At 53.1% G+C, this 237,327-nt stretch overlaps 16 protein-coding genes, 2 long non-coding RNA genes, 2 other non-coding genes and 1 pseudogene across 38 annotated transcripts in view; 10 read left to right on the top strand and 11 right to left on the bottom strand.

The window, feature by feature from the left end:
• The first annotated feature begins 5,632 nt into the window (after positions 1–5,632).
• On the top strand, positions 5,633–25,478 carry TYK2 (tyrosine kinase 2). Of its 5 annotated transcripts, XR_013441483.1 has the most exons (26): positions 5,634–5,709; positions 6,496–6,678; positions 6,903–7,118; positions 10,978–11,101; positions 11,232–11,379; positions 11,732–11,895; positions 13,534–13,900; positions 14,363–14,563; positions 14,686–14,843; positions 16,775–16,883; positions 16,975–17,164; positions 17,243–17,346; positions 17,442–17,624; positions 17,716–17,803; positions 18,735–18,862; positions 19,794–19,929; positions 20,015–20,169; positions 20,894–21,044; positions 21,365–21,462; positions 21,704–21,896; positions 22,186–22,304; positions 22,628–22,800; positions 23,026–23,143; positions 24,038–24,148; positions 24,217–24,672; positions 25,160–25,478. XR_013441483.1 is itself a non-coding variant. In XM_078055818.1 (25 exons), the coding sequence occupies exons 3-25, from the start codon at positions 6,923–6,925 to the stop codon at positions 24,370–24,372; spliced, it is 3,570 nt and encodes a 1,189-aa protein (XP_077911944.1). In that variant the 5' UTR covers positions 5,634–5,709; positions 6,496–6,678; positions 6,903–6,922; the 3' UTR covers positions 24,373–25,478. The 5 variants fall into 5 exon arrangements, 3 of the variants coding, with proteins under 3 accessions (XP_077911944.1, XP_077911954.1, XP_077911947.1); XM_078055818.1 differs by having other exon boundaries at positions 24,217–25,478; XM_078055828.1 differs by having other exon boundaries at positions 24,238–25,478.
• A 4,154-nt stretch (positions 25,479–29,632) lies between these two features.
• LOC144379149 (uncharacterized) lies at positions 29,633–30,831 on the bottom strand. Its single transcript, XR_013441511.1, has 2 exons — positions 30,279–30,831; positions 29,633–29,866 (listed from the first exon to the last, which is right to left on the bottom strand). It is a non-coding gene; the product is annotated as an uncharacterized LOC144379149 (long non-coding RNA).
• Positions 30,832–30,883: 52 nt separating this feature from the next.
• On the top strand, positions 30,884–38,469 carry ICAM3 (intercellular adhesion molecule 3). Its single transcript, XM_036119600.2, has 7 exons — positions 30,884–31,134; positions 31,719–31,985; positions 36,212–36,523; positions 36,857–37,144; positions 37,485–37,739; positions 37,849–38,097; positions 38,187–38,469. The coding sequence occupies exons 1-7, from the start codon at positions 31,053–31,055 to the stop codon at positions 38,378–38,380; spliced, it is 1,647 nt and encodes a 548-aa protein (XP_035975493.1). The 5' UTR covers positions 30,884–31,052; the 3' UTR covers positions 38,381–38,469.
• A 242-nt stretch (positions 38,470–38,711) lies between these two features.
• Positions 38,712–53,069, top strand: RAVER1 (ribonucleoprotein, PTB binding 1). 2 transcript variants are annotated; one of them, XM_036119598.2, is made up of 14 exons: positions 38,712–38,956; positions 40,483–40,549; positions 42,885–43,354; positions 46,710–46,901; positions 47,077–47,206; positions 47,571–47,665; positions 48,432–48,519; positions 48,818–49,029; positions 49,126–49,219; positions 49,295–49,428; positions 50,424–50,498; positions 50,970–51,110; positions 51,501–51,584; positions 51,690–53,069. In XM_036119598.2, the coding sequence occupies exons 1-14, from the start codon at positions 38,738–38,740 to the stop codon at positions 51,834–51,836; spliced, it is 2,148 nt and encodes a 715-aa protein (XP_035975491.2). In that variant the 5' UTR covers positions 38,712–38,737; the 3' UTR covers positions 51,837–53,069. The 2 variants fall into 2 exon arrangements, with proteins under 2 accessions (XP_035975491.2, XP_035975492.2); XM_036119599.2 differs by having other exon boundaries at positions 49,126–49,428.
• A 53-nt stretch (positions 53,070–53,122) lies between these two features.
• On the top strand, positions 53,123–57,521 carry FDX2 (ferredoxin 2). Of its 2 annotated transcripts, XM_036119603.2 has the most exons (5): positions 53,123–53,543; positions 53,630–53,684; positions 54,093–54,199; positions 56,814–56,901; positions 57,099–57,521. In XM_036119603.2, the coding sequence occupies exons 1-5, from the start codon at positions 53,123–53,125 to the stop codon at positions 57,253–57,255; spliced, it is 828 nt and encodes a 275-aa protein (XP_035975496.1). In that variant the 3' UTR covers positions 57,256–57,521. The 2 variants fall into 2 exon arrangements, with proteins under 2 accessions (XP_035975496.1, XP_035975497.1); XM_036119604.2 differs by lacking the exons at positions 56,814–56,901; positions 57,099–57,521 and adding an exon at positions 54,471–56,049.
• Positions 57,522–58,033: 512 nt separating this feature from the next.
• ZGLP1 (zinc finger GATA like protein 1) lies at positions 58,034–60,565 on the top strand. Its single transcript, XM_036119602.2, has 6 exons — positions 58,034–58,170; positions 58,423–58,797; positions 59,422–59,507; positions 59,858–59,951; positions 60,104–60,229; positions 60,384–60,565. The coding sequence occupies exons 1-6, from the start codon at positions 58,034–58,036 to the stop codon at positions 60,511–60,513; spliced, it is 948 nt and encodes a 315-aa protein (XP_035975495.1). The 3' UTR covers positions 60,514–60,565.
• A 2,819-nt stretch (positions 60,566–63,384) lies between these two features.
• ICAM5 (intercellular adhesion molecule 5) lies at positions 63,385–70,336 on the bottom strand. Of its 2 annotated transcripts, none has more exons than XM_036119611.2 (11): positions 69,897–70,336; positions 68,691–68,960; positions 68,177–68,497; positions 67,659–67,946; positions 66,999–67,139; positions 66,617–66,865; positions 65,915–66,157; positions 65,548–65,826; positions 65,225–65,464; positions 64,544–64,810; positions 63,385–63,835 (listed from the first exon to the last, which is right to left on the bottom strand). In XM_036119611.2, the coding sequence occupies exons 1-11, from the start codon at positions 69,976–69,978 to the stop codon at positions 63,561–63,563; spliced, it is 2,655 nt and encodes an 884-aa protein (XP_035975504.1). In that variant the 5' UTR covers positions 69,979–70,336; the 3' UTR covers positions 63,385–63,560. The 2 variants fall into 2 exon arrangements, with proteins under 2 accessions (XP_035975504.1, XP_035975502.1); XM_036119609.2 differs by having other exon boundaries at positions 66,999–67,253; positions 69,897–70,334.
• LOC144379157 (uncharacterized) lies at positions 69,466–73,804 on the top strand. 2 transcript variants are annotated; one of them, XR_013441516.1, is made up of 3 exons: positions 69,466–69,596; positions 71,670–71,765; positions 71,857–71,989. It is a non-coding gene; the product is annotated as an uncharacterized LOC144379157 (long non-coding RNA). The 2 variants fall into 2 exon arrangements; XR_013441515.1 differs by lacking the exon at positions 69,466–69,596 and adding an exon at positions 73,677–73,804 and having other exon boundaries at positions 71,673–71,765; positions 71,857–71,998.
• Positions 71,540–72,958, bottom strand: ICAM4 (intercellular adhesion molecule 4 (Landsteiner-Wiener blood group)). The gene is made up of 3 exons (XM_036119614.2): positions 72,306–72,958; positions 71,884–72,189; positions 71,540–71,752 (listed from the first exon to the last, which is right to left on the bottom strand). Exons 1-3 carry the CDS (start codon positions 72,697–72,699, stop codon positions 71,610–71,612), a joined length of 843 nt encoding a protein of 280 aa, XP_035975507.1. The 5' UTR covers positions 72,700–72,958; the 3' UTR covers positions 71,540–71,609.
• Positions 73,095–81,859, bottom strand: ICAM1 (intercellular adhesion molecule 1). The gene is made up of 7 exons (XM_036119612.2): positions 81,716–81,859; positions 79,843–80,100; positions 75,872–76,183; positions 75,249–75,536; positions 74,908–75,162; positions 74,468–74,716; positions 73,095–74,382 (listed from the first exon to the last, which is right to left on the bottom strand). Exons 1-7 carry the CDS (start codon positions 81,780–81,782, stop codon positions 74,210–74,212), a joined length of 1,602 nt encoding a protein of 533 aa, XP_035975505.1. The 5' UTR covers positions 81,783–81,859; the 3' UTR covers positions 73,095–74,209.
• A 7,798-nt stretch (positions 81,860–89,657) lies between these two features.
• Positions 89,658–97,171, bottom strand: MRPL4 (mitochondrial ribosomal protein L4). Of its 3 annotated transcripts, none has more exons than XM_078055857.1 (9): positions 96,885–97,171; positions 96,733–96,799; positions 96,496–96,646; positions 94,778–94,829; positions 93,689–93,806; positions 92,682–92,788; positions 92,490–92,599; positions 92,334–92,410; positions 89,658–90,129 (listed from the first exon to the last, which is right to left on the bottom strand). In XM_078055857.1, exons 1-9 carry the CDS (start codon positions 96,939–96,941, stop codon positions 90,065–90,067), a joined length of 804 nt encoding a protein of 267 aa, XP_077911983.1. In that variant the 5' UTR covers positions 96,942–97,171; the 3' UTR covers positions 89,658–90,064. The 3 variants fall into 3 exon arrangements, with proteins under 3 accessions (XP_077911983.1, XP_035975528.2, XP_077911984.1); XM_036119635.2 differs by lacking the exon at positions 89,658–90,129 and adding an exon at positions 90,535–91,232; XM_078055858.1 differs by lacking the exon at positions 89,658–90,129 and adding an exon at positions 91,242–91,755.
• Positions 97,172–108,750: 11,579 nt separating this feature from the next.
• Positions 108,751–116,402, top strand: S1PR2 (sphingosine-1-phosphate receptor 2). 5 transcript variants are annotated; one of them, XM_078055865.1, is made up of 4 exons: positions 108,751–108,985; positions 111,061–111,138; positions 111,527–111,567; positions 113,880–116,402. In XM_078055865.1, exon 4 carries the CDS (start codon positions 113,922–113,924, stop codon positions 114,978–114,980), a length of 1,059 nt encoding a protein of 352 aa, XP_077911991.1. In that variant the 5' UTR covers positions 108,751–108,985; positions 111,061–111,138; positions 111,527–111,567; positions 113,880–113,921; the 3' UTR covers positions 114,981–116,402. The 5 variants fall into 5 exon arrangements, with proteins under 5 accessions (XP_077911991.1, XP_035975524.1, XP_035975519.1 ...); XM_036119626.2 differs by lacking the exon at positions 111,527–111,567 and adding an exon at positions 109,160–109,284 and having other exon boundaries at positions 108,752–108,985; XM_036119625.2 differs by lacking the exon at positions 111,527–111,567 and having other exon boundaries at positions 108,752–108,985.
• Positions 116,403–133,761: 17,359 nt separating this feature from the next.
• Positions 133,762–178,363, top strand: DNMT1 (DNA methyltransferase 1). 3 transcript variants are annotated; one of them, XM_036119616.2, is made up of 40 exons: positions 133,762–133,932; positions 141,522–141,558; positions 142,261–142,368; positions 142,559–142,778; positions 143,391–143,466; positions 145,062–145,137; positions 147,799–147,833; positions 148,196–148,280; positions 150,810–150,844; positions 151,873–151,957; positions 153,681–153,715; positions 154,434–154,515; positions 156,396–156,430; positions 156,753–156,798; positions 156,893–156,973; positions 157,046–157,155; positions 160,428–160,546; positions 160,825–160,917; positions 161,520–161,671; positions 161,830–162,017; positions 162,121–162,304; positions 164,134–164,231; positions 164,446–164,593; positions 165,687–165,802; positions 165,984–166,188; positions 166,266–166,399; positions 167,560–167,733; positions 169,445–169,666; positions 170,711–170,903; positions 171,637–171,721; positions 171,902–172,030; positions 172,395–172,677; positions 172,998–173,139; positions 174,395–174,561; positions 174,975–175,152; positions 175,801–175,996; positions 176,302–176,468; positions 176,706–176,822; positions 177,648–177,738; positions 178,009–178,363. In XM_036119616.2, the coding sequence occupies exons 1-40, from the start codon at positions 133,853–133,855 to the stop codon at positions 178,041–178,043; spliced, it is 4,842 nt and encodes a 1,613-aa protein (XP_035975509.1). In that variant the 5' UTR covers positions 133,762–133,852; the 3' UTR covers positions 178,044–178,363. The 3 variants fall into 3 exon arrangements, with proteins under 3 accessions (XP_035975509.1, XP_035975510.1, XP_035975512.1); XM_036119617.2 differs by lacking the exon at positions 133,762–133,932 and adding an exon at positions 134,100–134,502; XM_036119619.2 differs by lacking the exon at positions 133,762–133,932 and having other exon boundaries at positions 141,540–141,558; positions 142,599–142,778.
• A 10,571-nt stretch (positions 178,364–188,934) lies between these two features.
• Positions 188,935–189,255, bottom strand: LOC118552883 (non-histone chromosomal protein HMG-14 pseudogene; annotated as a pseudogene).
• A 2,229-nt stretch (positions 189,256–191,484) lies between these two features.
• Positions 191,485–195,732, top strand: EIF3G (eukaryotic translation initiation factor 3 subunit G). The gene is made up of 11 exons (XM_036119633.2): positions 191,485–191,582; positions 191,723–191,769; positions 192,262–192,345; positions 192,451–192,539; positions 192,677–192,736; positions 193,617–193,721; positions 193,815–194,004; positions 194,781–194,888; positions 194,987–195,123; positions 195,210–195,316; positions 195,605–195,732. The coding sequence occupies exons 1-11, from the start codon at positions 191,563–191,565 to the stop codon at positions 195,618–195,620; spliced, it is 963 nt and encodes a 320-aa protein (XP_035975526.1). The 5' UTR covers positions 191,485–191,562; the 3' UTR covers positions 195,621–195,732.
• Positions 195,727–202,854, bottom strand: P2RY11 (purinergic receptor P2Y11). Of its 3 annotated transcripts, none has more exons than XM_036119622.2 (13): positions 202,756–202,854; positions 202,491–202,661; positions 201,883–201,984; positions 201,639–201,689; positions 201,370–201,540; positions 200,421–200,497; positions 200,136–200,243; positions 199,910–200,033; positions 199,733–199,811; positions 199,501–199,630; positions 199,258–199,424; positions 199,095–199,175; positions 195,727–197,094 (listed from the first exon to the last, which is right to left on the bottom strand). In XM_036119622.2, exons 1-13 carry the CDS (start codon positions 202,771–202,773, stop codon positions 196,010–196,012), a joined length of 2,364 nt encoding a protein of 787 aa, XP_035975515.1. In that variant the 5' UTR covers positions 202,774–202,854; the 3' UTR covers positions 195,727–196,009. The 3 variants fall into 3 exon arrangements, with proteins under 3 accessions (XP_035975515.1, XP_035975514.1, XP_035975516.1); XM_036119623.2 differs by having other exon boundaries at positions 196,734–197,094; positions 199,039–199,175; XM_036119621.2 differs by lacking the exons at positions 199,095–199,175; positions 199,258–199,424; positions 199,501–199,630; ... (7 more) ...; positions 202,491–202,661; positions 202,756–202,854 and adding an exon at positions 198,372–198,959.
• On the bottom strand, positions 200,316–200,395 carry LOC118552909 (small nucleolar RNA U105B). The gene has a single exon (XR_004925736.1). It is a non-coding gene; the product is annotated as a small nucleolar RNA U105B (small nucleolar RNA).
• LOC118552908 (small nucleolar RNA SNORD105) lies at positions 201,754–201,840 on the bottom strand. The gene has a single exon (XR_004925735.1). It is a non-coding gene; the product is annotated as a small nucleolar RNA SNORD105 (small nucleolar RNA).
• Positions 202,855–204,612: 1,758 nt separating the features above from the next.
• ANGPTL6 (angiopoietin like 6) lies at positions 204,613–211,166 on the top strand. Its single transcript, XM_036119620.2, has 6 exons — positions 204,613–204,859; positions 207,404–207,998; positions 208,695–208,872; positions 209,429–209,616; positions 209,698–209,968; positions 210,740–211,166. The coding sequence occupies exons 2-6, from the start codon at positions 207,411–207,413 to the stop codon at positions 210,928–210,930; spliced, it is 1,416 nt and encodes a 471-aa protein (XP_035975513.1). The 5' UTR covers positions 204,613–204,859; positions 207,404–207,410; the 3' UTR covers positions 210,931–211,166.
• SHFL (shiftless antiviral inhibitor of ribosomal frameshifting) lies at positions 210,684–215,765 on the bottom strand. Its single transcript, XM_036119636.2, has 8 exons — positions 215,427–215,765; positions 214,842–214,965; positions 214,596–214,645; positions 213,123–213,161; positions 212,805–212,954; positions 212,277–212,380; positions 211,998–212,152; positions 210,684–211,428 (listed from the first exon to the last, which is right to left on the bottom strand). Exons 1-8 carry the CDS (start codon positions 215,445–215,447, stop codon positions 211,202–211,204), a joined length of 870 nt encoding a protein of 289 aa, XP_035975529.1. The 5' UTR covers positions 215,448–215,765; the 3' UTR covers positions 210,684–211,201.
• A 19,892-nt stretch (positions 215,766–235,657) lies between these two features.
• Positions 235,658–237,327, bottom strand: part of LOC118552886 (complement C3-like) — an 8,534-nt gene continuing 6,864 nt past the window's right edge. Inside the window, exons 10-12 of the mRNA XM_078059465.1 lie at positions 237,243–237,324; positions 237,007–237,142; positions 235,658–236,573 (exon numbers count right to left, since the gene is read on the bottom strand). Of these exons, the coding sequence (XP_077915591.1) occupies positions 236,441–236,573; positions 237,007–237,142; positions 237,243–237,324 (351 nt within the window). The 3' untranslated portion in view covers positions 235,658–236,440. The remainder of the gene's footprint in view (positions 236,574–237,006; positions 237,143–237,242; positions 237,325–237,327) is intronic.

The raw sequence follows: 237,327 nt of genomic DNA on the forward strand, positions 1-237,327 counted from the left end.
CGGGGCTCGATCCCAGGACCCTAGGATCATGACCTGAGCCGAAGGCAGACGCTTAACGACTGAGCCACCCAGGCGCCCCTCCACTTTTTTTAAATTAAGATTTTTAGTGTTATCTATTTGAGAGAGAGAGCGGGAAGAGGGGCAGAGGGAGAGGGACAGAGAGAATCTGAAGCAGACTCCACACTGAGCGTGAGCTTGACACAGGGCTCAATCTCACGATCACGACCTGAACCAAAACCGAGTCAGTCGCTCAACTGACTGAGCCACCCAGGTGCCCCCCCTTCCACATTTAAAGATCCCTGTGATTACCTTGAGCCCAACAGGATAATCTTCTTACCTTAAGGCCAACTGATTAGCATCCTCAATTTCCATCTGCAATTTTACTTACTTACTTATTTTTTAAAAGATTTTTATTTATGGGCGCCTGGGTGGCTCAGTCGTTAAGCGTCTGCCTTCGGCTCAGGTCATGATCCCGGGGTCCTGGGATCGAGCCCCACATCGGGCTCCCTGCTCTGCGGGAAGCCTGCTTCTCCCTCTCCCTCTGCCCCTGCTTGTGTTCCCTCTCTCTCTGTGTCTCTCTGTCAAATAAATAAATAAAATCTTTAAAAAAAAAAAAAAAAGATTTTTATTTATTTGTCAGAGAGAGTGAGAGAGAGTGCGCGCGCACATGAGCGGGGGGAGGGGCAGAGGGAGATGCAGGCTCCGTGCTGAGCAAAGAGCCCCATGTGGGACTAGATCCCAGGACCCTGGGATCATGACCTGAGCCGAAGGCAGACATTTAACCAACTGAGCCACCCAGGTATGCCTCCATCTGCAAGTTTAATTTTCCCTTTTTATGCGTCTCCCTAATGAAGCATAACATATTCACAGATTCCAGGGATTAGTTCCTACATGGGCATTTTTGGGGGTCTGTTACTCTGCCTGCCACAGGGAGGCACCACATCCAGGGCTCAGGTGCGTGGACAGGAAACAGAATGAGCAGAACTCATTGAGATCTGGAGCCATGAAGAAGGCACTCCTTGCAGAATATGTGGTCGCAGAGATATAACCACTGCCCGCACCACACTGTGGCCAGCAGGGAGGGAGTAGGGGAATAGATATCCCTCCTTGGTCTCCCACTTCTGGTCTCTAGCCAGGCTTCCCCGTCGGCAGAACCCACCCGAAGCCAGGGATGTGGAAGCTGGGTGAAGCATTTTCATTTCTTGTGGCCACAGGAGGAAGCCCTCCATACACAGTTGCTCATAGGCAACAAATATCCTGGGTGCTGGGGATAGAGCCTAGAACAAGTTACTCCAGCCTCCCATACCCCTTACCTGGCCAACTTCTTCCCTCCCTACCACTTACCACCTCCCAACATATCATAAAACCCACTTATTAGTATTTATCTGGTTTATGTCCACTCCCCGGAGGCAGGGATTCCTGTGCTTTGTTCATGGCTAAATCGTCAGATCCTAGAGCACAGCACACAGCAGGCGCTCCGTAAGTGTGTGTTTTTAAATTGCGGTAAAATGTACATGCCATAAAATTAACCATTTTAACCTTTTTTGGATGTGCGATTCAGTGGCTTTAAGTACAAGAAATTGTTCTCGTTAAACATTTAACCCCTCATTCACAAAATATCTGTAATTTTGTGACTGGCTTATTTCAATTAGCATAATGTTTTCAAGGTTCATCCGTGGTGTAGTGCGTATCAATTTCATTCCATTTTAGAGTTGAGTAGTATTCCATTGTAGGATACACCATATTTTGTTTACCATTCATCCATCACTTGAATTGCTTCCACTTCTCCGTTACTGTGAATAATACTGCTGTGAACATGGGTGTGCAAATATCTCTTTGAGTCCTGCTTTCTTTTGCATATACACCCAGATATGGAATTGCTGGATTACATAGTAATTCTACATTTAACATTAGGAACCACTAAACCATAAACATATTATGAATTCGGTAATTCATTGTCAAGGGCCCAGAAGCAGAGTAAGAACTTGCCCTCAAAATCCTTTTCTGCCTTTTCAATTCAGAACCATGTGAATGAATTACTTATTAAAATAAGTAATTCTTTTATTTTTATATTTATTTTATTTTTTTTTTTAAGATTTTATTTATTTATTTGACAGAGAGAGACACAGCGAGAGAGGGAACACAAGCAGGGGGAGTGGGGGAGGGGGAAGCAGGCTTCCGGCCGAGCAGGGAGCCCAATGCGGGGCTCGATCCCAGGACCCTGGGACCACGACCTGAGCCGAAGGCAGACGCTTAACGATTGAGCCACTCAGGCGCCCCCCCAAAAAATTTTTAAAGACTTTATTTGAGAGAGAGAGAGCGAGGGTGCCTGCGTGGCTCAGTTGGTTAAGCGACTGCCTTCGGCTCAGGTCATGATCCTGGAGTCCCAGGATCGAGTCCCACATCAGGCTCCCTGCTCAGCAGGGAGTCTGCTTCTCCCTCTGACCCTCCCCCCTCTCATGTGCTCTCTCTCTCTCTCTCATTCTCTCTCTCAAATAAATAAATAAAATCTTAAAAAAAAAAAAAAAAAGAGAGAGAGAGAGCGAGAGACAGAGCATGTGCGGGGGAGGGGCAGAGAGAGAGGGAGAAGCAGACGCCCCGCTGAGCAGGGAGTCAGACCTACGTGGTGCTTGATCCTGACCTGAGCCCAAGGCAGACACTTAACCGACTGAGCCACCCAGGCGCCCCAACATACTGTTTTCAATGTTCATCCATGTTGTGGCATGTGTCAGAGCTTTCATTCCTTGCTATGACTGAATACTCCATCATATGGCCATACTGAGTTTTGTTTATCCATTCACCTATAGATGGACATCTGAGTTGTTTCCACCTTTTGCCTAGCTGATGTTTTTATGTATTTCCAGCCCCTTGTTGAGTGCCTGAAATATGTTCTAATCAAACAATTCTGCAAAATAGATCTATATGCAGGGGAAAGGAAAGATCACCAAAAACTAGCATTAAATGAAAAAGATAATAGCATTCACTCTGCACCTGGTTCCAAGATCTTACATGTATTAACTTGTTTGATGTTTCTGACACATCTTGGAGTTTGAGACTCCAATTAGCCCCATTTTGCAGAGGAAGAGACTGAGCATGAGAAGTTAAACGTCTGCCCAGGATCCCACAATGGCTGAGCTGGGATGTGAACCCAGACTTTCTGGTTCCAGCCTTTGTGTGTATAACTCCTGTTTCCTCCCAAGACCAGCAAGGAATGTCCAGTTTAAGGCTGCTTGTGGGAATTTCCTGGAGGCATGTATTCACACATGTGCTCGACAGGGTATGGCACTTCCTTGGAAGGATTCCCAGGAAACTGACCAGCCTCATTGCTGTTTTGGGGAAGGGGCTGACTGTTCCATGAACACTCCAATTCAAAAGAACACAAAGGGGTTTTGTTTTTAATTCACTGACTCTTGGCTTTTGTGGGGCCTGGCGGGAGCTCTGGGAGTTCCCCCCTGCAGGGTCAGGGGAATCCCCCAATTCTAGCTTCCTCCTGAAAACCCTCTGGGGACCGGTGGCCAATCGTCGCAGTTTGCTCAGGACTGTCCCAGCTGTAACCCCGAAAGTCCCTTGTGGGATTCTCCCTCAATCCAGGGCAAACCCCGATGGTTGGTGGGGTGACCCGGAGCCCCCCTGCTGGTCCAGTAGACTGTCTCTGATTGAGGAGTTTGCAAAGGAGGCCTTGGGCCCTGGGGGCAGGACACTAGCCTTCCCAGCAGTCTCTGTGGTCTCTTTTTTCTTCAGCTGTCAGGTGGGTGTGCTGGTCTCACTCTAAGAGAAACTGAAAGAGCTCAGCGAATTCTCAGCACATCCAGTCTGGGACACTGTGAGCTAGTATTATATTCTTATTACTGGAGTCATTAACATCATTATTATTAGTCATGATAGTCACCTGGCACTTGCTGTCCCCCTGGGATGCTGGACACCCAGTCCCAGGCTCACCCCATGCTCTGTGGTCCAGCCTCCGGGTCCAGTGGAGGCTGCCTCACCTCACCCAGCTGGCTGTTGAGGAATCTGGCAACTTTGACTTCCTGCTACTGCACTCTGAGGGGCAGAGAGGAAGCTGAGGCCGGAAGGCCATGGTCAGCATTTCTGAAGCAAGCAGGACAGCAGCTCAGGCCCAGAAGGCTCCCTAGGCCATTCACCCCCCACCTTTTAGGTAGCTACTGGGGGCCAGGCATGATTCCAGGTGCGGAGAATGCAGTGGAGAACCACACAGACCCCTCCCTTGTGGAGCTGACATTCTAGAGTGGAAGACAGGCATTAAAATCACTGCTCGAAACTTCCAGTGAAATGTCAGGTTGTCATGAAGACTGCAGAAAAAAATACAGCAGGCCAAGAGACAGAAAAATGGGCTTGCTGATTTAGAGCGAGGAGCTTCTGGGGATGGGTGAGAGTTTATTTCTTGGCCTGGGTAGTCGGTTTATTACTGTTGTTCTTTAAAACTGGGCCCACAGGCGAAGCCAGGGAAAGCCTTCCTTAATGCATGGTAAAGGAAAACTTTCTCTACTCACAACACTTCTGATACCCAATATGTGCGTTTTCGGCACCAAACAACTCTCCAATTTTCTGTGGACACCAACTGGGAGGAACTTGATCAGATATCAAAGGTGGGGGATGACTTTTTTTTTTTTTAAGATTTTATTTATTTGACAGAGAGAGACGGGGAACACAAGCAGGAGGAGTGGGAGAGGGAGAAGCAGGCTCGCCGCGGAGCAGGGAGCAATGCGGGGCTTGATCCCAGGACGCCAGGAGCATGACCCAAGCCGAAGGCAGACGCTTAACGACTGAGCCACCCAGGCGTCCCAAAGGTGGGGGATGACTTAAAAGGATTCTTTGCTCCCACCGAACCCAGCAGGCTGAAGATAGGCTCAGGCCAAGGTGGAGGGCTAGTCGAGAAGAGGGCTCAGATTAGTGTGGTCAAGGAGAGGGTCTCTGTCACCTCTCTGTGCCTCAGTTTCTTGCTCGGAGAAATGGGGATAACATAAACCCCCAGAGGACTGCTGCCAGGCTCAAATGAGATACTGCATGAAAACACTCAGTGCATAGCCTTCTCGGTAAACGACAGCGACTTGCTGCTGTGTGTTGATTAGAAGTCAGATCAGGTGGCACTTCCAAGCGGCTACTTTGACAGCCTGAGGAGGATCAGGGAGAGGATCTGAACAGGTGGGCCGGAAATGCCTCTCGCGAGTGTGTGTGTGTGTGTGGGGGGTTCTTCATCCAGCTAGGTGGAGCTGGCCAGGCGGAGATCAGGGAAGGAATGGAGTCACACGCCAGGGGGTCGGGCCAAAGTGAGGACAAGAGGTTTACACCAGGTCCGAAAGTCTCACTTGGGCCAACCGCCCGCGTAGGAAATCGATGTCACGGCGCCGTAGGAAGGCCGCACTCTTGAACCCGGCCTACTAGCCACCCCTTCCGCATCTCCGCCCACTCCGCCCCCCAGCAGCCAATCGCTGACGCTGCGGCGCATCCAGGTGCCGACCCAGCCAATCGCGGTTGAAGGTTAAAAAAAAGTGAAGCTGAAGACCAATAGGAGCGCCGCTATTGCAACGAAAAGACCAATGGTTACGAGCGACGGGTCACAACGGCGGCCAATGAGTATGCCCATTTCAGGCGGCCAATGGGAGGCGGCGTCTCGGAGGCGATTTGGCGGTGGCTGCCCGTGACTGCGGGGCGGGGTCCGGGGTTCGAGCCAGAGTCCGGGGGGAAAGGGTGAGCCTGGAAACCCCGGGAGGTCCTCTGGAGGGCAGCGGCCGGCGGGGGGTGTGGTGGGAGGAGCGGCGGGAGGCTGCGCTTGGCAGGGGGGTGGGTAGAAACACCGATGACTGGTGGGTGCCCATCGCGGCTCCTGCCCGAGCCAGCCAGGCTTTGGGGGGGGGGGTTGGGGGGAGGGGTGCGGGCCTCCTGGGTGCAGACGTCACTCCTACCGCATCTGCCAAGCTGGCTCTGCACGCAGTGGGGACGAGGAAGAAGGAAATGGGCACCCCCAGAACCCCATCCGTGTTTTCTCCGATGTTAGCATAAAATAATAGCGAACATTTATTAAGTACGTACCGCACGCCAGGCTCTGTGCAGAGCGCTTCCCCTCCCTCACCTCACTGAATCCTCCCAACACCCCTTTGAGGGAGAGACTGCTATATATGCCTATTTTCCAGACCAGGAAACGGGCTCAGAGAGGAGCTGATTCCTGAGGAATCTGACATTGTGCTATGACGACATGCTCTTCTTCCCATCACTGTTTATCTTAAAACTGGAGAACTTGGAGGCCTGAGCCCCGGGCCTGGCTCTCGAAAAGTCTGGCGCCTGGATGAGGGGAGAGTGGAAACAACCCCTCCTAGGCTCAGGGGAGTCAGCAGGGCCTGGGGTCACTCGTGGGGGTAGATGTGGGAGGCAGGAATCTTGGCCTGCAGGAGAAAGACGATCAGGATGATGGAATCAATAATAATGATTTTATTTTTGGTTTTGTCATGTTTGTTATTTTTTCATGCCTGCATTAAGGGCTAGGTGCTGTGGGGATGTCACAGACTTCTTTTCGTGGCAATGCTCTCCGCGTCTTCGTTTTCTGATGGGGAAACTGAGGCCCAGTGTGGCTAAGTGACTTGCCTGAGTTGACACGGGGAGAGCCAAGATTCACTCCCTGGTCTGTCTGACCACACCTGCCTGCCTGGTGATTTGGGGAAGGTGGGTTCAAAGCAGGTTTTTATATTGGTGCAAGTTTGTCCAATGAAGAGGTTCAGTGTTGTTCATGACAAACCTAACAGGTGTGGACGTGTACCCTAACTCCATCAAACAGATGTAGAAACGGGCTCAGGAGGAGAATTGGATGCCTAAAGTTACACAATGAGGGGGTTCTAGAATCTCCCTCAGGCCTAACGTCTGGGGGCTGATGGCCTGTCTCTCTCTAGCCAAGCCAGCTGTCAAAAGCATGCCTCTGTGCCATTGGGGTGCCACCACCAGGGACAGCAAGCCTGATGGCGATGGAGCTCAGCCCATGGCCACCAAGGGAGGCCTGAAGGTCCTTCTGCACTGGGCTGGCCCTGGCGGCGGGGACCCCTGGGTCACCTTCAGCGAGGCCACACTGACCGCAGAGGAGGTCTGCATCCACATTGCACAAAAAGTCGGTGAGTCTGGGGCATTAGCCCTGTGGCAGGGGTGGAGGTGCTGACAGCAGCGGGGCCCATCCATCTGTCCGTCCGTCCGTCTGTCTGTCTGCCCGTTCATTCAGCAGACATTGAGTGAGCAACTACAGTGTGCCAGCCCCAAATCACTGCCTTTGTAGAGCTGATATTCCAATAGGAAAATTAGCAAGAAACACAATGAATAAGAAAACCATGTGGGAGGGACGCCTGGGTAGCTCAGTCGGTTAAGGGTCTACCTTCGTTCGGCTCAGGTCACAATCTTGGGGTCCTGAGATCAAGCCCCGCATCAGCCTCCCTGCTCAGCGGGGAGTCTGCTTCTCCCTCTCCCTCTCCCCACCCCAACTCATGCTCATTCGCTCGCTCGCTCTCTCTCAAATAAATAAGGTACTAAGAAAAAAAAAAACTGTGTGGGAGAGCAGAGGTAGATGATGGAGAAAAATTAAAAATTCAGGAGAGGAGCGCCTGGCTGGCTCAGTTGGCAGGGCATGTGACTCTTGACTCCAAGTGAGGTGGGAGCCACAGAGGACTGTGAGCAAAGGAGGGACGTGACTGGACTCAGGCGTCACAGGCGCTCTCTGGCTGCTATGCGGGGAATAGACTGTGGCGGATGAGGGTGGGAGCCGGGACACCAGGGTGGCAGTGACCTCCAGGTGGGAGATAAGGGGGAGAGGTCAGCCAGGGCCAGATCTTATGGTGCCTTAAATGCCAGAGGGAGGAGTCCAGCATTTACACTTTCTCCTGAGAGCAGTAAGGAACTGTGGAATGGCTGAAAGAGCCCGTAGTAGAGGTACCAAAAGTTATCATTTCTTCTTCCAGAGGAGAAGAAGGTCTGTCCAACTAGACCTTGCTTATATTCCCCTTCCTCTGGGAAATCCTCTCAAACACCCTTCCCCACAACTGGATGGGGGCCTCATGGTGGATTTCTACCACACCTCGTACTTTCCTGTTGGTGGCTGATCCTTCAAGAGCCCTGACGGGTGTGCTGGGTAATGTGAAACATGCCCAGCAGAAGAAACAGTATGTGTAAAGAGCCCAGACAGCCTGATCTGTTTAAGGAAGCAAAAGATCTTAAGAGTAACTGGAGTGTCGCTCTCAAGAATTTGAAAAGGGAAGTAGGAATTGAAAGTGGAGCATAATTGTCAGAGTCCAGGTCGTAGTTACTATTTTTTTTAAGATTTATTTATTTTAGTGAGGCAGGGGAGGGGCAGAGGAGAGGAGAGAGAGAGAATCCCAAGCAGACTCCCCGTTGAGCGCGAAGTCCGACTTGGGGCTCCGTCTTACGACCCTGAGATCATGACCTCATCCTCAATCAAGAGTCAGTTTAGGGGCGCCTGGGTGGCTCAGTCGTTAAGCGTCTGCCTTCGGCTCAGGTCATGATCCCAGGGTCCTGGGATCGAGCCCCGCATCGGGCTCCTTGCTCCGCGGGAAGCCTGCTTCTCCCTCTCCCACTCCCCCTGCTTGTGTTCCCTCTCTCGCTGTGTCTCTCTCTGTCAAATAAATAAATAAAATCTTTAAAAAAAAAAAAAAGAGTCAGTTTAACCGACTGAGCCCCCCAGGCGCCCCCCAGGTCATGGTTATTCTGTGCTGAGGGGGTTGGGCTTTCTCATGGGGCAATGGGGAACCATGGAAGGTTTAAGCCAGAGAGTGAAACAGTCAGATTGGTTCTTTAGGAAGTTGTCTCGCCAGGAGGCAGTCTCCTTCTGTGGGTGGCAATACACTTGGACCCAGCAACTTTGGAAAGCCATTGGCATCATCCAGCACTGTTGGAACATCCATTCCCTGAGGCCACACAGTTCCACTTCTAGATATTCATTGTTCAGACGCTCAGCTCATGTGTTCTAGGAGACACATACGAGAATGTTCAGAGCTGCTTCATGTATCTTAGTGAAAAGTGGGAGACCATCTCAAAGTACCCTCTATAGAAGAACACACAAATTGTAGTAAGGTTGAATGCTGGAAAGCTATACAATCAGGAAAAAGGAAATTAAACCAAAGTTACACACATCATTTGTGGAGTGTTTTGGTTTTTTTTTTTTAATTTAATTTTTTTAAGTAATCTCTACGCCCAACATGGGGCTTGAACTCATGACCCCAAGATCAAGAGTCACATGCTGTACTGACTGAGCTAGCCAGGCGCCCCTCATGTATGAGGTTTTAAAACCTGTTGTAGGGCACCTGGGTGGCTCAGTCGTTGGGCGTCTGCCTTCAGCTGGGGTCGTGATCCCGGAGTCCTGGGATCGAGCCCCGCATCGGGCTCCCTGCTCAGCGGGAAGCCTGCTTCTCCCTCTCCCACTCCCCCTGCTTGTGTTCCCTCTCTCGCTGTGTCTCTGTCTGTCAAATAAATAAATAAAAATCTTAAAATAAAAATATTAAAACCTGTTGTAGGGGCGCCTGGGTGGGTCAGTCGTTAAACATCTGCCTTCGGCTCAGGTCACGATCCCAGGTCCTGGGATCGAGCCCCACATGGGGCTCCCTGCTCAGTGGGAAGCCTGCTTCTCCCTCTCCCACTCCCCCTGCTTGTGCTCCTGCTCTCGCTCTTTCTCTTTCTGTCAAATAAATAAATAAAATCTTTAAAAATAAATAAATAAGGGGCGTCTGGGTGGCTCAGTCATTAAGCGTCTGCCTTCGGCTTGGGTCCTGACCGAGCCCCGCATCGGGCTCCCCGCTCAGCGGGAAGCCTACTTCTCCCTCTCCCACTCCCCCTGCTTGTGTTCCCTCTCTTGCTGTGTCTCTCTCTGTCAAATAAATAAATAAATAAATAAATCTTAAATAAATAAGTAAAACCTGTTGTAACATGAAAAAGTAAATTGTAGAAGGACACCTTTGTGTAATATTGCATTTAGAGTTTATAACATTTGAGACTGGGTCATAGAGGATATGGGAATGATAAACTCTAGTTTAGGAGTATGGTTAACTCTTTGTGGGAGGGGAAAAGAGGTGGATGTAGGCAGGGGCAAGTTTTATGTCTTGTGGCTGTACTTTGGTGATGATAAAGTATTCTGAACGGACTTAGATAACATTTTCAAGTGATGTGTATAAAAGGATGCGTTGGGTAGCCGGTATGGGGAATGGCAGCAGTCTGGAGGCTGGACTAGGGCTGGGCTTTGGACTTGAAGGATCCCAGAGATGGAGGATGCGGAAAGAGCAGGCCTTGTGACCCATCTGATGTGGGTTGCGGGCAAAGTGGAGAACAAGGACCAAGTCCCAGCTTAAAAAACTGGGCAGACAAGAGGCAGGTTTGGGGACCTGGGATGAGGCCCCTTTAGAACAAGGCACGCCTAAGGGGGCCGTGATATCCAGGGGGAGACAGCCAGGAGGTAGTTGAATATTCCTCCAGGGTTGGAGTTCAGAGACAGACCAGGCAATGTGTCAGCAGTTTGTAGAGTTGGGCTGGTCAGTGTAGGGTAGGTTCTCGCTGAAGTTAAAAGCAGCCCCCCACATTTTCCTGGGTCAAGACAATGAAAGTTTACCTAAAATCTAATGCAGGTCAGATGATTCACCTCTGTCTCGTAGCTTTGGCACAAGGGGTCTCTAACAGCCCTGAGGCAGAGGAGATGGTAAGAGTTTATTTCCAGGCCTAGAAATCTGTGTGTCCCTTTCGCCAACATCCCATTGGCCAGAAACTGGTCCTGTGGCCCCATCCCAGCTGCAAAGGAGGATGGGAAATGTAGTCTGTGAAACCACAGCCTGGTCACCGTGTTGCATTGTCCTCTGTGGGCAGGAGGAGGCCCAGGGAGGGAAGGCCTGTGATGGGAAACAGCAGGTCTGGGCGTCCACAAGGCAGATGGCAGCAGATGCTGCCTCCTGACCCTCTTTCTCTGTTCCTGACCCTCTGTTCCAGGCATCACTCCGTCCTGCCTCAATCTCTTTGCTCTGTTCGATGCCCAGGCTCAGGTCTGGCTGCCCCCAAACCACGTCTTGGAGATCTCCAGAGACATGAGCCTGACATTGTACTTCCGCATGAGGTGGGTGATGACCCCTTGAGAGCCTTGTCCCCTTTTGTTCTGTCCCCTTGCTCCCCTGCACCCCACCTTCCCGGAGCTGGTCTAAGTCCATGCTAAGCCCCAGCTGCGACCTCTCCATCCCGTCTTGCAGGTTTTATTTCCGGAACTGGCATGGCACGAACCCTCAGGAGCCGGCGATATACCGCTGTGGGCCCCCAGGGCCCAAGTCTTCCTCAGAACAGGCAGAGCAGGGGATGCAACTGCTGGACCCAGCCTCCTTTGAGTACCTCTTTGAGCAGGTGTGTGTAGGGCTGGGGAAGTAGGACTATTTGTGAGGGACTTAAGGGTAGTTGAGGAGCCCCCCATCTCTCCCCCAGTTCACTAAAGCTAATAGATTTCAACTCATGCCATCTTGGATCCTTTGGCCACCTGAACCAAAGGGTCCTGAGACACGGGATTGCACGGGAAAAAGTGCTGTGATCAATTCGTGATGTCTGCCACAGGCCGAGAGTTGAACAGAGGAGGCATGCGTGCTGTGTATTTGACCTTTCCGGAAAACAGGGGTTCCCTCCCATCCCCAGGGTGGACAGAAGCTGGGGAGCGAACGGATGCTCATGCCTCCCTTTCTGCCCAATCCCCCCCAATCCCCAGGGCAAGCATGAGTTTGTGAATGACGTGGCATCACTATCGGAGCTCTCGAGCGAGGAGGAGATCCACCATTTTAAGAATGAGAGTCTGGGCATGGCCTTCCTGCATCTCTGCCACCTTGCTCTCTACCATGGCATCCCCCTGGGGAAGGTGGCCAAGAAGATCAGGTGTCTGGGAACGGGGCGGGCACGGGCGTCTGGGAGCCGCGAGAGACCTCGCAAACTGCCGTGTCTTCATTCAGCACTTATCTAGTACCTGCTGTATACACCTGTGGTGTTAGCAGCACTAGTTCTGGGTGTTGGGGCCACAGTAGTAACAAGTCAGACAGCAGCCACTGTCCTCCTGGGCTCACATCTGGTGAAGGAGACAGGCAGTAAACAAAATACAGAAGTGAAAGGTCCAGTGCTTCCAACGGTGATAAATGCAGAGGCGGGCAATTAAGCAGGAAAGGAGGAAGAAGGAGAGCGTCAGAGAGGGAGGGGTGTACAGTTTCAACTTGGGTGGTCCGGGACTTCCTCACTGAGAACGTAGCATTCAAATTCAAAGGTGTGAAGGAAGTGAAGGCGGGAGGCTTGCGAGTGTCTGGGAGAAGAGCATTCTAAACAGACAGCACAGGCCGTGCAAAGACCCTGAGGCCTGCCTGATACGTTGGAGGATGTGTGGCTGGAGCAGAGTGAGCTTGGAGAATTCCTTAGGATTCTGGGGAAGGACAGACACAGGAGTGTGGGGAGCTGGGAGCCAGCTGTGGGCTCCGCCATTGCCGTGAGGGCCCAGGTAATCAGGGTACACTGCCTGGAGGAGGTAGTGGGAGATGCGGATCTTTGAGGACCAGCAGTCCTTCTTAAAGCGTGCATCTTTCCATCCCTGTTGCGTTATCACTCTGGAAGACTCGGGCTGGGACAGCGAAGTCCAGGGTGCTGGCAAGCCCAGAGGAAGTACCCTCTCTAGCCTGGATGGCAGAAAACGCTTCCCAGGGGAGGTGACATTTCTGCTAAGACCTGAAGGTTGAGTCAGCTTTATCCCGATGTGGAATACATTGGCAAAGCATTCTAGGCAGAGGGAAAAGCATATACAAAGGCCCAGAGGCAGTAGGCAGCAAAGGCCTGTTTCTTGGGGATCTGAGCTTGGAATACAAGGGCCCGAGAGCAGGAGTCCATGAGGCTCTAGTCAGGCGGCCTTTCTCCCAAGGGCCGTTGGGAGCCCTAGGAAGCCTGGAAGTGGGGACAGGAGGCAGCTAAAACCTCGAGCTTTAGGATCCTTCTGGTCAAGGGGTGGGAGAGAGGGACGTGGAGAAATCTGTTACATAAGGGAGCTCTACTGGTTTGGGTGCCCGGCAGGCAGTGAGGGAAGGCGTGAGGGGGTGGGGCTTTGGGAGGAGCAGAGAGAGATTATCTGTTGATAATCATAACACCGATGATAAAGCAATATGACTTCTCCAACAGTGACAGCCCCTGACGGTCACATCTTCCTTAGGATGTGCCAGTCAGCCACCCTAATTGTCTCAGCCCTGGAGCTGGGCCCTGTCTGACCCCACCTTACGGAAGAGAAGACAGAGCCCTTTAGGGCCTAAGGAAGTTGTCCAAGAGCTGGGATTTTAGCCCCCTCGTCTCCTCCCGAATTCTGACCCCTCCCAGCCTCCCTGCGCCGGCCCTTCCTTGTGTTCTCGTCCGCCCTGCATGACAGCCTGCCCATTTTCTAGACGAGGCAGCTGAGGTTCAGAGAGGCTAAGCCACTTGCCCAATGGCACCCAGCTAGGCCTGCAGCCCCGGGCTCCTGACCAGCCCTTCCTGGTTGCCCCCCCCCAGCTTCAAGGACTGCATCCCACGCTCCTTCCGGCTGCAGATCCAGCAGCACAACGCGCTCACGCGGCTGCGCCTGCGGAACATCTTCCGCAGGTTCGTGCGGGCCTTCCAGCCAGGCCACGTGTCGCAGCAGGTCATCATGGTCAAATACCTGGCCACGCTCGAGCTGCTGGCACCCCGCTTCGGCACCGAGCGCCTGCCCGTGTGCCACCTGGAGCTGCCGGCCCAGGCTGTCGGGGAGCCCTACTACATCCGGGACGGCGGGCAGGCTCCCCCAGAGCCTGGGCCGGAGTTGGCCACCGGGCCCCCCACTCATGAGGTGCTGGTGACGGGCACGGGTGGCATCCAGTGGCGGCCGATACAGGCAGAGGTGAGCAGAGTGCCTCCTCCATCTAGCGGTCCAAGTCGGGCTGGGGCTGGGGCTCCTGCTCAGCTTTGGCCTTGGCCTCCGAGGGGGACTGCCGTGAGCCTTTTCCCCACGTGGCTCTGGGCTATGTCTGTCTGTCCCCTGGGGTGGTTTTTTGGGGAGTGTCCTCTGTCTCTACCCCTTGGGGACCTAATTTCTGGGGTCTGCACCTCTGAGGAATCCCTGTCTGGTATCTGGGGGTGCGAGGGCCCGGCTCTTCCTGTCTTCCTCCCTGAGGTTCTGGCTTCTGGTGTGTGGATCTCTTGGGGGAGGGTCCCCATCCCATCTGTGACACAGACTCGAGTGGGGATGCCCGAGGAGCGTCCCCAGTCCCTCCAGCTCTGGCCTCCCCCCAGGGAGAATGTGTGGGAGACTAAACGGGCATAGCCCTGCTTCATCCACCTGCCCCACGTGCTGGGTTTCCAGGGTCCCAGAAGCGACGGCAGCAGCAGGAATCCCCGTGCTGGCCCATTTGGGAAGAAAACCAAGGCCCCAGAGGTGGGCGATCAGCCCACGGACAGGCCTCAGGAAGCGCCCTGGGCCTACTTCTGTGACTTCCAGGATATCACGCACGTGGTGCTGAAGGAACGCCATGTCAGCATCCACTGTCAGGACAACAAGAGCCTGGTGGGGCCTGGGGCCGGGGGCCTGGCAGGGGGTGGGGGCGCCTCTGGCCTGCGAGGCCTGCCTGATGTCCATCCGTCCGTACCCACCCCCCCCACCCCTCACCCCCCGCCCTTGGCCTGCAGGAGCTGACCCTGCCTTCCCGGGCCATGGCCCTGTCCTTGGTGTCGCTGGTGGACGGCTATTTCCGCCTGACCGCCGACTCGAGCCACTACTTGTGCCACGAGGTGGCTCCACCACGGCTAGTGATGAGCATCCGGGACGGTATCCACGGACCTCTGCTGTGAGTGCTGGGGGTGGGCACGCGGGGGATGGGGGGCGAGGTGGCGGCCGCCAGCCGGACTGTCAGCTCCAGGTGTGGGGAGGCGTGAACGCGGTGTGTGCGCCTGTTTATGCGTGTTCACGTCTTGGTGCGCGTTCATGTTAGTGCGTGTGTGTTCGCGTGTGCATGTGTGGGAGTGCGCGCACTCGCGTGTGCATGCATGCCGATGTGCACGCCAGGGGTGTAGGGGGAGAGAGGGCGCCCGCGGTGGTGTGGACACGTGTCGTGACGGTACTGGGGTTTGGGACTGTCACCGTGCACTTCTGCACGTTTAGCAGCCCGCCTGGCGCGTGGCCGTGCTTTATGACTGCATATAAAATCGTTGTTGCCTGTCGTCGCGGGCGGTGGGATGGGTGGTTTTTGTGGAGCTGTGTGTTGCACAGACGCTGGTGGCCATTCTCACGTCCGCGTGAGTGTTCACATCCCTGCGGGTGTGTGTCTGTCCTGGTCACTGGAGGTCCCTGCCTGTGCGGTTCTGTCCGGACACGTGGGGCGGAGAATGTGCGGTGTCTGGGCTTCGGGGGCTCCTCAGACATGCGTGCGGCCGTCCTGCATGCTGCTGGGTCAGAGGGTGTGACTCTGAGCTTATGTGGTCATCATACCTGTGCCTGGCTGTCCCCCATCCTACCTGTGACAGCGGGACTTAGCCGTTGAGGTGTCTTGAGAGGTCTGACCCCTAGGAGCCAAGTCTCTATGCCAGAGGAGGGTGGAGTGGCCATTCTGTCTCTTGAGGGCCAGGGTGGTGCCGGGTCACCGCCCGGTGTGCGCCCCCCCGGTGGGCGTCTGTGGGCCCCATCCGCGGGTGTCCTTGTCTGTTTGGGTGGCTTTGACAGTACCGTTGAGTGGGTGATGCAGAAACAGTGGACCCCACGGGGCACCTGGGTGGCTCAGTCGTTAAGCGTCTACCTTCAGCTCAGGTCATGATCCCGGGGTCCTGGGATCGAGCCCCGCATCAGGCTCCCTGCTCCGCGGGAAGCCTGCCTCTCTCTCTGCCCCTGCTTGTGTTCCCTCTCTCGCTGTGTCTCTCTCTCTCTGTCAAATAAAAAAAACAAAAACAAAAAAACAGCGGACCTTGATTTCTCACGGTTCTGGAGGCTGGAAGTCCTAAGTTCAAGGTGCAGGCAGGCCCAGTGTTTGGTGGAGAGCCCCCCCGCCCTGGTCCACAGACGGCCAGCTTCCAGCTGGGTCCTCACGTGGGCCGAGGGGCAAGGGAGCTCACTGCAGTCCTTTTTGTAAAAGGGCACGAATCCTATCCGTGGGCTCTCCGCCCTCTCCGCCTACTCAGCCCCCGGAGGCCACACTTCCTCGCTCCATCACGTCGGGGGGGCGGGTTTCGGCACGGGGGCTCTGGGGAGACACGGGCGTTTGGTGGACAGGAGCGTGGGAGCCCCCGCGTGTGTGGGTGTCTGGGCCCGGGTGGTGGCGTCACGTGTCGGGCCTGTTTGTGCTCATGACGGTTGTCACCTCTGAGCCTGGGATGTCGAGGCCCCAATGCCACCCTGTCACAGTGCGTGTGTCTGTGGTGGTTGTGTGGCACGTGTTGACAGACTGCCCAGCGTGTGGCAGAGTGGCTGGCTGGGCGTGTGTCCATCCGGTATCTGATCGCTGTCCCCTGTCTCTGTGCGTTACCGGTCGGTGGTGCTGCCTGACCGTGGCCCCGCGCGCATGCCTGTCCTGGTGCCTCTTTCATCCCGTGAGTTGTCCTGTGCGTGACAGCGTCACACTGGTGTGTGTATGTGCTCAGACTCTGCGTCACCACCTAAGTGCCCATGTCTGACATTTGTCCCAGCTGGGAGTGCCCCCCTACGGGCAGGTTCTGTGTGCCCCTGCTGCCAGGCAGGGGGCCCGCAGTACCCCCCATTCCCTGACAGTGGCCCCCTTGTCCCCTGCAGGGAGCCATTTGTGCTGGCCAAGCTGCGGCCTGAGGATGGCCTCTACCTCATCCATTGGAGCACCAGCCACCTCAACCGCCTCATCCTCACGGTGGCCCAGCGTGAGCAGGTGGGCCTGGGGCGGGGGTCCTGGGCCGGGGCTGGGCGCGCTCCCTGCCTGGACCCCTGCTCACCGCCCCCCGCCCCGCCCCCCACCGCAGGCCCCGGGCACACAGCACGTGCACCTGCGTAAATTCCCCATTGAGCTGCAGGCCGGGGGCTTCACGCTGGAGGGTTGGGACCGGTCCTTCCCCAGCGTGCGGGAGCTGCGCGCTGCCCTCCAGGGTTGCTCCCTGCGGGCTGGTGACGACTGTTTCTCCCTGCACCGCTGCTGCCTGCCTCGGCCAGGAGGTACGACATGGGGGGCCCTAGGATGGGGTGGGGGTGGCATCTCAGGCCACCCTTGGTGATGCCACCTCACCCCCCCAGAGATCTCCAACCTCGTCATCATGCGGGGGCCTCGGGCCAGCACTGGTCTGCCCAACCTCAGCCAGCTCAGCTTCCACCGGATCTGCCAGGATGACATCACCCAGGTGCGTGTGGTCAGAGCTCTCTGGGGCCCGGGGGGCACTGGGGAGGGCAGCCCCGAGTGCCTGTCATGGAGATGCTCTCTGCCCTGTTCCTCCAGCTGTCCCACTTGGGCCAAGGCACGAGGACCAATGTGTATGAGGGCATCTTACGAGTGGGGGGCAGAGGCCCCAAGGAGGGCACGGCCGATGGTGAGGACCCCCCTACGCCCGGTGGGGACTGTGGGCAAGAGCTCCGAGTGGTACTCAAGGTGCTGGACCCCAGTCACCACGACATCGCCCTGGTGAGTGAGCACAGCCGGGGGCGGGGGGCGGGCAGGGGGAGGGCTGCAGGGGTCAGTGTCTGCGGCTGCCTGACCTGCCCCGTCCCCCCAGGCCTTCTACGAGACAGCCAGCCTCATGAGCCAGGTCTCCCACGTGCACCTGGCCTTTGTACACGGCATCTGCGTGCACGGCTCTGAGAGTGAGTGAGCCCCGGCGCGCCCACTCTCACCCCTGCTCACACCCGCCCCCGTGTGCTGGCCGTGCCCCGCTTATGCCCACTCCCTGGGTTGGACCCCGACCCTCAGCCTGTGTCTTCCTCACCCCTGAGTCCGTGCTCCACCTTGACCTATACCATGATCCCTGACTACACACCTCAATCTGTGACTACTTGACCTTCGATCTGTACCCCAACCGCTGACTCTATTCCAACACTCCCTGACTACACCTTGACTCTTACCTTATCTCAGTGCTGGCTACACCCACACCCTGACACCTGGCTATATCCCTAAGCTCCGTCGCCACCTAACACCTCTACCACCCAGCCTCTATTTACCCTTTGACCCCACCGGCACTGTGGGACCCCATGCGGACGCCAGCACTGTTGGGCACCCCAGTCCTCCCAGACCTCAGCCCCTGCTCTGCCCCCACCCCTACTCTTACTCTGCATGTACCTCAAAACTCCTTGTCCAGCTAGTAGCCCCCAGATCCTCAGCCCCATGTGTCTGTCTCTCTTGCTTTCCCTCCAACACTGGTCGACACCCCATGAGCACCCCAAGCCTGTGGGATCCTCTCATCACTCATGCCCCAGCCTCAAGCTCCGCACCTCCACTTGTCTGCACCCACCCCCAGTTCCCCAGTCCCGTCCTCAGCTTTGTCACTTACGTGTCAGCTTTGCCCAGCTCCCTCTCCTAGACTCAGATGTCAGCATTCACCTCTTCCTCACCCTGCACCCACATTGCCTACCTCCCTTCTGCATCTCCCCTCACCCCCGAGTCGCTTGCAAGCCGCTCCCCGCATCTCTGCCCCAGCGCCTTCCCCACCCACCGTCGTCCCAGCCCCCATGTCCTGACCCCCGAGTCCTGGAGCGGGGAGGCAGGTGGGCAGCCTCTGCAGCGGCTGGGCCTTTGCAGACATCATGGTAACAGAGTACGTGGAGCACGGGCCCCTGGACGTGTGGCTGCGGCGGGAGAAGGGCCACGTGCCTGTGGCCTGGAAGGTGGCTGTGGCCCAGCAGCTGGCCAGCGCCCTCAGCTACCTGGTGCGTGGCCTGTGGGTGGGGCCGGGATCGATGGGGGGTGCCACGGTGGCCTCAGCATCGGGTGTGGGGGCCTCAACACATGACTGCATCTACACACTGGCCCTGGGGGATCTTTCCACGAACCTCTTCTGCTCACACACCCCTGTGGCTCTCATCTCCCCCAAGAGAAGAACACCTCACCCCTCTATGTCCCATGGGGCCTGCCCTCAGCCCCTCTGTCACTCCCTCTTGCCATTCGTCCCAGCTCCTCCTGGTCCCCAGTGACCCCAGTTTCCAGAGCACCTCTGGGTGCCTGGCTCTGTCCTAAGCCCTGAGGATGCACTAGAGAACAAAACGAAAAGTCTCTGTCGCTAGGGAGTGGGTATTTTAGTTGGGAGGGGCAAACAAATAATGATTAACTACATAGTATTTTAGAAAGTAGTGACAACTGTGGGAGAAAAGCGGGGTGGGGACAAGCAGTTGCTACAGTCCAGGGAAGAGGTGAAGTTTTAAATAGATGGGTGGGGGACGGCCCCACTAAGGTGACCCGAAGGTGAGGAAGGAGCCGTGCAGGCATCTGGGGAAGTGCATTCCAGGCAGAGGGAATAGCCAGTGCAAAGGCCCTGGGGCAGGAGCTCGCCTGGCGTGGTTGGAGGACAGCAGTTGGACCCGACCACGAGCTTTGGCCACCAGCTCCGGGAGGAATGCTGACATCTGGGGTGCCCAACAGTGCTGGAGGAGGAGGAAGGACCTCCTGGGTACCCAGTGCTGCCCCGTCGCAATGCCAATGTATTTGGATCCCCATGATTGTTTTTGCTTTGTTTTGTTTGTTGTTTGACCATGATTATTTTTTTCACGTGGGCCGTCCCTGTGGAGACCACGTGGGATGGGAGTGGGGCCAGCATCTACAGCACCCCCCCCGTGGTCACGCCCCCTTTCCACCCCACCACAGGAAGACAAGAGCCTGGTTCACGGTAATGTGTGTGGCCGGAACATCCTGCTGGCGAGGCTGGGACTGGCAGAGGGCACCAGCCCCTTCATCAAGCTGAGCGACCCTGGTGTGGGCCTGGGTGCCCTTTCTAGGGAGGGTGAGGACCCGGGCAGGGCTGGGTACAGGGACAGGCTTCCCTCCCACTCTTTTCACCCTCGCTGACCTCTGACCCTGGCCCCCAGAGCGGGTGGAGCGGATCCCCTGGACAGCCCCCGAGTGCCTATCTGGCGGAGCCAACAGCCTAACCACTGCAGCCGATAAGTGGGGCTTTGGTGCCACCCTCCTGGAGATCTGCTTTGACGGGGAGGCCCCTCTGCAGGGCCGTGGCCCTTCCGAGGTATGTCCAGGGCATCTCTGGGCCCTTCCTACAGAGGGGATTGGTACCTCCAAGGAGTCTAGAGGGCACATTCAGGGTCCTGAGCTGCCTCCCCTCTGGCCGTGTGCCCTCACGTATCTAGGTGGCCTCATCTCTCTGGGGCTCCATCTGGTTATCTGTCAGTTGGGGTTAACAGTCTCTACCTCATTAGGTTGTTGTGACACACAGCAAATAAGTGACATGGTTCGGTTTTAAGCAGAGCCATCAGGGCCGTCATGGGAGAAGCCACAGGCTGTGGGGGTGAGGGAGGACCAGAGGACTCCCCTGAACCAGCTGAGGGGTCCGGCGAGGCTTCCCAGAGAAGGTTATAATCTAAGTACAGGAGTGTTGCAGTGACCCAGGCTAGGAAGTGCAGCCTAGCAGCGGTCACGGCATGTACAAAGGCCCTGAGGCCTCAGATTGTGGTTGGAGCTTCCAGGAGGCAGAGAGAGGACGAGCCAGGGCAGGAAGGGCCTAGTGTGAGCTGCTCTCGAGCACAGCAGAGTCAGCTGGACTTGGGATCGAGCCCCGGCTCTGCAGTGGTGGCCAAGTCCGCTTCCCTCCGCCAAGCCTCAGTCGCGTCATCAGTAAAATGGGAGTGACCGGAACAAGCACCTAGCCTGCTCTGGGAGCTTGACTGTCTTTTGGAGAAGGGGACTGGCGATGGGCGGTGGGCACTGACTGCTGTGGGTCTCCTTCCCGGCAGAAAGAGTGCTTCTACCAGAAGCAGCACCGGCTTCCCCAGCCCTCCTGCCCGGAGCTGGCCACACTCACCAGTCAGTGCCTGACCTATGAAGCAGCTCAGCGGCCCTCCTTCCGCACCATCCTGCGTGACCTCACTCAGCTGCAGCCCCAAAGTGAGCCCCACCGCATTGCCCCGACTCCTGCTTGTGCCCGCCCAGCGCCCCTGAGGTTTCTGCCCAGTGACTCATGTCACGTGTGACAGCATCTTACGGGCGTGCGGATGCCTGTGCTGAGACCATCCCAGGTGTCCATTAGGATGCAGCCACTTCTGCATTTTGGACATGACAGAATTTTCCAGCTGTTGCAAAAAAAAAAGTTTCCTTATATTTGAGACCAGATGCTGGGGGAGCGGTGGCCCCCTCTCTGTGCCCCCAAGTGTGGGCCTGCTGGGGAGGAGGCCGGGGTTCCGTGACACCCACTGTGGCTCTTCTAGATCTTGCTGACGTCTTGGCTGTGAACCCCGACTCGCCTATGTCAGACCCCACCATTTTCCACAAGCGCTATTTGAAAAAGATCCGGGATCTGGGCGAGGTGAGGGCCCTGGGGGCTGGGGCAGGCCTGAAGTCAATTGTGGAAATATGGGTGGGGGGCCTGGCCTAGAAGACCTTCGGCCTCAAGGGAGGCTCTGACGCCTGGAAAAGGAGTCCTTGCCCCCAAGGAGACCCACTAACACGGAGTAGGTGGGGCCTAGGATTTTCCGATCCGACCCAGCCGGGGGTGGGGCCTGCGGAGCCGGGGTAGGGCCGACCCGCCTGCGTGTCCCCGGGGCCAGGGTCATTTCGGCAAGGTCTGCCTGTACTGCTACGACCCCACGAATGACGGCACTGGCGAGATGGTGGCCGTGAAGGCCCTCAAGGCGGACTGCGGCCCCCAGCTCCGCACCGGCTGGAGGCGGGAGATCGACATCCTGCGCACGCTCTACCACAAGCACATCGTCAAGTACAAGGGCTGCTGCGAGGACCCAGGTGGGCGGGACCGGCAGGGCCTGCGGCCAGTTAGAGCTTCCGGCTGGAGCCTCGGGCCGGGGGACGCGCTAGGGCGGCTGCGGCCGGGGCTGCCCCCTTCCCGCCTGGGCCCCTCTGCTGGGGCACCTGGGGATGCGTTTTAGGGTGGGCTGGCCCGTCTGAGGACTGGACCTGCTGTGGGCGACGCAGGGCCCCACCTTGGGGAGGGGGGGAGGCTGTGGGGCTCAGAACGGGCGGCCCCCAGCCCCTGCGTCCATCGCCCGCGTGGGCCACCCGTCTCCCGCATCAGGCGAGAAGTCGGTGCAGCTGGTCATGGAGTACGTGCCCCTGGGAAGCCTGCGGGACTACCTGCCCCGGCACAGCGTGGGCCTGGCGCAGCTGCTTCTCTTCGCCCAGCAGATCTGTGAGGTGGGCCCGCCGGCCCCTGTTCCTTGCGCCCGGCCCCCTCCTCCTCGGCCTGGCCTGATGGCCCCATACCGTCTGCTCACCAGTCCCCGCTCCTGGGCCGGCTCCCCAGCCCACCCAGTTTCCAGCAGCCCAGTCCCTCCCGGTTCTCGCACCCCTGCTGCCAGCCCCGCTCCCTTCTGCTGCTCCCAGCTGCCACCCTGCCCACGCCTGCCTGGTCCCCGCAATCCTGACCTGACCCCCCACTCCCCCACCCCCTTCCAGTCCGGGCCCAGGCTCCTCAGGCTCTGCCCCGCCCCACTGAGCCTGACTCGCCCTTCCCCCAGGGCATGGCCTACCTTCACGCACAGCACTATGTGCACCGAGACCTGGCTGCCCGCAACGTGCTGCTGGACAACGACAGGCTGGTCAAAATCGGGGACTTTGGCCTAGCCAAGGCTGTGCCTGAAGGCCATGACTACTACCGCGTGCGCGAAGATGGGGACAGCCCCGTGTTCTGGTGACCAGACAGGACCCGGCTGGAGTGGGGTGTCAGGGTCACCTGGAGCAGACAGGGTGAAGGGGATAGATGCTGGGGTCTCAGATGACAGGGCCTGGTCCCAGGGAAACTGCCCGCCCCCCCCCCCCAAGGATGGGGCCCTGACTGGGACCAGAGAGCCCCTAAGCTCCAGGTAAGGACTCCCAGCTGGTCTGGCCCAAGGCCTGAGTGCCCCATCCCCCCCAGGTATGCCCCAGAGTGCCTGAAGGAGTGTAAGTTCTACTATGCATCCGACGTCTGGTCCTTCGGGGTCACCATGTATGAGCTGCTGACCTACTGTGACTCCAGCCAGAGCCCCCCATCGGTGAGAGCCAGGCCCTCAGCCCCACCCCAAACCAGAGGCGCTAGAAAGGCATGCCTTGGATTCCCAGCTGTCCCACTGTAGGAGTGCTTAGTCCACCTGGGCCTCACAGTGCCATCACGATAGAAACCCACTCAAATAGAAGCAGCTTATTCAACCGTTTGCAGCCGGGGAGGCGCAGCTTGACGTAGATGCTCAGCTGTCCTCAGGAGACCCATTTTTCTCCATCTCCACTCAGCTGCTCTCTGTGGTAGCATCTCAGGCAGGTCCCCGCCCCCGGGCCCCTAGCCCCTCAGGCGCGCAGCCTCAGGCCTGGGCTGGGGGAGGAACTAAGGCTAGGCTAGGAGTTTGTTTATTTTTAAAGATTTTATTTATTTATTTGACAGAGAGAGACAGAGCGAGAGAGGGAACACAAGCAGGGGGAGCGGGAGAGGGAGAAGCAGGCTCTCCGCTGAGCAGGGAGCCCGATGCGGGGCTCGATCCCAGGACCCTGGGATCATGACCTGAGCCGAAGGCAGACGCTTAAGGATTGAGCCACCCGGGCGCCCCTAGGCTAGGAGTTTATTCCCAAAGCAAATCAGAGCGCCATTGTAAGAGAGGGGGGAGAAGAGATTCCGGACAGATGGAAACAGTTTGTCGAGAGACTTAATAGCAAATCCCTACTTCAGACTTACTCTATGAGTATTAGTTACCTAACTTACACAATAGCCCAGTGGTAGATGTGACCACCCCATTTTACAGGTGAGTAAACCGAGGCCCAGAGAGATGAGGTCATACATCTAAAGTTACGCACCAAGAACTGGCAGAGGCGGGACGGGCAGCCCTGTACCTGCAGGCTTCTGACCTCTACCTAGGGAGACCCGCCTCCTGAAAAGAGCTGGTCTTGTTTTCATGCAGAAATTCATCGAGCTCATAGGCCTCACCCAGGGGCAGATGACGGTGCTGAGGCTCACAGAACTGCTGGAACGAGGGGAGAGGCTGCCCCGGCCAGAGAGATGTCCTTGTGAGGTGAGACCCCCCCCCCCCGCCCTTTTCACCTCCCCGCCATCGGACTGCAGAGAGAGCAGCCCCCACAGTCCCACTTTTTTCCTGCCCAGATCTATCTCCTCATGAAGAACTGCTGGGAGGCAGAGGCTTCATTCCGCCCCACCTTCCAGAACCTCATACCCATTCTCAAGACAGTCCAGGAGAAATACCAAGGCCAGGCCGCCTCAGTGTTCAGTGTGTGCTGAAGCCTACGGGTGGCTCTGGGGGGGGGACTGGAGCAGGCACCCACCCAGAGGGCCTCGCCGCCCCCAGAGGGACCCGACAGGGAGAGGTCGGCCTTACCATTCCCCGTGCCTTATTCCTGCCTGGAGATCCCACCTCTGTGAATTGACTTTCCTTCTGTCTTACTCCCTTTGGGGTTGCTGTAACAATACCACAGATGGAGTGGCTTATAAACAGAAATTTATTTCTCACAGTTCAGGAGGCTGGGAAGTCCAAGATCAAGGCTCCAGCGTAGTCACGTTTTGCTGAAGGCCCTCTTCTTGGTTCGTAGCCCACACCTTCTGGCTGTGTCCTCACAGGGTTGGGGGGACTCGGGATCTCTCTGGAGTCCCTTTTATAAGGACACTGAAGAAGGCTCCACCCTCATGACCTAGCACCTGCCAAAGGCCCACCTCCTAATACCATCACATCGGGCATTGGGATTTCAATGGGAGAATTCTGAGGGGATGCAACCCTTCAAACTGTCATACCTTCCATGGTTATGAGCCTGGCACAGGCCCCTGAGGGACCCAGGACAAGCAAGGACCTAATCAGGCCCTTGAATCCGATCTTTCTGCCTCCCCCTCAGCTCCCAGCCTTAGTTAACACCCACCATTTCCACCAGCTGGTAATAAACTCGTCTTTTCTCTGCTGGAGGCTGTGATCCTTGGGCCCTTCTTCAGCGAGTGTTTGCTCTCCTGGGGACTGCAGCTAAAGCAAGATCCTGCAGAAGAAGCCAGACTAAACTCTTCAACCTTTGCTCACCTCCAGATCACCAGCTAGCAGGCCAGTACCTGGAGCACAGAAGGCTCCCAGTAACTGCTTGCTACAGAGACCAACAAAGGATGGAGGCCTTGAAGGGGCTCTTTCCCACGTAGATAAGCCTGCCAGGTTCACCCTTTCCTGCCTGTGTGACTTCAGGCAAATGGCTCTCCCTCTCTGGACCTTCGTTCTCAACTCTGAACTGGGCGTGGTCACGCGTGCTACCTCCGAGGACTAATGTAAATAGCTAATGAGGTTCTTTATGTCAGAGGCTTAGCAGAGAGACATGGAAACAATGTACTTAATAAACATTTGATATCGTTGTTAATCCGGTGTTTGCCAAAGTGTTTATTTTTTTAAAGGAAATGATTTATTTTTGCTTTTTTTTTTTCCTAAAGATTTATGTATTTGAGAGAGAGCGAGCACAAGCGGGAGGGGCAGAGGGAGAGGAAGAGAGAATCTCAAGCAGACTCCCCATGTGTGGAGCCCAGCACAGGGCTTGATCTCACGATCCTGAGATCAGGACCCTGAGATCACGACTTGAGCCGAATCCAAGAGTCCAATGCTTAACCCACTGCACCACCCAGGTGCCCTTGCCAGGGTGTTTCTACTGAATAGCTGTACTTGAGACAGGATATGTGTCAGCCACATTGTGAAAGGCAGTGAAATATTTTTCTTTCTCATTGGATTTCTCAAGACCTTGTGCATTGCAGCTCCCCTTATCCAGATAATTCCATACTAATGTATTGATGTTTGCTTTTTATATAACAGTTTTCTTTTTTTTTTTTTTAAAGATTTTATTTATTTATTTGACAGAGAGATAGTACAAGTAGGCAGAGAGGCAGGCAGAGGGAGAGGGAGAAGCAGACACCCCGCTGAGCAGGGAGCCCAACGCGGGGCTCGATCCCAGGACCCCGGGATCATGACCTGAGCCGAAGGCAGCCGCCTAACCGACTGAGCCACCCAGGCGTCCCTATATAACAGTTTTCATATTAAATATGCATTATAGTTATAAATTGGAGGGGGGGTAGGTAGTATTGACCTAAGCAGTGAAATGTCTCTATTAGCCAGGACTGTCATCTCCTTGAAGGCAGCTAATGTCATCTGGTTTCCTGTTTTTGCTTCCAGAGACACTTCATCCAGATACAAGGAAATCTGTACACATACTATGCTTTCTCATCTTTTGCAAAAATAGTAGCATGTGGAGTGCCTGGCTGGCTCAGTAGGTGGACCATGTGACTCTTGATCTTGGGGGAACCTCCTTAAAAAACATTTTTTTTTTAGAGTTTTTTTTTTTTTTTAAGATTTTATTTATTTATTTGACAGAGACACAGCGAGAGAGGGAACACAAGCAGGGGGAGTGGGAGAGGGAGAAGCGGGCCTCCCGCCGAGCAGGGAGCCCGATGCGGGCCTCGATCCCAGCACCCTGGGATCATGACCCGAGCTGAAGGCAGAAGCTTAACCGACTGAGCCACCCAGGTGCCCCCCAATTTTTTTTTTAAGATTTTATTTATTTGAGGGGCGCCTGGGTGGCTCAGTCGTTGGACGTCTGCCTTCGGCTCGGGTCATGATCTCAGGGTCCTGGGATCGAGCCCCACATCGGGCTCCCTGCTCTGCGGGAAGCCTGCTCTCCCCCTCCCCCTGCTTGTGTTCCCTCTCTCGCTGTGTCTCTCTCTGTCAAAATAAATAAATAAAATCTTTAAAAAAAAGGGGGGGCGGGGCACCTGGGTGGCTCAGTTGGTTAAGCGACTGCCTTCGGCTCGGGTCATGATCCTGGAGTCCCGGGATCGAGGCCCACATCGGGCTCCCTGCTCAGCAGGGGGTCTGCTTCTCCCTCTGCCCTCTTCCCTCTCATGCTCTCTGTCTCTCATTCTCTCTCAAATAAATAAATAAAATCTTTAAAAAAAAAAAAAAGGGGGGCGCCTGGGTGGCTCAGTCGGTTAAGTGGCTGCCTTCGGCTCAGGTCATGATCCCAGAGTCCTGGGATCGAGCCCCGCATCGGGCTCCCTGCTCAGTGGAGAGCCTGCTTCTCCCTCTCCCTCTGCCTGCCTCTCTGCCTACCTGTGCTCTCTCTCTGTCAAATAAATAAATAAAATCTTAAAAAAAAAAGATTTTATTTATTTATTTGACAGAGAGAGAGCCCAAGAGGGGGTAGGGTCAGAGGGAGAAGCAGACTCCCTGCTGAGCAGGGAGCCCGACGTGGGACTCGATCCCAGGACTCCAGGATCATGACCTGAGCCGAAGGCAGCCACCCAACCAACTGAACCACCCAGGTGCCCCCCACATTTTTTTTTTAATAGTACCATGTACTACTCTACAGAACTCTTTTTTTCCTCACCCGATAGGTCTTTGAGATGGTCCCACATAACCAGGCCTACAGTATTTCCTTGTTCTAGTTTATGGTTGTGTTGTAGCCCATCATGGAAATGGAAGCATTTTTCCCTTCTGGGGGTCATTGATCATTTCTAATCCTTTGCCATGTTCACGATGCTGCTACAGTGAGTAACCACATGCGACATCATTTTACCCAGGTTCAAGGCTATCTGTAACAGATTCTCAATGGGAACAGCTACTTGTAGGATCAAGCCTGGTAATTGGCCACCTGGTAAAAGACATCGCCACTAGAATATATTTTGGTATTTGATAGGGCAGCCTCTTACCAAAATTATTTTTTTAGTTTATTCTTGGGGCGCCTGGGTGGCTCAGTCGGTTAAGCATCTGACTCTTGGTTTCGGGTGGGGTCATGATCTAATGGGTGGTGGGATTGGGCCCTGCTTGTGCTCCATGCTTAGTGGGGTGTCTGAAGATTCTCTCCCTCTGCCCCTCCCCCCACTCTCAAATAAAATAGCTACTTATTAAAAAAAAAAAAAAGAAACCTTTTCTTATGGACAGTTTAAAGCATATGCAAAACAGGGAAGAATAATGTAATGAACCTGAACTTAACAGCCAACATCAGCAGTGTCCAATATCCATTGCCAGTCTTGTTTCAGCTCGACCCCCCTCCCTACCCCCATCACTGGAGAATTCTGAAGCAAATCCCAGACATCATTTTCCCTGTGTGTATCTTGGAAAGAAAAAACCACAAACAATGCGTGCCATCATTATCACACCTAAAAAGCTTAACAATAATTGCTCAGCATCATTGTGTAGCCTGTGTGTGTTTAGATTTCCCCCAGTTGTTTCTTAAATATTTAGTGTTTGTTTACAGTTGGTTCAAATAAAAATGCAGACAAGGCCCTCCTTTAAATTCTGGGCTCCTCTTTTCTCCCCCTTGCAACACGTTTGTTGAAGAAACTGGATTATCCATCATGTAGACTTTATCGGTCTGATGTCGCCCGTGTGGTTCAGTTTAATATGCTCCTCTGTCCTCACCTCGACCAACCAATGGCCAGGTCTGTTGCCATTTCTTGGCAAGACTTTCACAGAGGGCATTGTGCCTTCTCAGCAGGAGGCGCTCAAAGTCGCTCATCCTTCCTTTTGTGACTCCAGCAGCCACTCAGATCCATCAAGGATCCAGTTTTTCTTTTCCAACATTTTTTTACTGAAAAAGTATGAACATACACAAAAGTTAGAATAATACAGTGAATACCCCTAGATTCCACAATTACCTAAATTGCTACATTTACTTGATCATATTGTATCTATCCATTCCTCCACTCATCCATCAATCCACCTCATGTTTTGGATACAAATCAAAATAAGTCTATGTCCTGAGAGCCTGGGTGGCTCAGTTGTTAAGTGTCTGCCTTCGGCTCAGATCATGATCCCAGGGTCCTGGGATCAAGCCCCGCATCGGGCTCCCTACTCCGTGGGAAGCCTGCTTCTCCCTCTCCCACTCCCCCTGTTTGTGTTCCCTCTCTCACTGTGTCTCTCTCTGTCAAATAAATAAATGCAATCTTAAAACAACAACAACCGTTATTTCTTTTTGGTTTTTTGTTTTTGTTTTTTTGATAGTAGCCATCCTAACAGATGTAGAGTGCTATCTCATTCTGGTTTTGATTTGCATTTCCCTAATGACTAGTGACCTTTGGCATCTTTTTGTTTGTTTATGAGCCATTTGTATAGCCTCTTTGAAGAAATGTCTATTCAAGTCCTTTGCCCATTTTTTAATTGGGTTTTTTTGTTGTTGAGTTGTTGAGTTGTTGTCTGTATTTGCATCCCACCCGAGAATATTGAGCTCTCATGCTAACGCCTTTAGACCCTCCTAGAAGTCCCCCCATTGTCCCCTTGAAATGTTGCCTTGAAGTCCCACCTTATCACCTCAAGGACAGTGCCTGCCTGGAGATTCCCTATTAACTTCCTCTATAACTTCCAGGAATTTCTATAATCTGGATATAATCCCTCATCAGATATACAGGTTTCCCTAGCCATGCAAAAGTAAAGCGTCCCGATGAAACCTTTTGTAAGTCAAAATGGCCTCATGTGAAGAAGTAATTATCATTAATGTATGTGGAAAAAATTGTTAGTGTTTCCAGACCCAAATAATAAACTCTCTCAGGCTTTTCTGATCCTTAGGACACATCTTGCCACCGGGCGCACAAAGTAAGTGGAGCTAAAGCAGACACAGGTCGGAGCTCCGGCGTCTGGATGCTGGGATGCTGCGTGTAATCCCGGGGAAGGACCTCGGGCGCCCCTCTCCCTGCGCAGGTGGGCGCTTCCGCTATAATGTCCACCGCAAAACCAACGCCGAATACTATTTTCGCTTTTCATTTTCTCCTAAAAGAAAAAATTCTCTTCAGATTTCCTTCGGTTGACAAAAACAGGTACTAATGTAGGTCTTTCGCAAGAGCCAAGTGACGGAAGGGAACTTTAGAAAAGGGAGGGAGACCGGTGTTATTTACAAATACTTTTGATTTCGGTTTTAATCGCTCTCTGAGGATTTTGTGGGAAATGGACTGGGTGTGTTGGGGTCGGGGGGGGGGGGGAGGGCAGCAGGGGAGAGACCTGACCGGAGGGGGGAGATGTTCCAGCCGAGAGAGCAGGGGGCGTGGCCTCAGGATGGGGCGAGTGGATGGATGGTGGCTGCCATCCAGGACCTCAACAAGGTTCCTCGCTGGAGCTCAGATCAGAGGCACAAGAGGAAGGTCAGAGGCTCGGAAGATGGAGCAGATGGAAGTGGGGTACCCACCTGGCCCCCAAGTCCCTTTTCTTGGGGTGAAGAAGCCAGCTACCCAGAGGAGTGGGCAAGGGGGGGCGGTGAGGACGGGGTAAGGACCTTCTACAAGTAGCATCTTCGACAGATGATGGCTCAGGATTCGGCTGTACTCCAAATACCCCACCTCAGCAAGACACACAGGGAATGGGGCATCCTCCAAGATCTTCAAAGGGAACACGCCCCACAGTAGCCACTCAGACAAGTCAACGCAGAACCAGGCACAAGGGCCCAATCAACGGGGCCTCTGTTCATTTTCATGTCTTCACTCATCGTAGGGATCCCTCATTATCTCCCCCAAATCTCTTATTTACCTCATCCCAGGAATATCGAGATCCCATGCTAAGGCCTTTAGACCCCACCTAGAAGTCCCTCCATTGTCCTCATGAAATGTTGCCTTGCAATCCCACCTTGTCACCTCAAAGACAGTGCCTGCCCGAAGATTCCCTGTTAACTTCCTCTCTGGGAACCGAGCACCCCCCTTCGCCCTAGTTCAGCGGAAGGTGTCTCATAACCTCCTCCACCGCACCATGAGCTTCCTCGTACTGAGAACAAAGGAAGCCGACTGTGTTAGCATTTCCTGTTCGTTCATTCTGGGGACTAACGGTGTCAGGCCTGCCCCGTCCAAGAGCAGCCCCTGGACTTCTGCAATTTTAACGCTGTGGCCGGACTTCCGTCCCCTGGGGGCCCCGCCTGCTCCCCACTGCCCTGGGCCTCATCAGGGCAACTTCCTCCTGAAAGCTGGCTACGATGGTGCCCTCGGGGCTCCTGCCCGGGGTCTGCGGAACTTCACCCATCGCCCTGCTTCTGATCTGCTGTCTGCTGCCCCCAGGTGAGACAAGTCAGGCTGGGGAGGCCTGGGGCTGGGGGACTGGTCGAGGGTGGGGGGAATGGACAAAGCAGAGCTTCGCCCATCCTGCTCCCAGCTTCCGTAACACTTCCTTAAACTCGCGTCTGACAGGGCCTCGCCCAGTGGCCTCACAGAATGGCTCTTTACCTCAGCCTTCAGGGCTCCCCAACGCCTAGTCCCTGCATGTGACTTGGCCCCCCGCCCTGAAATACACACACACACACACACACACACACACACACACAGTCCTTCCCTGGACCTCTGTCTCTAGTCCTCCCTCTGCCAGGATCTCTTCCCTTTCACTCAGATCACTCCTACTTTCCTTTCAGAACTGGCCTGAGTTGTCCCCTCCTCCAGGAAGCTTTTCCTGACTCACTTCCTCCTCCAGGCTGGATCAGGGTCTCCCCTAGCCTTCCTCTGGGCTTTCCCCAGTTCCTGACCAATCATCCATCTTCCCCACTGGACTGAGTGCTGTGAAGGCAGGGAGGTGGGGTTGAAAGGTGGGGCCTGCGGGTGGGTAGGGAGAGGCACCAGAACGACCAGCAAGTGTCCCTCTGTTCCCACAGGTGCCCGGGGACAGCAGTTCCCGCTGAGGCTGGAGGTCCAGAGCCCCGTGGTGCCTGCCGGAGGGTCCTTGTTGGTAAACTGCAGTACGGATTGTCCCAATCCTAAACTCATCGCCCTAGAGACATCCCTATCCAAGGAGCCAGTGGGCAGTGGCCTGGGCTGGGCAGGCTTCCAGCTCAGCAGTGTGACTAGTGACAGCCAGGTCCTCTGCTCCAGCTTCTGCAATGGCGACCAGATGATATCCTCCTCTAACATCACAGTATACCGTGAGTGACGGAGCCTGGAGGTGGGCCCGGCCTTGGGCAGGAGTGGGGGTAGTTGGCCCGTGGTGCGAGGGAGCAGGGAACCCTGAGTCTGCAGAGATGGCCCAGGGCTCTGACCCAGAGTGTGGACCTGGATGTGTGTGTTTGTGTGTGTGTGTGTGTGTGGAGAGAGAGAGAGAGACGCATCTCAACCATATGCCAAGGCAACAGCTGTGAAATCAATTTACCTGGGTCCCAACAAGCATTTTTTCAATGACATCTCCTGTCTTTTCTTTCCTTTATTCTTATGGCAGGTAATAATTCATGCATGTGGTTCCCAAATCAGAAGTTATAAAAAGGCATAAAAATCAAACCTCCATTTCCTAGTGCTGGCTACGATGCTTTAGTGTGGACACTGGGTGCTCATTCAATCTGTAAGCAGCCCCAGACTGGGGGAGGTACACTTAGGAGCCTCATTCCGCCTATGAGGACTCAAGGGCTCAAGGGTAGAGTTGCTTGTTGGGGCTCACAGCCCACGAGTGGAGAAGCTGGTTGTCTGGCTCTCAAGTCCTTGCTCCTAACAGATAAGTCTTCCTCCCGAGACCCCGTTGTTACCCATTTCTTATGCTTCCTGCCAGAGTTTCTCTGCATTTATTTATTTATTTATTTATTTATTTTTAAAGATTTTATTTATTTATCTGACAGAGAGAGACACAGCGAGAGAGAGAACACAAGCAGGGGGAGTGGGAGAGGGAGAAGCAGGCTTTCCACTGAGCAGGGAGCCCGATGCGGGGCTCGATCCCAGGACCCTGGGATCATGACCTGAGCCGAAGGCAGACGCTTAACGACTGAGCCACCCAGGCGCCCCGAGTTTCTCTGCATTTAAAGGAATACAATAGATCAGAAAATAGAGTATGTCACTCCTGGTCCCTACTGTTTCAGGAAGCCTTCACAGAGAAGTGTGGTATATGCGTGGGAGCGTGTGTGCGCTCCCGGTGCGGCCCAGTGTCTGTGTACCAATGAGTGTGTCTGTGAGAGGATGTGTGTGTGTCATCTCTGCGTGTCCCTGTGAGTGTTCACAGGGTTGGTGTCTGCATGGTCGTGTGTGCCTGTGGCCTGTGTATGTGTGTGAATGTGAATGTGGGGATCCACGCTTGTGTGTATCTCTGCGTGTGAGTGTGTGTTTCTGTGTCGATATGTGTGTGTGTGAGTGAGTGGGTGTGGAGGTCTTTGTCAGGACACGTCTGTGCATTTATGTCTTTGTATCTGCATTTCCATGTAAGGTGTAGACATGTGTGTGGCTCAGATGCCTCTGTCCGGCGCTCTGTAGAAGCCTGTTGGTCCTGGCTCACGGGAGCCGACTGTACTCATCCCTTCCCAACCCTGCGTCACGATGGGTAGCTTAAAAGCAGCCAGAGTGGGGGTATTTACACGGCAGAAATCGGCGAACGCTCCATGTTGGGGCTACCCCACCCCATCCCCGAGTTCCCAAGTGTTACTAGCAGTTGCCAGCACACCATTGTCTCTGTCTGGTGGTGCCCGAGGCTGAGATGGGGGCCTCTTTTTTAAATACTCTAAAATTGTAAATAAATGTTTCTTCTACTATCCTAAAGTAAAGCAGTCCTGTGAAACCTTTTGTGAGTCATAATGGTGTCAAGGGAAGAAGCAATCAATTTCTATTGAAAAAAATCTTGAGCATTCTCAGGCCCAAAATATAACCTCTCCTAGGCTTTTCTGATACCTTAGGATACATCTTGCTACCGGGCGCACAAAATAAATGGGGAGAAAGCACGGATGCTCGCAGACACAGGTCGGAACTCCGGCGGCTGGATGCTGGGATGCTGTGTGTAATCCCAGGGAAGGACCTTGGGCGCCCCCCCCCCTCACTGGGTGTGGTGCCTGCTGCCTCTATAACCCCTCACTGCAAAACCAACACTGAATGCTATCTTTGGTTTTCCCCATTTTTTTTTTTTAAAGATTTTATTTATTTGACAGAGAGAGACATAGTGAGAGAGGGAACACAAGGAGGGGGAGAGGGAGAGGGAGAAGCAGGCTTCCCGTGGAGCAGGGAGCCCGATGCGGAGCTCGATCCCAGGACCCTGGGATCACAACCTGAGCCAAAGGCAGATGCTTCACTGACTGAGCCACCCAGGTGCCCCTCCCCAATTTTTTTTTAAAGGCTGATTTATTTATTTGAGAGGGAGCACAAGCAGGAGGGGCAGAGGGAGAGGGAGAGAGAATCTCAAGCTGAGTCTGCGCTGAGCACAGAGCCTGATGTGGGGCTTGATCTCACGACCCTGGGATCACGACCTGAGCTGAAACCCAGGGTCGGAGGCCTAAACAACTGCGTGGAGGCGCCCTTGGCCATTTTTCTTAAAAGCGAAAATCCTCTTCGAACTTCTTCTGCTTAGCGGAAACAGGTACTGATTAATGTAGGTCTTTCACAAAAGTGAAGTGGTGTCATGAACTTTTGGAAAGCGGGGGATACCTACAGTAAGATGTTAACTATTTTTCGTGGCAGGCAGTGCATGGTCCTCTGTGTGATAGCTGAGATCCAGGCTTGAGTTGTTGAGGGAATGAGATGCTTCCCAAAGGAGGCCCGGGGTTTGGTACGCATGCCTGGGAGGGGCACTGCAGCTGCCGCTGGGAGGAGACCCAGCCTGGGGGTGTGCAGTCCCTCAGGGCTGTGCCGGAGCACCCTGAGAGGCTGCCCCGTAAGAGCCTTGAGCACCTGGGATTGACTGAGGAGGCCAAGGCCAGAGTCCAGGCCCGAGGCTGGGAGGAGGGACCATGGGAGTCCCTGGATGTTACATCAAGGAGGCAGGTGAACACACATGGGTCTGGAGTTTGGGTGACTCACCTTCTTTTTTTTTTCTTTTTTTTTTTTTTTTAAAGATTTTATTTATTTATTTGAGAGAGAGAATGAGAGAGAGAGAGCGCACACAAGAGGGGGGAGAGGGAGAGGGAGAAGCAGGCCTCCCGCTCAGCGGGGAGCCCGATGCGGGACTCGATCCCGGGACTCCAGGATCATGACCTGAGCTGAAGGCAGTCGCTTAACCAACTGAGCCACCCAGGCGCCCTTCTTTTTTTTTTTTTTTCTAAAGATTTTATTTATTTATTTGACAGAGAGAGACAGCGAGAGAGGGAACACAAGCAGGGGGAGTGGGAGAGGGAGAAGCAGGCTTCCTGCCGAGCAGGGAGCCCGATTCGGGGATCGATCCCAGGACCCCGGGACCATGACCTGAGCCGAAGGCAGACGCCCAACGACTGAGCCACCCAGGCGCCCCGGTGACTCACCTTCTAACCCCAGTTGGGCCCCTTTCTGGCTCTGTGTCCTTGGGTAGATCACCTCACCCTCACCTCTCTGGGCCTGTTTCCCCATCCGTAAAGCAGAAAAATAATAGAGATTTCGCTTGATTGCTGTGTGAATGAAGGCAGATGACATTTGGAAAGCCTAAGGAGAACTCTAAATAAACAGGAACTTTTATGAGTACTAATAACATTGTAAGGGGTCATAACTTAGTCTGCTTCCTTCCTTTTTTTTTTTTTTTCCCTTAACTGTGAATTTCTCAGGAACAGAATATCTGACTTTTATTTCAGTGCCTGGCAAGATATCCCATAAAACAGGAAATAATAATCATGATGCTAAGGACAATAACAAACACTTCTACGGGCACAATACTAAGCCCTCTGTGTTTATTAACTCAAAGTTCAGGGGCGCCTGGGTGGCTCAGTCGTTGGGCGTCTGCCTTTGGCTCAGGTCATGGTCCCAGGGTCCTGGGATCCATCCCGGAATCAGGCTCCCTGCTCAGCCGGGAGCCTGCTTCTCCCTCTCCCACTCCCCCTGCTTGTGTTCCCTCTCTCGCTGTGTCTATCTCTGTCAAACAAATAAATAAAATCTTAAAAAAAACAAAAACAGGGGCGCCTGGGTGGCTCAGTTGGTTAAGCAACTGCCTTCGGCTCAGGTCATGATCCTGGAGTCCCTGGATCAAGTCCCGCATCAGGCTCCCTGCTCGGCAGGGAGTCTGCTTCTCCCTCTGACCCTCCCCCCTCTCATGTGCTTTCTCTCATTCTCTCTCTCTCAAATAAATAAATAAAATCTTTAAAAAAAAAAACAAAAACAAAAACAAAAAAACCCCTCAAAGTTCAGTTCTGCCCTGGGCGGCCCTCAGCCTCCTCTCGGCTCCGTGGGGTGGGAGTTGTAGGGCTGGCTGATAAGTACAATTCTCCGCTCCCTAACCCCGCCCTAGGGTTCCCGGAGCGAGTGGAGCTGTTACCCCTACCCCGCTGGCAGCCCGTGGGCGAGAACCTCACTCTGCGCTGCCAGGTGGCCGGCGGGGCGCCCCGGGACAGCCTCTTCGTGGTGCTGCTCCGCGGGGAGGAGGAGCTGAGCCGGCACCCGGCCTCTGGGGAGCCCGCCGAGGTCGAGGTCACGGTCCCGGTGCTGGCGGGCAGAGACGACCACCTCGCCAATTTCTCCTGTCGCACGGACCTGGACCTGAGGCCCCGAGGGCTGAGACTGTTCCAGAACATCTCAGCCCCCAGGCAGCTCCGAACTTTTGGTGAGGGAAGGGACTGCAGAGGGTGGGTGATGAGCTGAGCCAGATAGGGGTGCCCTGGCAGGGAGGTTTCTTGCGAATGTAATGGACTGGACCAACGGCTTCTGGAAAGGCATGCCCTTGGCCACTGAGGACGGTGCAGCCTCAGTTGGGAGACTCGCGGCCACAGTAACTAACGAGAAACCTAAGGAGGTGTGTTCTGGGAAGGGGTGATCCAGGTCGCAAGGTATCCTGGGAAAGAGGGACCCTGGTTCGGGGCAGTGAGCGTCTCATCGGGAAAGGGGCATCCACAGCTCTGGGAGACCTCCTCCTGCTCACGCCTGCCCTTCTCCCCAGCACTGCCCATGACCACTCCACACCTCGTTGTCCCTCGGTTCTTGGAGGTGGGAACGACTTGGTCCGTGAACTGCACCCTGGACGGGCTGTTCCCGGCCTCCGAGGTCCAGGTCCAACTGGCGCTGGGGAACCAGACTCTGAATTCTACAGTCGAGAGCCACGGGAACACGATCACGGCCACAGCCACAGCCACAGCGAGCGTGGAGCAGGAGGGCACCCAGGAGATTGTCTGCAACATGACATTGGGGAGCGACAGCAGGGAGGCCCGGGAGAACTTGACCATCTACAGTAAGAGGGGGCGGAGCCAAGACAGCAAGCCAGGCGAGACAAGGGGCAGGGCTTCGGTATCCGGAGTGGAGCGACATATACATAGGGCGGAGACTAAACTGGAGAGGGGGGGCCTGAGCCTGCAGAGAGGGAGGGGTTGTTGTGTGGGCGGGGCCTAAGTTACCCGAAAGGTATAGCCAGAGTACCCCAAGTTGGACTGGGGCGGAGCGGGGCGGGGGGGCTCAGAGTAGCATGAAGGCATGGCCTGGATACACCGAGAGGAAAGAGGCAGGTGGAGGGCGGGAACTGACCGATGTGAGGGGCGTGGTCAGTAAACTCCAGGGCAATGCCGCGTCTTCAGGCTTCCAGGGGCCCATCCTAAACCTGAGTGAGCCCAGCGCCCCCGAGGGAACCGCAGTGATTGTGACTTGCTTGGCCGGACCCCGAGTCCAGGTCACGCTGGAGGGACTTCCAGCTGCGGCCCCTGGACAGCCTGCCCAGTTTCAGCTAAACGCCACCGAGAGGGACGACAGGCGCATTTTCTTCTGCAATGCCAGCCTCGAGATGGATGGGAAGGTCTTACACAGAAACAGCAGCGTCCAGTTGCGTGTCCTGTGTGAGTAGGTCACTCTGATCTTTAAACCCTTGCTCCCCTGGTTTGGTGGGAAGACTCTCCCTTGCCCCATTGTGCCTCGAGTGTGTCTAATCATTTGACCAATCCACAGACGGTCCCAAGATTGACCAAGCCAAATGTCCTCAGCGCTTGACGTGGAAAGATAAGACTCTCAATGTCCTGCAGTGCCAGGCTCGGGGCAACCCGGACCCCCAGCTGCACTGTTTCCAGGAAAGCTCCGGGCTCGAGGTGCCCATCGGGATCCCATTCCTCGTCAGGTTAAACTATAGTGGTACCTATTCCTGCAAGGCGGCCAGCTCACGAGGCACACACACTATGATTGTGGTGATGAACGTTCGGGGTGAGCCAAGACGGGGCCGCGGGTCTAGATGGGCAAACCCGGGCGGGGGCGGCAGAGCGTGTGTATTTATTCCTTGTTTCTCTGCATAGATCGGAACTCCCGCGCCGTCACCATCGTCCTGGGGGTGTTAGTGGTCCTGGGCCTGGTGACTATCGTCGCGGCCTTACTGTTTGTCTTCAGCGTGCAGAAGCGGAGTGACATCTACCATGTGAACCAGGCGAGCACTTGGTTGCCCCTGACATCTAAGCAGCCCGAGGTGGCTACGGGGGAGGATCCATCCTGAGCCTCCAGCTGGGGGAATGCTGGACCAAGGACGATGGGGGTTTGGCTGTATCCCCGGGTTCCGCACCAATAAAGCGCTCAAAATCCGGAGTCTGTGGTTTGATTCCTCGTGTGCTGAGCCGCTCACCCACCGCGCTTCGCGTCCTTTGAGTGACATCTCTGTGGCAGAAAGGGGTGGAGCCTGTGGCTCCCAGACGCGGCTTGAACTCTGAGAGGCGGGCTGGGCCTTAGCCAATGGGCTGAGGGGGTGGGAAAGGAGGTGGGGCTTCTCCTGGCCAATCGGCGGGCGCGCCCTCGTTGCCGCTCTATGCCGCTCCGCCCAGGCTCGCTGGTCCCAGAAGGCGCCGGGTTTCCCAAGATGGCGGCCGACGTGTCCGTTACTCACCGGCCCCCGCTGAGCCCGGAGGCTGGGGCCGAGGTTGAAGCTGATGATGCCGCGGAGCGCCGGGCGCCCGAAGAAGAACTGCCGCCGCTAGATCCAGAGGAGATCCGGAAACGCCTAGAACATAGCGAGCGCCAGTTCCGTAACCGCCGCAAGATACTGATCCGGGGCCTCCCGGGGGACGTGACCAACCAGGTATGGGGGGGGGGAGCGTGGCGGGAAATACCACCGTGCGCGTGCGCGGGGGGAACCGGGCGACACCAACGCTGGCCTGCGCTGGGGGGCGTCGGCGGGAGAGTCCAAGCGCGGGATCAGTGCGGGATCGGGAGAAACCAAGAGCAAGATGTGGGGGGGGGGGTGGGCAGTGATGGAGGGAAAAACCAACTTTGGACTGAGGGAGGACGTTGCTAGGGGCGACCACAGGTTTGGACGAAACCAAGTGATTGAAGGGGGCGGGGAACTAACTGGAAGGGGGCGGGCAACTTTGGCCTTGTTGGGGGATTGTGAATGGGCTGCTATATTGGGACTGTGGAAGTAGGGATGTCGGTTGCTCCCTGCTCTGATTGTGTTTTTCCCCACCCCCTCTACCGTGGGGCGGCGGAACCTTGTATCCAGAAGTTTCAGGGTTGAGTAGAGTATGCCTTTCCATAGCACGCGTTTACCGACTCCTCTGAGAGGTCCGGAAGTTGTAGTAGCTCCTGGGGTTTTTCTTCTCCAAAAGCCTCTGGATTAATTTGGAAAAATGGAGTCTAGTGCCCCCAGCTCACAGACCTGCAGACCTCCCCCACTGTTCTGTGCCCCCTCCCTTGACTGATCTGGCCAGGGGTGCCCTTCTTTTGGGGCCTACATGGGGCAGGGCTTCCCAGTGCTCTTTGGACCCAAGGAGATTGCATCTAGTCTGCCCTGCCCTGCCACAGTGAGATGGGTTCTTTCTCCCTGCTGCTGAGAAATCTCTGCTCTATGACCCACCTGCACATCTGCCACTGACTCCCTGCCCACGAGTAGGCACATGGCTGGTGGGGTCTCAGAGTGTGGGGAGGGGCAGACTTGGGGACAGACCTGGGGCAGGTGCCACTAAGTATGGTCTGGTTTTTTCCTAGAGCTGGCTCTCCTAGTGCCTACCATCTCTCAGCTGGGAACACTCTATCTCCTTCAAGGTGCGCAGTGTGTCTGGCAGTAGCAGGCCCCAGAGTTTGCCCGCAAAGCTGGCTTACCAGAAGACCAGCCCTGTCAACAGGAGGGAATTGGGAGGCACGTGAAGCCATGCACTGTGGGCTTTTCAGTACACAGGGTCCCCAGTCAGGTACCCCCTGCGTGGCATTCCCTCTACTGCCCTGACCAGCTGCATGACCTTGGACATGTTCCTTTGCCTCTCTGAGCCTCAGTTTCTTCATCTACAAAATGGGTTAATGCCCCGTTTGTTGGGATGTTGGAGAGAGTCAGACTTGTACCTGAGGTTCAGATGAGTTGAAGTTATTTCCTTAAGGGCAGAGCTGGGACTTGAACGCAGACCCATCCGAGTCTTAGGGTGTGTTGTGTTAGTTCAAAGCTTGGAGTCTGCAGCTAGGCTCTGGCTCTAAATCCCAGCTCTGCATGTTTCTTCATTTGTAAGATGGGGATGCTATTTGATCTGCCTTCATAGCTGGTCCACGTGGAGGTGGCACTGGGTCGCTCCCTTCAGCCCCTGGTGACTTCATATCCTTTGGCTTCTGTCTCCGCAGGAAGTGCACGACCTGCTCAGCGACTATGAGCTCAAGTACTGTTTTGTGGACAAATACAAAGGGACAGGTTTGTGGGGCTGTGGGTTGGGCTAGTGGCAGGAGGTGACAGTCCCTGAAACTGGGAGGGTCCACACCCAGTGTTTCCTGTCCTGAACTTCGGGCCCAACCTTGTCCCCTAGGCCGTGCAGGACAGACTGTTGTCCCACTCTGTCTCTCATCCTGGGTCCCATTGTCAGGCAGCCTTGGTGTTCCTCCCCTGGGCTCCCCAGCCAGATACCTAGGCATTGGGCTCCCCCCTTCCCCACGCCATTCCCCCCAGCCAGCCAGTCGCCCAGACCTGTCTGGTCTTCTCCTTCAAGTCCTCCAGAACAATTGGCACCCCTCCATTCCCTCAACTTCCATCTGATCCATGCCCCCTCCATCTTTGCCAAAAAGGCAGCCTCACTCTGGTCTGTCTGCCTCTGTGATTTCATGGTCCGGCTTGCCCTCCCCACCAGTAGCCAACTCTGATCCAGTTGCAAATCTGATCAAATCCAGTCCTAACCTTCATTGTTCTCTCTCTTCAAAATTCTCGGAGGCTCCTCCTGCCACCACCTTGCGGGGATGTGCCCCAGCCTCACCATCCCCTCGGGCACCCATCAGGTTCCAGGTTGTTCCCTCTGCCGGTGCTCTTAGCTGTCCACAGTGCTATCCGGGTGGCATCAGGCAGCTCGCATAGTGCCCCAAACGCCCTACCCATCATAGCACTGTCACACTGGGCTCTTGTCGCTCTCTCACTCACCTGCCTCCTGCACTGGATGGCTGGCTCCCTGAGAACAGGGAGGGGTCTTGTCAGCCTTGGCACTCCCACTCCCCGCATGGGAAGCTCTCTGTGGGTGTCTACGCCTGCCAGGCATAGTGCTGGTATTAAACCTTCCAGGGCCTTTTTTTGCAATCTGTAAGATGGGTGAGAAGAAGCTGAGGACCAGTAACCCCTGTGTGGCAGGCTAGCATAGTTGTTAAGTTCTTGGGCCCTGGAGGCAAATGGATTCAAGTCCTGGGTTCAAGTCCTGGTCTGGCCTTACTCTGTGGCCACAGGTAAGTGATTTACCCTCCAGAGCCTCAGTTTTCTCACCAGCAAATTGGGCATGACCTGCTTGGGTTAGCCATGAGGCCAAGCATGTTAAAATCCTAAAAAGCTGTGGGTGCCTGGCACCTAATAGGTGCTTAGTAAATATTGGCAGGGGCAACAAATCAAGTATTTACTGAGCACCTAGCATGCCTGTGTGCTAGGCATTAATAATCCAGAGCTTAACTGACACACTCATTCATACAGTCTTCCAACAATGTTTACTGAATGGGGTGTGCTGGGTACCAGGTACATAACTGTTAACCAAGTTAACAGATAGTCTAGTCTGCGGAGAAGGGTGTTATTCAGACAGCTGCAAGCATGGAGGTTTGTGTACATGAACACACACAAAACCAGAAGCTTCAGAGCCCTGTAAGAGCACAGAGCTGGGATCTGCAACAGGAGAAGTCAGGCTAGGCTTTGTGGGGGAAGTGATGTTTGCAGGCAGATTGAAGGGTGGGTGGGGGTTAACCAGGCGAGGCAGCGTGGAGGTCAGGGTTCCACGCTCAGGGAGAAGCAGGCGCAAAGCCCCGGGGCGGAGTGGGCCTGGCACAGTTCAGGAAGTAGCAGCAGGAGATGGGCGAGGAGGTCAGCAAGGCCAGTGGGCCAGGCCACACAAGATCCACTGGCCCCTGTAATGAGAAACCCCTAGACAAGGACAGGGCACCATCTGATTATCCTTTTGAAAGGCTCCTTGTCGCTGCTGCGTGGAGAGCAAACGAGGAGTGGCAGCGGGACTGGATATGAGAGGTGTTGGTGGCCTGGAAAGGTGGTGAAGGAGGGGTGCAGAGCAGGGCACTGGGGCTTGCCTGCCTGGGTTCAAGTCCAGGCTCCTCCACTGGGGCAGGGGGCACTGCTCTGGACCTGTTTCCTTGCTGGCCAAATGGGGGTTGTCAGGAGTAAGTTATTCTCATTTCCCATGAAGAAACTGAGACCCCAGAGCCATTCAGGGGCTGGAATCGAAGCCCCAGGCCCCAGCAATCACGTGCTTAACCACGGCCGTGCGTCACCCGAGTTAGTCGCGTGTAGGACCCAGCCAGGCACACAATAGGTGAGCCCTGCTGTGTGGGTGAGGAGCGGGGACCAGAGCAGGAAGCAGGGCTCGGGGAGGAAGGAGACCCCTGCAGCAGGAACTCCAGGCTGCCAGCCATTCCCTCGGCTGGTCCCTGACACATCCTGGTTTTTGGGTATTCTGAGGTCACGCAAGGTGTAGAGAGAGGTGGGGGGGCGGCCGTGGGGTGAAGGGGGTGCCCCTCGGGGTCGCCCCCTGAGCCCGCGCCCCCTCCCGCTGCAGCCTTCGTGACCCTGCTGAACGGGGAGCAGGCCGAGGCTGCCATCCGCGCCTTCCACCAGAGCCACCTGCGGGAGCGCGAGCTGTCCGTGCAGCTGCAGCCCACGGACGCCCTGCTCTGTGTGGCCAACCTGCCCCCCAGCTTCACCCAGCAGCAGTTCGAGGAGCTGGTGCGGCCCTTCGGCAGCCTGGAGCGCTGCTTTCTGGTCTACAGCGAGCGCACCGGCCACTCCAAGGGCTACGGCTTTGCGGAGTACATGAAGAAGGACTCGGCCGCCCGCGCCAAGTCGGACCTGCTGGGCAAGCCGCTGGGCCCGCGCACCCTCTACGTGCACTGGACAGATGCCGGGCAGCTGACGCCCGAGCTGCTGCATTCGCGCTGCCTCTGTGTCGACCAGCTGCCCCCTGGCTTCAGCGACGGGGACGCCCTGCGCCGGGCACTGGCGGCGGCCCACACGCCCACCTTCTGCCAGGTGAGCCCTGGGCCTGGTGCCGGGGCCTGGGGGTGGGCGGGGGGCCAGAGCGCCTCAGAGGGGCCCTTTGGCGTCACCTGCCTTTTCTAATCTCCTGGGTCCCTTTTTAGTAAAGCAGCAGCGGTGCCACTTTGAATGGGGTTCTTGTTATAAAGGCCACGTGGTGTAGTGGGTGACAGCCCAGCTCGGAGCCAGATGGCTGGGCCTCAGATCCCAGTGCACCCTTTAGCAACTTGCTTAACCTTGGTGGCCTTGGGCCTCCTATAAAACGCAGGTGAGGCCGCCTTTGTGAAAGCTTGGTGCGAGGCTTGCTCACCTCTCGCTCCCATTTCCGTGTTCATCAGACGTTTGCCGAGTGGCCTCCTGGCTCCTAGGCCTGGCTTTGAGGAGGCTGTCCAGAGAAGCCCACAGTCCATTTGAGCCTGGAGGTCAGGAAGTTGGGCTTGGCTGGATTCCAGCCCGGCTCTGTGTCTCTGGGCAAGTCACTCACTCTCTGAGTCTTGGTTTTCCTCCTCCATAAAAGGATTCAACACTCACACTTTGGGTTGGCAAAACAGTCTCTGGTTCATCCGAGTCACATGTGTAATGCACATCTGTGTGCCTGCCGGGCCCTGTGACAGGCACAGTGGCGTGAGAACAAGCCAGGCCCACTCCTTAGCCCCCAGATAGCCTTACCCACAGACCCCCAGCATAGATATTCCTTCAGCACCCACTGGGCACATTACTTAGAATCCCTTCATCCTAGAACAGCCCAGAGAGGCAGGTAACACCCCATTTTCAGGTGGCACAAGTTCAAGTGCCCTACCCAGGGCTCTACAGCCAGGGTGTGGCAGGGCTGGGATGGGAACGCTGCAGCCTGGCTCCAAGCCCCAGGCCAGCCTGATGGAGCTGGTGTACGGGCCCTGACCCCAGTGGCCGTGGGTGAGTCCCGCTTCCCTTGTGTAAATGGAGTCTTAGGAAGCCCGCTCCTTGCTCACTTTGCATTTGGTCACACTGCTGCCTTCTGTTGCCTACCTGCCCTGTGCTAGGCCCTGGGTGGGGGGCTCAGGAGACAGATGACTTAGCTTGGCAGCCATGTCCTCTCTTATGAAGATGGGACAGCAGAGCTATGACCAACTAAGTTCTCGCTCCGAGCCTCAGTTTTCCCATCTGGAAATGGGGCTAGCAGTGCTTTGTGATTGGGTTATTGTGAATGGCTACTTGTACATGCTTCCACTTACAGCGGGTGTCCTGGTTGAATGGAGGCCGGGCTCAGGAGTCAGGCACGTTGAGGTTTGAGCCTTAATCTCCCTCCTTAGGAGCCGTGAAGCCTTGGTTGCACTTTGACCCCTCTCTCTCTTCCTCTGTAAGATGGCACATATTAGAAGATGTGCATCTGGGCCTTGGACAGAGGTGAAGGTGAAGTGCTCAGTAGAGGTGGGCTGACAGCTGGAGCCACCCTACCTGGGCACTCAGAGCAGGTGCACATCTAGAGTACCACCCTTCCTTGCCCCTGGGGAGCATCTCCTTAAATCCCCACAACCACCGTTTGAGGTGAGTTTGTGTGCTGGCCCCACTTTACAGATGAGGAAAACAAGGCCCAGGGCTGGGCACGTGCAGTGATGTGCCCACACCAGCCTGCCAGTAAGATGGGCTGGGAGTCGAGGTCCGTCAGCTGACCCCGGGGCCCCCCACTCTTAAGCGGGCACCCTCACCTTCCAAGAAGGCTGGATGCCAAGCTGGGAACTGGCCGTCCTGGTGGGGAGCATCATTTTCAACATCACCAAGATGAGACCATCAGGGGAATGCCCTAGCAGCCCGCTCTGGCACGCTTTGCCAGTTAGTCACACGCCGGTTTCCCTAGCATCTCAATGCTGTAGACGCTAATAAAGCAGATGTCATGAGACCTTGGGTGTTTTAAGAAGCCTTTTCCATTTTATTTATTTTTGTGAATGGGCAGTCCAGTCCTGTTTGGAAATTCAGCAAGTGCAGAAAGGTCAGTGGTGAAGGCTCCCCCCCCCCGCCGGTGCCTTTCCCTGCAGTCCCTGCTCAGACCAGGTTGTGGTGGTGTCTTCTTCGGCGAGATTTCGTTACGCATTTCAAACAGATGTGTGTGTATGTCTTTGCGTTCCCCTTTTCCTGAGCCAGATATTGCCGTGCCTGCTTCGGTTTGGTTCTTCCCTTCGGTCTTGGGCATATTTTCATGCTCAGACACGAGAGCTTTTTCATTGCTGTTGGGGCCACGCCGTATTCCATTTCGTGGACTCCGCTGTCCTCTGTGGATGGACATTGTCTTGGTTCCATACCACACTGTGCGTCACTGGGGACCGGGAGGAGCATCACTGGTTCCCGAAACAGCCATAGCCACACACAGGTGGCTGGTTTCTTGAAGGGCAGCAGTGTGGCCTTGTCCGCTCCCAGCTCCAGCTCCATGGCCCGGGCAAGGGACTGCCCTTCTCGGAGCCCGTTTCCTCCCCTGCAGAGTGGGAGTGCTGCCCGTGCCTGGCTCTGCAAAGTGGTGAAACAGCCCCTGTGGCGCCCAGCCCGTGGGCAGGCATGGTCCGGCCGGGTGCTCGCCCGGGATCTGTCTGCCCTGGGACAGCACCCACGATGCCCTGAAAACCAAGGAGGTTCGTTCCCTGAGTGGGTGGCAGGCTCGCATGGTAGCAGAGCCTGACCCGACCTGACCTGATGGGGCCATTTGTGTCTTGCTGCAGAGATCTGGGCGTCTGATGTGCGGGAGCTCCAGACCCCAGTGGGGGAACGGACACACGATATATAGCATGTGCAGCATCCTCCCTTTCTTCCAAAAAAGTCTCAGTCCTGAGACACATCTGGCCCCAGGGTCTGGAAAAGAGGCTGTGGGCCTAAAGTACCAATGGGCTGCTGTCAGGGGAGGCAGGGCGGGGGGGGCCTCACTGGTTGTGTGACCTCCCTCCCAACTGGCACATCCGGTCTTGAACCCAAGCTTGGAGGCCACATGTCTCACCCCCAGGCTGTGTCCTTCCTGCACCTTCGTGTGCTGGGCAGTCCCCATCAGAGTCCCAAAGTAGCGCTGGCCTGAGCCCCAGGGGACTTGACCCATGCGAGGTGGACCCCAGCTTTGCGCTCCTACACGCTGTGTGACCTTGGGCATGTTGACCTTTCTGAACCTCAGCTATCTGCTCTGAAAAATGGGTAGGATGCAGCCTCCTGGGGCCACTGAGAAGATTCAATGAGCTAATGCAGGAACAGGGCTTAGAAGAGCGTAGGGCCAAAAACCCACACCCTCTGGGGAATTCACGGTCATGATCGGGATCCCAATCTGGTCGCTGGTTGTCACTTCACATGAGGGCTGCCACTGCCACTTGGGTGCTCACGTCTACCCCCCCCCCAGCTGGCATATGGCCAGGATGGGCAGCTGAAGGGCTTCGCTGTGTTGGAGTACGAGACGGCGGAAATGGCAGAAGAAGCGCAGCAGCGGGCGGACGGCCTGGCGCTGGGGGGCAGCCACTTGCGCGTCTCCTTCTGTGCCCCAGGGCCCCCTGGCCGCAGCATGCTGGCCGCGCTCATCGCTGCCCAGGCCACGGTGAGTGCCTGCCTGGGAAGTGTACCCCTGGGGGTGGGGGTGGGGGAACCAGGGGCCAGGCCCTCCTCTCTTAAAAAGTCAGGGTGTCGGCTGGACTTGGGATGAGAGGGACGGGTGAGCCCGCATCCCGGAGGCCAGGTGGGGCTCTAAGCCGCTCTTCCATTTCTCTCTACAGGCCCTCAATCGGGGCAAAGGACTCCTGCCCGAGCCCAACATCCTGCAGCTGCTCAACAACCTGGGGCCCTCCGCCTCCCTCCAGCTGCTGTTGCACCCCCTGCTCCACGGCAGTGCAGGGGGCAAGCAGGGTAAGGTGGGGCCTGGAGAGTGGTGGCCGGGGTCCCCAGCACTCTCGGAACCCAGCGCCTCCCCAGGCTTTTTTCCCATCTGAGCTCTGAGTGACTCGAGCCCGTGAGCAGGGGCTGGGATGAGAGCGGCAGTCACCAGAGGGAGCTGGTGCCCCGAGCCCCTCAAGGGGGGGGGTTGGAGCAGAGCCACCTGCAGTGAGGCAGGGTAGTGGAAAGGGCTGTCCCTCCCTGGGGCAGACTCCCCTCCTGGGCCCTTGTTTTGGGGACATCAGTTGTTTTCTGGGAGCTTCAGGCCCGGGGTTGTGCTTAATTGGGGCGGGCGCTTCCATCCAGGGTCCGCTGCTCACTTCCCGGTCTCCCCCAGGCCTCCTGGGTGCACCTCCGGCCATGCCGCTGCTCAGCGGGCCCGCCCTATCCACGGCGCTGCTGCAGCTCGCCCTGCAGACCCAGAGTCAGAAGGTAACTGCGCGGCCCCGGGCCCTCCGCGCGCACACGCACGCCCCTGCCCCTCGTCGGTCCATTTCACACCCCCTCGCACCTGCCAGTGGCTTGCCATCGGCAGGGTGACGGGACATGTGGTCGTGTCCGTGGCAGGTGCTCAGGACTCAGGCAGTGACTCAGTCTGGGAGAGGAAGTCCGGGCTTCACAGGGGAGTAGCTTGCTGGTGGCTCGCTCCCGCCTTCTCATCGCGTGTACACGGAGACCCGGGCAGACCAAGATACGCACACGCACACGCACACACACACGCCACTAATCCACCCGGTTTGGTTCACTAGGGCCAAGTCAGCGACGTGGGTGCATCTGACCGTCACTGATGGAATCAGGGGCTTGCGTGGCTAAAAGTGACTGGCTCCATGTGGCTGGGGCACTGTGTTGGACGCTGTGCTTCCAACAGGGGGACCGGGTGTGGGACAGTGTGCCTGGGAAGGACTGTCATCTTATGTGTGTCTGACCATGGTTAGCAGTGTGGGTGACGGGCCCTGACACGCCGAGCATATGGTGCATGTCCCCGGGGTCTCTCCAGGGCCTGGTATGCAGGAGGCCCTCTGTCACCACTGGGTGGCCAGATGGGTGACGGCTGGGATGTTGCAGACACTGGGGGACACTGTGCGTGTCTGCCCATGACGGGCTGGGGCCTGGAATCCGGGTGTGCTGGGTGTGGTGACCCCTGTCTGCTGTCCGGGCCACACTGGCCCATCTCCAGCTGATTGTGCTCTGTCTCCAGAAGCCCGGGATCCTGGGAGACTCTCCCCTGGGCACCCTTCAGCCTGGGGCCCAGCCGGCCAACCCCCTCCTCGGGGAGCTGTCTGCAGGTAACACAGACCCTGCGCCCCCTCGTCTTTCTGGACCCCGTTCCCACTTCCCCTTTCTGAGCCCCTTTCCTTACTAGGCATGGACACATGATCTCATTTCTCTGGGTCTCAGTGGCCCCATCTGTCAATTGGGCCCTCACCTCCCAGGGTGGCTGGGAGCATCCTGGGAGGTGATGTGCTTAGAGGGCTCTGCACAGTGCCCACCACATACCTGCTGGTCCGGGTCCAAGTGGAGGCTCAGGGCCCCGGGAAGACGGGTCCTGTGGGGTTGGGCGCCAACATCATCTTCTCCCTGCAGGGGGGGCCCTGCCCCCGGAGCTGCCGCCCCGGCGAGGGAAGCCACCGCCTCTTCTGCCGCCACTGCTTGGCCCCTCTGGGGGTGACCGGGAAGCCATAGGCCTGGGTCCCCCAGCAGCCCAGCTCACTCCACCCCCTGCCCCAGTGGGACTCCGAGGCACCGGCCTTAGGAGCCTCCAGAAAGACAGTGGACCTCTGCCAGCACCCCCTGGGGTAAGGCTCTGCCCTGTACCCAGTACCGATCCGGCCTCCTGACCTGCAAGAGCCCGCCTGCCAGGGGCCCTCACGAATCCAGCCCTCCCACCACAGGTCTCGCTGCTGGGGGAACCCCCAAAGGACTTCCGGATCCCCCTGAATCCCTACCTGAACCTACACAGCCTACTCCCGGCCAGCAACCTGGCGGGTAAGGAGGCTCGGGGCTGGGGAGGCACAGGGAGAAGCCGCCGCCCGGCTGAGGGCCACCTGCCTAACCCCCCAGCCCCTGGAGGTGGTGGTGGAGGCGGCAGCAGCAAAGCCTTCCAGCTCAAGTCCCGCCTGCTCAGCCCTCTCGCCAGCGCCCGCCTGCCTCCGGAACCAGGGCTGCCTGACAGCTGTGGTTTCGACTACCCCTCGGTGAGTACCTAGCTGCCGTGCGCTCAGCCTCCCGAGGGCTGCCACTGTGGCCCTTTGTCCCCCCAGAGCGAGTCATTCTCCGGAGCGTTATTTCTGTAATACCGAGGGCCAGGCGAGCGCTAGGGAGATCGCGGGGAAGGTGCCAGACACAGTCCTCGCCCTGTCTCATGTCTGCTTGTCTCTGCACATCAGACCTGCTTCCCGTCTGTCTTTCTCTCCCAAGAGGCGTTAGGCTGGGCTTTGGCCTCTTAAAGACAAGGCTCGGTGTCCTGTTGGTCTTTCTGTCCTTCACTCCCTTCTCTGACTCTTGTCCCTGTCCCTGTCCCTGGAGAGCTGTTCCTTCTGTGATCCCAGCCTCCCCCGGGGTCAGATGTTGCAGCCCGGCCACCCGCAGGCCCCCCTGTGTTATGTTTGGCACACACCAGGTTTGCTTATTTATATATTTATTTTTAAGATTTTGTTTATTTGACAGAGTGACAGCGAGAGAGGGAACACAAGCAGGGGGAGTGGGAGAGGGAGAAGCAGGCTTCCTGCTGAGCGGGGAGCCCGATGTGGGGCTCGATCTCAGGACCCTGGGACCATGACCTGAGCGGAAAGCAGACTCCTAACGACTGAGCCACCCAGGCGCCCCTGGCCCACACCAGGTTTTAAAAAAGTTAACAACTGAAATAAATGTCAACGCTAACGTATAAAAGGGCTCACACAATGCAGATGCCCAGTGGCCTCGAAACACTGTGAACACCTGGCCCCACAGGGGCCACACGCCTTCACAGCAGCCGCCTCTGGGGCTGGTGTGGAACCCCTCTCTGCCGTGGGGCGCACACTCCATCTCATCCCAGCTGCCCAGCCTGCAGTTGGAAGTCGCCCGCACACAGTCGGGTGTGCCCTCTGCTGGAGGGGGCCAGACTTCCCCGGGACATCTGTGCCGTGGAACTCAGCCAGGGGTGAAGCTGGTGCAGACTCCCACCCAACATGCTTCTCTCCCTTCCCTTCAGGATGTGGGACCTCGGCGGCTCTTCTCCCACCCACGGGAGCCGGCGCTAGGGCCTCACAGACCCAGCCGACACAAAGTAAGAGCTGCCCCGTCCATCTCATCTCCTGGGCGTATCTGTTAGCTTTTGCTGCATAACAAGCGGCCCCACCACTTGGTCGCTCAGAACAGCAGATACTTGATTTCTCACCAGTCTTCGGGGAGCTCAGCAGGTGGTTTCCTGGCAGCACAGCTGGGGCTGAGCAGTCTGCACTGGTTTTAGTCACATACCTGGCAGTTACTAGGCGGGGGAAGGGGACTCAGCTGGGATGATTTATCTGCTGCCCCTGGAGCTCGTTCTCCAGCAGGTCACCCTGTGAGGCTGGCCCACATGTGGTGGTGGTCCCGGGGTTCCCAAGAGGAAGCAGGGAGGCCAGGCACCTCTTGTCTTCAGCGTCATGCTGCTGTCCCATTGGCCAAAGCTGGGGGGGAGGGGGCATTTGGGAGGATCTACAGAATGGGTTGGATTCTTCAATAATCTGTCTCACTCGGCCCGCCCCCCTCTCTGCAGATGTCCCCCCCGCCAAGTGGTTTCGGAGAACGGAGTGGCGGGGGCGGCGGGGGGCCCCTCTCCCACTTCTATTCGGGCTCTCCCACTTCCTACTTCACCAGTGGCCTGCAGGCTGGCCTCAAGCAGAGCCACCTTAACAAGGTGAGGAGCTTCCCCAGCTGCGGACAGTTCCCCAGGGACAGCCAGGATGCAGGAGCCCCTGCGATCTTTGGTGCCTAGGCCCAGGCCGAGGTGGTGGCAGAGCGGGGGTCAGCTCTGCTCAGGGACGAGCTCAAACGGGCCATCCCCACACCTGTGTCTTACACCTAATGTTGCCCAGCCTTCCTGGCCACCTTTCACTCCCTCCCCAGTAGCCTGCGGTGTGGGTGAGATTAGCCCCAGTTGACAGATGAGGCAACAGGCTCAGAAAAAAGAAGTCCCCCCAGTCTCCTAGCTGATGAGTGGCAGAGGCAGGGTTCAAGCCTGAAACCCCTTGCCTTTGCCCTGGGGGCCGCTTCCTCTCCCATTTCATCTCTCTCCCATGTCTCCCAGGCCGTCGGCTCCTCTCCACTGGGCTCCGGAGAAGGGCTCCTGGGCCTTGGCCCTGGGCCAAATGGCCACAGCCACCTGCTGAAGGTACGGGGGGTGGGTGGGGAGGGAGGGCAGCGGGGACACGCCAGGTTGGGGAGCAGTGGCCCCTGGATGGCCTCTGACTTGTCACCCCCTCCCCTCTGTCTCTAGACCCCACTGGGTGGCCAGAAACGCAGCTTTGCCCACCTGCTGCCCTCACCCGAGCCCAGCCCCGAAGGCAGCTATGTGGGCCAGCACTCCCAGGGCCTTGGGGGCCACTACGCAGATTCCTACCTGAAGCGCAAGCGGATTTTCTAAGGGTCCAGTGCCAGAGATGCTCAAGGGCCTGCACCAAATCGCTTTTGGGTTTTCTGGTGTTCTGTTTGTGTTTTTTTCCCCCCTTTCAGTAATAGAAAAATCTCTGAAAGACTTTGTTGACCAACCAGCCGGAACCCAAGGAGTGTGGGGGAGTCTGGGGGCCACTATGCACCTCTGGCCTGCTCCCGGCATGGAAACTCTACAGCCTTAAGAGAGAGGGGCCCTGGCCTGCTCTCTGTCCCCTCCCCTGTATCCGCCTGTGTCTGTGTCTCTCTGGGAGTCCTCTCCTGCCTAGTCACTCCTGTATCTTGGCCTTTCGAGTGCCTTGGAGGTTCCCCTGACCTCCCGTGAGGATCAGAGACTGTCCCCCTTTTTTAACTTTGACAATTGACTTTTGTTTCCTTTTCTAATTTGTATTATTTTTTAAACAATCCAGGACGACCCCCAGCTCTGATTCCTTCAAGGTCCAGCATGTCTGGGCCTTCATTCCACTCTTTTCGGTTTGAAACGGCTCAGCCCTCTTTCTCTCATGTCTGCTGCAGGCATGGCTGTGTCCTGCCCCTGCCTGCCCACTCTGGCCTGTATTCCAGCTGGGGGTCCGCAGCCCCCTGCCACAGTTCCCTCGCCTTCTGATGCCTTAAAGCCGGGTCCCAGGCCCTGCGGTCAGAGCCTCTTAGATGCCGAGCTCTGGAAGCTTGACTCAGGACCAAATGGCTCTGGCCTGGGGATTGGGCCCCTCTACCCAGGGTCCCCACTCTGAGGACAGTAGAAGGCCAAAGCCTTGGTCTTGGCAAACCAACCCCATCATCCCTCCTACCCAGGCGTATGTGCAGAGACGGGTTTTCTCTGCCAGCTTAAACCAGTCCTGCTGTCAGTCTGTGGGAGTCCGGTTATTGTGCATCTCACAGCCTCTGCTGTCTGCCCCCGCCCGCCCCCATGTTGAAGATGAGCTCCACCTCTCCATCCCCAGGCTAGATCACCTGGAGCTGGCCTCCTGTTGGCCCAGTGCCCAGTCCAGCAACTTCATGCAGATAAGCTCTGCCCCTGCCCACCAGCAGGACCTATCGGCCTGAGGAGATCCTGGGCCCTCCCCCTGGCCGGCTGGGCCACCAGCTTCCCTCCCCTGACTCTGGGGGGTCCACATCCACTCCAGGGGGGTGTCGTCTCCCCAGTCCTCTCTCACAGACCTTCCTTTGCTGAATTAAAGTTTGTAAGTAAATGGTTTTAAAGAAAGCAGAGCTGGCTGGTTCTTGGGACAAACAGTGGGCCTGGGTGGGTAGTCGGGGATGGCCCCGCAGGTCTTTCGTGTGGGTGAAAGATCTTTGGTGCCTAGGCCCAGGCCGAGGTGGTGGCAGAGCGGGCGTCAGCTCTGCTCAGGGACGAGCTCAAACGGGCCATCCCCACACCTGTGGGGCATGGCCCCTCACGCTCTGGCAGTCCCTGGAGTCCTTCCTCGCACGCTCCCCACTCAAACGGCAGAGCTCATATTCGGGCAATTACGGGCCCTTTGGTCGCGTGGCTGCCACTGGGCATGCCCAGGCCCGGGTCACGTGATGCCTGTCATGGCGGCCTCCGTGGCCCGGGGAGGTGTGAGTGCTGGGTTTCTGCTGCGGGCGGCTGGTGGAGCCTGGTGGAGCCGGCCTGGGGCCTCTCGGGGGTCGGGGGAGGCGGCGGCGCCAGTGACAGCCAGAAGATTCCGAGCAACAGGTACCTGGGGCGCTTTGGGGGACAGCGTTAACCCGCCAGACGCCCGCAAGGCGCGCCGCGGCCGCTCACCCAACCGTGTTTTCCAGGCTCGCGCCCGGCGGGGGAAGAAGAAGCTGGCGGCCCCGAGCGGCCCGGGGACGTGTGAGTGTAGGGGGCTAAGTCCCCCATTCTTTTTTTTTTTTTTTTAAGATTTTATTTATTTGACAGAGACACAGCGAAAGAGGGAACACAAGCAGGGGGAGTGGGAGAGGGAGAAGCAGGCTTCCCGCTGAGCAGGGAGCCTGATGCGGGGCTTGATCCCAGGACCCTGAGATCATGACCTGAGCCGAAGGCAGACGCTTAACGACTGAGCCACCCAGGCGCCCCTAAGTCCCCCATTCTTTATCCCACGAGGTTCCTCCGGTCCCCACCTTGCCCTGCAGCCTCATCTCTGTGTCCCCCTTCTACCTCATCCTATTCCCCTGGACGTCTAGGCCCCCTAACCCTAGACGTGACCTGGCCACCGCGCCCACCATCAAGTTTGGTATCTGCACCCCCGTCTGTCCCCAGGGTGAACGTGGTGTTCGTAGACCGGTCAGGCCAACGGATTCCGGTGAGCGGCAGAGTGGGGGACAATGTTCTTTACCTGGCCCAGCGCCATGGAGTGGACCTGGAAGGTGGGAACCCCACACTGGGAATTGGGGAGGTCCTTATTCATTGTTTTAAAAACCCTGCAAATCAGATACGGTTCTCCTCCGTTACTTCACCCTCCCGTGGCTTCCCATCAAACATGGCTAAAATCCAGACTCCTCACCAATGTCTCAAACCCTGACCAGCTCTAAACCGTCGTTCACTCAGCAGTTATTTATTGAGCATTTATTAGAGGTCATTAAAATTCCTGCCCTCCAGGAGCTTGTATTCTCTCCCTCCTTCCTCTCTCTAATCTAGACACACTGGCTTTCCTGCTGTTCCTCAAACAAAAAGCCAAGTCCATTCCTGCCTCGGGGCTTTTGCATTTGCTGCTCCAGACGACTGAAGTACTTTCCCACCAGATTAATCCTTCAGGTCTCAACGTAAATGTCATCTTTCTGACAGTCTCCTCCCCTCAGCCCAGCTAAAACCCGCACCCCTGGTCACTGTCACCTCAGTGTGCTTTATTGTCCTCCTAACACTTCTCAGTGTCTTGTTTCCTTTTTGTCATCTGTCTTCAGAATGAGATCAGAAACCCTGGTGCTACTTATCGGTTGCCTGTCATGGTGTTTAGATGTAACGGGTATTAAATCAGTATTTGCTGAATAAAAGATAATCATAGCAGACATTATTTTAAGCGCATTAAATACCTACTGACTGATTGAATCTTCCTGATAAGGTTATGTGATAGGGAAGATTGTTATCTCATTTTATAGGTGAGGAAGCAGCCCCAGGTTAAGTTGACATGATCCAGGGTCAAGTAAGTGGCAAAACTAGATTCAAAGCCAGCTTATTTTAGCCACTAATCTGTGCTGCTCTTCTCTGTATATTGAACACCTTGTTTGCCAGGCAGCAATGTACAAAACAGACAAGGCCCCTATCATTTCACATCAATTTCAACTTAATAGGGACCATAATCCCAGGAATAAACATGTAATTATATCATGAGCAGCTGGAAAGGGCAGTCTGAAAAAAAAATGTACAGGGTTATTTGTTGGGTGAATATAATACAGAGCCTGATTTAATCATTATCGGGGGTAGGGATGTTGGGGGGCTGGTCATGGCAGGCCTACCTCAAGTTCTGTTCTGGAATCCAGTCACCAGGAGTCCAGGACAGAGATTGGAACATGAGTTTTAGAGGCAAGTGGCCTGTGTTCATATTTTGCCTCTTACCAGCTCTATGACTCTGAGCAAGGTACTTTACCTCTCTGGGCCTCTGATGCCTCATGTATAAAAGGGGATAATTTAGTTACTGTCTCATTGGGTTGCTCTGGAGGATTAAACAGATCTTGGACGTAGTGCTGAATGCCTGGCACCTGGTTAGTATGCAGTGCCTAGCTGGGACTATCGTATTCAATAATCTCTATCTCATGGGATGAGGGTGCTAATGAGGTGGGAAACAGGACTGAGGAAGAGATTCCTTGGGGACTGCCTGGAGCTTCAGGGTCCAGACATTTTATCCCCAGGAGACGGGGAGTGTGGGCAAAGTCACCAGGTTCCCCTGGGAGGTTCTCCCAGGTCAGGAGGCTGCTTTGCAGCTACATCCTCATTATCCAACACGTGTGGAAGACAGAGAGAAGTCTGTCCCATTCACTTAAAACACATGTCTCTTGAGCATCCATATGCCAGGCTCAGTGCCAAGTACAAAGACGGAGGCCAGGTTGATGGAGCATAGGTACACCCAGAGATTCAGGTGGTAACCTGAGACTGTGGTAAATGCTGTGCAGAAATTAGAGTCCCCAAGGCCAGGCAGGGGTGGGGGGTGGTGCGGGGAGAGGATAAGAAACAGGAGATGGGGGAACTGGAAAACAGATGAGTTCTGTTGGTAAAAGAGTGGAGAGAAGAACATTCCAGGGCGGGGGTGCAACGAGTGCAGAGGCCACGTGCTGGGGACGAGCTTGGTGCGTTGGAGTTGGCGGGGGGGGGGGGGGCAGTGTGGCTGAAATGAGTGAGTGAGGGGTCGGGAGGATCTCAAAAATTGAGTGGAAGAGTTTGGTTTTATTCTGGCTGCGAAAAGGCTTTGGAAGGTTTTAGACCAGGAGGGACATTATCCCCAAAGTGCAGTTCTCAGTGATCAGTCCAAAGGGTGGGAATGTGTCCGGGGGAAAAGCAGGAAACCCCAGCTTCTGTATCTTTCAACCCTTATTTTCTGGTCTCTTCCCCTGCCACACTGAGTGTTGAGGAAGCAGGTCCCATCTTCGGGAGCAAGAGGGAGAGGGAAACCCATTTGCCCAGCACAGTGACAGGGTCCCCGCAAGGGCTTACAGGCTGCAGGGACCCTGCCTTTTTCCCCCTCAGCCACACTGAAGTCAAGTCCACGCTCATTCATGGTTCCGTGTACGCAGTCTGGTCCACAGCCTGCTGGGGGGGTGGTCCTTGGGAGATGGGACACCCTGGACGTCCCTTTGCAAAACTTACACGCAGCTCGGGAGCAGCTAGCCGAGTGGATGACGGGGCGGAGGGTGCGCTCTGTGCGGGCCCGGGAAGGACGGACGAGGGGCGCGCGGGGAAACAAAGGGCCTCTTCCCCCTTATGTCCTTGACCGCATGGTGCCCACCTGACCGTGCCCCTCACTGGCACGTCCTCACTTGTTGCCCCCAGGGGCCTGTGAAGCTTCCCTGGCGTGCTCTACCTGCCACGTGTACGTGAGCGAGGACCACCTGGACCTTCTGCCTCCTCCTGTGGAGAGGTGAGCGGGGGCGGCCCTTCCCCGCTGTGCAGAGGCCCGTGTGGGCCGCGCCGGGCAGCCCCAGCCCGACTCGGCCCTGCAGCTGCTGGCCATGGCGCTGCCCCACGCCGGCCTGAGAGGTGCCTCGTCCCCGCCCTGTGGGGCCCCCGCCAGCTGGACAGCTTGCCCCCGGGTGACTGCTCTTCTCCTTGCTGCAGGGAGGACGACATGCTGGACATGGCCCCGCTTCTTCAGGAGAACTCCCGGCTGGGCTGCCAAATCGTGCTGACTCCTGAGCTGGAAGGGGCCGAATTCACGCTGCCAAAGATCACCAGGAACTTCTACGTGGACGGCCATGTCCCCAAGCCCCACTGACAGCCCGGGCACCCGCGGCCCGGCGGCCGGGACTGCAGGAATAGCCAAGTTGCCAGCCCAGCCCAGAGCATGGACAGGCCCGAGAGAGATGTTGGAAGCAACCAGAAGGCCAGAGCCCCTGCCTCAGAGAGATCCCATGTCCAGGCTCTGGTTTGGGAGGCCGAGGGGGACCCAGCCCTGCTGGGGTGGCCTCCCCGAAACTCAGGAGAATCAGTGTGTGGATAGGGTGGAATCTGACTGGAACAACAATAAAACTGTCTCACAGACCTCCAGTGTCTTGAGGCTCCTGGGGAGGGGCGGGGAGGGCAGGCCCTGGGGTCTGTAGCCGCACCTTCTGGACCCCCAACTCCCCCCTCCCACGGCAGCGCTGGGGTCGCGGGACGGCTGAGGCAGAGGCCCGGAAGCTGCCTTCCTGGAGAGCCCGGGAGCCCGAGCCCACGTGCACCCGCGTGCCAAGGCCCCGCCCCCCCGGCCGCGGAGGGATTTGGGGGGATCCCGGCTGGCCTGGAGGGCTGTGAAGGCCACCCGAGCGGAGCTGCCAGAGTGGGACCGAGGCCGGCCTGGGGGCGTGGGGGGGCTTGGCCCCGGGCGCCCAGCGCTGCCTGCCAGAGGCGCCCCGCCGCGCTCGCCCCGCCCCGCCCAGGTGGGGCTCCTCGCAGCCTCTGCCAGAAGCGCCCCCACCAGGCGCGTCCTGCTCCACTCAGGTGGGGCTCATCGAGTGGGCTCAGGGTGGGCGGGGCCGGGCGCGATTAGGGAAGTGGGGCTGGGCCGGGGCGTGATGGAGGCCGAACCCGTCCCAGACTTCTCGAAGCTGCAAGAGCTCCTGGCGCCGCCGTGTCTGGACCCTAAGCCGCCCCGGGCGCCCCCTGCTCAGCAGGCACCAAGGACCCCAGGATGCCCCAGACCCAATGGCAGGTGCGTTCAGGAGCGGCCCCTTCCCCCAACTTGATCCAGTGGTCAAAGGGTCATGACCTCTGGTTCCTGGGGGTTATCCAGAGGTCACCATGTTAGTTACTGGCACTTAAAAAGAAGTTCTGGTCCCGAGGGATACTTGGGGTCATGTGGGGGTTATATGGGGGTCAGAGGCCACGCAATTCCCCCATGTCTCTGAGGACTACATTGGTGCTGCCCAGGGAAGGGGGTGACCACACTGTCCCTTGTCCCCAGGTCCTTCTGGCCTGCAAGCCAGGACTCAGTCACTGCCCTGCGTTTCCTCCAAGAAACAGCAGAAGGGCTGGTTCAGCCCCCTGCCCGGGACACCCAAGCCCTGGGGCCCTGCTGGGAGCTGAAGGCCTTGGAGACTCTGGGACCCTCGCCTCTGGCAAGGGATGCCAAGAACATGCTGACCCCAATCAGCCAGCCATGCTGCAGCTCAGGGCCCCTGGAGGCTCCCCCAGCTCCCTCAGCCCTACCCCAGAGGAGGCCCCGGAAGCAGTCAAAGCCCCACCCGGGCGCTGAGAAAGTGGACCCCCGGTTCGAGGGGGTGACCCTGAAGTTTCAGATAAAGCCGGATTCCAGCCTACAGATCATACCCAGCTACAGGTAGGGGCTGGCCCAGAGGAGGGCGCCCTTTTGCAAGTTATAGTAATAATGGTGGGGGCAGGGGCCTCTCGGCATCTGCTCGCAGGCGCCCCACACCAGCCCTTCGTTACAAATGGCCCAGCCTCTGAGCGAGACCTCAGGCTGGCGCCGTGACCCAGCAACGTCCTGGTCCGAGCATAGGTCCTGTTTATGAGATGGGCCTGACCCTACTGAGGGTGGTTGCTAACTGTTGTTTTTCCCAGTAATGATCATGACCACCACCTGTCAGGAACAACAACCATGAGAGGTAACAGGTAGCCCTTGATGTATATGGGCTCCCTGAAGCCTTGTGAAGCCCATTTTGCAGATTTGGAAACTGAGATGCAGAGGATGCGATCGCTTGTCCGGAGTCACGCAGTGAGGACTCAGGAGAAATGGGATCTCAAACTGGCAGGCTGGCCCCAGACTTCCTACCTCTTCACATAATACTCATTATTATTACTGATGAGGGACAAGGCCAGGCCTTTCAGACATCAGATGCCTCCTTGGGGGATGCTTCAAATCCCGATAGTAAATCATCACTGAGGGGCCGCTGCCTGGGACAAGGTACAGACCCCCCAGTGCTAACTCCTGTCTACTCCCCAGCCTGGCCTGCAGTAGCCGCTCTCGGGGCCCCTCTACAGGCCCTGGCAGGGGTCCTGAGGCCAACTCAGGAGGCGGCGAGGCCCTCGGTGAGTCCTGGTGACTTAAGAGCTATAAATATGGGGGGGGGGCAGTTTCCCATCCTCTCTGTCTTTCTTCCCATCCTGCTTCCCCATTTAGACCCATCCAGAAGGAGTCATGGTGCACCTCCCTCCACTCAGGCTGAGTCACCCCCACCCCCGGTTTCCTCCTCTGCTTAGCTTTGCCATCTGTCTCCCTTCCTGGCTTTCCCTCTGTCTTAGATCTGGTAATACCCAGGGCTGGCCCAGAGCCAGGTGGGGCCTTCGTAGAGATTCTAACAAAATGCCCCACCTGCACAGGCCTCCTGAGCCCAGACTCTTGGCCTCTGCCCCTTACCCTTTGACCTCTGCCCCCTCAGGGCCCCGGTGCTGTGCTTCCTGTAGGACCCAAAGGACCCCACTCTGGAGAGATGCTGAAGATGGGACCCCTCTCTGCAATGCCTGTGGTATCAGGTCCTCAGGATGGAAGGAGTTTGGATGCTTAGCCAGTGTGGGGTTCTTGGAGGGGAAACACTCACCCTTGTGGAAAGTGGAACTACCCAGAGAGTGGTAGTTTCTGGACCCCTGCTGCATTCTGATGTTGGTTTCTCGCACCCCCACCCCAGGTACAAGAAATATGGCACCCGCTGCTCCAGCTGCTGGCTCGTGCCCAGGAAAAGTGTCCAGCCCAAGAAGTTATGTGGCAGATGTGGGGTGTCCCTGGGCCCCCACCAAGGCCCAACTCAGGAAGGGTAAGCCCTTTCTCACCCAGCTGAGCCTGTCCTGACTCAGTTTCTCTGTGGTGGGGAGGGCAGGGAATGGGCAGAAGCCCTCCTGGGAGGAGTGGGGAGAAAACTTGGGTCTTCAAGGGTCCAGCCTGCCTCTTCTCTGCCCCCTCTCATTCAGGGATCTCAGGTGGAAGACCCAGGCCTCGGGCTCCAGAGTCCCTGTCTCAGGGGGCCACTGTCCCCCTCCCTGGCCCCTGGTCCGATCAGGTTTGGCTGAGCCTCCCCTCAGAAAATGTCCTCAGCAGTGACACTCCTACTGTGAACAGCAATAACAATAAAGAACACAACTACTCTGAGAAAGAGCGCTGTGACTTGGGGATCCCACCTCGTGCACACTTCCCCCTCTCTCCCCTGCGCCAGGAATGTGGGGGCAGGTGTTTTCTCATTAGGATTCTGAGGGACACACACACTCGTACATACAGGGACCAGCCCACCCACAGAGAATGAGCCACATTCACCACAACATCCCATATAGGGCAACAGCCACCACATGCAGAGACAAAGAACACATGGAGACAGACAGACACACGGGGCGCCTGGCTGGCTCGGTCGGTGGAGCGTGCGACTCTCGATCTCGGGGTTGTGGGTTCGAGCCCCGTGTTGGGTGTAGAGATGACTTAAAAAAAAAAAACAACTTTTTTTTTTTTTTTTTTAGAATTTGTTTATTTGACATAGACAAAGCGAGAGCAGGAACACAAGCAGGGAGAGTGGGAGAGGGAGAAGCAGGCTCCCCGTGGAGCAGGGAGCCCAATGTGGGACTAGATCCCAGGAGTCCGGGATCATGACCTGAGCCAAAGGCAGTCGCCCAACCAACTGAGCCACCCGGTGCCCCCCTAAAAAAAAATCTTAAAAGGCAAGACAGATACGTGTGTGTGGGCTAACACACATTCACATACAAGACACGCTGACAAACTCGCATGTGCTGACACGCACATGAGACACACAGACCACACGCTAGACAGAAACAAGCGTTGACGGACACAGGACAGATACATATGTCAACACGGAAAATACACCTAGGTGACACGCACATTGACACACAGTGATACACACACAGCAGTCCCTTTATCCGTCAGCTCCACCTCTGCCTGCAGGATGTCCCCTTCCTACAACTTTATGCATACCAGTCCCTTCTGTGGCCCCCTCCCCCCTCTTCCAAGAGCTCTCCCACCCCACCACGGGTGTCCCTAGCCTGCAGCCAGAAGCCATTCAGGAGAAGAGGACCCTGGCCAGAGCTCAGCCCTGTCGCTGTCGCCAGAACACACAGGATACCAGTGCCCACTGGGAGAACTGGAGGGATGCAGCCAGGGTGGGGGGTGGTCCCGCATGGCAGTGAGTGAGACCTGCCAGGCCACGTAGCCCAGGAAGGGGAGCCCCTGTGAAACCCTCTGTCTCTTTTGGGTGAGCCTGTGGGGAAGGTCTGGGCCCAGTTCCTCAGCCCTCAGATCCCTGACTCCTCCAGCCCCACATTCCTCAGCTCAGAACACCCTCCCCGGCGTCTCCCCTAGCTGCTGCCTTCTCATTACTGGGAGGGTGGGGCAGCCTTCCTTGACCACCCAGTCTAAAATACATACCCCACTCCCATGCTGTCACGCTCTAGTTCAGCTCCTCACTGGTCTCCCTCCTAGAACCTACCAGAATTTGTCAGTTCTCTACTGCTCTGGGGTTATTTCATTCACCTTCATCTTCCCACCTGGACCATGACTTCAGGGGTCCAAGGCCACAACTGTGTCCCTGACCGTGATGGGCCACCCCAGGGCCCAGCATGGAGTTCTTTGGGGATGCACGTTGAACACATGAAGGTCTCAGACTGTGTACCTGTGAACTCACGGCTGTTTTTACCCACTTATTCAGCATTTATTGAGCAACTACTGTGTACCAGACGCCAAGGGGGACAGTTTATGGTGACTAGAACAAAGAACCCTGCTCTAGCGAAGCCAATATTCTAAAGTGACAGTAAACAGTCAAATATCTAATAGAGTGTCAAGTGGTGGTTGATGCTACAGAGAAAAGAAAGTATGTAAGGAGATAAGGCGTTGGAGGGCTACCTCAGTTTTGCTTCTCTCAGAGAGACAGCCAAGGCCTCTCTGACATTTGGATAGAGACCTGAGGATAAGGAACTGGCTGTGGGACTTTGAGGTGAGGACAGTCCAGGCAGAGGGAATGGCAAAAGCAAAGGCCCTGTGGCAGGCTGGACTTGGTGGGACGTAAGGAATCGCGAGGAGGGAAGTAGTTAAGGGTGTGTGTGTGACAGGCCGCTAGTTCCTCCCACCCCCAACCCCCTAGCAATCCCCCCCAACCCTCCCCCCCCCCCCCCCCCGCCATTTCCTGCTCTTACCTTTGCTCAGGAAATGCTTGCCTAGGGCAGCTGATGGAGTGGGAGCTGTCCAGGACTGCTTCCTTCTCTCAGGCTCTGTTCCTGCTTTTGAGGGAGGCAGAGACCGCAAGGGTGGGGGGAGAGCAGCTGTTCTCTCCTTATGCTGTAGGGGGTGAGGGGGGCGGTGGTGTGCGGAGCGGGTTGCAGCTGACAGCCGTGTGTCTCTTCTGAATCATGACAGGCAGTCAAAAGGCAGGTTGGGGGTAAACTGAGGCACGGTGGATGGACACAGGATGGAGGAGGCATTGAGGGTGGGGCGGGGATGCACCCTTTAATAGTTGGGACCTGTCACTCATAAGTGCAGCCACTGTCTGCATTTCCTCATCCTGGCGAGACCTCAGGACAGGGGCCCAATGCCCAGACCCCGGGGAGGGGGCTCCGCCCACCCTGGGAAGACAGCTTCTGCGGTGCCTGGAACCAGGCCTGGGGGAATCACCTAGCTCCCACCGCAAGAGTTAGCGGGGTTAGAGGGCAGCACTGGGCGGAAGAGATAAGGGGCAGGGAGCGGGAGGAAGGCCTGCAGTCCCCACCCCAGCCCAAGGCTGGCTGCAGCAGGAAACCGGACACGGAGAGAACACGCTGCAGCCCGCACCGCATGAAGGTGGCTTGGGCTGTGCTGACACATAGTAGGCCCTCAAAAACCAACAAGCCGAAGTAGTTTATGTATGAATAACCCGCGGGGTTGGGACTGGAACCTTGGGTTGCTTCCACATGGCAGAGACTGAAGTGGACGGACCCAGAGTCCTTTATAAAAACTTTATTTGTTGGGGGGGGGGTAGAAAATGGGGTTGACGCCCCTGGAATTGAATAAATAAATGAATGAATAAATAAATAAATACATAAATAAATAGAACAATAAGTAAGCCCCCGTGTGCCTCTGGGGGGCGTCCCCCGGCCCGCGGGGAGAGGGGAACCGGCTCAAGCCGACGTCAGCTGGATGGCGAAGACCTCGCCCCCCGCCTGCGCCTCCGCGGTGCCCGCAGCCTCGGTTCCACCTTCGGCGCCCGTGCCCCCGCCAGTGCCACCGCCCGCGCCGTTGAGACACACGGCCTCACCCGAGCTTTCGGCCTCCTGCACATTATACTCGCCCTTCTTGCAAGCGGTGGACTGAACGTAGAAGGCCAGGCCGGCCCCCGCGGCCAGTAGGGCCGCGCCCCCCGCCGCGCCGCCCACGGCGACCCACAGCCATGGACCTGCGGGGTGGAGACCCTCAAAGAGAGTGGACCAGCTCAAGGCTCCCAAGCGCGGCCACCTCTGTTCCCTCCCCATTGGCACGAGGTCAGTCCTCACGGGCCTGGCAGGGAACCCCAGCGAACTCAGAGCGTGGGGTGGGGGAAAGGAGAAAGCCTTCAAAGGCTACCCCAAGCGCTGGTGCGACCCCAGACCCATTTTACGCGTCACCTCAGCACATGAGGATAGAAGCGCCTAGCCCCAGGGATACCCAGAAGTCAACTCTCTTCACCCCCAAGAGGATGAGGGTAGGGGGGGACCGGGTCACTCCTTCACCCCGGAAAACCCGAGATACACGAAGTGGGGGGGGGAGGGGATCTGGGTGGGACCCCCATCACCCCCATCCTCTACCCTAGGTCCCTCTCCAACACCTCTTCTCCACAGCGGCTCAGTGAGGGGTGACTTCTACCCCAAGTTAATAAGCCCCTCCCACAGCCGTCACGGCCCTGGAGGGTCTCTCCCCTTGAGCTCCAGTCCGTTCCCTCTTCCTCCACCTTCCACCCCAACCCGCCATCAAAGCCCCACTCGTCAGGGTGCCCCTGACTTCTGCCCCCGCCCACTTCAGTCTCATCTGCGGGGAAGGACAGGGAAGCGAGGACCGGGTCAGGGGCCGCGCGGCGCAGGCCACGCCCCCCGCGGATTCCCTCGCCCCGCCCCCAGCTGCCACTTACCAGCCACGCGCACTGTGATGCGTCGTGCGTGGCGCCCATGCGCGTTGGTGGCTGCGCACTCGTACTCGCCGCCGTGGCTGCCCATGGCGCCCGCCACGCTCAGCGTGCTGTTGTTGCTCGACAGGCCGATGTTGAGCGCCCCCGGGGGCGCGCGCCAGCTGATCTGGGCTGGGGGCCAGGCCTCTGCGCGGCAGGTCAGCGTGAAGTTCCCGCCTGGCCGCACGCCCCCGGGGGGCGAGGCGGCCAACTCGGCCACCACCGGCCGGTCTGCAGAGGACAGGAGGTTGGAGGAGCCCCTCAGAGCCGGTCCAGGCACCGACCAAGTGCCCCTCCGCCCACCACAATCAGAGCACCCCTCCTCGGATGGGCAGGCAGGGATCCGGCCTTCCTTCAGAGCCACCTGCCCCTACTATTCGGCTGTAGTCAGCACTAAAACCTTGTGCCCTGCTTCTCTGAAGGAGAGGGGGTAGGGACCTGCACCAGTGCCCTGCTGACCTAGAATTTGAGGGGGGCGCGGGTTCCTGTTCCCTAGTTTTCATTAGCCTCAGGTTTAGACCGGGAATCCTTGTCCCCAGGAAGGGGGCCTAAGGAGGTACCCTTGAACTGCCCTGGGCAAGCCCACTGCTGCAAGTCACTGTTTTGGGAACCCAGTGCCCTCTAACGGGTGCTACTCCCACTCACATTCCACGCCCACGGTGACCGTCCGTGCGTCCGTGCCATGCATGTTGGTGGCCAAGCAACGGTAGGTACCCGCATCTTCTCGGGACACGCGCAGCCGCTGAGGCCTGGCCACGCCCTCCCGGGAGCAGCGCACTTGTGGGGACGGGCGACCCCGGGCGGCGCAGGCCAGCCCTGCAGCCTCGGCCCCTTCCAGCCACGTCTGGTGACTTGGGCAGGTGGACTCATCCATTTGCGGTGGCGCTGCAAAGCAGCCATGGGGGACGTCAGGGAGGGGCCCGGCCCCTGGGGCACCCCTACTTCCCGCCAGCCTCGGCCCCGCTCACACTCCGTGCTCACGGCGACTGTCTTGACCATGGAGCCGTGCCGGTTGGTGGCATTGCAGATGTAGATACCAGGTGCCAGTTCACTAGCGGTGCTGGGGACTCTGGGACTAGAGTCTGGGGAGGCCAGCGGCAGCAGCATCCCCTCACTGGTGCCCTCTGAGCCGATGCACTCCACACTTGGCTCCGGCTTTCCATCCACCTCACAAGAAAACAGCTGCCCAGATCCTTCCACCCACGTCCAATTGCTGGGGCAGCTCAGCTCCTCGAAACTGGGGCCATCTGGGGAGCAGAAGGTCACACAGGGACTGGAAGTCAGGCCAGGGTTATCCTGACATACCCTATCTTGCCCTGTGTTGTCCTCACTCACATTCCACCGTGACAGCCACATTTTTGGCCACAGAGCCTTGAGCATTGGTGGCTTCACAGCGGTAGGTTCCTGCGTGCTCCCGGACCACATGCAGCAGGCCCTCGACGACCCCGGCCTCCCCAGGGCGCACACAGCTCACGCTGGGCGGCGGGACCCCGTGTGCGACGCAGCTCAGCGAGACCTCTGTTCCTTCCAGCCATGTAATGTGTTCTGGGCAGCCCATGCTGTCCAGCGATGGGGCGTCTGGAGAAGGAAGTGTTGTTGGGTTTGAGGATGGGGACTGGCCTAATGTCCCTAGACCCTCTTTCCGTATGAGGGCGGCCACAAAGGGTTGGGCAGGCTGTGCCCTGCCCAGACACTAAACCAAAGAGGTTTTACGCTGGTGGAGTGGTGAGCTGTTTTTAGTCCTTTTTTCTGATTCCTACAAAGTGCCCACAGGATCCACCCCAAGTCTTTGGCCTAGAAATTCTTAGACGCCTTGGAAAGCCCACCTTCCCAAGATTCTGTCCACACACCACACCCCAGACCCTTAGGGACACGTCTACCTCTCCCCCTCCCTCCTTCTCTAAGATCTTCCCCTAATACCGCTCACCAGCCTCTTCCCTTTCCCAAAATCCTGCCCAAAGACACACTTCAGACCCTGTAGGCTAGTCACCCCTAGACCCTGAGAAGCACAAATGCGCCTTGTGCACCCCCACTCACACTCCACCGTCAGCGTCACTTCCTTGACTGCCTCGCCCTGGACGTTGACCGCAGTGCAGCGGTAAGTGCCGGCGAGAGCTCGAGTGACCGGACCCAGCAGGCCCAGCGCCAGCACCGCCCCGCTGTCCGGCCGCTCGCAGTGGACGGAGGGCGCAGGGTTTCCGCGGGCCTCGCAGCGCAGCGTCTGCTCGGGGCCCTCCGGCCACGTCCAGCTCCTGGGACACTCAGAATCATCCAGTCGAGGGGCGTCTGCAGGGGCGCGGGGTACTGAGAAGCTAGACACGGTCCTTGAGGAAAAGCCCCACTTCCACAATACGGCCAGGGACCGGACAGGCCCTTGGAAATCACGAGGAGGGAGGCGAGAGGTTAAAGGCCAACTCACATAGGACGCGGAGTTCGGCGCTCTTGTTCTTGCTTAGGGTCTCCCCGTCCACCTCGAGGATGGCGTCGCAGAAGAAGCTGCGCTTGTCGTCGTCCTCGGTGGCATTTAGCTGAAGCTGGGCGGGCTGCCCCGGGACCACGGCTGGAATTCCGTCCAGTGTGACCAGGGCTCCGGCCCCAGCTGCGCAAGTTACTGTCACCACCTTCCCCTCGGGGGTGCTGGGCTCGCTCAGGGTCAGGACCGGCGCGGGGAAGCCTGGGGGCGGGGCATTGGCCGGGAGTCCACTGACCACGCCCCTCCTGCGGGTGGAGGCTGCCCCTTATCTGCCTGAACTCTCTGGGCTCTGCCGCCGAACTGTAGGTACCTCGCTCGGCCTCTGCGGATGCTTAGGCTCCGCCCTCTTCTCGCCCCGCCTCCTCCTCGCCCCGCCCAACTTTACGGGGTCCCCACTGGGTTTGCGACGTTCCCCTTCCGGCGGCGGCTCAGACTCCGCCTCTAAAACTATTCAGCCTCAGTCCTCCAACTTTCCCACCCCTTAGGGACACTGGGACCACGGCTATTCCTATACTAAGGCCCCGCCCACCCTTTGCTCTGCCTTCCCGTTGCAGAGCGACCGGATCCACCCCTGAGCCGCGGCGGCCCCGCTTCTCTCCCTCTTACTGTAGACGGTCAGGTTCTCCCGGGTCTCGCGGCTCTCGCCCCCCAGGGTCACGTTGCAGACCAACTGCCTGGAGCCCTCCTGTTCTGCGTTAGCTGTGGCTGTGGCAGTGGCCACGAGCGCGTCCCCCTCCAGGGTGATATCGGGACTCAGCATGTGGTCCCCCAGCGCCAGGTAGACCCCAGCCTCCGAGGCTGGAAACAGCTCGTCCAAGGTGCAGCTCACGGGTCTTTCTGAGCCCACTTCCAAGAGCCGGGGGGCAGCGAGGCGTGGGGGGTCCGGAGACAGGGCTGGGTGTCGAAGAACAGAGCTTGAATATCATGTATCGGAACCACTCAATATGTACTAAGCGCTTTACATGCACTATCTTACCGTATTATCCTCAAGGCACAGAGAGGAAAACAACTTACAGCTGGTGTATGTTGGAATAAGGATTGGAATTCAGATTCCCCTGCCTCCAAACTTCTTAAACACTCCTCTGACCCCTTTTCGTCCCCTTCTGCTCCCTGTACCCACTCACCGAATGTTCGGAGCTCTCTCGGGGCGGAGCTGTTTGAAAAAAGCCCCAGGCCATGCGGCCGCAGGTCCAGCTCCGCGCGGCAAGAGAAATTGGCCCCATGGTCCTCCCTTCGCGCCAGTACTGTAGCCGTAAGCACCGCGCCTCGCGCTCGGGGTGGCTCCCCCGCGAAGCTGCGACGGATGAGCTCCTGGGCGCCCCGCAGCAGGGTCAATGTGAGGCTCCCACGAGGCCCAGCGCCTGGGACCCTACAGCTCAGGGTGAAGTTCTCGCCCACAGGCTGCCAGGCAGGCAGCGGTACCAGCTCTACACGATCCGGTCGCTCTGCAACGGGGGAACCACCGCTCTTGGAAACGCCGAGGCTCCCAGGCACGTGGCGTGGAACCCAGGGGCCCAGGGGCGGAGAGCTTGGGGATCCAGAGGGTGGAGCCTGAAGGGGAGGACCCTGTGACCCAGGGGGCGGGGCTTGGAAGGAAGGGAAAATAGTAGAGTGAGAGCGTGGCCGCTGAGAACTCACGGAAAGTGCGAATGAGCCCACGCGCCTGCAGCGTGCGCCGCGCGCAGCGGAAGAAGCAGACCGGCTGGGTCTCCGGCTCGCGGATGTCCACCAGCTGCCGCGCCAGCCAGCGCAAGCCCCTCTGGGTCCCATTCCGGCGCAGCGAGGTCTCCAGGCCACCGCGCTCAGGTCGTGGGCAGTTGGTGCTGCAATTCAGCCACAAAGATCCCCCGCGCTCCACGAGCGCCACGCGGGGCTGCAGGTCCGCCCAAAAGGGCTCCTGCGCGACCGCTGACCAGGAAAACGTGGGCTCAGCCTGGGGAGCCACCTTCCTGGGATCTTAGTGCCCCTATGTCGAATCAGGGATTCCCGGGGAATTAGCAGAGGCCACAGCCAAGGAAGAATTCAGGAGTTTCGCGTCCTGCCCCGGCCTCAGGTTTGGAGGCGCGCTCCCAGGGTTCAAACCTCGAGGGCTTCTCTGGGACATGTCAGCAGAGAGCCCTGGTCTCCAAGGTGCCAATGTAGTGATGGGAAAGCATGGGGGGAGGGGGATGAGATGAAAGACGGGGTCTTTGACGCACACAGCAATGACGGGAAGAGGGGACCTCGTGTGGAGGAAGGAAAACGAACTGGTTCTCAGGGTTCTTGCCAGAGAGGGGGAGACAGGTTGAGGCGAGGGCAAAGGAGAGATGAGGCTGAGTCAAGGATAAGTGAGGACCAAACCCGGGAGAAGAACACGAAAGAAGACTCGAGGCTGGAGCTCATGGAACGAACCGCGGTAACAGCTGAGGGACTCGGTTGCCAGGGCTCCGGATGGAGCGGGAATAGCGCTCTGAGTCACAGCAGTTGGGGAGATCGGGTCTTTCCGGACCACGACTGAGGGGGATGGCAGTCCGTGGACCATGGAGCATAACAGAGAGTGGAGAGGTACCCCGGAAAGGGACAAGGGAGACACGGGGTCTCCAGGGCTTGAGATGGGCGCGGAAGAGCACCCAGGATCTCGACGAGGGCAGGGTAGAAACCTGGGCGAGCGAGGAGTCTGGGAGCTGGGTCTCCAGTGTGTGTTGGTGGGAAGAGGGATAGAGGGCAAGGCCCGGGCTCAAGGTGGGGCAGAAGCGTGGGAGTAGAGCGAGACGAGGGCGGAGCCGGGAGGGGCTTGTGGCCGCTGTTCTGGTCCCGGAACTCCGCCCCCGCCCTGTCCACCCTGAGCCAGGACCCGGCTCTTACCTGAGAGGCCGAAGAGCCCCAGGCCCAGGACAGCCCAGAGGCCGAGCAATGCCCGGCACAGCCCCGGCGAGGGCCCTGGCATCGCCGCCGCGGGGGAAGCGCAGGAGGCGAGGAGAGCGCGAGCGCTGAGCTGGGCGAGAGGACGGCGCGGCGGGTGGGTTGTGGAGGAGGCAGAGTTGCGTTCCGGGATTGGTTTAACGTTGGTAACTTGGTTTCCAAGGAGGGGGCGGCGGCAGAGGCGGCTGGGGGGCGGGAGGGCGAGCGTGCTCCAGGCTCCCGGCCTCGGCGAAGGCGTGCTGGCAGGAGCAAGCGACCCCCGGGGTCTACGTGGAGGCCCGCCCCATCTCCCGGAGCCTTCTGGGGGCGGCCGCGCGCTCCCGCGTCATCCTCGGCGGCGAAGCCGAGGTCGGGGGATGCTGGGTTGCCCTTCTCAACCGCCCCCACCCTACCCCTAGCTTGGATGCTGTGGTAATGAGCTGGACTCAGAGCCCCGCCCCCATAGTTAGTTCCCCCACCCCCTCCCGCGCCCCTTGGGCAGGGGATTGGTTTGAAGGCTAGGAGAGAGCTGTAGAGCAGGATGGGGGAAGGCACAATTCTAGGAAAGGGTGTGTGGGGATGCCTCCCTCACTGATCCTTCTCCTTTTGAGCCGGCGAGCTGAGGGCTGTAGCCACGCCCCTAGTCTCCCTCCGGCTCCGCCCCCGCACGCGACAGAGGGGGTGGGGACCAAAGTGCCAGCGAGTCGGGAACACGTGTGCGTGCGCGCAGCGTTCGCCGGCGTCTAAATTAGGGTCGGCTCTGCTCTGGGTCTGTATTTACCCAGCGTGCAGCGGGCACGTGTCTACGCGGCGTGTGTGAGCGCAAGCGGCGGAGGAGCGCCCCTGAATCCGCTTTCGGCGCGGTGGGCGGGGCCCTGGACCGCACCGGCCCTCCCAGACATCCAGTGCGGGCTCGGCTTCTGTGTCCACGCGAGACCGAGAGACCAACTATGACACTTCGACCCTGCATCCGGGCCCCAGGCTTTGACGCCCCCCCCGCATGTGCCCCCCAGGCCCGGTGATTATCAAGACGTTGCCAGGACGCGAGTCTGTGACACCCCACGTGGGCCCTCTGATTGTTCCCTCCCCGCAGTCACAACATGGGTACCTTTGCTTCGCATCTCCGTCCCTCAGTGTGTCATGTGACCCCGTCCATTTGCGCTCTCAGCGCCAGAGCTAACGGTGAACTGTGGGGGTCAGTTCTCGCTCCACCCCTGTCCTCCGGGAAAGTGCTGGGTCGCAGGTGGAGGGGCGGGGGGGGGGGGGAAATGGGAAAGGAAACTTAACATCCAATCAGAGCTGCTGCGTGGCGCGGCGGAGCCAATCGGGGGGAAAACCGTCCTGTGAGCCAAGCCTCCCACAGCCCAAAGCCCTCCAGCGCCCAAGCTATGCCCATTTGCACCCCACTGATAACGCCCGCAGGGGGGGTATGTTACCACACTTGGCTGGGAATGCGGGTCCCCAGGCGGCTGAGAAGGAGGAAGCCTCAGGTGCCCTCCGAGAGACAAGGCACTTAGAGAAAGTGACTGAGGCAAGGCCAGAAAAGAAGACCACCTCCTCAGAGGAGGTACGCTCGCGGGGGGACCTTTAGGCCGTGAGGCAGAGGCTGACTGAGGAGGACTTTATTGAATCAGTCAGGGTTCCCCCCAGTTGTCCCAGATTCCTTTTTCCTCCGGCTCAGACGGCAGAGACCCTCCTCTCTTTACTCCGGTTCTGCACCAACGGCCGTTTTCGCAGGTAGGCGGCCCCCACGACGAGAAGGATCCCCGCTAAGGCTGCGATGGAGGTGGAGGCCAAGGCTTCGGGCGCGGGGCGCCAAGCTGGGGACAGGAGGTGAGAATTAGGACCGGGGCCCAGGGAGACGTGACCTCCCGCTCGACTCGCTCACCCTACCGGCGTCACACCCTGGCCCTCCCCTCCTCAGGGGCCCAGGATTACAAAGGTGCCTCACCGAGGCCTGTCAGCGTTATGGGTGCCGAGCTGCTGCGGACCACCAAGCCATCAAGACTGAGGCGTGCGTGGCAGGTCACCGGTTTCCAGAAGTCGCGGGGCCTGGCGGGCAACGTGTAAGTCAGCGTCACGTTGGCCAGATCAGTGCCGGTGTAGCGCTTCAGGTTCTCAGAGTAGATGACCCGGCCGCCGTGCCTCAGAGTCACCACCAGGAAGCCCACGGGGAATACGTGCGTCACGTGGCAGCGCAGAGTGTACTCATTGCCCACCAAGAGCGGAGGCTCCAGGATCACGCTTTGCGGCCGTTCTAAAGCGAGAGGGGGCCTCTGAGCCAGGTCCGCGTGCGCCCCCTAGCGCGTCTGTTAAACACCCGCCCCGTCCCCCTCCCCTCACCCCAGCAAGGCCTGGACCCCCGTCCCTCACTGTAGGCGGTGATCTTGGCCGTGGCCCCCCGTGTTTCTCCTGCGCAGGTGACGAAGCAGCGCACCTCGGAGCTCCAGGCCCTCACGTCCAGCAGCTGGTAGGATACCCAGCCGGGCCCACTGAGCGTTTGGCCCCGCTGCAGCCCAGTGCTGAGGCTGGAATTCTCCGGCAGGGGGCAGCTGGTGCTGCAGTTGAGCCACACTGAGCCCCCCGGCTGCACGGCCTTGAACCCGGGGCTCATGCGCACCCAGAACGGCGCTGAGGTCTCCGAGGGCGCCGGGGAGCTGCCTCCCGGGCCTTGGGCCCGCGCTCCCCGGCGCCGACGCGCTCTCCCGCCTCCCGGGTAGGCGGCCGCCAGCAAAAGCAGCAGCGAGAGGGGGAGCAGAGACCCCATGGCAAAGGGCCCAGACTGAGGGGCCGAGCGCCAGGGAGCCAAGGCTGGCTCTGGAGATAAGGAGGCCGGCAGCCCCGCCTCCGCAGCCCCACCCAGAGGGACGGAGGCCCCTCGAGGGCCTGGGAGCCTGCAGTATATAAGCCCCTCAGCCCCTCCCTCAGCTCAGGAATGAGGTTCCAGGCCTATGTAAAGCGAGAGTCCGAGAGTTTTCTGGAGAGGAATCTTTAATTTTCGCTTGAGTCTCAAAAGGTCCTAACAAGCCCCAGATTTGGATTAGAGCCTCGGGGGTGGGCCTTGAACCGGCAGCCTTTTCCTGGGGGAGGAAGTGGGAGGACAGGGCTGGAAAGGGCTCCTACTGGATGGGACACCTCCCCTCAACTCAAACAAGGCGGGCGCACATGAAAAAGCTTTATTAGCACAAGAGAGAGAGGCTTCCAGAGCCGGGCGGGGATCTTCCCAGGCCTCTCCTCCCTACTGCCTGTAGGGCCCTCATCTCTGCAGGAACTTGGGGCTGCCGGAGTGCTCTGTTCTTGCTCTGTCCCACTGAGATGGAAACAGGACAAGGCGGGGACACAGGGGTTGGACATGGTTTCATGGGACTCCATGGTTTAGCTGCCAATGAGTGGGCATTCATGTTTAGGCATGCCCCGGTGTCACTGTGAGCACTAGCAGAGAGGCATATGGGCAGAGGGGGGGCTAACAGAGGTCAGTGCCAGTGATGGCGGGAGGAGTCCGGGCCCAGTGGGTTGTCCCTGGGCATGTCACCAACTAAACAGTATCACCATTGCCAGTCCCCTTCTGGAGGAAAGCAGCTTTAGCTAATGGAATGGGAAATTCCAGCCCCACTTGATCTTTTTTTGCCAGGCGCTCCTGTGCAGTGCACAGCTAGTGCGACTGTACCTGGCCACCCTAAATGAGGTTTAGACTGACAGCTCCCTGAGGACAGGAACTCATGCTCCTCTTCTTTACCATTCTAGCCCACATAAAAGGCACCCAATAAATAGCTGGTAAAAGAACAAATGAATAAATACGTCATCATCGAAAGTTGGGGACAGCCCGTGGACTGCAGGGCTGGACCTGGCATCTGTCAGAGGAAGTATGGGGGTATGTGTTTCCATGCTGCTGGTGTTTGTGCAGGTTACTTCTCTCTTGGGCTGTAGGGCCTCAGCACACGCAGTAGGGGTGGGTTTCACTGTTTCCCAGTTGGGCGTCCCATGTTGAGTGTCCCGCCACACCCCCCCCAGACAGGGCAGGCTTTGACATCCCTCATAGTCATGCCCCAAGTCCTGCCCCCTCCTTGTGGCTCAGTCCTGTGGCTCCAGGTCAGGTGTGAGGCTTGGGGATCCTAGGCCTGCAGGTGCCAGGACCCCTGTATCCTGAGGCCTCTAGCCTGTCCTCAGGCAACCTGGGAAGGGGGGTGGAGCTGCATGGCTTGTGACCACTGTTGTTCAATGTGGCACCGCTGCCACCGCGCGGGGGGCTGAGGGGGAGGCCGGGGCGTGGCCCAGGTTCAGGGGGGCGTGGCCGGTGTGTTCAGCTTCATGGCAGCTGCCTCCTGGGCCTTCTGTAGCCTGTATTTCTGGATCTTCCGCTGGCGGTTATAGAGGTAAGCGGCTGCGCTCACAGTTCCTAAGATGACAGCAGCCGCCACCAGAATGATGATGACCATGTTATTCTGGTGGTCTGTGGGGAGGACACAGGGCGTGATGAGGGTTGAGCCAGGCTCGCTGCCCCTGCCCTGCCCAGCCCCAAACACCGGCACACTCACAGGTCACGTTCAGGACTACTTCGCGGGTGACCACACCACGGGGGCTCCGGGCCTGACACAGGTAAGTGCCCGCAACCTCCCGCTTGACGGGTCTCAGGTCCCCGATGGGCAGCAAAGCCTCATCCTCCTTCCGGTGACATTTCAGCTCAGGAACCGGGTTCCCCCAAGCTTGGCACCGCAGGGTCTGCTGGGAGCCTTCCTCCCATGTCCAGTTTCCCGGGCAATCCCTCTGGTCTAGTCGGGGACCATCTGGAGAAACACAGCAAGATGAGGGAGGGGGTGAGGGACTAGGAGGATACCCCCACCACCACCACCTAGGACTGGAGGACTCAGGAATCTGGGGAGAAGGCTGGAGGGGGCCCTCAGAGGGCAGGAGCTCATGGGGTCTTAAGGGGTTGGGTCTTGGGGATTAGGGGTCATTTTCCAGTGGCCCCACTCACACAGGACGCGGAGCTCCCGGGTCTGGTGCTTGTGCAGCACGTGTCCAGCCACGTCCAGAGCAGCAGAGCACGAGAAGCTGCGCCTGTGGTCCGCAGCACTGGCATTTAGTTGGAATTGTGCCCTGGGTGCTGGAGGCCCCGGTGGCAGCCCGCTCAGCGACACCACGACTCCAGCCTGGGCCTCACACTCCACAGTCACCACAGTCCCTTCTGAGACCTCTGGCTCACTTAGGGTCAGGTTGGGCGCGGGGAAGCCTGGGAGGGGGTGGGCACACAGTGAGCACCGCCCCCCAGGGTTCGCCCCCCCCCCCCCCCGGAAGCACGGCCCCCTCTTGACTTACTGTAGAGGGTCACATCCTCCTTCCACATCCGGTCTTGTTCTCCCAGGGTCACCACACACGCCACCTCCTGGGTGCCCTCCTCTGCTGCGTTCGCCTTGACATTGGCCATGGCCAAGACGGAGTCCTTGCTGTACAGGGATGTAGAGGGCAGTTTCTGTTCCGCCAGCGTCAGGCCGACTTTGGCCTCCGCAGCTGGGAACAGCCCATCCATAGTGCAGTTCACAGCCCACTGTGTGCCCACTTCCACCATCCTGGGGGTAGCAAGGCGTGGCTGGGTCTCTGGCAGGACTGGGGAGAGAGGGTGGGTGTGAACAGAGAGGGGACAGGCAACCTGAAGCCCCCTTCTGGGGCATTTTCATTCCCCCCACTTGGGACATCCTCTGGTTCCCAGAGACTCTGGCCTGGGTCACCCCTGTCCCGAGACCCACGCAGGGGTACAGGCTTCTCAGAAGATCCTGCAGCTGGGGCACCCCATCCCAGACCACCCCACCCCTATGGCCAAGAACATGCTCTTTCCAGAAGCCTTTGTAATCTAGGTCACCACCTGAGCACCCCCACGACCCACACCCCAAGCAGGAACACCCCCTGAGCCCATCCTCTCTGGCGGCTCCCCAGTGCCTCACCAAAGGTTCGGAGCTGCCTGGGGGCCGAGATGTTCTGGAACAATCCCAGCCCTCGGGGCCTCAGGTCCAGGTCCGTGCGACAGGAGAAATTGGCGAGGTGGTCGTCTCTGCCCGCCAGCACCGGGACCGTGACCTCGACCTCGGCGGGCTCCCCAGAGGCCGGGTGCCGGCTCAGCTCCTCCTCCCCGCGGAGCAGCACCACGAAGAGGCTGTCCCGGGGCGCCCCGCCGGCCACCTGGCAGCGCAGAGTGAGGTTCTCGCCCACGGGCTGCCAGCGGGGTAGGGGTAACAGCTCCACTCGCTCCGGGAACCCTGGGTGTTAAGGGGGCGGGGTGGTGGTGTGTGAGCGGGACGGGCTGCCCGCCCGCAGGGGGCGCTGGGGCGCCGGCTGCACCTGTCCAGGAGCCCCACCGCTCTCCACTCTTGACACTCCCCAAACCACCTAAGCCAGACAGGAATGTTAAGAGCTTCGGGATAAACCGGTTGGGAAGTCCCCAGGAGGTTGTGAAGGGGGCAAAAGCAATTTATTCACTGCAGCATCTGAGAGTGAAAAGCGGAAAAGCGGGGCGCCTGGGTGGCTCAGTCGTTAAGCGTCTGCCTTTGGCTCAGGTCATCATCCCGGGGTCCTGGGATCGAGCCCCGCATCGGGCTCCCTGCCCCACGGGAATCCTGCTTCTCCCTCTCCCACTCCCCCTGCTTGTGTTCCCTCTCGCTGTATCTCTGTCAAATAAATAAATAAAATCTTAAAAAAAAAAAAAAGAAAAGAAAAGCGGAAAAGCACCTCAAAATCTATCACCAGGAGTCCCGTTCAAATAAATACAGGAAATTTAAGCTGCCTGGTCCAGTAGAGATTGTTTTTAAAAGCCCCCTGCTCCCCCTTCTCCTCTTCTTGGCCTTAGTTTTCTCCAAAGCACCGCTCACCGTCTGATATCCGAAGGTGACACATCTACTCAGTTAACTTGTTTCTCCTCTATGTCCCCCCCCCCCCAATGGTAGTTCAGCCTGGGAGGGCAGGGGTCTTTGCCCCCTGACCCTCCGCTGGTACACAGTAGGCTGTCTATGTTCATAGAAAGAATAAGGTCGAGCCACCCACACTGATTCGAGGCCTTTCAGAAGCCCCCTTTTAAAGGAAAGAAGTTCCCGAATGTGCCGTGTGATCCCCTGAAATGTTAAAAATGCAAGAACAACCCACAGACACTCAAAATGAAACTCTGAATATCCCCTGAAAACACAACACGTGGGCTTTGTTTTTGCCAGGGTCTCCGCTCCACAGGAGGTAACAGAATTTCAAGCCTGGGCTGCTGGTGAAAATTAACAGCAGAGTCCCGGTGAGCTGTGATTCAGCACTGAGACCCCCTGCCAAAGGCTTCCCAGGGCGGGGTCTTAGTGTCTCTTGGCAAGACTGTTAAAGTGTCAGGGGCCGACACCTAGCTTTGGGGCTTCACTGCTATGAGCTGTACGTGAGTGACTTCGCCTCTGGAATAGGTGTAGAAATCGAGCCGCAGTTTCCTGAGCTGTAAAATGGGTTATTGGAGGTAAGACTTTCATGAGTCCATTTAAGAGGTAGAGAGAATGACTGTAAATGAGCATGAGGTTTCTTTTTAGGGTGATGGAAATGTTCTAAAATTAGATCGTGGTGATGGGTGTACAACTCTATAAACACGTTAAAATGTGTTGAATTGTACACTTCAAAGGGGCGTCTTTTATGATGTGTACACGATATCTCAATAAAGCTGTTTTAAGAAATAAAAGGGCAAGAAACCCCTCAGACATCCAGTGCTTACCTCTAACCACCTGCTGCAAACACGAATTTGCAGAGCTGGTGTAAACCTCAAACCTCAGCACACATCCCCTACCCCCACCCCCCACCCCCAAATGGAATTCACATCTCCAAGCCCAGCTCCTTGACTTTAAGGTCAGACTGGGGGAGGAGGTCTGTCTTACTTGGACCTCTCCCTGAGCCCCAACCTTCAGTCCTGGTTACTTCACTCTTCAAATATTTGTCTGCCCTCCCTTCCTGTACCCAGCCACTGCCCACACATGTGGTCTGGACGAGGTCCACAGCCAAATGCTCTCTGGCTTCCCATAAGCCTTCCGCTATCTAGAACCGTGGCCTGCTCACACACCCTCCGTGGCTCCCTAGCACCCTGAGGAGAAGGTCCCAGCTCCTCCACCTGGCATTTGAGGCCCTGCCCACCTCAGCTCTAGCCACACCAATCTGTTGGTCTTCAGCCCCTCCTAACACCCCTCCCCCCATCCGCCTGTTTTCCCACTCAAAACTTTGCCTAGCCTGTTCCCTCTGTCCTGAGTGTCCGTCTATCAACTCTTACTCACCCTTCAAGGCCCAGTTAGGGGTCATCTCTTATAGGACTTAACGCCTTTATTCTTTCTAGAGAAAGCTCAGCCACCCAGGGATCCTGCCTCATCTTTACACTGGGCGTGGAGCAGGACCAAACTAGATAGAGAGTCTCTTAGGGGACCCCTCTACCGCGTGCCGGGCACCTGTTCCATTTCACAGAGATGGAAATGAAGGCAAAGTCTGGCACCCAAAGGCACAGAGGGAGAAACGTCACAGAGCCAGGACTCAAACTTGGCGCACTGAGCTCTCAGCTATCAGGCCGAAATGCGGAAGTCTTTCGGGGAGGTTTGCCTGGGGTTTCACAGGCCACCAGGAATGTTCGGGGACTCCCCTCACCTGCCCAGAATCTGCTCAAACATGCTCCAGGTCAGAAGCAAAGCTGCTATTTCCCCAAAGGCTTCTTTTGCCCAGGCACCGTGAAGGTGGAATATCCTTTACGCCTCCCGGCCTCGTTAGACCCAAGTGAGGAGGGCTCATGGGAAGCCAAGCCACGTCCCCCACGGTCGCCCTGTTAGTCAGGGCCATGCTGGGATTGGCACCCGAGGCTGGCTGATCCCAAGACCAGTGGGCCGGTTCTCTTTCTTTTCCTCCTTCCTTGTTCTTTTTGTTTTGTTTTGTTTGCACCTGCGTTTTATTTCTGTATGGCCTCTGGTAACAGTAATTCTTGCGGTGCAAAATGCCCAAAGTAAAAGAAGGCCCATCGAGACGGCTCGCCTGCTGCCCTCTCCCAGAGCAGCCCTGCCCCAGCTTCTGTCCTCACAGCCAGCTAACACGGTCACTTCTTGCATTTCCTCTCATGCCTCCTTTATGTGCCAACACAGGCATCCCTCCCCCTGCCGCGCTGCTCCTTAACACCAGGGATGGCTGCCTCTCACTCTGGGCATACCTCCCCTTCCCTTCAACTTGACAGTACACCTTGGAGCTCATTCTCTTTTGGGGACACAGGAGCTTCCTCTTTTTTTTTGCGCAGCTGCATACTATTCCACCACACGGTCTGCTGACAGTTTATCTCCCCGGCCCGCTACGCCTGAGTGGCTTGCGAACGTTTGCCCTTCCAAATAAAGCCGCAGTGAATAAGCCCATCCTGCGCCCCATTCAGTTCCCTCGTGGATGGGGTCACAGGGAAGCCCGGTTCCCAGGAGTGGGATTTCTATGTCCAAGCTCATGTGCCTGTGTCATTTAGAGAAGCGACACCCCCTTTCCCCGCTCAGGGTTGTGCTTCTTGATGCCCCCACCCTGTCAGCAATGCCCCAGGACGGCCTGCTCCCCCCACCCCTGTTGCCAATATGTGAAAAATGCCATGTCCGGGCTGCTTTGAAATTGCCTCTTCTTTTCAAGAGTCACATCTAGGATCTGTCACATGTTTAAAGAGGCCTAGAGTATTCGAATGTACCGAATCTCTGTATTGTGCTAAAGGCACCCAAGAAAATTCAAGAAGGGGTTTCAGAGGACAGTGAGGCTCTCCGAAGATGTGCCTGCCCACCAGTCCTTCGGTGAGTCAGCTCTGGCCCCACCACCGAGCCACCAGGGCTGTCCTGGCCTGCGGGGACCCCTACGCACCCACCTCCCCCACCCAGCCTGCCTAGTCCAGCCCCTGGGCCCAGCCACTCACAGTACACGGTGAGGGACATTGAAGCCATCGTCTGTTTGTGACAGTTTGCAAAACATATGGGATGGCTATCTTCTTGCACATCACTCAGTTCAAAGACCTTCCAGTTGACCCCATGGGCCACTTCCTTCTTCGTCAACTGAGTCTCCAGGCCCAAGGTGGAGGACTGGTCACAAGAAGTACTACAGTTCACCTGCACGGAGCCTCCGCGGGGTATGATGGCTTCTGGGGGGTGCACTGATGTTTGGGCACCTCCAAGTCCTAGAACAAGAGATGGAGGAGGGGACAGGCATTACAAATTGGGTTCCCCAACAATTACCATGTACCCAGCCTGTGCTGGGCGCATAGCCTTGAATGAGACAAAAACTCTGCCTGCAGTGTGGGAGACAGAAAAATTCACAGGCAAACAAGATAATTAATAACTGATGTTAATACGAGCTTTGACAAAAACAAAACGGTGATAGAACAGACAGTGCCTTGGCAACAGGGTAATGTGTGAATGATGAGAGGGGTCTGGCCATTCAGAGAACAGAGAAATTAATTCCAGGCAAAAGGAACAAGTGCAAAGGCCCTGTGGCAGGATGGCTGGAGCAGAGCGAGTAAGGGGGAAGAGCTGGGGGCAAGGAGGTCAGGAAGATCGTGTGCGTGGTGCAGGCCACGCAAGGTCTTGTTCTTCATTCTGAAGGCAATGGGAAGCCATAGAGGATTTTAGCAGAGGAGGGACATGAAGTCAGTGTTCTTCTCCATCCCAAGATGTGAGGTGGAGAGGGCTAGCCCTCCGGGAATGAAGAGATTCCAATTAAGCTGGCTCCCTGCTCCCTCTGGCAAGTGGTCTCCCCTCTCCAGGCCTTAATTTCTCCATCTGTAAGGTGGGTGAATATAGTCATCCCAGCCCCTGCTAATCCAATGGACTCACAGCACAGGGCAGGCAGTGAGCGCTGTGGGGGATAAGAAGGGGGGTGGTAGTGGTTAGCTTCCTCAGACCCTGGTGCCTCTGAAGCAGAAAGTCTGTCTGGGCCCACCCCTTCTCTCTCTCCTCCAAAGATTCCTGTCCTCAGCTTTGGGTCTACTCTATCTGGGGTGGAGGCGTGGAAAAACAGTAGCTCCGTGAATTCTCCGAGAGTAATGGGATGGTTCCCATTTCACGGAGTGAAACGGTGAGGCTGGGAGAGGTGACGTTACTCACCTAAAAAGCCACAGAATCCAGACTGGCATCTGGACTAGAAAACTTTGTTGAGCTGGTAAGCACAGGTGTCCCTTTCCCACCATCGGGCTTCCCAACACCCACCGCGGTATGTGACCCACTATCTCCCTTTCTCCCCTCCCTCCAGACTGGGGTTGGTGGAGGGGTGCTGGGGCGTCCCACTCTCAGCCTCTGGTCCCTGGGCAAGTCAGCCCTGGAATTCCCCCGCGCAGAAGCAGTCCCGGACTTCCCCAGAAGTAGGAGATGAGGAACAGAATGTACGTGTGTTGGGGGGGGGTCCCCAGCCTACTCAGCTTGGCGCCGGACCCATCCCCATACCGTCTGACCCGGTCCTGGAGCCAGGCGTGGCATTGGGCCAGGACACAACCATTTCGAGGAGGCGTCTCTTGCGTTCTCCATTTTACGGCTGAGAAACTGAGGCTCTGGGAGGGAGACTCAACCTGTAGCTTGAGGCCACTCATCGAGGTGATGCAGGGTCTGGATTCGAACCCACGGCTGTTGTCTTTGGCTCTAGCCCCAACTTCCCATAAAGAGCTACCTAAGTACGATTGGGGCTTATCCCCAGCTGGCCGGCTTATCCCCAGCTGGCCGGGAGTCGGTCCTCCCAGTGCCTGCAGGGCGCAGCCTGGATCCCCGGAGTTGGCGCGACGGCAGCTCCCACCCCTGACTCACCTGGGAGCAGAGCTCCGATCAGGGCCAGGAGCGCGGGCAGCGCGGGCCGGGCGGGGCCGGGAGCCATAGCCGGCCAGACGAGGGCGGAGAGCGCAGAGCGCGCGGCAGAAGCGCAGAGGCGTGCGGCGCGGACTGGGCTACTGGAGCGCGCGGGAGCTTTTATAGTGGCCTGGTCGGGCCCGGGGGGACAGAGGGGCGGGGCTGCTTTCCCGGAAACCTCGCGCTTTCCCCTCCGGAAGGAGGGCTCCGGCATTTCCGGATCGAGAGGGTACCGAGCCCAAGTCGGGCTGTCCCCCCTATCGAGCGCTGGAATTTCCGAGTCGCAGCAACGAGGACCGCAGCGGCCCCGCGGGCCCGGGGGGCCGCTCCTGGCGCTAAGGGTCCGGTGCCCGGGGCCGGGCTGACCGTGGTTCTGCGTTTACGCTGCGCTAAACTCTTTACTGAATTCTGCCAACTACCCTGGACGGTAGGGACTGCTATTGTGTCCATTCCACGGAGGGGTAAACCGAGGCTCCGAGCTGCGAGGGGATTCGGACTCAAGTGTGACGCCCCAGCACCTGCGGGCCTCTTTAGCCGAGTGGAGTGTCCGTCGCTTGGATGGGGGCGCAGGAGTCCCTTCGGCGGCGCGGTCTCCATCAAGGGCGCCCCTCCCCAAGGAGCACGCCGCTGCCCAGCGGACAGATCTCCCGAGAAGCGGCAGGAACAGGCCCGGACACGTTCTGGCGGCCGCGAAACCTGGGGGTGAGGACTGGCGGCGTCATCACGTCCGGGGCCCTGCATCCCCCCTCGAATGGGCGCTTCCACCCCCGCGGCCTCGCTTCCCCTTTCGGCCTCCGCAGCGGGGACATCTTCACGGCTTCCAGAAAAAGGAAGGAAGCCGCGTGGTCCTGACGCGCTGAGTCCCCCGCTGCCGTTCCTAGGCTCTTCGGGGAAACTGAGGCAGCAAACCTTGAATGGAGAGGGGGCGCTGGGACCCTTTCTTTCCGCGGGGAAACAGCTCCTAGGCCCCCAAGTGGGGCGGGGAGAGAGGCCGTCAATTTCCAAGTGCTGCGCGAGGTTCCTGAAACTTGAGCGCTGGGCGCCCGCGCTGACTACGTGCAGATGTTTACGTGCAGATGTTTGCACCCGCTAATTCTATTAGGGCGGGGCGGGGGGAGCGTTGTGACGGCCTCGGCCTGCGCGTGTGACCCCAAGACTTGGCATCTACCACGACGAGGCTGGGGACCCTGGGGTCTCCCAGCGCCAGTCCGCGCCGCCCAAGGCTTCCTGTTGTGGGGCGCGCGCCGCGTCGCCATGGAGACCTCGGAGGGGCCAGGGAGGTCGCGCAGCAGAAGGGGAAGGGAGGGGGCCCCGGGGACGTTCGGGCCCTTCCTCGGGAGGATGGGCCTGAGAGTCACTCATCAGCCAGCAACGCGTCCCTTCCCCCGCCCCAATCATTCCCAAGGAATTTCCACGGGGATCTTTCTACGTCGGGTGTGGTGGGTGCTGAATTCCCGCCCAGAACTGCCTGGGCAAAGGTGCAGAGCAAAGGTGCAGAATGGGAACCAGGACGCGCTGGGCCTGGGAAAATCCCGTGCGGGGTCGGAGCCGAGGATTTTCCGACGGATTTTCCTTTTTCTTTAAAGATTTTATTTATTTATTTATTTGAGAGCAGAAAGATTGTATTTACTTATTTATTTATTTATTTAAGTATTTAAGAGCGAGCGAGAGAGCGCGACCACGAGCAGGGGGAAGGAAAGGGAGAAGCGGACTCCCCGCCGAGCGGGGGAGGGGCTCGATCCCGATCCCACGACCCCGGGATCACGACCCGGGTGGAAGGCAGACGCTCTACCCACTGAGCCACCCTGGTGCCCCCGGCGGATTTTTTTTGGGATCTCTTCCTTGGGTCCCTTGACCTTAGTCCAAAGTGCGCGCGGGCCGCGAGCTCCCCCGCGCGGCCCAAGTCTTCCTTGTAGCCATAAAAGCGCCAATCTTTCTCACTTCTCCCGACTTGCTGGGCAGTGTTTATTGAGCGCCTGCTGTATACCAAGAATCCTTCCAGGTGTGCTAGCGACACAGCAACGATCAGAAAATACAAAAATTTCGCCATTGTGCAGAGATGGTTTTAGTGTGGGGGGGAGACAGACAAGAAACTAAAATATATGGGGTGTTAGCTTGTGATTAGTGCTGAAGAGAAATAAAACGGGAGGGAATAGGCAATGTGAGGGTTGATGAACTTTCAAATAGAGTACTCTGAGAAAGACTGAGAAGGTGACATTTGAGCAAAGACCACGGGAGGTGAGGAGGGAGCTGTGACAATACCAGGGAGGGAGTGTACCAGGCAGAGAGTTCTGAATGTGCAAAGGCCCTGAGGTAGGGACAGCCAGGAGGCCAGTGTGGCTGGGGTGCAGTAAGGAAAGGAGGAGGAAAGGAGGGCAGGGAGGAGATGATGCAACTCTGTAACTATAAATTCAAGTGCTTTGGTTTTTCCTCCCAGTGAAGTGGGAGCCATGAAAGGTCCTGAGCAGAGGAGGGACAGGCCTGACTCAGGTGTTTATAGGCATCCTCCTGAGACTGCAGGAGCTATATTCTGGAGGCAGGGAGGACAGGGTGGAAGCCAGGAAGCCAGAGAGGAGGTGACTACTCTAGTCCAGGTGAGTTATGATGGGGCCTTCGCTGGGCTTGTTGGTCCTGGTCTGAGCCCCTGGGAGGATGGAGAGCCATTTCCTGAGATGAAGATGGGGTGGTAAGGTTGGCAAGAGGAGCATCCACCTCCTGGTCTTACATTCCCTTTGTGTTTCCTTGAGGAAAAGGAAAACAGAGGCTCCCCAGCCCTTCACCGAAGCTTCCAGGAAGGGCAGGGCTTCCTTCAGGGTGCCAGGCTGTCTCAGGCAGACCAACGAATCGGCCCACTGCAGACCAGAGGCCATGGACACAGGGCAGAAGTATCCACATCCCACTCTGTGGCATCGTGCCTGCTCTCTCTTCAGTCTGAGCTCTGACGTGGCCACCCTGCCCTTCCTGGCAGCTTCCGTGCACTTCTTTTGTCTCTGAGCATTTGGAACAGGCTGTTCCTCTAGCCCAGAATTCCCTTCCACCATTTCTACAAAAGGTTCTCAGAGCATTGCATCCACAAGGTTGTAACAGAATGAGGAGTAGATGGGGGTTTGAATGCAGGCTCCGATACTTACCAGCCATTTTAGCGTAAGTTCTCCCCAAAAGTAGACCCTGAAACAAAACTTGGTGTTCAGGCAGTTTATCTGAGCGGTGATCTCAAGAAACACCTGGGGTGGGGGGAGTCAGGGAAGGCAACCAGTAAAGGTGTGCATTAGCGGAGTTACCTGTTGGGGTCACTAAGGTTCAGCCTCACGGAGGAACTCTCGGAGGTGGGTAGACTCTATGCCAATCCTGTGCCTCGCTGGGTGGACTGTCAGCTCCCCAATACTTCATTACTTCATATATATATTTATTTATATTTCCTTATTTAAAAAATTTTTAGTCACCAGCCTGTACATTACATCCCCAGGACCTATTTATCTTTTTTTTTTTTTTTTAAGATTTTATTTATTTGTTTGTTAGAGAGAGAGCACAAGCAGGGGGAGCGGGGGAGGGAGAAGCAGGCTCCCCACTGAGCAGGGAGCCCAATGCGGAACTCGATCCCAGGACCCTGGGATCATGACCTGAGCTGAAGGCAGACGCTTAACCAACTGAGCCACCCAGGCGCGTCCAGGACCTATTTATCTTATAACTGGAAGTTTGTGCCTTTGACCCCCTTCACCCATTTCCCCACCCCCTGCCTCTAGCAACCACCAGTCTGTTCTCTGTAACTATAAATTCAAGTGTTGCTGTTGTTTATTGAAGATTCCACATGTGAGTGAGATCATACAGTATTTGTCATTCTCTGTCTGATTTATTTTACTTAGTAATGACCTCAAGGTCCATCTGTGTTGTAGCAAATGGCAAGATTTCCCTTTTTTTTTTTTTTTTTTAAGTAGGCTCCACACTGGGTGTGGAGCCCAACACAGGGCTTGAACTCACAACCGTGAGACTGAGAACTGAGCTGAGATCAAGAGTTGGACGCTTAACTGACCTGAGCCACATGGGCACCCCAAGCTTTCCTTCCTTTTTTTAAGGCCAAATAGCTTTCCACTGTGAGTATGTATATATCCATTCATCCACTGATGGACAGTTAGGTTGTTTCCCTGTCTTGAGTATGGTAATTAATGCTGCAGTAGCATGGGGGCGTAGATGCCTTTTCAAGGTAGTGACTCTGTTTCCCTCAGATAAATATCCAGAAGTAAAATTGCTGGATCATACGGTAGTACTAATTTTAATTTTTTGAGGAACCACAATCCTGGTTTTCAAAGTGACTATGCCAGTTTACATTCATATATATACGTTTAATTGAGACAAATTCACATAATATAAAGTTTACATTTTCTTAAAGATTTTATTTATTTATTTGTCAGAGAGAGAGAGAGAGAGAGAGCACAAGCAGGGGAAGCGGCAGGCAGAGGGAGAAGCAGACTCCCTGTTGAGCAGGGAGCCCGATGTGGGGCTCGATCCCAGGACTCCTGGATCATGACCTGAGCCGAAGGCAGATGCTTAACCGACTGAGCCACCCAGGCGTCCCTATAAAGTTTACATTTTTGCCCTTTAACAATTTTCTAGTATATTCATAATCTTGTACCACCATCACCACTATTCGATTCTGGACTATTTCCATCACCCTCCCAAAAAACCTGGTACTTCCCAATCCCCTTTCCCTTCAGCCCCTGGCAACCCTTAACCTACTGTCTGTCTCGGTGGGTTTGCCCATTCTGGACATTTCCTGAAAATGGAATCACACAATCTGTGGCCTTTTGTGTCTGGCTTCTTTGCCTCAGCATAATGTTCAGAATGTTTCGCATAAAGGTTCATCCACAGGCGCCTGGGTGGCTCAGTCGGTTAAGCGTCTGCCTTCAGCTCGGGTCATGATCCCAGGGTCCTGGGGTCGGGCTCCTCACTCTGCAGAAAGCCTGCGTCTCCCTCTCCTTCTGCCTGCCACAAGATACGACATTTTGTTGACCCGTCCATCAGTCAATGGACATCTGGGATGTTTCTTCCTTTTGGCCATGGTGAGTCATGCTGCCTTGCACATTCATGTACAAGCATTGGTATGAACATTTTTTCAATTCTTTTGGGAATACACTCAGAAGTAGAATTGCTGGGTCATATGATAATTCCAAGTGGAACTTTTGGAGGAACTGCTAGACTGTTTTTTAAAGATTCTATTTATTTATTTAACAGAGAGAGAGAGCGAGCACAAGCAGGCAGAGGGAGAGGGAGAAGCAGGCTTCCCGCGGAGCAGGGAGCCCGACACGGGACTCGATCCCAGGACCCCGGATCATGACCTGAGCCGAAGGCAGACGCTTAACTGACTGAGCCACCCAGGCGCCCTAGACTGTTTCCCACAGCAGCTGTACCATTTTACATTCCTACCAGCACCGTAAAAGCATGCAAGACTTCCTATTTCTCCACATCCTCGTCAATGCCGATTTTCTGTTTTATGATTACGACTCTTATTGCCATCCTAGCGGGTTGTATGTCGTCGTGGTCCCCCCCACAGTCCTTCTGACCTGCCCCGCAGACAAGCCCAGCACAGCCCTGCAGCGGAGGCAGCTGGAGGGGAGTGTGCGGGACAGCAGGTGTCAAGGATGCTGAGAGCCCCTGCTGGGAGTGTGACCTCAAGCAAACCACTTCCCCTCGAGCAAACCACTTCTCGAAGGCCTCAGCTGAAGAATGGGATGGTAACACAGACCTCAAAGGCTGGATGTGAGATTTCACTGACCTAGTTTGCGTGCGGTGCTTGGCAAGCGCAGAGCGAGAGCGGGTAGCAGTCGTCCCAATTGGTCTGTTTCACTAGGACCCAGCGCTGAGAATCTCCCCCTCAAACTTCCTCAGTGGAAATACAGGCTTCCTCTGCGTTCCCACAGATCTGGTTCATGCTGGTATCACAGTTCATCCTAGCCACCCTAGGGGGTAAAGCAGAAATTCATGTTGTTTATGCGACAGTCGAAACAGAACTTGGCTTCTCCTTCCGCCCCGTTTCTTCTGTGCTGGAATCGTGCCCCACCCCCGGCTGAGAAGTCTGCCCAGGATTCAGGCCCAAGTCAGTATCATATTCAAGTCTCTGAACTTGACTTGATGTCGGAGGGGAGCCCCGGGTCAGGCCTTGCCGGGCTGGAGGCCTCGGTGCGGAAGAATGGCCTGGTCTCACTGCTGGTGACCTTCTTTCTGTCTGCCTCCCCCCCCCATCACTAGGGGGTCCCTCCTGCCCAGGTGCGGGGAGGAGGACACAGGAGACAGGGCTGTTCCTCCCGGGCTGGGGGCTTTGGATGGCCCAGCAGTGAGTTAAGGTGGCACCCCTGAGGGATTTGATGGGTATGTTTTTTGGGGGGCTCTGAGGCTTGAGACCCCTTGGTTGGAGTGGGGGCATCTTGGTCTGGGTCGGGGCTCTTCCCTCAGCCCCACCCAGGGGACCTCCATGCTGACCACGAGTAAGCAGACCCCTTGGCCCCACCGTCAGAGCCAGGTGGCCCTCCGAGTGGGATCCCAGTCCCAGAGGCTCACTTTTGCTTTTGCTTTCTTAAGCCAGATTCAGCCCGGGAGTCCTGGGTCTCCTGCCTTGAACGGCTGACTGCGAAGTGCCCTCCCTGTCTGGGCTCTGTCTGGGTCAGTCCACGTCCCAAACGGGCGGGAGAAGGACTTGAGGGTAGCAACAGCTCCCCTGAAGAAATGTCTTCATTCATCTCTCTCTTTTCTAAAAAGGTTCACTATAGGTGCCTGGGTGGCTCAATTGGTTAAGCAACTGCCTTCGGCTCAGGTCATGATCCCAGGGTCCTGGGATCGAGCCCCGCATCGGGCTCTCTGCTGAGCAGGGAGCCTGCTTCTCCGTCTCCCTCTGCCTGCTTGTGCTCACTCTCTGTTAAATAAAATCTTGTTTAAAAAATAAAAAAAGCTTGTTATAGAGAATTTCAAACACAGACGACAGCAGAGGATACACGATGAGGCCACACGTGCCAGCTTCCACGGTTCTCACGGCTGATCTGGTTCCATCTCTCCCCTTACCCCCCGTCACGGGATCAAGTGGTTCCCCTCCCCGCAAGGAAAAAATAAAAGCGCTAGCCCCCAGGACCTGCGAATGAGTAGGATGAGGTCATTGGGGTGGGGGTGGGGGGCGGCTCACCCAACATGACCGGTGTCCTTATAAAAAGGGGAAATCTGGACATAGGCACATCCATGGGGACATTGCCATTCTAAGACAAGGGCAGACCTTGGGGTGACCGCGAGCCCAGTCATGCCGAGGATTGCCACACCAGAAGCCAGGGGAGAGGGATGGGACGGAGTCTCCCTCGCAGCCTCAGGAGGAACCAGCCCTGCCAACACCTTGATCTTCGATTTCTAGCTTCGTGGACCATGAGACAATACGGTTCTGTTGTTTCAGCCATCCAGGCTGTGGTACTTGGTTAAGGCAGCCCTAGGAAACTAGTAATACACACACTGCCTCCCAATTATTTGAAAGCACATTCTAGTCATCAGATCTTTTTTTTTTTTTTAAAGATTTTATTTATTTATTTGACAGAGAGAGAGAGACAGCGAGAGAGGGAACACAAGCAGGGGGAGTGGGAGAGGGAGAAGCAGGCGTCCCGCCGAGCAGGGAACCCGATGCGGGGCTCGATCCCAGGACCCTATGATCAGGACCTGAGCCGAAGGCACACACTTAATGACTGAGCCACCCAGGTGTCCCTCTTTTCTTTTTTTAAAGATTTGAGAGAGAGCGTGCGCATGCTCCTGAGTGGGGGAGGGGCAGAGGGTGGGGGGAGAATCTCCAGCAGACTCCCTGCTGAACACAGAGCTGACACACGACTCCATCCCATGACCCTGAGATCATGACCTGAGCCGACATCAAGAATCGGATGCTTTTTTTTTTTAAAAAGATTTTATTTATTTATTTGACAGAGAGAGAGAGACAGCGAGAGAGGGAACACAAGCAGGGGGAGTGGGAAAGGGAGAAGCAGGCTTCCCGCCTAGCAGAGAGCCCGATGCGGGGCTCGATCCCAGGATCCCGGGATCATGACCTGAGCTGAAGGCAGACGCTTAACGACTGAGCCACCCAGGCGCCCCATCAAGAGTCGGATGCTTAACCGACTAAGCCACCCAGGCACCCGTCAGATCATTTTTTTCTAATCATCCTTGGTCTGGCTGCGGGTTTCCAGTATGGTGGAACAGGTTCCAACACATCTGTCTGGGAAGTCTGCGGGAGCAGGGGGTTGGCCTTGCTGTTTCCTGACCGCTGCGAGGTAGACAACTAAGCAGCCTTACTTCTAGCTACGACGATCTAGTCTGGGTGCCGTCAGGACAGCTGGGTCTTGCTCGAAGCCTCGTGTCCCCATCTGGCCAGGGAGAGGTAGGGAAGAGTTTGGCTTTAGCCCAAGCAGCATTTCCCACACCCTCTGCACCCCTTCTTACTACAGGCTCCAAATGGCTTTTTTACTTAGTCAAAGCTGGTGCTTTAAGGATCAAAGTTTATATCCATGAGGATTTTCAAAGAATGTGCTGTGAGCTCTGAAGGCACTCCCCAGAGATGCATTCCAGACATGTTTTTGGCAAGGGGCAGCCTGGCCCATGGGTGGTCACTGTGGCCCCCTGGCCTTGGCTAAACGGACACACGCAGATGTCAGTTCTGGCTGACTTTAAGGAAACTGACCACATTACAGTCTGCGTCAGGACTGTTACAAAAAAATTAGCTTGGGGAGCACACAACAGCAGCGGACTCCAGAATTAGGATACCAGTTCGGTGTTCTTAAAAAAATGTGTTTATTTGCTCATTTATTGACCACAGGGATTCAGTCTCTGCTTAGGGGAAGTCATGATGATGAAAGCTCAGGTTTACACTTCCTATTTGTAGAATCAAACCGGGATGTGAATTCTCGGGTCCAGTGCTGGGCAGTGGGGAGGCACTGGGAGCCGGTTCCTATGGACAGCTGGGCCCTCCTCTGCGCGCTCCTGGAGCCCCTCTCGTCCTACTGGAGCTGAGTGTGGGTCACTGCTGTGAAGAGCCCTGAGGCTGCCCCCTGAGGACGGAGGTACCCAGCAGCACCTAGCACTGAGGAAGAGCTTGACTTGCCAAGTGGATTTATTTACAAAATGGCAATGAGCTGTTCTGTTTCTCTTTTTTGATTAAAAAATAAGATTCATCTTAAAAATGAAAGCGAAAATTGGGGCCAGAGTTCGGTGCTCGGCCGCTCTGTGCACAGCCGCACTGGGATGAGGGGGTCCGGGCCGTGCCGCTCCGCCCCCCACAAGGCGGGCACGAGGCTGCCGGGCCCCAAAGGGCGGAGGACCGGGGCTCAGGGAAAGTCGCGGTAGGGCAGGCGGAAGGGGTAGAGGGGCGTGTAGCGCGAGTCGTGCCAGAGCAGCTTCTCCTCCAGGAAGGCGACGGTCTGCAGGGTCAGGACCAGGGTCTGGTGTTTGAGCATGCTGTACGCGTTCAGGCCTGGGGGTGGAGATGCAGTCCAGGCCGGGCTGCCTACCACCTCTGGGGCCCCCTTTCCTCCCCGAGGAAGCAACCCCCTCCCCGTATTGCCCTACTCTAGAGACACCGGGGTGCGGCATGGGCTCACGGATCTTGCAGGCTAGGCTTAAACCCTGGCTCAGCTGCTCACTGATGGCAAGACCCCGGGCGAGGGACGGTCCTCAGCTCAGTCCCTGATTGAGAGCCTCCTGCGTGCCTGGCTCTGCCCTGCGCTGGGGCTGGGATCCCCACCTCCCTCTCCAGCCGGCCGGCCGGACCCTCGGCAGAGCAGGGGCATGAATGCACTGCGGGAGGCCTGTGGCTGCACTTAGTGAGCGAGCGGGACAGGAGGCGGCGGCGAGCGCAGGGACAGGATGGGGCAGGTTGTGCAGGATCTTGCGGGCCCCAGGGAGAACTTGGGCCTTGTCCCGGAGGGAGGTGGGAACCACAGAGGGCTGTGGGCAGAGGAGGGCCGCGCTGAGACTCGGGTGCGCACAGGCGCCCTCTGGCGGCCGTGGTGGGGGAGAACAGGCTGCGGAATAGAGCAGGGGCCAGGGACCCGGCCGGAGGGAGACGGGGAGCTGGGGCGTAAGAAGTGGTGGAATCCCCCATATTAAAGTCAACGCCGAAGGGGTGAGCTAAGAGACGAGTGGAGGGTGACAGCATGGTCTGGGGCCTGAGCCACAGGAAGGAAGGAGTTCTTAGGTGCGAAGGTGCCCGTGAGACCCCCAGCTGCGGCCGTCCGGGAGGAAGCCAGTCATGCCATCAGGACACGGAGAAAGAGCTCTAGGGACTGATCAGCCAATGTGATGATGGGTGTGACGTACCCAAGCCAGACCGGATCCCACCTCCCAGCCTCTCGGAGGGAGGAGCCGGACGAGGACAGCCAGCAGCCCCTCCACTCACTCTGAGCCCCGCACTGAGCCCTGAGCTTGGACAGAGCCATTCTTCAAGGATGGCATCTCCCCGATGCTCCGTCTGGGCAAGCTGAGGGCTGGGTTGAGGAGCTGGCAGGTATAGACTTTTAACTGCCCATGGACTGCTGGGGACCTGGTGGGGGGAGAACTGGGGCCCTCCGCTCACCGACAGCCGGGATCAGGTTGAAGGTCTTCAGGCCGGAGACGGCTGCTATGACGTTCTGAGGCATGTCCTCGTGGGCTCTGAAACGGAGGCCAGGAGGTGAGCACCGCAGAGGACGGCCCCCAGCGCCCCCACCCCCGCTCCGCCCCGCACCCTCACAAGTCTACAAGGAGCACGGAGTCCCCCCAGCGGCGGTAGCGGGCCAGCTCGGTCAGGTACTGGGGGTCGGAGGTCGGCAGCTCCAGGGAGTCGACAACGTGCAGGTCATCCTATCAGGAAGAAAGGACGGTCTGAGCCCCCACAGCCCACACCCCCGGGCGCCGGCAGCTCCCCGCGGGATCAGGCCCGTACCTGGGCCAGCTTGACGGTCAGCGCCACCTTGAGGCCCCGCACCCGCACCTTCATGGGCAGCATGTAGTAGTAGCTGGTGGGGCCCCGGGGGCCGTGGGCAATGCCTCCTGCAGAGAAAGAGGTGTGTGGACAGGTGAGGACCCCAGCTGGGCGTACAGGACAGAAATCTGTCACAGTGGCTGGTGTAGGGAGGCTGCCAGCAGGCAAACCGAATCAGCAAAGAGGACAGGGCCTTGAGGAGGGAAAGAGAGGGGACACTGGATCCAGCACCGCCCGGGACAGGTGACTTTGCCTTACTGGGCCTCGACTTCCTCAGCTGTCAAACCGTGAGTGAGGACCATCTGCCTGTGTGTCCACCCTCTGCTGGGCCCTGGGGGTGCAGCAGGGAACAAGATGGGCAGGATCCCTGCCCTCCTGTCATTCACATTCAGACAGAGGTTCAACTGCAGAGGAAATCAGGGCGGTCTTTTTGGGCGGCACAAGGAGTTGTTGGGGGCCGGGGACCCAAAGAAGGTCAGGGAGGGCTTCCTGGAAAAGGCACAGCCCAAACACATGCTAAGGATGCAGAGAGTTGGCCAGGCAAATAGGAGCTGACACTGAATCAGTTGTCTGGTCAGAGAGGATGTGGAGGAACGAGGGGGGCCTGTGGGCACCACTGCCTGGAATGCCAAGGTGAGGAGCCCAGACTTCCCAAAAAGGCTGCAGGAACCACCTGGGGGCTTAGGAAAAGCACTCTGGGTGCTGTGTGCAGGGTGGTCCAGGCGAGGTAAGACGGGAGTTGGGGCCAAGAGGGGCTGTGGCCATGGTCTGATGAGAGGCTAAGGCCAGAGCTGACAGGGAGCTGGGAAAGCAGCCGACTCTCTGATCTCTGACCCGCACACAGGTAGTGAGGTCTGCGGGCCGGAGTCCTGCTGCCCCTGCCCAGGTGGAAGGAATGGGACTGACAGCTATCACACCAGATGGGTGTGAAGATGCCCCCAGGGCCCCTCCCTCCCTGCCCCGCTCACCTCCTCGCCAGATCGGGGAGCGGATGCTGCCATGCCTGGAACGCCCACTGCCTTTCTGTGGCCAAGGCTTCCGGCCTCCACCCTGCACCTCGGCCCTAGTCTTGGTCTTGGCATAGCTCTGCGGGTGCAAAGGGAGGAGACGGACGGTCAGGTTCCCAAGGCAGACACTGTCACGGCTGAGAGGGCCCGGGCCTGGGAAAACAGCAGTGAGCTGGGCAGTAGGTGCTCGCCAGTGGGGAGCCCGACAACAGGAGGTACAGAGATCAGGGATCCATCGGGATAAACACACAGCACTTGGGGAGGGAGAGAAGAATAACGAAATCGAGAGTCCCCTCGTCTGCTCCAGAATGTCAGCCCCAGAAAGGCAGGGGCTCTGCTGCCTGGCACACGGTAGGCACTTGGCATTTTTTGAATGATTTTAATGTGGTGGCAACCGGAAGGAAGGTGTGGCGTGGGGAAACGTGTGCAGAAGCTAAAGAACATCAGGGAGAGGTATGGGGTGGGGGGATGACGAGGGACTTCCACGGTGAGCTAGGGAGGGTGTGAACAGGGGAAGCACTCACTGGACTTCTGAGGTAAGCAGATGGGAAGCAGAGAGACCCTGACTGGTAATGGTTCTTCAACGCACTTGGCAAAAAAATCCAAACTACTCACCACTGCTCCCGCTGACCTCTGTGGCCACACTAGGCTCCATGTTGTCCCTGCCGCAGGACCTTTGCATGTGCGGTTCCCACTACCTCTACCTTAGCGCCACTGCCCCCTTTACCTAGTTAGCACCTACTATACATCGAGGCTAAATGTCTCTTTTTCTCTGGGACAACTTCCCTAGTCATATATTTACAGGCTTGCCTACTTGATTCATGTTCACCTAACTAGACTACGAGCTTCCAAAGGGCAGGGATCTTGCCTGCCTTGTCCACTAGCACCATGCCTAATGCACACTGGGTGTCCAGAAAACACCTGGCACGTCACCCATCAGTGAATGGTTCAGAAGAGAGAAGGTAACGCCTGAGCCTAACAATCCAGAGAAGACACATCGAGGAGCTTTCTCTGCCTCCTTCCACCAACCTCCCCCACTTGGGCACTCACAATTCTCTTAAAGTTCTTCTGCCATATGGCAACCTGGTGCAGGATATCCAACCTATGGAGAAAGAAGAGGCTGTGAGAGGCCTACCTCCAGTTAAAGCCCTCGCCACCTCACCAGATGAAAACAGGGGCGCCTCCCATCCAGCTCCAGGGCCCTGTGTGATCTGCCCTCGCCCCTCTCTGCCCCATCTCATACCACCGCCAGGCCCACTCCATTTCCATTCTGTGAAATGGGGTCCAGCCTCCATGCCTTTGAGCTCACTGTTCCCTCTGCCTGAAACACTCTTCCCCTGGCTGGTTCCTCCTCAGCCCATAGGTCTCAGCCCCAAACAACATCTCTGAGAGGAGCCTCCTTGCTAAGAGGAGAGCCACCACTTCCTCCTTCTCACAGTACCTTACTCTTTTCCTACCATTACAACTTACTCCTTGCCACCTTCTTTATGGACTGGTTTGCCTCTCTGGCCCTGCACTATCCTCCTATTCGGTAGACACTGGCCAGATATGTGCCTGTTGAACCCCTGAAATGTGGCCAGTGCCCCATGTTGAAATGACACCGTTTTAGATATATCAGGTTAATAAAATAGATTGTTTCTTCCTTTTTTTTTTAAACATGGCTACTAGCAAAATGTAAATTACACACGTGACTCACATTATGTGGTTACATTGGACATGACTGCCGGGGTAGCTTGCCCGGGGTTGGCAAGCTACTATGGCTAGTAGGCCAACCTGGCCTGCTGCCTGTTTCTGTAAATACGTTTCACTAGGACACAACCCTGCTTTTGTACTACATCAGCTGAGAGGAGCAGTTGCCATGGCGACATGAAAGCCTGCAAAGCCTAAGATATTTACTCTCTGGCCCCTTACAGAAAAAGGTTTGCAGACCCCTGATCCAGACTGTAAGCAACATCAGCAACCTTGGTACTCATTCATTGCTGTCTTCCCAACACCCAGAATGGAATCTGGCATATACCAGACACTTCGTAAGGATTTACAGAATACACAAAATACGTTGTTTTTAGTTTCTTTTGTCACTCTCTAGTAGATTGGGACTCTAAAAGCAGGGGGCAAACCATGCCAAAATCAGTAATAGTAATAAATTAACAGCACTTATTATGTGCCAGATACAATGCACGTGAGGGGCATCATACGCCTTGGTAAGCCGATAAGCCAGCCCAAGGAGTTGGCCCACGTAAGGTTGAGATCCTGACTCTAAAGCTTACAAGCTGTGTGACCTTGAGCAAATTTCTTAACCTGTCTGTGCTCAGTTTCTTTATCTACAAAGCAAGAATAACTGAACCCTCTCCTAGAGTTGCTATAAGGACCTACTTAACCAAAATGCCAATAGGCTATGCCAGGGCTTGACCATTGTTAGTGCTTATTTTTGCAAAATTCGGTAACAGCATATCATAATCAACATATCTATAGAACTTATTAGGTGCCAGAATTAACTCATTTCATCATCACAGCAACCTCTTGAGGTTTGACAGAATGGGGACACTGAAACACAAGCGGGAAGGCAGGATTTGAACTCAGTCACTGAAGCTCCAGAGTTCTGCGTCCTTAACTCTTAGATCTCAATCTTACATAACCCAGTAGCTGGGAAAACCATCATCCCCTTTTGGCAGGTAAAGAAGCTGAGGCTCAAGCCCAGGTCATCCTGATTCCTAAAGCCCCGCTCCTCCTCCCTCTGGCACTCAGTTCACCATTTCGCTCCCACTCACCTGGGCGCTGTGGAGAAAACTTCGGGGTGCAGCTCGGCCAGACCCACGCGCTCCTGCTCGTAGCCGCGCAGGGACTCCACCCAGGCCTGCACCGGACGCCGGGGCGCGGGTACCGGGAGCTCGCACCTGCGCAGCACGGGCACCTGGGGACCTGAAGCGATTGGGAGGTCAGGGGTCAGGGCCAAGCGTCAGGGCTCCCGGTTGCCGCCCCTCCTGGAGCGACCCTGGCAACCTCACCCGCGCCGGCTACTGACTCTGGCTTCGCCGCCTGGGGTCCTGCCTCTTCCGCCAGCGCGTTCAAGCCCTGTAAACGGTGGACGAGAGTGAGAAACGACACCCGGAACCTCCAGCCTTTGTCCTCCGGTCCCGTCCCCAGTGCCCCGCCTCACCCGGCAGCCCGTGGGCCTAAGGCAGGCCCGCGCCCCAGCCCGTACTAGCTGCAGCATTGCGGCGCAGCTCCCCACGCGGAGAGGTCAAGGCTCCTTCGGGATGTGCGCGACGCCTAGCGATGACATCACACACCGCCCACTCCGCTCGGATCGGCGTTGGAAAGCTGAGTGCAAGAGGGAAGTCGGCGGGGCCTGGCCCAGCGTGCCTTCATCTCCGCCCCAGGACTAACCCCCAGGCTCCAGTTTTCACGCCTGGCCTAAGGGACCCCCTGCGACACCTGGAAACACGCGACCTTGCAGCAAGAAGCCGCGCCCCTTCCGTAGGCCCTGCTCTTTTTCCTGGGTCCCGCCCCCAAAGAGCCCGTGCGGGAATCCAGCCAATGAGATCTCCCTGACGGAAAGGCACGCTCCTCGCTCAGCCAATGAGCGTTAAGCCTGGAAAAGTGGCCCGCCTATGGCTGGGCGGTTCTGGGGCGGGCACTAAGAGAATATGACCAATACCTGTTACGCTTTTGGTGTCGGTCACGCCCTCCATGCCCCGCCCCCGCCCCATCTAGCCTCCTAGACCCCCCGCGGTGGTCTTTCAGTTTCCAGTGAAGGGGTTTTGTGTGTTTGTTTACGTGCGGGGCTTCGTCTCCCGCAGAAAACCCTCAGTATTGAGCCTGTGGGACCGTGCCTCTCAGATTCCCCAAGGCAGAGGGTAAGTTCCCCATCAAACCACAGATTAGGTCTGTGTCTTCTCCGCCTCCTAGACAGGGTCCTGTCCACTCCCAGAACTCTCTCCGAAAACACAGCAAGGTGGGGAGTCCGCAGACTCTGGATTTCCTCCCTCGTTGCGCACCCTTACAACTGAAATCTAAAGATTCGTTTTTAGGTTCTTTGCCAGCTTCCCCGCGAGGCCTCCAGAGGGCGTCATGAACACATAGCAGCCTTCGCTGCCTCGCCGAGCCTGATCACCTGGCTGGCCTAACGTGGTCTGGGAGCCAACCTCAGTTTCCTCATCTGGAAAATGGAGAGGTCGTGAGACTTCAATGAAATGAAGTCATGCCTAGCACAAAGTGAACACTTAGTGGTATTATTATTATTATTATTATCGAGGGTGAGTTTTGTCATCAAAACAAGTCAAGAGCCAAGGCAGGGATGGGGTGGACCCTGGAGGACTTGAATACCTACTAAAGATGTGGGCGCTCTTTTTTTTTTTTCCGCATCTGATATATAACATGGATATTTTTGTGTAGTATTAATAAAAATTTACAATGTATTCCATTGGGTATTCTATCCCTGCTAGAATAATTGTGGGTGGGTATTTGAAACTCCACCCACTCTGCAATTTAGAAAGGTCTTTCAATCCTTTATGTTGTAGAATTTTATTTATTCATTTTATGTTTGTGTAGGTAATTCAAACACCAGGCAAAGAAAATTTCAACAAGTACAAAAGAAAACTAGAGTGAAGTGTCTCCTCCAATCTCTGATCCTGCCCCTCCCTGTTCCCCTCCCAAAAGCCACCACCACAACCAGCTATGTGTCTCCTCCCAGAACCAGTTTATGATTTATAGGCAGATTTACAAGTCTGTCCTGTGCCAGGAAGTTTGGATATTATGTAGCAAATGATGGAACAGAACTTGCTTAATGATTTATTAGGCACCTACTGGTACTGAGTAGGTAAATCCAGCAGACAACATTGAGATACTCAGTGCAGTGCAGAAGGTTGAGGAATCAGAATAGGGGAAAGGGGATGCCTGGGTGGCTCAGTTGGTTAAGCGTCTGCCTTCGGCTCAGGCCAGGATCGCAGTGTCCTGGGATTGAGTCCCTCATCGGACTCCTTGCTCATCGGGGAGCCTGCTTCTCCCTCTACCTGCTGCTCCCCCAGCTTGTGCTCGCTAGCACTAAGAGAATATGCTCTCTCTCTGACAAATAGATAAATAAAATCCTAAAAAAAAAAAAAAAAAAAAGAATAGGGGAAGGGAGGCCTACAGTGTATGTGGGAGCCCAGGGGAAGAACTCTTAACCCCTGGGGGCAGGGGTCTTAGAGGTGACTTCCCTAAAGCTGTAACTTGAAGGCCCATCAGGAGTTTGTCCAGAGGAGAAAAGGTGTTCCAGGCTGAAAGAACAGAGTTGCAAAGATCAGAAGTGGGGAGAGAGCAGCAGGAGTTAGGGGTGGCTGGACCTTCCTAATGGCAACTCATTCATTTAAGTTGAACCCACCTCAGGGCCTTTGCACTGCTCTTTCTTCTGCCTGGAACATACTTTCCCCAGAGCTCCACATGGCTCTATCTCTTACCTCCTTCAATTCTTTGCTCAAATGTCACCTCCTCTACGAAGCTTGTCCTGACCACCCTATTCAAAATTGCAATCCCCACTCCCGGCCCTTCTGACCCACTTATCCTTTTTTTTTTTCCCCATCAGTATTTATCTTCTTTTTTTCTTTTTAAAGATTTTATTCGGGGCGCCTGGGTGGCTCAGTCGTTAAGCGTCTGTCTTCAGCTCAGGTCATGATCCCAGGGTTGTGGGATCGAGCCCCACATCGGGCTCCCTGCTCGGCGGGAAGCCTGCTTTTCCCTCTCCCACTCCCCCTGCTTGTGTTCCTGCTCTCGCTATCTCTCTCTCTGTCAAATAAATAAATAAAATCTTTTAAAAAAATAAAGATTTTATTCATTTTTTTTTAAAGATTTTATTTATGTATTTATAGGACAGAGAGAGACACAGCGAGAGAGGGAACACAAGCAGGGGAAGTGGGAGAGGGAGAAGCAGGCTCCCCGCAGAGCAGGGAGCCTGATGTGGGACTCGATCCCAGGACCCTGGGATCATGACCTGAGCCGAAGGCAGTCGCTTAACCAACTGAGCCACCCAGGCGCCCAATACATGTTTCTTTGGGGCGCCTGGGTGGCTCAGTCGTTGGGCGTCTGCCTTCGGCTCAGGTCATGATCCCAGGGTCCTGGGATCGAGCCCCGAGTCGGGCTCTCTGCTTGTTGGGAAGCCTGCTCTCAGATCTTAGATCTCTATCCCCCTGATGTCACGGACACATAAGTTACCAAAAAAATGATTATTTGCCCAACAACACTCTAGTTGCAGAGACACATGTTCAAATCTAGGGGGTGCCGCTAAGTGGCTGGGTATCCCTAGACAACTGGTTAGCTCTTTCAGAGTCTGGTCTCCTTATAGGTGTAAGTGGGACATACACGAACCCTCCCCTCCTGAGCTGAGTGAAGGATTAGAGTTCTCTTTTCCTTCCATCTCACTCCCCACAGTCTTTTTCCAACCGCAGAAGGAACCTGTAAACACCTGAGTCAGATCATGTCCCTCCTCTGCTCACAACCCTCCGTGCCTCTCATTTCGCTTTGAGCAAAGGCCATAGTCCTCGCTGCAGCCCACAAGGCCTTGCAGGACCTGTCCTCACCTCCTCCCACCTTCCCCCCTTTATTACTCTGTGGTTTAGACCACACTGGTCTTCTCACCAGAACTGGTCAATCCCATGTCAGCCTCAGGGCCTTTGCACTGGACCTCTCTCCCTTAAATATCTGCATGACTCACTCCCTCACCTCCTTCAGGTCTTTACTCAAATGTCACCTTCTCAGGTGACACTGGGTCTAAAGTCACTGTTCCCTTCCTAACCCACATTCTTCATATGCCTTCCCAGTATCATTGTTTCCAGCACGTTTACCACGTTCTAACAGATGATGTCATTCTTACTTATTTTGATTCTTTTTTTTTTTTTAAGATTTTATTTATTTGACAGAGAGAGAGAGCACAAGTAGGCAGAGAGGCAGGCAGAGGGAGAAGGAGAAGCAGGTTTCCCACTGAGCAGAGAGCCGGAGTGGGGCTTGATCCCAGGACCCTGGGATCATGACCCGAGCCGAAGGCAGACGCTTAACCAACTGAGCCACCCAGGCGCCCCTATTTTGATTCTTGACTGCCTCTTCCAGTAGAACATCAGCTCCTGGAGGATGGGGTCTTTATTTCTTGCTGGGCCCTCTTGTTAAGAAGGGTGCCAGGCATCCAGTAGGTTCTCAGTACATAGTAATTGAACCAATGGGATGTAGAGAAAGAAGTTTGCACAGGACTCCTCTATCAGCTATTGATTGTGAGCAAGCCTTAATGAAAGGGAGGTAATGACCTTGAGACCTGCATACAGAAAGGCTCAAAGTTTGAGCATTTTGGTCCAAGCCAGGGTGGAGGTCAAAGGTTGATGTGTCTGGCCCTCTCCCGTGGATCAAAGGCTCAACTGCGGGTGACCTCTGTCCCCAGCGGTGTGTGGCAAATGTCAGCCTTGTAGTCCAGAGATCTCTGCTGACCATGGGCATGACAGCAATTTAAGGAGCAGACATCGGAAGCTGGAGGACCCCCCAACGTCTGGCCTTTTCTAGTCCCCCATCACTGTGCAAGGGTTTTCACAAAGTCCAGAGGTCGAGGATGGAATATGGGGGAAAGCCCTCGAATAGGAGGTACAGGGCGTGGGGGCAGGCTTGACCAGGGGCCCTGACCTACTGGGGAAGAACTGCTCCCTCATCATTGACAGAACATCTGCTGTGTGTTTGTTTGCAGCTCTGTGGGTGACCGCCAAGCGTGAGGATGAGGAGTCTCCCATTGCAGCAGCCCCCAGAGCCCCTGGGGGTGGGCCTGATTTGCATAGACATTTCCATTCCCTTTAGTTCCTTTCAGTTCAGCCCAGATGGGAAATGGAGCAGAGAAAAGAGCTTGAACCCCTTGGGGCAGGGCACATGGGCTCCCCAGGCCTTAGTTTCCTCCTCTGTAAAACAGTAGTATAATTACTCCACCGTCACATGGTTTGTGTCCGCCTTGGGCCTATATACCTTCAGAAGATTCATTCCCTGCTCCGCCCTGCCCCATGGCGAGGGGCTGACCCTTGCATAGACCATCCCCTTGCCTACTGGCTTCTGCCCAAATTTAGCCAATGGCAGGCACTGAAGGCCGATTGGAGGGCAGGAGGAAGGGGGAGTATTTCTCCCTATCTGCTTCTGGCAGCATCTCCCACTGGGCATGGCCTCCCTATTTGCTTATTTCTAACTAGTCTAGGGGCGCCTGGGTGGCTCAGTCATTAAGCGTCTGCCTTTGGCTCAGGTCATGATCCCAGGGTCCTGGGATCAAGCCCCGCTTCGGGCTCCCTGCGTGGCGGGAAGCCTGCTTCTCCCTCTCCCACTCCCCCTGCTCGTGTTCCCTCTCTCGCTGTGTCTCTCTCTGTCAAATAAATAAATAAAATCTTTAAATAAATAAATAAATAAATAAATAGTCTAAGTAACCCTTTCCCCAACTTTGGTTTCTCGTCTATATAACCAACCCCTGCGCTAAATCCCCTCTGTCAGAGATATGTGGATGTCCCTGTGTAGACCCTGACTGATGTAAGGCAGCTGGGAGGCATTTGTGTTTTGTTTTAAGATACAATTTATTTTTTTAAGATACAATTTAAGTAACATAAAGTCTTCCCTTTTTGGGGTACAGTTCTGCAAGCTCTCGCTAACATATATAGTCATGTAACCACCACCACAATCAAGATACAGAATTATTTCATCACCAAAAATATACTGCTCGCTGTGCCCTTCATAGTCAGTTCCTCCCACTGTCCCCAGATACCCGCCAACCACTGGTCTGTTCACCATCCCTACGGTTTGGCCTTTTCTAGAATGTCATAGAAATGGAATCATCCAGTAGGTAGCATTTTGTGTCTGGCTACTTTCCCCCCTTATAATGCATTGGAGATTCATCCATGTTGTTATATGTCACTAGCTCCTTACTTTTGGAAGTTGGGTCACCAATATTATGTCCTTGAGTGTAAGGATGCCCTGCAGTTTGTCTACCCATTCTCTAGCTGAGGGAGCTGCTGTGAGCTTTTGACAGTAACCAGCACATTATGTCTGAGTCAGCTGTCATTATTTACGCTCGGGGGGGTGCTTGCTGAGAAGTGGGCCTCTGAAATGCCCTGTTCCCCTAACTGCTGCCTCTCCCATCCAGAGAAAACTCTGGAAGGGCCAAGACTGTATCTGCTGCAGCTGTGCAGCTTTCCGGCCCCATCCCTGAAGTGGAGAGTGGGCCCCGAGCCTACGGAGGAGACAAGGCGGCTTGCAGCTCCAGTGTCTGCCAAGATCAGCATCTGGAAAGCTTCTCTGCAGTTGGGGCCCCTTCCCCCAGTGCTGTGATGATGACGAGAAACTTGGGACCTGTCTCAGACACTTCTTTTCATGCAGTCCCTCCTGCCAAAAACCAAGAGCTGGGGGCTGGGGAGGACAGCAGAGGCCCAGGGAGGATGGAGGGATTAAGGAGAATGTTCCACATCTCACCAAGGATGGATGTGGTCCTGAGTGGTTAGCACTGCCCTTCTGTTCCGACCCACTGGGACAGCGATGGGGGTCACTGACTCAGGACTAGGACGGGGACTCGGGATGAGCAACAGAGCAAAGAGTTCTAGTTCAAGTCCCACCACTACTGTGTGCTTTGGTTTCCTCATCTTTAAAATGGGGTGATGAGGAAAAAACAAAACTTTGGAGATAGTAAACAGATGAGTGGTGCCAGGTGTTGGGGGGGAGGGAGGGATGAATTGGCAGAGCACAGAGGATTTTTAGGGCAGTGAAACTACTCTGTGTGATATGATAATGGTGGGTCATTCATTATACGTTCATCCAAACCCATAGAATGTACGCCGGGGTGAACCCCAAGGTACACTATGGGCTCTGGGTGCCTAGACGTTCATTCACTGTAACAAATGTACCCCTCTGGTTGGAATTCGATAGTGGGGAGGCTCTGTCTGTGTGGGGGCAGAAGGTATATGGGAAATCTCTGTACTTTCCGTTCAGTTTTGCTGTGAACCTAAAACTGTTCTAAAAACTGAGGTCTATTAAAAATAATGGGATGACAATAAATAATAATGCTCCCCCCCAGAGTTGTGAGGAATCGTAGAGCCGCTCCCAGTCCTGTCTGTCTGTGTTGTGGGAGCGTTAACCATTATTGTCTGTGGCCCTGTAATTAGTGGAGGCTGGTCCAAGCCTCTTCCTTCTCCTCTTTCCCCCTGCCTGGGAGCTCCCTAAGAAAAGGGCCTCGTTTCCTTCCTCTTCCACTGTTCTCTGATTCAGGGGCCCCCCTAGGCAGGGCTCAGCTTTCCCCTTGACCTCCCAGACCATCAGGAAGTCTAGGCCTGCAGTGTTTTCCAGTTCTCTTTCCAGCCCATTCCCTCAGCTGACCGCCAAGACCTCAGGTTGACCCAGAAGTAGGAGATGGGGGGGGGGGGGCGGTGCTGGGGGAAGGCGGAAATTGTCTCTTGGTGTATCTGTGTGTCTCTTGGGACATCACCTTTGTCTAGGAGCCACTGTCCCAATACAGACGGCCCGGATATGTCTGTGGCCTTGATATCACCCCACCCCCAGGTCCCTGGGGGGGATGGCAAACTGCTGAGCCAGCCGGGCCGAGTAGGGGGGGCACTTCCTCCCCAGCCTTCAGGTCCCCACAGAGGGCTGAGATTTCCGCTCCGATAGCTCCCTGGTGAGAGGAGGACCCAGTTTGCTTTGTGCTTTGTACCCCGTGTGTTGAACACCTGGTTTCTAGAAGTTGTCCAGGCAACACACTGCACTTGGCAGGGGTTTCAGTGGGTTTTTGCCGAGGTCCGATCAGACCCCAAGATCTGGCCTGGAACTGAGTGGAAATCTGGCTCAGGAAAAGGAACAAAGTCATTGTCTGACTTTTCTTTATCTCCCCATCAAAGCCCTACTACCTGCATTGGAACAATCTCGTTTCTTCTCTGTCTCCTCCATCGCGGACTGTCAGTTTTGGATGGCAGAAACCAATGAGGCGTAACCAGAGCTAGCACTGAGCATTATATGAATATATATGCTGAGTACATATATGTAGCATTAATATATTGATTCTTTCTTTTTTTTTAACTAAGCCCTGCACCTAACGCCTAATGTGGGGCTTGAACTCATGACCCTGAGATCAAGAGTTGCATGCCCTACCCACTGAGCCAGCCAGGTCCACCAATACATTGATGCTTAATGTTCATTTCTTTTTTTTTTATTTTTTTAATTTTTTTTATTTTTTTAATTTTTTTTAAATTTTTTATTGTTATGTTAAAATGTTCATTTCTTTTTATTCTTTTTTGTTTAAATGTTTATTCTTTTTTATTTTTTTTTAAAGATTTTTTATTTATTTATCTGAGAGAGAGAATGGGAGACAGAGAGCATGAGAGGGGGAGGATCAGAGGGAGAAGCAGACTCCCCGCTGAGCAGGGAGTCCGATGCGGGACTTGATCCCGGGACTCCAGGATCATGACCTGAGCCGAAGGCAGTTGCTTAACCAACTGAGCCACCCAGGCGCCCCTTAAATGTTTATTCTTTTTTAAAAGTATTATTATTAATATAGATTTATTCTTTTTAGACATGTTTCTTTTTACAGATGTTTGTTCTTTTAAAAAATTATGTTTATTATTAATATAAATTTATTTAATAGCAATATGTTGAATAATATCATCAGTATGTTTATTAGCCATGTTATTGTTTATATTATTGATAATATTCATTATTATTTTTATTACAAGAACAATTTTATGACTAGAAGTCTGGTGATTTGTTACCTGTTATTTGATTTCTCGTGTCTTTGTCAATTTTTTAAATTGGTAATATGAGCTAAGAATTTCCAACAGTCCCCAGGGTACACTATAAAAATCTGGCCCCCTCTCACCTGTTCCCCTGCCCCCAGTTCCCCTCCCAGAGGGTAACCGCTGTGACGGGTGTCTTGTGCCTTCTCCGGGAGGTGACCGGTGAGCCGACAGGCAAATGTGTGTGTATTTATACAGCTCTTATAAATACACCCAGAAATGCAGGCAAGCAATGCAAACTGATCTACATTGTGCTTATTTTCAACTGAACATGTTGACACAGTTTCCCACCAAGACTAACCCATTTTCACTTTTTAATAGGCAGAAATGGATCACTTTTATTTTTTTTTTAGATTTTTATTTATTTATTTATTTGAGAGAGAGAGAGAGAGAGAGAGAAACAGCATGAGAGGGGAGAGGGTCAGAGGGAGAAGCAGGCTCCCCGCTGAGCCGGGAGCCCGATGTGGGACTCGATCCCAGGACTCCGGGATCATGACCTGAGCCGAAGGCAGTTGCTTAACCAACTGAGCCACCCAGGCGCCCAGAAATGGATCACTTTTAATTTCTTTTCGTATTCTTTTGCTTTTCAACACCCTTTATGAAGTATAATATACATACAGAAGCCTGTACTAAACCTCTCCCTTCTGTTGGTTGCATTGTCTGGGTATCAAGCTGCCTTAATTTTGTTTTTTTTGTTTTTTTTTTTTAATTTCATCTTTCTTGAGGCACCGTTGACATATAAAACTGTGAGATATTGGAAGTGTGCATCATTTTGATTTGATATATGTACATGCTGTGAAAGGGTGCACAGCTAATTAATTAAGACTTTCATCATCTCACACATTTATGTTTTGTGTGTGTGAGAACGCTTAAGTTCTACTCTCTTGGCGAATTTCAGTTATACAATACAGAGTCAGCAAGGACAGCCACCACATTTTACATTAGATCCTCAGACCGTATTCATCTCACAGCTGCAAGTTTGTACCCTTTTACCCAACTCTCCCTTTTCCCTCCCAGCCCCAGCCCCTGACAATCACCACTTTCCTCCTCTCTGTTTCTCTGAGTTTGACCTTGTTTCGTTTCATTTAGATTGCACATATAAGTGATACCAAACAGTATTTGTCTTTATCTGCTTGGCTTATTTCACTTTGTATAGTCTCTCCAGGTTCATCCATGCTGTTGAAAATGGCAGGATTTTCTTCTTTCTCATGGCTGAATAATATTCCACTGTGTGTATCGTATTTTCTTTTTTTAATAATTGTTTATTTTTATTTTTTAAAATATTTTATTTATTTATTTGGCAGAGAGAGACACAGCGAGTGAGGGAACACAAGCAGGGGGAGTATGAGAGGGAGAAACAGGCTTCCCGCTGAGCAGGTAGCCTGATGCGGGGCTGATCCCAGGGCCCTGGGACCATGACCTGAGCCGAAGGCAGACGCCTAATGACTGAGCTACCCAGGCGCCCCTTTTTAAAATAATTTTTAAAAGATTTTACTTACTTATTTGAGAGAGAGAGAGAGAGAGACCGTGCGTGCACACAAGCTGGGGGGAGGGGCAGAGGGAGAGGGAGAAGCAGACTCCGTGCTCAACAGGGAGCCCATCTCGGGGCTCGATCCCGAGACCCCGGGATCATGACCTGAGCCAAAAGCAGATGCTTAACGGACTGAGCCACCCAGGCGCCCCTATACCACATTTTCTTTATCCATTCCTCTATTGATGAACGCTTAGGTTATTTCATATCTTGGCTATTGTGAATAATGCTGCAATGAACATGGGAGTGCAGATACCCTTTTTTCATCGTTTTGCGTTTCAACATTCTTGACTGAAGTATGATACACCTACAGAAAAGTGCACTGAACCTCTCTCTCCTTTTTATTGCACCATCTAGGTCTCCAGCTGTCAATGTTTAATTTATTATTGGCATAGGACACACATGCACATGTTACAAAAATCAAAAGGTAGGAGAGCATTCACAGAATGAAAGCAGCCTCCCTCCCGTGCCCTGTCCCTATCTCTCCCCTCCTCTCCCAGGGAATTCACTAGTTTCTTCTTTCTGCAATATTCTGGATATTCTGAGCACATGTGATGGAACATCAGCTCCACAGGGACAAGGAATTTTGTCTGTTTTGTTCCTGATATATCCTTCTTAGGATACTGTCTGGTACACAGCAGGTGCTTAATGTATCTGGTAAATAGACATAAGAAGGTTATGCATGCATTTTCTCGAACAGTGCCCTCCTAAAAGGCTGTCTCTTGCACCTGAACATACGCTCCATGAGGGTGAGGACCTTTTTTTCCTGTTTTGTTCACTGCTGTGCCCAGGAGGTATACCAAAAATATTTGTTGAAGGAATGAGGGGCTCTCCTATCATGTTGTCTAGCTGCTGATTTCTCACACACACACACGTGCGCACATCAGTAAATGAGGGTGTCCTTCCATCTCAGCAGCTAGGCACGCAGAGTCGCCCAGGAGAAGCTGAAATGAGGAAAAGAGAGGGAAACCAGGGACGCCTGGGTGGCTCAGTCGGTTGAGCATCCACCTTCAGCTCAGGTCATGATCTCGGGGTCCTGGGATGGAGCCCCGCAGCATCAGGCTCCCTGCTCAGCGGGGAGCCTGCTTCTCTTTCTGCCTGCCGCTTCCCCTGCTTGTGCTCTCTCCCTCCCTCTCTCTCTCTGAGAAATAAATAAAATCTTAAAAAAAAAAAAAAGAGAGAGAGAGAGGGAAGCCAAAGAACTGTATAGAAGATTGGGCCCCACGTTGGAAGGCAGGATGAACCCAGGCCTTCTTGGCTGGTTGACTACAGCAAGGGCAGAGGCAGCATAGACTGTTGGGTGCTCCCACTTTTTTAGGGGTCTTATCTGAATTCTAAGGTCTTATCAAGGCAAAAACTAATCCTGTCTTTGGGGCAGGGCGTGGCACATGGTGGGACTTGATTATTGGAGGAACTCAGAGGAGGCGCTTCATGCCTATTTGCTGCTTTGACACAGAGGTGCTTCGGCGGCTCCTTGTTGAGTAAATAAAGGGGATCTCATGTTCTCCTCCAATTCCGGGGCCCCAGGGATGAGGCAAGAGTATATCTACAACCGAAGACAGTTGTTTCAGGTTGAGGCCACCTGGCCAGGAGGGGCGTGACGTCACGCAGTCGCGTGACGTCACGCGCCGGCAGGTTCTCACGAGTGGGGGCTGGGAGGGGCAGGGCGAGAGGTGGGGGGGCGGACAAAGGGACCCCGCGTGCCTCCCCCGCCGTCCCCAGCGCGCGCGCCCGGGCCGACCCGCCACATCTGGAATTCATTGCCGCCGCCGCCGGAAAGGGGAGGAGAGGAGGGCGGGGCGAGTGGGGGGCCTAGGCGGTGTCTCTCCCCGCCCCCCTCTGTCCCTGGTCCCGAGCCCCGGGACGCAGTCCCAGCCCGGCGGGCAGCCCCAGCCCCTGCCGATGCCGTCCCGGGGACGCAGACGCCAGAGCCCCTCCGGCCAGGGCAGGGACCCGGGCCGGCCCAGCCAGGTGAGTGTGCGGGACGAGGGGGAGGCAGAAAGGACGGTCCCGGGATCCCTGAGTCGCAGGATCGGAGTTGGGGAGCCAGGCCAGGGGTTGGGGGCGCACCGGGGCGCGCACGCGCCGCGGGTGCTCCTGCCGCACAGAGGGAGTGGTCACTGTGCGCCCTCTCCACGACTCCAGGCGGCCCCTACAGCCTCGCCCGCGAACCCCCAGACTGAGCTCCCCGCCTTCCCCGGCGGCAGGAAGTTGGCGCCGAAGAGAAGGCGGATCCGAGCGCTTTCGGCCAGAGACTGGGAGGCAGAACGGTGTGGTCCGGGACCGGGGGGGAGGGAGGGGGGGGCTTGGGGAATGTGTATGAGGGGAGGGCTCTCCCGCAGGCCGACTCGGGCTGGGCGAGAGCGAAAGGTGCAGCGCGCCGCGGAGCTTCTAAGCCAAGGGGCGGGGTCCCCAGGGAGGGCCGTCTGCCCCACCGCCTGCAGGTCGGCCTCGGTGTCTCAGTTTCCCCGAGTAGTTCGTCGTTTTCAGTCACCCCCCTCGGGGGCGTGGCTTTGTTCTGGAAGGAAAGGGAACGTGAGTGCGTGACTCCCGCGCCTCTCTTTCACCTGGGGCCCAGGGACAGGGCGGGGGTGCAGTCACCCGTGGCGCGGACCCCGTGTGGTCCCGGGCCCAGCAGGGCGTCGGAACCTCGCCCCCTCCTCTGGCACGAGTTGACTCACCCGGGGATTTCCATGCCCTCCCCCGACTCTGCCCTAGTCAGATGCTCCAGGCGCCACGCGCTGAGCCCACGGGCCCCCCGCGTGGCGCGACGGCGGTTTGGTATGGCCGTGCGGCTGCTGCTGGGATCCCCCCCCCCGACTCCCGCCCCTAAGTCCTCTGGGAATACTGGGACGAAGCCCCTGGCGGGACGCAGAGGCGTCCCCCACCCCCACGGGACATGTAGGGGTTCCTCGCGTGTGGCTGTCGCGAGAGAGGAGGCGCGGCCCCAGCGGGAGCGAGTGTGGATACCGCGCATTCCACCGCCAGATAAGGAGGCCTAGACTGCAGCCCGAGGGCGGGGGCGGGTCCTGCCGCTGTCTCCATGGAGACGCGCCGGGCTTCGCCGGTCAGGGGGCTGCCGGCGGCCAGCCTTTACTGTTGTTTGGGGGCTAGGCTGAGTTTAGGTGCCTCTACCGTCGGGGGCCCACGGGGCTTCTTTCATTCGTCCGTCCGTCCATCCATCCATCCATCATCCATCATCCATCATCCATCCATCATCCATCCATCATCCATCATCCATCACACACGTTTTCTGAGTACCTCTGTATGCCAGGCATCATGCCAAAGGGGCTGAAAACGGACTCGGTCGCTGGCCTCCAACACTCATATTCTACCACGGAAGCCAGACAGAAAACAAAAATTACAATAATAATCTCTGAGAATGGCAAGTTGTGTGAAGATAATAAAGCAAGATGCTGTCATAGAAAGGCCCTAGGGAAGGTGGCTATGATAGACTGACGGTCAGAGGAGACCCCTCTGAGCCGGTGACCTTAAAACCGAACCAGAAAGAGGAGAAGACAGTCATTCCAGGATTTGAGGGAAGGGCATGCCAGGTGGATGAACAGCAAGAGCACAGTCTCTGAGGTAGGGATGGGGGTGGCACCTAGGAGGCCAGTGTGGTTGGAATTGAGAGGACCTGGGGGAGAGTGGGAGGAGGCCAGATGGGCAGGGGCCAGGCCGTTTTGGGCAGTGGGGAGCCATGGAAGAATTTGGAGCTGGGGGAATGACACAGTCTATTGGCCTTGTGACTTAAATAGACTTCAATAGCTCCCCCTGGCTGCTGCATGGAGAACGGCAGTGTAGGGCGGGCCTGACAGCTGAAGGGAAACCAAAAGGGGGTGGGGGGCGCTGCCCTAGGGCAAGTGGCATGGATCAGTGGAACTGTAAGCACTGAGGGCCTGCCTCAGGGGAACTTGGAGGAGGGGCTCTTGGACGCTGCTGAGGCTTCCCCTGTCCTTCCTCTCTTCTAATCTCCCCCTGAACAGTCTTGGTCTATCTTCCCTTCCCTCCAAACCCTGTCACTTGTCCCTCTCATTCCATTTCAGGCCTGGCCATTCCACGGTTCTGAGCCCAGTGACCTCTTACTGAGCCTCTGGGAAGAAGTTAGGATGGCCTTGGTGAAGGTGAGCAGGAGACAGGCCCTCTGGAGCCTGACACAGGGCGGGGAAGCAGCCAAGGCCTGTATCGGCCTGGGGATGCCTCTTCTGTCGGCCCCAATCTCCAGGCCCCGCTTCCTCTTTCTGGGAAGCATGAGCCTGCCTTAAGCTCTGTCTTCAGCAAAGTCCTAGTGGGGAAGATGAGAAGAGGGAAGCAGTGTGGGCCTCAGTTTCCCCTTCTCTAACTAGGCGAGTCACGCCTCCTTCTGAGGATGCCTTGACAGCCTCCAAGGGCTGCAGAAAGTGAGTGTGCAGGCTCCCAATCCCCACCCCCCCCACACCCCCCAAGGAAGAAGACAGACTTTTCTGTGGGTCTCTGGGGTGGGAGGACTGAACCCAATTCTTATTTCTCCAGGAAGCCTCCATAACTCTTCCTCTTGGCTGCCAGACCAGAAGGTTGGTGGCCCCGTGTGAGGGAGGGGTGAAGGGGGTGGCCATGGGACCACCAGCACGGGTGCTTCCCAGGCCTGCAACGGGCCCTTGCTTCTCAGTCATGAACCTCAGGAGGGGCCCAGCAGGCCAGGGCAGCCTGGGGGCGCCTGGTCGGCGTGACCCGGCGGTCAGGCCGCGGTTCACACTCCCCCCAGGGACATCCGCACAGCCCTACCTCTGTTCTCCGAAAGAAGTGGTCGGCCGGCAAAGGACAGATCGCTAGCGCCTTCCTTACAGCGCCCCCAACTGGGCCAATCAAATGCCGAGGACGGAAAGCTCCGGCCAATGGGCGAATCGCTCAAGGCCCTGGGATTGAAAATAAGCCAATCAGGGCGCGGGCTGTTTCTGCCCCGAAGGCCGGTCCAGTAAAGCGGAGGCCAGGGCCAAGCCAGCTCCCGGCCGGCTGCAGCCTGCAACGGGCAGAGGGCATCGGGGCGCCCAGGGCCCGGTCCGGCAGGGGAACAAGGGGCCTCTGTGTGGCGATCTGGGCGGGGCGGCAGTCTCCGGGGATGCGCACAAGCCCTTCTCTGTTTCCAAACTAGGACGGATGCCCCTTCACCCAGGGGGAGCAGCTGCCTCTGTCAGGCCCGGGGCCAGGGCGCCCCTCTGAGGGGGCGTCCGGGGACTGAGATGGCTTGGGTGACCCCGGAAGCCCCCCATAATTCCCAGGCTCACTAGGAACCGGCCTAACCAGCCTCTTCTGGAACGGCACTCCTGGAGCGCACGTGGTCCTTGCCAGGCATGTTTCCAGGCACCTAGGGAGGGCTCCTCCCGCGCCTTCCCCCATTAGCTAAAGGCTGGAGCTTCCTCCAGGCCCCCCTCGTGAAAGACAGACACTGCACCAGCCCCTCTGCGACACCCCCCGCCGCCACCACCAAGCTGGGAGGAGGCCGTGATGTTGGCCTCTCTGCCCACGCTTCTTCCCGCCCCCTCCCCCCACGGCTCAGTTTTCCTTGAGAGGGGGGTGACTCAGGCTTTCATGGAAACAAATGCCGTCCCCCACCTCCCCTCAGCCCCCTCTCCGCGGTGCCGCTCGCCCCCTCTTCGGCTCACATGACTTCAGCGCTGCCGCTCGCCCCCTCTTCGGCTCACATGACTTCAGCGCTGCCCCATCCTCCCCGCCAGGACCTCCCAGACTGGTCTCCTGCGGCTCCCCCATCCCATCACCCCCTCCCAGCCTTTCCCACACCGGATGTGACTGGGAAGTGAGGACTCCACCCTGTTTGTTCCTGGGGCCTCACATCTGGATTTCATTGTGGCGGGGGAGGGGGGTGCCAGGGCCCTGCCCACCCAGCTGGGACCCTCTGTCCCAGGGCAGGGCTAGATGGTGCTGATGAGAACAGGATGTTGGGAATCTTGCCTGGCTAGGTCAGTCTACATCCCCTCCTCAAAGACTGGCTGGAGGGCACCTAGTCCCCGGCTGTGTGTGTGGGGGGGCAGGAAGAGGGGAGCTAATATATTGGCTAATATTTATTGAGTGCTTGCTATGTGCTAAGGGTGCCTCATGTACCATTCAAGAGGATTTTCCCAGTACTCCTATAAAGCGGGCTTCCTTCTCCCCATTGCACAGATGAGGACATTGGGGGCTGAGAGGCCGAGTGTTGAGTGACTTGCCCGAGGTCCCACAGCATGTCAGGTGGAGTGGGGTTGAACCCTGGTTTGCCTCCAAGGTCTTTGTCCTTGAAGATGCCATCACGTCGGAGACGCTTAAACCTCAGGGCCGCCCTGGTGTCTCCCCAAGACCTTATCTTGGGAGCACCCATGGCCGCAAGGCTTAGACCCAGCCTGAAATCCAGGGCAGTGGGTGGTAATGAGCAGGGGATGGTGCTATCAGCAGCCAGCATCTTGCTGACCCAGGTTGGCAGGCAGCACGAGGCCCCAGGCTCTAGTGTATTCCAGAAGGGAGATGAGCCCTCCAGGCCCTGCCCAAGGCTCACTCTCTGGGTAGGTGCGCAAGAGCTCTGGAAGTTTACTTTGTGTCTGTCATGCCGTTTGGGGGAGCTTCTGTTCTTTGGAAAGACAGTGTAGCCTAGAGGTTATAGAGGCTTTGGAGTGGTTCTCTAGCTTTGAGACTTACAGCAAGTGAGTTGACCTCTTTGGGTTTCCCTTTGGTAAAGCAGGGATGATGATACTTCTGACTTCATGTGGCCACTCAGTGAGAAGTGAGGGAGCTGGGACTCCAACCACTGCCATCCAAAGTCAGAGCCCAGGGGGCAGCCACAGCACTGACCTGTCTGTCTGTCTTGTCTGTCTCTGTCTGTCTTCTCTCTCTGCAGCTCTGACAGCCCCATGGCCCTAGCCGGCCACTGAGCCCCACCATGGGCAGCCTGTACTCAGAGTACCTAAGTCCCAGCAAGGTCCGGGAACACTATAATTACACCAAGGAGACGCTGGACACTCAGGAGACGCCCTCCCGCCAGGTGGCCTTGGCCCTCATCATCATCCTCTGTTTCGCCATCGTGGTGGAGAACCTGCTGGTGCTAATCGCAGTCGCTCGCAATAGCAAGTTCCACTCGGCCATGTACCTGTTCCTGGGCAACCTGGCCGCCTCGGACCTGCTGGCAGGAGTGGCCTTCATAGCCAATACCTTGCTCTCGGGCCCGGTCACGCTGGGGCTGACACCGGTGCAGTGGTTTGCCCGAGAGGGCTCCGCCTTCATCACGCTCTCCGCCTCTGTCTTCAGCCTCCTGGCCATCGCCATCGAGCGGCACGTGGCCATTGCCAAGGTCAAGCTCTATGGCAGCGACAAGAGCTGCCGCATGCTGCTGCTGATCGCTGCCTCGTGGCTCATCTCACTTGCTCTCGGCGGCCTGCCCATCCTTGGCTGGAACTGCCTGGGCCATCTCGAGGCCTGTTCCACCGTTCTGCCGCTTTACACCAAGCACTATGTGCTCTGCGTGGTCACCATCTTCTCCGTCATCTTACTGGCCATTGTCGCTCTGTATGTCCGCATCTACTGCGTGGTCCGCTCCAGCCATGCCGATGTGGCCGGCCCCCAGACGCTGGCCCTGCTCAAGACGGTCACCATTGTGCTGGGTGTCTTCATTGTCTGCTGGCTGCCTGCCTTTAGCATCCTGCTCCTGGACTACGCCTGCCCCGTCCGGTCCTGCCCTGTCCTCTACAAGGCCCATTACTTCTTTGCCTTCGCCACCCTGAACTCACTGCTCAACCCGGTCATCTACACGTGGCGCAGCCGGGACCTGCGGCGGGAGGTACTGCGGCCGATGCAGTGCTGCCGGCGGGCGGCGGGGGTTCAAGGACGGCGGGGGGGGACCCCGGGCCATCGGCTCCTGCCTCTCCGCAGCTCCAGCTCTCTGGAGAGGGGCACGCACATGCCCACGTCGCCCACATTTCTGGAGGGCAACACAGTGGTCTGAGGGGCAAGTGGGCCACCAGGCCATGGCAGCGGGCTCTGTGGAGAGGCGCCGGGTGACCTCGGACAGAGATGGGGGTTCTGCCAAGCAAGATGCCCCCCACGCCACAGACCTGGGTGATATTGAAAATATTTCACCCCGGGCACGGCCGGCTGAGACACCGACCCGTCGGATGGCAGAGCTGCAGCAGGGTCAGAGGCTAGTGCAGTAACTGAAGTGACCCCCCCTTCAGACCTGAATCATGGGGAGGCCCCGGGGGACCGGGAAGGGGCCTAGGTGACAGCAGGCAAGCACTTGGGGAGCTCAGGGCAGGAACAATTTACAACCCGGTACAAGGGATTTCAACATTTCACGACTCTCTGACCTTCTGCCCTGTACAGAACTTCCCTCTCTGAATCCAGCCGCCCCCCCCCCCCCCGGCCTGTCACCTTTTCCTGGCAACCTCAGGCCACTTCCCCAGAACCACTGTCCCAAAGGGCTGGGGGCCTCCTCCCTGACTGTCCTGGGCGGCCCCGGCTGACAGTTGCAAGGCCCAAATCCACAGCTTCCCCAAATTTCACCAGCTGCCCACTTTGGCTGCTTCTTCCCTTTCCTCTGTCTCTCCACGAGATGCTGGGAAACCACGGCGGGGCGGCGGGGGGGGGGGGGGGGGGCGGCTGGATGCTATTCTCAGACCTCATTGGCCAATTGCACTATCTGGGACACAAAGGAGTCACCAAGGGCTGGAAAAACTGATCTGGGGGAGCTGAGGAGGGCTCTAGGCCTCCTGGTGGGAAAGGATGGAACTTGAGAAAGTTCTAGGGGAGCTGTTGGCACAGGACCCCCACTCCTAAAAACCACCCCCCCAAGCTACTCCCACGTCCAGCCCAGCCAAGGTAACCAGATCTCCTGAGGCAGGGCAGCCTTGAGCCTGCTGTGCCTCCTTTTGAGTTGTATTGTATGGAGAAGCATGGGGGTAGGGGGGCCAAGAACAACGCTTGTGGAGTGCTCTCCCCTCACCTGCCCCAGAAGGACTTTGCTAATTCCTTGGATAGATGGAAGGGATGTTGCGGTACAAATGTATATTTATGTGTGTCTGTGTGCACGTGTGTGTGATGCGTGTGATCTCCTCTCCCCACCGTGCTTCCCCAGAATGGATGCTATTGTCGTCTCACGTCTGTGTTGAAGCTGCCAAAGAGGGGTCTGGCCCCTGCACAGACCCCTTTGTAATTGCTGGCTCATCTCCCCGCTTGAGAGCTGGGGTACAGCTCGCCTCGGGGAAGGAAACCTCATGCCTCAAAGCGATTTCTTGTGAATGCAAAGGCTGGGGGAGGGGGCCTTGGGGGGCAAGGAGCCAGTTGGGGGCTTGTCTCCCCCCATACAGCTCCCCAGATGCCCCCCGTGCCTGAGACCCGGGCCCAGGCCAATAAACGGTTCAATCCCTTGTTTCGGTGGTTGTTGTCTTTGGAGGCTTAAGGCGCCCCGGCCGTTGCCCTAACTAGCACCCGGTGGCTGGAGGGTGGACGGGATGGGGAGGGTGGACGGGATGGGGAGGGTGGCTTCTGCCCAGGCCACTCATCCTTTGCCAGCCTTCCTATTCTGTGCCCCAACTCCGAGCCCTGCCCAAGCCAGGATTGCAGGGGCTTCTGAGAAAACAGGGTAAATGCGGACCTTTCCCCTAGGGCATCTGTCTGGCCCTTCCCAGTGATTAATTAGACTCCAGGCCTCCCTGCTTCCCTTCAAAGAGAGCTTGGCGGTGTGGGGAGGTCCCCTACTTCATCTCATCTCACGTACGTGTTCCTCCCTGGGAGATGGTCTTGGGGGACATGGGCCCAGATAACCCTCCAGGGCTCAGTCTTCCCCAAAGGAATGGGTAACTTCCATCAAGCACTTCCCAAGACATGAATCCTCAGAAGGTGGGAGTTACTATGAACTATGGTGGAGATGTGGGTTCAGAGAAGGTAAGTGAGCCGCTCAGGGTCACACAGCTAGTTGGGGCAAGCGCCTTCTGCATATGAACTCAGGCAGGAACAATTTACAACCCAGTACAAGGGATTTCACCACTGGGCTGCCTCTGGGTCCCACCGGCTCCACCACTGGGACAGAGAGAGTATCCTCCACCCCCTCTTTGCCATGGAAAGAGTGGGGAATGTGAGCTGCCAGACCCCACCCGGAGCCAGGAGAAACCCAGATGGGACACAGCTTGGGGGGGGGGTTCCTAGCTCAGCTCCAGGCTGACACTCCCTTCTGCCCAGTGGCGCAGGGCCCAGTGGCTCCTTTGAAGATAGATTTGGAGCTTTGATGGGGAACCCAGTCCCCTAAGCTAGAGCCCCACCCAGCACACCAACGCAAACACTAGAGCCAGTGTGAGAAGGAGTGGGGCAGATAGCCGCCAGAGGCTGAGAGGTCTGCACTCCCCATCAGAGTCCCCCTCCTTCAGCAGTTCACAGACAGCCTAGCCTCTGTTTGGAAACCTGAGCCCCAACTGAGTGAAAGGAGCAGAAGAGGTATTATCCGCCAGGCCAGTGTCAATAGATTTGCCCCAGATACACACCTGCTTTCTCTACCGCCTCCTTCTGGGCCTCTGCTCAATGATCACCTCCTCAGAGGGGCCTGCCCTGACCATCTTCTACTAAGGCCCTCTCCTGCTTATCACCTGGGAGGATATTATAGATCCGTTTATCTGTCTCCTCCCTCCACTAAACTGTGAGCACCTTCAAGATAGGATGGCATCTGTCTTACCACTGTGTCTCTAGCATCTTAAATAGTACTTGGCATGTTCCCACCGCAGGGCCTTTGCACCTGCTGTTCCCTCTGCCTGGACCCATCTTCCCCCACATATGCCTGTGCCTTCTCTCTGCTCCTTCTGGCCTGCAAAAAAATATCACCCTGGGTGAGGCCTCTGGCCATGTGTACATTTCCGGTCCTATCTGCTTACCTTGCTACTCTCTTACAGGCAACACATTTTGCTTTTTTATCCTGATTATTTTCTACCTCTCCCTTTGGAATGTCAGTTCTGTGACAGCATGGGTTTGTGTCTGTCATGTTCACTGCTTGGCCCCAGTGCTCAGAACAGTGGTGAGGACACAGCAGGTGCTCAATAAATGTTTGTCAAATGAATAAAAGCAAAAGCACATGCTGGTCTTTTCAGTGAGAAGTTTATTTCCTATGAAGAGAACAAAATAGAGAAAGCAACAGTTTGGGGTCCTCTGTAGACTCTATTATTGGCACTCTGACAGGTTAAAAAAACAAAAAACAAAAAACTGAAGCACCAGAGAGGTCAAGTAATCTGACCAAGTTCCCATGGCGTGTGAGGGGAGGGGCAGGGATTTGAACCCCGGCAGTCGTTAGTTGAAAACTGTGGTCACATCTGATCCTCCTCAGCATCCTGGCCTGAGGATCTAATTTGCTGACATCTCTCAAATCTTGGAGCCTAGAACAGAACAGACCAACCCACAGAGATGCAAGATGACTTTCCCTACGGAGGCTGTTGGCCATTAGGGAGCATCAGAATCACCTGGAATAGGGGCGCCTGGGTGGCTCAGTCGTTTAGCGTCTGCCTTTGGCTCAGGTCATGATCCCAGGGTCCTGGGATCAAGCCCCGCATCGGGCTCCCTGCTTGGCGGGGAAGCCTGCTTCTCCCTCTCCCACTCCCCCGCTTGTGTTCCCTCTCTCGCTGTGTCTCTCTCTCTGTCAAATAAATAAATAAAATCTTAAAAAAAAAAAAAGAATCACCTGGAATAACCTGATAAAATGCAGATCCTTAAGCTTATAGCAAATGAAATGTGGCTAGTGTGATGCAGGAGCTGAATTTTAATCTTAATTAATTAAAAGTACATAGCCGCATGTGGCCGTTGGCTAGAGTACTGACAGCACAATTCTAGATTCCGGGTCTGGTTCCCACAACCTCTGAGCAACTGAACCCCCTTGGCATTATGCCATCATTTCAACACAAATTTGTAAGTGTTACCACCATTATTATTATTATTATTATGAATGACATTGTAGCTTCCGCTTATTTTTTTTTTTAAAGATTTATTTATTTATTTATTTGAGAGAGAGAGAATGAGAGACAGAGAGCATGAGAGGGAGGAGGGTCAGAGGGAGAAGCAGACTCCCTGCCGAGCAGGGAGCCCGATGCGGAACTCGATCCCGGGACTCCAGGATCATGACCTGAGCCGAAGGCAGTCGCTTAACCAACTGAGCCACCCAGGCGCCCCTAGCTTCCGCTTATTATTTCATGATTTTTGGAATATTTCTTTTAATTATGACATCAAGATTAGGCTCAGTTGCAGATGACAGAAAACACAGAATATTAGTAACTTAAATTAAGAGAGAGAAATTGATTTCTCTCATATAAAAGGGTTTCAGAGGAAATTGGTCCTGGATAAGGACAGATGCCCAGTAGCCAGTAGTCCAGGCTCCTATCCTATGTACCTTGATCTTCTCCCTCTCCCTCCCTCTCCCTCCCGCTCCCTCCCTCTTCGTCCCCGTCACTCTCCAACCATCCATCCATCCATCCATCGATCCACCATCCATCCACCTACCTAAATACTTCACTGTGTTTCCTAAGAACAAGGCATTCTCTTCTATAACCTTAGTAAAATTATCAAAATCAGGAATCTATAAACTTTCATCAGATTTCACCAATTGTCCTATTACCGACCTTTAGAACAGAAGAACATCCCGGATCACTTGTGGCAGTCAGTTGGCCTTTTAGTTTCCTTCAATCGGAACAGTTTCTGAACCTTTCTTTGTCTTTTGTGACCTTGACATTTTTGAAAAATATAGGTCAGTAATTTGGCAGAATGTCCTTCAAGTTGGGTTTGTCTCATGTTCAGGTTATGCGTTTTTGGCAGAAATACCACAGAAGTAATGTGTTTTTCTCAGACCCATCACTGGCAATGTTAACTTTTTTTTTTTTTTAAGATTTTATTTATTCATTTAACAGAGAGAGACACAGCAAGAGAGGGAACACAAGCAGGGGGAGTGGGAGAGGGAGAAGCAGGCTTCCCGCTGAGCAGGGAGCCTGATGTGGGGCTCGATCCCAGGACCCTGGGATCATGACCTGAGCTGAAGGCAGCCGCGTAACGACTGAGCCACCCAGCGCCCCTGTCAATGTTAACTTTGATCACTTGGTGGCATTTGCCAAATTTCTCCGCTTGAAAGTTACCATTTCCTCCTTCATAATTAGTAAGTATCTTGTGGGGAGGTACTCTGAGACTCTGTAAATATCCTGTTACTTATCAAATTTTCGGTCATTTAGCATCTATTCTTGTCTGAACCAATTATTATTCACCAAATTTTTTTAAGAAAATCAGAGAATATCACATCATTTTCTTCCACTTTTTATTTTCAGAAGAAAGTGACACTTTTTTTAACTTAACCACAATATCATGATCATGCTTATCAAAAGTATCAATCAGTGTTAAAAATTTCCCCATCTGTCTCTATTTTCTTTTTTAACATTTGACTTGTTTGACCCAGAATCCAAACAAGGCCCTCTTGTGGTATTTAGTTAATGAATCTCTGAGGTATTTAAATATTTTTTTATTAACTATTTTATTTATGGGCGCCTGGGTGGCTCAGTCCGTTAAGTGTCTGCCTTCGGCTCCGGTCATGATCCCGGGGTCCTGGGATCGAGCCCTGCATCGGGATCCCTGCTCAGTGGGGAGCCTGCTTCTCCCTCTGCCTCTCTCTCTCTCTGTCTCACATGAATAAATACATAAAAGCTTTTTTTTTTAAGATTTTATTTATTTATTTGACACACAGAGAGAGAGATCACAAGTAGGCAGAGCGGCAGGCAGAGGGAGAGGGAGAAGCAGGCTCCCAATTGAGCAGGGAACCTGATGTGGGACTCGATCCCCGGACCCCGGGATCATGACCTGAGCTGAAGGCAGACGCTTAACTGACTGAGCCACCCAGGTGCCCAATACATAAAATCTTTTTAAAAAGATTTTATTTATTTACTTGAGAGATAGAGAGAGAAAGCATGAAGGGAGGTGAGGGGAAGGGCAGAGTGAGAGGGAGAAGCAAACTCCCTGCTGAGCAGGGAGTGGGGCTCAATCCCAGGACCCCAGGATCATGACCTGAGCCAAAGGCAGACGCTTAACCAGCTGAGCCAACCAGGCCCCCTTCTGAAGTACTGTTTAACAAGCTTTCCTTGTGAAACCTATTTAGCCTTGTTTAATGAGGTTTAACAGTTTCCTCTCCCTTCCTCCCTCCCTTCCTTCCTTCCTTCCTTCCTTCCTTCCTTCCTTCCTTCCTTCCTTCCTTCCTTCCTTCCTTCCTTCCTTCTTTCCCTCCCTTCCTTCTTTCCTTCCTTCCACCCTTTCTTCTTTCCTTCCTCGCTCCCTCCTTCCCTTCTGTCCTAACTCATTTGTTGAAGAAACCAGGTTGTTTGTCCTGAAGCGTTTCCCATAGTTTGATATTGGTTGATGGCAGCTCTAAGGGGTCATTTAACAGGTCCTGTCAGATTCAAGATTGGTATTTTTGGCTTTAATTCTTGATACGTAGTGCTGGAAACTTCCATCAGGAGGACATGAAGTCTGGCTGTCTCTCTCTTGCTGGTAACTAAGACTGATCAGGACGTTCAGATGCTGTCAGACTGATCCCACCTTTATAAATTCCCCATCCAACTATTCCTAATGATTTGGTCATCCATGGACAACCATTGACTGGATCCATTGTTTCCAAAGGATTTTTAGTCCACCTCCCCATCTCCACATCCTGGCTGTTTTTTCTCATTTGTCTACAAAGCAAATGTACTCTCCCAAAATTCAGACATCTGATGTTCACCACCTTTCCATGAATGTCTTGTGTGGAAAAGTTAAATCTGTCAAAAAAAAGGAAATGAAGTTGGGTGGATGATTCATTTTTAGTGGTGACTGTGGTGTAAGCGTTAAAGGTGCAAACTAGAAAGTCTGAAAAACCTGACCTGAGTCTCAAATCCAATAGTTGACAACCCAAGCCAACTTTGAGCGTCACCTGACAAACCTCAGCTGGCTTCTTCATCTGTAAAATGGATATATTAATAATTCCAACCTCAAATGTAAAATGGTACTGCCACTTTGGAAAACAGTTTGGTGGTTTCTTACAAAGGCAAATGTAAACTTACCATATGACTCATCAATTTGACTCCAGGTATCTACCCAGGAGAAATGAAAACCTAGTTCCACACAAAGACTTGTATGTGAATATTCACTACAGCATTTTTCTAATAGCCCCAAAGTGGAAACCACTCAAATGTCCATCAGCTGGTGAATGGAGAAACAAAACGTGGTACATCCATAAAATGGAATATGACTCAGCAATAAAAAGAGGTATATATTACATATATAACGATACACAGAATAGCGTGGATGAAACTCAAAATAATTACGCTAAGTGAAAGAAGCCACACACAAAAGATCCCATATTAGGGGCGCCTGGGTGGCTCAGTCGTTAAGCGTCTGCCTTCGGCTCAGGTCATGATCCCAGGGTCTTGGGATCCAGCCCCACATCGGGCTCCCTGCTCTGCGGGAAGCCTGCTTCTCCCTCTCCCACTGCCCCCTGCTTGTGTTCCCTCTCTCGCTGTCTCTCTCTCTGTCAAATAAATAAATAAAATCTTAAAAAAAAAAAAGATCCCATATTATATGGTTCCATTGTCCATAAGAGGCAAATCTTTATTTTTTTTTAAAGATTTTTATTTATTCATTTGAGACACAGAGGTACAGAGAGAGAGAGAGCATGAGCAGGGGGAGAGGCAGAGGGAGAAGCAGGCTCCCCGCTGAGCCAGGAGCCTGATGTGGGGCTCGATCCCAGGACCCTGGGATCATGACCTGAGCCAAAGGCAGACGCTTAATGACTGAGCCACCCAGGCTCCCCAAGAGGCAAATCTTTAGAGACAGAAAGTAGGTTAGGTTGCCTGGGGCTAGAGGTAGGAAGAGGGATTAATTGTAAACAGGCATGAGGGCTGTTATTGGGGTGATGGAAATATTCTAAAATGTGGATTGTGGTGATAGTTGAACAACTTGGTAAATGTACTAAAAACCATTGATATATACTTAATGGGTGAAAATTTTGTGGCAAGTAAATTTTACTTCAATAAGCTTATTAAAAAAGAAACCCAACTTCTCAAAATATATGTGAGTGCTCTATTTGATTCCTACCCTCAGAGATCTTATATTCTAGTAGGGGAGACAGTCCATTAAAATAAATATATAATACAATGTTAGGAAGTTTTCATCATGGAAAACAGTACCTAGGTTCCTTATAAGATAAAAAAAAAATAGAAATACCATATGATCTAACAATACCAGTTTTGGGTATATATCCAAGGGAAATGAAATCAGTATCTTGGGAAAGGCTGGGTGGCTCAGTCAGTTAAGTGTCTGACTCTTGATCTCAGCCTAGGTCTTGATCTCAGGGCTGTGAGTTCAAGCCCCACGTTGGGGTCCATGCTGGGTGTGGAGCCTACTTAAAAGAAAATCAGTATCTTGAAGAGATATCCGTGCTCCCATGTTCATTGTAGCATTATTCACAATAGACAAGATATGGAAACAACCTAAGTGTTCATCAAAGGATGAATGAATAAAGAAAATGTGAGATATATATATATACATACGTTTGTATACATATATGTATTACATATATACTTATAAATTACATATATAACATAAAATGTGTAAGAGAGATGCATGCATACATAATCACAATGGAATATTATTCAGCCATAAAGAAGGGAATCCTGCCATTTGCAACAATATGGATGAACCTGGAGGACACAAAGCTAGGTGAAATAAAACAGACACAGACAAATACTGTACGATTTTGCTTATACACGGAATCTAAAAAAATGGAACTCACAGAAGCAGAAAGTGGATTGGCAATTGCCAGGGTCTGGGAAGTGGGGGAAATGGGGAGATGTTGGTCAAAGGGTACATAACTTTCAGTTATAAGATGAAAAAGTTCTGGGGTGCCTGGGTGGTGCGGTTGGTTAAGCGACCAACTCTTGGTTTCAGGTCAGGTTGTGATCTTGGGGTGTTGAGATCAAGCCCCATTTCGGGCTCCGCACCAAGTGCGGAGCCTGCTTAAGACTTTCTCTCTCTCTCCCTCTGCCCCTCCCCACCACTTGCTCTCTCTCTCTCTCTCAAATGAATAAATAAATAAATCTTAAAAAGTAAGATGAAGAAGTTCTGAGGATCTAATGTACAGAATGGTGAATGTAGTTAATACTGTATTGTATAGTTGGAATTCGTTAAGACAGTAGTGTTCTTACTATACACAAAAAATGATAACTGAGGTGCTGGGTGTGTTAATTAGCTGGATTGTGGTAATCATTTCACAACTTATATGTATATCAAATCTTCATGTTGTACACTTTAAATACATGCAGTTTTTAATTGCTGATTATACCTCAATAAAGCTGGGGAAAATGCTTCTGAAACTTTCACAAGTGGGGAGCTTGTGGAAAATACAGCTTCCTGGGCCCTACCAGGGCTGGCAGAATCTGATGCCAGGGCCCAGGACTCTGCATCTTTACTCTGTGCTGCTCCTGATGTGACCCATCCATGACTTACAATGTTCACAATGCTGGTTTGGGGCTGATTTCAATCTGTAAGATAGTGCCCAGAGGAAATATGGCTCAGACAAGGCCATTGCTTTGTCATTTCCATGTGGAAATCGTTCTCATCCAGGGTGATCCACACCCTCAGGGGATGTTTGGCAAAGTCTGGAGACATTTTCGGTTGCCCCACCTGAGAGTGGAGGTGGGATGGTGCTGATCATCCTGCAATGCAGAGGACAGTCTCCCATGACAAAGGATTATTGGGCCCCCAATGTCACCAGTGCCCCATGTTGAGGTATAGCATGTGCCCTTCTGGCTCCTTCCACCTGATCAGCTGGTTCAGGACTCCTAGGCCACAGTTGGGAGTGTGAGGAAACTTCTAGAGGCATCCCCAATGCCCTGATCAGAGACTGTCGGTCACATCTCTTTTCCAGGTAGTTTTAATCACTTAGTGATTGCCTTTAGAGAGGCAGTTGTGGTTAATTAGTGGTCATTTCCGGGAAGGAGGGGCTTCAGGTGAAGTCCCTTTGATTTAATGGCCCAGGGCAGGCCCACTTCTCATTCCTGCTCAGTGTAGTGAGGAAGATTTTCTTTGCAGTTCTGGAGGGGACACTGTGTGTTTTCACTTTGTGCGCCAGGAGGTGGGTGATTCCCCAGGGTCCGTCCACTGTTTTCCTTTAGGGCCTGGTGGCTACAATGGGTGGTGGCCACCAGGACTCAGGCAGGCCGAAGAAGTCTGGGGTGGACTGAGGGAGGCAAGGCAGGACTTAAGTGCCTTGAAAGGAAGGAAGGAAGGAGGCCTGAACTTGAAGTGGTTTAGAGAAGTGGGAAGAAGTACTCTGGTGATTTACATAAACGGAATCATGTGGTTGGTCCTCCTCTATGCCTGGCTTCTTTCTTTCTTTCTTTTTTCTTTTTTTAAAGATTTTATTTTATTTTATTTTGACAGAGAGAGACCCAGCGAGAGAGGGAACACAAGCAGTGGGAGTGGGAGAGGGAGAAGCAGGCTTCCTGCCGAGCAGGGAGCCCGATGCGGGGCTCCATCCCAGGACCCTGGGATCATGACCTGAGCCGAAGGCAGACGCTTAACGACTGAGCCACCCAGGCGCCCCTGCCTGGCTTCTTTCACATGGCATAATGTTTTTGAGATTTGTCTGTATTTTTGCATGCAGTTATAGAGTGCTTTTTTTTAAAATTTAAATTCAATTAGCCAACATAGAGTGCTTATTCTCAATACTGAATAGCAGGGTTCTGTAAACTATAGTTTGTAGGCTAAATTCAGCTCACACCCTACTTTTGTAGGAACTATAAGCTAAGAAAGGTTTTTACAATTCTTAATTGTTTTGGGGGGGGAGGAACAACATTTTGGGACATGTGAAAATAGTTTGAGATGATTCAAATTTCAGTGTCCACTAATAAAGTTTTATTGGAACATAGCTGTGCCTGCTCAGTTACATAATTATCTATGGCTGTTTTCACTCTACAACTGCACAGAATTGTTGTGACAGAGAATATGTCCCACAGGTCCTGAAATATTTATTACCTGATTCTTCCCAGAAAAAGTTTGGGACCCCTAGGTTAGTATTCCATTGTATGAATACATAATTGTTTGTTTTATTGTTGTTAGATGTTGCATGGTCTTCAGTTTTTGGCTATTGTGAACAAAGCTGCTATGAATATTTTTGTACATGTCGTCTGATGGATAGAGGCACTCATTCCAGGAGTAGAATTACTGGGTCATAGGGCAGGGATACATTTAGCTTTAGCAGACATTGTCAAATCATTTTTCAAAATGGCCATACCATTTTGGACTTCTCCAGGAGGGTTCTGGTCTTGCTAACGCTTGCAAATTTTTTTCTTCTCTTCTCTCTTTTTTTTTTTTTTAAACACTTGTAAATTTCTCTTTTTTCATGTTAGCCATCCTGGGTTGTGTGTGTGTGTGTGTGTGTGTGTTTGTGTGTGTAAGCTGATATTGCACTGAGGTTTCACTTTGCATTTCCCTGATGACTAATGTTGAGCAGCTTTTCATATGAGTCTTGGCCATTTGGATATCCTCTTTTGTGAAATACCTGTTCAACTCTTGTCCACTTAAAGAGACAGATAATTCTCTATTAACTTGAAGGCATTCAATGTGTATTGTAGATATGAGTCCTTGGTCAGTGGACTTATATCTATGGCTTGTCTTTTAGTGGTATCTTTTTTTTTTTTTAAGATTTTATTTATTTATTTGACAGAGAGAGAGACAGCGAGAGAGGGAACACAAGCAGGGGGAGTGGGAGAGGGAGAAGCAGGCTTCCCGCCGAGCAGGGAGCCCGATGCGGGGCTCGATCCCAGGACCCTGGGATCATGACCAGAGCCGAAGGCAGACGCTTAACGACTGAGCCACGCAGGCGCCCCTAGTGGTATCTTTTGATGAACAAAAAACCCTCTTAATATAGCTTAACATTTTCCTTTATGATTAATGTGCTTTAGGTCTTGTTAAAGAAACAATTGCTATCCTAAAGTCACAAAGATGTTGTATATTTTAAAAGCTTTCTTGACTTTGCTTTCACCTTTAAATGTGGAAGACATCTGGAATTGAGTTTTGAATATGGTGTGAGGTAGGGATCAAGGTTTACCTTCTTCCATATAGCCATACAATAGGCCCACATCATTTATTGAAAAAACCAGGCTTTCTTTGCTGCTCTGCCAGTTGTTTTTGTTTGACATAAATAACCACATGCTCCAGCATTCCAAAAAGGCAAAAAAAATCTTCAGAAAACTCCTCTTCCTGCCTAAAGCTCCTACCCTGCTAGTTAACATTCCTTATCTCCAGGAAGTTAACCATTTCTTGTTTCTTTCCCAAGGCTTTGTGTATAAACAAGTAAATACCCAGAATTCTCCCCCCTCCTTTTTTTCCCCCACATAAGCAGTATCGTACTATGCATTCTGTTCTACGTCTTGCTTTGTTCCCTACTAGCAATTAACAATAAGCCTCTGGGACGCCTGGGTGGCTCAGTTGGTTAAGCATCTGCCTTTGGCTCAGGTCATGATCCCAGAACCCTGGGACTGAGTACCACATGGGGCTCCTTGCTCAGCAGGGAGCCTGCTTCTCTCCCTGCATGCCACTCCCCCTGCTTGTGTGTGCACTCTCTCTCTCTCACAAATAAAATCTTTAAAAAAATAAAATAAAAATAAACCTCTAAGGTATCATTTGGAAAAATATCCTTTTGTTTTTTTTTACTGTGAGATCTGTCACTATGTGAATGGAATACACTTTAGCTAAATCTCACTGATGGAGAACTAGGTTCTTTCCAGTCTTTTGCTACAGACAAAGCTTAGTGAATAGCTGATCCACTTCTCATTTTGCACATGTGTATGACTGAATCTTATGAGAAATTCCTGGAAGTAGAATAGCTGAATAAGTGTGTGTGCATTTGTTATTTTGATGAATGTTTGTAGACTGAACGTTTAATGTTGGGAGGGAGAAGGAACAGGCAACACACCCTCACCTACGCAGGGTTCCATGAGGAGTCGTTGTCGTTGCCATCTTAAGATTTTATTTTTATTATTAGAGAGGGTGAGAGCATGAGTGGGGGGGGGAGGGGGAGAGGGACAAGCAGACTCCCCTCTGAGTGGGATCCAGACACAGGGCTCAATCCCAGGACCCTGAGACCATGACCTGAGCCGAAGTCAGATACTCAACCGACTGAGCCACCCAGACATGCCCCCCCCTTTTAAAAAGTAATCTATGCCCAACATGGGGCTTGAACTTACCCCAAGATCGAGTCAAATGCTCTACTGACTGAGCCAGCCAGTTGTCCCTACATGAGTTTTTATTGTGTGCCAACTATATCCTGGGTACTTTGCTAGGTGTTGGGCATACGGAGGTATGACTGACCTAAACCATCATCCCAAACTATGTGATCACCAGCTGAAGTAACGGCTCTAAAAGAAAGAACTATGGTTCTAAGAGCCTACTAGACACCCGTTGGGCTGGGGGAGGTCAGGAAAGGCTCCTTGAAGGAGGTGATGGTTAAGTCAAAATAGAAAGAATGGATTAAAGATTTTTCCAAGCAGGAGAAATGGGTGTGTGAAGCAGCAGGGCTTTCCAGGCGAAGGCAAGCGCAGATGCAGAAACCTTGCAACAACTACCTATGATTCTATAATAAAAAGCCCCAAAGTCTGGTGGCTCAGAACAACTCTCATGTATTACCCCTCATGGTTGCTGTGAGTTGGGAATTGAGGAGCGGCAAAGTGAGCAAGTGAGCAATTCCAGCTTGAGGTTCTCTCCTACGTTACAGTCAGGTACTGGCTAGAGCTACAGTTGTCAGAAAGCTTAGTTGGGGCTGGAAGAGCCATCTCCAAAGTGGCTCCCTCACATGGCTGGCAGCTTAGTTCCTCTTGTCCTGGGCCTCACCACAGGGCTGCTTGAGCATCCCACAACATGGCTGTTGGCTTCCCCCACAAAACCAAGGTGGCGCTGCGATGTCTTATGATCTAGCTTCAGAAGTCCCACACTTTCACTTCTACCATATTCCTTTGGCCCTGGTTCCAAGTGGGAGAGGATCCCACAAGGGGATGAATACCAAAAGGTAAAGAATGTTGGGGGCCCTCTTGGAGGCTGGCTACCACAGGCTTTCGGCAGGAAAGGGCCGGGAATGACCAGGATGTGGCTCAACTGGGGTGAGCAAAGGAGTGATGACAACAGCTGATGTGGGTGGGGCTAAGTGCATAAGGGTTGGGTTTACTCTAAGAGCACTGAGAAGCTATTCTGGCCCATTCAATGGGTTAGGGAGGAGGTGACCTGATTAGATGGATTCTAAGAAAAATCCCTCCCACTGCCATGGGATTCAATAGCTGAATATGTGGGGAGAGGCCTGAATGGCAGCCCAGGAAGGGGGTGGGGCAGGTCATCTGGGAGAGAGGTGAGGATGATCTAGGTTGGGGTGGTGTGCTTGGAGGTGCAGATCCAGGGCTGTTTGAAGGAAAAACCTGCTGGGCTTGGTAGCAAGCCTCCTGTGATCCCAAACAGAAAGCAATTTGTCTGTTCAAGGGCCCTGCAAGAAGCAAGTGGGTCTGCCTAGCGCACTCCAGACTTGTTTTTCCCAGATCCAATTTCTGGCCACTTGAGCCCAGAGAGAGAGAGAGTGCATGCACGCTTGAGAGGCCTACCCTGTTGGTCTTTCTGCCTGGCCCCTGTCTGGGGTGAGTGGCAAAGTATCCCTTTTGAAGCCTGGAGTGTTGCTGCCACCGCCTGGGGCTTTTGCTGGGCCTGGCACCAAGAGAGAGCTCAGTGGCCGTGACTAATTCCTTAGCATGTGGGGTGACTCAACTCTGGCCTTCTGACCGAGTGGCTCAAGGCACGTGGCTATCTCTCCACCAGCCCTGGTGCTTTGGGCTGCCCTGATCTTGGCTGGGCCAACACGCAGCCTCTCCTGGCTTCTGGAGTGTGGCCCTTCAGCTGAAGGCTGGAATGTGGCCTCGAAAGCAGGGAGTTCAGGCCTGATAAGTCTTTCTCTTGAGGTGTTTATGAACAATACTTTGGAGACTGAGAGGTGGAGGCAGGGTTAATGCCAGCAAGAGCTGAACCTGGTTTCTTCTGGAAGTTCCATTCATTTCTCTCAAGGATGAGCCCATTTTTAAGTGCGGGAGGGGTCTCCAGTGGTCTAACCTGTCACTCTGGAAGTGCTCAGGAGCCATCAGTATTCCTTGGGCAAATCTTTATGTCCCTGAGCCCTTGCCCCATTGCAAAACCAGCTGAATCATCCCTCAGTAAAGGGATTACAAAGAGAATCACCTGAGATGGAGCCTCCACTAAATGCAGTTGCTCTCCTGTAAGCTGAGGCCCCTGACAAAGCTGAGTCCCCTGAAAAAAATTATAGTCTATCTCCTCTCTCTCCCCTGTCCTGTGAGTACCCCGAGTCTTAAGGTGTGTTAGGGGCCCAGATACTGGCTTCTGGCCAGTCTACGGGGCCTAAGCCTCCCTTTGGTGACATGGTCTTCTATCTACCACCCCCTTTCTGCTCTTACTCTTTAATCTACTTCCCCCAGCCCTGCCCCTAGGCCTCCAGAGTGCCTGACAACTGACCAACCAGTTGGGGATCACTGTTGTGCATTCAGGCTCTGGAGCTAAAGACCCTTGGATTCGTGGTCCCTGCTGCTTACTTAGTCCATGATCTTGGGTAAGCAGCCTCTGAGCCGGACTCCTTTGTGACTAATATCCCAGGATTAAAAGAAGTCCTCTAAAGAGAATAGTATAGTACGTAAGTGCTGCTAAAAATACCACTAGCTATTAATTTTAGTCTTATTGATATTTCAGTCTTCCTGGATCCTGCCATGTATGGGTAACCTACTGCAAACAGTCTGAGGTCCACTTCTGGCCAGGCTGACCTCTCCCCACCAGCAGTTGGGGGAACCTAGTTTATGTGTGTGTGTTAACAAATTGACTTATAAAATCTGTAATACGAAAATGTAAAAGTGTACCATAATTTGTAACTCTGTTCCGGTTGTTTTTTTGTTGTTGCGGCAGATAAATTTTTTAACTCAGCCCTCTATTAATGGTTTATTTTTTTATTGTAAAAAAACCTAACATTTACCGTTTTAACTATTTTTGCGTATACAGTAGTGTTAACTGCATTCACACTGTTGTGCTGCAGATCTCTGAAACTTTTTCATCTTGTAAAACTGAATTTGTTTCCACTGAACTACTTTCCTTTTCCCCCTCTCACTAGCCCCTGGTCCCCACCATGGTTCTTTTTCTTTTCTGCAGCTCTAGTGTCTATTTTTATCTTATTTATTATTATTATTTTTTAAAGCAATCTCTCCATCCAATGTGGGGCTTGAACTCACCCAAGATCAAGAGCCATCTGCTCTACTGACTGAGCCAGCCAGGCTCTTGTTCTTTTTCTTTGAGACTTTGACTACTTTAGATACCTCAAGTAAGTGGAATTATGCAGTATTTGTCTTTTTGGGACTGGCTTACTTCACTTACTAAAATGACCTCAAGGTTCTTGCAGGTTGACACAAAGGGCAGGATTTCCTTTTTATTTTTTTATTTTTTATTTTTTTTTTAAGATTTTATTTATTTATTTGACAGAGAGAGAGACAGCGAGAGAGGGAACACAAGCAGGGGGAGTGGGAAAGGGAGAAGCAGGCTTCCTGCCGAGCCGGGAGCCCGATGTGGGACTCGATCCCGGGACTCCAGGATCATGACCTGAGCCGAAGGCAGTCGCTTAACCAACTGAGCCACCCAGGCGCCCAGGATTTCCTTTTTAAAGGCTGAATAATCCATTGTATAGACCACATTTTCTTTTTTCTTTTTTTAAGATTTTTTTATTTGACAGAGAGAGACAGAGCAGGAACACAAGCAGGGGGAGTGGGAGAGGGAGAAGCAGGCTCCCCGATGAGCAGGGAGCCCAAGGTGGGGCTCAATCCCAGGACCCTGGGATCATGACCTGAGCCGAAGGCAGACGCCCAACAACTGAGCCACCCAGGTGCCCCTAGACCACATTTTCTTTACCCTTTGTCTTTCCAAGGGCATTTGGGTTGCTTCCACTTCTTGACTACTGTGAATAATGCTGCAATGAAGAAGGGTATGCAAATATCTTTTCGAGATCCTGCTTTTAATTCTTTTGAATATATACCCCGAAGTGGGATTGCTGGATCATATGGTAATTCCATTTTTATTTATTTTTATTTTTTTGTTTTTAACGATTTTATTTATTTGAGAGCGAGCAAGAGAGGAGCATGGCGAAGAGGGAGAAGCAGACTACTTGCTGAGCAGAGAGCCCGATGCAGGGCTTGATCCCAGGACCCTGGGATCATGACCTGAGCCACCCAGTTTCCGTTTTTAAATCTTTTGTTGAACCTCCATTCTTTTCCATGGTGGCTGCACTATTTTACATCCCCCCTGATAGTACACATGGATCCTAATTTCCACATTCCTGCCAGCACTTATTTGTTTTTGATTATTATATATATATAATAATTTTTTGATTATGGCCATTCTAATGGGCATGAGGTGACATATCATTGTAGTGGTTGTTTTTTTTTTTAAGATTTTATTTATTTATTTGACAGAGAGATAGAGAGCACAAGCAGGCAGAGCGGCAGGCAGAGGCAGAGGGAGAGGGAGAGGGAGAAGCAGGCTCCCTGCTCAGCAGGGAGCCTGATGCCGATGCAGGGCTCGATCCCAGGACCCTGGGATCATGACCCAAGCCGCCTAAAGGACTGAGCCACCCAGGCGCCCCATCGTTGTGGTTTTCATTTGCATTTCCCTGATTAGTGATGCTGGGTGTCTTTTCATATGCCTGTTAGCCATTTGTGTATTTTTAGGGAATGGTTTATTCAAATCTTTTGCCCATCTTTAAAATCAGGTTGTCGTCTTTGTTGAGTTGTAGCACTTTATTCAGGATATTAACATCTTATCAGATAATATGGAAGGCAATTTTTTCCCCCATTCTATAGGTTGTCTTTTCACTTTGTTGACTCCTTTGCTGTGCATAAATTAAGTTTGATATAGTCCCATCTGTCTATTTTAGCTTCTATTGCCTGTGCTTTCATGTCCTATTCAATAAATTATTGCTAAATCCAATGTTGTGAAGCTGTTCCTACCCCCCCCCCCCCCGCTTTTTCTTAGAGTTCTATCGTTTCAAGAGTACGTTTAGGTCTTTAATCTATTTTGAGTTAATTTTTATATGGTGTAAGGTAAGGATCCAACTTTACTTGTTTGCATGTGGATACCCAATTTTCCCAACACCATTTGAAGAGACTATCCTTTCTCTAAGCTCTGGTGCTTTTTTAAACACACAGGCTGTGGAAGTGGCCTGGGCCTCACCACACTGGGAGATCCTTGATGCTAGCTGCATAGTTTGTGTGTCCTCAAGATTTTCTGCGATTTTTCAGCTTTTTAAAGATGAAACGGAGGCTGGGTCCAAATGACCTATCCAAGGTCACTATAATGAGCATATATAGATGGAGTTCAAGTCCTCAGTTACAATCCCAAGAGCCCACAAGCTGGAGCCCTGTGGGGATGCTCCTTGTTTTATGTCCAGCATGCTCCGAAGAATGAATGAATGAACCTCTCAGGCAAGGCTCCCAGCAAACAGCGGCGCTTGGACGAGCCCACAACTCCACGCGGGGGTGTGCGCCCATCTCGCGCCTGCGCGGCCCCTGTGCTCGACTTGCTCCACTCTATCTGCCTGCACATGGTATGGCCTCTCTCCCCATGGTACGTCCCGCCTTCCCCCACGTCGGGGCCGAGATGGTACAGGCCGCCTCAGCTCGCCGCCCCTCCCCGTCGGTTTCCGCGCGAAAAGCCAGGGCTGCCTCTGCCGCCGGCGCCGCCGTCTCTGCTGCAGTTTCCAAAATGCCTGCCCGCACTGCCCCGGCCCGGGTGCCCACGCTGGCCTCCCGAGCCATCTCCCTGCCCGATGATGTCCGTAGGCGGTAGGTGCTGCAGGAGTCTGTGAACTCGGGCCGGGGGATGGGGTGGGGTGGGGTGGGGAAGTGGCACGGCGTTGGGGGTGGGGGGGTTGCTTCCCCTCTTGGTAGCCGGTGGCTGCTGCTGACAGACGGACGCGCATGCGCGGGACGGCGCGGCGGCGGTTGGCGCGGGCAGGGTGGCACTTCCGGTCGCGCGCACCCCTGGCCGTTTGGCGCCAAAATGGGCCGAGGCCCCTCACAGTTCCCTGGTGACTAGAAACTTGGGGTCACTTCTGATCTCGAAGTAGAGCGAGCTTTGGGTTCTCCTCGGGGATCCCCTGCCTGGAGGAGCCACAGGCCTGGCTCCTGCCGCCAGTCTGGTCGCGCAGGAAGTGGGCAGCCCGCGGCCTCAGGACACCCCTCGGCCCGGGCACTTCGGCCTCCACTTCCGGTGCCCGGCCTGCTTGGGGGGTCGGGCTGGTCCGGTCCCTGGGGTTATTTTGGGGGCCCGCCTTGGCACCCCCAGCAGCGCATCCCGATGGCGGCCTCCAGAGACAGACGTCGCCGCTCGGGGCCCGGGCGCGGCCGGCTCAGGTTTGCGACCCCCGTCTTCCTTGGGGGGCTTCCTTCATCTCGGACTGCTGGGGAAGTCGCATTCTGGAAGGAACTCTCACCATGCCGCGCAGGACCGGGGCTCGGGCAGCGTGAAGGCTGAATGGTCCTTTCCAGTAAATCTGTGCCTGTGAGCCACGGGCGTCAAGGAAGCCTTGCTAGGGAGAACTGGCTGCAGTTTCTTGTGTGTGTGTGTGTGTGTGTGTGTGTGGGCGCGCGCGCGCGAGTGACACAAGTGGCCGCGGGTTGTGTGTGTGCCACACAAGTGGCCGTGTGTGTGCGCGCGCTTCACACAAGTGGCCGCAGTTGCGTGTGTGCGCGTGTGTTGCACAGCGGATAGTGTCGGGACTGGCTGTAGCAATTCTGTGCAGGTGGGTCGTGGGCAAGAATACGGGGCGCCTATTTGTGAAGGGCACCAGTTTCACTCCTGAAAATCGGCACTCCTTGGAACTCTAGTCACTGGAGCCTTGACCAGGCGTGAACGCTTCAGCTGGATTTGTGAGCTGGTTTTGCCATTTCCCTATTTCCCTGTGCTTGTTTCCTTTGGTTGTGCCAGGCTAGTCTTTTGGGCTTTTGGAGTTGGGAGAGTGTGTGTGTGTGTGTGTGTGTGTGTGTATGTGTATGTATGTATGGGGGGGTGGTATTTGGGGCTCCCTACCTGAACCTTAAACAGGTTCAGACCACTTCTTAATCACAGAGGGGGTGTGTCTTGCTGAAGAATCCCTATCTGTATCCTCCCAGGATAGGACTTGAAATGGAATTACGGAAGTCCCTGGCTTGGTGATGTTAGACCCAACAGAGATGTTTGAGCCCATTCTTCTTTACTCTGATGGTGAGAACTCTCATCTCCACTGGCTTGTTTGACCTTGGGCAAGTGTCATAAACAAGCTGTAGCTGTGGACTACATTAACATGGGCTTTAAACTGACACTGGATGAAATGAGAATATGCCTAGCACATAAAGGCCCACATGTTAGCATTGTTATTGGCTAATCTAGCTTTCCTCCGTTCTGCCAGTCAGTCACTAATCGTATAAAACACTTGACATTTTCTCATTTAATCCTCAAGAGTTCTTAAGAGTGGATGCTGTAGGAGTTCGCTATGAGGAAGCAAGGATTCCTGCTGATGTCTGCTTCTTGCCAAAACCTTTCCTTCCAACTAGGGTTTTTGAACAGGCCACTGGCTTAGGGGTTTTCTTGGGCCAGTGCAAGTGTTTGGCTGCTCTTAGGTGAGTTCATCCACCATTAACCCTAGGTTCCATATTACTTTGAACTAGAATTGCCTACTGTAGGTGCACAGTTTTGGGTTTCTGATTTAGACCATGGGGCAGACATTGAAATTGTCTGCTTATGGGACTTTCAACATCTTTTCTTACATTTTGAATTTCAGTGTACAAGATACATAAACATGGCATTCAACACTCCCTTAAACTTAGATTTGTAAATAGAGGTATAACTTCTTGATCTATGAAAATTAGAGGAGTATAACTTATAACACAAGAGGTACTTAAGTCCAGTAGAATACTCTAGGAACAAAACTAGGCCTGGTCCTCATGGATTTCTGTCACTTTTGCTAACTTGTCTATATATGTCAGCTTTTTTTTAAACACGTAGTTCCATTAGATATGTAGTAATGCCAGAAATTATTTTCAGTGTTTGGGTTTTTAAGTCTTTAACTTTGTTTTTGAAGTATAATATGCCCCAAATCTAAAAATTATGCCTTTCAGGACAAGCTACATTTTTCCACTTATATTTCTTACTCTGTCCAAGCCACCATTTGTACAAAGCGATAAGTCTCTCACTGGTCTTCCTGTTGCTACTCGGGTCTTTTCTATAAGTGGAAACGGTGATCCTCTTACAAAAGTTGGATCTGATGGTTTCCTTGCCCCACACGCTGCCGGGTGCACTGGTCCTGAAGTCCAGAATCCCTGTCCACTTGCCTGATTCATCCTGCGCTCTTCTCACAAGCCATTACAAACCTTAGGTTCTCAGGGCCTGAGACCATGCAGAGTGGCCAATGTGACGCTGAGTTCTATCTACCCCTTCCCTAAGTTGACTACTATCCATTTATCCTTAAGACTGTGCTCAGAAAGACCATCCCTTTCCCCCATAACAGGAAGGGTGTTGAATTCTGCTCGAGCACCCTGCATGTTGCCTTTGCAACCCTGGAGTTGATGGTGATTTGTTTGCCTTATTTGCTGTATCTGTAGCTAGGTTAGAGTAGACTCTGAGAGGCACGCATGCCAGACTTTCCCCTTTAATGAAACCTGGATTCAAACACAGATTGTAGCAGCCTCCTTTGTACAACTCTGATTAGCCTAAGTAATTGTGACAGCTTTTTTAACTGCTAGCTGTTTTGTGATTAAACTGGGTTTCAGGTTCTTAGCTCTAGTTCCATGGCTCTAACTGGGTATTGAAGAGGGCAAAACTGACTCTTCTATTTCTCCCCTGCAGGAGTATTCTAGAGGTGCAGACTACTGGGGTTCAAATTCCTTCCTACCATAGCTGTAGGGCTAAGTTGTTTAACTTCATGGTGGTTTCCTTTTTCTTTCCTTTTTTTTTTTTTTAGTTTATTTTTGAGAGAGAGCCTCGAGAGCACGCACAAGGGGGGGTGCAGGGGGAGAAGCAGACTCCCTGCTGAACAAGGAGCCCGATGTGGATTCGATCCTAGGACCCTAGGATCATGACCTGAGCCGAAGGCAGACACTTGACTGACTGAGCCACCCAGGCGCCCCAACTCTTGGTGTTTTATCTGTAAAATGGAATGGTGTTGCCCATTCCGCTTGGGCGTTATGAAGACCAATTAAGCTGATACGTGTGAATGTGGTAGAGCAGCCCCTGCAAGAAAACCTGGGCTACTTATCACATGGTCAGCTGTATGTTTCATTTCCATTAGGGGAGCATAATTTAGAGTAGCAACATGCAGATCTGCTACTGAGGCAGGTGTTAATAGAGCAGTGTATGCCATGTAGAGATGATGTATATTCCTGCTTATCATTCCAACCTTCATCTTTGGCTTCTTGTAGAACGGTCTGGACTTGTTCCTTCTGCTGCCACCTTCGCTTTTGTGCCAGGTATCCAGTCCTACTCTTGATCAGGCATTCTTCTCTAGGATTGAGGTGGTGTTCTAGCCTCTTTCATCTCTCAGTATCTAGCTTTTTAATTCTTTTTATCCTTGGCTTCTGTGATGGTGTTTACTACCAGGGAGCCCCTCTCTTCCCTGATATTCCCCTCACTCCCCCTCAATCATTTTCTTTCATTCCTGGACCCTTATCTCTTCTAGTCCTAGGACTTGCAGCAGTTGGGCCTATCACCTGGACAGGTTTGATGTCTCTCAGGAGAGCCAGTTTTAATTTCTAGCTGCTGAATGGCCATCTAGTGCTACTGAGCTACTGTTCACTGAAATGTCACTCTTTACGCTCATGGCCTGTTTACTTTTTCCCTACAAAAATGTTCTGGATTTCTGATACTGCATTAGTTTTTAATTGCATCCATAACAAATTATCTTAGTGGTTTAAATAGAACCTAAATCTGTTTTAACAATTCTGTAGGTCAGAAATCTGGTATGGGTCTCGCTGGATGAAATATGGTTAGCAGGCTGCATTCCTTTCTGGAGGCTCTAGGGGAGAATGTTTCTTCACTCTTTCAAATTGTTGGCAGAATTCAGTTCCTTGTGGTTGTAAGACTGAGGTCTCTCTTCTCTTGCTGGCCCTAACCATGCCCAGCTTCTGGAGATGATGTATCCTTTGGCTCATGGCCCACTGCCTCCATATTTAAAGTCAGTAAAGCTAGTTCTCATGTTCCATCTCTCTCTCACCCTTCTTTAGTCACATCTCTTGAAATGCAGCTGGGAAGTTTTTCTGCTTTTAAGGATTTAAGTGATTAGATTGGGCCCACCTGGCTAATCCAGGATAATCTGCCCATCTCAAGGGCTATAACCTTAATCACATCTGCAGATTCTCTTTTACCAGTAAGGCAACATATTCACAGGTTCTGGGGGATTAGGGCATGGACATCTCTTTTTGGGAAGGGCTCATTATCCTGCCTACCACAGATATCCTCTCAGATAGCCCTACCCCATCTGCCGTGCAGCCAGTTACAAGAGGCAGAGTTAATGAAGTTTTGTAACTTCTCTAGCGTGGTTTCCATTCCTGCTAAATCATATTACAGACCAGCATTTCTAGTTTAGGGTGTTAAAGAGTGATTTAACATCTTGTAATCTCTTCCTGTCTAATCGACATAATGTATTTTTGCCAGATTAATTTTCCTAAAACATGGCTCTGATGTCTTGGTTACCTCCTCCCCGCGGCCCCCCTTTCCCCCCTCCCCCCGCCCCGCCATGATTCCTTCAGTGGTTTAACTGTGGAACAAGATCAATCTTTTAGCCTGAAGTTATTGACCTCCCTCAGACTGGCACCCAGCCTGACTTGTGTGGGTTTCTTGGGTGTACTGAGCCAGCTCCCCACTGGACTGCTCCTGTTTTCGGCAGCTCCCCTGCTCCATTCCCACTGAGCTCTCTACTCCTCTGGGCTAGTCCTTCCTGATGCTTTTTATACCCTTGCTCTTCAGAAGCCCTCAGGTTTGAACTGTATTTGCTTTATTCCTTCAGTTATGCTTTATTTCCCTTATAGGACTGTTTGAGGGAAGCAACTAGAAATGAATCATGGGATCTTGGGCCGGATGGGAGCTAAGGTTTTATCTCGTTATAACATGGCTGTTGTTCTGAGTGCCCTGCCTGGTTCCTTCATGTCTGTTTCTAATCCTCCTGGCTCTGAATGTAAAGCAGATGTGAGGTGGTATCATCCTCAGTTTTACCGGGGAAGGGATGGACTCTTGGGAAGTGCACTGACCAGCCTCCTCCCTGTCACACTTCTGGCTCCTCAGTGCCTGCCCTGGGCTCCGACCTTCCTCTCTGGGGCCAGGCAGGTTACAGTCCATCTTCACAGGGCAAGACATTTTAGGTATTCTGAAGAGTTTATTTTGTTCCTCTCTGCCAGACTAAACAATCCCAATTCATGGAAGGGGTTGACAGAATTTGTGCCCAGATGTAGTTGTCAGCATTGTGAAAAGGGTACTTTGATGGGCTTCATAGTCAGCTGAGCATTGTCCTTAACACCTGAGGTAACCTCGGGATCAAGGGGCCGTGTTTTTGCCATGGTTTTGTAAGTAGAGTGACTGAGAAGTCCGATGTGAGGCTCCTGGAGCAGCATGTGTGTGTCTGGCTGTGCATACAGAGTTCTGCATCTATTCTCATCTGGCTCTCCCAGACTTGAGTTACTTCGAGGGTAGAATGACTTTGAAGGCGTTACATGTACTCGGTGTGTGTATAATATATAGTATATACTACCACTGTGTCTGCAGTCAGAGTCTTCTATAGAAAGACCTTTCCTGACCACCCAGGTCTGAAGGTCCCTGCCTGGCGGTCCCTGCATCCCATTACCCAGCTCGTTGCCTGGAATAGGGCTTGGCGTACAATAGGTACCTACAGATGTGGGGATCAAAGCTAGAGGCAGGGCCCACGTGCACTCAGAGCAGCCTCTGTGACATTAGTCCAGCAAAGCCTATTGCTTGCATTCCTGGTTTTGCTGCTCACACTTGCTCTTTGGAAAAACCAGCCTGGGAGAGCTCTGTTCTTACCCTTTTGGCTAGTGATAACGGAGTCCGTTGTCTGTATGGATGCTGGGTGCGAGGCTTCAGAGACGGTAGAGGCCCAGTCCCTGCCCAGGGCACTTCTTCTCCAGTGACCGATGCTAACCCAGCTGGTTAGACTTGTTCTCCCCGCACTGTCCACAGTTGGCACCCAGCCTAGGAACCACAGCTTGTCCACTCGTCTCCCTTTCCTCGGTGTCTTCTGCTCTTGTTCCTTGGTTCTCCCCACCCCCCCCCCCCAAAAAAGGCAAGACACTAATCTTTAATGATCAAATCAGGCTGTGCTTTTCCAGCCAAACTCATGACAGTTCTGCACTCCTGAAGGATTAGGTCTAAACATTCCAAAGGAAGAGCTCTCTGGTGAGGTGCCAGCCAACAACTCTTCTCACTTCATCTGTCAACCCTGAGTGTGGGTACTCCCTGCTGCACCAGATGCCTTTACTTCCCTTTTGTTGTTGTGTTTTTTTAAGTAGGCTCCATGCCCAGCGTGAAGCGCAGTGCGGGACTTGAACACACGACCCTAAGATCAAGACCTGAGCTGAGACCGAGAGCAGGATGCTTAAGTGACTGAGCCACTCAGGCGCCCCTACTTCCCTTTCTTATGTTCCTCATTAGAATGCTGCTACCCCGCACCCTAGCCTTTGGGAATGTTAGCTGGCTGTTCCCCACTGCATCTTATGACCCTGGCCCATTCCTTCTAACACTGGCCACGCTGTGCTGTGCCCTTTCATGGGGTCTTGCCAGACCAACTGGACGAAGACCACCTGTAAGTCATTTAACAGGTGGACCCCAACTATATGGCCTGCCTCCATTTTCCTAGTTCCTTTGCAAATAATACTGTTATAGAGCTCCTCTGTTCTCTATCAGAAAAACTGCACCCTAAAGGGTGGTGGGTGAGGGGGGAAGACCTCATTCAGATTGCAAATGACTTCTTAGTGACTACTACAGGCATTATAGTAGGATTTCTAGCTCAGGGGTAGGAGAAAACCACCGTGGTTTTCTTGTTTGTTTGTCTTTTCCCTAACACTCCTACATGTCAAATTTATTTCCAAAGTTCTTTAAAACTGTGGTCTTAGGGACACCGGGGTGGCTCAGTCAGTTAAGCGGCTGCCTTTGGCTCAGGTCATGATCCCAGGGTCCTGGGATTGAGTCCCGCATCAGGCTCCTTGCTCAGCGGGGAGCCTGCTTCTCCTTCTGCCTGCCACTCTCCCTGCTTGTGCACTCGCTCGCTCTCTCTCTGACAAATAAATAAAATCTTAAAACCACAGTTTTTGTTTTTTTGTTCGTTTGTTTTTTTAGTCTTAGAGTAAACAGTTGCATAATTGCCTTTCTTTCTCCTGTTTTCTTCCCACAGGCTCAAAGATTTGGAAAGAGATAGCCTAACAGAAAAGGTAATCTCCACCTTAAATTTTATTGCCAAATGTTACTATTTGACAGATACTTTGTGGCTCATAAAAAGTTTAAGTGGAATCAGCTTTTTTCCATAGGTTTTTTTTGTTTAATAAGATTTTAGAGAGTGTGCATGTGCAGGTGGGGGGGGTGCAGAGGAATCTTCAAGCAGATGCCCCGCTTAGCACAGAGCCTGACATGGGGCTTGATCACACGACCGAGGAAATCATGACCTTTGCTGAAACCAAGAGTCGGACATTCAACCGACTGAACTACTCAGGCACCCCAGCTTTTTTCCATAGTTTTGAGGATAACTTAGATATTATTCTTAATGTTCTGTGTTAACGTGCTGCTAATCTCTTGGTAACTCATTGATAAGTTTCCCAGTCTAGGTTCCACACCATCAATTCTTAATTGTAACTTGTCCTGGTCACCCTTCTCAAAGGCAGTTTTTTTCTAATACACCGTTATGTGTCTCTATCCCACCTCCTAATCTTCCCATATTTCACCACCCTGGAGATGGTATGATGTGATCTTAAGGGAAACATCACAAACGTGTCTTGTGAATATTCAGTTTTTCAGGCTGAGTCAGCATTGCCTGCCATTCAGTTGGTATTTCGTGGCCAGGCAGCTTAATTTTCTGTGTATTAGTCCATTAGTGATGTGGGAGTTTGGGGACATCTAAACCTATATTCTTCCCTTAGGAATGTGTGAAGGAGAAACTGAATCTCCTGCATGAATTTCTGCAAACAGAAATAAAGAATCAGTTATGTGACTTGGAAACCAAATTACATAAAGAAGAATTATCAGAGGTAAGTCAGTTCTCAGCATCCTGGCGTCTAGAAAACGTCTCCTCCCGTGTAACCTGTGTGACCAGGGAGGCAGAATCATCCCCAGCTCTCCTTGTTACCCAGTAGTTATGAAGGACGTGCGTGTTTCCTTATTCTCTTATTGCCGCTTGTTTACATTCACTGCTACTTAAATTATCCTTTCCTGCTATAGGAGGGCTACCTGGCTAAAGTCAAATCCCTTTTAAATAAAGATTTATCCTTGGAGAATGGAGCTCATGCTTTCAGTCGGGAAGTGAATGGATGTCTAGGAAACGGCAGCCAGACAAGCGGTGAGGACCGCAGAGCGGGAATGGCAGAGGAAAACAAATCCCCCAGACCCGTTTCCAAAATCTCCATCCCCAGAAGAAGCAAGTCCGATGGAGAGACCAAGTGTAAGACCACTTATTTAATCTTGGGGGAGATTAGCTGTCTTGTGACATGGTACCAGCCTGGGAGCCATAGGTCCCCCCGGGGTAGTACCTCCTGGTTTGTTTCTTGTGAATACTTCCTAACTAGCTTAGCTGTAGATACTTCTTCAGATTTGTTCTTTGACCAAGTATAGAGTAGGAGATCCCAAAACAGCTTAAATTGATGATGTATAAGGTAAGAGGAGGTATTAATACTATTTCTAAGTTATATGCCTATATAAGCTAAATGTATAGACTCCTTTGTAGTCAAAGTAACTCTTCTGGAATTTTTAAAACACATAAGAGTGTGGGACTTGAGCGCAGGTCTAGTTCTTGGACACTTCATCTTTTGATGATATAAGAGGAGGTTGTCTCCTCTGGTTCAGGCTTTGGCCCCTCAAATAAGAGCTCCAATAACATGGCTGTGCAAATTGGCAGGTGCTAATTGCTACCTTTATCAAGACTCTTGTTGGTTCGAACAAGAAGAGAAGGTACTTAATCTTCAGAACCTCATTCTCTGCACTAGCTTGGTAATGCTTAAGAACTACACTTTGTGAACTCTTTTATTCATAGTGGCTTTTTTTTTTCTTTAAACAGCTGAAGCTTCTTCTAGCCCCAGGATTACAAGGCAAACTACCAGGCAGACCACCATCCTATCTCATTTCTCAAGGGGGTCAGTATATAATGAATTGACAGCCATCTTTTCTCAGGGCAAACTGTTTTTGGTAAACAGGAATGGAATTAATAGGGTATAACTTAGCAGTTTTGAGTTCCACATTGCATAGGTTTTCATCTTGCAGTTTTCTTCATTAAACACTGATGAAGAGCATTTCTCAACACCTGTATTCTTACTCTTCTGGGAACGTTCAAAAATATACAAAACTAGCCATGATAGTAAAATGAACCTCCCCCCTGCCCCCCGCAGGTACCCGTCACCCAGTGTCAACAGTTATCAGCTGGCCATCTTTTCATCTGTACCCCCATAAACTCTCTCCCAACTGGATTATTTTGAAACCCCTCCCAGACATGTCATTTTGTATATTTACTTTTTTTTTTTTTTTTTTAAGATTTATTTGGCAGAGAGAGAGTACAAGCAGGGAGAGGGAGAAGCAAACTCCCCCGCTGAGCAGGGAGCCTGATGTGGGGAGAGGGGCAGAGGGAGAAGGAGAAGCAGGCTCCTGGCTGAGTAGGGAGCCTGATGCGGGGCTCGATCCCAGGACCCTGGGATCATGACCCGAGCTGAAGACAGGCGCTTAGCCAACTGAGCCACCCAGGCGCCCCTTCAGTATATTTCTAGATGATAAAATCGGTCTGTCTCTCTCTCTCTCTTTTTTTTTTTTTTTTAGCAATTCTAGCAAAATATGAATAAAATGTTAACATTTAGCAGTCTCTTTTAAAAAGACAAAACATGGGGCGCCTGGGTGGCTCAGTCATTAAGCGTCTGCCTTCGGCTCAGGTCATGATCCCAGGATCCTGGGATCGAGCCCCGCATCAGGCTTCCTGCTCCGCGGGAAGCCTGCTTCTCCCTCTCCCACTCCCCCTGCTTGTGTTCCCTCTCTCGCTGTGTCTCTCTCTGTCAAATGAATAAATAAAATCTTAAAAAAAAATAAAAATAAAAAAAATTAAAAGACAAAACATAACTCTAATATTTTTGTACTTTATAAAGGATAATAATTCCTTACTATCAAATACATAGCCAGTGTCTGTTTCCTTGTGTGTGGCAAATTGTGTTTACTTGATTTGTTTTAAGCCTTTCAAGTTACAGATTCCTTTCTTTTCTTGCCATTTATTTGAAGAAATTAGTTCATTTGTCCAATAGAGTTTCTAGGTCTAGCTGACTGCATCCTTGTGGTGGTTAATGTCTTCCTTGTCTTGTGTTTCTTATAAACTGGTTAGTTAAGTCTAGAAGCTTGATCAGGTTCCAGCTTTATTATTTTTTGAGACTTTTTCATAGATGGTGCCGTGTCTTTCCATCTAGAGGCATGTGAAGTCTCTTCTGTGAGGCCAGCAGCTGTTGATCAACGTCTAGATCCATGATTTCTTAGGTTTGCAAAATGGCCATATTCTAACCTGTCACTCAAACATTAAACTTGAAGCCTCTTTCAATATCCCGGCAGTGAGGGCATTTCCTTGGAGGGAATAAGGTACCCATGACCTGAATCTGTCCTAAAGAGGCGGCCTTTGGTAGGGAGGAATACAAATCCTCTCATGCCTGTTGGGGGTCCAGCGTCTGGCTGAGCTCACAGTTGGCTTTCCTGTTTCTGACAGCCCTGCCAAACGGAAACCTGAGGAAGAGCAGGAAAAAACGAAATCGGATGAGTCTCCTGAAGAAGAAAAAGACCAGGTAGGGCTGGCATTTTCAGGGTCTTCACTCTGCCTTCTTTTGGTATGTTTGCTGATAGGCCAAGTGCAAAGTCAGTACTATCTAAATGAACTTGAAGTGACCAAGGTGTTAGGACATGTCCCTGGACCTGGGCAGTATGAAGTATGTGACTTTTAGGCCTGAGGGCTCCACAGGCCCCCCTGCTACTCACAAGGCAGCCCTGTAACTTCAGTCTGTTCCCTCCTCTACCTTCCTACTTCTCTAGTGGACAAGATTGGCAATCAGATGTGACATGTTTAAAGCCTTGGCTTCTGCTCGCCTAAGCTCCCTTTCCACATCTAACTTGTCTAACAGAGCATTAGACAGTTCCTTATATGTGGTATAATCTGCTTAGACCTCTTAGGTTGGGAAACCAGTGGCTTATTGAGGGTCTTTGATACAGAAAATGTTATCTCTGATGGTACTTTCCCTTGTGACTTGAGGGCCAAACCTAGATAATACCAGGTGGTCACACATTAGTTTTCATTTTGATTTTGCCGTGGGATTAGCTATGTAAATTGAGGGGAAGTCTATAGGTTTATGTGTAGGTAGTAAATGCCTTATTGCTACTGATAGAGCAAACTACAGATACTCCTCCTTAAGACTCGGTTTCTCAACCATGCCATTATTGACTTTTGGGGCCAGATAATCCTTTGCTGTGTGTGGGGGCGTCCCAGTGGGTTGTAGAACACAGCAGCGTCCCGACTTCTACTCATTAGATGCCAGTAATAATTCCCCCCTCCCCTCTCAGTTGTGACCACCACAAGCATTATTGGTTACTGCCAGATTGGGGAGAGGGGTAAAATTGCACTGGGTGAGAAGCACCGCACTGTGGGGTCATTCAGGTGTCACTGGGCTATCCCTAGCATTGAGGTAGGCTTGACATCCTGTTGTAAGACACACTGATTCTATTTTTAAAAACTTGATGTTACTCTTCATAACCTTTATTCAGATATTTATCGTTTAGTTGGGTTACCCACTCTCAAGTGGGAAACTGAGGCACAGAGGGAACCACTTGTTCAGTGGACAAGCCTCTTCTCTCCTAGGAAAAAGCATTACAGGCAGAAGCAGGCTAGCTCTTGTAATATCAGTAGCTCTTTCCCACATGCATCTGTCTTAGAGTGGTTTCTTGCACCCTAACCTTTTGGGCCTTTTTATCTGGCTTCTCAAATGTATATTTCAGTTTCTGAGTTTGTGCAAGGCCTCGGGGCTTTGTGGATGAACACTTGTAAAAACAGTGTCTGTTCCAATAGTCCAGAGTAAGACTTCATGTACCAAACCAGTGGTATCAGATGGTATTAGTCACATAAGTCATCATACAGAGATAATCTTACTTTAGTCAACTTAGTTTTGAAAATTTACTATGTTTTAAAAGCAGGTATTATATGCATTTAGTAAAACTTTTTTTTTTTTTTAAGATTTTATTTATTTATTTGACAGACACAGTGAGAGAGGGAACACAAGCAGGGGGAGTGGGAGAGGAAGAAGCAGGCTTCCCGCTGAGCAGGGAGCCCGATGCAGGGCTCGATCCCAGGACCCCGGGATCATGACCTGAGCCAAAGGCAGACGCTTAACGACTGAGCCACCCAGGTGCCCCTGGTAAAACTTCTAAGTAGTGCAGAAGGATGTTTGGTGGGGTAGGATTTATCAGTTTCTTCCATGTTGTTTGAGAGAGAGAATGTATTAGTATACTAGTATAAAAATCTGTATCTGTGTTCGCTAGAGAAACAACCAATAGACTGTATATGTATGTATATATATATATATATATATATATATATATATATATATATATATATAAAGACTAATTTTAAGTAATTGGCTCATGGGTTTAAGGCTGGCAATTGTGAAACATGCAGGACAGGCCAACAGGCTGGAGACTCAGGGAGGAGCAGATGTAGCTCAAGTCTGAAGGTAGCCTGGAGGCAGAATTTTCTATAGATACATATACAGACCTCTTTCAGATGTGTTTCAAATGATAGAATACAGTGAGGTTCTGTGTAACTTACCCAACTTGCTCTGATGGTAATCTCTCCTATAACTAATACGACAGCAAAACCAGGAACTGACATTGGTACAATCTAGACCTTACCAGTTTTCACATATATGTGTATATACTCGCATGTGTGGATTATTGTTGTAACCTCCACCTCCAACAAGGTGCAGATCTATTTTATCATCACAATATTTTTATCCCTTTTAAATATATATAGATACCCTGGAGATGGCAAATAGTGTGAATTTAGGAAAATGGCGCGCTAGGGTATTCATCCGAAAAGAGCTGGTGTCCAGTTGAGGTTGTCATTCTTACTTGCTGATGTGAATCTCAGATTATTATTTCATTTTTTTCTAATGCTAAAGAATTCCTGACGGAAGGTGGAGGATCTTTGATTCGTTTACATAGCATCACTAGATAAGCTGGTACATGGACATGTGCTGGGCCAACTCCTGGGCCTCGCCTCTGTTTTGAGGGGGGGGGGGCATCACTACCAGACTGATGGGTGCCCAGCTCTTTCCCCCCAAACCCAGATCCTCTGCCATGTTTAACTGTATCAGATGTATTGAATACTGTCTCACCCGTGCTTTTCATTTGATCTTCTTTGAAATGAATATTCGTGTCTTCTTCCCTTGCTCTCCACACAGGAGGAGAAGAGACGGAGAGTTACATCCAGAGAACAGTAAGAATAATTAATACATCTTTTCTGTACAATGTGCAATCTTCATTACTGAAACGACTTTTCTGAAGAGTTTTAAGGAGCTTTATTGTGAGTTGCCATGGCGACCATAGATGGCTTAAGAATGCTGAATTTGGGGTCAGATTATTAACCTTCAATTCATGTAGAATTCTCATTGCAAAGAAAGAATTGAGGGCAGAACCAGATTTAAAGGTCCTATTAAATATTAAAGTAGTATGTGCCCTTTGAGGTTCTGAGATAAAGATTGCTTTCTTGGGTAGGAAGAGAAGGACCGTATGAAAACTGCTTGCAGGGGAGGAGTTTGGGAGAGTCACCCTTGGGGTGTGTGCTACTTTGCTTGACAGAGTTGCTAGACCGCTCCCTGCAGAAGAACCGGAAAGAGTAAGACCTGGAACACACATGGAAGAAGAGGAAGAAAGAGATGAAAAAGTAAAGCCTGGTCACATCCAAGTTTGTCGATTGTACTTTTTAATCTTTGAGTCCCCATTTGGTTTTAGGAAGGGGGTCACGGGGAGTGGGGAGCCTGTAGGAACAAAATGACTTTCTCTAATCAAAATGACCTTGACTTTAGCCAAAATGCTTTTCAAACTCCCTTTTTCTGTGGTTCTCTACCTGGAAGAGGGGTTATGTGGCTGTGGTGATGAGCACACCAGTGTTAGGCTTGGCAGTCAGCTGGACCTTGTGCTAGTTCATCAGTTGCAGAACTTTGGTCCATGCCCTTGCCCATCTGCCTCCCTTGCTCGTCAAGTCTTTGTGGAAATCTAATTTTCAAACACGTGTGGTGCTAAAATCCTATAGCAGCATCCAGATATAAGGTTGTGTGTGCGTGCGAACGCGTGTGTTTGTGTGTGTGTGTGTGTTTCCTTAAGATTTATTTTAGAGAGATGAGTTGGGGGAAGGGCAGAGGGAGAGGGAGAGAGAGCATCTCTCAGGCAGGTTCCGTGCTGAGCATGGAGCCTGATGTGGGGCTTGAACTCAGGACCCTGAGATCATGACCTGAACCAAAACTGAGTTGGACATTCAACTGACTGAGCCACCTGAGCCCCTCTTCAAGTTGTATTCTTTTTTATTTATTTGAGAGAATGTGTGAGAGAGCAGAAGCAGGAGGAGTGGCAGAAGGAGAGAGAGAAGCAGGCTCCCCTCTGAGCTGAGCAGGGAGTCTGACGTGGGGCTTGATCCCAGGACCCGAGCCGAAGGCAGACACCGAAACTACTGAGCTACCAGGCACCCCTAAGTTGTATTCTTTTTTTTTTTTTTTAAAGATTTTATTTATTTATTTGACAGAGAGACATAGCGAGAGAGGGAACACAAGCAGGGGGAGCGAGAGAGGGAGAAGCAGGCTTCCCGCGGAGCAGGGAGCCCGATGTGGGGCTCGATCCCAGGACCCTGGGATCATGACCTGAGCCGAAGGCAGACGCTTGACGACTGAGCCACCCAGGCGCCCCCCTAAGTTGTATTCTTAACTGAGGTCAGCCCAGATTCCCCCCAGGTCTTCCCCAGACCTCCAGTTTCTTTGTAAAATCAGAGTTTAAGATTCTGTGAAACAGAGATGTGCCACCTGAACCCCCTCGGGGTGGGGAGAGGAGAGGGAATGGGGGTTTGATACCGGAAGCCTTACCACTAGACAGTACTCCCTGTATGACAGACTGCTAACACTGAGCGGTCACGGGTGATGGAGCAATATCAGATCCTGTTCTGTGTCCTGTTAAGGCATCGATTAGAAGTTTCTTACAAACTTGGAGGGTTACTGCTGTTATTGGGAACCTCTTAAAGGATGGGCGTGTGTTATTGCTCTAGTGGGGGAGCAGCTACGATGTATGATAATTCTTGAGCCATTTGGTCCTTAAAGCTAGCCTTTAATTGATCACCTTGCCTACCCTGATAATAGTTAAAATTAGACAGCAGTTAGTTAGCACACTCCAACTCATTTGAGCGCAGGCAGTTCTAGGGGGCCTGCTTGACCACCCTCCAAAGGAGCTTTGGGCGGGACTGAAATGCCTTGTCTGTGGTCAGACTCCCAGTATCTCTTCTTCTTTTTTTTTTTTTTTTTAAAGATTTTATTTATTTGACAGAGAGAGCACAAGCAGAGGGAGAGAGAGGGAGAAGCAGGTTCCCTGCTGAGCAAGGAGCCTGATGTGGGACTTGATTCCAGGACCCTGGGATCATGACCCGGGCCGAAGGCAGCCACTTAACCGACTGAGCCACCCAGGCGTCCCTCCCAGTATCTCTTCTTGTAGAGAATGGTCTGTGATGTGTTTCTTCTCCACATTATCAACTCCTGTGGTCTCTTCACAAAATGTGGGGTTTGAGGCTGGGTACAACTCGATGTTTTCCAGAGAGATGTGTTTAGCTCTTTAAGCTCAGGTTCCAAACGATGTGCTGTCAGTGTTTGAGCTAGAGCACTTGTTCAGAGTGGACCATCCTGCTTCCTGCCATTATTATAGGTCCCTGGTTTTGATAGCCAGTTGTCTGTGAGGTTGTCCACACTTCCTAATGACGGGTGATAGAAGGGTTTGGGGGTAAAACACTTGGATTATAGAACTCTTAGATCCTGCGACTCCTGCCTGCTTACCCCACCAGAAATAAACTTGCTGTCTTGAAGATTGTCTTTACTCCCACCAGCTAGCTATAGGATCAGTTTAGGTTTTATTTCCACAGAACACTTACAAAAAGATCAGGGAGGGACGTCTGGGTGGCTCAGTCAGTTAAGCATCCGACTCTTGGATTGAGCTCAGGTCATGATCTCCGGGTTCTGGGATCGAGCCCCCGTGTCGGGCTCTGCACTCAGCATGGAGTCTGCTGGAGATTATCTCCCTTTCCCTCCGCTTCTCCCCTGCTTGCTTGTATGTGCGCGCGCTCTCTCTCTCTCTCTCTCAAATAAAATCTTAAAAAAAAAAAAAAATCAGGTCTAAGTGAAGGAAAATCAACTAGTTTTTTTTCTCTCCCCTCCTCCCCCAGGAAGAAAAGAGGCTCAGAAGTCAAACCAAAGAACCGTAAGTATAGTTAACATGCCTTTGTACTTTCTACTGTGAACTTAATTGCTAAAATAAGTGCTCTGGTAGAGAGCTGAGTGGACAGGGCATTAGGTGTGTAAGTTATACATGTGTGGGGATAGTTCTGCTTGTGGAAGGTCAGACCACCACAGTGAAAGCAGGGCTCAGTTGACCTCAGCTGGTCTTGACCCCAGGCTCTTCCTCCGTGGTGGTCATACAGCAAGCGGTTTGTCAGGTGGTGGTAAAGGGCATTGAAGGAGCGGCACTGTTCCTCACCCACAGCTGTGAAGACACTGTGTAACAGACTGTCGCTAAAGCCCAGTGGCTTAAGAGATAGCATTTATTTAGCTTACGAGTCTACATCTTGATGACTGTCAGCTGATCTTGGCCAGGTTTGGTGGGGATGATGGGGAGGATCTGCCTCTTCATGACGTGGCTAGCCTGGGTGTGCTTTTGTGGCGGTGGCCGAGTGTGAGGGCAGAGGTGAAAAGCACTTCAAGCCTCTGTTGACCTCCACCTGGCTGAAGTGAATGTTGAGACTGGGCCTTTGTCTCGGGCTGGGCAGAACATCCAAATGGAGTGGCAGGGCCCTGTGGCCAAGATACTATGTGGAGAGTGGCTTTCCATGGTTGCTGGGGCAGATTGCACATCAGACCAGCTCTTGTGAACCTCTACGGGGTGACCTCAGGGCCACTTCCACTGCAGGCATGTTCCCATCAGGTTACAGGAAATCAGTGGAGTCCTAGTGTGTGTGTGGCGGCGGGGGGGGGGTTGTTTGTTTTTGTTTTAAGCTGCTGGTGTATGTCAGCAGCATCTATATGAAATATTGATGGCATTTCTAAAGATCCTAAGTTCTGAAGTAGTAAGTGCCTTCCGGGTTTCCTGCAGGGAAGACATGCCCTTCAGCTGGGAAAGGCAGTCCACGCTCTAAGTCCTGGGAGGAGACTGTAGTCCTCAATGGGGCTGCTTGCCATGGCGTCAGGCTCTCTGAGCTGATCAGGGTGTATGTATTTTGTTTTGTGTGACAGAACACCTAAACCGAAGTCTAAGGAGGAGCCAGACAGAGAAGGAAGAACTGGAGTGCAGGCTGAAATGGATGAAGAAGAGGAGAAGGTGAAGACTGAATCTTGGTTTCTTAAATGTCACTTTGCTTCTGTTCCCATGTGGTTGAGACACATGGCATGGTGCAGGGCTCTGGGTTCAAATCCCGCCCTACCTCCCCTCAGGCAACTCTGGGAAAGTTACCTAATCCCCCTCGTGGGGGTTGGTGATTATCACTGCACGTCAATGAACGTTTAGTTGTTTATCCATCACAGTGGATAGAGCCTGTGTGTGCCTTGACGAAGGTATGCGTAAGAAGCCTCCATGAGAAGGCTTGATCTGTGTCCCCTAAGACACATCAGCCATACCTGTGCTGCTTAACTGGCTTCCTGAGTTGAGTCTAGGTCTCCATCCTGCCAGCCTGTTGAGTAGTTGCAACACAGACCCCCATTTCAGCTAAGTGAAATGTCATAAACTCCAAAGCATTATACATGCAGCAGGGCTGGGCCTTCATAAACATACAGGATGGCAAGGTCATCTGCAGGGCGGTCCTGCTACCTGAGCTCCAGGGGAGGGGGTATTCACGCCGTGGGGGCTGCAGCACAGGCATCTCCAGCTCTTCAGGCAGTGTGGTTCCTTCTAAGAGAAGCTGAACTGGGATAATCCCAGGATTGTCTCTGTGGTTTTTTTTGTCTGTTGAGATCTAGACAGTGGAGACCGAGGTCACAGACTTGCTGGGTCATGAACTTCCTTACTTCCGGCCTGGTTGGCAATAGGCATCCATTCTCATTCTGTGGCATTTGACCCTTTTGGTGTCACCTCCAGCTCGCTCTGCCGTCTTCTTGTCTCTCACCTTTTCTGTCCAGATACTGGTTATCTTACTAAAGGTGCTTGCCCGGTATCCCTTTCCAGGCCCTCTAGAGAGACCTTAGTGATGGTGTCGGAGCACTCCTCCCCCGCAGACAGAAACTGGCAGGAGCTTTTGCTTCATGGTAGAAAGGGATGGAGGGGTCCCACATTTGACCCTTTCTAATATTGTTAGCTTTTCTATTTTAATAAATCCACTAATAGACTTGTTACTCTATGAAAATGAGCTCAATAAATTTCAGAGGGTTTTTTTTTTTTTTTGTATGTATGTAAGTTCAGAAGGTGCTAGATTGTATATAACAAGGAGTTGGTGACTGTTGGGAATTCTTTTAATTGATTTTTCCCCCCATATTGGATTGCCAAGTTTTGTCCTTGTTTTTTTTCCTGCTGTCCTGATGCCTGTCTGTATGACCTCTTCACTTCTGACCAGATGAGAGCTGGAACTGCCGGCGTTCTGGCCAACAAAAGCTAAATGGCTGTAATATTCCCTTTTACGATGAGCTTTCCTGGGACTGGGTTGGCTAATGATGGCCCCAAGCTGGCCCTCTGCTCCTTTTTATAAAGTTCTGTTGGAACACAGCCGTGCCTTTTCACTTCTGTATTGTCTCTGGTTGCTTTTATGCTATAATGACGGGGTTGAGTAGTTGCAACACAGACCGTGGGGCTTACAAAATCTGAAAATGTTTGTTTTCTGACTCTTGATAGAAACCATTTGCCAACTCCTGGTCAACTCTTGTTTGGAGGGGGTAGGGAATGGAGTTAAAAATTGGAAGTCTCATCACTAGTCTGTAGATCCGTGCGGACTTTTCCTGTTCTCCAGTTCCACAGCGCTTCGATCGTTAACTGATACTTTCAGTTTGGTCTTGCTCTTTTCTCAGAAACTAACTTTTCCCCTCTTTCTCTCTCCTCCCCTGCTTCACCCTCTTAGGATGAAAAGAGACCCAGAAGTCAACCCAAAGATCTGTAAGTGGTTGAAATGCTTGTGCCTTTGTGCTGTGCTTTGTGAAATTTTCATTATTGAAATTATTGTTCTAGAGATCTGTGATGATGTAGAGGTTTACAGGGAGCTGCTGATATTCTTGGAAGATTGGATCCTTTCGGGCAGGGTTGGATAAGAAATTAAACTGGGCCTCATCCTTACTCCTTACCCTCTGCCACTTGGGTAGCCGTCCCATCCCCTGCACAATCTCATGTGTCTCTTAGCTTCCAGCGTTTCTCATGTGGCCTGCATCGGAGGGGTCACAGGGGGCTTCTGGGGGCCTTCTCTTGGGGTTACAACTTATCGATGCTCCTTTTAGGGCCACCATCACAAGGGGCTTTCTTTATTGAATGGGAAGAAAGAATCTGTTGCCCAGATATTCTGAATATTTTGCTTTTCAATAGGGAGGCATTAATCTGTGGGGTTTTTTTGTTTTTGTTTTAAGATTTTATTAGAGAGAATGAGAGAGAGAGAGAGAGAGAACACGAGTGGGGGGGGAGGGCAGAGGGAGAAGCAGGCTCCCCACTAAGCAAGGAGCCCGATGCGGGGCTTGATCCCAGGACCCTGGGATCTTGATTTGAGCTGAAGGCAGACGCTTAACTGACTAAGCCACCCAGGTTCCCCATATTTGTTATTTTCGATACGAGTTGGCAATATGGTTATTCTGAGCAAATATTTGGCATATATTTATTTACCTAATAGAGCTGCCAAACGGAGACCTGAAGAGAAAGAACCTGAAAGAGTAAAACCACAAGTTTCTGAGGAAAAAGATGAGGATGAAAAGGTAAGCTCTTATTTTTCAATCCTGCTGTATTTCCTACATCCCAAAGTGATTTTTTTTTTTTTTTGAAGGTAACTTTTTATTATGGAAGCATTCACGCATACCCCAAAGTAGGCAGAATAAGGTAGCAACCCCTTGTGTTCTCATCCACCTGCAACGGCTCTCAGCTCATAGTCCAGTGTTTCAGTCCATTCCTCCCCAATCTCCCAGCCTCCCTCGCCCCTGGATGATGCTGAACAAATCCCAGATGTATTACTGAAATACTTACAGAAGAACTACCTGTAAGAGGAAAGGACTGTTCTTAAATATCACCACAAGACCACCATTAACACAATGTCCAGGTCTAGTCTGTTCAAATTTCCCTGCCTATAAAAGACAGTGGAGACTGAATCAGGACTCAAATGAGGTCTGTACAGTGAATTTGGTTGGTATTTGTCCTGTCTCATCCAGAGCTGTGCCCCTTCCTCTTGTAGTTTATGGAGGGAACTAGCTTACCTGTACAGTTTCTGGGTTTTGGTTTTTTTGTTGTTCGCACCCCTCTTTTGTTAAGCATCTCCCTCCAGCCCTGTCTCCTACAGACTGATGGTTAGGTCTGGGGCTTATCCAGAAGCCGGTCCCCTGTTTCCCGTGGACTGCTGAGGTGTTGCCAGGTGCTTCCTGTTGCATCATACCAGAGGGCACGGTTGTCTATTTATGGTTTTAAGACTGATCACTGGGCCGAAGTGTTGTCGCCCGATCCATCCTTTATAAAGTCCCTCTCAGCTTTTCATTTAAGGTTTTTAGCAGTTATTGCTTAAGTCTGTATCACTGGGAGTTGCAAAGTGGCGATAGTCCAGTTCTCTCATTCCTTCATTTACCCAAAATAATTCTAGAAAGAAGTTTCCCCTTTCTTTATGGTGGCCCAAACAGACTAATATAATACCATAGTCTGGGTGGTTTAAACAACAGATGTTTATTTTCATAGTTCTGGAGACTCAAAGTCCAAGATGAAAGTGCCAGCAGGGTTAGTTTCTGGTGAGGCCTTTCTTCCTGGCTTGCCGATGGCTGCCTTCTCACCATGTCCTCACAGGCTCTTCCCTGTGCGAGCGTGGAGGGAGAGTGTGTGCCTGGTGTCTCTTATAAGGACACAGTCCTATTGGATTAAGGCCCACGCTTATGACCACCCTTTTAACCTCGGTCACCTCCTTTAAAAGCCTCCTCTCCAAATACAGCCACATTCTGGGTTAGGGCTTCAGCTTGAAATTTGGGGAGACTTAATTCATTTCATAGCACCCCTCATCAGTTGTTGACTTATGAGGTACTGCTTGTACAAGAAAGCTAAGCATTTTAATTTTAATTTTTTTTTGAAAAAGATTTTGAGAGAGCGAGCACAAGCCGGTGGGAGGGGCAGAGGGAAAGGGAGAAGCAGACTTCCTGCTGAGCAAGGAGCCCAACATGGAGCTTGATCCCAGGACCCTGAGATCATGACCTGAGCCAAAGGTAGATGCTTAACCGACTGACTGCCTTTGGCTCGGGCTGTGATCTCAGGGTCCTGGGATCGAGCCCCACATTGGGCTCCCTGCTCTGCGGGGAGCCTGCTTCTTCCTCCCTTGCTCCCCTTGCTTTTGCGTGCTCACTTGTGTACTCTCTGTCAAATCTTTAAAATAAAAAACAAAACAAAACGGTTTCTGTTAGGAGTCTGTTAAGGAAGGCTTTCATTATAGGAATTTTGAATATAAGACTTTATACACCGCAGATGGCTGGGGTCTCACTGGGTCCTTTGACTGCCTTCTTCCCTGCCTCTGACTAGGTTTTGTGATAACCATGTATATAAAATTCTGAAGCATTATTAAGATATAAAATACTTTTGTACTCTTCACTCCTCTTTCATTGTCTCTGTTTAGGAAGAGAAGAGACGCAAAACTACATCCAAAGAACCGTAAGAACTTATTTTTGTCTTGGTAAAAGCAGGTCACATTAAAATTCTTGTTCTAGAAAGAAAAAGAGGTTTTTAGTGAATTTAGAGCAGCCTTAGCTTAGCTTTGTATCTGATTGGGTCTGTGAGCTCAGGATCAAAACATTCCAATTCTGCGTGAGGCAGGGGCCCTCTGTGTGGTAAGGGTGGGGAGTGGACCCAGCCCCTTGCCCCTGAGGCAGCAGCTGATGCTCATCTGTGTTGGTAGATAGGGTGTAGCTTTGGTAGATTCTTACATGTTCTGATAGGATTAAAAAAACCAAACCATCTTGTGCTTTATTCTCAGAACTGAGAAAAAAATGGCTCGAAACAAAACAGTCATGTCCTCCAAGGTAAACCTATAGCTGGGGGTAAACCCGGTGCTGCGGCACCAGTGGGGTTGCCCAGGGCTGGCCCTCTGAGCACTGTTTGTGTTCATGCCCCCAGACCAATCCTCTGAGGTGTGTGCAGTGTGGACAGTACCTGGAAGATGCCGAACTAAAGTATGAACAGCATCCTCCTGACGCAGTAAGTTCCGGCTCTGCTCCCAGCCTTCCAGTCCCTGTCTCTGCTGCTGCCTAATGGTCCGATGTCTCTCAGGTGGATGAGCCACAGTTGTTGACAAGTGAGAAACTCTCCATCTTCGATGCCAATGAGTCTGGCTTTGAGAGTTATGAGGCTCTTCCCCAACACAAATTGACCTGCTTCAGGTAATGGATATGCTTCTGCTCTTTTGTAATACAGCACTTCCCTGAAGATGCTGAAATTCTTAAGATCCTAGTGAAGTTGCTTGTTTTGTTTTTGTTTGTTTTTTCCCCTTCCCCCATCCTAGTGAAGTTCTTTAGCACCTACCTGTAACATTTCTTAAGTTGCTAACACTTCATGGATAAGAACCACAAAGATAGTAGGAGTATAGTAGAATTTGCTGTGTGGTTTGTCAAAACTATATGTGTTTAATCTTTAGTCTATACATATCCTGAAGCTCATTCAAATGAGGGCCAGCCATGTGCTAGGTACTGATCTAGGTGTTAGGGATGGAGCACAGCAGGTCCCTGCTTTCATGGAGGCAGAAACAGTTATGCCTGTCAGGTAGTAACAGCTACGACAGATGTGAAAAGCATGGTGAGCAGAGAGGGGGTGGGAGAAAGAATGTTTTTGGAATGGAGGGTATGTGACTTGAGCAGAGCCCTTAGTGACATAGAGAACAAGCTAAGGGGATAGCTAGGGAAAGACGTCCCCCCGCCCTACCCCCCCCCCCCCCCCCCGCCCAGGTGGAGGGAACAGCAGGTACAGAGACTCCGAGGTGGACTCCTGTTGGCTCTGGAAGACTCAGTGATGAAGCTGCTGTGGTTGGAGTTGAGGGGGCAGGGGGTCAGGGAGGGGACTAGATCCTGCAGGGCTTTGCAGGCTGTGGCAATGACCCCTGAACTCTCTTTCTTTCTTTTTTTTTTTTTTAAGATTTTATTTATTTATTTGACAGAGAGAGAGATAGTGAGAGAGGGAACACAAGCAGGGGGAGTGGGAGAGGGAGAAGCAGGCTTCCCGCAGAGCAGGGAGCCCGATGCGGGGCTCGATCCCAGGACCCTGGGATCATGACCTGAGCCGAAGGCAGACGCTCAGCGACTGAGCCACCCAGGCACCCCTGACCCCTGAGCTTTCTGAGTGAAGGTCTTGGCATCTGGACTGTGCCTTTGGCAAGGTTCAAACAAACCTTTGAGTACGCAGAGTCTCCATGTTCTTCAGCACCCTCTGTTCCATTCAGCTCCTTCTCGCTGGGGCTGCAGTTACTCTGAGGCTTCACTTTGTGGGAAATGGCTTGAATCCAGGACTAGCCCAGTTTCTTTCAGGCCTTGGCAGGTGCTTTTCCCCTTCCTGTGGAGAATGGTGGGGGTGGATTGCTTCCATCACACCTGTTAGCCTCAGGTCGGCATCACTTCCATGACACCCCTGCCCCATAGCAGGTTAGGGGTTCTCTTGCCCTCAGACAAGATCCCCAGTAGGTTTCTTCTGCAGCACATTTCATGCTTCCTGTGGTCGGTGGTTGGCTGTATCTTCCTCTCCAACATGATCAGGATCCTGATCTGTGTCAGGATGCTGTCCACCTACCAGTGATCCTCAAGGCCTGGCCCTCAACTCTGCCGGTGAAACATGCTGTGTTGATACAGCTGATGCTCATGTCTCCCTGTTGTGTCTCTCAGGACCGAGGATCAGGAGCTGGAGCCAGGGCTGCTGTAGTCAGGAATGTCAGAGCTTGGGGTCTCTTGGCTCCCTCCTTGAGAGGGATCTGCTGTAGACTCCTTCCTGTACGGTGGGGTGGTGGCACTAAACACACACTTCCCAGGCATAATGTGCTTCTTAGCCTCGGGCCATTGGAGCCAGACTGCCTGAGTTATTTAGGGACTCTGCCGACCTCTGGTACTTGGGCTGAAAGTGGCAAGCGGAAACAAGTCCAGGGCAGGGTCCATACTATGAACTAGTGAGTCCTGCCCCTGCCTGGAACTTAGAACTTCTCCCTGATATCACGCTTACCAAGAGGGCTTATGGACAGCTTGTCGGGCTGGGCACTATTTCTTCCTCTTCTGTAGGTCCACAGTATCCTGTTTTCCCTTGGTAAGTGTCCATGTAGCCCACTGGGCTTAAGTCCTGAGGGCAGAGTATGTATGACCCATGTCTATCATGACTGGCACGTAGTAGGGGAGTTTAACTCAAGGTATTCATGTTTTCATTAAGTTCTGTGAGATTTCAGGATGAGGATTTCTGGCTTCTAAGGGCCTAGGCTATGGGATCATGGTGGAGGGTGGTGTTCTCGAGAGCTGCAGATTTTGTGTGGCCTGCCTGGGCCTTGGAGGGATGAGATGGTACCTCTGGTGCAGAAAGTAGTCTTTGAGGCTGGCCTGAGCAGAAAGGACCCCCCCCCCCCACACACACACACTCTCTCTGATTTCATGTTCTGAAGTTTGGCATTTGGGTGGTAGGACTGTGGATGCCTTCAAGCTTGAGATTTAACCCTCCGAATGAGGCAGAAGTCTGTCCTTCCCATATCTTTGTACTACTTTCTTTTTTTTTTTTTTCTTTAAAGATTTTATTTATTTATTAGAGAGAGACACAGTGAGAGAGGGAACACAAGCAGGGGGAGTGGGAGAGGGAGAAGCAGGTTTCCCGTGGAGCACGGAGCCCGATGCGGGGCTCAATCCCAGGACCCCAGGATGATGACCTGAGCCGAAGGCAGACACTTAACGACTGAGCCACCCAGGCGCCCCCCTTTTTTTTTTTTTTAAAGATTTTATTTGACAGAGAGAGACACAGTGAGAGAGGGAACACAAGCAGGGGGAGTGGGAGAGGGAGAGGCAGACGCCCAACACTGAGCCACCCAGGCACCCCTCTTTGTACTACTTTCATGTTATTATATAGTATGCTTTATTACGCCTTTTTTTTTTTTTTTTGAGGTGAAACTCCTGTAACACGTAACCATGTATGAAATAGCGTGAATAGGTAAATGCAGAGAAACAGAGTGGGGAGTTGCCAGGGGCAGGGACAGAATAGGCAGCAGTGTCTGCTTACCAGAGGGGTTTTTCTCGGGCAGTGAAAACGTTTTGGAGCTAGATGGAGGCGATGGTTGCACGACTCTGGGTGGAACAGGTCTGAGAAGCCAGTGTTTCTCCGTTGGCGATATGCCAAGGGAAGAGGTAGTGACTGCTCCCTTACGAGGTTTCCTGTCCTCCTGCTGTAAGACTCACCACTCTCCTGGTGTCACCCTTGTAGACATCTAGATCTGCAGACACCAAGGTCCTCTTGATGCACAGGTGGGAGAGTCGGGTAGAACTGTTGGGGTGGGGACACTGTGCTGATCTAGTGTTCTGGCAACCGGAAAGGTAGGAGTCTAGGACTTGCACCTGGGCCTGTCACCTCGTGTCTGAACGGAGCTCTGCACCGCTACTGCCTTCAGCGGTCGGCTGGTAACGGCTCTCTGTTGCCTGTCTAGCGTGTACTGTAAGCGTGGTCACCTGTGCCCGATCGACACCGGCCTCATTGAGAAGAACGTTGAACTCTTCTTCTCCGGTTATGCAAAGCCAATATATGATGATGACCCATCTCTTGAAGGTAAGTGGGACGCTCCAGGTTCTGTGTGGGACAGAGATCTTAAAAACAAAGCTCACCTCCAAAGCAGTACGCAGCTGCAACTACTCTTCTTCGGGTTGGGACTTAAGACGTGCTGTGGACAGCTGTTAGCACACTCGCTGGCTCTGTGGGCTGCCCGCTTTGGCTGATGAGAGCAGTCAGCTCGGGGGCACTCAGTGCCACTGACCCTTCTGGGGTTTGATGGGAGTCCTAGCTCTTAGTTCATTTCTTTTCAGGAAACTTTCTTTTTCTTCTCTTAGGTGGTGTTAATGGCAAAAATCTTGGCCCTATAAACGAATGGTGGATCACTGGCTTTGATGGAGGTGAAAAGGCGCTCATTGGCTTCAGCACTTGTAAGTATGTGGCCAGTCGGGGACTGTAATGGGATCTGAAGGGGACCTTCGTTCCTGTCCTCCCTGGGGCTTGGTTGGGCTCTGGTGGGATGCCTCAGGCTCACATGAACAGCACGTGACTAACTTGTGACTGTGTGGGAACTAGGTCGGGTTCCAATAGGATGACTTTTCTAGGAGTTACAGCTGGCTCTGGAAGTGACCCTCCAATTAGAAGACAGAGCAGGTCCTATTGTTATAGCTCAAACCCAGACTGAATTCCAAAAAGAAAGATGAGCCAAAATAAGGCCACTTGGCCAGTCTCCTATTCTCTAGCTGTCTCTAAGATATTATTTAAGGAATCTCTACACCCAACGTGGGGCTTGAACTCATAACCCTGAGATCGAGTTGTATGCTCTACTGAGTGAGCCAGCCAGGCACCCCCGTTCTCTAGCTGTCTTAGACCACTTCTGAACGAGTTCACTCTGAATGTACTTCGCATTTTGTTGACTTTTGCGTATGGAACGACTTAGACTATTCCATAGTCTTCATAGACTCATCCCTGCCCTTTGGCCATCATAGTTGCCATTAGATTCAAACCACTTCTTAAAATTTGTTTACTTCAGCTTTTGCCGAATATATTCTGATGGATCCCAACCCAGAGTATGCACCACTGTTTAGCGTGATGCAGGAGAAGATCTACATAAGTAAGATCGTGGTTGAGTTCCTGCAGAGCAACCCAGACTCAACCTATGAAGACTTGATCAATAAGATTGAGGTGAGAGGTTCAGGGTCTTTGTAACCTGGGATTCATGCCTATTTACATGCCGCATAGATGTTGCTAGAAAACTCACATCTCAATGAGAAACCATTTTTCAGTTTTATTAGAACAGTTTTGCTTAAGCCTAAGAGAAACTTCTGATGTTTTTCTTAAAGACCACTGTTCCTCCTTCTGTGCTCAACCTGAATCGATTCACAGAGGATTCTCTCCTTCGACATGCCCAGTTTGTGGTAGAACAAGTAGAAAGTTATGATGAGGCTGGGGACAGTGATGAGCAGCCCATCTTTCTGACCCCTTGCATGAGAGACCTGATCAAGTTGGCTGGGGTCACCCTAGGAAAAAGGTAAGGATGCAGCGGGAATAAAACCGAAGACATGAGACCAGAGAAGGTAGTGTCATGGGCGCTCCTCCCCAGCCCACTGACACGATGGAAACTTCTGTCCCAGGCGAGCTGAAAGACGTCGGACCATCGGGCATTCTGCCAAAGAGAAGGACAAAGGCCCCACTAAAGCCACCACTACCAAGCTGGTCTACCAGATCTTTGACACTTTCTTCGCAGAGCAAATCGAGAAAGATGACAAAGAAGACAAGGAGAATGCCTTCAAACGCCGGCGGTGTGGCGTCTGTGAGGTAATCTCACTTGGGCTGGGCTCCCTGTGTAATCTGAAGAACTTCTTTCTTCTGACTTGAGACTCTCCCTGCTCAAATGTCACCCCGAAAACAAAGTTACCTGGGGGGGATTGCATGCCTCATGGGACAGACAGATTGACCGGACAGCTGTGCAAAGAGGTGTGCTTGGGCACTTGGCTGTTAATGCTGCTGTCATAAAGAGGCTGGCCTCCTGGGTGGCGTTGCTCTGTCCCGATCGCACTGTGTCTCGCAGCCTGGGTGAGTGCAGAGGAAGGCGTTACCCCACAGAGGTGCTGCTGCCGCTTCTGACGGGGAGGACATCCTCCCCGGAGCCTTCTTGTCTCCTAGTGTAACTTTCCCAGGAAAGTGGGGACTATCCAAAATAGATTTGAGGCCTTTTAAAAGCCCTCTCCTCCTCTGAATTCTTATATTTACTTCAGTCAGGATTCGGGGATTAATTTATCCAGTCACCTAGAGCGGAGATGTTTTGGTATCTACTACAGGCATACCTTGTCCTACTGTACGTCACGGGTACTGCATTTTGGGGTTTTTTGTGTGTAATTTTGGTTTTTGGGGGGTTTGGTTTCTTAAAAATCGAAGTTCTTTGGCAACCCTGCGTTGAGCAAGTCTATTGGTGCCATTTTTCCAACAGCATTTTCTCACTCTGAGTCTGTCACATTTTGGTAATTCTTGCAGTATTTCAAACTTATTCATCATATGTGTGGTGATCTGTGACCAGTGACTGTAGTTTGCTGAAAGTTCAGATGATGGTTAGCATATATTTAGCAATAAATAATTTTTAAAAGAATATCCTTTTTTTTTTTAAGACCTAAAGCTATTTATTTATTTATTTTTTTTTTAAGATTTTATTTATTTATTTAAGACACAGAATGAGAGCACATGAGAGGGGAGAGGGTCAGAGGGAGAAGCAGACTCCCTGCCGAGCAGGGAGCCCGATGCAGGACTCGATCCTGGGACTCCAGGATCATGACCTGAGCCGAAGGCAGTCGCTTAACTAACTGAGCCACCCAGGTGCCCAAGACCTAAAGCTATTTAATAACACATTTAATAGACTATAGTGTAGTGTAAACATAACTTTTCATCTGCACTGGGAAACCAGAAACTTCATTCGGCCCATGTTACTGTGGTGGCCTGGAACTGAGGTCCGCCTGTATTTGACTTATTTTGGACAAAAACTCAAATGCGAAAATACCACAGCTGCCTTTAGAACCTGTGTTCACACTGCCTGCTGGACTGTGTTTTTCTTTTGTTTCATTAACAGGAATTCACATGTTCTCAACATTCTTTTGGTTTTATTTTTTTCATTTAACACATGTATATGCAGTTTTCAGAGCTTCTTAAATACACACAACTGGTATTTGCACCTCTTATGTGTTGGTGCAGTTAGATCTAGTTGACTCACTTTGATTATTTAATAGTGTTTCATTGTATGAATATCCCAGCTTATCCCTCTGTTTTAATGCTGTGGCAGTGTCCTTGAATGAGGTTTCTTGTGACCGTCTCTACGTAGAAGCAGAATTGCTGGGTGCGCTTTATAGGTTTAACTTTGGTCTAGAAAACTCCGAAGTGGTGGTGCTGGCTTATCCTTTGAGCTTTGCGAGCTCTCATTTCTCTGCACTCGTCCCAACACATGCCCTGCTTTTTAAATTTGCTAACCTGGAGGGTGTGAATGGGATCTTGTTCTGAACTTACTTCTCATACTTCACCTAATGAGGCTAAATACAATTTTTTTTAAATTGTAATTCACCGAAAAAATGGTTACCAATGGTTACTAATGGCCATTTCATTCGCTTCTTAAAACTTTTTAGGTTTGTCAACAGCCCGAATGTGGACAATGTAAAGCCTGTAAAGATATGGTTAAGTTTGGTGGTAGCGGACGGAGCAAACAGGCTTGCCAAGAGAGGAGGTAGGTTTGGCTGACGCTGTTCTTGTAGCAGAGGACAATGCCAGCTGGTGGCAGATGAGCTTTGCACAGGACAGGTGGGCTGAGCTATCCAGAGCAGGCAGCCTTCCCTTGTCTAGCGTTGTCACCGGCCTGTCCCCGTTACCTGACTAAAACATCCCCAGTAGGTTTTACTTTATTATGAAAGGGGATTTGCTTATAACAAGTGACTTTATAGATGCCCCAACATGGCCATGAAGGAGGCAGATGACGATGAAGAAGTCGATGACAATATTCCGGAGATGCCATCACCCAAAAAAATGCATCAGGGGAAGAAAAAGAAACAGAACAAGAATCGGATCTCTTGGGTTGGAGACGCTGTTAAGGTAATTCTGGAGAAGCTTCTCTTCTTATTGTCGCACCTCTGAGGAAAGAGTTGTCCCCTCTGTATAACTGCCAGACCGCTTCAGCAGCCTGAGCCCTGGAGCGGAGAAACCTGCTCGTTTGCCTGAGAAGAGCAGGGCCCATGGGAGAGGCCAAGGCTCTTGGCCATGCACCAGAAATGTTTTTTGTTGTTGTTGTTTGTTTGTTTTTGTTGTGTGCCCAAAGATCCGAACATTCCAAAGTGGGCATTTGACACTGTCCTGGGAGTGTCAGGCTGGTTCTCCTTCAAAGCTTGTTTCAAAGAGAGCCATCACTGCCCCCTCTCTGGCCTGGGCGTGGGGGTTTTTGCGACACTAGCAGATTGCCTCCCTGTCGTTCTGTGATTGTCTATTGTCTATCTAAGGCACAGCTTTTACCAAAGCTGGAGAGCTTTCCTTTCCTTTAGCACTGCTTCCTTGATGTCTGTAAGCCGAAGATCCGCTCTGTAGCGTGAGGCCTACCCCTGCCAGATGCTGCTGTAGGCCTGGACGTGGCTCAGCCTCTGTGCTGTGGTGCTGATCCTCTAGGACAGGAGAATAGGCACATGGACTGTCCAGCGGGTGCAGGGCTGGAGGGAGGTTGGGGCCTTGGGGGCTTCCCGAGGAGGCAGCCTCTGAGCTGAGACTCAGAAGGTTGGCGAGGAACCAGCCTCACAAAGATGTGGGGGAGAGGCAGGGCAGAGGCCCTTAGGGGGAAACTAGCTTTCCTGGTGGGAGAAGTAGGTCCTCGTGGCTGACAGGAGTTGGGGCTGGGATGTGGCCTTAGGACCTTGGTGCGAGGAGTTGGGACTGGTGCTAGTTAAAATCAAATGCTGGAATCTGCTTTGCTGCTGACGCTGAAGGGCAGGGCTGACGAGGAGGGAATGTGAGTGCTCTTCATGCAGATTTCCAGCTAAGGGAGGTAGATGTTTTCTGTAGTAGCCAGGTTGGTAGAGGCTCATGATTTAACAAAATTATTAGGAATTAGGCTTTTATGCAAAGTAATAGGAACAGGTAGGTCAAGCAGAGACTGGACCTTCAAACCCATCCTCACCTGAAATGAAGCTCTTGTTTTCAGACTGATGGGAAGAAGAATTACTTTAAGAAGGTTTGCATCGACTCAGAAACCCTGGAAGTGGGGGACTGTGTCTCTGTTATTCCAGATGACTCCTCAAAACCGCTATATTTAGCAAGGTTTGTATCTTTTCCTTTGCTTGACTTCAGCACACATTCTCTTAGACAACTAGGAGATGCTTATGTACGGAGAGCAGCAGCGGCTCTTTGCTAGGCTAATTGCAAAAAGAAAACACAAGTTGCCCTAAGTAGATTCGGTCCAGATTTGCCAGTCAGGTGAGTGACTTTCTTCGGACTCCAGGGTCACTGCGCTGTGGGAGGACAGCAGCAATGGGCAGATGTTTCATGCCCACTGGTTCTGCGCCGGGACAGACACAGTCCTCGGAGCCACGTCGGACCCCTTGGAGCTGTTCCTGGTGGATGAATGTGAGGACATGCAGCTTTCGTACATCCACAGCAAGGTGAAGGTCGTCTATAAAGCTCCGTCGGAGAACTGGGCCTTGGAGGTGAGTGCCCAGCGCCCCTCGCGTGCACTGCCCTCCCTGCGTGGGGTCATGGCTGACACCGGTCCTTGTGCGCACAGGGAGGCATGGATCCCGAGGCTCTGATAACGGAGGATGACGGAAAGACCTACTTCTACCAGCTGTGGTATGATCAAGACTACGCGAGATTTGAGTCCCCTCCGAAAACCCAGCCAACGGAGGAGAACAAGTACAAGTGAGTGCGGGCCGGCCACTGACTCTCATGTGCTGCTGTCTGGCGGGGTTTTTCTCCCCCGCTCATCAAACACCAGCCCGACTTGGTCACAGTTGCTTTAAGTGTATGGATGGCCCGGGCGCGGAGTTCCCTTCGTGAGCAGCTCTCCCGTCCGGCAGCAGAATGTGTGTTTTGTGTGCTTCTCGGCGTTCGTGCTACAGACCTTGTGTGTTTCTTTGTGTTTCTTAGAGGTTTTCTTTCATAAGTGCTACCTCTGATGCTGCTTTATTCTAACTGGTGAGTGACTGCTCTTAGGGAGGCTTTATAAAATTTTCTCTAGGTGTTCAGTGCCCCGTGCCTTCCTTTGTAACCTCTGTACCTCGCCGTTTGGACTCAGCGTGGCACTGGCGCCCCTCCCGCGGCAGCGAGGCTGATGGGGTGAAGGCTGGGAGGCTGCCTTACGCGCTTCTGGGGTTTCTCCCGTCGGCCTGCTGCTGCCTTTTGACTTGATCTCCAGTGAAGGTCATGTCTAGCTCTCCTTTATGGGCTTATTGATGAGAAATAATGGATTTTACCAGCTAGCTTTTCAGCCTATAGAGAGAATGGTAGGAGACTCCTTCAACATGGAGTTCTGACTGAGCCACTCTGCATTTTTGCTTGTGGTGTATTCGTTACCGTATTCTACATTCTGTTTGTCTTAGGGCTTTTGTTTTGTTTTGTCTTAGGGTTTTTATTATTTTTTTTAATTTTTTTTTTTTTAAAGGTTTTATTTATCTGACAGAGAGACAGTGAGAGAGGGAACACAAGCAGGGGGAGAGGGAGAGGGAGAAGCAGGCTTCCCGCTGAGCAGGGAGCCCGATGCGGGGCTCGATCCCAGGACCCTGGGATCATGCCCTGAGCCGAAGGCAGACGCTTAACGACTGAGCCACCCAGGCGCCCCATCTTAGGGTTTTTATATCAAATACTCGAAAGTGGAGTTGACTTGTCATTTTCTTGTGTTATATCTTTGGTCCCAAGTAAGTGTTTTCCAAAGTGTAAACTACAGGAAAGCTGCTTCCTTCAAGTATCTACAAATATTTTCTGTTGGTCATCAGAGTCTTTGGATTAGGCCACTGGTGGTTGTTGCTGCAGCCGCTACCAACCAGCTCAGGGCCTTTTGTTTTTGTCCTTCACTCCTGCAGGTTCTGTGTAAGCTGTGCCCGTCTGGCTGAAATGAGGCAAAAAGAAATTCCCAGGGTCCTGGAACAGCTTGAGGACCTGGACACCCGGGTTCTCTACAGCTCGGCCACCAAGAACGGCATCCAGTATCGAGTGGGTGATGGCGTGTACCTCCTCCCCGAGGCCTTCACGTTCAAGTGAGTGCCCGCTCTGCCCAGGTCAGGGCCATAAGCTCTGGACCAGTACAAGGTTGGCTTTGTGATGTCCCCCACCCTGGACCCCGAGGACTAGCTGCTGCCTGAACTGTCACCGTAGTACCTGGTGATCATCGACGGCCAGCTCTCCCGTGTAGAGTGCGGCTAGTTCACTGCAGAGTGAAGCTGTAAGCCTGAAGGCAGTCCAAAGATGCACCAGCTAAGGGGGCACTAGTACCCGTGGTGGGGCCCTGCCCAGCCGTGAGGCTTTGAGGCGGAGACCATCTCCTCTCAGTCCCTGACTGTTCCACGGGAGGACGGTGTCGCCTGCCCGGCTCTTAGGATGATGTGAGTTGAACGGAAAGCACTTAGCCCAGTGCCTGGCCTAGAGTAAAGATTGAATGAACGGGAGTTGCAATCCCATTTACCAAGAAGTATCGAGACTCTTTGCATATCAGAGGGTTGGGGCTCTTCGGGGACAAATAAAGCCGAGGAATTTCCACACTTGATCCAGTCTTTGTTCTAAGAACTAGCGTGGGGTTGCGTTTACAACCAACACTTTCCGAACTTCTCCGTTTTCCGACTTGCAGTAGCGTTTTCCTAAAGTCCCAGTTGGAACCCAGTCCCCACCCTCCGTTCAGTTACTGTGAACGACAGAACAGAGGGCAGGGGACTTCCGGCCTCGGGCAGTTGTGCATGTAGCCCCCTTTAGCCCTGCTGTCCTTGGTGCGTTGGAGAGGGTGCCCAAGGTGCTGTGTGCCCAGGTGCTCGCTGCACAACACAAGCGTCCACGCCGTGCTCAGGGGCCCCTCTGGAACCTGTCAGACTAAGGAGGTGTGGTGGGAAAGCACGGCAGCTGCCCTCCTCAGGACAGCCTTGAAAGTGTGCAGCCAAATCAGATGACCAGCTGTACCTCAGTAGGCAGGCCAAATTCGGCTTGCCCAGACCACGAGTCTCCACCCCGTGCCTTTTGCAGCATCCCCTCCAGGTCAGCGCCTGTCAGGAGAGCACAGGTTGTGCCTTGGGAACAAGCCGACAAATGGGGAGGTTTCCTTCTTGCCTTTACTGTGTGTCCATCGTGGTTCAACAGGGCACCTGACGGGTCGGGTCACTCGGGACTGAGCTGATGGAACCACTGCCTTTTCGGAGCTGCCAGCCTGAGCCAAGGGAAAGCGTCCTGGAGGCTCTCCTGGCAATTTCGTGTTCCCGCCTGGAAGTGCTTGTGTGTCCTTTCCCACACTCATTGAGCAGAATGAGTCACATGCCAGGAAGTGCAGTCCTGCCATGTGGCCGGGAGCTGGGCAGAGTCAAGCAGGGTCAGCCAGCAGTGCACAGATGGAGAAGGCTCGTTTATTTTTTTAAAGATTTTATTTGAGAGCCCACACGAGTGGGTGGGGGGGTGGGGGGGCGGAGAGGGAGAAGCAGACTCCCCGCTGAGCAGGAAACCTGATGTGGGGTTCAGTGCCAGGACCCCGGGATCATGACCTGAGCTGAAGGCAGATGCTTAACCCACTGAGCCACCCAGGTGCCCTGAGAATGCTCATTTTAAACTATGGGTGAGACTTCGTATTTCTCTGTAAATCTTGGGGCACTTAGCTGCATTAGTTTATAAGGTGTTCGAATTCAGTCGTAGTTACTGGCTGGTAAGGAAGGCTGAGGTAATTGCTTTTTATGGTTTCATGTTCAGTTATGCGTAATGCTTGCTTCTCTGCAGCATCAAGCTGTCCAGCCCCGTGAAACGCCCACGGAAGGAGCCTGTGGACGAAGATTTATATCCAGAACACTACCGGAAATACTCTGATTACATCAAAGGCAGTAACCTGGATGCCCCTGAGCCATATCGAATTGGCCGAATAAAAGAAATCTTCTGTATCAAGAAGAGCAATGGCAGGCCCAACGAGACTGACATCAAGATCAGAATCAACAAGTTCTACAGGTCGGGGAAGCCCTCTGCTCTTCCGGGAGGCCGCACTCTTCTAGAAGTCTGAAATGGGGTTGTAACAGTGATATTTTAAGACTTCGGTAGAGATAGCTGTTTTTCTAAGTGTTTCTCGTTATCTGGTGGGTGCTGACAGTGACTTAATTATATTTCATAGCCTTGCTTTAGACCTTTGTTTTATTTTACTTTTTTTATTTTTTTAAAGATTTTATTTATTTGAGAGAACGAGTGAGCAGGGGCAGAGGGAGAGGGAGAAGCAGACTCCCCACCAAGCAGGGAGCCCAATGTGGGGTTCAGTCCCAGGACCCTGGGATCATGACCTGAGCCGAAGGCAGCTGCTTAACCAACTGAGCCACCCAGGCGCCCCTAGACTTTTGTTTTAAAGCGACAGAGTTCTCTCCCCTAGAGAAATCCTTACACAGAAGTCAAGCGTGTGACAAAGTCAGGTGGAATGTCCTGGGCTCTGCCATCTATTTAGGATTGTCTGAGTTTTGCCCCCTCTCCCCGACCCTTCCCATTCTCTCCTCCTGTTCTTCCCAGGTGTCCTTTCCTGTTTCTGGGGTTCCCCTCTGTCTGTCCTTTTCCCAAGTTCTTGGCTTCAATCAGTCTGCTTCTGGGATCCTAGTAACTCCTAGTGGTTAGGAGCTAACCGGAAAATAATCAGAAATGGGTGTAAGGTTGTTTCACTTAAATAATGTATATCAAAGACTTTTTAAAGTCTTTGTAATAATCATTTGTATTAGCAGAAAAGAAATGGGAAGTCTGGCTAGTATAGGCAAGAGAAGGAAGCTCTAGATGCTTAACGGGCAACAGGCAGCTGTCCTGTGTGGTGAAGGAGACAGCAAATCCCACGCTGAGTTCATGGCAAGGAGTCACTCTGTTGGTCGTGTCAGTGAAGGGGGATAGAAATCAAGTTGACCTAATGGGGTTGTAGTCTTTACCCATTGGTTTTCTGAGCACCCCCAGAAATGTGGTGCCGTTTAATTCTTTTGTTAGTTAACAGCAAAAGAGAATTGCTAACCAAGACGCTTCCATTTTCAGGCCAGAGAACACCCACAAGTCTACCCCAGCAAGTTACCATTCAGACATCAACCTGCTTTACTGGAGCGATGAGGAGGTGGTGGTGGACTTCAAGGCCGTGCAGGGCCGCTGTACTGTGGAGTATGGGGAGGACCTGCCTGGGTGCCTCCAGGACTTCTCTGCGGGGGGGCCAGACCGCTTCTACTTCCTTGAGGTGGTACCCTGCACTTACCGGAGGGAGGGGCTTCAGGTCAAAGTTCCAGCCTCCAAGAAAGTAGTGGAAATACCCAGAGTATGAATCTGCGGTATTCCAAGTTCTTATGGAACTTAACACTTTCTTAAGCCAGAAGTAACATTTGAGAGTCCTTATGCACCTACATTTTATTTGGAGACTACTAGGAGGCCTCTGCTAGCCCTATTAATGCCTTAATGTGAGTTACGGAAAGGTGCCCCTATCCCTGGCGGACTCAGCCCTGCCTCTCAGTCCCTTTGCCCAGAGTCTGTGGCCAGGTGAGGTCTATACGGCTGAGCACTGGTGACTGAGAAAGAATCTGGGAGTCTGTCAATTAAGTTAATAGCTTTTAAATTGTTTGAGCGTGGCTCTTCCTGTGTTAGGTCATCTGAAGTTGATACACGCCTGTGTTTCCCTCGTGTTGCACTGTGGATGGCCCAATTATCACTTTGTCTATTTTTAGAATGAGTAGTCCAGGTACTTAGAATAGCAGGAATTCCAGAGTTGGCCACAAAATAATTGTATCATAGAACTCCCCCATCCCCTCCCCGTTTCCAACATAATAAAATTGAAGTATTCTTATTGATGGCTAATTGCTTATGGCCATAATTAGGGAGAAATTAAGTGGATCTTTATCAGATTAACTTAAATTGTCTTTGTTAGAAAAGGGACCAGTGTGTTTCCCTGCCAGACTGTTGTGGTTTTTCCTTCTTAGGCCTATAATGCCAAGAACAAAAACTTTGAAGATCCTCCAAACCATGCCCGTAGCCCTGGAAACAAAGGGAAAGGGAAGGGTAAAGGTATGTCATTATTCCGCACGGTTCTCTTCAAGTCTGTCTTACATAATTTGGGGACTGATGAATCATTTGGTATGAAAACACAGCTTCTGGTGTTACATCATTCTCTGCTGTGAATTCAAAATGAGGGTTTAAGGAGAACAGGTTAGGGCTCTGACCTAACTTGTGGCCTGTCTCTTCCAGGGAAGGGCAGGGCAAAGTCTCAAACGTGTGAGCCAAGTGAACCAGAGACAGAAATTAAACTGCCTAAGCTGCGGACCTTGGATGTGTTTTCTGGCTGTGGGGGGTTGTCGGAAGGATTCCACCAAGCAGGTAAATACCATGAGGGTTTCTCTGCATAACTAGTAAAACTGGGGGCGCCTGGGTGGCTCAGTCGTTAAGCATCTGCCTTCGGCTCAGGTCATGATCCCAGGGTCCTGGGATCGAGCCCCACATCGGGCTCCCTGCTCTGCGGGAAGCCTGCTTCTCCCTCTCCCACTCCCCCTGCTTGTGTTCCGTCTCTTGCTGTGTCTCTCTCTGTCAAATAAATAAAATCTTAAAAAAAAAAAGAAAAAAAGGCTAGTATAACTGGATCAGGCAGGTTCTACCTGGAAGACGTTTCTGGCTCCGGTCACAGTTCTGCCTCGAGTGTGATTCAAGGGGGTTCTTGGCACACATTTGTCCTTGTATGTCCCAGGCATCTCGGAAACACTGTGGGCCATCGAGATGTGGGACCCTGCGGCCCAGGCATTTCGGCTGAACAATCCTGGGTCCACGGTGTTCACGGAGGACTGCAACGTGCTGCTGAAGCTGGTCATGGCCGGGGAGGCGACCAACTCCCGGGGTCAAAAGCTGCCTCAGAAGGGAGACGTGGAGATGCTGTGCGGTGGGCCGCCTTGCCAAGGGTTCAGTGGCATGAACCGCTTCAACTCTCGTACTTACTCCAAGTTCAAGAACTCCCTGGTGGTTTCCTTTCTCAGGTAAACGGAGTAGAAGCCCCGCGCCCAGGGCTGCCTGAGGGTGGCTAGACAGCCCGCCCTGGCCCCGCGACGGCACGTGTGCTGGTGGCGCAGGGTCGCTGGGTTAGCTGGTGTGTCTGCTGGAGGCTGTGCGTGCAGGTGAGGCGCCCAGCCTTTGCCTCCAGGGAGTTCACAGCTGGCTTTTGGCAGAGAGACTCGGAGAGTCAGCGAGTGTAGCTTCCCAACGAGCAAACTTCGAGCATTCGGGTGTAGCCTCTGGTAGAGTAGGTCTTCGTTTGGTGCGTGCGGATGACCCTCGTAGTCTCTGCCACCTCCCACAGCTACTGTGACTACTACCGGCCCCGCTACTTCCTGTTGGAGAACGTCCGGAATTTCGTTTCCTTCAAGCGCTCCATGGTCCTGAAGCTCACCCTCCGCTGCCTCGTCCGCATGGGCTATCAGTGCACCTTCGGCGTGTTGCAGGTGGGCAGACGGGTGTGGGCAGGGAGGGGCTCGGTGGTCCCTGGACTGCGGCAGATGGTTTCTAACTGAAAATAGAGTTGAACGGGACAGGCCTGTACTACAGTGACACGTGCCAGTGAGCGTGGGGGAGGTGGCAGCTGGGGCCTGCACCCGCCTCTGCAAAGCTTGCAGCATCCAGGTCTGGGAGCACAGACCCGGTGCGCCAGTAAGTCCGCCTACCTCTTACGGTTTTGAGAGTCGCATCCTCTGGTGCCTGAGGAGGGCCGTGTGTTTCCACCCCCTTTCTCTTAAGAGGGAAGGCTGGTGGTCAACTGCGGAGCTCTAGGTAGCAGATAGATCCCCATGGGGGGTAGGTGAAGACAGAAGTGCAGAAGGATGGGGCGCCTGGGTGGCTCAGTCGTTGGGCGTCTGCCTTCGGCTCAGGTCATGATCCCAGGGTCCTGGGATCGAGCCCTGTATCGAGCCCCGCATTGGGCTCCCTGCTCGGCAGGAAGCCTGCTTCTCCCTCTCCCACTCCCCCTGCTTGTGTTCCTGCTTTTGCTATCTCTCTCTCTGTCAAGTAAATAAATAATATTAAAAAAAAAAAAAGTGCAGAAGGATGCACAGACTAAACCGTTACCGGTTAGCAAAAATATCTCTCGGGTGAATGTACCCACGTAGAAACCTCAGGAGAAGGTGGAAGATCGTACTCCAGGGAGCGACTGGTAGCTCTGTCTGCACGGACAGAGACTTTGGGTGATCAGCGGGAACTAGGCTTGATCTGCAAAGCAGCTAGTCTGTGTATACCTGCTCAGTAACTAATGGCATAACGAAAGCTGAAGCAATGCTCAAAAATGGGAAGAAAGTCTTGCTGGAAGGTAGTGAGGTCGTGTCTGCGTGAGCGAGGTGCTGGGCTGCCACCCACCCCCCCCCCAACCCCCCCAGGTCCAGCCTCCGTGGGTCTTGGGCTCACCCATCAAACCTTGTTGGCAGCGCTTGTGACCACTTGCTGCTGGGTAGGCGGCAGGGCTCCTTGGCTCTCTGCCCACTCTCCTCCCCGAGCGCTGAGATCACAGGATCCCGCGTAGAGCTCTCGAAAGAGCTGGCTGGAATTGCCAGCACGGTTTACTCCCACCTTCTCCAGGGACTAGTGGCCATCGTGTGGGATCCTTTGTCTTTCATCTGGTCCCACTTCTGTTAGGAGTAAACCTGCTGAGTTAATTAGGGGCTAGCTGGAGGTGCCCGCCTGACTGTGCGTGCCTGGCGCGCTCCACAGGCTGGTCAGTACGGCGTGGCCCAGACGCGGAGGCGGGCCATCATCCTGGCCGCAGCCCCCGGAGAGAAGCTTCCCCTGTTCCCGGAGCCACTGCACGTGTTCGCGCCGCGGGCCTGCCAGCTGAGTGTTGTGGTGGACGACAAGAAGTTCGTCAGCAACATCACCAGGTGGGAGCCCCCCCTTGCCCCGCTGTGTTCCCTGGGAGGTTTGGTGTTGGTGGGCCTCTCGAGAGGCCAGAGCTGAGGAGAACGTGTTAGAGCAGGCAGCGTGGCGCGGGCCTGCCGCACAAGCGCTTTACCTCCTCTAGTCGTGCTCTGACCTCTAGGTGAGGGCTGCACGCAGGGCAACCGCTGGACCCGGTCGTGGCCGTGAGCAGAGCCCGTAGCGCAGCTTGTCTTCTTTGTACACAGGGTCTAAGAAGGATGCCGCCCTCATGACCTTGGGCGGCCCTTTGACTTCTGAGCTAGGTTGTCCTCCCTGGAGGGGGCCATGCCAGCCGTCAGGATGTGGCCCCTGCAACATGAGGGACAGTCGTGGCCTGGGTCCCCAGAGTTGTCAGCAGTCTGCTGTGCTCTTGCAGGTTAAGCTCGGGCCCGTTCCGAACCATCACCGTGCGGGACACCATGTCTGACCTCCCTGAGGTCCGGAATGGAGCTTCGGCACTGGAGATCTTGTACAATGGGGAGCCTCAGTCCTGGTTCCAGAGGCAGCTCCGGGGCTCACAGTACCAGCCCATCCTCAGGGACCACATCTGTAAGGTAACAGTGCCTTCGAGCAGGGCCAGCCCGGTCGGACCAGTGGCCTCATGAGAATGGAACATGTGGTTGGAGCCCAGCCAGGGCTCGGGGCGGGAGGCAGGATCTGAGCCTGGCCCCTTCCAGCTCAGCCTAAATCAGCATCCTCTCAGCTGGCTCGCGCCCTCACCTCCTTGCCTCCTGCTTTTCTTGCCACTACCATTCATACCCCCTGCAGCAGCACACGTCACAGAGCGTCCGAGCTGCTGCTCTTCCTGAGCAGGTGTCTGGCCACTGCCCCTCTGACCGACCTCGTCTCTTCTGCCCATGTTCTGTGTGTTCTCCCAGATACACCAAACCCAGCTCTTCCTCTAGCTGGTTCTCTGATCCTGCTGGGCTCTGCTCACCTGTCACCACCTCAGAGAAGCCCTCTCAGCTTGCCCTTCACCCACTCTCCCACATGCTATTCCATGTCTCTGCTCTGCTACCTTCATGGCACGTGCAGTCCCCAGGTTGTCGATTTGGGCTACTGTTTTGTCTCCCACAATGGGATACAAACCCCTTGGGGGTTCCTGTTTCCGGTGCCGAGAATGGTGGTGCCCAGCCTACCATGGGTGCTTAAATGCTCCCTGATTGAAGTGACGGACAGTGGGCCCTGCTGTGCATTTTCAGGACATGAGTGCATTGGTGGCCGCCCGCATGCGGCACATCCCTCTGGCCCCCGGCTCAGACTGGCGCGACCTGCCGAATATCGAGGTGCGACTCTCTGATGGTACCATGGCCAGGAAGCTGCGCTACACGTACCATGATAAGAAGAACGGCTGCAGCAGCACTGGGGCCCTCCGCGGGGTCTGCTCCTGTGTGGAAGGTGGGGACCCTGCCGGTGCCCTGGGTGGGGCTTCCCTTGGGTTTACCTTGAACCACCCGCCCCAGCCCCCTCATCTTCTGATCGCCCGCAGCAGTACGGGGGGCTCCCGGCAGGAGATACTGGGGGCTGCCGCTCACGGACCTGAGGCCCCGGGCAAGGCACAGACATGCCGAACCTGGATGGCCCTGCTGTAAATAGATGCTGAGCGCATGAAGTCGTAAAAGCTTTGTCTGCGGCTGGGGACTGTTGGCTGCTCTGTCCCTCCCGTTCCATAACCACGGTCTCATCGCAGCCCTCTCTTCTAGCGGGCAAAGCCTGTGACTCTGCGGCCAGACAGTTCAACACGCTCATCCCCTGGTGCTTGCCCCACACCGGAAACAGGCACAACCACTGGGCTGGCCTCTACGGACGGCTGGAGTGGGATGGCTTCTTCAGCACCACCGTCACCAACCCTGAGCCCATGGGCAAGCAGGTAGATCTGAGGGCTGGGGTCGTGCCTGGGAGGGGACAGAGGCGTGGGCTCAGCAGGTGGGGCCGGCCCATGAGAGGCTAGCACGCCTCACCACCTCCTGCCTCTGTGTTGGCAGAGACCGACTCAGCCATCGAGGCCTAGGCTGGAGTTTCCTGTGGGGCAGCTTCCTTCCTCCTGCCCCAAAGGGCAGGTGGGCCCAGTTTCATTCCCCTTCCCCACCTCCCCTTTCGCCCCCAGGGCCGCGTCCTGCACCCTGAGCAGCACCGCGTCGTGAGTGTGCGGGAGTGCGCCCGCTCCCAGGGCTTCCCGGACACCTACCGGCTGTTTGGCAACATCCTAGATAAGCACCGACAGGTCAGTGGGGAGTGGGGCCCAGCCTGCTTTTCCTCTGTCCTCGAGGAGGGGCCGAACGGGGTCTGACACAGAGTGGCCCTGATGGGAAAGGGGCCGCTCTGTCTGACCAGGGAGAAGCAGGACTCACGGTCACTTCTGAGGGGACGCTGAGCACCCGGAGTTTGTTGGCCGATCGGCCTCAGTATCCCCAGGAAGGAGGGACCCTGTCCCTAGGGCCCAGGGTGCTCACAAGTCAGGATCGGTTGCTGTTTACAGCTCTGAGGCAGGTTTAGCCCAAAGGAAAGTTCCAGGGCACTGAATTTCAGTGAAGGAGCAGAGTAAATGTGCATCGGTGAAAACTCACAGTTGCTAAGGGTGGGAATGAACCAACAATCCCTTGGGTGTTGAGTTGGCTCTTTCTTAAATGTATTTCCGACTGGGGCAGGGGGGATGTATTTCCGTCTAAGTAATGCCTGCACATGGCTCACAAAGCCAACAGTGCCTGGGCTTATAGCAGAAACGTCCAGCCTCCCCCCCCCCCCCCGAAGTCCTGTTCTCTAGAAACAACCCCTCTTAGCCGGAAGTGAAGCATGGTGACATCCACGTCTGGATCTGAGCTTTTCTAAAGCCCTTTAAAGGCCGTTCTTCTGTGGATGGGTCTTGACACGGGGTTTGGGGTGTGAAGATGGGCTGGTTGGAGGGTCCCAGAGCCATCTTGGTGGCAGGGCTTTGCAGGCCCATGTGAGCAGGAGACCTGGGCCTTTGTGCCCTCATCATCGTTCTGAGAGGAGGCTGGTGCTGACCCAGCCGTACCACACCAGACATCTCCCTCCTCCCCTCCTGCAGGTGGGGAACGCTGTGCCGCCGCCCCTGGCCAAAGCCATCGGCTTGGAGATCAAGCGCTGTATGTTGGCCAAAGCTCGAGAGAGTGCCTCAGGTACGGCGGGGCAGTGGGCGTGCGGTTGGCTCCGGGCCCTCTCCTCAGACGCTGGCCAGGGCGGCCGGGGAATCTCTGGGGAACACCTGGGAGCAGTCTCTCTGAATGTTCATCCCGAGCTGCTGCAGATGCTTGTTTGGTGGGCCAGTAACATCGCCACCTGGCTGTTAACACGGCCCTTGATTTTAGCCTGTTTGTTACGCTCGTCTGTTGCTTAGTGTAACGTCGTATGTGTGCTCTGCGGTGACTTTACCTTTTATTTCTCTTTAGTGAAAATCAAGGAGGAGGAAACTACTAAGGACTAGTTTTGCCCTCCCGTCGCCTTGTTTCTGGCACCAGGGATCCCCACCATGCACTGATGTTGTATTTTTAACATGTCAATCTGTCGGTTCAAATGTGTCGTTCACGGTGTTTGTGGCCTTGGCTGACATGAACATGTTCTGTGAGGTTTGCTTATCAACTAATGACTTAGTGATCAAACTGTGCAGTACTTTGTGCATTCTGGATTTTAAAAGTTTTTTATTATGCGTTATATCAAATCTACCACTGTATGAGTGGAAATTAAGACTTTATGTAGTTTTTATATGTTGTAATATTTCTTCAAATAAATCTCTCCTATAAATCACCCTGGCTGGTGGCTTGTGATTTCTGAGGGGCTTCCAGCTGACTCTCAGCTGGGTCTGGATGAGCGTGGGCTCCTCGGAGGTGTCGGTCTGAAGTTAGATCACTCGAAGTGTGCCATGTACATGCTTGGGGTGGGGGTTAACTTGCGACAGGTCTGTCCAAGGAGACGCAAGTGGAATTCGTTAGTGCGGCTTCCAGGAAAACCTTTTAAAGGAGCAGTCTTCGTTGGCCTTCCCCAGTGTAGCCCTTCTTTGCTCTAGAATGGACTGGGATGCCTGGTGGTACAGCAGCCATCTTGTGACCATGAGGGTAGAAGCCCTGTGTAGTGGATGGTGGAGAAAGAGAGGAGTCGCTCGGAGCCGTGGCCTGGTACCCACAGACAAACGAGATCTTTTAGGTAGGCTTCCTGGGCGTTCAGCCTAATTCAGTCCTACTGAATTCTAAGACAAACCTTTTCTTTGGTTTGTCTTTGGTAAAGGACTTGCTGTAAAATGCCAACAAAGCAGAAGGAGACAAAGAAGTGTTAGTCACCCACGACAGAGGACCCCTGGTGGGCTGAGGAACACCCGTCCTGCCACCTCTACCGGGAAACGACGCCCTTGGTGGCCGTCGGCTGTCGCTTTCCCCTCAGGGAGTCACAGGTGTCTTAGTCATAAGAGTGGAGGACTAAACCTAGTTCAAACGTAAAACTTAAAACTACCTTCCTACTAAGGGGCTAGATGTTTCCCTCCTGTCTCAAAGAGCACCGCACTGAGCATTGTTGTACACGGGTTTCCGTCTCCTTCAGGGGAATGCTTGGGGGCTCCTGGATCATTGTAAATGTTTTCTGTTTCTACTTCAGAACATTGACCGCCCAACCCCGTTAGGGGTCTTAACGCTGCTCCCACCAACAGTATAACTTTCCTTTAGTGTACCCTGGCTTTTGCTGTTTTAATCCTCATCAATGGCCTAGAGAGACCCTTGTGAGCATTTTAAGGAGCGATTGAACATCTTCAGGTGTCCGATGGCCCCTGGAAGTTGTTCCTTGTCCCTGATGCTGCGGGACTTGGTCCTTGCTGGTTGCTGTTTGGGCATTAGATTTTCCCCCTTGCTTGTTACTTGGATCTTGAGTCGTCCTATCTTTGCCATATAGGACTCTTATTTTTAGGGGTTAGATTTACATTTGTCTGCTTTTCTGTTATTCAGAGCCTAAGTGTAAAGGTCCTCCCTACCCCCCAGATCCAAAACTAGCGCTTTCTTCCGTATTTCTATGACCCCTCCTTTTTAACATTGCTTCTGTAAGGATGAAAATAAACACCTCAACTTATTTATTGACCGGGTAACCAATGTACATGGGGAACACAACAGCTTGATGTGGTGCCTGGTAAAGTTCTCCCATAAGATTTTATTTCCCAGTTATACCTTCTGTTTGCCCCCCGTCCTTTTTTTTTTTAAGCTAAAAATTCATTTAGAAAGTGTATTGTGAAGGGGCGCCTGGGTGGCTCTGTTGGTTAAGCATCTGACTCTTGATTCTGGCTCAGGTCATGATCTCAGGGTCCTGGGATTAAGCCCCCCTTCTGGCTCCGCACTCAGTGGGGAGTCTTTCAAGATTCTCTCTCCCTCTGCCCCCCCTCTTAAAAAAAAAAAGTCTATTGTGAGTAGAGTGAGAAGTATGTTAAATCTTTTTTTTTTTTTTTTAAGATTTTATTTATTTAATTATGAGAGAGAGCGAGAGACAGCGTGAGAGGAAACACAAGCAGGCGGAGTGGGAGAGGGAGAAGCAGGCTTCCAGCCAGGCAGGGAACCTGATGCGGGGCTCGATCCCAGCACCCTGGGATCATGACCTGAGCCGAAGGCAGTCACTTAACCAACGGAGCCACCCAGGCGCCCCAGAAGTATGTTAAATCTTTTCCCCATTTCTAAACCTCTTGACCAAGACAACAGAGTCCTTACCTCCTGAAGACCTCCTCTGCCCGAGTACAGCATGTGTATTTGATTTTTCCCTGCTACAAAGAGTGGCATTGATTAAAACTACACCTCAAAAGCTATCCTACCTGCGAATGTCTTGCTGGGCCCCTGGTTTGGTTCTGTTTTGTTTCTGTCGAGGTCTGATAGGAAACCAGTCCTGAACATACAGCTTGTATTTTGATAAATGAACCCACATCCCTTTTTTTTTTTTTTAAGATTTTATTTGTCAGGGTGCCTGGGTGGCTCAGTTGGTTAAGCGACTGCCTTCGGCTCAGGTCATGATCCTGGAGTCCCGGGATCGAGTCCCACATCGGGCTCCCTGCTCAGCAGGGAGTCTGCTTCTCCCTCTGACCCTCCTCCCTCTCATGCTCTCTGTCTCTCATTCTCTCTCTCTCAAATAAATAAATAAAATCTTTAAAAAAAAAAAAAAAAGATTTTGTCAGAGCGCGCACAAGCAGGGGGAGTGGCAGACAGAGGGAGAAGCAGGCTCCTCGCTGAGCAGGGAGCCCGATGCGGGGCTTGATCCGAGGACCCTGGGATCATGACCTGAGCTGAAGGCAGACGCTTAACCGACTGAGCCACCCAGGCATCCCAAATGAACCCACATCCTTAAGCTGTAGAACGTCTCCATCACTCCAGAATCCCCTTGTGTCCCTCCCCACCTCCTCACCCCCCTTCCCCTGCCATCAGGCAACCCCTGGTCCAATTGGGTCTCCGTGGAGGACTTAGAGCTATTCAGTTCAGTGTGGGCTCTTGCATCTGGTTCCTTTCACTCAGTGTGATGTTTTGGGGATTCATCTAGAATGCCAATGTCTGTCACCAATTTGTCCCTACTTATTACTAAGTAGAAGGAATGCCTTTATTTTAAACTGTTTGTTAGGGTGCCTGGCTGGCTCAGTCAGTGGAGTGTGCAACTCTCGATCTTGGGGTTGTGAGTTTGAGCCCCATGTTGGGTGTAGAGATTACTTAAAAATAGCTTAGTAGGGGCGCCTGGGTGGCTCAGTCATTAAGCGTCTGCCTTCAGCTCAGGTCATGATCCCGGGGTCCCGGGATCGAGCCCCGCATCGGGCTCCCTGCCTCCGCGGGAAGCCTGCTTCTCCCTCTCCCACTCCCTCTGCTTGTGTTCCCTCTCTCGCTGTGTCTCTCTCGGTCAAATAAATAAATAAAATCTTAAAAAAAATAAAAATAAAAATAGCTTAGTAAACAGTTTACTTAAAAACTTTATTTTTTATTTTTTTACTCTTCTGTATTTGAAAATTACTGTCCCTCAATGGGCAGTTGGTCAAATGGTGGTAAGTACATTTGTTCGTATGTCTGAATCCACATCCACGGTACCTTTCTAGTAGTAGAATGGCTGGGTCAAACTTTAAATTTGGCATATCTTCTAAAACCTAGTGGGTATTTTCATAGTGATTGCATTAAACTTACAACTTCAGGGGAAAACTGATCTAATGACAAGTCTGCCTTTCTAAGAATAGGGTCTGCCCTGGTTACAGATATTTTTGTCCCTCAACATTTCAGTCTTCATATAGATACTGCAGGTTTTTTTGTTTTTTTTTTTAAGATTTTATTTGAGAGAGAGAGTGCGAGAGTGCAGTAGGAGGGGCAGAGGGGGAGGGAGAGGAAGAGGGAAAGAATCCCAAGCCTGCTCTGTGCTGAGTGCGGAGCCGGAGATGGGGCTCGATCCCAGGACCCCAGATCATGACCTGAGCCGAAATCAAGAGCCGGGCACTTAACCAGCTGAGCCACCCAGCCTCCCTGATACTGCAGATTTCTTAACTTGATTCCTAGGTATTTAATCCTTCCATCACCAACGTAAATGGGATTTCTTTTTTGGGTTTCACTGGGGGGTGGGGAAGGGAAGGATGTTACTTTCTAAGCAGTGGCCCTTTGCCTCTACAGAAAGATTGACTTGTATTGATGATTGACTTTGTATACTATGTGGTTTTGTTGTTCTTTGTTTTTTGTTTTGTTTTTTAACCTAGCCAACCTGCTGAATTCCCTTATTTTTGTGATACCTCGCTACCAAGAACAATTCGAAGATTCACTCTAGCGTGAGGAGTAGAAACTGTTTTGTGCTGTGGCTCGAGCATGGGGTCTGAGCTGGGCAGTGGCCTGTTCCTCGGGGGTGGCCCAGGTGAGTGGCTGCCTGTCGGGTACATCTGCCTCTGTGTACCCCAAGAGCACCGGTCTGAGCCAGGCTGTGGACCAAGGGGGCGCTCCCTGGTGCTAAGGGAGGGGACATGGCTTCCAGCAGCTCCTGCCTCTCTGGCTCCCTAACAGGGCATCTTCTTCCATCAGAGTTCAACTCAGCCTTTTCCTGGGAAGAAAAACCTACTGGAGTTGGAGAATTGACAAGAACAGTGATTGTAGTAGATCTAATCAATGAAATCCACGGATGGCTCAAAGCCTCGTTACCATTTGAGGTGACTGTTAAACACGATGCTGTACTTTGAAATCATTAAAAGGGGGGAAACCAGATCTTTCTGGCAAGAACTATTTAATGAGAAGGAGGTGGTGCCCGCTGATGAGAAAGCTCTGTCTCCAACAGAATGGCAGTTAGTAAATCAGGTGAAAGAATAGATTTCGATGATCATTTTGTAACCCCTAATCTAATTTACTCAGTCAAGAATCATGGCTGGGTTTGGGGGTTTTCTTAGGTTTTTGTTTGTTTGCTTGTTTTTTATAAAGCATTAAACCATTTTAAGTGTATAATTCAATGCCATTCAATTGCATTCACATCGTTGTGCCACTCTCACTGCACTTTCCAGAACATTTTTATCCCAAACAGAGTCATTAAACACTAACTCCTGGGGCGCCTGGGTGGCTCAGTCATTAAGCGTCTGCCTTCGGCTCAGGTCATGGTCCCAGGGTCCTGGGATCGAGCCCGCGTTGGGCTCCCTGCTCGGCGGGAGGCCTGCTTCTCCCTCTCCCTCTCCCCCTGCTGTGTTCCCTCTCTAGCTGTCTCTCTCTGTCAAATAAATAAATAAAATCTTTTAAAAATTTAATAAAAATAAACCCTAACTCCTTATCCTCCCTCCCCGCCTCCTTTCTGTCTGAGTTTGCCTACTCTGGGCACCTCCTACAAGTGGAATCATATATTCGGCCTTTTGTATCTGGCTTCTTTCACTGAGCATGTTTTTTTTTTTTAAGATTTTATTAAATCCTAAATTTAATTAAATGTTAAATTTATTTTATTAGAGCGGGGGGAGGGGCAGAAGGAGAAGGAGAGAGAGAATCTCAAGCAGACTCCCCGCTGAGCCAGGAGCCCGACTCGGGGCTCGATTCCAGGACCCTGAAATCATGACCTGAGCTGAAATCAAGAGCCGGACCTTTAACCAGCTGAGCCGCCCAGGCGCCCCTCACTTAGCGTGTTTTTGACGTTCATCCATGTTGTGGCAGGTGTCAGAACTTCATTATCTTTTAGGCTGAGTAACATTCCATTGTCGACACACCACATGTTCATCTGTCTGTCAGGGAACCCGTGGGTTCTTTCCAGCAGCTCTTGTGAGCGATGCTACCGTAAGCCCTGGTGTAGGAGTCAGCTGAGTCCCTTCTCTGAGCTATTTTGAGTACATACCTAGGAATGGAATTGCTGGACCATCAGGCAATTCCTATGTTTCACTGTTTGAGAAAGTCTCAAACTCTTTTCCACAATGGCTGCACCCATGTACATTCCCATCAGCAAAGCACAAGGGTTCCGGGTGCTCCACATCCTTACCAACACTTATTTTTCTGTTTATTAATTAAACAGCCATCCTAATGGGTGTGAAGTGGTAGCTCATTGTCTGCTTCAGGTGTGGGTATGTCCATGTGTTTTTAATTTCTTGATCGTGCTAAAATACATATAAATTACCATTTTAACCATTTTTCAGTGTCCGGTTCCGTAGCATTAAACACATTTCCACTGTCGTGCAGCCGTCCCCACCGTCCGTCTCCAGAACTTTCTCATCTTCCCATACTGAACCTCTGCCCCATGAAACACCGACTCCCCACCCCTTCCCCCACCCCGGCGTCCTACATTTGCTTCCTGTCTCCGTGAATTTGACTCTAGGGAGCTCCTATGAGTGGAATCATGCAGTATTTGTCCTTTTGTCACTGGCTTAGTTCACTGAGCACAGTGTCCTTAAGGTTCGTTCGTGTCTTAGCAGGTGTCAGAACGTCCTTCCTTTTTAAGGCCGAATAATAGTCCATTGGATGGATGGACCACAGTTTGTGTACCCATTCTTCTGTCAGCAGACACTGGGGTTGCTTCAACTTTTTTGCCAATGTGATCCATGCTACTTTGAGCATGAGTACAAATATCTGTGTGTCCCTGCTTCAATTCCTTTGAAGATGTACCCAGAAGTGGGTTTGCTGGATCACGTGGTAATTCTGTGTGGAGTTGTTTTTTTTTTGTTTTTTTTTTTTAGGACCTGCCCTACTGTTTCCCACAGCAGCAGGTTATTTAATGGCCTAAACATTCAAGGCCCAGCTATAATCCTTTTGTGTGCCTCCCAGATCCCCATCTGCTACTTCTCCAGACATAACCATATGAGAGCGTTGTTTGCCGTGTCTTCTTCCTGTCCAAGTTTTTCCATTGCTCCCACGTCCCCGAGTCCATAAACCTAGCATTCTCTAGGTCTTTAAAAATATTGGGTAAGTGCTATCTCACTGCACGTATCTATCTGCAACCTGCTTTTCTCTCTCAAGCATGTTTGGAGTTTTCGAAGAAAGACAAGCTATAGAAAAAGTACAATCATCCGAGAACCCTGGCATCATCTGTCGGCTTTGTCCACATTCACACGCAGTCATCTGTGACTAGGAATAGAAAACTTAGGTAGACAGCGTCCTACAACCACTGACCAGGCAGTGACTCTTCCAGACCCGGTGCTTAGTCTGCGCATGTGGCGACATGACAAACCAACACTGCCCCTTCCTGCCTCGAGACCAAAGCAGGCAGACAAAATCCACAACGAACAAGGTGATTTTAAAGAGTGAGAAATGCTATGAAGAGAATTGAGATGGAGGGGCTGAACCTTGCTTTGTTCCGCTCCAGGTTTCATTAAAGGGTGTATCGATCGGGGCGCCTGGGTGGCTCAGTCGTTAAGCGTCTGCCTTTGGCTCAGGTCATGATCCCAGGGGTCCTGGGATCGAGCCCCACATCGGGCTCCCTGCTCCACGGGGAGCCTGCTTCTCCCTCTCCCACTCCCCCTGCTTGTGTTCCTTCTCTCACTTTGTCTCTCTCTGTCAAATAAATAAATAAAATCTTAAAAAAAAAAAAAAGGGTGTATCGATCTTATATGAGTGCAGCTGGATTACTTTTCACACGTGTACCTGCCTGTGTCACCCACTACCCAGACGGACACGTAGGAAATTCCCATCACCCTGGAAGGATGCCTGGCACCCCTCCACCCTCAGAGATCAGCTCAGGTCTGATTTCTGTTAGTATCGGTTGGTCTTGCCTGTTTGAGAATTTCCCACAAACGGCATCTCATGGGATCAATTCTTTTGTGTCTGGGATACGCATCCATGTCACTGTGTGTTAGATTGCTCCTTTTGTGCTATATTGTTCTCCACTGTAGAGATGGACCACAGTTTATCTTTGGCTATCCATTCATCTGTTGGTGGACTTTTGAGTTGTGGCATGAGCTGAATTGTGTGCCCCTCAAATTCATGTTTAAGCTCTAACCCCAAGGACCTCGGAAGGTGAGTGTATTTGGAGATCGGACCTTTATAAAAATAACTGGGTTAAAATAAGGTCATGAAGGTGGACCCTAATCCAATATGACTTGTGTCCTTATAAGGACCACGTGAAGACACAGGGACAAGATGGCCGTCTACAAAGCCAAGGAGCGAGGCCTCAGAAGGAACCAGTCTGCTCAGCACCTTGATCTCGGACTTCCAGCCTACGGGCCTGTGAGAAAATTCATTCCTGTGGCTTGAGCCCCCCATCTGTGGTACCGTTAACAGCAGCCCTAGCATGCTAAGCCAAGTTGTTTCCGGTTTGGGGCCACTGTGAATAAAGTTGCTACGAACATTTGTGTCCATATTCTAACACGTGGCTTGTGGTGGACAGGAAAACTTGTTTCTTCTGGAAAATACCAAGAAGTAGAATTCTACATCGTGAGGTCTCGCGAATGGCCCTGGAGCTGCCAGAGTTTCTGGGGGGACAGCGTACGGTGCATGTCCTCACGGCCTTCCTCATGTGCTTGGCTCAGCTGGTTTGGCTCTTGTCCTGGCTGGTGTCCTGTAGAAATTCCAGAGGTGGGAAGAATGTTGGTGCTACAAAGAAGAGCTGGAGGAGAGGGACTCGGAGGCTTTTTTTGTTTTTTGTTTTTTGTTTTCCATCCACCCTTGGACTCCAGGTTCTCCCCACGTCTCTATGCTCCCTCGAGGCCTCTGATTTTTCCTTGGGAAATACCTGACTTTTTGTAAAAGTGATATATGCCTGATGTTTAAGAAAAAGTATTCCATACAGAAAAACGCCAAAAAGGAAGTAAAGATGAAGCCAAATGGAAATGCCCAGAAACATCCATCTTTAGAAGTTAACGTCTTTCTATGCATCCACAAACGTGCAGTTCCTCTCCAGGGGTGGTGCTCACACAGATGGGGCAACATTTAGCTAATTCCTTGTTCAGGATGGTTGCACTGTTACCAGTTTTCCAATCCCTTAAGCCGCACTGTGCTGGACACTTTTTACAGACAATTTAATACACCTGGACATGAATTTCCTTAGGCCAGTCCTAGAAGAGGGAATGCGAGGTAGTGGATATGCAAAACACACTAAAATACATTTATATGTTACATCTCACACATATTACACACTACAGATTTATATATAAAGCATAATTGGGGCGCCTGGGTGGCTCAGTTGGTTAAGTGTCTGCCTTTGGCTCAGGTCATGATCCCACGGTACTGGAATCGAGCCCCACATCGGGCTCCCTGCTCAATGGGGAGTCTGCTTCTCCCTCTGCCTGCCTCTCCCACTGCTTGTGCTCACTCTCTCTGACAAATAAATAAATAAAATCTTCTAAAAAAATAAATTGCATAAAATTATATGTATGTGTATACTTATATTTAAACCCAAATAATGTATACCCGTGGTAAAAAATTTTAAATATAGTAGAAAAGTCCCAAAACAAGCTTTCCTCCCGATGTCTTCCTCTTGAAGCATCCCTCAGAAAGTCTGATTTTTTTTTAAAGATTTTATTTATTTATTTGAGAGAGAGAGAGTGCAAGCAGGGGAGAGGGGCAGAGGGAGAAGGAGAAGCAGATTCCCCACTGAGCAGGGAGCCTGATGTGGGGCTCAATCCCAGGACCCCGGGATCACGACCAGAGCCGAAGGCAGGCGCTCAACCTATTGAGCCACCCAGATGCCCCCAGTCTGATATTTCTTTTCAGAAGATAGTTTGCATATATCTACATATGTGCTTTTTTTTTCTTAATTGAGTTTTTATTGGTTGTTTTGAGGATCAGTACAGACATTTCAATTTGTACACAATTCTTAACGTATGTACCGAAAATCTAAAAAAACCATGTAGTTGTGATTCTTTTCTAAAAGTTATTCCAGTGACCTTCCAGCTTAAAATTTGGAGGCAAATTTTCCTTAACAGTATATCAAGTACCAAGATCTTCAAATGTTGATACACTGTTACATTGTTAAGTCCCATTAATTCACAATTTAATATCATATACACTACATACTCAAATTCTCAATCTTGCACAGCACATTAACAGAGTTACTAGGAAAACTGGACTACCATGACCAAGATGTTACAGAGAGCACAAGAATTCTGACTGGGAGAGCCAAGATCTAGGAGTGGTTTTCTTTAGGAAACAATTCTACCAAAAACAACATGGGAATAGAAGTAATTTAAAATATTCAAGACATAGTAAATGCACAACTGACTCCAAATTGCCATTTAGTATGCTTGGTATTATAGGATATAAAAACTACCCCATCTATGGAATGTTGAGCTGACACCCAAGACAATCAAAGCCTCCCACATTCAATATCCCACTCTTTCCTGGTTGTACCAAAAAATAAACAACCAGCAAATGATTTCACCTCTTAAAAAAAAGCATTTACAGGGCGCCTGAGTGGCTCAGTCGTTAAGCGTCTGCCTTTGGTTCAGGTCATGATCCCAGGGTCCTGGGATCGAGTCCCGCATCGGGCTCCCTGCTCGGCGGGAAGCCTGCTTCTCCCTCTCCCATTCCCCCTGCTTGTGTTCCCTCTCTCGCTGTGTCTCTGTCAAATAAATAAATAAAATCTTAAAAAAAGAAAAAAGCATTTACACTTAAAAAATGGGATGAGGTGGGATTCCCTCCTTCTTAAAAATGTTTCTAGAGCTACTAAAAAACTTGCATTTACAAAATAGTTGATACAAATATTCCTCTGGGGGCGCCTGGGTGGCTCAGTCGTTGGGCGTCTGCCTTCGGCTCAGGTCATGATCTCAGGGTCCTGGGATCGAGCCCCGCATCGGGCTCCCTGCTCAGCGGGAGGCCTGCTTCTCCCTCTCCCACTCCCCCTGCTTGTGTTCCCTCTCTCGCTGTGTCTCTGTCAAATAAATAAATAAAATCTTTAAAATATATATATATATATATTCCTCTGGATTGTACAAGAAGGGCGACAGGGACACTGATAAGACATGGTTTATGGTATTAATCAGACTTGGCTTCTTTCTCTCCTGCTTCATCGGAGGCTGGACTCTCATTTTTAGTTTCTCTGTTTTCTGCAGGTAAGTCTTCTTTCATTTCTTGGTGAGCCACTTCAGCCTGTTTTCCCTTGCTCCCCCTTTTCCCCTTTGTTTGCACTTTTTTGTCTGAAGATTTATCCTTCCCTGCCGCCTTGTTTGGCTTCGTTTCCACTTTTGCAGGAGCGGGTTTAGCTGACAACCTCGCCGACCTCCTCTTGGGCTCCTCCTTCGCCGCCCCCTCGGCGGAGCTGACCTTCCTCTTGGGCATCGTGGCGGCGAGGCGGGCATGTGCCAGGGGCCTGCGGGCAGCGGCGCACCGAGAGCCTTCACGAAGCTGGGCTGCCTGGCCGCTGCCGCTCCTCCCGCCGCCCGAGCTGCTGCGACCCGCCGCGGGGGGCCTATATGTGTTATTTTTTAAAAAGATTTTATTCATGCTTGTGCTCTCTCTCTGTCAAATAAATAAATCAAAAAAATTTTTTTTAAAGATTTTACTTATTTTTGCGAGAGAGAGAACAAGCGGGGGCGGGGGGCGCAGAGGTAGAGAGAGAAGCAGGCTCTTTGCTAAGCAGGGAGCCCGATGCGGGACTCGATCCCAGAATCCTGGGATCATGACCTGAGCTGAAGGCAGACGCTTAACCGACTGAGCCACCCAGGCGCCCAATAAATAAAATCTTAAAAAAAAAAATATTGTAATAACTTTGTATGGTGGCAGGTGGTGACTACACTTCTTGTGAACACCACATGATGTATAGAATTGTCGAATCACTATGTTGTACACCTGAAACTGATATATCATATGTCTATGCCACCCTAAAACAAAATTCTTATGTTATTTTAAGTTTTAGTGAATGTTGAATTTCCACCCAAAAAGTCTGCATAATTTCATGCATTAATGTGTGTTCAAGCGTCTCTTTCTCTACATCTTTGCTACCATTGGGTAATATCAAATTTTTAAAGTTTTGCCCATCTGCTACATTACTAAGATTTTGCATTTCTTGGAGTAAATTCGAGTAAATTTGCCCAAATGTTTATTGGCCCTTTGTACAAACTTTATACTTTTGTTCTTATTGCCAAAACACTTTCCTTTGCTCACTTTCCCAGCCTCCTTTCTCATCTGCAAATTCATTTTTTAAAAAGATTTTTATTTATTTATTTATTTATTTAACAGAGATAGAGAGAGAGCGTAAGTAGGCAGAGCGGCAAATAGAGGGAGAGGGAGAAGGAGGCTCCCCGCCGAGCAGGGAGCCCGATGCGGGGCTCGATCCCAGGACCCTGGGAGCATGACCCGAGCCGAAGGCAGTCGTTTAACCGACTGAGCCACCCAGACGCCCCTGCTAATTCATTTCTTACCACTATACCCTCTACAGGCTTCCAGAACAATCTTTCTCACAAGAAAATATGGTCACAATGGGTCACCATTCAAAACATGTCTGTGACCTCACCCGTACTCACAGCCTACAGAACAAAGAACCTACACTCCTTAGTCTGGTTTAAAAAGTCTCCTTTATGATCTAGTTCCCACTTTGCCCCAAATGCCCATTAATGGAGCACTTAGTATGGGCAGACCTCCCCGTGGGTGCTGGGCACCCAAGAGGCGAACAAAGCGGGGAAATGTCTGCTTTCTGCAGATGACCTTCTATGTGGGGTTTCTCAAGCTTTTTACATTATTGCCCCTCTAAAGGAGAAAAGTGGGATTAGCTTCCGATTTAATTTAATTCCAACCTGATTACATTTAATTTCTCCCTAACGATAGAAATTAAATACTTAGGAATAAGATTTTGTCTAGGAGTGCTGATTTTGGAGGGCCACAAGTCTTTGTAATATCAAGGTGTTTTGCCACCCAAGAATTCATTTTTGGCCCCCTTGGGAGCCATGTGTTTCCCCCTGAGAATATACTCTAAACGGAGAGCTGGACAATAAACAAGTAAGCGGAAAGGAGCATATCAGAGGGCCAAGAATATTACAAAGGAAAGGAGGGAGGGAGGCTGAGGGGTTACTTGACATCTTGATCATTTGAATCAGGAAAACACTCCCAGGAGCGCCTGGGTGGCTCAGTCGGTTAAGCGCCTGTCTTGGGCTCAGCTCATGATTCCAGGGAGCCCCGCATAGGGCTCCCTGCTCAGCGGGGAGCCTGTTCCTCCCTATCCCTCTGCCTGCCGCTCCCCCTGCTTGTGCTCTCTCTCTCTCTGTCAAATAAATAAATAAAATCTTTAAAAAGATAAAAAAAAAAAAGGAAAACTCTTCCCAGACTAGGAGGACCAACCTTGATTTCTTCAGCTGCAAAACGAAAATGATAATTTCCTTCTCACAGCGTCTGACATACAGCAAGCTCTCAATAAGTGAGCTTTACTGTTATTAGTACATTTTAATTTTTCTAAAAGGTAAACGGAATACGGCTCTGCTCAGCCTGAGTACCAGCGCCCCGCAGCTCCCACAGCCGGCACCTCCACCTCCGTCCGCAGGGGGCGCTGTGGGCGCTGCTGCCGGGCTGCTCTAGGCGGCGGCACAGGAAGTCTCTCCTCCCCCCACTTCCGGTCTCGGGCCCGGGCTCGTGCTGCGTGGAGAAGGCTTGGGAATGCCGACTGGAGATTTTGAGTGAGTCGGGGGTCGCGGAGCGAACTCTGGGAGGCGGTTTGGGGGTCCTGGGGGGGGTATCATGGGGCCTGGGTGCGTCGGGGCGGCGGGGGCTTGGCCTCGCTGACCGAGGCTTCCCCTCTGCAAACTTGTCTTTGCAGTTCGAAGCCCAGCTGGGCCGACCAGGTGGAGGAGGAGGGCGAGGACGGTGAGTATACCGGGTCGTCCCAGGTCACCGCGGCCAGTCCCCAGGCCGGTCACTGCCGCCTGCTCCAACCTGGCACGGCCGTCCGATCCCGCATCCCCCTTCACGGCCACCCTCTGCCTGGCGCCATCCTCCGTGCGCGCCAGCCTGTCGCCAGTTCCAGATCTCCGCTGGCCAGTCCCTCCTCGCCCCATGCCACCGCCCAGTCCTCACAGCTGCTCCGGGGAGGAAGTTGTAACAGCCTGCCTCCCGCCTTTATACTGGCGCCGGGTGTCTTTATGGGCTGCCCATCGCTTTCATCCTTGCCACTGCTCGAGCTTACTGCAGCCCCGCGTCCTGGCACGGCTGTCCCAGGGCACTTCTTCGCCAGTCCCCAGCCCTTGGTCCCGCCTCCCTCGGCCGCTGGTGTGGGCATCATCCCAAAGGTCCCTTCATTTTAGCTTGGGAGCTCCCGCTCCTGCAGCTCACCCCTCCTCCCCCCACTCTCTCTCGTAGACAAATGTGTCACCAGCGAGCTCCTCAAGGGGATCCCTCTGGCCACTGGCGACACCAGCCCAGAACCTGAGTTATTGCCGGGAGGTGAGTGACGACCTCTGCTCCGTTCGGGGCTGCCTCTCCCCGGCGGCACTCCCGCCTGGTCCCCATTACCCAGGGCTCAGTTCCGTCACCTCTTCTCTCCTCCAGCTCCACTGCCGCCTCCCAAGGAGGTCATCAATGGAAACATCAAGACAGTGACAGAGTACAAGATAGATGAGGATGGCAAGAAGTTCAAGGTGAGGCTGGGGGAGGAGGTGGGTGTCCTTGTGCTTGGGGGCACTTGGGCTGGGAGGGGATGGCATGTGGGTTGGGTTGGTTGGCCCCAGGAGCCTTGAGATACCGGAAGGCCCAGCCTCTCCCCTCCCATCCACAGATTGTCCGCACCTTCAGAATTGAGACGCGGAAGGCCTCAAAGGCTGTCGCAAGGAGAAAGGTGAGATCCTTCTCCGCTTGTCTTGGGGGCTCTCTCAGGGCTGACTCAGAGGACTTAGGAATCCTTTTTTTCTGATACCTTTATTTTTAGAAGCGGGGTTTAAGTCTTTGTCCCTGTTGTGTTGGGAGCACAGCTTAGGTTGAAGGGTTTTTGTGCTCTGTTGGGGATCCTGAAAGGTCCAGGGTGCAGAAGCTGGGTGGGCTTAGATTCTTAACTCCTTTCAGCTTGTTTACCTGGAGGAACAGAGCCAAGCCCTCCTCCCCTCAGGTGGTCATAGCAGCTGCCATTTAACTGGGCTGTGCTTAGGAAGAAGCGATAGCCGTAAATGCATTTGGCAGTTTTCTGTGCACTTCCTCTGTGCCAGACCCCAGTGCCAAGTGCTTTGCAGGAAGTGTTCTCTCATCTGATCCCCCTAGCTATCCTGGGAGATGGGGAGCATTTGTGGTCCCCATTTTATAGGGGAGGAAGCTGAGGCCTAGGTTGTTTAACTAGCTCAAGGCCCTCACGGTCTGGGTGACCCCTGTGCACCCCTGGGCATCACTTCCTTGTGGGAGTTGGCTCAGCTACTTTCATGGGTCCCCCAGGAATTTTTAACTGTGGGGCTATTTCCCCCTGGGCCTTCGTTCTCTCTTTTGGAACTTGGGGCCGAGAGCCATCTCCGCCTCCTAAGCCAGCATGAAGCTAGGAGTTGACACATGCTAGGAGTGGGACCCACCAGGGAACAGGAACTGTCATTGTCACTGCTATGGGGGGCTTTTCGGGAGGGTGAAGAATATGGTTCAAGGCCCAGGCACCCTGAAGGGGGCTACTGTAGGTCTGGGGTGCCAGTGGAGGGGGTCCCACTTGCCCTTACCTGTCCCCCATCCCGCCCTGAGCCCAGAACTGGAAGAAGTTTGGGAACTCAGAGTTTGACCCACCAGGGCCCAACGTGGCCACCACCACGGTCAGCGACGATGTGTCCATGACGTTCATCACTAGCAAAGAGGTGAGTGGGGCAACAGGGCAGGCCCGGTGGCCATGATGGTGGTGGCCAGGGTGTGGCAACCTCGCTCTGAGCTTCCGCTGACCGCCCACCCAGGATCTGAACTGCCAGGAAGAGGAGGACCCGATGAACAAGCTCAAGGGCCAGAAGATCGTGTCCTGCCGCATCTGCAAGGGCGACCACTGGACCACCCGCTGCCCCTACAAGGACACGCTGGGGCCCATGCAGAAGGAGTTGGCTGAGCAGCTGGGCCTGTCCACTGGCGAGAAGGAGAAGCTGCCCGGAGGTGCCCGGGCCTGGGATGCGGCTTGGCAGGCCGTGGGGTGGGGAGGGTTGTGTGCACCTCTGGGAGAGACCTTGGTGTTCGCCTGCTGTGACTGGAGCTGTCCCCGTCGGGAAGTCGTCATCTCTCACGTCGGCACCAGCCCTGCAAGGCTGTGGCTGTGGCCTGGTTTGTGTGAGAGCGGGAGACCGGCCGGGCTGGTGCTCTGACTGCCGGGAACGTCGCCCATCGTTCCTTGCTGGGGGCTGGCGGACCGTTCCTCTGCAAGTCTGTGTGTCTACACCGCGTGCACGCGAGACTTGCTGGCTGTGGTTCTGCTGCAGACTCTCTGACCAGACTTGAGCGTGTCGTGTCGTGTCTGCCACGGATGTGCCCATGGCCCTGTGGGGGGGGGTATGTGTGCGCATGCGTGCAGACTCAACGCGTGGCCGCAGTCCACGTCCTTTGGTGTGATTTGCGGATAGGGGTTGAGTCTGGACAGTTCTACACTTGTGACTTGGCGCGCAGCACACCTGTCACCTGTCCCTGCCGTGTTCCTGCGTGTCGGGAAGCTGAGCGTTCTTCTAGACCTCAGCCCCGTGTCCCCTTGGATTGCACCAACCCCTGTGGGTTCTTCCTCTGACTTCCGGGATGTGACCCTTATGTCCCTGCGGCCTGTGGCTTGGTAGCTGGGGCCTGCGCTGGCTCAGGGCCGGAGCTGCCAGCATCCCGGGGGGGCAGGGGGGTCTGTTCCTCATCTGTGCCGGGGCGAGGCCTGACCCAAGTGCTTTGGCTTCCAGAGCTGGAGCCCGTGCAGGCCGCGCAGAACAAGACGGGGAAGTACGTGCCGCCGAGCCTGCGCGACGGGGCCAGCCGCCGCGGGGAGTCCATGCAGCCGAACCGCAGAGGTGAGCGGCGGGCGGGCGCTCCTCGGTCCCGTGCTCAGCCTCCCCTCGGGGCCTGGTTAGTGTCGTTCTCTACAAGTTGCTGCTCCTCGCCTGTCTAGCCGACGACAATGCCACTATCCGTGTCACCAACCTGTCCGAGGACACTCGTGAGACTGACCTGCAGGAGCTCTTCCGGCCCTTTGGCTCCATCTCTCGCATCTACTTGGCAAAGGACAAGACCACTGGCCAGTCCAAGGTGGGCTGGGGTCGTGGGGGTCGAGGAAGGGGTCACCTGTCCTGGTTGTGCCCTGAGGGCCCCTGACTCCACCCCCCCTCCCCCAGGGCTTTGCCTTCATCAGCTTCCACCGCCGTGAGGATGCCGCACGAGCCATTGCTGGGGTGTCCGGCTTTGGATACGACCACCTCATCCTCAACGTCGAGTGGGCCAAGTAAGACCTCTGCCGCCCCCCTGCTGCCCCCACCTTTCACAGCCAACACTCGGGTTGACTGTGGGCCCCATGTGGGTTTAATAGTCCCCAAGCCTGTTCTGAGGTACAGGTTATTTACTGTTTTTTTCTTCTCGAGGAGGGGCTCACTGCTCATCTGGCTCTCTGTGCCCTGCCTGCCCCCCCCCCCCCCATCGTGGAGGCCCCAGTTTATGTGGCACGGGGTCTCGGAATTCCCTTCGGGGCCTGGGCCCTCACACTTGGCTGTCCTCACCACCTGTCTCTCTCTAGGCCATCAACCAACTAAGCCAGTTGTCACCTTTGCTGCAGCTGCTCGGCCCCGGCCCCAGACCTCATGGCCATGGAAGGTAGTCCCCGAGAGCAGGGGGCTCTCGGCAATAAAAAGGCTCCAGTTGTTACAGGCTGTCTCGTTTATTCACACGTCACCTGCTCTGTGGCTCGCGGGGCCAGCCCTCCCCAGGATCAGTGCTGTAGGCAGAAATTCCTGCCACTATGGCCTGGGCACTCGCAGGTCCCCCAGCGGGTCTTTCTCTAGGGGAAGAAGCGGTGGTTCGGGGCCTGTTGCTGGCCCAGGGCCAGGGGTCTCCCGGGCGCTCAGCCCCCATTCTGCGGCTGGTCTCAGCGCCTTGTGAGGAGGTGATGGCTCAAACTAGGTCAGGTCGTGGTCTCAGGGGACTAGGGCCCCAAGGTTTGGGGAGTGGCTGTGACATTGAGGGGCAGGACTTGGCCAGAGCTCCCAGTGCCCTCCAGGGTGCGGCTCCCCCTGCAGCCGAGGCAGCTCTGGTGGCAGCAGCCCAGGCTGGGTGCCACAGCCATGTAGAGCAGTGGGTGGATGCAGATGGCCACAGGCATGAGGCCCCGCGTGACCTGGTGGCTCACGTAGGTCCTCCGGTCCAGTGCCGCCGTGGCCTCGGTCTCGTTGGCAAAGCCCGGGCAGCGGGCCCTCCAGCGCTGCCGGGCGTCCACGTTGAGCACCTGTGTGATGTGGTAGGGCACGTAGGAACTGGCGTAGAGGGCCAGGCCACTGGCCACCAGCCCTGCCACGCGCAGCTTCTCGGCCGCCGTCATGCCGTGGCTGCGCAGCACGGCCCGCCCGAGGGCACCGTAGGCCACCAGGGTGAGCAGCAGGGGCAGGCCGCAGCCCACGGCTGCCAGCACCAAGCTGTAGGCTCTGTAGGCCTCGAGGTGGCCGTCATCCGCTGTCCCCAGGCACCTGGTGCAGGCCTGAGGCCTGGCCGCAGTGCAGCCGTCTTCCTCCGGCGGCCGCGTCAGGCGGGAGAAGCTGAGCGTCGGCGCGGCCAGCAGGGCTGCGAGGGCCCAGCCGGCGGCGCTGATGGCCCAGGCGTGCTTGGGCCGCAAGCTGCTGCGGGTGAAGAAGGGGTGGACGATGCCCAGGTAGCGGTTTAGGCTGATGCAGGTGAGGAAGAGGACGCTGCCCAGTAGGTTGCAGGTGAAGAGGAAGCGCTCCAGGCGGCAGGCCAGCTCCCCGTACTGCCAGTTCTTGGGCGGGTAGAAGTAGGCGGCCAGCGGGAGCAGCGTCAGGGCATGGAGCAGGTCACTGAGGGCCAGCTGGGCCGAGAAGACCACAGCGGGGTGCCACGGGCGCTGCTCCCGCGTGCCAAAGCGGTAGAGGGCCAGGCCGTTGCTGGCCACAGCCACGAGGAACTCCGCCACCAGCAGGGGCCACAGAAAGCCTTCCTGGAAGCCACTGAGGATGCGGTCAACGGCTGCCGAGAAGTTGGTTGGGCAGGATAGAGCACCTGTGGGCAGATGGGGTCACCAAGTGAGCGCTGTCCCTCGTCACGGCTCTGGCCCCCCGCAGAGCCTCTGCCCTGTGCCTGGTCACAGAAGCCCTCTGGGGGCACCCTTGCTCCGTCCCTGGCATGCCTGGGAGCCGGCACCTGCCACACTTTTTACAGAGGGAATTGGCCCAGGAAGGTCAGAAGCCGAGTCCTTTCATGTGATGGTGACTAAGCGTGCTCTGGGCCCTGAACCCTCAGGATGTGGGGTCCCTGCCTTCACAGAGCACATGTGAGCCAGCAGTGGTAACCCGGAACCACCAGGCGGGGGGTGGGGGGTGGGGGGGAGTCTGGGGGGGGCCCCAACCCCTCCGCGGCCCTCCTCCAAGACTGGATGGATCAGTGAGTCTCACTGCCACCGACTTCAGAATCTGGCACAGCCTCCCGGTTCCTGACCTCATCCCTACCTGTTCTCCCCACAGCCTCCCGGAGGGTGCCTGTGGACACCTGAGTCAGGTCACCTTCCTCTGTTCAGCGTCGTGGCTCCCTCCTCACTGACAGGAAAAGGCAGTGCTCGCTTCTCCCACTGAGGGGCCCCAGGAGCGACCGCTCCCTCTCACCTGCTTGCGCTCACCTCGTGCTCTCAGTGACTCACTCCCAACAGTCCTTCCCACCCTGGCTTTCTGGCTCTTCCTTAAGGCACATTCCACCTCAGGGCCTTTGCATGGATTCTCTCTGCTGGAGTCACCAGCCCCCACTCATCTCCTGGTCTCTAGCCCCGAGAGGCCCATTCCAACCCCTCTAACATCGCGACTGCACCCTGTTGCCCCCAATTTCTGCAAAGCCTATACTTCCATCTGACCGCTGTTAAGGAAAACGCCGAGGAGAACGTCTGAGGGCAGGGAGTGCCCTGCTGCTGGCTTCCCAGGGCCCAGAACGAGGCCTGGGACTCAGCAGTGCGGAGGAGAGCAGAGAGCCGGAATGGATTCCCTTCCATGTACCAACTCCGCCTCAACTGCGGGTAAACAGCCTGGTCTGGTCTGGGCGGCAGGCTCCGAGCCACCGGGCTCCGGGCAAGATGCATGCGCCCCTCCCCCACCCCAGGCTGCTTGCCCAGCCACACTTCTGCCTCGCGGTCTCATCTCTGCTCTGGGAGGAAGTCCCTGTCCAGACGTGATTCACTCACTCCCCTCCACCTCCTAGGAGCCAGCCGCCCCCACCCTCAGTCCTGGGCTGAGCTGCAGGGGCCAGGCCCCGGGACCTCTGGCTCAACCGACCCAGCGGTGTCTGCTCCTCACCTGAGGTGGTGGCGGCCATGGCCCTCATGCCCTGCCTCTGGGTCCACTGCCCACGTGGTGCTAGTCCCCAGTCCCCGAGTTGCCGGCGCGGTGGCTGGCTGGCCCCTTCCTTCCCCGCAGCTCCACCCTCCTCCCCCGCAGCTCCACCCTCCTCCCCTCAGCACCAGCAGCTCTGCCCACAGCCAGTACCAGTCCTGCTTCCACCACTTCCTCTTCACACCCTGCCCTCCACAGCAGACCAGTTACAGGCTTGCAAGTAAACCTGGGGTGTGCTGGGGGCCGTGGGGGGTGGCGTGGAGGGGCCCCGCACGCCCACTGCTCAGCACGGGGGAAATGGACGCAGGTTTGGGGCAGAACCCCGTCCAATTCCCAGAGACTCCCAGCCCCGAGCCTCTCTGGGCTTTATACACACAACTCCAGATCTGCCCATTGCAAATGCAGACTCAAACTTATAGGAAATCAGTCATTTACCACAGTGGGAGGTTGGGGAAACGGCTCCTTTATGAAAGGAAACCCAGGGTTGCACCTGGAGGTCCAGGCAGAGTCTTGTGGGCCCCAATTTGGGGCATCCATCTGGTGCTCCGGCCTGGCCTCACACCGCTTTCTTAGGTGGCCGTGCTTGGCCTCGCCTGCGGTCCCAGGGTGCTCCTCTGCGTCCCAGCTTGGCCTGGCCCCGCTGGGGCCTGCCCTTGGCCTTTGGAGGCCTATAGTCGGTGCCTTGACCTGGCCTCCGCTCCCTTCCTTGCTGCTTCTTGCCTGGGGGCCCAGCAGGCCGTCTTCGTTTGGCTGCCTTCGGGAACATGTCTGTGGAGAGAGACGGTGTCCAGGCCACCAGGGCACAGGGACAAGCCCAAGGTGTCCAGCTGCACCAACCCCCGCCACATACCCTCATCGGGCTCCTCTCCCACTGCCTGGCGGAAATATTCGGCTTCGTCCTCCTCTTCCTCCTGCTGGCCAGCCCCCCCTGTCTCTGGGGAGACACCGGGGTCCTCAGCATCGCTATCCCCATCGGCCCCTGCCCGCGCCCGCTTCATGCCTGCCAGGCTCTTCTTCCTGGAAAGGGGTGGCAGTGAGGGTGGGAGCCCGCACCCGGGACCCTGCCCCGCCAGCACAGCCCACTCCCACACACTTGTGGGCCTCCCGCTGCTCCCGCTTGCGCTCGACATCCTGGGCCTGCCGGGCCTGCCTCTGGGCCTTGAGCTGCAGCTTCTCCTCCTTGGCTGCCAGGATGGCCCGCAGCTCCTCCTCTGTCTTGTGCACTGAGCAGAAGAGAGAGGTCACCACGATCCAAGTGTGTTCCTATGACCCACCTCTGAGGGCCTCTGACTCCCAGCCCCATGGCTCGCCAGCCCCGTTCTCACCGAAACTGTGGAACAGCACGTTCCCCTCCCCCACACCCTCCTGGATTTTGATGAGCTGCAGCGTCAGCCGAGGCCCAATCTGGAGAGACAAGGGGAAGAGTCAGTTCTTCATCACGGCTGGGGGCTGCCAGAGGAAGTCACCTCTGCCACTGGGCCTGCCCTGGGGCTGGGCCTCACCTCAGTGAGCCGCACGGCGCTCTGCTGGGCCCGCATGTTGCCGCGGCCCGCCACAGCCTGGGGCAGCTCTGTAATGTTGTGCTCGCCATCCGGCTCCGCCTCGCTCTCCGACAGCCCAGCGCCCCTGTGCAGAGGACACACCAAGGTCAGCAGGGGATCGCAGGCTCCTGGAACAGCTCTGGGGTCCCCAGGACTGCAGTGAGCTCCCGCCCAGTGCCCTCCTCACGTGGCCAACAGCTCGCTGATGTCCTGCAGACGGCTCATGTTGGGGAATTTCTCCTGTAGAAGCTTCTTCATCCCACGACTTGCGCCCACAGGAACGACTCTGATGCTACTGCAGGAGCCAGGGTGTGAGAAGGGGCATTAGGAGTCGAGACTGGAGGTCAGCTCTACCCGCCTACCCTTCCCACAGTGCGTCAGAGCGTTTACTTTGAGACTGAGCAATCACAGAGCCTCAGCTGGAGCACCGTCATCAGCCGCACGTGAAAGCCCGCCCCGGCCCAGTACTCACTAATGACGGAAATCTAGCTCCTGGGAGTCGGGATTGTAATTGATGAGAAGGCAGCGCTTGATGGTGTTTAGGTTCACCTGGAGGGGAGAGGCGGGGGGCGCTGAACCACGTGAACCACCCACAGGATTCCGTGTGTGCTGAAGCCACACCAAGCCCAGGCCATGGCCATGCTCCAGAAATCTCCCAGCCAAGGGGTGTGGGGTGCTCCTAGCTGTGCTAGCAGCTGTGGGGCCTGATGGACTGGCTGGGATGCTGGCTTGAAATCCTGGTTCTGAGGCCCACGTAAAGCTATCCACACCAGACTCCCGGATGATCTAACAGCCTCATTTGAGACCTGCTGCTGCCAGGAATTAGGAGCTGGGGCTCTGGAACTAGACAAGTTAAAAAATCCAGTCCTGGGGCAACTGGGAGGCTCAGTCAGTTAAGCGTCTGCCTTTGGCTCAGGTAATGATCTCAGGGTCCTGGGATCGAGTCCCCACATTGGGCTCCTGGCTCAGCGGGGAGTCTGCTTCTCCCTCTTCCTCTGCCCTTCCCCCTGCTCCTACTCTCTCAAATAAATAAATAAATAAATATTTAAAAAAAAAAGGCATTTCACCCTACCTCCTGTATCTAACCTCAGACTAGACTTCACCTCTGTTGGCCTGTTTATCTGTAAAATGGACTCCCAACACCTACCACACTGCTTAGACCAACACTCAATGCACACTCCAGAAATAAAGGACCATCAGCATCATTTTCCATCTTCCAGAGAATAAGGCAGCTCGTAAGGGAGCCCCTTACCCCAGTGTCACAGAACACATGAGCGAGATTGGCCCTCAGGGGCTGGAGCGCTCAGCCTCAGTGCTGGGAGGTGAAGACCGAGCAAACAACCCAGGGGCCTATGTGTGGTACCTACTGTCCTGTGTGCCCCATCCCCCCGTTATCTGCCACCACACCAGGCTCAGCTCACCTTGTGCACATTGATGGAGGGGAACAGGTTCTGGAACATGGTGGCCATGAGCTTCACGTGCATGCCATGGGGCCCGAAACTGTTGAGCACCAGGAGGGGCGGGTGGGCAAACTGCTGCTCGTGCATGCGGTGTCGGCGCAAGGAGGAGACGACATCACGCACTAAGGTGTACTGCAGGACAGGGTGACAAGTGTGTGCTACACGTGGTTGGCACCACCCCCCACCCATCCTCCACCCCACATGGCCCTCCTACCACCTCCAATCCTTACCTTGTTGATCCGGAAGGTCAAGGTGGGGCCTCCTGGGAGGCGCATCAGCTTCTACAGAAAAAAAGGATTGGTGAGAGTCGAGGCGGGCATCCAGCTAGGGAGCAGGGAGTGAGAACCTCTGCTCCATCTCTTCAGAGCGTTTACTTTGAAGCCAGAATCATGGCAACTCAGAGGCGTATGGGTTCATCATGAGAGTTGGCGGAGCAGAGGGCAGAGGAGAGGAGGGCTGTGGGTATTAACTCACAAAGTATATGTTGGTCTCGGTTTTACTCAAGATCAGGAAGTGTGTGACCCCAAGGGGCCCAGCCACTGCCACACAATCCTTCAGAGTGTTTTTCTTTCGTATCTGAGAATTGCAAAAACAAAATGGAAGGATCATAAATATCTCTTCTTGAGCAAAGACTATAACCTAAGCTGTTATGCCCTTTCCTGCATTTAATTTTCCCAAGAAAGAGAAGAGAGGGGAGTGGAAGGCGCCTGACCTCTAGAACTAATCAGACTTGAATTTGTCCCTTGTTTACTGTGCATCGCCCAATCTGCGGAAGAGCCAACTGGGCCCTGCGACGTTAACTTTCTCCCTTCAGGCCTCTGAGAGAGGCCACGTTTCCACCCTAGCTTTGCTAACCCGAGTCCCTTAACCACCAGCCTTAGGCATCCAGCCAAGCCCCCAGCTGACTGCGTTCATCCGCGAGCCCTCGCTGCTGCTCCACAAATCCCTGAGAGGCAGGGACGATGCTCCCCATAAAGGTCCCTTTCTCCAGCCGAGCGACGCGCGGGTCCGCGGTTGAAGCCACCTCCGCAGCCGCGAAGACGGGGCCCATGGCTAATGGAGGCGGGCTGGGTGGTGCAGACCTGCAGGCGGGTGGCGGTCAGGGGCTCCATGACCCGACGCAGGTCCAGGCTGAGCTGCCGGACGCCGCGACCCGCGCGACCCCGCGCGAACACGAACGAGTGCGGCTGCGCGGCGTAGGCCTCGAGGTTGCGGAGCTGCGCCTGGGCGCGCGCACGCTTTTGGTGCCGGGACTGCGGGGGCGAAAGGCGAGCGGTCAACGCCACGGCCGCCGTGGGGACCCCACGAGCCCCGCCCGCCCCCTCCCCCCGGGCCGCCGCGCCTCACCCGCCCAGACTGCCCCATGCCGCCGACTGCTCCAGCAGGACCCTTCTGCCTTGCGCTTCCGTCGCCGCGCCGCTTACTTCCGGCGCCGGCGAGGTGACCACGTGAGGCGGCACGCGCGGTGACGTCACCAGATGGGCATGCGCACCAGGTAGCGGCAGGCAGGAATCCACGGAGGGGTTGCTATGGAGATACCTGGTGCTTGTTTCTACGGAAACCGGGCGGGACTAGCGTCTCAGGGAGGCAGCTCGGGCTTCGGAGAAATGAACCGTGGGTTCGAATCCTACCTCGGCCCATTTACCCCAGCTGAGCGAATTTGAGAGCCACTTTATCCACCCCAAGGCTCCCACAAGTATCCTAAAGTGAGGATGGTAATCATTTCTCTGACCCGCGAATTAAAAAAGATGATGTATGCACAATGCTTGGCACACCAGCACCAGGCACTTGGGGAACAACCAGAGAAATGGGTAGAGCGTGGCAGTTAGGTATGTGGGCCCCCAGCTCCTGAGGGCCAGCTGTCTTCCCCGGAGGCCCTGTCTGCGGCTGAGAGATGGAAAGTCCACATCACCTTCTGGAAACTTAGGGCAAGGCGGGCGCTTTGTGAATAACTCACCTCCTCCCGGTTTCCGCTCAAAGCCCCAGTCTTGGCCTCAGGCTTCTGGCTTCTTCCCCAGAACCTTGGGGTGGGGGAAAGGGACGCCCCCAACGTCTCTTTCCCTGTCCCATTGGTTTCCTTCCCCCATATGCTTCCCCTCCCTCAGCTGTCTCCCCTCCCCCATTTGCTTCCCCTGTCCTGGTTCTCCTCCCCAATTCTTTCCCCTCTCCCCCCCTCTGTCTTTCCCTCTCCATCCCTGTCTTCTTCCTATCTCTGTTTCCCTCTGCCCCAGCTTTGTCTCTGCCATCAATTGTCTCTCATCGCCTTCAAGTTTTGATCTCTCCTGCCTCTGTCTCTATCCCCATTTCTCTCTTCTCATCCCTTTTCCTGACTCCCCCTGTCTCTGTCCATCTCCCCCATGACTCTCCCCTCCTCTGTGTCTTGGACTCTCTCCCCCCTTCTGTCAGTCCCTCTCTATGACTTATGAGGTTTCTTCTCTGCTGCCAATGGAGGAAGCTGGAGGGGGCTGCGGGTGGGGGGCCAAGGGGCCCAGTGTCGGGGGGGGGGACCAAGCCCAGGCCTGGAGCCCAGCCTGGCAGCCTCTCTCAGATCTGGGACGACCATTTCCTCTTTCAGCCCGGGAGTCCACTCGGGTTACGGTAGGAACTGGGCGAAGGAGACTGCTCCCTGAGAGTGTGTCTGCAGGTCGGTGAGGCCTTTGTGCAGGTGGGAGACCCTAGTCCAGGCTCTGGGGGCCTCTGCGTGAGTCTCTTTGTACCTCTGAGAAATGACTGCATGGTTACTTCCGCCTGTTTTTGTCCCTGCATGATCTGGCCTGAGGATGTGACGCTGTGTGTTGGAGACCAATGGGAACATGTGCACAGTGGTGGGCAGGTGGGCGGGTGCCAGGGGCTCACTGTACACCCAGTTAGCACCTCTGTGCTTGCCAGTGGGAGACCCCGTGTGCCTGGATGTGTATGTGTCTGACACGCAGAACAGATGTACTCCACCCACAGGGTATTTTCCTTTAAGTCTCGGTCGTGTGTGTGTGTGTGTAGCCATATTTTGAACACACAGTTGCTGCGGGAATCTGTGCTGTTTCCAGTTGTGTCTTTATATGTGCCGGTGCCAGGCAAATCCGCAGACACACACACAGACTAGTCTCCCGGGGCCTGCAGCCTCCCACGCTCTGTGCTCTGCTGTGGGGGGAACGTCCGGAGCGCTGACCTGTGTTATCAGGCTCTGGTGGCCTGGGCAGGGGGATCTGGCAATTCTGGCTCAGTTCTCATGCGGGAAATGCTAAATATTTACAGTTGGAGCTCCTGGACTCAGCACACAGCTCTAGTCCCAGGCTCTGGGGGGACAGGGGTGGTTACCAAGCCTCCTCCCTCCTGCTCCCCCACCGGCCTCTCCCCATACTCACTCAGAGGCTTCTGCTGGACCTTCGGCTCCTCCTGGGACTTCTTGTGCCTGCTTCGTGCCTTGCCAGACTCAGGGTCTTGGTCCTGAGAGGTGAGAGGGCAGGAGGGCAGGAGGGCAGGGGGAGGCTGATTTTGTCTGTTTGGAGACCTGGGCTTCCCCAGGTTGAGATCCTGGAAGGCAGGGGATGTTGCACATATACAATCTGCCTCCCAGGGGTGTGGTCCATCCCTGTTGTGGGGGGCCTGGTGTCTTCAAGGAGGGGGCAAGGAGAGCTCCTGCTTGGTGTGCGAGTATGAGAGTGCTCATGCCTTTCTCCAGCTCAGACTCCTCTGGGGTTCCCACCTCATTCAGGGTAAAACCCAGGTCCTCTTGAGGCCCACGAAGCCCTGCCCATTTTGTCCCGTTCCCTCCTCGCCCTCACCTCCTTCTGCTCTCCCCCTTGCTCACTCTGTTCCAGTCTTACAGGCCTCCCTGGTGTTCCTTGGGCACATCAAGCAAGGTCCTAGCTCAGGGTCTTCGCATTTGCTGTTCCCTCTGCCTGGAATGCTCTTACCCTTCTCTCTTTGTTCAGGTCTTTGCTCAAGTGTCATCTTCTTAGTAAGTCCTGACCCGTCTGTGTAAAATGGTCCCTCATCCCAGGACTCCCACCCCCTTCCTTACTTGAGTGTTCTCCTAAACACTTATCACCCTCTGAACTACCCACCGTCTGCTTTCCCCACCTGAACGTTGGCTCCATGAGGGCAGGGATTTTTTTTGTCTGTGTTGGTCATGGCCGTGTCCCCATTGCCTGGAACAGCTCTCGGCCCACAACAGGCACTAAATAAAGGAGTGCTTGCTGAATGTGTGAACAAGGCAATGTGCGTGACAAGGAAGACCCCGGGGCACCCCTGTGTGGCCACCCAGGATGTCTGGCTTTGGACATAGTGGAACTTGGGGCATATGGGGGTGATGTGTGGACACGTGAGACATGTTCTGAGTGTGGGCAAGTGCATGTGAGAGGCATGTATGTCTTGGACTGAGAGGCTGCAGGTGGGCAAACCCCAAGAATGAAGGCAATGGGGGCCAGGGGTAGGTGGCCTCAGTACATGCCCTCAAGTGAAGATACTTGTAGGAGCTCACCTATGTGAGCTGAGAACACTTGGGAGGGTGCAGCCGACCTGGGGCGTGTAGGTGTTGAGGGGCGTGTGAGTGGCACCAGGCACTGAACAAAACCCAGACTCAGCCTCTGAGAGCTGATGTTTCGGTGGAGGAATTCAGATAATAAACAATGGCAAACAAATGAGGCAATTTCAGAGTGACAGATGCTAAAATGAAAAAGTTGGGACTGTGATAGGGAGGAGGAGGAGCAACACTAAATGGAGTTGTCAGGGAGGGCTTCTGAAGAGGGGACATGTGAGCTAAGACGTGAATAAGGAGAGAGGGGGAACCATGTTAAAATTCTGGGAAGAATGTCCTAGGGTGAGGAAACAGCAAGTGCAAAGGCCCTGAGGCAGGACTGTCCCTGGTGTGTTTGAGGAGCAGCAAGGAGGTCAGTGTGCCTGGGACAGAGTGAGTGAGTGAGCGGTGAGTGGGAGGGAGAAGAGGGCAGGGAGGGGACGGGAAGAGGGTGCAGGGCTTGTGGGGCACAGGAAGACTTGGGGTTTTGCTCTGAGTGAGCTGGGGGCCATGAGGGGTTCTAGGAAAGGGAGAGACATGGCTTGACTCTGGCAGCTGTGGGATAAACAGACCAGAGGTTGATGACGGACAACTGGAGGCCTGGGGGGCAGCTGCTGTAAGGAAATACAGATAGTGTCTTGAGCTGGGATCATGTTGGAGGATGATGACTGTGGGGGATGTGGAGAAATTCAGGGTCTAAACAGAAGGGCTGACAGGCCTGGCTAGTAGGTTGGATCTGCTGTGAAAAAAGAGAGACAGGGATGATTCTGGGGTTTTGGTCTGAGGACGTGGGAGATGGGGTGTCTGCTACTAGACTGAGTTAGTGAGACTTACCTCTCATCCCACCTCACTTCTTCCCACCCATTCTCCCTCTGCTTCTGCTCCAGCCTCCCAGAAGTACCTTTAATACACCAGGAACCGTCTAGCCTCAGGGCCTTTGCATTTGCTGTTCCCCCTGGCAGGGATGCTCTTCATCCTCAGACATCCTCATGACTTCCTCCCTCACCTTCTTCAGGTGTTTGTTCAAATGTCACCTCCTCCAGGACGTCTTCCCTCCTTTCAAATTGCGGGGACCTAGGTCCCCACACCTCTCCGCTGTTTTACTGCTATCTCAGCACCGTCTAATACACTCTATTAACCCCTGTAGTTTATTTACTTTTATTTTGCCCATCAGGGCAGGAATTTTTGTGTTTTGTTCCCTACTGTATTCCCTAGAACTGAGGCTGGCACACAGCAAGCACTCGGTGAACGTTTGTTGAATGAATGCACGACATGCTGTCCCGCAGGGCGCCTGGGACTCAATGGACAGGCCAGGGTGGGATCCCATTTGGGCACTTCCAGATTGGGGGGCGGGGGGGTTCGGGGGGGAGACGAGCCTGTGTGGACCTGGAGCAACGCAGGTTCGGCCCAGCCTGAGAGCTGGGGGCCCAGGCTAGGCTCCCGGGGCTCCCCTCCTTCCCGTTCGTCCCCTGCCTGCAGGTCGGCCATGTCGGCGCCTCCGCTGCGCACGCTGCAGCTGCTGCTCCTGCTGGGTGCCACGTGGGCGCGGGCGGGCGGCCCGCGCTGCACCTACACCTTCGTGCTGCCCCAGCAGAAGTTCACGGGCGCGGTGTGCTGGAGCGGGCCGTCTGCCGCGCGCCCGGCCGCGGAGGCCGTGAACGCCAGCGAGGTGGCGGCGCTGCGCATGCGCGTGGGCCGCCACGAGGAGCTGCTGCGCGAACTTCAGCGGCTGGCGGCGGCAGACGGCGCGGTGGCGGGAGAGGTGCGCGCGCTGCGCAAAGAGAGCCGCGGCCTGAGCGCGCGCCTGGGCCAGTTGCGCGCGCAGCTGCAGCACGAGGCGGGTCCGGGGGCGGGTCCGGGGGCGGGGCCAGTCCCGGGGGCGGAGCCCGCTGCGCTGCTGGCGCTGCTTGGGGAGCGCGTGCTCAACGTGTCAGCGGAGGCGCAGCGCGCCGCCGCCCGCTTCCACCAGCTGGATGTCAAGTTCCGGGAGCTGGCGCAGCTGGTCACCCAGCAGAGTGGCCTCATCGCCCGCCTGGAGCGCCTGTGCCCGGGGGGCACGGGCGGGCAGCAGCAGGTAACCTCTAAGCTCGCCGGGAATCGTAGTCACTTCCTGTGTGCAGCATTTGTAAGACGGGGCTCCTGCGACCCCACGCGCGGCCTCTGATCCGCAGTTTTGAAAACCGAAAAGCTCCAAAACCCAGATTCCTACCTCTCCTCCCACAGCTCATTTGGGTCAGAACGCGACTGGTGGCTACCTAAAATCTTCACTTATCCGCTTAATATAAATATTCGCAGACCCTGTAATCAAGCATATTATTATGTGAAGACCAAAGAGCCATGTTATGGAGGTGTTATGCGATATAAATATCTGCCCTGTGTTACTCTTTCTAACTGCTGCCATATTATCCTTAGTTCTGGAACATGGCTGGCCCTAATTTTGAATAAGATTGTTGCTCTGTGACAACCCACACCTTAGAGGGCTGTTGGGAAGATTCTAATACTCATTGTTGGAGGTACTCTCATTATCCCTACTTTACAGAAAAGGAGTGTCAGAGGCACAGATCAGTTCAGCTGTGAACACCAGAGTGGGAATTTAGGCCCAGTTCTGCTCTTGACAGCTAGAGTTAGGCTTTGGGGAGTATCAGTTCTAGGGCTGGGACATGCCCCTGCCTGATCTCCCACCCATCTGGGTGTTGGGAAGAGTTGGGGGCCCAGCGTCTTTTCAGCTGAAGGCTAGTGCAATCACATCTGAGTCTCTTGGTCACCCCAGATCCTGCCACCACCCCTGGTGCCTGTGGTTCCTGTCAGTCTGGTGGGTGGCATTAGTAACACCAGCAGGAGGCTAGATCCAGCTCCAGAGCCCCAGAGAGACCAGACCCTGAGAGAGCAGGGGCCCTTGGCCTCTCCCATGCCTGCAGGGCACCCTGCTGTCCCCACCAAGCCAACAGGTAAGATGAGGGCAGGGCTGTTGAGGGTGTGAGGAGCTAGGGGATTCCCAGGGCAGTGTGGATAGAGGGAAATAGGAGCCAGGATTTTAATGGCAGATTTCTCTCATGGTAAGGAGACGGGGGGAAATGATGCTTTTATCGTGGTGATGGAACAAGGAGCTATGGCTCTCATTCTGATAAAGACCAGAATTCTTCCTGGGGTATGAAAATGGGAAAGGAGATACTTTTCCTTTGATGAGGGGACAGGGAATTTAGGACTGCTTATTGGTGAGCATTTAAGCTAGTTCAGAGTATCACGTTCAGGATTTCTATTCTGGTGAGATTGTAGAGCCCGGACTTAAGTACCCCAGGCTCCATATTTGCTGTAGTGAGAAAAGAATGAACTAGAATCTTAACTTAGGGAAGGAAATGGATATTGGGGCTCTTATTTTGGTCAGGGAATGGGAGAGGCAGGACTGCTATTCTGGTGAGGGGATGAGATGAGAATCAGGACTCTTCTCCCAGTAAGGGGTTGGTTGGTCCAGGCTGTGCCTTCCCCCTATCTCTGTACCCACAGGTCCGTGGCAGGATTGTGCAGAGGCCCACCAGGCGGGCCATAGGCAGAGCGGCGTGTATGAGCTGCGACTGGGCCGGCACGTAAGGTCAGTGTGGTGTGAGCAACAGCTGGAGGGTGGAGGCTGGACTGTGATCCAAAGGCGGCAAGATGGCTCTGTCAACTTCTTCACCACCTGGCAGCACTACAAGGTGGGCGTGGATGGGTAGGGGCAAGGCTGGGCAGAGGGTGGGGGACCTGCTTCTGACCTTCTGACTTCCCTGTCCTGCCAGGTGGGCTTCGGGCAGCCTGATGGGGAATACTGGCTGGGCCTGGAACCTGTGCATCAGCTGACCAGCCGTGGGGACCACGAGTTACTGGTGCTCCTGGAGGACTGGGGAGGGCGTGGGGCACGTGCCCGTTATGATAGTTTCTCCTTGGAGCCTGAGAGCGACCACTATCGCCTTCGGCTTGGCCAGTACCATGGAGATGCTGGAGACTCTCTTTCCTGGCACAATGACAAGCCTTTCAGCACCGTGGATAGGGACCGAGACTCCTATTCTGGTAAGGAGAGCTCTTATTCTGGTGGGGAGTGGGGATGGGAGGTGGAACTCCTAGGGAGGGATGGAAAAGAATGAAAAGGAGTGGGGTGAAACTTCCCTCTGGTGAGGATCAGGGTCAACAAGAGAAGAGAGGAGAGGACTTTTATTCTGGTGAGGGGATGGAGAGCCTAGATTCCTTCTTTGATGAGGCAAATTCCTTCCTAGTAAGAGTCAAGATTCCTGGGGCGCCTGGGTGGCTCAGTTGGTTAAGCGACTGCCTTCGGCTCAGGTCATGATCCTGGAGTCCCTGGATCTGAGTCCCGCATCGGGCTCCCTGCTTGGCAGGGAGTCTGCTTCTCCCTCTGACCCTGCCCCCTCTCATGTGCTTTTTCTCTCTCAAATAAATAAAATCTTAAAAAAAAAAAAAAAAAAAGAGTCAAGATTCCTGTTCTGGTAAAAGGCAGGGTGTGAGAACTAGGAGTCTTATTCTAGAAAGGAAGTAGGTAACATTCTCTCCACCCCCCCCCCAATAAAGGTAGAGCTCCTGGTTTTCAGAAAGGGTGGAAAAGGTGTAACTTGTACTTTGGTAGGGCGATAGGGAAGGAATTAAAGCTATTACTCTAAAAAAGAAAATGGGGCCAGGGTTCTTACTCTGGGGAGGAGAGAGAGGATCGAGGTTATATTCAGTAAGAGTGAGAAGGGCCAGGGGATGCCTGACAAAAGCCTTGCACTAGTGAGACAGTGGTAGAGGCTTTTATTTTGGTGACAGGATATGGGTTTTCTCGCCCCTCAGGTAACTGTGCCTTGTACCAGCGGGGAGGCTGGTGGTACCACGCCTGTGCCCACTCGAACCTCAACGGCGTGTGGCACCGCGGGGGCCATTACCGCAGCCGCTACCAAGACGGCGTCTACTGGGCCGAGTTTCGTGGCGGGGCTTACTCTCTCAAGAAGGCCGCCATGCTGATCCGGCCCCTGAAGCTGTGACCATCCGTCCATCTGTCCCCCAGGTCCCAGGGGACATTTGTCAGCAGGAGCCCAAGTTGTCCTGGCCACACTTGCTTTGTGACTTAGCGGGGGCCACATCCCACAGTCTGTCCTGTTGTCCCCCTGAAAACGGGACCCAGGAGTCCCCCTGCTGGCATCTCAGACCCAAATGGCTCCAGAAGGGCGTTTAGATCGCAGTTTGAGCTCATATTTTATAACAACACAAAATCTCCACAGAGTGTGTCTGGTTTGCATCTGCCCCTGTGAGGGGTCACTCCCTGTGCCCACCCTCCTCCTCCTCCTCCTCTTCCTCCAGTTCCTCCTTTAGGTCCTCCAGGATGAGGTTGTCCAGGTCTTCCACGAGGCCCCCCTGGCTCAGGCAGGTGGCCACAGTGGAGCCACTGCTGATGTGGGGGTTGCTGGGGTGCAGGACTTTGGGCAGGTGGTTCTGCTTTCGGCTCTTGGGGTGTGCGCAGGACGTCCCAGGCATGTGGGGCTCTGGGGAGGGAGAGGTTCTGAGGCCACGGAGCTTGAGGCCACCTAAGACTCTGGGGGCAAAGGGGCTGCAGCCACGGGGTGTTCTGGAGAGGGGAGGGGCCTGGGCCAGAACTACAGGAAACTCAGAGATGAAAAGTCACAGGTGTTGAAGCCATGACAGACCCAGGGACATGGGCATCGCCTGAGACTATAGGACATAAAACAGGAACCGAGAAGAGACCACGGGGCAGAGGCCGAGGCCATGGAACATTGGGGTGAAACCACCGAGCCTCAGGGGCAAGACCAAAGAATGTGGCTGATGGATATTAGGTGGATATTAGGAGGGGCAGGGTCTTGGGTGGCCTGGTGTTGGTGGCCACGGAGACTGGGGGCGGCCATGGAAGATGCGAAAGGAGGGGCTGATGCCGTGGGATGAGCTAAGTGGCTCTGGGGACCGAGGCCTTAGGCAGTGGGAGAAGCAGGCAGGGACCTTGGTAGGTAAGGCCCCAGACGCGGATGTCCCAGGAGTCAAGGTCAAGTAGACTGCCCCGAGTTGGGGGGAGGTCATGGGGGACATGCCAGGCCCTCACCTCGCCGGTTGTAGCAATCGGCAGCCGAGCAGGAGTGGGTGTGGGTGCTGCGGCGGTCGGTGTCCCGGTCCCAGCGTGGAGGGAGGATCCGTGTTGGATACACGGGGAAGCCGCACCCGTAGCAGGGGGATGAGGACCCCATCTGTGCCCAGCCCCTGGGGGGCGGGCAGGGCCGTGAGGGTCCAAAGGTAAGGCCTGGGCCAGGGTGGGGCCAGGGCAGGACAGGGCTGGGGTGGGGTGGGGCAGGGCAGAGGGTGGGGTGGGGGTCAGCACCCTCACCGGAAGTTGTGCCGACACCTCGGGCAGTGGAACTCAGCCACACCCCACATCTTGTCACATGGCACCGGCTCGTAGCGCTTTCGGCATTTCCTGCACCGGGACACCTGGGTGTGTAGAGTGGGGAGCAGGCTTGCTGTCAGAGGGGCGCCCCAGGAGCTCGAACAGTGGCCGCAGTGGGAATAGGTACCCCACGGAAATTGGCAAACACTACAAACCTGGGGTTCTCCCGCCACCTCCCTGCACTAGCTGGGCTACTAAGCATTTACCAGAAGCACACCACTGATTAGGGGGTTCCAAGTCCAGACCTGGGATTGTGGTTTTGGGGTCAGGTTTGATTTCTGGGGCAGCTGTCAAACTGTGGAGTCAGAGCTCGGGCTCTGGGGATAAGGGTGGAGCTGGAGGGGCAGATGGATGGGGTCCCAGATGGAGCCTGAGCTCTGAGACTGCAGGTCAGGGGCTGGGCTCTCGGGGGTCGATATTCTTAGGTCAGAGGTGCGGACACTGAAGAGGGGGGGGTCAGGTTATCACCTCTTTCCTCTGGGGTACGCGCCGCCACCAGACATGGTCACAGGAGGAACAGGCAAACTGCCGATCCACGGCGGGAATGAGGTCTTCCTGGGCGCGTTGGAACATGCGGAGGTTGGCTTCTGTCAGTGGCAGGAGGGAGGTCGCCACATCCTGCACGATGGGGACAAGAGGGTGGTCATGCCTCCTCCGCGAACATAAACACGTCAGCCCTCTTCCCTCTACATATATGTCTCCTCTCCTCATCCATGGATGCCCTCCACTCTCCCCCATGGATGTCCTCCTCACTCCACCTGCCCCTATCCCATACCTTGGACTCACCTGGATGTCCTGGTCCTGCTTCATATCCTCTGGTGGGTCCTGGGTGGAGACATCAGGGGCAGAAACTGGGGATGCCGCTCAGACCTCTTTTTACCATTATTTGCTGGGGTGGGGCTCCTGGACGGGGAGGCAGGGTCCTGGCCCCATATGAGTAGGGAGTCCCTAACTCAGGAGCAACTTATAGAGGGCAAGGTGCATGGCCCCAGTTATCCTCACAGTCGTCTTGAGGGGGGGCACACCTATTATCCCCACTGCTCAGATAAACTGAGGCTCTGAGCAGGGAGAGGGGTTGCCTGAGATCACCCTGGGTGAGCATGGCCGAAAAGGCCTGGACCCCATGCTTCCCTTCCTGCTGGTAAATGCCACACACTTGGTGGCATTGTGACGGGTCGCCTCTTTGAGTCCATGCTGCTTTAGGCTAAGTGCTTGGGCTCTGGATTCAGATAGATGCAGGTTCCAATCCAAACCACTCCCCCTGCATCCCGAATGAGGAGGATCTCAGAGCGGCGCCACGGTTGAAATCCCAGCTGCCACCTGCTTTCTCTATGAACCTGGCAGGTGACTTCGTCACTCTCCATCTCAGTTCCCTTGTCTGTAAAATGGACATGATAAATAACAGGACCTGTCTCAATGGATCAGTATGGGGATGAAATTCAAGGAAACCCTACTGCAGGGGGAGTGCTCACTTTCCTGTTATTATTTTTTTCTTTATTTTAAGTAGGCTCCACACTCGATGTGGGGCTTGAACTCATGACCCTGAGAAAGAGTCGCATGCTCCCCCCCCCAACTAAGCCAGCTAGGCGCCCCTCCCATTATATTTATCATACCCTTTACATGTGTAAACGTAAAGAATACAATACATACCTTATATTCTTTAACAACTATGGGAGGGTGCTTTCAGGCAGGTGAAATCCATAGTGCGCTGGCCACCAAAGTCATTTAAGGGGTAAAGTACCCATGTCGTACCTGTGCCTCAAAGCCTTTCATTCATTCATTCATCACATGGGCTCCCTGCCCCTCTCTCCTCCCCCATTTCCTGTTTATCCTAGCCTGTTTGCTGTTCCTTTGCTCACTCTGTTCCCTCTTCCAGGAAGACCCTTCCCAACCCTCTCCTCCCCCCACCCCCCACTTCCCTGGATTACTTCTCCTCAGCCTTAAAGAGCTGGCACCACCCCTTCCAGGAAGGCTTCCCTGACCTCCCGGGGTCCTCTATAAGGAAACTAATCCTGATTTGTTTCACTGCCTAGTTTCATGTCTCTCTCTCCCACTTAATATCACCCACAAGTAACGAGCAGTGCCTACAGTTTGCAGTCTCCCTGGTCGGACACATGACTGAAAGGTGAGTAAGTCAATGTGGATCATGAAGTGGGGACTGGTGGTGCACAGAAGGGGCTCATCATGGATCCGCCAGGTCCCTTTTGTCCCCCCTCCCCAGCTACCCCATCCTTTGACGGGGGGAGGGGGGCAGTTTACCTGGGCATCCAGGTCATTACTCAGTTCCTGTCCATCTTGCTGCTTTACCCCTGGTGGCAAGAGTTAAGTGTAAGTAAAAGGTCCTTGAAGGATCTTGTGGGAGTTTCAGGGTTCCCCAGAGCCCCTGTATAGACCCTCCTCAGGAGATGATCTCAGCGTCTCTTCCTACCCTTAACGCAGACCACACCTCCTCTGCGCGCTCCCCGCTCCCAACCCCTACCCGGGCCGGGACCCCAGCCGGCTCACCGTACACGATGGAGCGCCCCACTCCCGTGTGGTCGCTGCCAAATTTCCTCATCAGAGTCCCCGCCTTCTTGGAGGATACCTTCCCATGAAACTTCTCCCGGAGGCGCCGGACGCTTTTCTCCAGCTTGGGTGGGCAAAGGGGGGTTCCGATCGAGTAAGGAGGGGAGCGATTGCCCCTCCTCCATCTCCAGGCATCCTTCTCCCATCCTGAACTTGACCCTTGGTTTTGGCCTCCCCCTCCACCCCCATCCCTCTACGGCATTTCCTGGAAAAAGCCAAAGTCCCCACAGGGTATTGGGGGAGGGAGCGGACTGGGGCGAGCGTCCCAGGCTAAGGGAGGAGGCCGGCCAGGTAACCCCTGGCCTCTGACCCTTGACCCTGCAGCCCCCGCTTTTCCTCGAGGAGGCCGCATCTCATTCTAGGGGATGTGGCGGTCATTCTCCTTCCGGGGGGGGCCGAGTGCCAGCCAGGGGGAAGGTCTGGGCTTCGGATGGAGTCCCCAGAAACTGCGAAGCCCCTCCGCGCCCCCGGCCCCTCCCCGGCGCCTCTCGCGAGCCCCCCGGCCCAGCCGTAGCCATCTCCTACCTCCACACCTTCTTGAGACATGGTGGCGGCGGCGCAGGTTCCCGCGAGGGTCCGCACTGCGCGCTCGGAGCCCCCTTACCTGGGCGCGCCCGCGGGTCCAGCAGCCGCGCAGGGCAGGGGGCGGGGCCTCCGGGCGGCCCCGCCCTTCCTTCCCGGCCCCCTCTTTCGCTTTCGATTGCCGGGGGTGACGGGTGGACGGGGCGCTCTGGCTCCGCCCGGGCTCCGCCTCTTGCTCTTGCGCCCCAGACCCGGGCGGGCGCCAGGGGTCTGCACCCTGCTGCGGAACGCGCGGACCTCGGGCGGTGGAGGCGGCGCGGCCTCTGCAGTCGGTCACATGTCCCCACGCTGCGCGGGGTCCGCGTCTTCACGTCCCTCGTGGGGGCGGGGCCGCATCGGAAGGCCGCCGCGAATCTCCGTGTCCCTCTCAGCTCGCGCTCCCCCACTTCATCGCTCTCCCTCCTCCGCTCCCTCAGGAATCGGGCACAAATTAGGACCTGGGCCCCCTGCTCGCTCTGAGTCTCTTACGCGGCTGCGTCTCCTTTCCCAACCTCAGTTTACTCCTCTGTAAAATGGGGACGATACAGTGGCTACATCTTGGTTATGTGTGTCTGCCAGGATTCGAGACCTGGGGTAGAGCGCGTACTAGCACCTGGCATATGGTAGGCTAACTAGTCACTGGGCCAACCTACTGCGTGCCACAGCCAAAGGAGCAGGTAGTTGGGCGAAGGGGAAGATGCTTGTTAAAAATAGAAGTTACTGGTCCTTAGCAGTCTGGCAGCAGCATGTAGTCTAGGGGTTCCTGGGAATCTGCACTGTAAATCGGAAGGTTGAGAATCCTCTTGGCTAGCACAATTTTTTTATTTTTTCTAAAGTAGGCTCCACACCCAAGGTGGGGCTTGAACTCGTGACCCTGAGATCCAGAGTCACATGTTCCACCCACTGAGCCAGCCAGGGGCCCCTATTACATAAAGATATTCTTTAACAAACACACCAAAAAATGGAGATTAAAAAATATAGGTGTTCTAATGTTTTCTACTTGACCTCCAGAACTTTGTCTGTGGGTCTTTGCACCCCGTCTGGAGCCTATTAGTGAATATAAACAGTTCACAGTTCTTTGTGACTGAATGTGGAATTTCAAGCAGGGAGGGGTGCATGCAGGTGGCATACAGTACCTGGGATTTTATCCTGAAGGAAGTGGGGAGGTGTGGAGGGGCTCTCTTGTTATACATATGTACAGTATATATAATATATGGTATATAATTACTACTTACCCAGTGGAGAGGGAGGGGTGGGTGGCAAGCAGACAGGAAACAGGTGGGAGACCCATCCACCTCCAACATGAACAAGATCTTCCAGATTTTTTTTGAGAGAGAGAGAGAGAGCGGGGGGAGGGGCGGGGGGCTAGTGGTGAGCAGAGGGAGAGGGAGAGAGAGAATCTTAAGCAAGTTCCCCGCCCAGCATGAGCCCGATGCAGGGCTCGATCTCACAATCCCGAGATCATGTCCTGAGAGGAAACCAAGAGTTGGACGCTCAACTGACTGAGCCACCCAGGCGCCCCCAGATCTGCTAGATTCTCATAATAATGGCCATCATATCGAGCTCTTACTCTGCACCAGGCACCGTTCCAGGCATGGAGCATCAAACTGTCTCGTATAGTTTTTGTGCATCAGGAATTTAGAAATGGTTTTGCTGGACTTTCTGGCTCAGGGTTTCTCATAAATATTGTAGTCAAGATGTTGGCCAGGGCTGCAGTCACCTGAATGTTTGACTGGGGCTGGAGGGTCCATTCGACATGGCTGGCTGGCAGGTGCTGGTTGTCGGTGGGACGGCCCAATTCCTCCCTCCTTGGGCTGCTTGAGTATACCCCCAACTTGGCAGCTGGCCTCCCCAGGGCAGGGGATCCAACAAGAGAAGAAAAGCCAGGTGGGAGTTGCATCTTCTATGACCTAATGTTGGAAGCCACACGGCATCACTTCTACTGCCACCTTTCGTATGTTAAAATCGAGTCACTAGATCCGGCTAGTGTTCTGGAGAGGGGAAGCAAGACCCCTCCTTCTGCTGCCTGCCATCCTCCCATCTCCTGCTGGAGCCTCGCATTGGCTGCACCAGAAGGCAGGGAGAGCAAGGGAGCCAGCCATGCTGTTAGCCTCTCAGGGCAGTTGATTCGGAAGGACAAACAGAAGATATAACCAGAGTATTGAATTTTGGCAATTGTGGATGGACAGAGAAACAAACATTTCCAGCGATCACATGGGGGCGCTGCCTACCCACCAGCAGTTTTCTGAGCTCTGTGGCCATCTTGGCTTGTTTGTGCGGTGGTAGGAGCATTACTGCATTTATCTTCTGTCTTTATAGAAAGGTGTGGATAGGGAGAAAATGGATGTGCTGATAACAGTGATAAGAAGTAGCCCCTGGGCATCAGCGTGGTTCAGTCAGTTAAGCGTCCCACTCTTGACTTGGGCTCAGTTCCTGATCTCAGGGTCCTGAGATCGAGCCCCAAGGCGGGCTCTGCACCCAGAGGGAAGTCTGCTTGATATTCTCTCTCTCCTTCTCCCTCTGCCCCTCCCCTCAGTCTCTCTCTTTCTCTCTCTCAAATAAATAAATAAATCTTAAAAAGAAAAAAGAAGTGTAGCCTCTGACACGTTGGTATAATTGAGTCAAAGACTGAGCCCTTACTGATCCATCCATGTGATGTAGTTTTGGAATGTTGGTGAGGTTTGGTGGGGTGAGGTCTGGAGCCGATGGCCAAAAAGAATTCATGAGACATCTTTGGTGCAAAATGGTGGTTTTATTAAACATAGGGACGGGACCTGTGGGCAGAAAGAGCGGCACTGGGGTCATGAGGAGTGGCCCATTGCATACTTTCAAGTTGGGAGGGGGTAGGGATATAGCGTAAGTGTCTAAGCAATTTTGGAAGCAAGGTTTCCAGGACCTTGAGGGGGCTAGCTTCTTGTTGGGAAAAGGTCATTTATTACCGTCTAATAAAACCTTAGTCATGAAACCCTTCAGATGTATATCGGTGGGCCACATACTTGGGGGATGACTGCCAGCATGTATCTTGGGGGGTTTAGAGATAAATGAAGCTTCCAAAGGAATTTTTATATTTTAAAGTAGGCTTACAGGATGGGGGGGGAGGGGGGCTGGGCTAGGATTGCCTTTTGCCCTTAGCAAAGTGTCAACATCGAAGCAGTTGAGTTCCTAGAGGAATGTCACTTTGCCTGTTTCAGGGACTTGTTAATGGGTTGTAGGTAGTAAGGAAATTTAATTATTTTTCTTCTGCCTTTGTTTCCCACATTGTATTTATGATATATACCAAAAAAGAGTCACTGAGGGGTCCATGACCTGACCTGGGCAGGTTGGTCAGGGAGGACTTCCTGGAGGAGGTGCCCCTTGAGCTGAAATCCTAACACTGTGAAACACTGTGCCAAGTGTTTGAAACTATGTATCTCATATGATCTTCATAGCACCTCCACGAAGGGGATGAGATTATTACAAATGGGAAAACAGGTTCAGGAACTTACTCTAGGTCTCTTTGAAGGGTGAATAATAATTTCCTAGTTGAAGAGGCACAGACTGTGCACATGAGGTGGGAAGCAGTTCGGTCCATTACAGGAAGCTAAAGGCCACTGGGGTTGGGGGCAAGTGGAGGGAAGGGAAGCTCATGTCAAAAGAAACAAATCTTTCAGCTGGATCCTTTGAGGCTTAAGCTGGGTGACCAGTTTAATTATGGAGGCAATGGACACAAGTGGAGCATGTGGGTGCTTTTCATAATCTAGTCAATTTCCCCTCAATTTAACCACATGAAGAAACTTGGGAATGCCCAGAGTTGGAGGTATGGGGAAACAGGAAATCTCCAAATTGTTAGCAAGGGCATCTCTTTGTAGAACCTTTGGGGAGGGCAACTTGGCAAAACCTACTAAGGCAATATGCATGCTGTTTTAACCATTTCTTTCATGTTCTGTATTCTGATGCTTTGACATCTTGGTGGGACGGCCCCTCCCTGGGCACACACACCCACCATTTGTGTGTGTTTCTGCATGCGATCTCCACACTACCTTTACTTTCCGCATTGCATATTTCTCTAACAATTGAATTTTTTGTTGCAACAAGCACCCATCACTTTTGTAAGCAGGACCAAACAATACACAATAAGATAAATCCAATTACTTTAAAAAATTACACGTATGAAATCCTGGAAATACATCTTGGACAATGACATCTAAGACATGAAAAGTAGTTCGGGATTTCATACTTGGCGTAGTCCTTAGTAAATGGGATGTTCTTTACAGCACAGAAATCTATTGTTTGAGTTTTGCGAAATGAGCTTCAAACACGTTTCCAGGAATGCATTATGTGCAAAGGTTGGGTAACATGTTTGGGTCTCTGCTCAAATGAATTCAGTAAGTGGAAAAATTACAGTGGCTAAAATACCTGGAGTGTATCCAGGGCTCGCTGGGTGCCCGGCTCTCTGTGCGGTGTCCTCAGGGCTATGGGTCATTCATTCATTCCTCCACCTTCTGGCTTCTGTGTCACTGTCTCTTTTTCAGATGATGAATCTGAGTTTCAGAGTGATTAAGCGAAGTATGCAGGATACCCAGCTTATAAGCAACATAGTCAGGACTTGAATGCGGGCCTGCTGATCACAACACTTCTTCAAGCTAGAATGGAGGACAGGAAGTATACAGGTCAAGGGAGTACACTTCGGAACCCTTCTGGGTTTGAGTCAATTGCTAACTCTTTTTTTTTTTTTTGAAAGATTTTATTTATTTATTTGACACAGAGAGACACAGCGAGAGAGGGAACACAAGCAGGGGGAGTGGGAGAGGGAGAAGCAGGCTTCCCGCGGAGCAGGGAGCCTGATATGGGGCTCGATCCCAGGACCCTGAGATCATGACCTGAGTGGAAACCAGAGGCTTAACCCACTGAGCCACCCAGGCACCCCTCACTGGTTTGTTTGTTTGTTTCTTTCTTTCTAGATTTTATTTATTTATTTGTCAGAGAGAGAAAGAGAGCACAACCAGGGGGAGCGGCAGACAGAGGGAGAAGCAGGCTCCCCACCGAGCAGGGAGCCCGATGTGGAGCTCCATCCCAGGACCCTGGGATCATGACCTGAGCTGAAGACAGACGCTTAACCAAATGAGCCACCCAGGCGTCCCCACTGGTTTCTTTTTGCCTTGTTAATGTACGACTAGGAAATATAAAATTTCATATGCAGTTTGTCTTATAATTTTATGGGATTGTGCTGACTTAGAGGATACAAAGCAAATAGTAACCTTCCAAAGAGCATGTAGCTATTTTTAGTATTATATCACCTTGGTTTATGTCGCTTTTCCTAACATGTGGCCCTGTGGGAAGACAGTCTTCTGTTCCAGTCCTGGGCATGGTGGCCCTGTCTGTGTTCTGGCAGCAGAAATATGCTGTTAATCATTGACCCCATGTTCCAGAAAACTCACAGGCAAAGTATCGGGAAAGTGCATATGAGGTGCGTGCACCAGATCCTGAGCTCTGGGCCATCCCAGGTGACCTCATCTCTTTATGTTTTGCATTCTGAAATTTCGAAAACAGTGGATGGCTCTCTGCCCCAGAACAGGACACTGCCCTTTCTTTTTCTGATTACAAAAGTATAGTGTGCTTGTACTAAAAAAAAAAAAAAAAAGTTAAACATTAAGAAATGTTTGATTTAGAAAGAGGAAGTCTGTCTACACAAGAAAACAAAACCTTAAGTTATGGTTTTGTCTGTGACCACTGGCGTATCCACAAACATAGGGGAAAGGGGACAGGGGACATGCAAGCAAACTGTGGATAGTTCTGGTTCCTGGGGAGGGGAAGCGGGTGGGGGCTTGAGATGGGGGGCATCACGTTTTGTTTTCTATATGTCTGCTTTTTTGGGGAATCTGTTTGCTAGGGTGTCTTCATGTATCATTCAAAATAATAATAATACTCAAAGGGACAGCAACTCCTCATTGCCCTTGTGCCTGGGATAACCCCCATTAAATATGATGGGTATTTTTTTCAGATCTTTGTCCTTTGCTTATTCTATTCTATTCTATTCTTATTTATTTTTTAAGTAGGCTCTGCGCCCAGCATGGAGCCCAATGCAGAGCTTCAACTCACAACCGGAGATCAACCCAGGTGCCCTTTGAGATCTTTGTCCTTTGAACTACCTCTTTTTTTTTTTTTTTAAGATTTTTATTTATTTATTTATTTGAGAGAGAGTGAGAGCGAGAGCGAGAGCGAGAGAGAGAGCATGGACACAGGTGGGGTGAGGGGCAGAGAGAGACGCGGACTCCCCACTGAACAGGGAGCCCTACCCGGGACTTGATTCTAGGACCCCGGGATCACGACCTGAGCTGAAGGCAGACACCCAACCAACTGAGCCACCCAGGTGTCCCTCCCTCCCCCCCTTTTTTTTTAAGTTTTTATTTAAATTCCAGTTAGTTAGGGGCGCCTGGGTGGCTCAGTCTGTTAAGCATCTTCCTTTAGCTCAGGTCACGATACCGGGGTCCTGGGATGGAACCCCACATGGGGCTCCCTGCTCAGCGGGGAGTCTACTTCTCCCTCTCCTTCTGCCTCTCTCTCTCTCAAATAAATAAATAAAATCTTTTTTTTTTTAAGATTTTATTTATTTGACAGCGAGAGACACAGCGAGAGAGGAAATACAAGCAAGGGAAGTGGGAGAGGGAGAAGCAGGCTTCCCGCAGAGCAGGGAGCCCGATGCGGGGCTCGATCCCAGGACTCTGAGATCATGACCTGAGCCGAAGGCAGATGCTTAACAACTGAGCCACCCAGGCGCCCCAATAAATAAAATCTTAAAAAAAATTTTGTTTGGCAAGAAAACTTAAAAAATAAAATAAAATAAAAGCTCCTTCCCCAAGGGCAGAGACTATATCTAAAAAAATAAAAATAAAAATTCCAGTTAGTTAACATACAGGGTCATATTAGTTTCAGGTACAGAATATAGTGATTCAACACCTCCATACAACACCCAGTGGTCATCACAACAAATAACTACTTTAAAAAAATTTTTTTTTTAATCTTTTTTAAGATTTTATTTATTTGGGGGCGCCTGGGTGGCTCAGTCGTTAAGCGTCTGCCTTCGGCTCAGGTCATGATCCCAGGGTCCTGGGATCGAGCCCCGCATCAGGCTCTCTGCTCAGCAGGAAGCCTGCTTCTCCCTCTCCCACTCCCCCTGCTTGTGTTCCCTCTCTCGCTGTGTCTCTCTCTGTCAAATAAATAAATAAAATCTTTAAAAAAAAAAAAAGATTTTATTTATTTGGCAGAGAGAGATGAGAGAGAGAGAGAGAGAGCACAAGCTGAGGGAGAGGGAGAAGCAGGCTCTCCATGGAGCAAGGAGCCCGACGTGGGGCTCGATCCCAGGACTCTGGGATCATGACCTGAGCCGAAGGCAGATGCTTAACTGACTGAGCCACCCAGGTGTCCCTACTTTTTTTTTTTTTAAGATTTTATTTATTTATTTGTCACAGAGAGAGAGCACAAGCAGGGGCAGCGGCAGGCAGAGGGAGAGGGAGAAGCAGACTCCCTGCTGAGCAAGGAGCCCAAAGTGGAGCTTGATCCCAGGACCTTGGGAACATGACCTGAGCCGAAGGCAGATGCTTAACTGACTGAGCCACCCAGGCATCCCGAGAACTACTTATTTTTCTATCTGACTTCACGATGGTGACATTCAAAGAAAAACAGGAACTTGAAGTACATGTCCAGATTTCTGACCAAACAGGGTTTGGGATCAAAAGAGGAACTTTGTTACCAGGGACTCCAGGAAGATATGCACACTTCAGTGCCTCTGTCCTCTCACTTACAAAATGGGAAGAAAAGAGTCCCCATCTCAAAGAGTTGCTGGGAGAAGAAAAGGCATTGATGGGTGTGCAATGCTTAGACAAGAGCCTGCCCGCAACAGGTGTTCAGTATTTTTTTTGACTCTTGTTACATGATGCAGTCTCAGACCAGAGTCCAAGAACTCTCTCGTCCACTTACCCATGGGGGACCCTGAACCCATGGCTGAACCTACTGAAGCCCTTTGTTTGTTCATCCAAGAAATGGGAACATAGCATTTGTGCCTATTGTAGGGTTAAAAGAGAGAATGAGACACACCGGAGATACCCACTCTGCCTTCAAAGGGTCTCTAGGGGCTTCAAGAAACAACCGTAATGTTCCATATGTACATCCAGGCCGGCGGAGGCGGGAACGTCTGGCTGGTGTTCCAGAAGGAGGTGGTATGTGGGATGCAAGAAGCTACAGGCATGGAATTGGGTGGGAGAAGGAGGAAGCGCTGAATTAGGAGTTCTCAAACTTCCCGGAGCAGCAGAGCCTCACTTGTTAAAAGGCAACTTTCCAGGGCCCACTCCGGATCTATTGGAGATGCTCCCGCACTTCATGGGGTCTTGTCTATTCAACAGATGCTGACTGCCAGGTTTTGCTCTGGTGGTGAGGAAACCCGACAAAAATCTCTGCCCTGAAGGAGCCGTAGGCTTGTATCTTTTGCCCCTTGGGGGAGTTTTCAGCCATTATTTCTTCAAACATTTTTTTCCGCACTACAGTTCTTTCTCCTCTTTTTCTGAGACTCTGATGATGGGAATATTGGACCTTTTCATATTATCCCACAGCTCTGTTGTTGAGATTGGATAATTTCTCTTGCTCTCACCTCAAGTTCATTGCCTCTTTCCTTTTCGATCTCCATTGTGTTACTTGGCCCATCCAGTGAATTATCAATTTTGGTTATTGTATTTTTCAGTTCCAAAACTTCCATGTGGTTCTTTTTTTTTTTTTTTTTAAGATTTTATTTAGTTATTTGAGAGAGTGTGTGAAAGAGAGCATGAGCAGGAGGTGGGGGGCAGAGGGAGAGGGAGAAGCAGAGCTGAGCAGGAAGCCTGACACTGGGCTCAGATCCCGGAACCCCAGGATCACGACCTGAGCCGAGGTAGGTGCTTAACTGACTGAGCCACCCAGGTGCCCCATGTATGGTTCTTTTTCTAAACAACTCTATTTCTCTATCGAGGCTTTCTCTGTTTCCATTAGTTCAAGAGTGTTTGCTCTTACTTCTTGGGCATAGTTATAATACCTGCTTTAAAGTATTTGATAATTCTGGGGCACCTGGTTAGCTCAGTTGGTTGGGAGTCTGCCTTTGGCTTGGGTCATGATCTTGGGATCCTGGGATTGAGCCCCACATCGGGCTCTCCGCTCAGTGGGGAGTCTGCTTCTCCCTCCCACTCTACCTCTATGCTCTCTCTCTCAAATAAATAAATAAATAATAAAATCTTTAAAAAAAAGTATTTGATAATTCTAACATTCACATTATGTTAGGGTTCGTGTATGATGATTTTCTTTTTCTTTGTGAGTGGTTGGGAATGTCCTACTTCATATGTTGACTAATTTGGGGTTGTATTCTTGAAAATTTGAATATTCTATATAACACAATGTTAAATTACGATATGCTGGGTTTTGTTTATTTTTTATTTTTTATTATTTTATTTTATTTTTAAAAAGGTTTTTCTTGGGGCGCCTGGGTGGCTCAGTCGTTAAGCATCTGCCTTCGGCTCAGGTCATTGTCCCAGGGTCCTGGGATCTAGCCCTGCATCAGACTCCCTGCTCTGTGGGAAGCCTGCTTCCCCCTCTCCCACTCCCCCTGCTTGTGTTCCCTCTCTTGCTGTGTCTCTGTCTGTCAAATAAATAAAATCTTAAAAAAAAAAAAGTTTTTCTTTATTTATTTGAGAGAGAGAATGAGTGAGAGCACGAGCTAGGGGAGGGGCAGAGAAGCAGACTCCCTGCAGAGCAGGGAGCCCCATAGAGGGCTCAATCCCAGGACCCTGAGATCATGACCTGAGCCGAAGGCAGCCTTGCTCAACTGACTGAACCACCCAGGCGCCCTGGATTTTGTTCGAATCCTATGGAGAATGTTGCTGTTTTGTTTTGGCAGGCAGCCAGGCAATTAACTCAGGTTCAGGCTGCAAGTTGCAACCCACTTTCTCCAGGATATGATTCCAATATCAGTTCAGTTTTCCAAGACTTTGCAGTGCTATTTGGATCTATCCTGGGTGTACCACCCACTCTCTATGACCCATAGATCCTCCTTTCCTGCTCTTCAGACCAGTTTTTTGTTTTTGTTTTTTTTTAAAGAGTTCTTTTTGTCTTCACCTAGTGAGTAGTTCTGAGTTTTGGGCTGCCTTTAAGTCTAGGCTGGGAAATACCAGAGGAAAAATAATGACAAAGTCGTTGCTGGTTTGGTGACAAGTTGAGTTACGGTTTCCTTCCTCAACCAGATTGCTACCATTTACTTAAAAAAAAAAAAAGAAGAAGACGACTTGGGGCCCCTGGGTGGCTCAGTTGGTTAAGCGCCTGACTCTTGATTTTGCCTCAGGTCATGATGTCAGGGTTGTGAGATGGAGCCTCATGTCTGGCTCCACGCTAGGCAGGAGTCTGCTTGAGATTCTCTCTCTCCCTCACCCTCTGCCCCTCCCGACTTCTCTAAAATAAATAAATAAATCCTAATTTAAAAATAGATTTCATTTTTTTAAGGATTTTTATTTATTTATTTTGAGAGAGAGACAGCATGAGCAGAGGGGAGGAGCAGAGAGAGGAGCAGAGGGCAGGCGCAGAGAGAGAAGCAGGCTCCCCGCTGAGCAAGAAGCCCGATGCAGGACTCGATCCCAGGACCCTGGGATCATAACCTGAGACAAAGACAGACATTTAACCAGATGAGCCACCCAGGAGCCCAGATTTCATTTTTTTTTAGAGCATTTATAGGTTTACAGAAAAACTGGGCCTCTTAGAGGCTTCCCATATCCCCTGCCCCTACTCCACTTTCTCCTATTATCAACATCTTGCATTTTTATGGTACATTTGTTATAATTGATGAACCAATATGGATGCATTATTTTTAAGTAAAGTAAATTAAGTATTATTAAGTAAAGTTCAATTAGGGTTCATTCATTATTTGTGTTGTACAGTTCTGTGGGTTTTTCCAAATGCATGATGTCATGTATCCACCCCTACAGGATCATGCAGATTAGTTTCACTGTCCTCAAAATCCCCTGTGCCCCACCTAGGTGTTCCTCTTCCTCTACCCTCACCAACCCCTGGCAACTGATCTTTTCACTGTCTCTATAGTTTAGTCTTTTCCAGAAGGTCACCTAGTTAGAATTACACAGTATATAACCTTTTCATGTGACTTCTTCCACTTGGCAATATATATTTGTTTCCTCCCTGTCTTTTTGGAGCTTGTTAGCTCATTTCTTTTTATTGCTGTACAATATTCCATTGTATGGATGTCCCACAGTTTGTTTTTCAATTCGCCTATTGAAAGACACCTTGATTGCTTCCAGTTTTTAGAAATTAGAAATAGGGGTGCCTGGGTGGCTCATTTGGTTAAGCAGCTTTTGATTTTGGCTCAGGTGTTGATCTCAGGGTGGTGAGATCGACCCCAGCTCTTCATTGGGCTCCACACTCTGTAGGGAGCCTGCTTCTCTCCTTCTGCCTCCCCCGCCCCCGGCTGGTGCTCTCTCTCTCTAAAATAAATAAATACATCTTTTTTTTTTTTTTAAGATTTTATTTATTTGACAGAAAGAGACACAGCGAGAGAGGGAACACAAGCAGGGGGATTGGGAGAGGGAGAAGCAGGCTTCCCGCAGAGCAGGGAGCCCGATGCGGGGCTCGATCCCAGGACCCTGGGATCATGACCCGAGCCAAAAGCAGATACTTAACGACTGAGCCACCCAGGCACCCAAATAAATACATCTTTTAAAAAAAAGAATAAAACTGCTATAAACATTTGTGTGCAGTTGGACATAATTTTTCAACTTACTTGCATAAATACTCAGTGCGATTGCTAGATTGTATGGTAAGACTATGTTTAGCTCTGTAGGAAACTGCCAAACTGTCTTCCAAAGTGGTTATATCATCTTGAATTCCCAATTCCCAATGAATGAGAGTTTCTATCGTGCCACAGCCTTGCCAGAATTTGATACTGTCTCTGTGTGTGTTTTTTTAAAGATTTTATTTATTTAATTGAGAGAGAGAGAGAGAGAGAATGCAAGCAGGGAGGAGGGGCAGAGGGCGAGGGACAAGCAGCCCTCCCAGCCCCCGCTGAGCAGGGAGCCCGATGCGGGGCTCGATCCCAGGACCCCGGGATCATGACCTGAGCGGGAGGCAGACGCTTAACGACTGAGCCACCCAGGCGCCCCCCCCATATTGTCTGTGTTCCTTTCTGGTCTATGTTGCCCCCATAAAATCTTTTTAAAAGATCTTTGATCATTTTCAAATCTGGTTGTTTTTTCATCATTGGATTTTAAGAATTCTTTGATTCTTAGTATATTTTGGATACAAGTCTTTTATCGGATTTGTGTTTTGCAAATATTTTCTCCCATTTGTGGCTTGTCTTTATATTCTCTTAATCCATTTACTTTTCAGACTCCTCAGATAGCTGCTCTGTGCATTTCTGGGAGACACAGGATGGAATGTGCTTATTCTATCTTGATGAGAACCAGAACCTCTGGGTGGGAATATTTTATTTTTAAAAATATTTTATTTATTTATTTGACCCAGGTGCCCCAAGGCAGGAATATTTTATTTTATTAAAAATTTTTTTTTAAAAGATTTTATTTATTTATTTGACAGAGACACAGCGAGAGAGGGAACACAAGCAGGGGAGTGTGAGAGGGAGAAGCAGGCTTCCTGCGGAGCAGAGAGCCTGATGTGGGACTCGATCCCAAGACCCCAGGATCATGACCTGAGCCGAAGGCAGACGCCCAACGACTAAGCCACCCAGGCGCCCCGGCAGGAATATTTTAAAGAAAATCCAAGGCTTCGGGGCGCCTGGGTGGCTCAGTTGGTTAAGCGACTGCCTTCGGCTCAGGTCATGATCCTGGAGTCCCTGGATCGAGTCCCACATCGGGCTCCCTGCTCGGCAGAGAGTCTGCTTCTCCCTCTGACCCTAACCCCTCTCATGTGCTCTCTCTCATTCTCTGTCTCTCAAATAAATAAATAAAATATTTAAAAAAAAAAAAAAAAAGAAAATCCAAGGCTTCATGTAATTTCACCTATCAATATTTCATATGTTTCTCTAACAGATAAGGACTTTAAAAAAAACATATTCATAATATCATTATCACACACAAGAAAATAACAATAATTCCAGGGCGCCTGGGTGGCTCAGTCGTTAAGCGTCTGCCTTCGGCTCAGGTCATGATCCCAGGGTCCTGGGATCGAGCCCCGCATCGGGCTCCCTGCTCGCCGGGAAGCCTGCTTTTCCCTCTCCCACTCCCCCTGCTTGTATTCCCTCTGTCGCTGTGTCTCTCTCTGTCAAATAAATAAATAAAATCTTAAAAAAAAAAAAGAAAAAAAGAAAATAACAATAATTCCTTAATATCTCATACTGAATCAATGGTCAGTTTTTTCTAAAAGTGTTTTGTTTCAAAAATGTCTTATTTTTTGATAATTCATTTAAACCAGAATCCAAACAAGCTCTACATATATCATGTGGTAGATGGTTCTCTCAAGTGTCTTTTAATATATAATAGCCCTCCTTCCTTTAAAAGATGCCCTTTAGAGCACCTGGGTGGCTCAGTCGGTTAAATGTCTGCCTTCGCTCAGGTCATGATCCCAGGGTCCTGGGATCCAGCCCTGCATCGGGCTCCCCGCTCAGCGGGGAGCCTACTTCTCCATCTCGCTCTGCCCACCCCCCAGCTCTCTCTCTCTCTCTCTCAAATAAATAAATAAAATCTTTTTTTAAAAAAAGATTTTATTTATTTGTTTGACAGAGAGAGAGAGAGAGCACAAGTAGGCAGAGAGGCAGGCAGAGGGAGAGGGAGAAGGAGGCTCTCTGCTGAACAGGGAGCCTGACAGGGGGCTCAATCCCAGGACCCTGGGATCTGACCCGAGCCACCCAGGTGCCCCTAAATAAAATCTTTTTAAAAAATCATTGGAAGGCGGAGGGGGAGATGAACCATGAGAGACGATGGACTCTGAAAAACAAACTGAGGGTTCTAGAGGGGAGGGGGGTGGGAGGATGGGTTAGCATGGTGATGGGTATTAAAAAGGGCACGTTCTGCATGGAGCACTGGGTGTTATGCACAAACAATGAATCATGGAACGCTACATCTAAAATTAAGGATGTAATGTATGGTGATTAACATAACAATAAAAAATTTAAAAAAATCATTGGAATGTGCACTTGAAAAAGAATGATTTAATAATATGTAAAACCTACCTCAATAAAGTTGATTAAAAAAATGTATCTGGGCACTTACTGAGTTTCCAGGAGAGTGAAAAATAAGGCTCCAGGTCTCAAAGACAGAGAACCATTTCTGAAGAAGATACAACTGCCATGGCCATTGGGTTGAACCACGACTAATAGTGGATCCTGCTCTGTTACCAGACCCACCGCCCCAGCAGCCTCAGAAAACTGAATCTTGCTACCATGTCCATCACTGGTTGGCTTACATGTGGCCTCTCCTTCCCATCATGGCCTTTGATGCAAAGTCAGGAGCTGGTTGGTGGAGACAGGAGGAGGTGTGGCAGAAACAGTGCTCTATGTACCCTTGCTTTCTGATCACTCTGCTAAATGACATTTCCCAGAGTCCTGCACAGGTGGATGGAGCCATGTGATGGGGCCTGGCTAATGGAGTGAGCAGAAGAGATATAGCTCTCCTCCTGGCTCAGGCAGTTAAGAGTGGGCATGCCTTCTCCACAGGTACCATGTTCATGAAAATCCATGGATTCCATAAATAAAGGGCATTTTTAATTGATTTTATTTATTTATTTTTTAAGGATTTTATTTATTTATTTGACAGAGAGAGACACAGCGAGAGAGGGAACACAAGCAGGGGGAGTGGGAGAGGGAGAAACAGGTTTCCCGCAGAGCAGGGAGGTCGATGTGGGACTCGATCCCAGGACCCTGGGATCATGACCTGAGTCAAAGGCAGATGCTTAACCATCTGAGCCACCCAGGTGGTGCCCCTTATTTATTTTTATTTTAGAGAGAAAGAGAGAGAGAGAGCACAGGAGTGGGAGGGGCAGAGGGAAGGGGAGAGAGAATCTCCAGACTCTAAGTGGATTGCAACCCCTTGTGGGGTGGGATCCCAGGCCCCTGAGCTGAGTGGGAACCAAGAGTCAGACGCTTAACTGACTGCACCATCCAGATGCCCCCACTCCTAAGTATTCTTTTTTTTTTTGTAAAGATTTTATTTATTTGACAGAGAGAGACACAGCGAGAGAGGGAACACAAGCAGGGGGAGTGGGAGAGGGAGAAGCAGGATCCCCGCTGAGCAGGGAGCCCGACGCGGGGCTTGATCCCAGGACCCTGAGATCATGACCTGAGCCGAAGGCAGACGCTTAAGGACTGAGCCACCCAGGCGCCCCACTCCTAAGTATTCTTAAATAAACCTTACTGCTTAAATTAGCCAGAGTTGGTTGGTTTCTGCGATTAAGCTAATAACCTTTACTAATTTTTAAATTTTCTATTTTGTTCATGCATGACTGATGTGATTTAAGAGTGAAACAAATGTGTAGAAAAGTAGGATTGGAACATCACGCAGCCTCAGAGAGAGGAATTATATATTTATGTGTACACAGATGTAGATATGTGTATTGTACCTATGTTATACCTGTATGTATAACCTGTTAGTGTCCTGCTTTCCATCTCCTTGGCCCACCTGGATTTCAGTTGCACCTGCTGTGGACAGCTCCATGCAATGCAAATCCTACCTCAAGAAGGCATACACATTTTTCTACTCTCTTCTTCAGGGTCTTCTTGGTTCTCAGCATGCCCAGCTGTTAATGCCCTCTGGGGCAAACCTCAACCAGCAGCTGGTAGGTAACCAGGAGAACAGGAGCTAGTGGGTAAATAACACTAGCAAACTGAATCTGACAGCACATTAAATAGATTGTACACCATGGCCAAGTGGGATTTATCTCAGGATATTTTCAGGGGAGACTCAAACAGGTATTTGCACACCGATGTTCATAGCAGCCTTATTTACAATAGTCAAAAGGTGGAAATGACCCAAATGTCTAAGGACAGATGAATGGATAAACAAAATATGGTGTATCCACACAATGGAATATTATTCAGCCATAAAAGAAACAAAGAACAAAGAACATGCTACAACTTTGATGAATCTTGAAAACATATCAAGTGAAAGAAGATAGAAATAAAAGGTCACATATTGCCTGATTTTTTTTAAGATTTTATTTATTTATTTATTTATTTATTTCAGAGAGAGGGAGAGCACAAGTCGGGGGAGGGGCAGAGGGAGAGAGAAAATCTCAAGCAGACTCTGGGCTGAATACGGAGCCCATCTGGGGCTCAATCTCACGACACTGAGATCATGACCTGAGCTGAAATCAAGAGTTGGATGCTCAACTCACTGAGCCACCCAGGTGCCCCATTGCCTGATTTCTTTTTATGATATATCCAGAATAGGCAAATCCATAGAGACAGAAAGCAGATTAGTGGTTACCCAGGGACTGGGAGGTAGAGGAAAGTGGGGACTGATTACTTAATGGAGACAGAGTGTTTTTCTGGAGTGATGAAAAAATTTTGAAACTCGAGAGAGGTGGTGATTGCATAATATTTTAAATATATTAAGTGCCAATGAATTGTACACTTTAAAGTGATTAATTGGGGGCACCTGGGTGGCTCAGTCGTTAAGTGTCTGCCTTCGGCTGAGGTCATGATCCCAGGGGTCCTGGGATCGAGCCCTGCATCGGGCTCCCTGCTCAGCAGGAAGCCTGCTTCTCCCTCTCCCAATCCCCTGCTTGTGTTCCCTCTCTCGCTGTCTCTCTCTGTCAAATAAATAAATACAATCTTTAAAAAAATAAATAAAGTGATTAATTGTCTGTTATGTGAATTTCACCTCAATAAAAAATAAAAGCCTCAATGTATGGTGCAGTGAAAATATAAGCTTCCAACTCTATTAGGATCTAATTTAATAGTACATGTGAAAGTTTAAACTTACCTACAAGGAACCAACAGAAAGAGCTCCCAATGGCCAAAAGAGAATGATTTGAGCAAGAAAATCAAGTAATATTGAGCTACACTCCAATTAATACAATTAATGATTGAATAGATTAATAAATGGGGGGGAAGAGACTAGTGTCCTATGCAGAAGAATTCCAAATAATTTATGAAAATATTCTGCCCTGAAGGGAGGCGAGGTATGAACTGTGTGGAGAGACTTCTTTCCAAAGAGTGTACTATGAAAAAGGGAGCAGGGATAGTAACTCTATAGCGGGGAAACCCGACAAACACTACTTCAGCCAGTTGATCAAGGTCAACATCAATAGTCATGAATCATGTTGATTTATATACCCTTGATATAATATGGAAATGTCATCTTACTTCTGCAATATCCCTCCTCTAAACCCACAACCCCACAAGTCTAATCATGAGAGAACATCAGATAAATCCCAATAAAGGGTCATCTTGCAATATCCCTGACCAGGATTCCTCAAAACTGTTAGAGACATAAAAAAACAAGGAGAAGTCTGGGAAATTGTCACAGACTAAATGTAATATGGTGTTCTGGATGCGATCCTGGAACAGAAAAAGGGCATTAGGTGAAAGCTAAGGAAATCTAAAGTATGGATTTCAGGGAACAAAAATGTATCAATATTGTTTCGCTACTTTATAACAAATGTATCATGGTAATTTAAGATGTTAATAATAGGGAAATTGCAGGGGTATATGGAAACTCTGTACCGTCTTCTCAGTGTTTCTGTAAATTTAAAACTTATCTAAAAAATGAAGTCTGTTTTACAAATGTGCTCACCCTTTGCCACTGAGAGACATCTGTACATGGTGGTGAGTGCATAGACTCTGGAGCGAGGTTGCTTGGGTTCAGATCCCAAACTCTGCCACTAACTGTGGTTGGTAGCCTTCAAGATGGCCTCCAGGGACCCCTGCTTGCTGACAGTCATGCCCTGTGTAGTCCTTGTCCTCACTGAATCATGCTGGCTCATGTGACCCATAGAGTGTTGTGGAAATGATGCTATGTGATTTCTGAGTCTAGCTCTTAAAAGGCACTATGGTTTCCTCTTTGCTTTTTCTCTTCGATCACTCACTTTGGGGAAAGCCAGCTGCCATATCATGAGGACACTCAAGGAACGCTGTGGAGAGGTCCACACGGCAAGGAATTGAATCCTCCCACTAACCACCACCAGTTTGCCAGCCATGTGAGGGAGCTACCTTGGAGGTGGCTCCTCCAGCCTCAGTCGAGCTTTCAGATGACAGCTGCCCCATCTGACATTTTAACTGTAACCTATGAGAGACCCCTGAGCCCAAACCATGAAGCTTAGCTGCTCCCTGTGGATTCCCAACCCACTGAAACTGCAAATGATAATACTTACTGCTTTAAGCCTCCAAGTTTTAGGGTAATTTGTTTCATAGCAATTGATAACTAAAGCACTAATTCAGGGGTAGGCACTTCCCCCCACCCACAGGACATGATAATAAATATTTTAGGCTTTTCAGGTCACATACAGTCTCTGTTACATAATCTTCTTTTTTAGACTCTTTTAAAATGTAAAAAAAACATTCTTAGCTTGAGGGCTGTACAGAAACGAGCCATGAGCCCATCTTCCCCTTTGCTTGCTGGCTTCTTTGCTTCTCTTTTCCATTACCCTCCCTCTTTCCCCTCTCCCTTTCTTCTCTTTCATTTATTCAGTCTTTAATTCAGCAAAATGAACACCTACTGTGTGTGCCAGGCTCTGCGTGGGCTGCTGCAGTTATATCTGTGACTAAGACGCCTCTGCTCTCCTGGGGCTCCCAGCAGTATGTGAGACAGACAGCAAAGCTGTTAAGTAAAGAACCCAGCATATCATTATGCACTGTAGCATCTACTCTGAAGGAAACAAGCAGATTGCAGGGAGAGATAGGGTTCAATACATCTAGCCAGGGTGGTTGGAGAAGGCGTCTTTGAGCGGAGACTGGAAGGATGAAGAGAAAGCAGTCATGGGAAAAGTGTTCTGGGCAGAGGGAACAGCTTATGCAACAGCCCAGAGGCAAGAAAGAGCTAGGAGTTTCTGGGAACCATGGAGAAGGACAGTGTGGCTGGAGTGAGTGAGGTGGAGACTGGGGGGCCATGGGGTCAGGGAGGTGACAGGGCCACGGTACAGGGCCTTGAGGGCTGTGGTGTTAGAGCAATAGGAGCTTGGGAGGGCTTTGAGCAGGGGTTGCTTGACCTGATTTTTTCTCTGACCTGTGGATTCTAGCAGCTCCACTCTCTCCCATGGCCTCTTATCTTCCTCATCGAAAGGTCAGTGAGAATTTATTGAATTTTTACTATATGCTGACACTCACAATTCCTCTCTGAGGGAAGTAACGTTAAAGATGAGGAAACCAAAGCACAGAGAGGTGCTGGCTAAGGTCACACAGCCAGGAAGAGGTGGAGGCAGAATTTGAACTCAGGCAGTTGCCACCATGCTAACCTATGGCCCCACAGCTCCAGCCTCCTCCCCAGGTTTCCAGCCATCAACTCAGTTCTCATCCATCAACCTCAGCTGAGCCTTCTACCTCAGGGCTGGTCAGTTCCTCTCCTGCTCAAACGTCTTCCATGGCTCCCTACTGCCCTTGATAATGACTAAATCCTTTAGCCTGGTATTCAAAACCTTTTATGAAGTCAGCCCACCCAGCAGCCTCCCTGCCCCATCTTTCTCTTTCTCCCTCTTACCTCAGTCCCTCATTGACACCCGAAGATCAAGCCATCCTGGATGCCTTGCAGTCCCTTAGCACTTGGGGGTTCCTGGAGACACATGAGTTGCTGCCTCGGCTGGGCAGGTCTCCCATTCCCATCCCAGGCCACGTGATGAAACTCATTCACTTCCCCTTGCCCCTTGTTTCAGCTCCCCAGTTGCCTGGGGCTCCCCATCAAATCTTCCATCAGGACCAGGTGCAGGGTGGGCACCAAATTCATTCATAACTCATTCAGTCATTCAACAGTCATTTCCTGAGCACCTATTATGTACCAGCCCCTGCTGTATGAACTGAGAATACTGCAGTGAACAAGACAGACATGGCCCCTGGTTTTAAGGAGCTGACATTGTAAGGCAGGAGAAATGCCCATTTAACAATCAAACCAATAAATATTATAATCAAATATTTATGAGTGTTATTGAGAGAATAAAGCAGGGTAAGGGGAGAGAGTGATGGAAAGGGGTCTATTTTAGGTATGTTATTAAAGCAAATATCTCTGAGGAAGCAACATTTTTTTTTTAAAAAGATTTTTATTTATTTATTTGACAGAGAGAGACAGTGAGAGAGGGAACACAAGCAGGGGGAGTGGGAGAGGGAGAAGCAGACTTCCCACTGTGCAGGGAGACCGATGTGGGGCTCGATCTCTGGACCCTGGGATCATGACCTGAGCCGAAGGCAGACGCTCAACGACTGAGCCACCCAGGCACCCAGCAACATTTTAAAAAAGATTTTATTTATTCATTTATTTGAGAGAAAGAGAAAGAGAGCACAAGAAGGAGGAACAGCAGAGGGAGAGGGAGAAGCAGGCTCCCGGCTGAGCAGAGAGCCTGATGCGGGGCTTGATCCCAGGACTCTGGGATCATGACCTGAGCCGAAGGCAGATGCTTAACCAGCTGAGCTACCCAGGCGCCCCTGAGGAAGCAACATTTAAACATTTAAACTCTGGACTATTATTCAGCCATGAGAAAGAAGAAAGTCCAAATAAGGGAAGGGTTCAATCCATTCAGATATCTGGAAGAAGGGTGTACTTGGTAGAGGGAACAGTGAGTGCAAAGGCCCTGAGGTAGGAATCAACTTGGGTGTTGGAAGGACACAGAAGAGGCCAGTGTAATTGAAATGGTGTTGGAGGGAGAGGGAGGAGGCAGGTCCCTTCAATGTTGGGGCTGGTTGTGCAGGGCCCTTGATGAATGTTGGAGCAGGGACAAATGTATGGACTTTGGGTATGATACTCCATGCTCTTTATTTGGAGTTAAGGCCAGTGGCCTGCGCCTGTTGGAAACAACCTCCTGAGGACAGTAAAGACCTCAGAGTCTCAGGACTCACAATCATGAGTGCTCATATATTCTGAAAATCCCGTCAGGTGGTCCAGCAATTCCTTCTTGCCCACATCCCCATCGGCCGGCCACTGCATGAAGAATGTCTTCTTGCCCAGGACATAGATGTAACTGTGGGTGAGAGATGGCAAGGAGGGTGAGGAGAGCCCCGTGCCCTGGAGGCATGGAGCCCTCCCTGCTGTGCTTCTCTTCCCTGATAGGCAGCCTCCCAGGGCCAAGGCCTGTCATGCCCACTCCACCAGGCCATCTTGGGGCCCCCAGCCTGTAGTCCACATGGCTGGGGATTAAAAAAAAAGTCTCCTCTTCCTCTGATTCTTTACCTCCCTCTATTGGAAAACTGAATCTTTGTCTACATCTACAGCATCTACATGCAAATAGAGTCCCCCCTCTTCACCCCCCGCCCCGTTGGAATTGTGCAGTGCATGGTCAGTACCTCCCTTCAGGGCAGCCCTGAAACCTAGGGTTTCTGGTGCTGATAGGGACTGGGCTGGGGTAGGGAAGGGGGCCCACGCCTGAGTCCTGGGACAGCAGACCCCCCACGCACTCAGATTTGACTTTCCACAGGTCTGATGTGTGGCCCATGATGAGGTATGTCTCCTGTTCTTGTAGCCCCAGGGAGTCGTGGCAGGTGGCGTGAGAGACGAATTTCTTCATGGTGAAGGACACGGCAGAGTCTGTGCCTGGAGGGGAGGAGATCCAGTGTGTGAGCATACACAGACCTGGCCCATCGGGATCCCCGGGGTAGAACCTCACACTGCCTCTTCTGCCCCTCGGACATACCCCTCTTGATGATGTCCTCGAGTTTCATGTCGTAATAGATGTAGGGATTGGAGGTGGAGGACTTCACAGACTTCAGCCTGACCTT

The sequence above is a fragment of the Halichoerus grypus genome, chromosome 1 (assembly GCF_964656455.1).
Source record: "Halichoerus grypus chromosome 1, mHalGry1.hap1.1, whole genome shotgun sequence".
Lineage (NCBI taxonomy): Eukaryota > Metazoa > Chordata > Mammalia > Carnivora > Phocidae > Halichoerus > Halichoerus grypus.

What these genes read in the sequence shown, in the direction of transcription:
- TYK2 (XM_078055818.1), top strand. Translation starts at nt 6,923, where the DNA reads ATGCCTCTGTGCCATTGGGGTGCCACCACCAGGGACAGCAAGCCTGAT. An exon ending in ACATTGTACTTCCGCATGAG is followed by an intron (nt 11,102 to 11,231) that starts GTGGGTGATGAC and finishes CCCGTCTTGCAG; the next exon opens with GTTTTATTTCCGGAACTGGC. An exon ending in AGATCCGGGATCTGGGCGAG is followed by an intron (nt 21,463 to 21,703) that starts GTGAGGGCCCTG and finishes CCCCGGGGCCAG; the next exon opens with GGTCATTTCGGCAAGGTCTG.
- ICAM3 (XM_036119600.2), top strand. Translation starts at nt 31,053, where the DNA reads ATGGTGCCCTCGGGGCTCCTGCCCGGGGTCTGCGGAACTTCACCCATC. An exon ending in CTGCTGTCTGCTGCCCCCAG is followed by an intron (nt 31,135 to 31,718) that starts GTGAGACAAGTC and finishes CTGTTCCCACAG; the next exon opens with GTGCCCGGGGACAGCAGTTC. An exon ending in GGAGAACTTGACCATCTACA is followed by an intron (nt 37,145 to 37,484) that starts GTAAGAGGGGGC and finishes CCGCGTCTTCAG; the next exon opens with GCTTCCAGGGGCCCATCCTA.
- RAVER1 (XM_036119599.2), top strand. Translation starts at nt 38,738, where the DNA reads ATGGCGGCCGACGTGTCCGTTACTCACCGGCCCCCGCTGAGCCCGGAG. An exon ending in ACAGACCCAGCCGACACAAA is followed by an intron (nt 50,499 to 50,969) that starts GTAAGAGCTGCC and finishes CCCTCTCTGCAG; the next exon opens with ATGTCCCCCCCGCCAAGTGG. An exon ending in AGCAGAGCCACCTTAACAAG is followed by an intron (nt 51,111 to 51,500) that starts GTGAGGAGCTTC and finishes CATGTCTCCCAG; the next exon opens with GCCGTCGGCTCCTCTCCACT.
- FDX2 (XM_036119603.2), top strand. Translation starts at nt 53,123, where the DNA reads ATGGCCCCGCAGGTCTTTCGTGTGGGTGAAAGATCTTTGGTGCCTAGG. An exon ending in CAGAAGATTCCGAGCAACAG is followed by an intron (nt 53,544 to 53,629) that starts GTACCTGGGGCG and finishes CGTGTTTTCCAG; the next exon opens with GCTCGCGCCCGGCGGGGGAA. An exon ending in CCATGGAGTGGACCTGGAAG is followed by an intron (nt 54,200 to 56,813) that starts GTGGGAACCCCA and finishes TGTTGCCCCCAG; the next exon opens with GGGCCTGTGAAGCTTCCCTG.
- ZGLP1 (XM_036119602.2), top strand. Translation starts at nt 58,034, where the DNA reads ATGGAGGCCGAACCCGTCCCAGACTTCTCGAAGCTGCAAGAGCTCCTG. An exon ending in TGCAATGCCTGTGGTATCAG is followed by an intron (nt 59,952 to 60,103) that starts GTCCTCAGGATG and finishes CCCCCACCCCAG; the next exon opens with GTACAAGAAATATGGCACCC. An exon ending in CAAGGCCCAACTCAGGAAGG is followed by an intron (nt 60,230 to 60,383) that starts GTAAGCCCTTTC and finishes CCTCTCATTCAG; the next exon opens with GGATCTCAGGTGGAAGACCC.
- ICAM5 (XM_036119609.2), bottom strand. Translation starts at nt 69,978, where the DNA reads ATGCCAGGGCCCTCGCCGGGGCTGTGCCGGGCATTGCTCGGCCTCTGG. An exon ending in GGGGCTCTTCGGCCTCTCAG is followed by an intron (nt 68,961 to 69,896) that starts GTAAGAGCCGGG and finishes TTTCCTGGTCAG; the next exon opens with CGGTCGCGCAGGAGCCCTTT. An exon ending in TGGGCTCATTCGCACTTTCC is followed by an intron (nt 68,498 to 68,690) that starts GTGAGTTCTCAG and finishes CCCCCGTTGCAG; the next exon opens with AGCGACCGGATCGTGTAGAG.
- ICAM4 (XM_036119614.2), bottom strand. Translation starts at nt 72,699, where the DNA reads ATGGGGTCTCTGCTCCCCCTCTCGCTGCTGCTTTTGCTGGCGGCCGCC. An exon ending in GGCCAAGATCACCGCCTACA is followed by an intron (nt 72,190 to 72,305) that starts GTGAGGGACGGG and finishes CTCTCGCTTTAG; the next exon opens with AACGGCCGCAAAGCGTGATC. An exon ending in CATAACGCTGACAGGCCTCG is followed by an intron (nt 71,753 to 71,883) that starts GTGAGGCACCTT and finishes TCCTGTCCCCAG; the next exon opens with CTTGGCGCCCCGCGCCCGAA.
- ICAM1 (XM_036119612.2), bottom strand. Translation starts at nt 81,782, where the DNA reads ATGGCTCCCGGCCCCGCCCGGCCCGCGCTGCCCGCGCTCCTGGCCCTG. An exon ending in GATCGGAGCTCTGCTCCCAG is followed by an intron (nt 80,101 to 81,715) that starts GTGAGTCAGGGG and finishes CTCTTGTTCTAG; the next exon opens with GACTTGGAGGTGCCCAAACA. An exon ending in AATGTCCCTCACCGTGTACT is followed by an intron (nt 76,184 to 79,842) that starts GTGAGTGGCTGG and finishes CTTAACACCCAG; the next exon opens with GGTTCCCGGAGCGAGTGGAG.
- MRPL4 (XM_078055858.1), bottom strand. Translation starts at nt 96,941, where the DNA reads ATGCTGCAGCTAGTACGGGCTGGGGCGCGGGCCTGCCTTAGGCCCACG. An exon ending in GTTTTCTCCACAGCGCCCAG is followed by an intron (nt 94,830 to 96,495) that starts GTGAGTGGGAGC and finishes CTTTCTCCATAG; the next exon opens with GTTGGATATCCTGCACCAGG. An exon ending in TGACCGTCAAGCTGGCCCAG is followed by an intron (nt 92,600 to 92,681) that starts GTACGGGCCTGA and finishes TCTTCCTGATAG; the next exon opens with GATGACCTGCACGTTGTCGA.
- S1PR2 (XM_078055865.1), top strand. Translation starts at nt 113,922, where the DNA reads ATGGGCAGCCTGTACTCAGAGTACCTAAGTCCCAGCAAGGTCCGGGAA.
- DNMT1 (XM_036119616.2), top strand. Translation starts at nt 133,853, where the DNA reads ATGCCTGCCCGCACTGCCCCGGCCCGGGTGCCCACGCTGGCCTCCCGA. An exon ending in GTCCGATGGAGAGACCAAGT is followed by an intron (nt 142,779 to 143,390) that starts GTAAGACCACTT and finishes TTCTTTAAACAG; the next exon opens with CTGAAGCTTCTTCTAGCCCC. An exon ending in ACTTGATCAATAAGATTGAG is followed by an intron (nt 161,672 to 161,829) that starts GTGAGAGGTTCA and finishes TTTTTCTTAAAG; the next exon opens with ACCACTGTTCCTCCTTCTGT.
- EIF3G (XM_036119633.2), top strand. Translation starts at nt 191,563, where the DNA reads ATGCCGACTGGAGATTTTGA. An exon ending in GGAGGAGGAGGGCGAGGACG is followed by an intron (nt 191,770 to 192,261) that starts GTGAGTATACCG and finishes TCTCTCTCGTAG; the next exon opens with ACAAATGTGTCACCAGCGAG. An exon ending in AGACCACTGGCCAGTCCAAG is followed by an intron (nt 195,124 to 195,209) that starts GTGGGCTGGGGT and finishes CCCCTCCCCCAG; the next exon opens with GGCTTTGCCTTCATCAGCTT.
- P2RY11 (XM_036119622.2), bottom strand. An exon ending in CGTGCTGTTCCACAGTTTCG is followed by an intron (nt 199,631 to 199,732) that starts GTGAGAACGGGG and finishes TCTTCTGCTCAG; the next exon opens with TGCACAAGACAGAGGAGGAG. An exon ending in GAGCAGCGGGAGGCCCACAA is followed by an intron (nt 199,425 to 199,500) that starts GTGTGTGGGAGT and finishes ACCCCTTTCCAG; the next exon opens with GAAGAAGAGCCTGGCAGGCA.
- ANGPTL6 (XM_036119620.2), top strand. Translation starts at nt 207,411, where the DNA reads ATGTCGGCGCCTCCGCTGCGCACGCTGCAGCTGCTGCTCCTGCTGGGT. An exon ending in TGTCCCCACCAAGCCAACAG is followed by an intron (nt 208,873 to 209,428) that starts GTAAGATGAGGG and finishes CTGTACCCACAG; the next exon opens with GTCCGTGGCAGGATTGTGCA. An exon ending in GGACCGAGACTCCTATTCTG is followed by an intron (nt 209,969 to 210,739) that starts GTAAGGAGAGCT and finishes CTCGCCCCTCAG; the next exon opens with GTAACTGTGCCTTGTACCAG.
- SHFL (XM_036119636.2), bottom strand. Translation starts at nt 215,447, where the DNA reads ATGTCTCAAGAAGGTGTGGAG. An exon ending in GGGGCGCTCCATCGTGTACG is followed by an intron (nt 214,646 to 214,841) that starts GTGAGCCGGCTG and finishes TCTTGCCACCAG; the next exon opens with GGGTAAAGCAGCAAGATGGA. An exon ending in AGGTGTCGGCACAACTTCCG is followed by an intron (nt 212,153 to 212,276) that starts GTGAGGGTGCTG and finishes CCCGCCCCCCAG; the next exon opens with GGGCTGGGCACAGATGGGGT.